We start from the raw sequence: 229,585 nt of genomic DNA, 5'->3' as shown, positions 1-229,585 counted from the left end.
ATCTAAGCAAGAACATTAAAACCATTGTTATTCATAATTTGTTCTCTTCAGTATTCACAGAAGAAGTCCTGTGACTAATGTTAAAGCTGCAATATACAATTCCACATGTATACATACCTTTATTAAAAGATTTCAAAAAGAATTATCATAAGGAGAGCTTTGGTATCCTAGAGTAGAGAGGAATTTAGAGCATGTTGGGAAAATGTTTATACACTGCTTTAAAAATTGGCACATTGTGAAGTTTTTCAACAACAAACTGCTACTATACATTTCTTAAATAACTAAAGTACATAGAACAGAAAATTAATATTGTATCATCACCTGTTTTCATTAAAATTCACCTTTTGGATGGGTTTTAGATGTTTGCAACTAGAATAATTAGGTAAGTAATAAACAAATGAAAGCATGAATGATCCAACAAAGAACACTATATAGAAAATTTTATCTTTTCATTCAGTTTATGCAATTGACAATTTTGTTGTAGAAAACTGTTTCTGCTTTATTTAGTCTTGACTTAAATGACTTACAGTTGAACTAAGTAAGTCATTTCCAGCTTGCTGATATCAAGAAACTAACTTTCTTGCCATGCTTCATGGTGAATGTTAAATATTAGTCTCAGAATTTTGAATTCAAAATTTCCTAGGAAGCCACTATTTTTCTAATTATTGTTTTTTCCTGTCCATAAATTTTACTTATTATATTGAACATATAATTTTTGAGAACACTACTTACTGTTTTCTATATTTATAATCATATTAAAACAGGAAGGGATCTTAAGTATCACCTAATTCAACATTAAGCAGGAAAGGATGCTCCCAAAGACTGTATTTTGTTTGAAGTAGCAGAGAATGATTATTAAAGTATTTTTTAAGTTCAGATTTGTTTGCATATAGCCTTTATGTTTGCCATTGAGAAAGGGAAGCAAAAAGCACAATCACTTCATATTAGTACATTCGTAACACAGAAGTGTAGCTAGATTTCCTAAATTCTTATCATCTGTTATCTTTCATGTTAACGGGAGTGAACTTCTATGGGAGATAATATATACACATATGTAGTAAAAAGGAAAGAAGCTTTGGAACTAGAAAGCAAGAAGCTAAGCGGTTTTGGTCCCAACATTTAATAGTAAATAATTTGACATAAATAATTCATGTCCTTAGATTGTTTCCTCCTCCTCTTGTGAAAGGGTTGGACTAGAAGATTCTTGATTTTGATTTTGATTCCAAATTGACTTTGTTCTTGCCTTGTTCTTCAGAAACTTGGCTATTGCTATCTAACAGTACATAGTCAAGTCAAAAGGTCTTTTAATAATTCCAAAACATGGAGAGCATCTCCTAGCACAGTGGCTAACAGAGACAGCATTTGTCTTTGGAAAAATGGGCCTACATCTACTGAGTACCTAATATAAACAAATGCCCTAATTTAATCTTCCCATGAGATGAACAGGGAACGAGGGATCCAGTAAAGCTACACATATACTGACAGTGCCAGATTACAAGGCCCATTTTCTGCTATACTCTGAAACATCTAAGAAATTTCTGTATTTAGTAAAAAATGTAGGTAATACCAATGGATTTAAAATGTGCATACTTACATTTGAGTAGAGTTAGGCTTGATCAAATCCCTCCTGTGAAACCTATGAAGGGAGACGTGGGTAGCGGATGGAGGATCTAGTGATTTAACCAGCTCCTCCAATTTAATCTCGCTCTGAATCACTTGCGTTGAAAATAGCTCTTTTTTAGATGCCTAGCAAATATAAGTAGTACGGCTTTATGTGGAAGAGGAAGATTAAGTGTAATATTTAGGTTTCAGATAAGCTTGTTAGTAATTGAAGCTAGATTCAAAGTAGAAGTAAAACACAAGGAACAACTGGATGTCAATAAAACACTAGTTCTAGGGTAGAAGAGCCTGCCCTCCTCTTACTGCAGGAAATCATCTAATATTTCCAATAGGTTTCTTGCCTTTGCTTGGACATTTCCAGTGATGAAACATTCATGAACTCCTAATGCTGCCCATTTGATCTTTGGACCTTTAAAAATATATATGAAGTAGCACTTTCTTGCAAATTGAAATCTGCCTTGCCATAATATCCACGTAAAGGTTTTTTGTTTGCCCTCGGGTATTATGTAAGTAAGATAAAGATAATCTGCTTCATGAAAATTTCATTCAGAGGCACCTGGCTGGCTCAGTTGGTAGAGCATGCTACTTCCGATCTCAGGATCAGGATCCTACTATTGGGCATAGAGTTTACTTTAAAACCAACACAAAAAAACCCAAATGATCTCACTTCAGATGTGGGAAGACAACTATCCTCTTTCCTTCTAGGCCTTTTCTTCTTTGCTAATCTTCAGTTTCTTCAGTATTTCCTTTGGTTAATGGTTTAGAAGACTAGGACTGTGTCCTTACCCTCAAATGCTAAAGAAAGGAAAAAAAAAATTCAAAGTTGGAAAGGATACCTAGTTTTAACATTCTCTAAAACAAAAGTCTACATCTTTCTTTTCCATGCTATCCAACCTACAAACACTTCTAGGATGATAGATTTTGTTGTTCGTTAATTAACAACATCATTGCAAATGCAGAGAGAAGCTGGGAAAATGATTTTGGTTCATCTTAATTAGACAGAATCTGGATTCCCAATAGTGATGTGCAAGTCAACTAATATTCAAATATTAAATCATTTAGAGTAAAATGAAAAATATTATATAAATTATACAAAATATATATAAAATTATATACAATTATGTAAATTTTATATAATTTTTCCATTCCTTTTTCCATTTAAAAAGGAAATCTGGAAATAACTTTTTTTAAGAGAGAGAGTGCATGAAAGCTGGGGAGGGGCAAAGGGAGAGAGGGAATGTTAAGCAGTCTCCACACTAAACACAGAGCCCAGTGGGGGTGCTTGATCTCACCACCTAGAGATCATGACCTGACCTGAAATCAAGAGTGGGATGCTCAACAGTCTAAGCCACCCAGGCACCCCAGGAAATAACACTTTTTTGAGCAGAAGAGTGACATGTGATCTGCATTTTAAAAACAGGTATATTTTGGGGCACCTGGGTGGCTCAGTTGGTTAAGCAATGGACTCAATTTAGGCTCAGATCATGATCTCATGGTTCATGGGATCCAGCCCCATCATCGGGCTCTGCACGGACAGCTCCCGCTCTGCTCGGGATTCTCTCTCTCTCCCTCTCTGCCCCTCCCCTGCTTTCTCAAAATAAATAAATTAGTAAATAAAAACAGGCATATTCTCATTCGACTGGTTTTATATTTAAAGAATATTAACCATTTGAAGACAGTAAGTTACTTAAAACATTTAAAATAAAACATCAAAACATGTCTGACACTCTTAAGAGGGAAATATTTAATAGCTCACATTTTCTTCTAAAATAGCCCAGTTTTGGGGTACCTGGCTGGCTCAGTCTGTATAGCATGTGACTCTTGACCTTGGGGTTGTGAGTTCGAGCCCCACACTCGGTGTAGAGATTACTTAAAAATAGAATCTTAAAAAAAAAAAGACAGCCCAGTTTTCATGCAACTGCTACATATGATAATTAAAACTACATCTTAAAATAGATGTTCAGTATGTAACAGATTTAAAGGTAGCTTCCAAACATTCTGGCTGCCCCAAATCTTTATTTTTATACAAAAGATGAAATTATTCATGGCATTCCCACATGTAACTTCTCATTGAGCTGTATATTTTTGAAGAATAATCAGTTTACTCTTTAAAATGTATTTTCATTATAAATGAGTATCCATAGAGATGATCCTAAGAAGAATCAAGCAAAATCAGCCATTTGTTGACATCATACCACCCTTGAAACTTGGTAGCTTTCTTCCAAAATGTTTAGAGGAACCTCATGTGTTACAACAACAATTACCTTTGGTATATACTAGAGAATTGATTGGCTTGGTGGAAAAAAAAAAAAAAAAACACCTGTTCAAAGTTTTATAAATTATGTGGTTAAAATGTTACTTAGGCAAATACAAATTACTAGACTATTACTTTTCAGGATATGCTTATGAAAATTAGAGACTAGCTGATTCAGTGAAAAATTGTTTTTCTTACCTACTTTTCTCTATTGTGTGAAGGAACTACCTACCACTTTTTGGCGTAAGTAGGGCCAGTTTTATTTCACCTTCTCTTAACAAAATGTCAAAACACATTTGTAAGTGTGGTAGAGGCCTATCAGGCCTTGGAAATAAAAACTAAGATAAATCACACCATGAATGGAAAATGAGTTTTGCTATATAGAAGTAGTCTTAGAGGTGCTTGGCTGGCTCAGTTGGTACAGCATGTGACTCTTGATCTTGGGGTCATGAGTTTAAACCCCACACTGGGTGAAAGATTACCAAAAATAAAATGCTTTTTAAAAAGATAAATAGTAGCTAAACTATTTTGGCATGTGTCAAATGGTGAGCATAAACTATGAGACTATGCAGTGTGAGTTTTCAACAGAGACAGGAAATTTATTACAATGAATAAGACTTACCATTGTGAATTTTATGAGTTTCATGAAGTCATTTAAGTGACTGGAGGAAAGCTGTATGGCAAACATCTGGAAATGATTAGCTTTTTAAACTGAATTCTTACGATAAAGAAATACATCATTAAATTCTTGTTAGGTCATAGTATATATACAACAGGATGACTGGACTAAAGAAAAAACTTTCAGTTGATGGACACAGAACTGATAATGCATAGTTGCCCTTAGCAGTTTTTATGCATACAAACTGAAGCTGAAACCCAACATCTAGCAAAAATGTCCCCAGGAAATAGTAACGGTTTTTAAAACAAAACAAAACAAAACAAAACAAAACAAAACAAAACAATCCTTGCTGTTTTATACTCAGGAACAGACTTAGTTTTCCTTGTATTCTGCTCTATTACTACTGTAATAATGTGGTTTCTGCACTAGAACTTGAATGATACAGAAAAAAATGAATGGCCCCACAACAGAGGAATACATTATCCCAGTTATTAACTTAGTTGGATTTCACCTAAACTTTAAGATTTTAGATTTTATTCTAGTTAGTACCTGCACAATAGGCAAAGTATAGCTGAAGTGTAAATTCTAGTTCATTAGCTTCGGAAATGACTTGTATTTACTACAGTATGTATTTCTGGCCTCTCCCTAGATATCTGAGTCAGAGTATCTAAACAGGAGACCTAGGAGCACCGGGGTGGTTTCCTCAGTCAGTTAAATGTCCAACTCTTGATTTCAGCTCAGGTCATGTGTAGGCTCCATGAGTGTGGAGCCTGCTTGATATCCTCTCCCTCTGCCCCTCCCCTGCTCTGAATGAATGAATGAATGAATGAATGAAGTAGGAGGCCTATAACTAATATTTTGAACAATATGCACCTCAGGTGCATATAAAGTTTGAAAATTACCTAGAGGATAACTTTGCCTCTGCTGAGCTCCTGGAGCTAACTCCATCCAAACTGAGATTTTTTTTACACATCAAATTTAATGATCGGTTTTCTCTTTACATAAGAAACAGGATTACTACTTTTGTGATCACTACTGTAGCAGAAAATATGAGATTGAACACTAATGCAATGTACAATTTCAGACTAAATATTTACCTCAAAACTTATCAAAAAAATGGTCTCTTCCCTCCTTTAATGTAGCACTAGAATATGTAAGTAAATCTGGTGAACATACACATGCATGATTTACTATTTGTGTGCTTTTACGACTGTTTCATACATAGCCTTATTCCTAAAGTAAAAACAAAAAAAGTTGAATAAAGTTGCACTCTGTAATTCTTTTTATTATCATTTAAATCTTTCCAAAGATATAGCAGTAATGTAAGTAAACCTTCTCTAGGACTCACAAAAGAGCACATTTGGACTAGGTCAATGCTTTAAGTATTTAGCACTTAAATACTAAGTATTTAACTTTCCAGCCCTTGAATACATCATATTCCTCAAATTCAGGTCAAAACATGGTATCAGCATCTTCTAAAGAGCTGAAAGAGGCCTAGAAATTGTCAAATCCAAATTTTTACTCAAAAAGGCAGTCCTCTCAATAGCAATTGACAGTCATCCAGTTTGTTTGGACATTTTTGTTGATGGAGTCCTTCATGTAACAGTATTGTGGGCCAGCACCTTGTTATACAGAACCCAAATGTGACTCATCCAACTTCCACCTGCTGGGTTGAGACTTGCCCTCTTAGGTCCCTCCTACATTTGAAGCAGCTGTCATGTCTCCCCTTAAGTTGTCCAGTAATTATCTCTTCTTCGAGGTCCACATCTCATCAATTCTAAGATGCACATTCTTCCCATGTATGACATCCTTGAAATTGGTATGCCATTTATGTAATGCATGGTTTATCATAGTTTAATTGAGCTCCTTCTTTCTTCCTTAGTAGTACGCAGAATGGTGTACTTTACAATGGTTGGCAATTAGTTTTGCTAAAATACAGTAATTATCCCACTTCAACACTTTTTCAGTAAACGGAACATTCATGGTTATCCGGTCCAACTCCTTACCTTATGCACACAACACTGTCCAGAGTCTCTTCTTGGTTATGTTCTGAGGTTGAATCTAATGCCTTACAAAGCACCTCATTCCCAAATCTTAATTACCTCACTTCTAATACTATACCAAAATCTTTTTCTCTCATCAGTCTGAGTTCTGTTCTTCAGTCACACAGGATCTTTAAACTCTTGAATTTGAAACCTGAAGACAGATACCATGTTTCTAGAGTTTATTCTCTAATGTAAACATTCTTACTTCATGGTTTTGGTTTTTGGGTTTTTTTTTTTTTTTGGTACATTTTAAATTTAATGTAAAATGAAGTACTTCATGACGCTATGCTAAAGACCAGATACAATGATGCATGTCAAACATGTAGTATATTGCTTGGCGGCTAGACGGCATGCCACATTCTATTCTCCTGCCTTCCTCACTGATAGCAGCTCTTAAAATACAGCAGACTTCCTACCTTGTTCTGAGCACTACACTTTAAAAAAAATTTTTAATGTTTTATTTTTGAGAGAGAGAGAGAGAGAGAGAGATGGAGGGAGGGAGGGAGGGAGGGAGAGAGAAGCAGAGAGAGAGGGTGACACAGAATCCAAAGCAGGCTCCACGCTCTGAGCTATCAGCCCAGAGCCCAACATGGGGCTCAAACTCGAACTCCGAGATCATGACCTGAGTTGAAGCTGGATGCTTAAGGGATGGAGCCACCCAGGCGCCCTATGAGCACTATTCTTAAAGTAGCTGAAAATTACATCAGTATTTTTGGAACCAGTTACAATTTACATTGATCTACATACATATGAACCACTTTTAAGATATGTTGCATTCCACCATCCTTTACTTTTTTTTAGCAACCAAAGTGCAAAAGCAATTATCTTGACTCAATGTATCCTATTTTACGCAATTTAACACACAAAATTACTGGGTTAGATTTAGATCCCAATTTTGACTTGCATTGTGTTTATTTGCTTCATCTCCTAGATCTGTCATGTATTCATAATGTGATCCAATTCACTGGCAATGCTAGTGGCAAGGAAACAGCCTTTTCACATGCTATTAGGACCTAGCTTTTAAAAAGGCATTGAGAGAAGTCTGGCTTTTTATCCACAGACTGTCTTAATGGAACCAATTAGGCAGTATTTCTAGGTCTTCTTTTTTAACTACACAAACTTAGTTAAGAGAACATTAAATATGAACATACCTTTTATGTATGTATGTGCACATTTAGGTTTTTAGCAACTTTCTGCAAAATTGATGCTAGTAAGCCAATCTAACTTAAATAAATGTGCCTGTCTTTGCAGGCATGCTCAGATGCCACATATTTTACAAGCACGAGGTGTAACAGGATGCAAGATCTGTTTCTGAATGAAGGATTGAGAGGAAGGGTCAATTAGAAAGAGTGGAGAGGGAAAAATTTGAAAGTTTTGGAAGTTAATTGAAAATGCTTTAAAAAGAATTCTTTTGAAAATGAAATTACAGCAAAAAGATAGTAAATTATTTCAAAGCCCAATGCTTTAATTTGTACATTTTATTTTCAAACTGAAATATCAATTTATACCATTCAACCAACATGTATTTATCAAGCACCTGTGGTGTCCCAAGTTCAGTGGCAAAACGGAAAAGACAAGTAAGTGGTTGGCTTAATCTTATACTGTAAGAATTCAAATATACTTTCAGTTCTTAAAATTTTTTATATCTAAGGAAAACTTTCTGCAGTGAAAAAAATCCCTGAAAATGGAGTTTTATCATATAAATTATAGTAGGACCACAAGAAGCATAGAATAAGATATATGAAACTAAATAGGTGAAAGAATTTTCTTTTGCAACTAAATAGCTTTTTTCTCCCAGAGCCAATTATAGTATAATTACAAAAATGATTTAACAACGTACACATCTATGTCACTAGTTATATAGGGAAAATTTAACAGAATTAAACCTATGAAAGAAAATGTGAAATATTAGTTCAGGCCAACTTCTGTACATGTATAACCACAAGTTATAAAACCAAAGAAATGTAACAGTGTGTTATGTTAAAGAGTTTAATATAGTACTTTAAAGATTTCAAATAGATTTTTAAAACTTGGATTTGAAGTCAAGAGCACGGTAATTTCAGATATTAACAAGTTATAAAAAGTTGGTTTACATGCAAGAGTTTTCTTATTTTGATGATTTAGGGTAAAAAGAGCTTAGAAAACTGGCAAAGTGCGCATGTAAAACTTTCTATACGGCCAAGACAACAAACCACTTGATAGGAGCTGTCTTGCTTTTCTGAGGCATTCACAAAAGTCCCAATCATGATCACAGGGACACGCTACACTGTTATGTTTATACTCACAGAAATAAAGATCCCCTACCCTCCACTCCCCCCCACCCTTTGTTTTTAACCTGTTTCTCATGGTTATGTAGGAAAAGTTACATTTTACAAAGTCAATTATTATGAAAAAATGTAATGCCTTTTTGAAATAAGAAATCAATTTCTAGGATTTGACTCCGGTTTATGTCAAACATGATTTGAGAAGGTTTTGTGCACAACAGTTAAAACTACAGTGATGTAAGTGCCGTCTTTCCTACAGAGGAGATGCTTTGGTTTAAATCTGAAAGATTAAAAAATCCTGGTATTTTTACGTCAGTTTCTCCATATCTCAAAATACATAGAAAAAGGTAAATCTTAAGTCATTTTATATTCCTGATACACAAACACAGCAATGTCATAAATGTTTCATTTTCAAACATGATTTGGTAAATGACAATAAACTTTCACTCTTCATAGAAAAATAGGTTAAAAATGAAAATTTAGAGAATCAAAATTCACTGCCTTTTTTACTATCTCTAGTGTCTGTAGCTGCAGTCTTCAGACATTTTTAAAAACAGTATTTGTCTTTAGATGGAAAAGAATCCATCAATTTGTAAATGTGAAATATCCAAACTGAAGGTAAAGTCTACCTCACTCCCTTTTGGCTTACCTTAATTTGCATATTACTTCTTAAAGGTAAATCTCAAAGGTCTATCAAGACATTTCTCCTAAATTTCTCCCAAAAGTATTTTGCCTGGTCCCACAAGTGTTAAGGAAACTTTATCTCTAATGCAGCCGTTAACTCTTTTAAAAAATAGTTTCTGTTTTGAACTTGGTTAATAACTACAAATACATCTGCATTTTTAAGCTACAAGTAAAATGGTATATGGTGCCATCAAATTACTTGTCAAAAGCTGAAAAAAAAGACTACATTTTAAATTGTTTAGTCACGCCATTCAGTTAGATATTTGTAAAACTTGAGGGTTTTGGGGGCAGGGGGTCTATTTTTCATGTTGAAGAAATAATTTCACAATTTCAAATCAAAGTCAACACTGCAGTGAGGAGAGCTTTTCTACTTTATTACAAAGAGAAGAAGCCTTTATGTGGTCAGAAAATACAAGATTGATCTTTTTTTCTCTTCCTATGAAACGCTGCTGTTCAAACAGCCAGAGTGAATTGTCTCAGTTCACTTCGTTAAGTCCCATCACATTCACTTGGGTATGGATGTCCTTGGCTGCTGAAAATCTGGCCCTTTAGTGCACAGGGCGACAAAGTCCCCTGACCAGCAGTTCCAGAATGTCCCATTTTCATATATTGCATCCATGCACACCTCCTAAAAATGAGGTACAGCAGGGCAAACATTTTCCAAAATAGATGTCATATATATAATATATACACATTCGTACATACATACCTTTATTCATGTGATGTCCAAAAATTTAAAAAAAATGTACACATTTATTACAAAATCGTAACAAAGACTGGACAGTGTTTTGCTCATTCTGGAAAGATGAAGCTCAGTAATAACACAACCCTGGAAACCATCCAGAGATTGTGGCAATATCTTTCTTCTAAACAGTCAGATATTCTTGCGTTAAGCTTGGCGAAACTGCCTTTCAAAAACAGAAGGGGAAGTAAAATGAAGGAAGCAGACCTTGCTCATCTTTCCAAATGAAATACGAGAAGGATCTTCACATAAAAATGCACAAACATTTGTTATTTTATTACCAATAGTGCTACAATGAACAATGCAAATTTTGTGGTCTAATTTTGTGGAGTCTTTTGTGGGTTTTTTTTTTACATTTTAGAAACTAAATGGTAAACTTCTGTCAGTGTACTTGCTTGTCTTTACAGACCCAAGTCTGTCTGCTGGCAAAAAAGAAAATAAATGAAAAAAATTCAGACCCTGCTCGAACTAGAGAAAAACAAAGTATAAATTTAGTTGTTGGGCAGCACATAATTAGTAAGGCAGGACCTCAAATGGTGACCCTTTGCATAAGCCAATTGCCAGATCCTCAAGGAATTAAAACCAGGGTGCCTGAGCCACATCAGTTCTGCAGTTATGTCGAGTATTGTGCTGAGACAGCCATACCCCAAGAAAAGGGAAGTCTTTGTTTAGAAGGCTTGCTGAGCAGGGTTGTAGTTGAAGGTGGATGGCAGGTGAGGCCGCTCTTCTAATTTGTCGTATTCCAGATGAAACTCCTATAAAACCAAATTCAAGAATTTAGATGATTTCCTCTCCCTCTGATCTCAGATTTTTGTCAAAATATATTTTACTAGATAAAATACCTACATGTATGAGAATGAACACAGACACAGATGTGCCAACTCTTTTTTCCTACTGAGTAAAATAGAGCTTGAAGAAAAAGTAATGTGCTGTAGTTTCTATCTGATAAGTACAAAAATACAGCCTTTCTGTGTGAAAGACTACTCATGAACATCTATTTTATAACCACTGAAACTCCAAGCATTTTTTTTGTTGAAAAATAAAAGCTTGAGCAGCAATTACTGTGTGGCCAATAAAAAGCACTGAAAATTACTAGATATTTAAAATAAAGCCAACCTTCAATGAAGTATAAAACTGAAAAATTTGTTTTTCCTTGAGAAAAGAAATGATTTTCCAATTTGTAATTATTATACTTTAGGAAAAAACAAACAAACATAAAGTTATTCTAACCTCATTAAAATCTGGGGAAAACAATGAACTTGTAACTTGCACATCTCCAGACTTCCCATTTCAAACCCAAAGCACTGATAAGATGTAGGCGCCATTGAAAACTATACCACGATTTTGATGTAGGCATATATCAAGACAAACTATATAGCTCATTTTAATTAAACTTTCAAAATACATTAACTTCATGAATTTTAAAATTTAAGAATGATGAAGTAATTCCATGACACTTCCTAAGATTAAGAGAGATGCAGAAAATAATTGTGTATATTAAAAAAAACAAAACATACCTTTGCAAATCCAAAAAGCAAGAGGTTCTAAAAGTACTAACTCTATAATTTGAGTTCAATTTTAGCACAAACTAAATCAATCCCATTTTAAAAATTATGAACCTTAATATACCTTATGTATTAAAGAAAGCCAGCGAGTAAAGTTAGCACTATGGGTTAACATATTTTACCATACCTATCTTGTTTCAAATGGATTCTAAAATGGATGTTTCCATTATTAAATTAAAATGAAAACCTAGACCATAATGATTAAACTCTAAGATACCAAACCATGTATTTACAATTTAAGAATATTAAATTAACAATTGAAAGCTCAGTATGTGCCCAAACCAGAGACACAGCTAAGTTTACTGTAATCTTTCTGATAACTCTATAAATATCATTATCTTCACTTTGCACCCTGAAGAAATGAGGCTCACAAGCAACCTGACCAAATCACATAGGAAGTGGCAGATCTAGGATTCGAATCCAGACCATGACTTTCTGGTGTTAACACATTATTTTTAATAGTTTTAGCCTAAGATCCAAATAAATTTACTTCATTACACCCCCCCGTGCAGAAATGTTGAAAACATTCAGCCTACTGACAGAAGTTTATAAAGAAGGGACCCTGCAATGACTTTAAACTAAAATGGTTCACCTATAAATAATAGGTGACCTGTAATAAATACGTAGGTTTATATTAAACCTATAAATAGGGACTGACAGAGTAACTAAGACACACAGGCTGCCTGCTTATCATTAAAACTAGCAAACTTCAGAGCCACCATTGCAATCACCACAACCCCCTGATGTGTAAGCACCTCTCCCTCCCGCCCTCTCTACCTCTCCCGATGTTTTAAAAACAAATTTACTGCCTGGCTTAAGAAGAATACCAAATTAGTGAAGAAAATGTCTTCTTCTTGTATCATTCTTTAGAAATTAAAATCGGCAATTTAGTTCCAAAATACACGTAGTTGCAGGGTAAAAAGTCTATTTGTAACTGTAACAAATCATAAAGTTATAGAAGTTAAACCTCGTTCAGTCATCCTGTCCTTGTCATTGTACACTGGTGAACTACAAAGTATTATTAGAATTTAAACTATAACTTCCACCAATGCACCTATTTTCCACCCTATGTATTAAAAGGTCAGTTTAAACTCAGGGAGCATAAACACTTTAATGGAATTTAAAAACTCATATAGCAGAGATTCAGAAATTAAACAGGTCAAATTTTGCCTTTTTTTTTTTTTAATCTTTGTTTTGGTCTTCTATGTATTTTTATTCTTCCGAAAATACAGAAGTCTTACAATATATACTGGTGTCTCTTTGTTCCCCAACTTTAATTGTTGGTAACATCTCTTTCATACTGTTGCTCCATGTACACACACAACACATACCCACGTGGGTGTCTAACCAGCAGGGACAGGGCTGTTGTGCACACCACCACCTACTGCCTAGGATGCCCCTGGCAGGTGTGTAATGAATGGCTGATACGAAAACACAAGTTTTTTTTCATTTGTTTTAGGAATAAAACACTTAATTTTTGACATATTCAAAGATTATGGGGGCGCCTGGGTGGCGCAGTCGGTTAAGCGTCCGACTTCAGCCAGGTCACGATCTCACGGTCCGTGAGTTCGAGCCCCGCGTCGGGCTCTGGGCTGATGGCTCAGAGCCTGGAGCCTGTTTCCGATTCTGTGTCTCCCTCTCTCTCTGCCCCTCCCCCGTTCATGCTCTGTCTCTCTCTGTCCCAGAAATAAATAAACGTGGAAAAAAAAAAAAATTAAAAAAAAAAAAAAAAAGATTATGTATTATTAGAACTATGTATTTGCCTTAAACGAAAAGAAGATGTTTAAATTAGTTTAATGATTTAAAAAGCTAGACAGACTTATCTAGATACTTTAAAACAACTTAGTTAAATCTGAGTTTTTCTATTAATAAAATCAGGCTACATATTCTCAAAAGGTTATTGTAAAGTAGAATGGAAATATATGCACTGGATTCAGACCATCAAATGAAATTATTACAAACGCATTAATGTCATCACTGATCGAATTACATAGAGAAACATACACTGCAGGAATGTTTTCTCAAATTCTCAAAAATGTTAGCTTGTCTTAACTAAGATAAATCCTCTACTTAAATTTAGGAAGTTGCCAACTATCTTAAGTACACATATTAGAAATAATCTTTACTACTTTGAAGGAAAAGTATGTATTTCCTATTAAAATATAAAGATGATATACTAATACTAATGTGTACCAGTGAAGTTAATGAAAAAAAAATCACATGTTATATCAGGCTATGGTATGATAAATTCTAAGCATTAGAATCCTATTCAGTGTTGGACCCACAAGGTGAAGTCAGGCTGAAAGAATCCTTCAATTAAAAAAAATTTTTTTTAATGTTTATTCATTTTTGAGAGAGACAGAGCACAAGTGGGTGAGGGGCAGAGAGAGGGAGACACAGAATCCGAGGCAGGATCCAGGCTCTGAGCTGTCAGCACAGAGCCCAATGTGGGGCTCGAACTCATGAAACAAGAGATCATGACCTGAGCCAAAGTTGGATGCCCAACTGACTGAGCCACCGAGGCACCCCTTCAATTTTTAAATCTTTAGTTTGAGAAAGGTGTTAATAATGGAGCAGCCTCTATCACCTAAAGATTCAGTGGATGAAATTATTTAAAAAATTCTACTCATTAAGATTATATATACTATCTGAATGACCACTGTTTTTAAATTAGTGAGATACTAAATAATTCTAGTTAAATTACATAGGACAGACCACATAGCCTGCTGTCAAGATTACTTAAAAGGGGAGAATATACACAGTATCAAAAATTTGTATGTAACATTATTGACATACAACAAATACTTTAAATAAATAATGGGTTGGATCCTAGAACTCAGAGTCACAGAATTTTTAGGGGTAAGAAATACTTCTGATTTAAATCATCAATTCTTTCAATTCTTACAATTCTTCAATTCCCTGGAAATATGATTTGCAAAAAGAGAAAGAACTGCATACAAGACCTATCAATACTTTTCAAAATATGTAACATCAAGCTATCACTTATAATACTAATTCATACTGCAGGTTTCTTAACAATGAGTTGAAGTTGTTTAATAATGCATGTTCTTTACCTGTGAGTAGTAAACCATACCCACGTTTATAGGTGGGGACTTTGAGGTTAACTTGGGATATGGCATTTTAAGAGATTTTCTGTGGTTAATAAACTCTCATAAATGGAACTAAATGTCTTAATTCCTAAACATTTTCTGAGAAAACATTGAAAGCTTCTTTAAAACAAAAAACCAAAAGCCATTGTGAAAAGTTTATTCTGTGAATACAACTTAAAACTGTTTTAAGTTCATGATTCTGTATTTTAATATGACAGAAGAAGTGAGCTATGTATTAATACTTAGTGGAAACCAGTATTTCTGCTTGCTTTCATCACTATGGAAATAGTTTTGTTGAAAAGTGTCCATGCCAGTGGCCAGCAATCACCTCAAGAGAGATTTTTTAAAGGAAGTTTAATGATACTTCTCAAATTTTATTTTCCAACTTCAGAGCTAAAATTTTTAAAGGTAAAGGTTAAGACTAAAGCTCAACTGTAGAAGTCAGATAAAGCTGGGTAAAATTGTTATTTTATATAGGTACACTACACACGTCTCTCTCTCTCTCTCTCTCTCTCTCTCTCTCTCTCTCTCACACACACACACACACACACACACACACACACACACACACACACACACACTTTCTTTAAAATGGCATTTACCTGACTGGGGAATTAATTGTTTTATGGGAAAATAAAAGGGGCCTGTTAATGTTTAAGTTGCTTCTGACTAATTTTGTGGAAAGTGCTTAGTTCTGCAAGCTGAACTTTTACACATAAGTTGATCTGTCATATATACTGAACTAAAATTTAAGTAAAATGACATATCCATCTACTGCAAACATCCATTCCTTTTTGTATATTTGTCTGGAATAACTTACAATGGTACTGAACAAAAAGCTTCAAATGGAATAGAGAAAACTTCAGGTATTTACTAATGGAATCTTTCCCCCCTCTAAAGATACATTTCTCTCTCCTGTAGAATCAACTGACAGAGAAGTTCTCAAAGTACAGCTTCAGACAAAGACCAGCAAAATCATGGGCATCACCTGGGAACTCGTTAGAAATGCAAATCCTCAGGTCCCATCTACAGACTTATTAAATCAGAAACAATGGAGGTATTGGCTCAGCAACTTGCTAATAAGGCTGCCAAGTAATTGTGATGCAAGCTAAAGTTTGAGAATCACTTACCTGACCTAACAACAGTTACTATTTTTCCATCTTTGGAAGAATAGTAATAAGCTGTAAGAACAATGATGATAAAAACTGTAACAAACTACCACAGGTAGTCCCATATATCTCATGTCCAATACACGCCAAGCATTGTCCTTAGTGTGTGTGTGTGTGTGTGCGCGTAATCTCATTTAATCTTCATGACGCTCTAGAAGCAAATATGATTTCAATTTAAAAGATAAGGAATCAGGCATGGAAAAGAAACTTGTATATGGTCAAAACATAACTAGCAGAAATAGGAGTCAAATTCAAATCTATGATACAAAGGATCTAGCTTTCTACTATACTGTACTTCTTAACAAGTAACATATACAATGTCTCTTATATTTTGTAATGAAGGTCATTATTGCTACTTAAAAGGTTAGGTCACGGATCTTCCTTTTGAATCAAGATATGCATATCAATTAGAACTGTTAAAATAACTTGAATACATTGTATGGTGATATATGGACTTGGTCTGAGAAGTAATAACACTCACCACTGACAAACACCCAAAATTAATAATAATAAAAAAAGATTTAACCTCTCATATGTGTGTCTTGTTTGGTGTTTTAAGTTGGGCTCATCTTGTTTCTTTTGTCAAGATTTGTATGAAATCTTGCGAAGTAAAACTCTTGTGATAAATATCTGGTAAGCATTTTACACTGTCTTCTTAAAATGTCTTACCTTCTTATCAATTTAGTGAGGCTGACTCAAAAGAAAAAAAAGCCCAAACCAACAACTAAAGAATCCTCCAATGAACTGTCAAGAAATACTTTTCTTCTGTTTAAATTTATTGAGAAAAAACAAAACTAAAGAGTTTTTAATCCTATGAATCATCAGTGGAAAAGGCATTCAAGAAATCCTGGAGTTATGAAATCAGATAATGTCAGTTATATTCTCTACTAGGTAGACTAAGTACATACATGAGACACTCCATACATGTGAAATATGCTATGACACTGATGAAAATTTTGCACATGGAACAGTCAGAAAGGTGTTTTTGTGAGGAAAAGTTGCAAACCAAAACAACCAACTTTTTCCACAGCCCTCTTCCAACACTCAGCACACTAGTCATAGGAACAATCATGGTTAATGCTTACAATTTTCTTTCTTTATATCATTTGTAAATAAAAATTCAAGCATCTTTCCTGCAATGAGTGTAAGTGTTTTAAAAAGCCTATTATCTGTTTATATACCAGTTTTAGGAAAATCTCCTACCTGCTCAAAGTAATAATAATATAAGAATACATGACTGGGAATGCAAGAGGGTTATCTTTATTTTACAACTGAGTAGACACAAAAATATCTCAAATGTTATCACGGCTTGTGAAAAATTACAAAATTGTAAAGCAATCCTTTTCCTAACTATGGGTGAAAGGAGTTGTTTCCAGACACTTGCCTAGTTTAAATCAAGCCAAGAAGGTGAAGATGACAAAGACTTATTTAGCAAGCATGTGGCACATTATTGGAATGGATGTCTTGGTACATATAAACAGATAAAAGAGGATACTTCTTTTTAAAATCTAGATTTATACATTTACACATGGAAAAAAATATACCTTAGCTACTTTCCTCCAGTTAAGACAGTCAAAGAAGTAATATGTTCCCCTCTCATATGTATTGGTTTTCATTGTTGGCTCCATGCCTGGTGCCCTGGTAATCCATACTCGTTCTTCTTTGTGGTATCTCCAATCACGGTTAAAACTTCAATTTTTAAGAGAAAAAGACAATTAATTCTTTCCTGTGGCTCACATCAAACATTTTCTACATTTTGTAAAATTTTACTCAGAAAATAGTTTCACCTAAAATACATAAATATAGATGCTTCTTTATCCTGACTTTGTTATTAAATACAACCCTAGTGAAATATAGGAAAATAATTTTAATTTGTCCAGAAAACACACTCTTTAATTAACATACACATCTTTATTTAACTAAAGAAATTTTTTCATGCAAACAAAATGAGATCTTAAAAGCTCTATGAGCAATGTGATAAAAACTTAGACCAAATAAAGATACATTGTGTTCCAGGAACTTCACTCCTTTCTTGTTCTTCTTAACATTCAACAGAACTTGAGACATCCATTAAAACAAACAAAAATCCCAACTACTGTATTATTTTGTAAGGAACTAAATACAGTCTATTTAACTATCCAAATTCACATAATTTTGTAACTATGTTGGAAACAGAATATCCATTCAAAAAACTCTTCATGAATGTATTACTTTTATTTTTTATTTAAATTTCATTGATCCTAAATTCTCAAAAGCCAAAAGGATACCCACTAGAATTCATGCAAGAATCAATGAGGATTTATATCACTTGTAAACTGGGGAAGTAACATCCAAAGGAGGTAAATGAGCCACAAAAAACATCTCTGGTAGAACAAACCTCCATATAAACAAATACCTTCCTACTAATACAGTGAGGTAATTTTTCAACATAAAAGAGATATGAGACAGAACTGCCAGTAATGGATATATGAATGACTAAATGAATTTATTTACTTATGAATAAATTAAAAGGTAACAGGTAACAATTTCTATGTTACAAAAAATGAGGGGAAAACATGGGAGAAAACAAATTCTCAATAGAAAAATAAAAAAACAATTTATTATCAACACAGTGAATTTTACATTTTAAGTATCTGATCCAAGGTCATTTATAGAAATGTTATTAGGAGTATTATAAAATATTTAAATCTGTAAAAAATTAGGTCTCTCAATCACAACATCCTGATTTTCTTTTTGTAATCTCTATCCCCAACGTGGGGCTTGAACTCAGGACCCTGAGATCAAGAGTCACTTGCTCCATCGACTGAGCCAGCCAGGTGCCCCATAACATCATGAATTTTAACTAACAATTCACTCAAGTAAACATGATTATTATAATAGTCCATTGGTAACAAAATGTTACCAATTGGACATATGAGAAATGACACAAAATTTTTATTCTTAGAGCATCGGGCAAAAACAGAAATGCTCAGGAAAAAAGATGTATCCAATGGGCCAACTACTTAACATTAATTTATTTAAGTTGGCCAACAAGCTTCTGATAATGAATGTGGACTTTATCAATACTTCAGAACACACAAGAAATATGCACAGTGCCTTGCCCATATAATACTCAACAGATAAATGATGAAATTCATTGTCAAATGAAATTCAATTGTCATTCAATTCATTGTCTTATGTGGTTCCATAAGAAGATGAGCCACAGTTAGGAAGCGACCAGATCTTATACTTCACATATTTATAAAAATCAGATTCACCAAATTCATGAATGAAGTCAATCCTGTCTTCTTACAAATTTAGGATTATTTAAATCTGAAATAATTCCTTTTATGTATACAATGACTATGAAACTAGAGCAATATAAACTTTCAACCTAAATTAACTTTATTTTACTAAGTGTAAAAACAAATTATTTCTTGATGGAAATATTTCTGCTTTAAAAACAAAAGACAGACTATAGCCATCATTAAAAAAAAAAAAGTTTTCAGAATAAACAAGATCCACTATAATACAAAAGTGTTTGAAAATACTTTGAACATACAGCTCTACTGCAGCTAAAAGTTGTAATACGTCTCCTCCATTCATGTAATAGAGATAGAAGAGAAGGTCTTCTCCGTATCGGCCAAGTTTTATTGCAGCCAGCTGGAAAAGAGAAATCAATTATTCTGAAGTGTAAAATAAGTTTGAAAACCCTAACATTGCTATCACGATAGTAAAAATAACAAGATAAACAAACCCTCTTCTCTGTAGTAGATAACTGTTATTACGTGATTTCATAGGTAGTTATAACCCTAAGGGGGAGTTTTATCATTTAAATAACTAGAGTCATTTAACAACTATTTCTGGTACATCTGTTTATATAAAAATAAAATAAAAACCTATATAAAAACTTCTCAGCAAGACCAAATGCTGTTTTACATGAGGGTTTATTAATACCCAACACAGTAACAATAGTGGAACATGACGCTCAGAGATGCAGGAGTTATATTCAAGTCCTGGTTCCACTATTTACTAATATGACCCATGTCCAAGTTATTTAAGGTCTCTGAACTTCCACATAAAATGGAGAAATGAGACCTACAAGGTTACTAAGAATGTAAGTAAAAATTGATAAAGTGCCTGTATACGAATGCACCTTAAAGAGGACCTGATACATAGGAAACCTGTAAGAAATGTTAGCTCAGTCTGTATCTGACAGTGATTCACAAATTGGTTATGTATTTTTACCAAATCACATATGGTAAATACAAAAATCATAAAGTGATAGCTCTTTATTTTGTTTAAATGGATGACTAAAAGATGATTGCTTCACATGTCCCTCCATAAAGCAGAAACATTAACCGCCAACCAAACTCTAATAAAACACTGAGTTTAATAGACTCCAACTCTTGTGTTAGGAAAAGCCTTTATTCTCACCAAAATGAAAAAACTTTTCTCTCTTCACCTAATCCTGCATCTAAATGTTTATTTAACTGTTATACATTCTTAGAATATAATTTTTCTCTCCATATTATCCCCATTCAAGCAGCAGTTTTTAATGTGACAAATTCTCTCAAATCAGTATTTCTTAAATTGCCGTAAGAAAAGGCTTTGGAACCCTTAGGTAATTGGAGCAAAAAAGCCCTATGACAGATGTAGCAGAAAAATCACACGATCCACAAACAGAAAAAATAAGCTCTATCCCATACTTCTTGTCTTCCATCTATTCAAGTATTGAGACATATTGAGAAACATCTCTTTACTTGCCTGTCCACAAAATCAACATCCATTTGACCATGCAATTGCATGGTACAGACACAGAACACCTGTGTGTGTGTGTGTGTGTGTGTGTGTGTGTGTACACACACATATATATAATATTTTATATTTATGTATAAATATATAATGCAATACATATTTATATACATATGTGTAACACGTAAGTTTTAATAAATCGTATCTTTCCTCAACGCCAAAATCTAGGGATACAATTTCTAACAGAAATGAACATTTTAGTTCTTTCCCCTCAACAAGAGTATCTACCATTTTCTTTTTTTGATTAAAAAAAAAAGTTAAAACTTCAATCTGTTAATAGTTATTTTATAGCTAGAATTTTAGGTAATTAAAAAAAATTTTAAAGCCAATGCCATAGCTTTTAAATGTACACACTGTTCCACTGAAAACACTGTAATATTTGTAAAAATATATTTCTTATTGATACAAGGGCATAAAATGAGAATATCAGAAAGAAATTCATCAAATTTTCCAAAATAGTTGATTCTCATCAACCATGGCTATAACCTGTTATTAAGAACTCTGAGAAATATTTGACCAGACCTACCACTGTTTTGTTTTTAAAACATATTCTTTAAATATAACCCAGGATTCTCATCAGAACATTAAAATAGAAATAAAACTGTTATAATTGAATTGGCAACATGAAAGCATACCCCTGAGACCACTGCTAATTATTTCAAAAGACTTTATGCTGTCTAAACTGAAAAACAGTGCCTGGAAAATAGATACATTCATGCTGACTGAGGAGAATAATAAACTACACTCACCTTATCCCTAATGTGAATGTTCGTTAAGTACTCAGATGGAACATGGAAGTCTGGATAATAAAATGAAAAAAGCCTTATTAACTGATTCTCAGTTTAAAAAATATTTTTAAAAGGTCTGAACACAAATAGATTCTCCTACCTATGTCTTGAGGTCGACAAGGTGAAGATGCCCAGGGTGATGCAAATTTGGGGTAAAGATTTCTGAATAAGAGGGAAAAAAAAAAACCACTCTGAAATCCAAAGTAGAATCAAAGATTTCTAATTTTATTCAGGAAATCAAGAAAAATGACTTCAAAAGTAAAATGAGTATCTTTACTTCCAATTTCGTTTCATGTGTTTACTACAACTTACACAGCAGAAAAATGAAACACGGTTAAACAGCTGTATATATACTCAGTGTCTATATTAAGTTACAAGTTATATATTCACATATATACATAACTTCGACTCAGAATGCTTTAAATTCATTAATACCATGCCCCCAGTAAAATTACTTTCCCATTTACATGGCCAGAAAAAATCAGTAATTATTAAAAGCAAAAGTTCAAATTCACCAAATATTTACTAAGTGCCTATTACAATATGCCTGACACTGTTGCAGGTGCTTGAGATACATCAGCGAACAAAACAAAGATAACTGACAACATAAAATTTACTTTCTGGTTAGGATGGTGGATTAGGAGGAGGCGCATAATAAATAATATTCCGTGTTGGTGGAGGGGTAAGGAGGGGTATCAGTTGCATTAAATTAGGTAGCCAGCTTAGGTTCCATTTAGAAGACAGGATAGGATTTGAACAAAACTTCGAAAGATGTGAGGGGGGTCAGCCATATTCATGACCTGGCAGAAGACTATTCTAGTCTGAGGAAACTGCTAGAGCAAATTAAGCAACTTAGCAAAACTAAGGTGGGCATATGACTGACATGTCTGAGGTACAGCCAAGCCAGCAAAGGTCAATGAAACTGGAACAGAGTGAACAAAGGGAGAAGCTGTTGAGGTGGTGGCAGGAGAGAGACAGATCATGCCTGTGGAGATGAGTAGGCCTGTAAAGATTTTAGGTTTTTAATCATAAGGAAACCACAGACCTTTACCGGGCACTGAGCAAAGGATTAACTTATTCAGAAAGGATTGTCCTGGCTGCTACATAAAGAAGAGATTGTGGGGGGCACAACAGAGCATCAGGGACACCTGGGGACTGTCTGATGGTATAATCTAGGAAAGAAAGGATGGTGATTCAAACCAGGGTGCTGGCAGTTAAAAGCAATGAGAAGCATGAAGCAATGAATCCATTATGTCAAACGTTGCTGACAGGTCAAGTTTCTACAAGAGACCACTGAATTTGATGACCTCAATGAGAGCAGGTTCAGTGAAGGGGTGAGGGAGCAAAATCCTAACTGAAATGGGTTTAACAGAGAATGGGAGAAGACAAATGGAAGATAAAAAATGGCTTTTTAAAAGAGTTTTGCTCTTCAAAAAGTAAGAATAAAGAAATAAAGGCAGTAATTCATGGAAGAGATTAGACAAAAAGAATGTACTTTATTAGCATAGAGGAAGTAATAGCATTACTTGTACGCTGACGGAAATGATCCAACAATGTGCAAAAATTGTTAGAGCTATGTCCTTGAGTTTTCAAGAGAGACTTTAAGTAGAAAGCATGGATCAGCAGGGTGAAAGACAAGAATGAGGTGGGTGCAGATGGTAGCAGATAGTTAGATCTGGTGGTAGGACTATGCTGACATTCTCTTCTGATTACTTCCAGCTTTCTTAGGAAAGTAGAAATTAAAAAAGCAGTCTTACTACTACACCTGAAACTAGTATTACACTGTAAGTTAACTAACTGGAATTTAAACAAAAACTCAGGAAAGAAAAAAAAAAGCAAGGTCTCCATCTGAGAGTAAGGACTGGGAAAAAGGTAATTAGATGTTAGGAGAAACGAGTGTGGAATAGTTGCATAGGAGAGCAAAAGAATGAAGGGACCAGGCACGCCACTTACAATTATGGGTGGCAGAATTATGAGCCCGCTTTTGAGGTTCCTAGAAGTGAGGACTAGGCAGTGAAGTTGTGTGCTTTTCTTTAACCAGTTCAATAGCACAGATCAAGAATGGAATAACTGAAGTATAACCAGGGTTGTAGTTTTTGCCATGAAATCATGACAAAGTAAGAGAGGGGCAAAGTAGTCAAGCGTGTATGTAAAAAGCCATTATGAAAGACTAAAGAATTTAACTGGGTAAGAAGAAAGTGAAATCTTCTCAGGCGAAGAGAAGGATGTTGAAGAACAGTAAAAGGTAGAAGAATCAATAGACTGAAGATTCCAAGGAGTCAAATGATTATTGGAGTCAGTGCTAGAGGGAGAAAGACGGAAAACCGGAAGTGGCATGGGAGCAGAGACTTAAAATTACAGGGAAACTGAAGTTACTGATAATGCCAAGGTCAAAGGGATAACTTTGTAAGTAGCTGAGATATGGTGGAGGGTTAAGACTTTTGGAGGTGAGAAACTCAAGGAGCCAAGATCTCAGGATTCTGGAAGGATCAAATATGTGTATTTTGAAACTGCCAAATTATAAGGGAATGATACTGTCAAATGACAGTGATCCAGGAGCTAACATGAGAGGGAATGACCCAAACAGTCAAGAGAGAACAGCAACGAGTGGCTGCAGGTAATACACTGTGATCACATGAAATTAAAAACTGGAAATCCACAAGGAAGTATTATACACAAATGTGGAAGAAAAGAAAAAAACTTACTCAGGAGAGTTCAGATTGAGGCCTAATGTTGTTAAGTCACTTCCTAATGCAAGATGTACCATTCCTGGGTCTGTCTCTGCTGCCCTGATAAATGTTAACAGGCCAATCATTCCAAATTGGTCCGTCACCATCCCTTGAGGAATGTTAGTAACCCGACCTGGATAAGAAGAACATAGTAATTTTATCTTTAAGGAAAAAGTAAAGAAACGAATTCTGTAATATCTTTGACATATTTTATAGAGTCCCACCATCAGGTAACACCTGGATCCCTTTTTTCTGCTGGTTATTATTTTGCGTTGTTGAACTTTTATCTCCAGGGAATTTGGGTCCATCTGTACTTGAAGTTGTCTTGCCAGATGTATTCAAATTCTAACATGGAAAAAATTAAATGTGACATTAAAATTTGTTAAGTGCAAAAATTGAGTACACGTATTAGTTACCTTTCTATTCATTCTTTATTATATTTAAATTGGTAGTATATTATTACCTGTTTTTCAAGTTCTACATGAAACTTTTTGTTTCCACAACTGTCCCATGGTTTACAAATAAATCCTGTATTTTACACATTTGGGTATTTAAAGGACAAAAACATATGAAAGGTATTCTTATATATCTCAGATCTTCAGTCACAGAAAAATAATCTTTATCTCAGAACTATATGCTTTGGGATATACTTCAAGTTTCACTCTTCAACACTTTAATTTAGAAGAGAAATATTACAGTACATTGCCTATGATATCACCATAAAAACCTCCAGGATAAGTTAGAATATATAAACTTTTAAAATTCGTATTTAATTCTTACCCAGTAATCTTCTTTATCAACTATTTTAACAATACATACAAACTCCCATCACACACAAAAAAAAAAAGCTATTTTCAGTGAAATGTGGAAGAAATAAAACACATTCGTTAAGTCAGAAAGAGGAAGCTGAGTTGGCTGAATCAACACAGGAATAAAAATGTGTATAAAGATTCTTCAAGGAGAAAACTTACTCAAGAAAAACACAGCTCCTTAGAAGGCTATAATATCAAACTTCATGGGATCCAGCTGACAGGGACTACAATAAAAGTCTAAATTAACTCTGAGAAGTTCAACAGAAATTTGCAAACCTATACGAAATAGGAAAAAAATAGGCTATCTTCTAAGTTATAAAGGTTTTCCACATTCTTCAGAAGTTAGATTATTACAGATATTCAAGATAAACAATTTTGTAACAGTACTTAGTAAGTCCTTAATATAGTCTATAAAACTGTTAATACAAGAGAAGTCTGAAGGGAAAAAACTACATTACTCACACACATAATTCTCAGTTACTTACAGATTTACTGTCATCATTACTTGACGTTGGATCTTTATAGCTGGAACCAGGTAATGCTGGAAAATCTTCATTGTGTATTGAGAAGTCCTGGGATTGCTCATTTGCTGGTTTTGTTACCATTCCCACTATGTAATGAAAATAATCCAGAAAATTCTAATTCATATTTATGCTATTTTACTACAAATTATAAAAAAACTAAAGTTTCCTCATACTAACATACCAAAAGGATTTTTTATTACACTATGAAAGCACACTTCAAAAAATTAGTATTTAGGATAATAATGAAGAACTATATTTTTATATACTGATTAATAACTCAATATACAAAATAATACAAGGGAAGTAAGTGGTAATCCTATAATTCTAAATCTAATGTCATATATAGATGCTTAAAAACAATTTGATATTGGTAATAGTTATCAAAATTTTTGGTTTAAAGCTTGACTTAAATATTTGACTAGCTATTATAAACACCAGTTAATTGTCAAATACAAATGAACAAAATAAATTTTAAAAGAACATGTCAGTATTCTACTTGAAAGTGACTTACAGAGTGAGCAAATTGCAATCAATTATAAAACAACTCCATATTATTTCAGATTTTCTTGGACTCCATGTAATAGATGTAAAACATGCAAGAACTGGGAAGTAATCCTCCCACTATACTTGGCATTAGTCAGGCCCTTATTGGAGAACAATATCCAGTTTGGGGCTCCACAATTCAAGAACGATATGGAGAAACTAGAGTTGGTCCAAGGAGAGCAACGGGAATGATTAAAGGGATGAAAAAATGGACCTATGAGGAAAGGTTAAAAACATTAGAGTCTGAACTGAGAATCAAGTAGCTAGGTACTCAACTTCCAGGGCAGATCATTTTTTTTGTTATTTTTGGAAGACTAATTTGGAAACTTTAGAATACTAACAATATATACTCTCCCTTCTCCACACACTGTTATTTATATTCATATTCTGAAAGGCACAGAAATCCTTCTTGGATGAAAATGGGAGAAACCATTATCTTAAAAAAGTTATGAACTGATGCTTCTAAGTTCATTGTTTCTGCTACTGATCTCTATCAGATTCTCCCAAAAGGAAACAACTATGTGCAATGGGTAAAGAGAATATGGCTACATTGTTGTTACATAATTTTCACGTCTAAGTTGTTATTGCACACATTTCATGCCCTTCCTTTTCATTTAGCCAAATCTCTTAATTATTAGAGACAGTGAGAAAGGGCTTTAATTGTGACCAAGAGTCTACATGAACTATTCATGACCCTATGAGCAGTTTTCAACAGAAGGCAACTGTTTCTCCCATGGGACATGTGTCAATGTCTAGAGACACCTATGGTTGTCAAAACGATGGTGGGGAGAGGTACTATTGGCATCAAGTTGGCAGAGGCCAGGGATGTTGCTATAACATTCTCTAATGCACAGAACAGCCCCCCACCACCCCCCATTTACAAAGAATTATCTGACCCAAATGTCAGTAGTGTGGAGGTTGAGAAACTGGCTTAGGAAAAATATTCTATGTAAGGTCAGTCATTACTAATCACCAGGAATGTAGGAATGTATTCTTCAAAAATGTGTGATGAATTAAGAAGAGAAAAGGCACCTTAATCATTATGGTACACTTAAGGCAGAAATGCCAGAAGAAAACCTCTGAATACCAATGAACATTTCCTTTTGGGTTTCTGTACAAACTGTTTCCCATCTAACTTTGCTATCATGGTATTCTGGAAGGAAAATGCACTTTGCATATATCAGCTTTGACGAAATTATGCTACTCTGATTAGAAAACATATTGTGTGTGTGTGTGTGTGTGTGTGTGTGTACAGACATGAACATGCATATGTGCACAAATGTGTTATGTCTGTGTGTGTGTGCACAATGGAAAAGTTTCCATTAGCCATTATTAGAAAGCTTAATTACCATAAGGAGCTCTTCCAGCCAAGGGGTTTATTAATGGAGTTGGGTTACCACTTCCTTCTCTTCTGTTTCGGTCTGCTAACGCTGGAAAATCTGAAAGGTCCAATCCTGTCACATTTTCGCTTCCATCTAAATAATGAGAAAGAACATTATTGGTTCTACAAACATTTTATTTTATTTTAAATAAGCTCTCGGCCCAATATGGGGCTTGCACTCACAACCCAGAGATCAAGAGCCACATACTCTACTGACTGAGCCAGCCAGGCATTCTGTACAAACATTTTAAAGGGATTATTAAACACCAACCATCGTATAATTTGAAATGACAGTACCTTCTTCCTAAAGACACAGCACTGTACTAAGTATGTATAAGTGTACATTAAACACTTGTGGACTTATTTCATGCAAAAGAATTTCATGAATAATTCAGCAAACAATATGTAGCTAGCATAATAAAAACCCCAAATCCTAGAGACTTAAGATAGACAATAAGGAGTTAATGTGGTACATTATTTCCCCTGTGAAGGAGGGTACTCTAAAGTTATAGCTCTCTTGTTAGCTAACAAGAGAGAGACCGTTGTGATGTAACTGTTCTTTTCATTATATCCAAAAGCAGAGGTAGTATCTGGATGCTTGGAGCTTTAGTTACACACAGGTGTGATAATGACAGTGCCTCTTGCAAATGACCAGAATCATATCTGAAACACAGGCAGTGGGAGCAGAAACTCTAAGGACTTCTGTCCTGTGATCTACTTGTCCCATACACACGTATGTGTGTGCAAGTGTGTGTGTGTCTGTTTCTGCAGTTGGGGAGTATAGCCAGGTGGGGTAGACACAATATAAATAGGGTTCCCATGTCTGGCAAGAGTTTGGGAAGCATGGGAATATGATGCAAAGCCCAGAAGATTATATTACCTATTGCACAGTAGGCGCTCAATAAATATACTAAATGAATAAAATTAATTTATGTTCATTTTAAATGGAAAAGATCAGCCTGAAATTTAACCTAATATTTCTACTTTGCCTATTTTTTAAAGATTTTATTTTTAAGTAATCTCTACACCCAACATGGGGCTCAAACTCATAACCCCAAGATCAAGACTTGCATGCTCTACTAACTGAGCCAGGTAGGGGCCCCTCTATGTTGCCAATTTTAATCATCCCCTTAATTTCTTCTGAACTTTTATTATTCTATTATTCTTACAATCTTATATGCTTAATTTTTGAAGAATTTAATTTTCTACCTTAGTTTTAGCCTGAACTATAGGGTTTTTTAAAAAACTTTGTTTCATCTGATGTTTTCATGTTTTATAGCATTTTTAATTTATGTGGCCTTTCAGTTAATTTTGAATTTTTCTCCAAGTTTCATAATTAGAAAAATCTCAGAAACTAATTACCTCAAGATTACTTTGTTGACAGAAAAACAACACACTCTCATAACAATCCAACTCAGGTTATAATTTAAAATTATGAAGAGTAAATGATAAAATCATATCTACTGTTTCTAAACAAACAGCAATTTATTAATTTTTAATTTAAAAAAGATACTACTACATAAAAAGACCAACAGGACAAATTTATAGTGTTTCAATCTACAAAAGTTATCTTTCTTGAATTATTCTATTATAGTTAGTTATATAGTTATAAATTAACCAAAAACTTTGAATATGTATTAACTTTCAATACACATCTTCAGGTCCTCTAAGATGGAATTTAAAATTGCCATGCTATCTGAGAATTTTAACCTAAAAAATACTTAATAAACCCCCAAATTTGAATTTTTAGGTAAAGACTTGGAGACAATTTTCCTAAAAATAGTTAAAGTTTAGTTAAAACTGAATTTTAAAAATAATTTTAAAATTTATGGAAGTGTGGAAAAGCGTAATTCAGAATATAAGATGGCATTGTCAGACACACTGTTACTTTATGGTCCATTTAGGAAAAAAAAAAAACTTGCCAATTAAACTATGATACATAGTCTGATTTCAGAGATAATAAAATATGAAAAAATTGGAACATTTCAGAAACAGTGGGAATATGGTACTTCATATCATTTTTAACACCTTGAACATAAAACTATAAGTTTTAAATGCTACAATTTGGAATTTTAAAGTCTAATTTGATCAATCTACGCTGCTACACATATAATACCACATAAAATTAAAAGCTCATAGTCACAAATGACATTTCATTACTAAATCTTGTCTGATGCTTCCACATATGCTTCATTTCACTGATCATTCTTTCCCTTCCACTTCCTTCACATATATTTCTCTCTGAGTGATCAATTCATTTTTGCTCCTATGACCGTAACAACGTCCTTTATTTCTTTTCTCTGGAAAGGGTCTGGAGGCAAGGATGGAAGAGGGTGAAATCTGAAGCAGAAGAGCAATTAAGCCTCCTGTTCTCTTCTCTCTGAAGCAGTTGATAAAAGAAAGAAACCAATGGACTGCAGGAATTCAAAATCAGATTTCTCTGTAATTAAATTCTGAACTTTACATATAAAACTGGATAAAAAATCCAAGGGTTAAATGCCAAAATTAGTATTATTAAAATTATTAAGAAAAAGTTGTTAAGTGCTCCAATAAAATTTTAAAGGTTTCTTCAATCTGGGTCCCTATAACCAGAATGCTGTAACACTCAACCTAAATTAGACTGTAGTGACAGGACTGAGGATAGGAAACGCTCTTGAAGCAAAAAAAATTCTGAAGCATAAATACAGACTAGGGTAATGTTCAGGGGCTTTCTCTAGGTATTAAGGAAATAATTCTGAAGTTATAACACTATGCTATTACCACACCAAGTGAAAAAATATATTTAAATATCTCTCAACTATTCACTTGAATTAAACCCTATTCCTGTCAAATTCTCACTAAATTCTACCAGTTTAACACAAAAATCTAGTAATATTTTAAGACCAGTATGTTGAATTGCTTCATATTTCAAAGATCTACCATATTTTTTATAGGGTACTACCTCCAGAATAAGCTTACCTGTTCCATTAAAAATGTTACTTGATAAGGAGTTATTCATTCCAAATGCCTGATTCCTGTTCATTCCAAATCCAGACATACTGGGTACATAGAAAATAATTTTAGATATACAGTAAGAGAACACTAACTTCCAGATGAAGAAAAACAGAAGTGTATACTTTTGACCTCCTCATATAAAACAATATGTTTAAAAACAAACACTACTTTCATTTTTCTGAGTTTAACCTTTATTTGAAAATGTTCCTGAAGTCCCTCCATGAATAACTGAGAACCATAATGTCTTAAACAGATGAATTAAAAAACAAAAAGCAAAGAATGTACACATAAGTCTGGAGGAAAACAGAGATTAAGGGCACTATTTGATGTGTTTGGAGAACCAACTTACTGGATACACTGGTAGAAGTAACTGATCTCAAAAACATGTAGTTTAGTGTAAAACTACTGCTCCTGAATACTTGTTCTCCTTCCACTACTGGTAAAGTGTGCCATTATTGCTTTCCATAAAAGATCTTCTTTCATACAACACAGTCTTTCCCAACTAGAATATAAACTCCTCAGAGACAGGGTCTGTGTCATAGTCATCTTTGCATCCTCTGCCTTTAGTCTTCAGGAGGATACACAACAGGCACTCAATAAAGGTTTAGTTTACCTGAATTAAGCGATGTTTTTCTTTAACTGAATTTAGTGCTCTAAAACACATCATTCTTATCTAAATATAGTTTATCTTTCAGCTACTTAAAAGAAAAACCAAATCTCTCCATAGTGCCCTCCATTCTAAAGCAGTGCACAATTGGTACGTGGTAAATAGTTACAAACGCCTCCCTTTTTTGCACAAGCCTAAACATGAGAAAACAAAAACAAGTCTGAACTTAAGGCAAGGCCAGAAGTAATTAAGAATGTCAAAAAGAGCTGTTAATGCAAATTCTACAATGAAAGTAGGCATCTTTACCATCAAATAATCTGATAAAAGAGTGTATCAGTGTTATGAGTAGGGTTAAAGTGTTTGAAGATCACAGGGTTTTTTGTTTTTGTTTTTTCACCTAAATCTGTAAAACTAACTATGGCCAAACAGTGTTTTCACAAAATCTGGAGCTGATCAAACAATACTCTAGAGAAGAGAAGGAAAGCCATTAAAAATACTTGTTTCATAGCAAGTGAGCAATGTTGGTGACCTAGGTACCTTCACACATTGAATAAGTACTAAGGGATGAAAACATTCTGTAACAAATACAATTTACCAAAACTAGTAAGCAGGGTTTTAGAAACCCATGTTTCATTGACAATTTATAAGCAATGTATTTTTAAAAAACAATTAAAATGTGAAAAAATATGGAAAGGCAAAAATATAAACATACATTCAACAAACAATACTGTAAGAAAAGATGTGATAAAGCCCAAGAAGTGTATGATTAGGAAGCTATCAAGGAGATAAGAATTTTGATAACCCTTTACGATAATAATTTTTTTAAAAAAGTAAAAGCAGTAAAATTATTAAGAGAAATACTCATAAATCTAAATAAAAGAACTGGAGTTTATGGGATGAAGATCAAACAGGAAATGTGTTACTAACCTATTTGAATCCAGATTTTACAAGTAACAGATAAAGTGAATTAAATGGGTAAGATGATAGCAAATAGGTCAAGATCCTTTTTCCTCCCACAGTTCCCCATTTTTTAAAAAAAATGGCAGACTTAAATGCTATTTTTGCAAGATACAAAGCCTTGTACTGTAGTCATCACTCTCATATAAATTATCTGAACAGCTTAAAAATCTTAAGATGGACAACTGGTCTTCATAATGTCATTATTATCTGCATAGTAAACATACAAATGGACAGTACAAAAAGGTGTATAAAGCACACAGCTCATCTTGTTTTAAACCCCAGGACATGACACTATTTTCAAATATTGTAGATGTAGTCTTAAAAAGTCTCTGGTTACTAAGTCTCCAAACCACCAAACTGAGTTTTAGTTGAAAAGGTACTGAACCAAAGCATAAGTGAAGCAAGGCAGTAATGGTCAAACATATCCCTGGTACTATTCATAAGTCTCGAACTCTTACCACATTAAGTGGCCAGCCTCATTTAACAGAGGAAGGACCTATCAATAAAAATTTGCCTGGTGGCAACTTAAGAACAATTCTTTTCTAACAACAACAAAAAGCTTTAATGTGCTTTCTACAATCAAACTGATTTTCAAAAGAACATGCCTTTAGTTTGGGGAGGTTAAAGTTGTAATGTGTAACAGAAAGAGAATCTTTGGTCATAAAAATACGATGAAACATACTTATGAGACAGAAGCCAAGACTCAAGAAACAGAATGTTGAATACGAAAAGGCAAATCTGAAAACACCCAGAAAGACAATTATACACATTATCAATAAACATCTTACCTGTTCACAGTAAAAGGCTGTCGAGAAGGCTGCTGCTTTGGCATACATATTATGCTTGGCGAGCTTCTGTTGGGGCTACCTAACCCTGAACTGCTCATGCTATTTGTCCTGCTAGGAATTCCAATGCCCTGACCAACCTGGGAGTGGTTCATCATATTCCTAGGATTCATAGGCAAAATACCCCTGAAAAAGAAGTCCATTATACTAAATAAGCTCTCTACAATCACTCATTAAAATTCTCTGTAAATAATCAATCAGCCTGACCCCAGAACCTCAAATACACTTTCCAATTACACTGCTAATTTTCATTACTTATTTTGTCTGGTCATTCTAGCTCTTTGAAAAGAAAAGTAAAACCAACAAGAAATTGGGTAAATTACGGCAGAACTAATGTAAGGTGATATTTAAGAGGAGAAAATTATTGCTGTGACTATGATATAAAATAATACAAATGTATTTCACACATATATTTAAAATAAGTTCATTCGAAATGTATGCCATTCTATCTTCTTCATGCTAATATGCATCATCTATGTAATCTTGTTTTGTTTTACTCACGAGAACAATGAATGTGTGTTGAGGGAGCAATAATCAGAATTATCTGAGGAATGATTTTAAATTACACATCCTCTTTTGAGGAAGAGAGCTGGCTTCTGATAAAGGTCCCCAGGTGGTGATTAACCCTTGATACCCACCCAGCTGACAACCAGTATGCTAGATGCAGGATAAGAACATCTTACACTATACTTATCAATTTGCAATGAAATAAAAGGAGCATAGGGTATTAACTTTCTTTTCCTCAGTGAAAGGCACTGAACCAGAAAAATCAAATAATTAGTTATCTTATTAAAAACTAGAAAGTTGCTTACTCTACAAAGATACATTTTGAGAAATATTCTGGTCCATCAATAAATACCTGCTTGGAGATGGAGGCGTGTGAAGTGACATTGTTGGTACCCCTGTTGTTGGCGTGACGTGGCTCGGTAACTGAGTGCCTTGTGATAAGCTGCGATTTAACTGAGGGGTATTGTTGCTCATCCCCCTCATTGGAAGGCCTAGTGCACCTATTAAAAAAATTCAGAAGAAGGAAATTCATTGCCATCAGGAATGAAATTGTTATCCATCTTCTGGAGTTGGCAATTTAAAACATTTTTAAATGACCTAACATGTAATATAATATGCAAGTTTTAAATGGATATATTCAATTCACTCCAAATGGAATCTGATTTTAACAAAAAGGTTCTAGTCTGAAATTTAATATTATGAATGGATATCACCTTCATATTTGTATCTTTCATATTTCTATTTTACAATAGACTACGTCTGCCAAAAGTTTTAACAAATTAGATGACTTACGTCTCAATAAAAACATTTTGTACAAATATGGCTTTAAGAAATTTGCAGTTTTATGTTTTTATGTTTTAAATCAAAACTGAGGAACACAGACATTTAACCCCACCTTGCTGATGTAGCTTTAATTTTTATATGAGCCTTTTAAAACACATTTAAGAAATCTCTACTATTTATACATACATCTCAACATTACAATTTTTACAAATCTAACATAAAATGTCAGCAACTGTTAAAAAAAAAAAAAACTCAAGCTGATATAAGAGACAATTTAAAACATTTAAAAGTTTCCAAAGTACAATGACCCTGTATATAATTATCTCGTACTTCTGGGGCCAGATGCAAGGATGCATGTATTCCAACAGGTACATTTTACAGACTACTGAAGTTTTAGCATTCAGCTACAAAACAGAAAAAAATTAACTGGGATAAACTTATTTCAGAAACGTCTGACAGATTTCCTAACTTCTGTTAATGTGAAATATGAATTATTAATTTCTTAATGATTCAGAAGTTATCAGGGATATCTGATATTCTAGGTGTTTAGATTCTCTGCCCTTTCCCCATTCAGATTAAGGATGTCCTGCTGTCACCAGTTATCACATCTGCCTATGAATGCTTCCATCTTCCTGACCCACACTTTTTGGTGCTTTCTATTTCTAGTCAGCTGTGAAATTGCCTGTCAGTCAACTAAACTTACTCTGAACTGGAAGTTAAATAAAAGTAGTAAGATGGAGAGAGCTAATGAATACACAGATTGCTTTAGTGCTAGGGATTTAAAGTGACTCTTTTCTTCCCTTTTTGGTCTAACTTCAGGAGCCAGAATTTCAAGGACCTGAATATTTTGAAACTATAACCTCCAAAAAATTAGAGTAAATATATTTTCTGAATGTTTTACCTCAAGAACTTTTGCAAAATTTATCTTTGGCATAACAACATACTATCTTCTATCCCAAGGATACCAGTGGATCACAAAGATTTCACTGGAATCTGGGGGCCTCAGTACTTGGCTTGTACCTAACTTGGCTTCCCAAGTGAATGAAGCCAATAAACCAACTCAGTATATTCTATGTGTACTCTTTTCAGACAGGTTCCATGAGGAACAGAGGCTGGTTCTGTTTTTCTTTAGGTGACATGAAGGGAACTAACTGGCTTAGATTATATGTTGGTGTAGTTCACCATATGTATGTACGGTCACTAAAAGTTTTGTGACCATTAATATACCGCTAGCTGCAGACACTTTCTCTGAATCAGGACAAAATAAGGAAAAACAAGAGATTAAAAATCAGCCATATAAGATTTCTTCAGAAGAAATCAGTCTTTTCCTTCTCTTCATCCACTCTAGTTTCCCTCTAGGCCCTCTAGATGCTCCCATAAGGAACCACCAAAGTGATACTTTTCATATCACTCATTCAACAAACATTTATTGAGTGCCTCCTATGTGCCAACTACTGTGCTAGCTGCTGGGGATACAGCAGTGAACAAGACAGAAAAGGCTCCTACCCTTAGGGAGTTTACATCCTTCTCCCCAAATATGCTGTCCTAAAATCAGCAATACCTGTGAATTAACAACAGGAATGTGTTTCACACAATTACTGACCACCAAGAAATATTACACAATTTTAGAGCCAGAAGGGACCTTAAAGATCACCTAGTCCAATGTTCGCATTTTACAGATGAGGAATTTGAGCTCAGATGAGTTAACTGACTTTTCCAAGGTGACACAAAGAACCAAGACTAGAATTTAGATTTCTTAACTCCTAGTGTTCTTCATGGAAACCCCATGCGAGCCCAATATAACACTAAGTGAACACTCTTTGTGAGTGTCTACCAATTTGAGACACCTCTATTTTTTTTTCTTTTGCCTTACCCCCCCCAAAATATTCACCTCTCTTCAAAATTTTTCTAAACCTCCATCCCTTCATCTTTTCCCTCCATCTTCTTTCTTCCTGTCATTATACCTGTCAAGTTTTAGTTCTAATTTTACTTTCCCTTTCTTTTTCACTTATACTTTCAGCACTATAAATAAACATACACTTTCTAAAAAAATCAAGTATCCTTTGGCTCTTTTCTAATAATCAGTATACCTTACTAAAGACTCATTAAGATTTGTTTACTTCAATCCTTCATATACATATTCTATGCTGTATTATGAAAATTTAGAACTTCAGAAATATCTTAGAGACTACAGATTATCTGAACATTAGCAAAAAACTTTTGGAGACAGAAACAAGAATGGCTATGGTTATTTATTTAGTCGACTGGCTACTGGCACATGAGTTAATTTATAGTGCTGAGAATGGAGGAAGACAGTATGACATAAACTCAAAGATCAGTGTTTACTTTTATTTTTCCTTTAACACTCTTGAATTTCATAAAACAGGTAAGTTCAATCAGTCTGAGTTGCATTTTTTTGAACGAGGTAGTTATGAAAAATAAGAGGAGTGCATCATTTTCAAACTGGATCATCAAGCTTTGAATAACTTACTAATCAAGCTATTTCAAATTCAATTAAAAACTGAATTCTTTTAAAACAGAGAGAGTATCACTGAATAAGAACATACAAAGACTTATTTTTAGGAAACAAAATATACTAAATCATTAAATTTGAGTAACATGAGTCAATTACAACTGGGTAAGGTCAAAGAGGGAAAACTACTCTTTTAATGATATAATTAGAAACAATCACAAAAAAAAAAACCTTCTCCAAAATACTATACCAAGAAGAAGATGTGTAATCTAAAAGAAAAAGTGGGGGAAAAAAGATCTCATAAAAAATTTGGCATAAAATAACTACAACAGGTAAAAAATATTATGAGGTATAAAAGAATGAACAAAAAGTTAAAAAGTAGTTAAAAACTTTATAGTTCTGAATAAAATTTTTCTTTCAATTTGACAAATTGCTAATAAAGAATAATATAGTATTAGGAGAAATATATGAACATACTCCAAGTAGATTCCTACCTCTAATTTGGCAGGGTGCTAAACAGAGAACGAATTCAATTTTTTATTGATCATTTTTCAGAAATCCAAGAGAATATGATCTAAGAAATGTTTCTATGAATTATTTCCACTGCACAACTGGTTAAGAGCACATCCGTTAAGTACTTTATGGCAACATATGCCATCCTTTATTCAATATTTTGCTAAAAACAAATATTAATAATACAAGTTACAAGAAAAAAAACTAGTCATAGCAACCAAACCCTTGAACACTCACACTTAAATGAAGTCTCCTGAAATCTTTATTAAGGAAAGGGTAGAAAATCTATGAATTGGTGCAAGAGGGCTTAATGTGCCCCCTTTTCCATTTCCAAAGCAACTAGCTTCTCCTAGGAACTCACTGTCCTGCCCACACTAACAATGAATAACCACCTTCTAACCTCCAATTTGTCCTCATATCTACTTACCTCCAATCTGCCCTGCACTTAGCTGATTAATCTTCCCTGCAACATAATTTTGTTATACATTTTCCTTCATTAAAATCAAAGGATTTTAGAAATAGGAAAGTCTCCACAGAGATCATCCAACAAAGTTACAGATAAAGAACATTAGGAATTAAGTTACCTACCCAAGATCACAAATAATGAAGAATATAATAATTCAATTTCTTGACTCTTACTTTCAACCAATTATTTTCCACTTCTTATAGTAGTTGCTAACACTTACATCACCTGGGGAACTTTAAAATCTGGGTCCCCTACCCAGAAACTGTCACTTAGTCTGAATCCAGGCAATTCATGGCCAGTGGGATTTTAAAAATTCTCGAGGTGTTTTTAGGGGTACAGCCAGAGTTGAGAATCACTGTCCTATAGTATTAAATCCAATCACAGTTTAGTCTTTTAAAATTCTCTGTCATGACCCAAAAGATTCTTCTAATCTTTGCTTCCCCCCCACAGCTTCATTGAACAATCTTCCTTTTTTCCCTGGTCCTCTCTCCAAATCTGTCCCTGAACTTTTATTCATATCCATCTCCCAACCTAGAATACTTTCCCTTCTCTTACTCTGTTGAAGTATAGATTTTTTTTTTTAATGCCACAAAACAGGTGTTTACACTATACACAGTGTGCCCTGATGTATATGGGAGGGACCACTAACTCAGATATGAAAGTAAAATGGATTTGGAATCAGAAAATATTTCTGGAGGAGACAGAACATGAATTAAAATAATGAAAGAGGGGCGCCTGGGTGGCGCAGTCGGTTAAGCGTCCGACTTCAGCCAGGTCACGATCTCGCGGTCCGGGAGTTCGAGCCCCGCGTCAGGCTCTGGGCTGACGGCTCAGAGCCTGGAGCCTGTTTCCGATTCTGTGTCTCCCTCTCTCTCTGCCCCTCCCCCGTTCATGCTCTGTCTCTCTCTGTCCCAAAAATAAATAAACGTTGAAAAAAAAAAATTAAAAAAAAAATAATGAAAGAGATCTAGTCAGGTATTTGATGGTGGTGATGATGAGTCAGGTGGGTAAAAACATTGTAACAATTCAGTATGAGAAAACAATAAGATGTATGAAAATGAGGACAAGTGATATATAGCGTGGAGGAGGAATGGGCTTGCTTCTGGGTACTAAGGATGTATGGAACAAGAAAGAAACATGGATGGAGTTAACTGCCTTCGCCATTCTCAACTATGAAAAGCTGCTGCTATATTGGAACCAGCTGAGAGTACCTGACAACATTTGGCTTACTCCTCCTCAACCTAAGTTCCCACTCTAGATTCATGACACCCATTCACAAAGTAATGCGGGTCTCAAACTTTAGAAATCTTTGGTCTGTCTCTTTCACATCCTACATCACCAAATCATATTAGCTCTATCTCCAAAATATCCCAAATCTGACCGCTTCCTAACACCTCCATCCCTGGCCCAAGCCTATTTTCCTGCCTGGAATGCTGCAGTAGTAGCACTGTCTTTCTCTTCTTATCATTTGGCCCTCACCACTCAGTCCCTTTGCTACAGAGCAAAGTGATCTTTTAAAAATGAAACTGTATCTTAAAATCCTTCCATTAAACTTAGAATAAATCCAAAGTCTTTATAAAATCTCTACAAGACTCCATGATCTGACACCTGCTACCCCATTAATCTTCTACTTTCTTTGTTCATTACGCTGGCCCTCTCACTCTTCCTTTAACTCATTAAGTTCATTCTTACATTCTGATGAGGATCCATTTGCTGTCGTCTGTACCTGATCTTTCCAAAGGTCCCCCAGATCTTTCCAAAGATGTCCCTTTTTCAACATTCAAGTTTCCATTCAAATATCACCTCCTCAGAGATAACTTCTTTGACTGCTCCATGTAAAATACTAATTCCATCCACTCATCCCTTAACCTGACTTAATTATTATAGTGCTTACTACCAGAATCATGTTATTTCCTAGTTGTCTGCACAATTATTTTTTCCCGATTAAAATATAAGCTCCATGAAAACAAGATCTTTATTATTTGCCATACTCTTACATCCTGGAATAATATTTCACCCATGGTAGAAGTAGCCAACTAAATACTACCACCATGCCCTGGTCAGAAAACTCTTTAAATCTGTGGATTTAACATTTGTTGTTTCTATTATGTGCTAACAGCCCACTATCTAGGGTCATGACATTCAGTAAGTAATATGTAACATCCAGGATTCAAAGAAACTTCTGTTCTCAACTGATGTTCACACAGTTACACTTACTAAGTAATAGAATCGTGGCTCTAGTACTTACTGCCTGTAAAACCTTGGGCAAATCCCTTAACCTCTCTTGGGACAGTTGTGAAGATGAAATGAGTTAATTCCTATAAAGTACTTAAAATAGCACCATACACATAGTAAATATGCAGTAAGTATTAACTTTCTGGGGGTGGGTGAGGTGGGATGTGAAACACACCTATGCAAAAAAAGAAAAAGAAAAAAAAGTCAACAGGTGGTCCTAAAGGTGAAAATAAACTTACAGTCTAATGAAGTAATGGTTTTCACAAAATCGTTGTTTTCTGCAGGAAAACTGTATGCTTGTGTTCTTGACCTTGAAAAATGGTAAAGATCTTGAGATATATCCCACAGAACTATAAAGATCATACTTCTTGAATGAAACCAATGTAACAGCCTAAGAGGTTTCCCTTGCCTTGATAAACTAGACTGCCCCCAAATTACCCCATGCTGTAGGTGTTGCTCCCACCACTAGAACAACCTTACCCCACAGTCTGTTTAAGGCCAATGTTAAACATGACTTCATTTGTAAATGCTTTCCTGATCATTCTCCAAGACAAGTGATTACTCCCACCTCTGAAATAGCCAGAAAACTCAGTCCTTCCTCCTCTGCTTTGTAATAAAATACCTTGTGTACTTATCTACCAGATTAACTATAGCTTGCTCAACATGCATTCTATAAACATTTACTGAGTGCCTGAGATGTACAGAATACAGAGGATACAAAGGCAGTAAAGACATGTAATAAATAAAGGCAGTAACATCACAGCAGTAGGTACACTGTACATACAGTGTATATACAGCAGAATGACCTCTTCTACCACACATCTGCACTAGGCAACATTATGCCATTCATTTTATGGTAGACACTCAGTAAGTTCCAATTAAACTCAATTCCTATCTTCTTTTTGAAGCTTACTGTGCTTTTTTCTCTCTAAACCCTAAATCTGTCCATACCATTCAACACAATACTTTTTAACCTATGTATTAGCATTGTAGGCTGTTATGTAACATTTTACATATAAATGTCTTGACCTCCCCAACTATAACATGTGCTTGAGAACAAGAACTCCCAGAGCATTCAGTATTAATTCAAGTATCTGTTAAATGGTCCTATAATTTTCTGAAATGTGTCATCTGCCTAAATACACTGTCAACAGCACCACTTCTCAATCACCCACCTGTGCTCTGGTTCTCCACAAAACAAAACAGCCTTCATCTAGGTGTTCTTAAAACAGGAGGACATTGTTCAAAGCATGAGAATGTGCCAACTGCTCTCAAGTCAGGAGTCCAGATCCCAGAAAGACAAATTTATTTCTTTCCCCAGCAAATGACCCAGGTCCTCAGAGAATTCAGATACAAATATTTATCATGGATTCATCCTGAGAGCTAGTTAACCTATGTGCCTATAAGATAATAGGCATACAGGAAGCACTCAGTAAATAGTAGTTTCCCTTCTGTCCAATTCTCCAAAGCTCTAAATCTTTTTGGTAAGAAAGAAGAAGTCACTCCAATTTTACTACCATTTAATTTCAATGCACTGAATATTGCGGAGAGATTAATTCCTGGTTCCTTGTTAATTCCAAACTAGTTGGTAGCTTTGGGAAGCCCAAGGGGGTCTTTAAACCTATAAGGCATACCCAAAATCTTACACATGCAAAGATGACAAGTAGAGAACATTATGCAACTTGAACACAAGATTCCATTCAATAGCTTCTATAGCTATCATTTAATGCACAGTATTCACATGAACTCATAGATGAAAAGTAAGTTACATATTTGGATACAGTCAGACTATACCGGAACCTGTGATCATACAAGCCCCTAGTCCAGCATCTTCTAGGTACCCTTATGTACTACACAATTACTTCCACACAAATCAGGCAAAATGTAGGCTTCACCAGGCCCGTATCCATTCCAAGAGGAATGTCCTCCCTTGTTTAATCTCTGTGAGTGTCAGTTTTGGAGGCTACTCTTCCTTCTCCACCTCTAACCTCTGTAATCATCAAGAACACAAAACACGGGGTGCCTGGGTAGCTCAGTCAGTTAAATGTCCGACTTCAGCTCAGGTCATGATCTCATGGCTCATGAGTTCAAGCCCCACATCGGGCTTTCTGCTGACAGCCCAGAGTCTGGAGCCTGCTTCAGATTCTGCATCTCCCTCCCTCTCTGCTCTTCCCCTACTCACGCTCTGTCTCTGTCAGAAATGAATAAATGTTAAAGAAATAAAAATTAAAAAAAGAACACAAAACAGATGGTAGACCTCCATTTTAATGGTACAAATTCCTGCTGAACTTTGCCAATCTGAATACAGAGTGAATGGTAGTATTTAATACACTTTGGAGGCAAGTTATATCAAGCCTAATGCACAATTAGAATTAGTTACCATAAGAAGAATGTCACTAATCTATCCCACCTACTATTCCTTCTATCTCACTATCCTTTATTGAGGTTAGCTTCTCAAGTATTAACATTCTGACTAATTTATACTACTGAAACCCAGAGCCTCAAGTCCCACAGGGTAGCTGGTGTTCTCTCTGACAAGGTGTGTGTTCAGACTACTTAGCAGCTAAATGACATATTTGGCCCTTTCGGGTCTATCCTAATGAACAGAGACTGGGAATCTAGCCCCTGTCTTTTTTTCACTAGTTGTACCTTCTAGATCTGTACCCTGGAAAGGAATAACTGTACCCTGACTTGAGACATTTCAGTTCCAGTTGACCTAAGGGTCAATTTTTCTGTAGACTAATACCTACAATGTCTTAGTTAAAAGACTGAGCCATGCATTGAAAATGCTGGTTCGCCAATGCTACAGGAGGAATACAGCCATTTACTATACTAAATTCCAACAGGAAATATCTGTCATATGTGATTTCTTTTTAAATGACCAAGTACAAAATACTTTATCTAATGAAAACAACTTTGTTCATTCATTAACCTTTGTATACTCTTAATAATTAACACAACCATTTTACACACATAAAGAAGTTAATTAAGTGTCTGATACCAATAAAAAACTATATTTCAAACATTAACCCATTCCATATCCTAACCCAATTACAATTTCACATTTGCAGGGTAAAAAATTACAGCAGATTTTAGAAGTCCATATAGCTGATTATACTGTAAAATAATTGCCATTCTCCTTCATAAATAACCTTAGCTTCTCAAGTATCATTTTTCTCCATTCCATATCTACTTTCTGCTGTGATAAATTGTGGGCTTTAAAAAGAAAACAAAGTAAGTTCTTTCCAGTTACTCTATAGAGATAAGGGTAGCTTTAAAATAACTAGATATTTTCATGGTAAAGACTGCCAGAACAGTGAAAGTAGTAGGTTTCATACTAAAACACAGGCTAAATGAAACAAATTACTAGCTAGTAACATCCCCTCAACAATTAGAATGAACATTTGTGGATCAATAAGCAACACCTCTTTTATGCAATGTAAAGCTTTTTAAAAAATATTTTCTACATGACTACAGGAAAAGTGCTAATATCTATATGCAATTAATAATTTTATTTACTAATTCTGCATTAACAAAATTGCACCCCACAGCAAAAGAGGAAGGAAGAATAAAGTAGATGGAAACTATATTTGTCTAACAAAATAAGTTCCTCCCTCTGCTAACCTTCAAAATAAATTTGAACAATAAAGTGGTCTGACGAACTATTCTGATACCTATCAAAATTTTGCTTTTTATTATACTGGGAAAGGGTCCCAACTCAAATAACTGATTTTTATTTGAAGCTGCTTAAGATCCTCAGTGAGCATACTGTCTCCTCCAGTTACTTTATTTCTGTAATCTTTGGTGGGAATTTATATCCCTTTTAACACTCCCCTTCTATTAACAGAGATGAGACATCAGTCTCTGACATTAATCAGATAATAAAATCTTAGAAAATTAGAGATAATACAATCTTATTAATATTTAACAGTGTGGACAATTAATTTGAAAAAAATTGGAAGATTTTATTACTTAGTTTTATAAAAATTTTATGTGATAATCATAGCTAACATTTATTGAGCGCTTACTATGCGCCAGGCACTGTGCTAAGCGCTATAAAAGCATTACTGTACTTAAAAAGAAATTCAATCTTATATTTGGAAAAAGCATTGAACTGTGAGTCAAAAACATATGTTCTATATCCAGACTGAGCTAAAGTGAAAGAAGAAATACGTGCCAAACAAAGAGAACATTTCACAAATTGTTATGGTCTTTCATTAATAAAAAAGCCAAAAAACACAAACAAAACAATCCACTCAACTGACCAAACAAAAAATGTTTTAACTTCCTCTAACTGAAAACACAGAGAATGTCTATTATTTATTTGCTCAGCAAATTTTTCTTCAAAAAACACTGTACTAACAAAGGAATGTACAGATACAAAAGATGTAAAAATAAATTTCAATCTATCCTATATCCAGATAACAACAAATTTTGAATTAGGTCTGAAATAATAAGTTTTGCTATGTGAGTGAAATAAGGAAAACTGAAAATTAAAAATCTTTTCTTTTAAATCCTAGAACTGACCCACAAGGGCAGCACTGATTGTTCTTTACTTGGTAGTTATTTTTGTGTTAAATCAAGTATCCCAGAATAAATACAAAATTCTTACTTTGTTGCCCGTATAAACTTGCCCCAAACTGAGACAGCTGACCTGACGTAGATGGTGATGCCAGCATCTAGAAACAAATTAATTATATTAGAGCGTAAAGAAAGTACACAGAGCAATGCATTTATACTTTACAAATCTGTACAATATATCATAATGGGAGAGTCAACAGACATTTCTCATTCTTCAAAACATCACAAAACAAGTATTACATAATGAATTCCATGTTTCTAGAGAAAATATCACAATTGGATGAAATCAAAATGTACCTATAAAACTAATTTCTGATTACTACAAGTTTTGTTTCAAGTTACTCCAAATAAAACTACAGCAGCATCATTATTTCACTTAAAACAAAAACAAAAAACTAGGCTAACAAAACCATGAAGGCAGCATCTCAAAAAGCCTCTATACACGTGTCAGTGAAATTACTTGATTCTTAGATAATATACTAAGCTAAATTCTAAATTCAGTTTATTAAAAGTTGAAAGTAAAATTACCTAAGTAGGAAAAGTTTTATATTTTGTAAGAATATTTCCTAACATTTATATTTGCAAATAGTTGATGTGTATCAAATGGGTAGAAAAATGTAACAAACATGCATACAATCATATAGTAAGTGGATAGAGGGCCCAATACCAAAGGACAAGTCAAAATTACTTACATATACTTGTAAGTATATGTAACTTGTAAGTTACATATACAAAATACTTACATATACATATACATATACTACATATACTATATATAGACATAATATATAATGTATACGGTGAGTGAGTGATGTGACTTTGGCACTTATCAACGTCTTTCAATTTATTGCATCAGTGTCTTTTTTTCCTAGTAGAATATAAATTCTTTGAAGGCATGTTATATTCATGGAACATGTTATATATATTCATTTTTTATTTCCTCACAGAGACTGGGCACTGCATGTGGCAGTGTTATACACAAAGTAGATAAAATAAGGAAATAAAAATGTGTACACTTAAGTGTATGTTTGTGTATTCTCTTATATTAAGCAACCACCAAAATAATTTAACTATATAAGCCTTGGGCCATATCATCTTAAGAGTTACACTCTAGTAGAAGAGAATGAATTATACACCTAATTATACTCTAAGGTACAATGCAGTAAATGCTCTGAAGTATCACCAGAGGAAGATAACTCTAAATGAGGGTGAGGTAACAGGAATATTTTATAGAGCAGTAACATCTGATGTGGGTACAGATGAAGGATCTTCCAGGCTGAGAATACGCAGTGAGCAAAAGTATGATGAAAGTTAGTGACAGGATTAGAATACAAACAAAATAAAAAACACCAGTGATTTCATAACATGTAATTAGTGAAGGGAGGTGGGGCTTATTCGCCTATGCGCATTTGGGCATACACAGAAGAATGGAAAATAAAAGAATATGCTGGGGCCAGATGACTACCACCTATGGCAACAAAGAGAAAAAATAATATTAAACAAGGAAGTGACTTGATCAAACTGTGCCCTAGGATAATAATTCCAACAGCAAAAATGTATGGAGACATAAGTTACTAAGCCAGAACAGCAGAAGTGGGACTATAAAAGAGAGGCACTCTGGGGCAGAAGCAACTTTCTTTGATGTCCTGCTGAAATGGTTGAGGTTTAGAGAAAAGGAAGAGGGTAAAAGAGTCACCAGACAGGGAACTATCAGGCCACTCTGGTATCCAGTGAAGAACTGTGCTGATATCGACTACATTAGGGAAATCAGAAGTAGCAATACTTACATAGAGAATTTACAATGCACATTTCATGCTATTTTCATGTCAAAATTCTGAGGTGTTCAAATTATTCAAAAATTCACAAAAACTTTCATACAATAGTTTTAAACTAATGATATACATCACTCTCCTGAGGTAGGGCTGAGTAACACACTACTCAGAAAATAGTATTTAAATACAGAAAAAAATTTTTTTAAAAAGCCTCAAACCTTATAAATATTCCTTCTCAAATCCAGAGGGTACACCATCTAACCAATCAAGCTAAAAGAATACGCATTTTATGCCTGATCAAGTTCTTTTGTTAGATACAATCATCATTACTATTGCCAACTAACTGGAAATATTTTAAGCACCTTAAAAGGCTCATTTCCAAATTACAAAAAAAAAAAAAAAAAATCAAAGAAAATGTGTAACATATAAGCTTTAGTTGGTGACAGAAGATAAAAGGCTTATATAAAATACTTAAAATCATGATTTTCTGTTATCAATGTACAAATAAAAGTAAAAGAGTAGTTTCCAAAAGCTTCAACTATAAGAGATTGGAAAATATGAATACATGTCTCAGAATGATCCACAATGTGAACATTTTAGAAGGACATCTTCAAAATTTTACTTTTCCCAGAAATTTATGTTTACTAAATATAAAATTATGTTTACTAAATACATAACTCCAAAGAGACATTTTTGTCCACTTTCTCACAAAGTTTACATACCCACAGAAATTACAGATGTGCCAAGATATCAGCCCTCACAACAGCAGGAGGCTGAGGGAGGGAGGCACAGCATGAAGGTAGAGAGGGGCATGGCTCCCTGAGTCAAGTACTGGAGACCAAGAGCAGTAGGGTGACCCATTTACCAGTGTGACATAATAAATATTACCATTTTCTTTATGTGTGAGAGAACATGAAGAAAGTTAGTACTAACGATACTCTACAGGAATAGGAAAGTAGTTTTATTAAACTTAAGAGTTTATAACCTTCAAAACATCCATGTAAAATAAGCATTAATTAGCTATGCAAACATATTAAAATGACTGCCTCAAAACGTCAAAAATACAAATGTATGATTTCTTATAAAACTAGTCCCTAATGGTATGTATTTTTAAACTCTAAGACCATGCTTCATGAAATATGTCAGTGCTAAAAATGTATTAACACACAATAAAGGAACGTGAATGGATAGAAATGCTATTTATAAGGGCAAAGAAAATGTGTAAGAAATGTACCATGGCACAGCAAGAACTACAATTAACAGACAACAGAAAACTTACATATATTTTAAATGCTGAAAGTTAATAATATAAATTTCTTAGAAAAATGTGAAACTTTAGACCAATAGGCACATTACAGTAGGGAATGCAACATAAGCCCAGCTTTGGAGTCAGAAAAAAAAATCTAGGTTTGAATCCTGGTTCTGCCACTTACCTATGGGAGAGCCGGGCCTTTGTTTCTTTCCTGTAAGATGGAAGTAACACTACCTACCTCATAGAGTTGAAGTGAAGATTAAATGAGATAAGATATGGCACATAGTAAGTGCTCAGTAAATGGTAGCAACTGCTGCTAATAATCTAATTTTCCTCCCAATGCAGGACTCCCTTTAACAGCAGGCAGAGGGTCATTCAGCCTTTGGGGAACTTATTGAAAAGTACCCTACATTTATATTAATTTTTGTCTAAGAAGCTAAAGAAAGAAGTTCATCATCACAAATTCCAGGCAAAATAAGAACTTATGTTCACAGATGGGGGAAATGGTAGAAAAAAATTAAATGTCACACAATCAGTAGAATGCTGAAACCAACAAGGTTACCATGTTCCCAGTCCAAAACCATTTCAATCAGTCTTTCTCATTTTTTAAACAGTCTATAAAACACACTGCAGTCAACCAACAACAAAAACCAGGAAGCAGCTAGAAGAAATAGTAATGTGATTTAATTATTTCCGTGACCCAACAAAAAGCCCGTTTAAACCTTTATTATATACAATGTTAAGAAAATCGATAAATTAGACACCGTATTTAAAAGATACAGTTGTATTTACTAGATACAACTCTGAAATCCATGACCAAAAAAAGTCTAAAAATTTTTTGTTTTAAAAATATATATGAAAATAGATAGACAGTTAAAAATTTAATAATAAACAAATGTGGCTCCTGCCAGCAATCCATAACAACACAAAGGTGTTAATTATTCTCTGCTTCTCAACAGTGACCACCTCTCCATTATTCCCTTCAATAAATGTACCTTCACTCACAAAACATATTAAACACTAAAATCAGTTTTGTCAAGAATTTATTTTCTAATAACAAATGTCTTCAAAATGCAAGAAATTTTGGTTAAATAAAAATTCCCTGATCACAAAAGCAATTAAAAATTGAAACAAGTTTTTAAATATCCTTAAAAAAAATTCACTGTATAATATACGTAAAGGTATGGACAGAACAGTTCCTAACATGCTGCTATTAATCCAGCACAAAAGTAACAAAGAAGTATAACTTTGACTATATATCTACAAACAGGAAAAAAACATAACAGAAAAGAAGTTCTCAACCTATGACAGAATCTGAAGAACATTTTAAAATTAAAAACAGTACAGTTTAAAAAATGAAACCACTGAAGTCAGAACGAAATCTAGCAAACAGACACAAAAAGAAAAACTGTAAGAAGATAACACAAAAGACCAAAATAAGAAGGAAGAAGAGAGGGAATAATCAGAAAAACTTAAAATAGCCAATAAGTCACAGGACCTTGTACCTTATGAATCAGATAAAAACAAGTTATGGGTTTACTGGTTATTTCAAATAATTTTGACTAAAACATTAAGTTTTACAAAGCACTGTTGGGGGCGCCCGGGTGGCTCAGTTGGTTGAGTGTCCGACTCTTGATTGCAGCTCAGTTCATGATCCCAGGGTCATGGGATCGAGCCCTACATTGGGCTCTGTGCTGAGTGTGGAGCCTACTTTGGATTCTCTCTCTCACTCCCTTTGCCTGTCCCCTGCTTGCATGCTCTTTCTCAAATAAAAAAAAATATTAAAAAGAGCATTTACAAAAAGTATAATGCATGCTACAAGAGTCAATGTAAATTCCTACAGAACATTTAATATTCAAATTCAAAGTATGGCAATGAACATCTTATTATTATCTGAATTTTAGCCAAATATATAGGAAGGCATATGACTAATTCAAAAAATGTTCACATTTCTAAAAGGTTTTTTTAATATCCATTTCTAAATAGTTTTCTATGAGGTTTGAATTAATTATGTAGTTCTACAGCAATTACTTCAATACTCCCTCAGAGACTGGCTATTCTTCCATGAAAAACAAAGCTTCCTTACTAGTATGTAGAAATAAAATATCATTTTCTAACTATGAATTTTTTTAACATTAAAAAAATATTTTTTAATGTTTATTTATTTTTGAGAGAGAGAAAGAGAGCACAAGCAGGGGAGGGGCAGAGAGAGAGGGAGACATAGGGTCTGAAGCAGGCCTGAAGCAGGCTGATAGCACAGAGCCTGATGCAGGGCTCAAATCCATGAACTGTGAGATCATGACCTGAGCTGAAGTCAGATGCCTAACAAACTGAGCCATCCAGACACCCCCCATGAATTTTTATTATTATTGAGATGAAACATTTTGTGATTCTTTTTGTACATATATCACAATTTGATATATCTTATATCATTTTAACCCCCCCTTAATAATAAGCTTTTATCTTTAAAATATGGAGTTTGAAGATTATGTGACTGCCCATGAATGTAAAGGGTTTTGGAGCATTCCCTTCAAATGGTTTCATATTTAATTCCAGTTTCTTTAGAGTACAGTCTGATTTATTTATTATTTACATTTAACTCTATCAGGTTATCACTGTCATAAAAATTTCACACATTTATACACATTCACATTTTCAATTAAAGTTTTAAAGGCGATTTTTGAGTTTTTTTAGGTAATAATATCTGCAAATAATCTTAACTGTTATTTTTCAATATCAACTCCTTTCCCTCCCTTTCTTTAACAAAAACTCACTGACAGCCTACTAACTCATATGCATTATTATATATGTGTTCTAAGAACACAGCAGTAAACTAGACCTAAATTCTAATGGAGTAGAGAGGATAATAAACAATTAATGAAGATGTATTTCAGATACAGAGATGCTATGATTATGAAAGTGCAAGAAAGAATCTTGAAGGATACAGTGGGAGTAGTACTGATAGTATACACAAAGCTACTTAGTCAAAGAGAGACGGCTTCTTCTCAGGGAAGGCATTTTAGTAGATATAGTGAGAGATAAGAGTGAGACAGAACCATGTGAAGATCCGAAAAACAAACAAAACAAAACAAAACAAAACAAAAAAAAGGACACCAAGGTCTTCAGGTAGAAAGGAATGTGAGTGTAATTAATGAACTGGACAGTCAGCCAAGCAGGACTCCAACATGTAGTTAATACTAATAATGATGATGACAACAATAATTTATTTTATAATAATACAAGTTTATAAATAGGTTTTAATGAAATACTGGTTATTAATTGGTCTGAAAGAAATCCTAGCAGCCATAATTACTGTAGGCTAACACAAGTACAAAAGCTAGGTATGAGTTCAAAATGGTTGCTGTTTGTCAAAATAAGAAAGTGGCCTACTCTTATCAGTTTTAAGAGCTTTTTAAAAAGGAACAGGTGTCACATTTCGTGTCTTTACAGCATATATTAAAGCAAGGGAAAAGGAGTTCCCGTGAGTTTGTGTTTCTAAAATGATTATGCTTAAGAATTATCAATTGAGTGCACAGACTCACATGACTAGAAAATAGACTAGCAATTCAAATACAAATATATTTAAACAACAATAACTCTAAGCTGTTTAGATTATATTATCCCCAAAGAGCTGTCTATTGACATCTTATATGAATGTTTTTCATCTTCCATAATGTTCCCAAATAGAAAATAATTTTTAAAAAAAGAAAATAATTATAATAAAAAAGAAATCAAGCCTATATCTACCTCTAATTTATTTAATCTTGTGAAAACGCTTAAATAACATTATCTGTAATATTTATAAAATGGTGTTTATACATCAAAATAGCAAATTCAGCATTCTATACAAAGACATATCCATACACAAGCATCTCTTGAAATAAAAGGCCTTGGAAAATAAGTAGTCCTGAAGAACTACTTAGCAATTTAATTAGTACACAACCACATAAAGAACAGCTTCTCAAATACTTCTACAACCATGCATATGATACTTACATTTTATACTATATGGATAGGGTACATTAGGACTTTTTTTAAAAAAAATTTTAACATTTATTTATTCCTGAGAGACAGAGCATGAGCAGGGGAGGGGCAGAGAGAAAGGGAGACACAGAATCTGAAGCAGGCCCCAGGCTCCAAGCCATCAGCACAGAGCCCTACACGAGGCTCGAACACACAAACCGTGAGATTGTGACCTGAGCTGAAGTCGGCACTGGATCGACTTAGCCACCCAGCCGCCCCAGGACTTTTTTAAATAAATGGCATACAGATTCACTCAATCACTGGTCGGTTTTTCTTTATCATAAATAAGAATTTGAAATTATTTTCTCACTGTTCCCAGACAGAAAAAAATTACAAAATTATCTCATCTATTTGTTACGTTTAAAAGCTTTCTCTTCAATAGTTTTACAGTAAAATAATTGTTATTTGCAGATGATATACATAACTATGTAAAAAACCCAAGACAATCAAATGGAATAATAATATTATTATTGTTCATATTAGTAGCAAAATTTATTTAATATTTACTATCTGGTCTTCTGAAAGTTTTGCATATGTTTATTTATTCAATCCTTATAACCACCTATGAATCATATACTGTTATTTGTATCTTATAGATGAAAAAACTGAGACACAAAGAGACTAACTTGCCCAAGGACACCTGGTTAGTAAATCATGTGAGTGAGATATAAAATCATACAGTAGGACTTGCAGAGCCCCTGTTCCCAATCAACAAAAACTAGTAAGAGTTTTGTAAGGTAGTTGGTTATAAGATAAATACAAACTATTCTATCAGTAAAAACCAATGAGAAAAATGTAACAAAAATGGCAACCATAAAACCCTACTTATTAAAAAATGGCATCAGAACAACAGAAGACAGACACCAGACTTCTAAAAGAAGGTAACCATAGGTATAAATGTGCAATAGTCAAAAATATTTTATAAAGAAGGATGTGAAAGACCTTACCTGACTAAGATGTGAAAATTGTCTATAAAGCTACAGCAATTCAACTATGTTGCAGTTCTGCCACAGAATCAGCATGAGAAACAGAACAAGAGTTTAGAAACAGGCCCAATCAGACATTAATACATATGCAGGGAGGATTTCAATTAGCCTTAAATGAATGGTCTAACTCAGGGCTGGGCAGATTCCTGCCTGCAGGCCAAATCCAGCACAAAGCTTATATCTGTAGGGTGTGTGAACTAAAAAAAATTTTTTTTTACTTTTTAAATGGTTATATAAATACCTACATAATATTCTTTATTTAGCCTCTTGGCCTATAAACCCTAAAATATTTACTATCTGGTCCTTTATGGGAAAGTTTTCTAACCTGTGATCTAAATTATAAATGGTGTTGGGACAACTGGATATTGGATAACCTGAAAGGGTGGGAGGAGTGCCGGGTGGAGATCCAGGCACCAATATTCACACTTCAAACTAAAATATATTTCTAAGGGAGCTAAGTTACATGTGAATAATGAAGCACAAAAATGCCAGAAGAAAATAGCTGGAAAAAGTCTAAGTATGATCTCAAAAACATAAAAGCATAAAAAATAAAACACTGAGGAGTCAAATTCAGTAAGAATGATAGATATTTTTACATTTAAAAACCATTCCCTTAACTGTAAGCAAAAAAAACTGGTAAAGTATTTGTAATAGAGCACAAGGGTCTATTAATTTATGGAGAACACTAACAAATAAACAAGACTTACCATCTCAATAGAGAAATAGAAAATGGGACAAAAATAGGTAATCCACAAAGGAAGAAATACAAATGGCCAGTAACTACATGGAAAAGACACGTTACCATGTGTGTTTGAGTGTGTGCATGCCTATGTGTGTAAATTTAACAATGTCTTAATATATTTTAAGACAGTAAGTTTCTTCTGTATACTGCAAAGACTTAGAGGTAACTAACAGCTGGTATTTTTGAGGGCATGGAAAGTGTTGCTCAGAGTAAAAACTGGTACAAACTTTCTAGTGGAAAATAATGTTAATATGTTCGAGATTTACATGATAACATTTTTAAAGTAAAAATATTTAATGTATTAAATCAAAATTTTAGCAGAAAATTATTCCTGATCAGCAAAATTATGGGTAATTTTTCTTCTCCCTTCTCATGCATGTTTTTAAAAATCTGTATAATACCTCTGGTACTATTTTGTTATTAAAAAAAGTACCAGCAACAGTAGAAATTTGTCCCAGCTTAAAGGAGAAAAAAACAGAGGCTTGGAGAAGTCCTTGGTAACAGGCAAAGCCAAGATCCAAACACATATGAGTGTTAGGCTTTAGAGCCTAATTTCTTATGTCTTATTACCTTCTTAATTAAAAAAAAAAAGTTTTCTAAAGCAAATCATTGTGTTGTTTTTGTGACAAACGACTGAACAGGAATGGTAACCAACATATGTGAGTGTATTTAATAATGGTGACTAAAAACCTCGGATATATAGCATTTCTGTTCTCTAGAAGACATACATCTCTGTCATCCTCTGTACGTATTTTATTCCAGATTTGTTTGAAAGCTTCATATCTTCCTAATCAGAATGAGTGCTGTTCTTCAATAAGTAATATTCTATTACCATTTTTTTTTCATCAGACTTAACTTTCCCTATACAATCATAGTAATATACACGTGGATTAGTGTTATAGTTTTTGCAACCAACATTAGCCAGATGATATTCCAAATTCTTCAACTACAAGACCAAGACGTAAACATAGAAACTTAAGTAAAACGTAACTCAATTATAATTTATATCCAAGAGCAAACAGTTAGAAGAGCAGTAAGGTAACAGAAAATTAATGAGATGACACTATTCTATCAGCTGTTAAACTGCACACTAATTATGAAGTCACCACATATTTTGAAAAGAGTCCTAATAACACAACTGACACACTGTTGCCAAAATGACACAATTTTCAAACAAAAATAAAGGGGAGTCGCATCAAAATAGGAGGGGGTAAAAACTGATTGTAAGACACAGGAATTAATTTACTAATGGTCGACTTTAATGAAAAATGAGAGCATTTCTTACAGATCTTAGAATTTTATCAGTGCTTTAAATATCAGTAACAATCCCATTAGGTTATTAACTAGAATAGATTGTTATATAGATAGGGAAATTAGGAATAGCCAAGTTTATAAAGGGTTGAAAAGAGAAAAAAGGTGGGTGGGTACAAATACAAAAATGCAACTGGTTTGACTACTGTAGTATATAGTGTATAATTTAAAGAGGCTTACTAGATTTGAAAACAACAATTAATTGATTTAAAAATATTTTATCAATTTGCTAATTATGACTTGGCTTTGTGAAATCCTTTCATTCCAAACGGGATTACTGAACTACTAGCCTTCCAAAGCACTTAATTCACACCTCTATAACATAACATCTATGTTTGAATACAGTTCTTCCAAAATTTTTCTGTAGTAGCATCTCTACGGATGAACAGAGGAGATACTCTTACTAACTGAAGCTTAGGGTTACACCCTAAAGATTAAAGAGCAAAGGTAAGGTTTCACTAAATCTTGCCATTACATCTTTAAATCTGTGCAAATCTGCTTTCTACTCTATGTGTATATTTTAATATTAAAACAAGTTACTTCACAAGTTAAAAAAACTGATAATCTAGAATACCATGTTTACCAGAGGATTTTGAGTACTTCCTACCACAGTATTACCATATCCCAACTTAAGAATTATAGGACATTATATCTCCCATTAGAATGTAAGCTCCCATAGGCCATTGTATCCCCAGGGTGTAGCACTGGATCTAAAATACAGTCACTCGATTAAAGACGGTATTTTGCAATTCATATACTATTTTTCAGGAACCAGAAGGACACAGACATACACTGCTAAGTAAACACAATATAACTGATTAACTTACATCTTTTTCTGACCGATGTGGAAACATAGAAGACTGGCTGTAGTACATGTTTTCATCATGGTAGTCACTGTCGACCCCCTCTACAAACTTCTTTCTTGAAGCACCAAACATGCTGTTTGTCACCTAAACAAAAATACTGCTTTTATCAAGAGTAATATTTTAGAAAATGTCATGCTTTACCAAACTCCTATAAGGAAAAAAGAAAATGAAGGAAGCAATGCTAAGATAAAGAAACAGATTGACTACGGAAGGGCTAACAGGGCATGTGAAAAAGTCGGAAATCTGACTATAAAATTACAGTATTAAATTTTTGCTTCCAGGCACATAAAATAAGAGGAGAAATTTAATAAAGCCATTCTTATGCAATAATTCCACTTACTTTAAAAGAAATAAACATCACTTATTCTTGAAAAATTACAACCCAATATATACTTTCCCATACAAAGATTGTTTTTAAATTCAACTTTGGGCTTAGTTATTAAAAATCTTCACATCCATCTTCAATATTATTGTCTCTGTCATCACTGTATCCACTGTGTAAATGATCTGTTTTCCAGAGCATATCATCTTCACTCACAATCTAAATTTACTGAGATACAGCACTATTTAAGTCAGTATGTAATGGCAAACTGGAAACTTTATCTCAAGCCACAAGTACCCACTCTTGTAACAGTAAGATAATTGTTTCAGTCATCATCCTGGTGTAAATTTATGATTTTTGTTATATAATCTGATTATTATTATATTATTACTCTTTTGCTTTTTAAATCTTGATCACCTCCAACGCTAGTAATTTTGAGCCCATGCCAATACAAATAATTACTAAATCTGTGCTAATTCTTTTTTTTTTTAAGTTTTGTAATCTCTATACCCAACATAGGGCTCAAACTCACGAACCTGATATCAAGACTCACATGCTCTACTGACTGAGCAAGGCAGGCACCCTTGTGTTAATTCTTTTTTTGAAGGCAGCACTAGACAATAGTCTTCACAATTCATTCTTTTTATTACTATTATTATTTAAAAAAAATTTTTGATGTTCATTCATTTTTGAGAGACAGAGAGCCAGAACGTGTGCAGGGGAGGGGCAGAGAGAGAGGGAGACACAGAATCTGAAGCAGGTTCCAGGCTCTGAGCTGTCAGCACAGAGCCCGACGTGGGGTTTGAACTCATAAGCCAGGAGATCATGACCTAAGCTGAAGGTGGACACTCAACCAACTGAGTACCCCGGCGCCCCCATTCTTTATTTTTTAAGTTATCTCTCCACCCAACATAGGGCTCAAAATCACAATTCTGAGATCAAGCATCAATTCCCATGCTCTACTGACTGAGCCAGGCAGACGCCCCCATGCTAATTTTGTTTCCTTAGGATGACCTCTATGGAGTTTCCACAGCTATCAACTAACTAGGTTATTTAAGGTCAATGTGTCTTTCCCCAGTGGTACTTTGTAGTCCAAAGTAAACTGAAATGTCATGATGGAAGACATTTGTGAAGACTTGAATACATGGTGACTACATCTTTTTGCAAAAATTTTGGGGAAAGACATCAAATTTGACATCTGTCTTGTATACTCATTACAAATAAGGGTATTTTCTTCAATTATAAATAAGAAATAAACAATTTCTTTTACTTCTCATTTCAAACTGAAATACTGTAGTTACTACTGTTTATCAGCAGACAAAGGGTAAACTGATATGCTGCAATCTTTAATAACCAAATTTATTTAATAATTGCTTTATATCTGAGGTTCCCTGTTAAATTTTTAAGAAACTCAACTATTTAACCATTCTTCCTTTTGAGGTCTGAGAAAAAGCTATTTAGTTAAAAATGAACAACACTCTGATGACAGCTTTACTGTTTTGCTATATGTTTTGGGACTATTCATCTCTGTAGGTGTGAAATACAGAAAGATATTTTTAAAGGTTTATTATTTTGTTAGAACATACTTAATCTTCTTTAGTAATGTACTCCCTGGTGGATCTCATAAAAGCTATTCTGTAATTCTGAATGTAATTTCAGGGACTAGAACCTCACATGCCTATCCACCAAACCCCTAAGTAGTCTTTAACAGGAAGAAGTGGTTTTTTGGGGGGAGTTTTATAATAGAAAAGTAATTGTGGAAGAAAGCACTTTAGTCTGCAAATTATGACTCCACAGATGAAATTTTTAAAGTTTGTTTTGCAAAAGTTAAGAAGAATACATTTAATTCTCTTTAAAGGACCATTACTACTGAATTCCAACTCTAAGAAAGGATACACATGGGCAAATGGCATGAAACCTAGACAATACAATAAAATTTCAGGAGAAAATAACCAGATAACCAGACACAACCAGGGTTACCTCTCATCGAATTACACACACATAAATCAACTCAATGGATACAAAGCAAAGTCTAATTTTGACATGTTTTGTATAACATTTATCATCAAAACCAATTACAAACTCCTAAAATTCCAAAACTGAAATTAGCTGTACAGAATAAAAAATATGCTAATATTGTTTAAGAGGCTTTACTGTTTGAAAGCAAAACTAAATATATGAAATGCCTCAAAGGAAAACAGAAATGCACTCATTAATACAAGATTTTCCCACACTCAATGTGTGTGTGTGTGTGTGTGTGTGTGTGTGTGTGTCAGTTAGAGAAAGAGAGGAGAAAACATGAATATGTAGAATTTCATTTTTGTTTTGTGTGCTTCAACACAGAAATTACACATCAGTGAAAATACTAATTATTCTTACATGACTTAAGCAAAAGAAGAAAGGTAAGAGTGTTAATAGTCTGCTCTCCAAATGCAGCACCAGTCTGGGAATGGGTACTACGATGAAACAAAAAATTATCTGATCCAGGGCAGGAGAAAAGCAAAAGCAAACGTAAACGCAAACGCAAAAGCAAAAGGGACAGGGTCAGGGTCAGGGAAAGGGAAAGAAAAGGAAGGGAAGGGAAGGGACAGGAAGGAAAAGGAAAAGGAAAAGGAAAAGGAAAAGGAAAAGGAAAAGGAAAAGGAAAAGGAAAAGGAAAAGGAAAAGGAAAAGGAAAAGGAAAAGGAAAAGGAAAAGGAAAAGGAAAGGAAAAGGAAAAGGAAAAGGAAAAGGAAAAGGAAAAGGAAAAGGAAAAGGAAAAGGAAAAGGAAAAGAAAGGAAAGGAAAAGGAAAAGGAAAAGGAAAAGGAAAAGGAAAAGGAAAGGAAAGGAAAGGAAAGGAAAGGAAAGGAAAGGAAAGGAAAGGAAAAGGAGGGAGGAGGAAAGAATAACATAGTAACTTTCTCATAAAAGCTAGTTTTATTTCATTTTTAAGGGCCTGTCCTTTATACCACATAGAATGATGCAATAGGGTAGGAAAACTATTTTAGAATAGCCAGGAAAGATGAAACTAGGAAGATTACAATCAGGCATAGAAATAAGAGAACCATCTAGGCAAAGACCTGTAGGAAGAGCATTCAACAGAGGGAACAGCAATATCCTTAGTAGTGTGACTCAAGCAGTAGGAACACAGAAGAGAACACAGAAACCAAAGTCCAAGATACCAGTGGACTCAAATCATGCTGTGCCTTGCAGGCTCTGAGGGACTTTGGATTTTATTCCATGTGAGACAGAAGTCAAAAGGGCTTGGGAGTAATTTAAGAGTAACATAATTTGGCATATATATTTTTTAATTACAGTTATTCTGTAAGGCATAAACAAAAGAGGAAACAGAAGTGAAGAAGGGAAGCAGGTGGGGAGAGAGGATGGTGGCTCCCACTACAGGCGTAGTGGCAGAAGTGGAGAGGCATGGTCAGATAAAGGATATATTTTGAGAGAAACCTGACACTAATGGATGAATGAATGGATGATATCAAAGGGTAAGGTATTCACATTATCTCCTGGAAGAGAGTAAGTATCAATCAAAGTAATCCAGAAACCAATTTTTATCAATTTCAAAGAGGATATGTTAACACTCCATTGCAGTTATTAGTAATGCCATATATATTAGAGTTGATTTCGCAAATGGAAATAAAAACATAATGTAAAATAAAATCATACTACAATTTACATTATATGACATTTGTTAGAATCTTTGGTATATACAATTTGTCAGTTTTGAAGTAAACATATCGCAGACTTACATCTACTTTCTTTTCTCCTGACTTTCATACCAGATGTTACAGCAAAGGAGAAGTAAAAAGTGAGATTTTACCAACAAAGAATATGATATGACATATGTATTCAGCAAAAGCAGTTTATTAAGCCTTTTTTGAACACACATCTAAAACATTTAATTATTTTATCTTTTCCTTTGATTCCACAAGAACTAATCAGAAAGTATATACAGAATAGCTTCCACTAATCCTTTCTATCAGCCTAACACCCCCCCACCCACCCGCCCCCACCCCTCAAAAGAGTTGGTCTCAAAATGTAGGAGTAGAGAGAGGGGGATTAAAGTGACAGGCAAAATGGAAGCACCAGGTTGGCTAGATTTTCCCAGTATACTTCATAATTTACTTTGGACTAGCTCTGAAGTCCTAAGGTATGACACTCTCAACATTTAAATACGGTACTTCAAAGTCAAATGCAGTAAAAATCAGAATAATCACAAAAAAGGAATTCACAAAACCCCAAACTTGAGATAATCTAAAACAGTAACTTTAAAGGCTAGCAAAGTGGACCCAGGTGGGATGAATGACAATTAAAGATAGAAGGAATAAGAAGAAAGGCCTGTAGCTTTTTTAAAAGTCAGGGAAACAAAACTAGGACACTTTATAAATGAAAACTTGAAAATAAATGTGTGTATGTATGTGTATATGCATATACAAGAAAAAAACATTGGAAAGGGTGAAAAATAGACTCTGATCATATCCCAGGCAGGATGATATTTAATCTTACACAAATTTCCTTCAGCAAGGCCTCTGGAGAGGAACTTACTCTGAAATCATTTATTGTTTCTATAATGGTGGCAAATGTTGGCCCAGGCATGAAATCCTATTCCCAGGGACAGAAACCCATTCATGGCAGAGCGGTCCTTTTCTTGACAGCAAACAAATGTAGGTTGATTTCAAAATCTATCTTCAGGATTAACTCAAGGTTCTAGCAGCCAATTTTAAAATAACCCTAGACATTTCTCCCTGAGTACAATTAATCAACTAAATCAGTAATACTTAAAACTGATTTTCCAAGTCAGTTTCTCTTGCTTTGTTCTGTACATCCAAATTCTAGCCTTCCTTCAGAGTGGATTTCACATTCTTCCTATCAGCATCTTGGTTTAAGCTCTGGACTAGTTCATTTTAACCTCCTGACTGGTCTGCTTTCACATTTCAACAAACACGCTGAGGGAATACTATACGAATTATACCAAAAATTGTGCAAATGAACACAAAAGCTGAATAAGTAATAGTTCCAAATCTTAAACAAGCTCATAGTCTAGATGGGAGACATACCTGTAAATAAACAATTACAATATGAAAATCTGCACAGGTACTTTGGGAACACAAGGGGATATCTAACTGTCTGAGGGAAACAAAGATTTCATTATAGAAGAACTAATGTTGGAACAAAGACTTGATTAAAAAATTTTTAAAGTTGAACTGTGTGGGGTGGGAGGTAGAAGCAAACTTTGGCATAGGAGACAGCATGTGCAAGTGCTCAGAAGTGAGACAAAGCCCAGGAAACAAAATTTTCAATATAGCCAACACAGAAGATGTCTGGAAGGATAGTGATAGGTAGCAACGAAAAGTAGGCTGGACTTCAATGCCAGGTTAAGAGGGCAAGAGCGTGGGGCACCTGGGTGGCTCAGTCGGTGAAGGGGCCGACTTCGGCTCAGGTCATGATCTCGTGGTCCGTGAGTTCGAGCCCCGCATCGGGCCCTGTGCTGACAGCTCAGAGCCTGGAGCCTGTTTTGGATTCTGTGTCTCCCTTTCTCTGACCCTCCCCCGTTCATGCTCTGTCTCTCTCGGTCTCAAAAATAAACATTAAAAAAAATTAAAAAAAAAAAAAAGAGGGCAAGAGCGTACACAGGAAAACCAGGTATAAAAATCTAAGTGATGAACTAAGCTAGACTTCTCTAGACTAACACTTTATTATGGTATCATACTAATAACCAGTATGTTGACTGCCACTCTCCTGTTCTCATCTCTCATTAATTTCCCCTACCTAGAGGACAGAGACCAAGATTCCTGAGATCATGATCTTAATGTAACTTTGCAGCAGTAATGATCTCAAAAGCCCAAACTAAACTTACACCTCAGGCTAATTTGAGTTATTCAGTTGTTCCCACTCATGTTCACCTCTGAAAACTACCATCTGTAACTTCTACGATCCTCAACAATTAAAACTCAAGCTGATTAGACTAACTTTATTTTTTTCTAATTTTTTTTAATGTTTATTTTTGAGAGACAGAGAGAGAGAGACAGACAGAGCGTGAGTAGGGAATGGGGGTGCAGAGAGAGGGGGAGATACAGAATCTGAAGCAGGCTCCAGGCTCTGAGCTGTCAGCACAGATCCTGACGCGGGGCTTGAACCCATGAGCTGTGAGATCACGACCTGAGCCAAAGTCAGACACTTAACCGACTGAGCCACCCAGGCGCCCCATGATTAGACTAACTTTTAAATATTTATTAAAATTATCCATATCTTTCCTAGCACAAGCATCTCTAATGTCCTCCAAACAGATCTTTATTAATCCACTTATTTCCTCTAATCTAGTCTCCCACGTCAGCCAAAGTGAATTTTTATTTATTTTTCCAAGTGGGTTTTTAAAATAAAAACTTAATTGTTGTAGCCCTACTAACTGAAATGTCTCAACAGCTTCCTAAAATAATAACAGTAAGGTCTTATGTAACCTCCCTGACATTAACTCTCTCTACAGGTCCCGGTCACCACTAAACTGCTACCACACCTTCACTTACTCAAACACAAGATGTTTTCCTACTCAGCATCTTTGTATATGCTGATACCTCTATTTAGAACGTTTTTCTCCCGTCTGAAACTTTCACACTAAGTTAGATCTAACTCCTGATATGCGGTCATTGAAAACACTTTACCATAACTGTAATCATACAATAATAAAAAGAACTTTTATTGACTGCTTACTATGTGCCAGGCAATATATTCTAAATGCTATAAAATGTATCTACTTATGTAATCAAGTATTTACTTGAGTAGTCCTCATTTTTAGATGAGAAAAGTGACAAGTGGAGAAGTTGGATAATATGCCCAAGGTCACATATCTGATGTTCCTGAGGTTCCATTTCTGATAAGTGACAGAGATGGGATATGAATCCAGGCATTCTCCTAGAGTTTCTTCTTTTAACCACTATAGTACAATGACATTCACATATACAACTAATAGTTTAATGTGAGTATTCTCCTCAAACTGTAAGCTTCATCATGGGAAAAGGAGTAAGGGGCAAAAAGGGGAGGGTGCTTATTTTGCAGAGAACAATATAAGTGGAGGATGCCACAATTAAATATTTGTGCATGTCAAAAAGATCTCTTTAGGGGCGCCTGGGTGGCGCAGTCGGTTAAGCGTCCGACTTCAGCCAGGTCACGATCTCGCGGTCCGTGAGTTCGAGCCCCGCGTCAGGCTCTGGGCTGATGGCTCAGAGCCTGGAGCCTGTTTCCGATTCTGTGTCTCCCTCTCTCTCTGCCCCTCCCCCGTTCATGCTCTGTCTCTCTCTGTCCCAAAAATAAATAAACGTTGAAAAAAAAATTAAAAAAAAAAAAAAAAAAAGATCTCTTTAGCAGAAAAATGAGGATGAACTGACTGGGGGTACATGAAACAAAAGCCAGTCACTACCAAACTGACTGCACCTATTTTAGAGAAAAGTTCAATTAATTTTAAAATAAAATTATGCTTAAAAGAACACTATTACACCAATTAAAAAGTAATCAGTTTCCATATTCCAAATGAACCAATATTTTTAAGTACTTTCTAAATCAGTGAACCCTTCAAGGAAATACGATTATATCTCTCAATTTCACTATAAACTACTGAAATAGATACTGTAGCATTAAATGTGTAGAAAACATGTATAAAATGGGTTAAAATAAAAATAAATCCTTAAGGGCAACTTTTTCTTGTGGATTCTCTCTCTAATGTAGCCAGGAGTTTTGCTTAACATGCTGATCCATGTATCTCATCACAAATCAACTATTTCACAACATTAAAGTATGGTGACTTTTCCATAGCCATGAATTTTTTTTTTTTTTATTTCTAGCAACAGAATTTGCTCCTACCTTGTATTATAAAGGATAATGAGCGCCAAATGTAAGTCATACAGTGCCGTGGTGGGGAGGGTTGGGGAGAGAGTGGGACAGACTGTTCCTTTCTTATAGTTTCCCTAATGGAGATTTTACTAATTCACTGATTGCTGAATACAGAATTTGACTTCTTTACATTTTTTACATTACTTCTTTACTTCTTTACATTACTCCCAATTCTGTATTCACTAGCATCAAACACTTCACATACATATACACACAAATTCTCTGTTGTCTACAAAGTGAGCAGAAATTAATAAAAATCACAATTTCCATTAATATTTACCTACTTTATCAAGATGTAGTCAATCAATATTTGAAACCAATCATGAGAAGCCATAATATCTGAAAATAATTTGGTATTTTTACTATCACCCATTTGAGAGAAAAGCTTATTAGTCAAATCTCACTGAGAGACTGCTTAAATTTTATGAAATTAGAATATTCCTATATCAAATATTACAGGTGAAAACCTACAAATATTTATAACCCAAGGAATTTTCGTTTTAGGAATATTTTTTGGTAACAGGATTGTGAGCTCCCAATCCTGCTTCACAACTACTATAAATAATCTTTATTTCATTCCTGAAAGACACTAAAAAAAGAAATGGGCTTAAATAAAGGAGAAAAGGATATACACTGGAAAAAAAATCTATCTTCTCAAAAAACAAAGACATTAGTATCTGAATATCTTTAGGAAAAGAACAAATATCTTTTTCTTCTCATATAAGAAACATATTATTCGGGACACCTGGATGGCTCAGTTGAGCATCAGACTTCAGCTCAGGTCATGATCTCACAGTTCGTGAATTCGAGCCTCATGTTGGCTCTGTGCTGACAGCTCAGAACCTGGAGCCTGCTTCAGATTCTGTGTCTCATTTTCTCTCTCTCAAAAGTGAACATTAAAAAAAAAATTAAAGGGGCGCCTGGGTGGCGCAGTCGGTTAAGCGTCCGACTTCAGCCAGGTCACGATCTCGCGGTCTGTGAGTTCGAGCCCCGCGTCAGGCCCTGGGCTGATGGCTCAGAGCCTGGAGCCTGTTTCCGATTCTGTGTCTCCTTCTCTCTCTGCCCCTCCCCCGTTCATGCTCTGTCTCTCTCTGTCCCAAAAATAAATAAACGTTGAAAAAAAAAAATTTAAAAAAAAAAAAAATAAAAAAAATAAAAAAATAAAAAAAAATTAAAAATAAAGAAACATATTACTCATGAATTCCTACTAGTTTTAGAAAACTGTGGCTTGGGGTGCCTGGGTGGCTCAGTCGGTTAAGCAACGACATCAGCTTAGGTCATGATCTCGCGGTTCACAAGTTCGAGCCCTGCATTGGGCTCTGAGCTGTCAGCACAGAGCCTAGAGCCTGGAGCCTGCTTCGGATACTGTGTCTTCGTCTCTCTCTGCCCACTGCCCCCTCACCCCCCACTCACACTCTGTCTCTCTCAAAAATAAATAAACATTAAAAAATTAAAAAAAAACTTTTTTAGAATGCTGTGGCTTGATATTTACAATATGACAAATATATAATGAATAGTTTATGAATCTGCTTAGGATGGATCTAAGTAAAGGCTAAGATACATTTCAAAGGTAGAATTTCTAAATTCATCAACTTGAACCAAGAACATGGAAATAAATAAAAGCAATTCATTTGTTTCAGCAAATGCAGAATGCCCAATAAATGAACAGTAAGAGCCTTAACGAATACTGAAAAGGCAGTTCACAGGTAGATGCACAGGGTACATACGACCCTGGCTGGAAATGTGATACAGCAAAAAACCAGGGGCCTATATGAATGTATCCACAATCATTATTTTGGAGACTAAGTAAATATTCTGGCACAGAGTCCTTCCAGGGTTTACAGGAATATTTTGTAAGAGGTCTCATCCAAAAAAGGAAAGAAAAAAACACGATTAAAAAAAACCAAAAAACAGGGTAAGCTCATCTCCAAAAAACAATGGAGAGGGCATGCAAAGAGAGAGAAAAGAACACATCACTCTTCTTAAACCAAAACCTATCTAATGAAATCTGGAGTCTGAAGCTGCTTTACTCAGATATTACCAAAACCCATGTAACACCATCTCCTACAATGTACCCCCCAAATCCTACAAATTCTCTAAAGAGTGTTACCAAAAGTCTATAAATGCTTCTATCAGTTTGACTTTGATCTAGGGAGAATATGTTGTGCATGCATCAAACTGAAAAAACAGATTTTGTGGTTTTCCAAAATCTTAAAATCACCTATTATCAATATGCCTTATACAGACTGAAAACTGAACCACTAACATAAAGTGCATCATCGTAAAACAAAACTTTAATAACTCAAAAAGTGCTAATCCACAGAAGAAACAATAGGTCCTAAAATTAAAATAAGCAGTATTTTATCCTCAAATATTAGGATGTAAATTTATCACGTACAAGTGAAAGGGCATACAACAGTAAAAATCTTTACATTTAGGATACAAAACAAATCCTCTAAATATAAAGGAAACTTTTGAATGAGAATGATTATCTTAAACCAATCTTAAACCTTAAGAGGGAGGATCAGTCAAATAAAGAAGGTAGGAAGGGAAATCAGGAAGCAACTGGATGTATGGTCAGCTCTGCTAAGGGACTCTGTATTTCTACAAGGTTCCCAATAAATTTAAGAAAAAACCAAAACAAACAACTCTAGAATTTAAGGGAAGAAAAGGGGAGATAAATTGCTGGGGGTTCTGTATTTTGAGGACCTGAAGTACCAAATAGTTGGGTGTCTCAATCTCTGTAAGCCTGACACACTTTCTCTGAAGAACTGTTAGTAACCATAGGCCATAGTAAGTCTATTTTTCCTGGATATAATTTTGAATATCTTGTTTATGTGCAAAAGAATGTACAAATCACTTGAATAAGACTTATACAGGACTGATCTGGGGGAATAAAAGAAACAATTTTTGTAAGCTTTCTGAGAAGCAAGAGCCTAAAAGGATATAAGTATTAATAAGCAGAGTAGTATAGACCTAGGGTTACATTGCTATAACATTATTTCTAATAATCATACATTAAGAGGAAAAAATCTGTAATGTTAGATCATGATTTTCAGTACAATGCAGGCAGAAAAAGTGTTAGAATTTCACACACACAAACACACAAAATATGGTGAACTTATTCATTCAACAAATCTTTGCTGAACTTTTGTAGCATACTATGCCTTCAATGCTCCTATACTCATTTGTGTTAATCTCAAACTTATAGATAGTAGAAATGTTCCAGTCTTCCTGTCTAAATTTCAGAGAATAAGATATTTGAAGTTTCTATTCCTACAGATATTAAAAATACAGCTACTTGCCTAAAATCTTGACAATCAGAAGAACAGCATGTCTAAAGCTAGGGAAAGGAAACTAAAACTTGCCTTATTCTGAGACCAAATTACATGTAGCAAAAATTTAAGTCTATGAATTTATGCCTCCCCCACTTAGCTTCTTTTCTGAAAATAAATTTTCTGGTTCTACTATACACTATGGAAATTATGAAGTTTCTAAAAAAAAAAATCTAATAACTTCCTCTATATTATCATATTAACAGTTTATTCAATCTAAGGTTTTCTCTATTTCACATCTAACTAGCAAAAAGCAAACTCATTTCTTAGGATATTAGACTATTTTAATAATTTATGAGAAAAATAATTTATAAAAACATCAAATTTTTAAACTAACAAAAATGATTCACTGGTGAAATGGCCCAATCTCCACCCTCAAAATACTGATGACAGTACCATTTTCCCTCCAGACTTGCTCACCACATACTTACCTGTGCAACTTCTTTCAACATTTGCTACTCTGGGCATTGGAAAGCTCAGAGCTGAAGTGAAGAAGGAAAGGTTGGAGGGTGAACCATGACACCAGCCCCACACTAGGAGCTCCCCTGAGATACTACAGCAGGGTTGACACCATAGCCCTGAAGTTCAAACTCCAGCAAACAATAAGAAAGGAGTCCAACCAGAACATGATAAACAATGGGATTCTTCTGCTCTTTGAAAAATTAGGAAATCCTGCTATAAATATCTGAATGTCCAGTTTCAACATTATGACTCCCTGGTTCACATCTTCATTATTCCCAACCCCAGAATCATCTCTGAGACTGATTCAAAGTATGAATCAACAAAAGGACAGTAGAAGTATATTCCTTGGGAAGAAATGATTCAGAACATTCCATCCTAAAACACCAGAATACACATTTTTTTCAAATGTACATGGAACATTCTCCAGAAGAGAGCACATATATTAGGCCACAAAATAAGTCTCAACAAATTCAAATTTCTTAAAAATGCCCCCCTCTGATAAAAACAAGTAAGGAACCTTCAATTAAAATAACCTGAAACAAACTAGACAAAGAGAAAAACTTAAAGACTTAAATCAATCTAAATAGAGGACTTAAAAGAAATATGATTTATTCACAATAAATAAACTCATTTATTCACATTAAAAATGTGAATCTTTGTTTTATAATAAGTGAATTATTGATTCAAAAAAGGCTAGATTCTATTATGAATACGAAGGCTAATAAAAATAGATGCTTAAGTTATTTAAAGATAACACCTATTCAATAATATTACTGAAGATGACAAATATTTGAAATTGTAAGCTAAATATAAAGAAGTATCAGAAAAATGATGTTATATGAAGCAGTTAAAAATGAAAAAGTATTCCTTCAGCAAGGGAACATAAGACCTTTAAAATACTTCTAAAATACCTTGCCCTATAAATTAATTCAATAAACATGCAGTAAGCATCTACTATGTGCTAGATATCACATTTCTACTCTTATATACTTTATCCATTTGATGCTCAGAATAAAGGAACATCAGAAATCAAAGGGAATGGAGGTGGAAAGACATTTAAAATGACTTTCTGCACCATTACTATGGTTTCCAAAGCCTTAGTTAACTCACCCTTACTTCTAAATCTATTATCATTTCCCCTTCTCTTGTGGTGTTCCTGTCACACTACTCCCCACTCCTGTCTCCAGCCCTTTGCATTTCTATCCTCTAGCAATGCTTTTCCCCTAGATATGTATCTATATGGTTTCCTACCCACCCCAACTTCAGGTATTGAGTCATCTAGTGAGGACTTCCCTGTCTATTTAAAATTGTACTACCAGGGCACCTGGGTGGTTCAGTCGGTTGGGCGTCTGACTTCAGCTCAGGTCATGATCTCATAGCTTGTGAGTTCGAACCTGCGGCGGGCTCTGTGCTGACAGCTAGGACTGGAGCCTGCTTCGGATTCTGTGTCTCCCTCCCTCTCTCTCTCTGCCCCTCCCCTACTCGCTTGCTCTCTCGCTCTCTCTCTCTCTCTCAAAAATAAATAAAAACATTAAAAAAAAAATGGGGTGCCTGGGTGGCTCAGTCGGTTGGGCGTCCGACTTCGACTCAGGTCACAATCTCACGGTCCGTGAGTTCGAGCCCCGCGTCGGGCTCTGGGCTGATGGCTCGGAGCCTGGAGCCTGCTTCCGATTCTGTGTCTCCCTCTCTCTCCACCCCTCCCCCGTTCATGCTCGATCTCTCTCAGTCTCAAAAATAAATAAACGTTAAAAAAAAATTTTGAAAAAAGAAAAAAAAAACCTCTAAGTAAAAAAAAAAAAAAAAATTGCACTACCCTTTTCCCCAACTTAAGCACTATCTCCCTTCTTATTCTTTCTCCATAACATTATCAACAAATAATATATAACGTATTTTATTTATTTTGTTTAATGTCTTCCTATGTTCTAAAATGTCAGCTCCATTAGAACAGAAATTTTTGTTCATTTGCCTCAAGATCTGGAATTGTGCCTTACACATGAATACAAAGAACATGAAGATGTCCTCATCTTATTCCATGCATGCCATTACCTGAGTGTTATTTGACACTAACAGACCAATGCAGTGCTTACAGCACAGGGCAAAAATTTTATGAACACAACAATTACTTTTAAAAGTAACAGGATTATGTTGAAAAACTGTTAAAACTTACATTTATGAAACATGAATGAAATTGTTTTTATGGCTTTTCACAATGAAATTGACAACTACCTCCAAAATATCTAACAGACTACCAGAAACCTTCAGTGGTTAGAGTGCCATACAATGAGAAGTACTAGATAAGGACTGGGAGATTAAAAACACTTTTTTTCCATTTCCTCATTTTTTTTCTCAAGTTAGATTACCTTTTTTTAAAAGCTGTTTTGAGAGTATTTGAGACTTACAGTTTAATATCAAGAGATAAGGCATGTCTCTTTTGTATCACAGAATCGCACTGGAAGAATTATACTACTTAGAGCCACTGGGTTGCACTGTAGTCCGTGGGAATATAACTCCTTGGAGTCAGCCAAACAGTGCATTGCCTGAACAGTCTACTACAGTGGGCGTGTTACAAAGTAAGCACTAATAAGTACTGAATGCTTACCGAATGATAAATACTGTTCAAAGCACTGTGTGTGTGTGTGTGTGTGTGTGTGTGTGTGTGTGTGTGGGTCTCCCTCCTCACTTAATCAGAACAATACCTCCATAAGATGATTACTTTTACCTCAAATTGATGCACGGAGGGTGGAGTCTATAGAATCTAGACAGGTCAAAGATATTTCCGTATCGCAGTTATCATGAAGAGTACCCAGGCCTTGCAACTCCAATAAGCTACCAAAGGTTTGTTCTCCCGAAAAAACCCAAGTGGATAGGCTCTAAATTTTGATACTTAGCCAAAGTGCAGGTAAAAGGTGAGACATGGACCTGAAAATTGAAGGATGAAGTAAAGACTTACGTTTTGTAACTGTAAGTTTAATCCTCAGCTTTCTTTCCTTAACCTGTTTACAAAACACTACCAATCAAATGTAAGAACAGCCCTCTACCCCACCTTCAAACTTGTATTTTCTGTGGAAAAACGAAACTGCTCAACAGAAAAGAATGTCACACACTATCAAAATGAGGTCCCCACCTATCAACAAAAAGACTAACAACTACATGTTAACAAGCTCTGTTCACAAACACTGTCACCATTTTTTAAAAACCTGTTATTTGGAAATAATTTTAGACTTACACATCAGTTGCAAAAATAGTACCAAGTTCCCATATGCCCCACTCTCCCCAGTGGCAACATCTTATTTGACCACAGTATCAAAACTAAGAAATTAACTATTAACTAAACAACTTTATACAGATTTCACCAGTTTTTCCACTGATGTCTTTTCTTCTATCCCAGGATCCACATTACATTTAGGTTTCCTCAGTCTTCAACCTTGGACTTTACCTCAGTTTTTCCTTGCCTTTCACTACACTGATGTCATTAGTTACATTAATGTTAATTAAGTACATCATAGAGTGTTCTACATTGTGGGTATGTCTTGTTTTCTCATGACTAGATAGAGGTTATACATATTTAAAGCCACCTCACTGCAGAGATAATGTGTCCTTCTCAAGTGCATCCTATATGATGGATATATACATGAGTGCATATGATGGTAATATGTTTTATTATAGGTGATTAACCCTGATCTTGATTAAGCTGGTGCATCCACCAGTCTTCTCATCTGTAAATTACTATTTTCCCATTTTAAACACTGAATGTTTTGAAAGAAATTCTTTGAGAGCATGCAAGTATCTGTTCATCCTTAAATTTCTGCCTACTAATTATACCATTCATCCATGGATATTGCTCGCATCTACTATTGTGATGCTCTAATGGTGATTTGTTATTTTCATTCTTCTATACTGTTTGTTAACTGAAATGTTTCTATAAGGAAACCATTCAACTTTTAAAGATTTCACTCTTAAATATCAAGAGTGTCAAAGACTTTACCTAACTGGTTGAAAGTAATACAGGTAGAAAGTGAAGAACAATGTCTCAAAATTGTTCCTCTAACAATCACATTCTTTCAGCTTTATTACATTGCCTTTATTCCACTAGAAAAGGTATAAAATTTCATATGTCCCAGTCTCTCTTGGCATCTCTGGCCCTAAATGAGAAAGATCTTTTTTTTCTTTTATCTTTGAAAAAATATCTTCCTAGTTTTCACTAGCATATGTATGTACTATTTTGTCTTTAATTTACTGAGCCAGGTTAAACAATAAAGAGATAATACCACAGAACACATATTTTACTAGAAATACCAGTGAAATTATTACCTCACCTGAGAAGAGAAATGGCTGCTGTATTTACGGGTCTATCAGATTCTAGGAAATCTTCAGTAAGGGAATTCAAGAGAAATCATGCAATTGTTTGCTTTAGGTTAAAGAGAATCACAGCTATGATGACTCCATATGTGAGCTGTAATATATTTACTGACATGTCATGTTTTATGTGTCTTTCCAAGTGGCCTTAAGTGCTGAGAAAAGGTCTAGTATTTCTGTGTATATACTACACAGTACTTACACAAAAGAAAATATTCAATCCTTAACTAAATACTGACACAGAAGCTTGTTCTCTTTGTCAGAAAAGACTTCTCATCTGTCTTTTCAACCAAAATATAATTTTTAAAAATGAAATCTTGGGGGCGCCTGGGTGGCTCAGCCGGTTAAGCGGCCGACTTCAGCTCAGGTCATGATTTCGCGCTCCATGACTTTGAGCCCCGCGTTGGGCTCTGTGCTGACAGCTCAGAGCCTGGAGCCTGTTTTCAGATTCTGTGTCTCCCTCTCTCTCTGACCCTCCCCCGTTCATGCTCTGTCTCTCTCTGTCTCAAAAATACATAAATGTTAAAAAAATACAAGGATAAATAGAAAATTCTGAAAGCAGCAAGGGATAAACATGCCCTCACATATAAAGGGAGACCTATAAGACTCGTGACTGATCTCTCCTTTGAAACTTGGCAGGCCAGAAAGGATTGGCACGAGATCTTCAATGTGTTGAACAGGAAAAATATGCAACCAAGAATCCTTTATCCAGCAAGTCTGTCATTTAGAATAGAAGGAGAGATAAAGGTCTTCCCAAACAAACAAAAACTGAAGGAATTTGTCACCACTAAACGAGCCCTACAAGAGATCCTAAGGGGGGATCCTGTGAGACAAAGTACCAGAGACATCGCTACAAGCATGAAACCTACAGACATCACAATGACTCTAAACCCGTATCTTTCTATAATAACACTGAATGTAAATGGATTAAGTGCGCCAACCAAAAGACATAGGGTATCAGAATGGATAAAAAAACAAGACCCATCTATTTGCTGTCTACAAGAGACTCATTTTAGATCTGAGGACACCTTTAGATTGAGAGTGAGGGGATGGAGAACTATTTATCATGCTACTGGAAGCCAAAAGAAAGCTGGAGTAGCCATACTTATATCAGACAAACTAGACTTTAAATTAAAGGCTGTAACAAGAGATGAAGAAGGGCATTATATAATAATTACAGGGTCTATCCATCAGGAAGAGCTAACAATTATAAATGTCTATGCGCCGAATACCGGAGCCCCCAAATATATAAAACAATTACTCATAAACAGAAGCAACCTTATTGATAAGAATGTGGTAATTGCAGGGGACTTTAACACTCCACTTACAGAAATGGATAGATCATCTAGACACACGGTCAATAAAGAAACAAGGGCCCTGAATGATACATTGGATCAGATGGACTTGGCAGATATATTTAGAACTCTGCATCCCAAAGCAACAGAATATACTTTCTTCTCGAGTGCACTGGAACATTCTCCAAGATAGGTCATATACTGGGTCACAAAACAGCCCTTCATAAGTATACAAGAATTGAAATTATATCATGCATACTTTCATACCACAATGCTATGAAGCTTGAAATCAACCACAGGAAAAAGTCTGGAAAACCTCCAAAAGCATGGAGGTTAAAGAACACCCTACTAACGAATGAGTGGGTCAACCAGGCAATTAGAGAAGAAATCAAAAAATATATGGAAACAAACGAAAATGAAAATACAACAATCCAAACGCTTTGGGACGCAGCGAAGGCAGTCCTGAGAGGAAAATACATTGCAATCCAGGCCTATCTCAAGAAACAAGAAAAATCCCAAATACAAAATCTAACAGCACACCTAAAGGAACTAGAAGCAGAACAGCAAAGGCAGCCTAAACCCAGCAGAAGAAGAGAAATAATAAAGATCAGAGCAGAAATAAACAATATAGAATCTAAAAAAACTGTAGAGCAGATCAACGAAACCAAGAGTTGGTTTTTTGAAAAAATAAACAAAATTGACAAACCTCTAGCCAGGCTTCTCAAAAAGAAAAGGGAGATGACCCAAATAGATAAAATCATGAATGAAAATGGAATTATTACAACCAATCCCTCAGAGATACAAACAATTATCAGGGAATACTATGAAAAATTATATACCAACAAATTGGACAACCTGGAAGAAATGGACAAATTCCTAAACACCCACACGCTTCCAAAACTCAATCAGGAGGAAAGAGAAAGCTTGAACAGACCCATAACCAGCGAAGAAATTGAATCGGTTATCAAAAATCTCCCAACAAATAAGAGTCCAGGACCAGATGGCTTCCCAGGGGAGTTCTACCAGATGTTTAAAGCAGAGATAATACCTATCCTTCTCAAGCTGTTCCAAGAAATAGAAAGGGAAGGAAAACTTCCAGACTCATTCTATGAAGCCAGGATTACTTTGATTCCTAAACCAGACAGAGACCCAGTAAAAAAAGAGAACTACAGGCCAATATCCCTGATGAATATGGATGCAAAAATTCTCAGTAAGATACTAGCAAATCGAATTCAACAGCATATACAAAGAATTATTCACCATGATCAAGTGGGATTCATTCCTGGGATGCAGGGCTGGTTCAACATTTGCAAATCAATCAACGTGATACATCACATTAATAAAAGAAAAGATAAGAACCATATGATCCTGTCAATCGATGCAGAAAAGGCCTTTGACAAAATCCAGCACCCTTTCTTAATAAAAACCCTTGAGAAAGTCGGGATAGAAGGAACATACTTAAACATCATAAAAGCCATTTATGAAAAGCCCACAGCTAACATCATCCTCAATGGGGAAAAACTGAGAGCTTCTTCCCTGAGATCAGGAACACGACAGGGATGCCCACTCTCACCGCTGTTGTTTAACACAGTGTTGGAAGTTCTAGCATCAGCAATCAGACAACAAAAGGAAATCAAAGGCATCAAAATTGGCAAAGACGAAGTTAAGCTTTCGCTTTTTGCAGATGACATGATATTATACATGGAAAATCCGATAGACTCCACCAAAGTCTGCTAGAACTGATACATGAATTCAGCAAAGTTGCAGGATACAAAATCAATGTACAGAAATCAGTTGCATTCTTAAACACTAACAATGAAGCAACAGAAAGACAAATAAAGAAACTGATCCCATTCACAATTGCATCAAGAAGCATAAAATACCTAGGAATAAATCTAACCAAAGATGTAAAAGATCTGTATGCTGAAAACTATAGAAAACTTATGAAGGTAATTGAAGAAGATATAAAGAAATGGAAAGACATTCCCTGCTCATGGATTGGAAGAATAGATATTGTCAAAATGACAATACTACCCAAAGCTATCTACACATTCAATGCAATCCCAATCAAAATTGCACCAGCATTCTTCTCAAAACTAGAACAAGCAATTCTAAAATTCATATGGAACCACAAAAGGCCCCGAATAGCCAAAGTAATTTTGAAGAAGAAGACCAAAGTAGGAGGCATCACAATCCCAGACTTCAGCCTCTACTACAAAGCTGTAGTCATCAAGACAGCATGGTATTGGCACAAAAACAGACACATAGACCAATGGAATAGAATAGAAACCCCAGAACTAGACCCACAAACGTATGGCCAACTAATCTTTGACAAAGCAGGAAAGAATATCCAATGGAAAAAAGACCGTCTCTTTAACAAATGGTGCTGGGAGAACTGGACAGCAACATGCAGAAGATTGAAACTAGACCACTTTCTCACACCATTCACAAACATAAACTCAAAATGGATAAAGGACCTGAATGTGAGATAGGAAACCATCAAAACCCTAGAGGAGAAAGCAGGAAAAGACCTCTCTGACCTCAGCCGTAGCAATCTCTTACTCGACACATCTTCAAAGGCAAGGGAATTAAAAGCAAAAATGAATTACTGGGACCTTATGAAGATAAAAAGCTTCTGCACAGCAAAGGAAACAATCAACAAAACTAAAAGGGAACCAACGGAATGGGAAAAGATATTTGCAAATGACATATTGGACAAAGGGCTAGTATCCAAAATCTATAAAGAGCTCACCAAATTCCACACCCGAAAAACAAATAACCCAGTGAAGAAATGGGCAGAAAACATGAATAGACACTTCTCTAAAGAAGACATCCGGATGGCCAATAGGCACATGAAAAAGATGCTCAACGTCGTTCCTTATCAGGGAAATAGAAATCAAAACCACACTCAGATATCACCTCATGCCAGTCAGAGTGGCCAAAATGAACAAATCAGGAGACTATAGATGCTGGAGAGGATGTGGAGAAACAGGAACCCTCTTGCACTGTTGGTGGGAATGCAAATTGGTGCAGCCACTCTGGAAAACAGTGTGGAGGTTCCTCAGAAAATTAAAAATAGACCTACCCTATGACCCAGCAATAGCAGTGCTAGGAATTTAACCAAGGGATACAGGAGTACTGATGCATAGGGGCACTTGTACCCCAATGTTTATAGCAGCACTCTCAACAATAGCCAAATTATGGAAAGAGCCTAAATGTCCATCAACTGATGAACGGATAAAGAAATTGTGGTTTATATACATAATGGAGTACTACATGGCAATGAGAAAGAACGAAATATGGCCCTTTGTAGCAACATGGATGGAACTGGAGAGTGTGATGCTAAGTGAAATAAGCCATACAGAGAAAGACAGATACCATATGTTTTCACTTTTATGTGGATCCTGAGAAACTTAACAGAAACCCATGGGGGAGGGGAAGAAAAAAAAAAAAGAGGTTAGAGTGGGAGAGAGCCAAAGCATAAGAGACTGTTAAAAACTGAGAACAAACTGAGGGTTGATGGGGGGTGGGAGGGAGGGGAGGGTGGGTGATGGGTATTGAGGAGGGCACCTTTTGGGATGAGCACTGGGTGTTGTATGGAAACAAATTTGACAATAAATTTCATATATTGAAAAAAAAAATTTTTTTAAGTAAAAAAAAAAAAATGAAATCTTGTAATCTGTACTTCTAACCAAAATGTAGTAGTAGGAACATGGTCTTCTCCTGCCTCACCTGAAACAAATTTTAAAAAAGGATAAAATATATTAACCAATGGTTTTTAGACATAGAACATAAGGCAGCTCAAGACAACCCCTGAAAGAAGAGAAAAGAGTAAATGTGAGGCTTACAAACAGCCTTGCTTATAGACTGGAGGAGTTTCTGGGCTCCAGTGCAGTGAGAGGGAGCCCTGGTGGAACTCAGAAATGTCCACCGCGAATTGAGTAAGTGTAGCTGAGTCTAGGTGGGCCAAGGCAGCTGGTGTGAAAAGGCTAGAGAGTACCAGACAGAAGACAGCTGCAAAGAAAATGAGTTCTAAAGACCCAAACAAGGTGTCTCTGGAAGCTTCAGCTAAGCACTGATCAACATATGCATGGAGCAAAGTACCAGAGGCTAGAAAAAGAGTGGTAACAACCTCCAGGGCTCACACAGGGCTGTTCCCACAAGTCAGAGTATTAAAATATAATTCACAAGGCATTGTACAGTATACTCAGAAGAGTACAATTGGGAAAAATTAGACCTAGACTAAAGGCTACTGGGTTTCTGTGTAAAACACCTTAAAATTAAAAGACAAAAAAAAGGAAGTATCAAAGAGCCCAAACAGCTTCTAAGTAACTACATTCTGTCATCAAGAAAGCTCAAGAATATTAGCAAAAATACAAATATATAGCACCAAAAAGGTAAAATTTCCAAGGGCTGGCATCCAAACAAAAACTACCAGGCAACAGGGCACCTGGGTAGCTCAGTCAGTAGAATGTCCAACTTCAGCTCAGGTCATGATCTCGCGGTTCACGAATTCAAGCCCCTCATCAGGCCCTCTGCTGTCACAGTGAAGCCTGCTTCGGATCTCTGTCCACCTCTCTCTGCCCCTCCCCCACTCGTGCTCTCTCAAAATTAGATAAAACACTAAAAAAAAACACACAGAGGAAAGAAAAAAATTTAAAACATCAGTAAGCTGTGGGACAACTTCAAGTGATCTACTATACGTATAATTGGAGTCGCCAAAGTAAAACAGCGAGAGAACATTTAAAGAAATGATGGATAAAAAATTCCAAATTTCATAAAATCTCTAAACACAAGTTCAAGGGGCTCAATAAATTTCAAACACATGAGTCATGAAGAAAATTATACCAAGACACAGCATAATCAAAATCTGTAAAACCGGTGATAAAAAAAAAAATTAATACTGGGGCACCTGGGTGGCTCAGTTAGTTAAGCATCCAACTCTTGATGGCTGACAGCATTGAGCCTGCTTGGGATTTTCTCTCCCTCTCTTGCTGTCCTCCCCAGCAACCTCTCTCTCTCTCTCCCATTCTCTCTCTCTCAAAATAAATAAACATTAAAAAAAAAAATTTAATACTAACCAGAAAGAAAAAGTTATATTATGTAAAGAGGATTATGTAAAGGCCCCCCCACAAGGGGGTGAGTGGCTCAGTTGGTTAAAAGCATCTGACTCTTGATTTCGGTGCAGGTCCTGATCTCACAGTTCGTGGGTTCAAGCCCTGCATCAGGCTCTGTGCTGACAGTGTGGAGCCTGCTTGGGATTCTCTCTCTCCCTCCTCTCTGCCCTTCTGCTACTTGCACATGCACTCTCTCTCTCTCAAAATAAATAAATAAGTAAAACAAAATGACAGATTTTTTTTGTCAGAAATTATCTAAGCCAGAAGACATTAGAGCAAAATCTTTAAAATACTAAAAACAAAACAAAAAACCTGTCAATCTTTAATTCCATACCCAGCAAAAAATCCTTCAAAAATGAAGATCAAATGAAGACTATTACAGACATAAAAAATGTGAAAGAATCCATCACTATCAGAAAGGCATCACAAAAATGTTTAAAAAAAAAATTTTTTTTTAATGTTTATTTATTTTTGAGGCAGAGACAGACAGAGCATGAACGGGGGAGGGTGAGAGAGAGAGAGGGAGACACAGAATCTGAAACGGGCTCCAGGCTCTGAGCGGTCAGCACAGAGCCCAACGGGGGGCTCGAACTCATGGACCGTGAGATCATGACCTGAGCCGAAGTCGGACGCTTAACTGACTGAGCCACCCTGGCGCCCCACAAAAATGTTTTTTAGTTAAGGTCTTTCCTGATAGCTCTTTATCCTGTAGACTCACATTGTCAGAAATAATTCAAAGAGTAAAAATGGGGTTTGCTATAAGCACAGAACTAACTACTTGTTAGATATGTAGAAAAGAGGTACTTGACAGAGATACTATAAAAGACCTAACAGTCAATTTTAAAAAAGTGTTTTCTTTAATGTTTATTCATTTTTGAGAGACAGAGACAAAACATGAGAGGGAAAGGGGCAGAGAGAGAGAGAGACAGACAGACAGACAGACAGACACAGAATCCGAAGCAGGCTCCAGGCTCTGAGCTGTAAGCACAGACCCCAATGCAGGGCTTGAACCCACAAACTGTGAAATCAGGACCTAAGCCAAAGTCGTACGCTTAACCGACTTAGCCACCCAGGTCCCCCAATTTTTTTTTAAATCTTAGTAATTGGTATATCTAGAAACATGTAAGATCTTTATATCTATATCTAGAAAGATATAAAGATCTGTACTATTCTAGGGTGTGATAGTTTAGGAGTAAATACAATTTGAACTTATGCATGTGTACAGGATGTCTGAAATTGAGAACCAAAAATATCCATTTACTCTGACTCTAAATGTGGCCCTAAAATAAACTGCTTGATGAAATTGGGTCCCAAAGATTATAGGTTGGAAGTTTTTGTAGTATGTCACGAGTATATTCATATTCAAGTAGCGATCAAAGCCCAACTAAAAGAACTGTGGACTAACGGACATGACAATTGTGGGTTAAGCAAAAGTTCTTTTTAAAAGAGCTATCTTCAAGATTATAAACTTTGGAAGAATCAAGATGATAGGCTGTGTAGGGAACCACAACATGTGTCATTCCTTAAATAAAAATTTAATTACTTTAAATAATTTTGCCTAGGTTACACATAATAAAAAAAAAACTTTAAAAGTTCTCCAAGTGAAAGGAAAATGACAATATAAAGAAAGGTAAGGAGGGGGGCGCCTGGGTGGCTCAGTCGGCTAAGCGTCCGACTTCAGCTCAGGTCACGAGCTCACGGTCCGTGAGTTCGAGCCCCGCATCAGGCTCTGGGCTGATGGCTCAGAGCCTGGAGCCTGCTTCCGATTCTGTGCCTCCCTCTCTCTCTGCCCCTCCCCCGTTCATGCTCTGTCTCTCTCTGTCTCAAAAATAAATAAACATTAAAAAAAAAAGAAAAAAAAAAAGAAAGGTAAGGAGGGAAAAGGAAAGGGAACTGAAGGAGGCAGGCAAGAAAGGGAAGAAAAAAAAGTTGTAAGAAGAGAAAAAAGGGAAAAGATAGGATGGAAAGAGAAAAGAGAATGGGAAGGGATGTTTTCAATTATGGATGACGATAAAAAGCAGAAATAATAAGCCCCCTCAAATTACAATGAACAATGAGAATATATAACAGAAGCAAGAAATGCTTCCCGTAAGAAGTGAAATTTCACTTGAGACCTAGAAAATGATTAAGATCATGTTTCTGGTACTAGGATATACTATACACAAAAACCAAAATGCTCCACTCAAAACCAACTTAAAAATGTTCCATGAAGTATTGGTTCAGCCAATCAACAAATATTCACTAAGCATATGCCAGACCTTATTCACAAACGCAGATACAGTGTGAACAAATTATCAGTGAAAACTAACACAGAGATTACATCTTTATTTTTAAATGAATTGTTAAGGGAGAAAGGGAAATTCAGCACCTCAAAACAAAGTAAAAGCTAGAGTTCAGAGAAGACACAAGCTTATATCCCCAAAGGAATTTGCCCAAGGTAGGAAAGCTGTTAAAAGACCTTCTCAAAAAGCAAGTATCTTAAAAGGGTATACCATAATTGTAATAACCTCTTAGTGAAGAAAGCACTTGAATGTCATGATTTTGATGCTAGGCAGAAAGAGGTAAAGGAAAGCTCTTCTGAGAATCAACAGCCATAAACCAGCCTGAATTCACACTACCTATATGGATTGCAACCTAAGGTAACATTTTATTTTTAACCGGTCCTGGACTGGTAGACTCTTAGGCACCGGCAAAAGCAAATGCAAATCAAATCCCCTTGGGGGATGTCCTTCCACCTAGTCCTCAACAAATTCCCACAGCTAAGAAACATGAAATGGTGACAACACACACACAAGGAAACAAGGTACCACAAGTGAAAACCAGCAGAAACAAAAGACATTAAGAATGATCTGCCAGATGGGCGCCTGGGTGGTTCAATTGGCTGGACGACCGACTTCGGCTCAGGTCATGACCTCACAAGTTCATGAGTTCATGAGTTCAGGCCCCACATCAGGCTCTGTGTTGACAATTCAGAGCCTAGAGCCTGGAGCCTGCTTCAGATTCTGTGTCTCCTGCTTGCTCTCTGCCCCTCCCCCACTCATGCGCACACACTCTTTTTCTCTCAGAAATAAACATTAAAAATAAATTAAAAAAAAAAAGAATGATCTGTAGCAATTTCCAATTGCTGGATTTATCACACATTAAACACAAGAATGTATATAATAATTAAAGAAAAAATATGATAGAATCCAGATCTAAACAAAGGAATGAATAATGATAATATGTGAATAATAATGGGCAAATATGTGGGTAAAGAAGACACAGACACCAAGATTAACAGATATGATCTAATGGGAAAAACAGCAATACACCCACCAATCGATCAATACACATTTTGTTCCAAGTTCATAAACAGGTAAGTGGTATCATACTAACTACACTCTCTAGCTACAGTGAAACTGCATGAGAAATTAGCAACAGCTAGAAAACTAGAAAAATCTCATAGGTTTGAAAAATTTTAAATGACAAATCTGTAGCAAGGCTGACAAAGAGAAAAGGGACATAGTCAACAATCTTAAATATGAAAAAGGGGCTACAGAAAAAAATCTCTTTATCCTGATACAGTATATCCACGCACAAAAAAATACTGCAGAAAATATCATACTGGTGACAACTTAAAGCTTTTAAGACAAGAAATAAGACAAAAGATTTCTATTAACACTTCAACAATGTATCAGAAATATTAGTGAGTTCAGAAATCAAGTTATAAATAATAAAAGTATCAAAACTGCAATTTCCAGATGATATGCTTATCCACATGAAAACTCCTTAGGAACTGCGGATAAATTATAAGAATAAAAAGTTTAGCAACATTAATGGATACAATAATCAATCTACAAAAAATTGAGTGTAGGGGCACCAGGGTCGCTCAGCCCATCTGGTGAGTGTCAACTTCGGCTCAGGTTATGATCTCACCATTAGTGAGTTCAGGCCCCGCTGACAGTTCAGAGCCTAGAGTCTGGAGCCTGCTTCGGATTATGTGTCTCCCTCTCTCTCTGTCCCTCCCCTGCTCAGGGTCTGTCTGTCTGTCTCTCTCTCTCTCTCAAAAATTAAAAAAAAAAAAAAACATTAAAAAATTTTTTAAAGATATGGGAAAATATCTTCACTTACTTGATTTCAATATGGAAATGTCTTACACAGCCTCCATAAATTCTTTAAAAAAACTTTGACGTCAAATGTCGTATCAGTATGAACACTGTCGAGGTACTCAAAATTATTAAAAACACTCCTAAAAATATTCTTGAAAGGGCTTTTGTGAATTTAAGTTTCCTGAATTTTGAGAACATGGCTTGGTTCAAAATACTCTTCTAACTTCATCAAGCTCCCTCTTCGGTTGTTTTCTTTCTTTTTTTTTTTTTTAATTTTTTTAACGTTTTATTTATTTTTGAGACAGAGACAAAGCATGAACGGGGGAGGGTCAGAGAGAGGGAGACACAGAATCCGAAACAGGCTTCAGGCTCAAGCTGTCAGCACAGAGCCCGACGCGGAGCTTGAACCCACGGACCGCAAGATCATGACCTGAGCCGAAGTCGGCCGCTCAACTGACCGAGCCACCCAGGCGCCCCTCTCTTCGGTTGTTTTCACGTAACGTTTAAAAATACTGGGTTGAGCATCAGACTCCTGATTTTGACTCAGGTCATGATCTCAGGGTCATGGGATGGGGCCCCACGCTGGGGTCCGTGCTCAGCGTGGAGCCTGCTTAGGATGCTCTCTGTCTCTCTCTCCCTTCCCCCACTGCCCCTCTCCCCTGTTCAAGCTCTCTTAAATATATACATATATATACACGTATATACATATATATATACATATACACACGTGTGTGTGTGTGTGTGTGTGTGTGTGTGTGTGTGTGTGTGCGTGCGTGCTTATCTGGCTGTTTTCTGAGATTTTCTGGCTCTGTCCTCCTCTCTCATTTTTATCTAGAGGTTCTCTTTCCTCTGTCTCTGTTGTCTCTATCCTGCTCAAGCATGATTCTATTCCCAGAAACTTCTCAGCAGAATCCTGGAAGGGAGCACTGGTAGGCCAATCTTGAGAGATGACAGAGCAAGGCTGCTCACGTTAGGCCTCACTACAGGTCCTTTACACAGATCTAACATACAGGTGGGCAACATCTCTCCCAGTTTCAAACTGGATAATCACTTTCAAACTGGTTGTTCACCACTCCGAGGTGCTCCTATTCTCAGGCAAGATACTCCAATACTTTTCTCTACCTTCTTAGTACTAAAACAGATACACGTAGGTTTTTTGGTTATTTCTCATCTGCTTACATTTGGGAGGGTTCATGGGGATACCTCATCACCAAGTTTTGTTATAAATGTTTTCATGGTTTGGGTTTTGCTAGCCAGTTGATCTATTTTTATGTGGGAATTCAGAAAGATTTTAAAAACTAAGCTGCTCTCATCCCAGAATCTAAGCAAGGCCTTAGAGTATATTTTGAAAATTAATTTTGCTTACTTCTGTATTTTTTCTGATTCATAGAATTATCTGCACTCATGTTTTAACTTTCCTAATGATGAATGACTTAATGATGAACACATACTAGTATTTATGAATGAAGCAAATTACTTAAATGAAGATTTTTTTTTTTCCAAAAGAGAATATATTTCCCAACAGGAGCACTACAGTGAATACAGATACTGCCAGATATTTTAAATGTTGGGGAAACACAGCAGTTATCTGTCAAGATACTATGCTAACTACTGTTAAGTGGCTTAGACCTAATTACTCAACAGAGCTGTTCAGTTACTTCTTTTGGCCTAGGGGCACTGTGAAAACATTATCAAGACACTAAGGGTACCCTATACCATGTATCTTGATGAACCTGCTTTCTGGGAAAAATCACCTCATTTGATGATTTCAGAAGATGGAAAAGAAGTATCAGAAGATATAATGCAATGAAAGTAGGCTAACATTGTTAGCGTCCTGTAATTATGAGCCAACGATGAGTGCCTTGGGAATTCATTTAACTTTATGTTCTTGGCCGGGGGAAGAAAAATAAGGAGGAAATAAAAATAAAAAATAAATGTCAAAATTTATTAAAAAAATATTCAAGTCATGGAGTCAACAGGATTTCTGTTGTTGATAATGTGATCATGACATAAGCAGAAGCATCACATTCAAAAGTGTAATTATAGGCACTAACCTCATTGTGTAACTGCAAGTGAATTTAATAGTCATCCATTTTGAATGTCTTCTATACTATACCCTTGCTTCATCTCTGGCCACAAACAATAGGGTACAGCCATTTGTTTACAAGAGTTTCAAAAGAAAGGAAGAATAAACTGAACCAGCTCATTGGTTTCAGACATCGATTTCTGAACCAATTCCTTCCTCAGCTAACTCCTGTTTACCTTAACGCAGTGCCAAACAGCAACATTGATGAAAGCCTCCATCTTTCTGCTCTAGGTACCAGATCTACTCTGACGACTCTTGAATTGCTACGTACCCATTTGAAAGAAAATTCTTGTTCACTTTATTAAGTGTTCTTTATATTCATTATGCATTTTTAACATACTTTAACATATTACAGATTCTAAGATGCTTTGATGTTGGTGCTGTTTTCAATCATACTAGAAGGTATCAATGAATGGTTACAAGCTACTATGTTACAACTATGATTCTAAGATACCATGTTGTAAGATGTATCCTGACAGCAGAAAAATACAAATTTTCAATAAAATGTAACTCAGAATAAAAGAAACAGGGTACATCATTCCTTATTTACATTACATTTTTATTGCAGTATAAAAAATAAAAATGTAATTTGTATATTGTGCTGTATAACTGTCTTGCACACCAAAAGGAAACATATCTACTGATGTATTTGTGTTAAAATAATTAAGCAACTTGTATTTTAAATGCTTTCTATTATGCAGAAATACTTGAGTGAATAGTCAGATAAGTATTTAGTGTTTTGGCCATATCTGGGAAATTGTTCTGGTTGGGCTAGAAATACGTTCTTTTTTCCTATTTGAAGTAATGAAATATATGGGCAAAGTCACCTCACAATACATAAAGATGCACCTGTATACACTGAAACACACGTTACAAAACTATAAAAATAAAAAGAATGAAACAGAAAATTCAAACTAGTGATTACTTCTGAGAAGGAGGCAAGGGAAGGGTGGCACACGGAAACTTCTCCATTAAGTGTAATATGCAAGCTGCAGAAAAATGCTAATTTGTTAGAAACAAAGACAACAAATTACATTTGCACTTACATCGTTATTTGAAAAGATCTGAAAAGATATACACTAAACAGTTAAGGTAAACTTTCAGTCTATTTTATATTTCCATTATTCTTCAAAGTTTTTGCAACGCATACCTGTAACTTCTGTGATTTAAAATATAAAAAGGAAATAAAATACTTAATGATGGGGGAGGGAGAAGGAAATGACAATACAATCACTGCCATAATTCTGTGGCATGTTATATCCCACAAAGTTAATGCAGCAGTTTCAACTGTGAGGTATTCTTCAGGAACATACGGATTAGGATGCATTGATTCAGTTTATAGGTAACAATGAACTAACCAACATGACATTATCAATGACCTCATATTATAAAAAGTTCCATTCAGAGTAACATCTAAAAATCTTGGAAATATCAGTAGTTATGTTACCCAGCACACTCTACAATTTCTTTCTTTCACTTAATTAGTTTTATTTAACGTTACTGAAACATTCATTAAACAACTATTATTTACCCAAAACCATGGTAGGTACTGGCAGTTCCAAGATGAACAAATATAGCTCTAGCTCATACAGTAGTACCGTCCAAGACAATATTCTGAAATGACCTAAAATTTCTACATCTGCACCGTCTGATATGGTAGCCATTAAAGGAAAGTAGCTGTTAGGCATTTGAAATGTGGCTAATACAACTGGAAAACTAAAATTTTTAAATTTTAATTCAAATACATTTAAATCTAAATAGCCACTTGTGGTTAGTGCCTACAGTATTAGCACAGGTCTACAGGAAGACAAGGACAAATAGATAGCTTACAATGTATTTGGTCAACACTAAACTATAAGTATCTACAAAGGTTATGAGAGCAAAGAAAAGGAACACTGAGCTCATGTAAGTGTACTTCTGGAAGTACTAATAATACCTAATTCTTGAACCATGTGAAACAAAGGTGAGGCATTACATGAAGAGGAAACAAGTAAAGGCTTAAGTGTAAAAGCGTATGGTAGGGAGATTAAAATCAGTTTTGTATTCCTAACTGAAAAAACTGCATACTAGGAAGTCAGAGGAGAGACAGTGGAAGGGTAAATAAATGCAGATTGGGGTCAGAATATGGAAATACTGTATAAAGTTTAAGAGTTTGGTTTTATTACATACGAGATGGAAAGCCAGTGATGAGTTAAATTAGTAATTAGCATGGTTGGATTTGTACATACTTATCATTGAAATAAATTAGTAGAAATTAAAGGAAGATAAGTAAATACTGGCAAAACTGGGGGATTATATTTTCCTGAAAAAAGCTTGGCAATCCTTTCAAAACTGAATGAACTATGAACCATTTAAATAATTAAATTCTCACATGAACTAATAATATAGCAGTCTAAGCAAATAAAATTCAACTACTTGATTCAAACTCCAAAAACTTAACTGGGTTTAAATTTATAGAAAGAAATGAAACAAAGTAAATACCAGTATAAAAATCAGTACTTCAACCAACACCCATTTGAAAGTCATTAGTTTTTAGCACAAAGGTGAAGGAATACATTTTCTTAAGCTAAATTCCTAAGGCTTTTTATCAGGTCTACAAGGAAATGAGAATTAGAGATCTTTCTTATTAAACTCTGGAATATTAGCCTACTATTATCAGGATGCCTAAATATCACTATAAATCATCAAGTGCCCTTCAAAAACAAAACCCGACGAAAGATGAACTGAGTGCAAACACTGGTACAAAGAAATCCTATTTTATCCATGAAAAAAACAAAATTCCTCAAAACGGAATTTTTAAAAAAATCCAAATCATTTCGTGTCAGCATATATAAACTTTTAGTGCTACCCATACAAGTGATTTATTTGATATTATTTTGAATTTCCCATGTGCTTTTAATATATTCATCATCACATCAGAAAGGGAAATTATATTTCTATATATGTCCTTTCCAAGAGAGGCTTCAAAAATAAAATAATTATGCAATGGAGATTTAAACAATTGTTTCCAACAATATTTCAACATGTATTAAGTGTTACTAAGTAACAATGAAAAAGGAGAAATATTTTCAGACAGAAAAACTCTAACCAAGAATTTTTTCAAAGAAGCTAAAGAACCTGGATTATTGGTAAATAATGTAACTGGAACAATATAGTATTTTTAGAGTAGAGTGAGCAGGAATTAGAAAATCTCTTCAATACAACGTCATTTTGTTCCTTTCTTAATGAAAATTTTGGAATTCTATATTAAAATGATTCCATGAAGTAAATTACCATACTGTATAACCATACAAAAGTTCTATACTTACACTTTACCAACCTGATTATGAGCACCAAAAAGCCACATAGCCTAGAATCACAATGCTCTTAAAATAATTTAGCAGAACCTATCAAAAGATGCAACAGCCCAAGCAGTGTGACCACTTAAACTCTTATGAGTCAAGGTACTTGGAAGTGGTTGTGAGGCCGGAGGAGCTAGAGCAAGTAGGAAAATGAGCAAAAGCCATGTTGGTCAAGTCTGTAAGAACCCTGAATAGATAGAAAAGGTTACAGGGAGAACTGTGTCTGCAAAGCCACAACTACGGCTTATTAAAATCATAAAGATCTGGCAAGAAACTTCAGACAGCAAGTGAAAGGAAGAACAACTGGACACTATTTTTATTAGGCACAGTGCCCAAATGAGAACCTAAAACAAGTAAATCTAAATCTTGTAATCAAAGGATCTTTGCTATAAACACCATGAAGACCCATTCACAATTTTTTCCACTATTTACCTTTCCAATTTGAGGGAAGAAAAGATTAACTGAGCTAAAATAAATGATTAGCAGAGAAATGGTTAGTGAGTCAAAGCTGCTGCTATAACACTAAGTTGCCTTCAACAGCCTAGAGGGAACAAAACTGGTAGGTGGCAGGGTGTGAGGGAAGCTGAACATGTATGTACCCATGCAGAAAGCCTACAGCTTATCCTTACCTGAGCTTTGAACTATTCTGTACTCTGAATTACTGCATAATTTGGTAATGTTATTATTAAAAAAGGAGAGTTTCTTTGAAAAATGAAATTCAAAAAAAATTTTTTAATCACTATTTCATACCACTATCTTTAAAATTCACCTTCCTTTAAAACCTCAGAAAGAGGAATATTATACTTCGACCACCTTTTAGCATCTTTACATGCTACATGTAGGGAATGGATACTATTAACCAGCTTAATAAATGACAAAACAAGGGGTGCCTGAGTGGCTCAGTTGGTTAAGCGACCGACTTCGGCTCAGATCATGATCTCGCGGTTTCTGAGTTCGAGCCCCGCATCGGGCTCTGTGCTGACAGCTCAGAGCCTGGAGCCTGCTTCGGATTCTATGTCTCCCCACCCCCTCTCCTGCTCCCTCAAGCTTCGGATTCTATGTCTCCCTCCTCTGCTCAAGCTCTGTGTCTCTCTGTATCTCAATAATAAATAAACGTTAAAAAAAAAATTAAAAAAAAATAAATGACAAAACAAGAATCTAGCATTATAAGGATAGCAAGCTAATGAGAAATTCAATAGAATTTGGGTCTCTGAACACCCTGGGATGTTGCATTTCTATTTCTTTTATATTCTAACCAATTTTGTCTACACATCTGTGATGCTCTATTAACCCTGAATATAGCCTAAGAATTCAGGTTTATTCCTCCAGGAATAATAATATGTAAATGTGTGTGTGTGTACATACACACACACACACACACACACACACACACACACACACACACACTCAGCACTTTGTTTTACGGAATACTAGCTCTGAACCCAGCCATGGAGTCATAAATTGTGTACCAGATAATCTAAGATTTGACATATACATAAAGAATTACATTGACACTAACAAAATATACATTTATCATAAGCATGATTTAAATGTTCCCAACTATTTCAGCTGTCAAAGCCAACACATGCATTTTAAATTATAAGCCAAAGTTTTCATATTGGAGTATATCCAATTTGCTGGTTTCAATTAAATATAACATATTAAACAGTTCAATGTAGCAATATGATCAAAAAGGGGGAAAAAAAACTGATCTTACCTGGTAGTTTCTTTTCTCAGATAATGTATGTCCATCAGTCCTCACCATAGAGTCGTGTCCTTTCCTCACAGTACTGGAGGCAATCAAATAGAACTGTCACTCAAGGGTCGTGTCACAGGAAGGACCGCCCACCAGTTCTCCCTCTAGAGTGGAATTATCCAAAAGCCGTCAAAATTACTAACATGTAAACATATGAACAGCAGCAAAAATATCCAATATGATACATATAAAACAGAAACAAAAAGTACTATTTTAATATCATAATGCATCTTTCTCTTAACCATCTAGGGAGGGCTAGACTGGTAGATACTTTAAAAAATTATTAAATATAAAAAACTCTTATACTCTCTCCAAATAAAACTGTACACCAGACCTCACACACAAAGAGGACACTTATGGTCAATAAAACAGTGGACAAAAAAAGTTCAGCCCTCAACTGATATATCTTTTTCTTTTAAATACTCTATTAGTCTCAGAAATACCCAATTAATTCAGATTCAGTTGTGTAATTTCAAATCATTCTCCTCCTAAGGCTTGTTTATCAGAACTGTTATTCATTCAGTTTATGAGGTTTATTTCTATGCCGTAAGACTGGAATAGATCATATATTCTCAGGATGATTAATAGATGCAAACTTAACTCAATATTCTATTTAAAATTTACTCCAAGGAAGAGTAGCAACATATGCCAACTTTCTGGATGCCTTTGTCCTTCAATACTCTAATTTCATAATGCTCTATTTATTTATTTTTTACATTAAAGCAGAGAAATAATAGAGCTTATTTCTTAACTTGGACAGAGATAAATAAATCCAAAATGATGAGGCACTATGCACCTCAGGTACCCAAAAAAAAAAAAAAAAAAAGTCACTGAAGCAGAGGTGAGAGTCCCTAGAGATGTAAACTCAAAAATGTAAACTGTATACTGAAAATTGAAAGACCAAAAACTCAAAAGTGGTATCTACAAAGAAGTTGTAAACATTATCTTTTCAAGACAAATGTCTCTCACCTGTTTCAGTAAAATGTTTACCCTAGGGAAATGGTACATATCCTACTGAATTAATATATAATAGTTGCTAACCACTAAAAGTTCAAATTTAGAACAATTATTTAACATCACACGAAATATGCTTTGGGAGAGGCTAATAAAAACCTTTAATTTAAATTCATAGTAAGCATGAATCAATTTTATTAAAACCAATCAACACACACAAACACACCCCTATGGATTACCTCCAAAAAGCAATCTAATAAGGACAGAAAACATTTTCAAGGAAAATAAATCACTAAAAATTAGTATTATTACATAAAAGAATTCACATAATTAAAACCTACATTCCATCTTTGGTTTTATGTCTAATCACAAATACAAAGCTAGTGGGTGCTATACTTTTACTTAATGTGGACCACCTTACATTGTATGTTTGGCTGAAATACTTTAAGACGCCTGACTCTAGGCCAAAAATGTTAATTGCTCATTACCAATTTATATGTACCAGTGATATTAAGTATGTCTCTCAAACATAACAAATGAGAAAGATTTTTTAAACTGTAGGTATATTTACTGCCATAAATGTAATCTTTATCATCTAGCAAGGAATTAGGTTAATCATAAAATAAAATTATCAAGTGAACTGATGCACAAGAATAGTTAAGTGACACACATTCAGCTCCAATTTAAATGTTCATGATTGTTACAAAATGGGAGCAAAACTATTTATTATGTATTTTTACCCCCCCACCAAAAAAAACCTAATCCTGTTTTAATGTGTTCTTTAATATTTATTTATTTTTGAGAGAGGGAGAGCAGGCATGAGTGAGAAGGGGCAGAGAGAGGGGGAGACAGAGGATCTGAAGCGGGCTCTGTGCTGACAGCAGAGAGCCAGCTGAAGGGCTCAAACCCACTAACTGTGAGATCATGACCTGAGATGAAGCTGAATGCTCAACCAACTGAGCCACCTAGGAGCACCTAATGTGTTTTATAAAAATAATAATTTAAAACAGCACTTGCCAAAACTATTAATCTACTCATGGCAACTCTGAATTCAATGGATAATAATGTAAAATTTCAGTTTTTTCTTACAGGGCAAATTTTATTTTTCCTTATTAAATTAGCTATGTTTACATTAAAGCCCATACATTACCATCACATTATACTAGTTTCATCAAAAGATGTTAGCAATCTAAAATCAGGCAAGGCAATTTTCAAAGTAATGTAATGTACGTTAACATAACCTAACTATGTAAAAAACTATTATGAGAACTTTATATGCTACATAAATAAACCTTAATTAAAGGTAAAAGTTATTATTTAATCTGTAAACTTACCAGTTAAAAGACAAATATTAACTTTGGAATACTATGGATTTTAGCACAAAGGGAAAACTTGTTTCTGTTCATTTCTTTTGTTTCTCCCTCTTGGGATAACTTCAAATATTTCATGTCTTAGGGTTTCAGTCAACAGCCACTATCTGCTCTAAGCAATGTATGAATCAATATTCTATATTGATCAATAACTAAGAATCATCATCTCCTTTTGACAAACAAAGGGAAAAAGGAACGAAGGCACTCTATTTTCTTCTGGGTAACCACGAAAAAGCAAACATTTGTCACCATTATCTTATATTAAGCAAAAATGTTCACTAATAGATTGTGTTGATACTCACTGGGAATGAAAAGATGCATAATAGATGAAAAAGGATGTAAGTATATATGTAAGACAGAGTATGTGAAAAGGAGAAAGTATGAGAAAACATGCACTCTAGCTGCCTATATATATAAAAAGTTTATACACTGGTTTTCCTACGAAGTCCTAAACATTCAAAAAGTCAGAAAAGACAAATATTTATAAAACTACCATGAAATTTTCTATAAGGCAGAATGCCTTCCAAGATGGGAACACAGAGACTATACTTACTCTCCTACCTTAAATAACTAGAAAGTTAGATAAAATATATAAAACAATGATTTTATCTCAGGACAGAGATCATCAAGAAAAAAGAACAAATGAAGTAAGCCCTACTGCAGCCTGTAGAGGTATGAGGCTAAAACATGGGAGGGGGAGGCGGAACCCAATCAAAACCTAATTGTCTCAGTGAGCTAAGGGAAACGAAAAGAATCCGAAGTTAGGGGAGACACCAAGCCAGCTACAATTTGTAGGGCAAATGAAAAGAAGGAAGCTGCAGAGAAAAAGAGCTTCAAAGATCTGAAGACAGATCACCCTCAGGGTTTAGCTGAGTAATTATCTGTGCACACATGTGAAAAACTACTTATTCTAGAGAAAAAGCCTCTGAAAAGTAATCAACCCAATCCCCAGAACTTATGTTCCCATCAACTACAGTAGGATGGCTTTAACACAGCGCGGTATTGAATAGAGTTCAAAAGGTAATGAATGCCTAAACAATGAAACCAAAGAAGCCTTAGACTAAGGATGTTATGGACTAGCACTAACAAAGTTAAAAGCAAGCCTCAAAAGGATGAAGCTATTTCTGCCATAACTGAAACCCAAAACAAAACCCAACAATATTTAAAATAATACAACACACTCCAGTATTAAATAATATAAAATTAAATATCTGGCTTCCAATTGAAAATTACCAGTCATGCAAAGATGCAGGAAATACACCCCAAACAAAGTACAATAGAACATAGAAGGATCCAGCAATGATCCAGGTGATACAATCATTAGACAAGGAGGTTAAAACAGGTATTGTAAACATATCCCCCAAATTCAAGAAGATAAAGAAAACTATGAATATGGTAACAGAAATGCAAGGGCATGGAAAAGACGTAAGTTGGCAACACAGAGGAATTTATGGTGACAGAAAAGTTCTGTATCTTGCTTGTGGTGGTGGTTATATGATTCTACCTGTTTGATAAAACATCACAGAATGATAAAGACATACCAAAAAAAAGTGAGAGCTTGTGCCAATTTCTGGTTTCGATAATGTGCTGTAGTTATGTTCAGATGACGTCATTGGAGGAAGATAGGTGATGTGTATATGGGACTTCTCTGTACTATTTTTGCATCTTCTTACAAGTTTATAATTAGTTGAAAGTTAAAAAGCTTTTTTAAAAGGCTCAAACTGGGGGCACCTGGGTGGCTCAGTCTGTTAAGCTCATGTGGGATCCAGCCACTCACTGGGCTCCATGCTGGGCATGGAGCATACCTGAGATTCATTCATTTCCTTCCTTCCTTCCTTCCTTCCTTCCTTCCTTCCTTCCTTCCTTCCTCCCTCCCTCCCTCCCTCCCTCCCTCTCCTTCCTTTCCTTTCCTTTCCTTTCCTTCCTTCCTTCCCTCCCTCCTTTCTTTCTTTCTTTCTTTCTTTCTTTCTTTCTTTCTTTCTTTCTTTCTTTTTCTTTCTTTTTTCCTCCTTTCCTTCCCTTTCCTTTCCTTTCCTTTCCTTTCTCTCCCTCCACCCCCCCCCAGGCTCATGCACACATGCACTCTCTCAAAATAAAAGACTCAAACTGATCTTCCAGAAATAAAAATTCAACATCTGTAATTAAACATGCATTGGATAAGATTAACAGCAGTCTTTTCTAAACTTCAAAGAAAAGTTTAGTGAATTGAAGACACAGCTGGCAATTAAAAAAATAAAAAATTAAACGGTGAGAAAACAGACGAGAAAAAAAAGAACTGTGAGACCGTACCAAGCGAGACAGTGAACTACTGGGCAATATCAAACAGCTAACTTTAATGTAGTTAGTGTCCCAGAAAGAGTGAAAGAGCGAGAAGGAAAGAAAATGGTCAAATTTTTCCTAAATTTTATGAAAACTATACTCACAGAGTCAATAACTCAACCACCAAAGATAACAACAACAAAAACCTCATGATGATTTTAAAATCAAGTTGATGAAAAACAGCAAAACAGAATCTTAAAGGAGATGGAAGAGGGAAAGTATATATAAATTGAAACAGAGGGGGAAAAAAACCAGGAATGACAGTCGACTTCTTATTGAGAAACAGTGCAAAACAGGTTCAACATTTTTAAACTACAGAAGGAAAAAAACCCATCAACTGAGAGTTCCAAATCCAGCAAAAATACCTTTCAAAAATGAAGATAAATACAGCCACTTTGGAAGAGTTCAGTTTCTCATAAAGTTAAACATACACTTAACCATACAACCCAGCAACTGTGCCCCTGGGTATTTACCAAAGCAAACTAAAAACATGTTCATTTGAAAACCTGTTCACGAATGTTTATACCAATGAAGATGTCCTTTCAAACAGATGAAGGGATGAACAAAATGGTACATCTATATAGTAGGATTCCACTCAACAATAAAAAAAGATCAAGCTATTATTCCATGCAACACAAAGAAAAGAATATAGATCAAAAAGGCTATATATTACATGTTTCTAGTCATATGGCATTCTGGAAAGACAAAACTACAGGGAAAGAAAATAAATGAGTGGTTTCCAGGGGCCTGGAAAGGGGTGGAATAAGTGACTGACTACAAAGGGGGACACATGGAAACTTTTAGAGAGATGGAACTATTCCATATAGCACTGGAGTGGTGGATACATGATGCTATTATGCATGTGTTAAAATCCACAGAACTTCACAACACAGAGAGTGAACAGGAATGTATGCAAATTTTAAAAATCAACCAAGCGGTTAGAAATACAGACCTGGAAAAAGACTAATAGTATTTTAAATGTATGATCCAGCCACACTGAAAGGAGTATGGGAAATGTGCTGACCTAAGTAACTTTGGAAAGTGATGTTTTAAATGCTAACTGTAAGAAGGGAGAAAAACTCTACATAAATAATGTATTCTAGTTGGCAAAATGATTCATCACAGAGCTATGGGTTAATAATTCTGAAAGTGCTATGTATGTATAGTGGAGATAAACAATAAGTAAAATAGATGATGGTTGGCAGGAGCCAGGTTTCTCCCTATGAGAAACTATGTAGTACTGGATTAGAGTCAGAGCCATCTTCTATTGATATCAATTTGTTCTTTATTATAAAACACTTTAAATATTAATCATTCAGATTTTTACAGAATAGATCATTTCACTGGCATATGTCAATTGAAAATAAATTAAAAGTTGATAAAATGTCAAGTGATTAACAGGTATGTCAAAATTATACTTTGAAAGATAAGCTTGATATAAGGGTATTTAAAAGATTTTTTCAACAAGGTAAACAAAGCTAATTTCTAAAAGGCTCAAAATTTTATTTAATATTTATAATTAAGTTAAATAAGTTTATCTCTAATATCTCTTAATTTGCAATTAAGCTAAATAAGTTTATCTCTTTTTAACAGACTGGTAACACTCAAATGTCAGGAATCTAGAGAAAAATCTCTAGAAAATACTTTATTGGAGAGTGAAAATAGTTATTAGCTTTATTCTGAGTGCTATTAAATTTTGGATGTGACATCATCATATAAAAATATATATCCTGAATGGACCAAGAACCAGAAAATCTGAATTCTAGTACTAGCTTAATCAATTTCTCTCTGGCTTCAGCTTCCTAAGGAGTTTGGGAATTGTATCTAAAACATCTGTAATTTGGCAGTCATTACCAACTCAACTTCTGAGCTACAATGTGAATTTGGCCAAGTTAAGACAGTTGAACCAGTTGGATAAGCTTTACTCTTTTTTTTTTTTTTAAAGAGGACATTACAAGGAGGGCACCTGTTGGGAGGAGCACTGGGTGTTGTATGGAAACCAATTTGATAATAAATAAATAAAATAAATAGAAAGAAAGAAAGAAAGAAAGAAAGAAAGAAAGAAAGAAAGAGAAAGAAAGAAAGAAAGAAAGAAAGAAAGAAAGAAAGAAAAGGAAGTAAGGAAAGAAAGAGAAAGAAAGAAAGAAAGAAAGAAAGAAAGAAAGAAAGAAAGAAAGAAAGAAAGAAAGAAAGAAAAAGGAGGACATTACATTCCAGGTTGAGTATTAGAACAGACTACCAGATAGGACCAATTTCACTGGAGCTTAATAAAAGCTGAAGTAAGTGCACTTAGCCATTATCTTTAAAATCTCAAGGTTACTCAAATTCCAGAACTATGTCAAGCAACTTCTTGTAAATAGGTAGATTGTAGTTACAAAACGTTATGAACTTATTTTCTTTATTATTTATTTATTTATCTATTTATTTATTTATTTATTTAAGAGAAAGAAAGAGAGAGACAGAGCATGAGAGGGGAAGGGGAAGAGAGAGGGAGACAGACTGAAGCAGACTCCAGGCTCTGAGCTGTCAGCACAGAGCCCAACGCAGGGCTCAAACCCACAAACTGAGATCGTGACCTGAACCAAAGTCAGATGCTTAGCCAACTGAGTCACCCAGGCGCCCCCGAACCTATTTTCTGAACAATTTTTGGTTCAATCACATGGATAAATGTTTCAAAATGTCTGAGTTGATGACTTGTACATACAAGAAACGTGAGCAGATGAAACAGATGTAAGTAAAACTCAGAGGAGTTTCAGTTTCATAACAAATGGAATGTGGGAAAATTGCCACATTAATTAAAATAGTGTTTCTGAATGTTTTAATATTCCATGCTTCATGGGTCTAGAATTACCATGTAAAGTGAAAAGCTGCCCATATTTACAAAGGAAAACAAATAAAAATAAATTGACATATTCTCTTTAAATCAATATATTCTATGTTTGTCATCATTTCATATTTTGTAACTTAATTTGGTGTATCTTCTATTTTCTGTAGTGGTAGCCTTCCTGATGCACTACTTCTAATATACCTGTGTAGTTCTCTCACATATATGCCAAAGAGGATTCTGGGTACCAGATACATAGAACTTACTAAGAGTAGAAAACCAGTACAACTGTCTAAAACATCCAGCATCTCAACACAGAAATATCCTACTACCAAGTCTTAAAAGTCCCAAATAAAATGAAATACAATAAAGACAGCCCCAATGAATTTATTAAATGACAGAAGTTCAATAATTTCTGAACCACAGGCTTGGGAATTAAAATCTGTTATTTTAGGCTTAAATGAAATTAAAATTCCAACTCAGGACAATCAAGGGCGTTCTAAGCTTCCTGCTACCTGAAAACTTACATATGTCTATACAAATTGTTAGCCTCCACATGATTCAATTTCTTCATACAAGATCAATGCAATCTAGCTCATGACTAGGATCAAGTAAATTTATAAACCAGATTTATGATACATAAACTTCATTTAAGTAACTGTGTTGTTTGAATTAATTGATCAACAAAATGTGTCAAAGGCCAAATTTTTAGTACTTACTAATTTTATGTTAATTAAGAGCTAAAGAAAGTATTAAAATTAATAAATGTTTTAGAACCTTTAGCTAAAAATCCACAAAGGCTTCCAAGGACTGAAGTAGCTATTGCCAAAGCAGTCCCTCTAAAACAAGACCATATCAGGGAGCCTCGGTGGCTCAGTCAGTTAAGCGCCCAACTCCGGCTAGGTCAAGATCTTGGATTCACAAGTTCAAGCCCTGTGTCAGGCTCTGTGCTGACAGCTCATTTGGATTCTGTGTCTTCCTCCTCTGTGCCCCTCCCCAGCTTGCTTGCTCTCTCTCGAAAATAAACAAACATTTTAAAAGAATGTTTTTTAAATAAGACCAAGTCATATTAGCCTCATAATCTACTGTGGAATGGACAGTTGTATTAATTTAACAAAAGAACTTGCTAAAATTATAATCTCTAATTAAAACTCCTTAAAATATGTAACAACTCCCTTGTTACTCTCCTTGCAGAATGGCTGTAAGGTCATTAAATATTGTTATTTCATATCAGCAATTAAAAAATACCACACGTGAACCAGAAATCTGAAAAAATATAAAAATTTTTATAGGCAATATGTTTTTTTCTCATAATAATTTATACAAGCTGTTGATACTAGTGATAAGGTGATAACAAAAACTGACTAGTTCATACCCACTGTCATAACTGATTAGGCTTACCAAAATTATCTCTGAAAAAATGATAATCAAGTGATAAAGGGAAATTATGTGGCTTCTTACAAAAAGTAATTAAAAAGTTGCTTTTGACATAAATCTAACAAGTCAATTATATATATTTTTTTAACTCAAAATTAATTATTTTTCCAATTTTCATAACAGTATTAAGTACAGCTTAAGTAAAAAAAAAAAAAAGGCAGAAAATAATTACAGCTGCCCTTTATTTTTTTTTTTATTTTTTTTTTTCAACGTTTATTTATTTTTGGGACAGAGAGAGACAGAGCATGAACGGGGGAGGGGCAGAGAGAGAGGGAGACACAGAATCGGAAACAGGCTCCAGGCTCTGAGCCATCAGCCCAGAGCCCGACGCGGGGCTCGAACTCACGGACCGCGAGATCGTGACCTGGCTGAAGTCGGACGCTTAACCGACTGCGCCACCCAGGCGCCCCTACAGCTGCCCTTTAAAGAAGATAACATAAGAGTGGGTTATCGTGGGTGAACACTAACTAAATGAACATTTTCCAAACCCCTCAAAGTTTTGTCTTCATATGAAAGAGTTAAATGTTACACTATTTTTTGTATGATGGACAAGGGAATGGCCAGAGGTACTAGGCAGAGCCCTGATACAAGACTGTCTAGGACACCATCAGAAAAAGAAGCGGGCATATTTAGAGAGGACAGAGATAGGCTAAAGGATTTATAGTTTTTTATCACAGGATGCAAACAGAATCATCTAGGGATTTTTTTAAAAAACACTGATGTCAAATAACAACGGTGAGAGTGGGCATCCCTGTCGTGTTCCTGATCTCAGGGAAAAAGCTCTCAGTTTTTCCCCGTTGAGGATGATGTTAGCTGTGGGCTTTTCATAAATGGCTTTTATGATCTTTAAGTATGTTCCTTCTATCCCGACTTTCTCAAGGGTTTTTATTAAGAAAGGGTGCTGGATTTTATCAAAGGCCTTTTCTGCATCGATTGACAGGATCATATGGTTCTTCTCTTTTTTTTTGTTAATGTGATGTATCACGTTGATTGATTTGCGAATGTTGAACCAGCCCTGCATCCCAGGAATGAATCCCACTTGATCATGGTGAATAATTCTTTTTATATGCTGTTGAATTCGATTTGCTAGTATCTTATTGAGAATTTTGGCATCCATATTCATCAGGGATATTGGCCTGTAGTTCTCTTTTTTTACTGGGTCTCTGTCTGGTTTAGGAATCAAAGTAATACTGGCTTCATAGAATGAGTCTGGAAGTTTTCCTTCCCTTTCTATTTCTTGGAATAGCTTGAGAAGGATAGGTATTATCTCTGCTTTAAACGTCTGGTAGAACTCCCCTGGGAAGCCATCTGGTCCTGGACTCTTATTTGTTGGGAGATTTTTGATAACCGATTCAATTTCTTCGCTGGTTATGGGTCTGTTCAAGCTTTCTATTTCCTCCTGATTGAGTTTTGGAAGAGTGTGGGTGTTCAGGAATTTGTCCATTTCTTCCAGGTTGTCCAATTTGTTGGCATATAATTTTTCATAGTATTCCCTGATAATTGTTTGTATCTCTGAGGGATTGGTTGTAATAATTCCATTTTCATTCATGATTTTATCTATTTGGGTCATCTCCCTTTTCTTTTTGAGAAGCCTGGCTAGAGGTTTGTCAATTTTGTTTATTTTTTCAAAAAACCAACTCTTGGTTTCGTTGATCTGCTCTACAGTTTTTTTAGATTCTATATTGTTTATTTCTGCTCTGATCTTTATTATTTCTCTTCTTCTGCTGGGTTTAGGCTGCCTTTGCTGTTCTGCTTCTATTTCCTTTAGGTGTGCTGTTAGATTTTGTATTTGGGATTTTTCTTGTTTCTTGAGATAGGCCTGGATTGCGATGTATTTTCCTCTCAGGACTGCCTTCGCTGCGTCCCAAAGCGTTTGGATTGTTGTATTTTCATTTTCGTTTGTTTCCATATATTTTTTGATTTCTTCTCTAATTGCCTGGTTGACCCACTCATTCATAGTGCTGGAAGTTCTAGCATCAGCAATCAGACAACAAAAGGAAATCAAAGGCATCAAAATTGGCAAAGATGAAGTCAAGCTTTCGCTTTTTGCAGATGACATGATATTATACATGGAAAATCCGATAGACTCCACCAAAAGTCTGCTAGAACTGATACATGAATTCAGCAAAGTTGCAGGATACAAAATCAATGTACAGAAATCAGTTGCATTCTTATACACTAACAATGAAGCAACAGAAAGACAAATAAAGAAACTGATCCCATTCACAATTGCACCAAAAAGCATAAAATACCTAGGAATAAATCTAACCAAAGATGTAAAGGATCTGTATGCTGAAAATTATAGAAAGCTTATGAAGGTAATTGAAGAAGATTTAAAGAAATGGAAAGACATTCCCTGCTCATGGATTGGAAAAATAAATATTGTCAAAATGTCAATACTACCCAAAGCTATCTACACATTCAATGCAATCCCAATCAAAATTGCACCAGCATTCTTCTCGAAACTAGAACAAGCAATCCTAAAATTCATATGGAACCACAAAAGGCCCCGAATAGCCAAAGGAATTTTGAAGAAGAAGACCAAAGCAGGAGGCATCACAATCCCAGACTTCAGCCTCTACTACAAAGCTGTCATCATCAAGACAGCATGGTATTGGCACAAAAACAGACACACAGACCAATGGAATAGAATAGAAACCCCAGAACTAGACCCACAAACATATGGCCAACTCATCTTTGACAAAGCAGGAAAGAACATCCAATGGAAAAAAGACAGCCTCTTTAACAAATGGTGCTGGGAGATCTGGACAGCAACATGCAGAAGGTTGAAACTAGACCACTTTCTCACACCATTTACAAAAATAAACTCAAAATGGATAAAGGACCTAAATGTGAGACAGGAAACCATCAGAACCTTAGAGGAGAAAGCAGGAAAAGACCTCTCTGACCTCAGCCGTAGCAATCTCTTACTCGACACATCCCCAAAGGCAAGGGAATTAAAAGCAAAAGTGAATTACTGGGACCTTATGAAGATAAAAAGCTTCTGCACAGCAAAGGAAACAACCAACAAAACTAAAAGACAACCAACGGAATGGGAAAAGATATTTGCAAATGACATATCGGACAAAGGGCTAGTATCTAAAATCTATAAAGAGCTCACCAAACTCCACACCCGAAAAACAAATAACCCAGTGAAGAAATGGGCAGAAAACATGAATAGACACTTCTCTAAAGAAGACATCCAGATGGCCAACAGGCACATGAAAAGATGTTCAGCGTCGCTCCTTATCAGGGAAATACAAATCAAAACCACACTCAGGTATCACCTCACGCCAGTCAGAGTGGCCAAAATGAACAAATCAGGAGACTATAGATGCTGGAGAGGATGTGGAGAAACGGGAACCCTCTTGCACTGTTGGTGGGAATGCAAATTGGTGCAGCCGCTCTGGAAAACAGTGTGGAGGTTCCTCAGAAAATTAAAAATAGACCTACCCTATGACCCAGCAATAGCACTGCTAGGAATCTACCCAAGGGATACAGGAGTACTGATGCATAGGGGCACTTGTACCCCAATGTTCATAGCAGCACTCTCAACAATAGCCAAATTATGGAAAGAGCCTAAATGTCCATCAACTGATGAATGGATAAAGAAATTGTGGTTTATATACACAATGGAATACTACGTGGCAATGAGAAAAAATGAAATATGGCCTTTTGTAGCAACGTGGATGGAACTGGAGAGTGTGATGCTAAGTGAAATAAGCCATACAGAGAAAGACAGATACCATATGGTTTCACTCTTATGTGGATCCTGAGAAACTCAACAGGAACCCATGGGGGAGGGGAAGGGAGAAAAAAAAAAAGAAGACGTTAGAGTGGGAGAGAGCCAAAGCATAAGAGACTGTTAAAAACTGAGAACAAACTGAGGGTTGATGGGGGGTGGGAGGGAGGGGCGGGTGGGTGATGGGTAGTGAGGAGGGCACCTTTTGGGATGAGCACTGGGTGTTGTATGGAAACCAATTTGTCAATAAACTTCATAAAAAAAATAAATAAATAAATAAATAAACATTAAAAAAAAAAAAAAAAAAAAAAAAAAACACTGATGTCCCCTCCCTTGCCCCTACTTTCATTAACTGGGTAGGCATGGAACCCCCTCATCAGGTGCTTTTTAAAGTGCTCCAGATGATTCTAATGTGCAGCCAAGGTTAATACTTTTGGGGCTAAGACTGTACAGGAAAGTGAAAATCAAAAGTTTTCATTTCAGCCTAAGTATTGAGCAAAAACAAACACTATAAACTGAAGGTAATGTAAGAGCATTATTCGTTTCTTTTGCATGCCCACGTGCCCTTTCCTTGCCAGGTCTTATTCCTACCTCTGAAAACTAATGCTAGGTCTTAAACATTCTTAAAATGTTTTACAAGCACAAGATTTCTTTGGCTGAAATACATGGATTATTAAGTTCAGAAGTGGGTAATACAAAAAAGTAGATGCAAACATTACAATAAACCTTGTTAGAAGAAATTTTTAATAAAGTTCCTCTTATACAGTCAGTACAGGTTTCCCCCATATCTGAAAGTTTGCATTACACCACTTCACTTTTACAAAACACCTACATTAGTATCTGTTTTCCTAACTGAAAGAAATCCAAAGAGGATTTTTATTTTTAGGAAAAGGTAATTGTTTCTTCACTTTATGTCATTGTGGCTTAGGTAAGGTTCCATAGGAATGCTCTACTTCAGACAGCAGGGAAAACCTGCGCTTTTGTTGTTTGTTTTGTTTTGGGGAAAGTGTAAGCAGGGGAGGGGCAAAGAGGGACAAAGGATCTGAAAGTGGGCTCTGCCCTAACAGCAAGCCCTATGTGGGGCTTGAACCACACAGGTGCCTCTGTACTTAGGTTTTAAAAATATGTCCACAATCTTAACATTCCTCCCTAGAAATGTAATATTATCTAAAATTTGCCAAGTATTAGGTACTGTGCACTAAATACCTTACTTGTGCAATTTCCTTCAATCCCCCAAATAATTCAATAAGGTAAATATTACTATCGCTTTCATCCAGATGAGAAAACAACTGAGAATAAGGAAATTACACAAGGTCAAGAGCTAGGAGTAAGTTAACTTGAAGTAGCAAGGCCAAAATTTGAGCTCATGTCCACTTGACTTGAATCCAAGTCTTAGCTACTATGCTTTACTACTTCTCATATATATTTTCATGAAAAATTATTTTTTTCCATGAAACCATTCCAAGAAGTCTAGCTGTTAAATAATACTTCCATTCAAAAGTCTCAGTCTTCTGCTACAATAAAGAAATTAGCAATGGGGGGGGGGGCGGAAGTAACAGACATTACTCAACTGGAGATTCAAAGTTCAGGAAGACTCTGATCAGGAAGTACCCGCAATACCATTTCAGATACAACTTCAGAACCTAAGCAGAGAAAAAACAGGCCCTGTACCAAAAGACAAACAGCTAAATTGTTTTAAGACTGGCAGATTATTTTTGTCAACTAAGGTCTTTGTGTCTGTCTCAGTCACAGAAATGAATACATCCAATGTAGCTTACCTTTACACAATTCTTTATGAAGGGGACTTCAAAATTCCTCCAGAAATCCTTCTTTTTTTTTTTAATTTTTAAAAATATTTGTTTATTTTTGAGAGACAGAAGAGGAGAGGAGAGGAGAGGAGAGGAGAGGAGAGGAGAGGAGAGGAGAGGAGAGGAGAGGAGAGAAGAGAAAAGGGGGGAGGGACAGAGAGCGGGAGACACAGAATCCGAAGCAGGCTCCAAGCTCTGAGCTGTCAGCACAGAGCCTGACGCGGGGCTCAAACTCACAGACAGTGAGATCATGACCTGAGCCAAAGTGGGACACTTAATCAACTGAGCTACCCAGGTGCCCTCAGAAATCCACTGTCTACATCTCTATTACCACCACTATAGTTCAAGCCACAATTGTATCTTGCCTAATTGGTCTCCCTCGATTATTTCCTCTAAGAACCATCTAACAGCCAATTTGGTCTAGGTATCACTGCATTTTGACATCCAGCAGTCAGATGAGATGCAACAAGCAAAGGAAATGGAGAAGCAGCAGTGAGGGAGATGAAAACCAAGGAGTATGTATAAATATGCTGGAAGTTTACAGGGGAAAAGTGGTTCAAGGAAGAGCATAGAGAATTGTTTCAAACTCTGCTTGATAAAAATAAAATAAGATGGAAATTAATCTTTGGATTTAACTGCATGAAAGTCACTGGGTAATCACGACAAGAATAATTCTGGTGGAATGGTGGAAATAAAAGCACTGACTGGATCAGGTTCAGAAAGAATAGGAAAACTGGAAACAAAATACAGATATCTTTTTCAAGGAGTTATGCCATAAAAGTGATGAGGGAAGAGGGAACTAGCTGAAGGAAAACGTGGAGGCAAGAGAAGCCTTTTGTAACATAGGAAAACTTACAACACAAGATAGAGGGAGTAGTCCTACTAGACTAATGACTAGAATGACAGGTATAGTACGGATGGAATCTGTAAGAGATACTGACCTTAGATAGGCAAAAGAACATATCATCAATATCATCAGAGTGAAGACAGTAAATGGGTACAGATTCAGGTCTGTGGTAAACCTCTCACTAAGCATGGAATTTCTCATCTGGTGGCTTTTGTTTTCCATTTTCTTAGTAAAATAAGGAAGGTCATCAACTCAACGTGAGGATATAGAAAGAAGTATCACATACTTGAGGAAGGAGAAAAAGGTATGAAATAGTCTTCTAAGAAAGTGGGAGAATGAAGAGATCAGAGGTAATACTGCCGAGCAGAACCACCAAGTAGCACTAAGGGCCCACTTGACATGGGTGTCCCTCGCTGTGCTCTTCTCCAGCCACATGCAGCTGCAGAGAGTGCACGAAGAGTGGTTGGTAGAGGTTAATTTAACCAAAGCTAGAGAGTACAATGAAGCATAAGAAAAGAAAGGAGATTAAGGGTACAGGGAAAACAGTGATCATAATGATAGGTAAAAAAAAAAGAGGTGAGGGTATATCTTACCATTTGCCTAAATTCTAGCCATACAGACTTTCTTTGTGATTCTCAACACACCAAGTCAGTTCTCATCTTAGGGCCTTAACTTTTGTTGCTCCTTTTCAGTGATCTTCCCCCTAAATCTTCACACGCCAGTTTCTTGACACTCATATCTCTGCTTAATTTTCTTCAGAGAGACCTTCTCTGAGCATTCACTATCTGAATTTTGTTCTCATTTTTTTGTCTCCACACTTTAGAATGTAAGTAAGCGCCTTAAACAGAAGAACCCTGTCTATTCTGCTTACTATTTAGTACCTAAAATAGTGTCACTTTTTTATAGATACTTTACCAAATAAATACTTTATATTTATAAGTAAATATAGATATATCTATATTTATAAGTAAATATATCTATAAAATATAGTAAATATATCTATAAGTAAATATATCTATAAAATAGATACTTTACCGAATGAATCAACCACAAAAATATACTAAATCCTTTAGTAAGTTTAATTTTATGAAGACATTTTTCCTTAAAAGAACTACAGTAAAAGCATCACAAGACCAGTAACCACAGATGAATTTTTAGTTGCTACAAATATCATCCAAAAAATTACATACTTTTCAAATATAATGTATATTTATTCCCCTTAATATTCTGATGCAGGACTAGGCCTTTTAAGTTTAGGATTACTAATTAGATTGTCATATGATCTTTTTGTATAAACTACGTCTATACCGCATGTCTTAAGATTTCCAGTTTTAATCTGGTGTAAAGTTGAACAAGATCTTAGAGGTTCTTAAGTAACAGAATCTTTCTGAACTTTTATAATATTTTCTAGTTTCTTAGTAATTGTCTCACTATAGCACTCCTGCTTGACTCCCTAACAGTCCTTCTCCCTTGTGGCAGCCATACTTGTTTAAATATCCAACCTTTCCCATTTGTATTAGGGGAAAATGCTGATTAGTCTAAGCCAATATAACAAGGCTACCCATGTCTCAGTAAATGATTTATGGAAGATATTATGAACCAATTCTGGCCACAGAGACAAGAAGGGTAGGATGTTAAGAAGGGGGGGGGAGTGTCCTTCTTTTCCTCCTGGATGTTGTCATGTCAGAATACCACCTCTAAAACTACTTATTGTAGTTTGTAAACATGATTAGAGTTAACTCAAGGAGAAGGCATTCTAATAGCGAACAGTAAGATGGAAAGAAATTGGCCCAGGTGTTAATCACATAGCTGCTGCATTAACCAATACAAAAACTGCCATTCCTCCAAAGAGGAGAAAAAGTTAATTTTCTTTCCTGTTTAGGTAGTTGAACCAAAAGCTTCCTAAACCTTTAGGCTTACCTAAACCTAATCCTTTAGTAATTTTTAAAGCACTAAAAAGTAAAAAGTCTTTCCGAAGCATCCACCTTACTTTTCATTAAAACAATTCTTTCTACACTTACGTTTCAGCAGTTTAGATCATATTTAAACTAAAAATTACATTAACATGGGCATAAAATCAACAGATTCTTAGGCATATAACTAACCCGACAAGAGATAAGGTACAAGAATAAACTAGAGTAGATCAATTGCTGTAAGTGCTCAGAATACTCTGGACTAGAGGAATTAGAAGCAATGGTTTAAAAGAATATGCCAGGGGTGCCTGGGTGGCTCAGGCAGTTAAGCGTCCAACTCCTAATTTTGGCTTAGGTCATGATCCTACAGTTGTGGGATCGAGCCCCATGTCAGGCTCCACGTGGAGCATGAAGCCTGCTTAGGATATTCTCTCCCTCTCTCCCTAACCCTCTCCCCAACTTGTGCTCTCTCGCAAATTAAATAAACATTTTTAAAAAATAGTAATAAAATAAAAGAGCATACCAGTTAAGTGGAGTTTTGTTAAAGACATTGGACACAAACACATTTCTGTATATAAAGGAACGGTATGTAACAAGCAGATATTCTCTCTGGGGAGGGGGACAGCTAAGAAACCCTATAAAATCTTGGGACATATGTTTCCAGGAGAGAAATTAAAAGTAGAGTAAATCTAGAGTCAAAGAAGAATATGAGTCTATTTAGTGTCAACTCCATCAACCAGCACAGTAGTAAGAGAACACAGAAACTATACAGAACCTTTACCCCAATACACAGTTTTACTGCTAATGTAATCGAGCATACTGACAAAATACTGCAACTCAAATTTTTCGGGCAATACAGACAAAATGTTCTATTTGCTTTATGTGCTTAAGAGCCAAGTTCATTTTATCATGTATTATGTTAAGAATAACTATAGCAGTTTGCCATTTATAAGGGATATTTGTATTCCCTTTTAAGACATACTAACCAAACTATTTCAAATAGAAATTTACTACTTTGAAACAATTATTCAGCATTATAACAGTCAAGATCCTTGATACTGATAATAATCATACTCAGAATTCTAACTTCCTTCCAAAAATAATTACTGAGTTCTATAATATGCCAGGTAGTAAACAAACAGTAACACTAAAAAAGAACTGAATGAGAAATACCCATAAGAAATACGCATAATACTAGAGAATTTATTTCTGTAATAAAACTCCACTTGTAAATATCCTGGGGTCAGAAACCATGTTTCCAAATTATTCTCCATGGAGTAATAAAGCAATGAGTAACACAAAGTTACAAATGGCAATAATATTCACGTCTTAGTAGTAATATTCCTTGACTAAGTAATATACTTAATATGTATTAAACATAATTTGTGTTTACCTAACACAGTAAAAAATAACTTAAATGTCCTGGTAGCTAATAGCAGGAATTCTTAACCTGGGTTCTACAAATCCTCAGAGTTCCCTGATGAAATATAGAGGGTGCATAAACTTGAATGAGAAAAAAAATTACATCTTTATTTTACTAACCTCTAACTGCAAGGCAGTATTTCCTTTATTAAAAATATAAGCAACAAGCTGTAACAGTATTAGTTACACCTTTGTTACCATCAGAAACGACAGATATTTTCCTATTACTTTGTTTCAAATCTCAGGTTATCATTTATACTCATTAGTAAAATTTATTGTATACCGCTAGAATTTGTTGATAAGCACATTACTGAATTTCTTTGATATTAAAAAGACATACTCTAATACATAATTGGTATCCTCATAAGCATACACATTTAATTTTGCATGATTAAGCTATTACTCTGGGAAAGGGTCCACATGTATCACAGAGAGCAAAGGGGTTCATGGCCCAAAATGGGAAAATAACACCTAGATTAGAATATCAGAATATGGATTAGATTGCAGAGAATAACGCCAAAGAACTTTAAGAAATGAAAAAAGCCTCATGAGCATATTTAATTGAACTCATTTCAGAGATCAAGAAATTATGACCTGGCAAAACTTAAGTGCCTTCTCCTGGTCACACATACAGCTATTTTGTGACAGAGCCAGAGAAAACAGAATCTATGTTTTCTGGTCCACAAACTAAGGTTAAAACAACTTTGATGTGACTGGGCTATAAGCAAGCAAGACAAGGTAAAGACAACTCTGTAAATACATGACAAAAAGTTTTAGGAAAGAAACGAATTATATAGGAATAAAAGCTAGTGTGAAAAAGAAAATGATGGTATGAGGTACTAAAGCATTTTACTTATTTAATTTTTTTTTAATGTTTATTTTTGAGGGAGAGGGAGAGGGAGAGGGAGAGGGAGAGGGAGAGGGAGAGGGAGAGGGAGAGGGAGAGGGAGAGGGAGAGGGAGAGGGAGAGGGAGAGCAAGCTGGGGAGGAGCAGAGAGGGAGATACAGAATCTGAAGCAGCCTCCAGGCTCTGAGCTGTCAGCAGGCTCGAACTCAGGAACCAAACCGTGAGATCATGACCTGAACTGAAGTCGGACGCTTAACTGACTGAGCCACCCCGGTGTCCCAGTACTAAAGCATTTTAAAAATAATTCTACAGCATGACATGCCTTGACTCGAATGTTGAAAAAAAGTAGTCAGAAAATGAATAGGTAAGACCCCCTTTGCATACTGAATGCATAGAAATATTCTGAACACCTGACTATTCTAAACATTAAAATACACTGTCTCTCCCACTTTTCCTGAGACAGGAACTTCTCATTCTGTTTTGCCACTTTTATAGAGAGAGCTGGGTAGAGTGAAAATTTTACTTCCTTTCTGATCTATGGTAAAAATTACAACAGCAAAAGCACAACAGTAAATATCAACTAACAGTTGGAATCAGTGTCAGAGAAACAGAAAGCAGGAACTATAGCAAACAGGGGTCTATAAACCTGCCTAAAGAAGGTAGTCACTACTGCTCAACTCTAGCTAAATGCTACAAAAACTGCCAACCCAGAATTCTAAATGGAACAAAGTTTCCTTCAAATATGAAAGTGAAATACATTTTCAGATGAAAGAAAACAAAGATAATTCATCATAATCAGACCTGCGAGAAATAACGCCAGAATTTCATGAACAACAAAAATGGCAAATATGTGAGTATATAAAATAGACCAAGAGTTGCTGGCAAACTTTTTCTGTAAAAGGGTCAGCCAGAGAGTAACTATTTTAGGATTTGCAGGCCAAATGTCTCTCTTGTAACTAATCAATTCTGCACTGTAGAGCAAGAAAAACCAAAGACAATACATTAACAGGTATGGCAGTATTCCAATACAATTTACAGAAGCAGGTGGCAGGCTGGATTTGGCCTGCAGTAACAGTCTGCTAATCCCAGTGATATACTATGCTCTTCTTCTCCTCAAATTCTTTAAAATATAAGAGATAATTGAAAACAAAATTTACATCACTGTCTGAAGGGGTATTTGAACCACACAGATGTAATACAACACAGAAGGGCAAGGAAAGGAAACTACACGGTGACAAAATTTCCACATTCTAATTAAAGTACTAAAATACTACTTTTAAATGTAGTGAGTTAACTGTGTACCTAGTTAAGATATATTCAACACCTAACCCCTGGTACCCCTAAAATATAACCATATTTGACATAAGGTCTTTCTGGATGCAATCATGTTAAAAAGAGGTCATACTAGGGGTGCCTGGGTGGCTCAGTAGGTTAAGCATCTGACTCTTGATTTCAGCTCAGGTCATGATCTCACAGTTGTGAGACTAAGCCCCGCATAACCTGCTTGGTCTCTCTTCCTCTCTCTCTCTCAAAATAAACATTAAGAAAAAAAAAAAAAAAAAAAAGAGGTCCTACTAGATTTGGATGGGCCCAAATCTGATGACTGGTATCTTCAGAAGAAAAGGGAGGTAGACACAAAGACAAACACAGAGGAAAATGCGTAAGTGAAGACAAGGCAGAAATTGACAGAGTTATAAGCCAAAAAATACCAACGACTGGTGACAGCCACCAGAAGCTAGAAGAGGCAACAAAGGATTCTTCTCTAGAGCCAGCAAAAGGAACATGATCCTCTTAATTTCAGACTTCTAACCTCCAAAATCAACACACAATAGAATTATATTCACTGAAAAAACCTGAATTCACAGTTAAAATCCTCCAGGCCCAGATAGTTTAACCAGTGAATTCTATCGAACATTTAAAGAATACCAATTCAAGACAACATCTTCCAAAACAGAATATGAGGGATTACTTCCAAAGTCATTTTTACGAGGCTAACATTACAACTGATACCAAAATCAAAGATAATACAAGCAAAGAAAAACCTTAAACACCAATATTCTTCACGATCATAGATGCAAAAATCCCAAAATATTATCCAATTAAATTTTAAAAATATTCAAATATGAATAAGTAAAGCTTATTCTAGGAATATACTTGCTCTCCTTTATTCTGTTTCTTTAAATAACAGGAAATCATATGAAACAATAACAATATATTGTTGGGCTTGTAAAATATAGATCTGTAATATGTATAACAACAGCACGAAAAAAGAGAAGAAAAAAAGTAAGCTACACAGGAACAAGATGTCTACATTTCACCAGACTTAAATTAGTGTCAGTCTAAGGTAGATTCTGATAAGGTAAGATGTATATGGTAAGCCCTAGTGCAACAACTAAGAAAACAAAAGAATATAGTGACAATACTATAAAAGGAATTAAAGGTTACACTAAGTGGAAAACACAACCAACACATGACATAAAAGAAAGCAGGAAAGGAGAGATACAAAAGACATGAAAACAAAACAAAATAGCAGATACACGTTACACTACATCAATAACAATATTAAATATAAAGAATCTAACGAAAGGCAGTGTCAGACTGCAACAAATCAGAAAAAACCTACATACTATCTACAAGAGACATGCTTTACATTTAAAAGTGCAAATAAACTGAAAGTATAGGGGTAGAAAAGATATACCATGAAATGTTTCCACAGCCGACGTCAAAGAAATCGCTGCCTGTTTTCTTCTAGGAGTTTTGGGGTTTCAGACCTCACATTTAAATAGGTCTTTAAGGGGCACCTGGGTGGCTCAGTCGGTTAAGCGTCTGACTTCGGCTCAGGTCATGATCTCGCAGTCCGTGAGTTTGAGCCCCACGTTGGGCTCTGTGCTGACAGCCCAGAGCCTGGAGCTTGTTTCAGATTGTCTCCCTCTCTCTGACCCTCCCCCGTTCGTGCTCTGTCTCTCCCTGTCTCAAAAATAAATAAACGTTAAAAAAAATTTTTTTTAAATAAATAAATAGGTCTTTAATACATTTTGAGTTTATTTTTGTGTATGGTGTAAGAAAGTGGTCTATTTTCTTTCTTTTGCACATAGCTGTCCAATTTCCCCAACATATTTGCTGAAGAAACAGTCTTTTTCTACACTACATATTTTTGCCTTTGTCATAGATTAATTGACCATGGAAGTGTGGGTCTATTTCTGGACTTTCTATTCTGTTCGGCTGATCTATGTGTTTACTTTCATGCTACTACCATACTGTTTTGATCACTACACATTTGTAATATCTCTTGAAACCTGGGATTGTGATACCTCCAGCTTTATCCTTCTTTCTCGAGATATATTGTATACATAGTGTATATTACACTATACACTTTATTAGTGTTTAGAATTGCAACAGCTTTCTGTATATTAATTTTGGGTCCTGCAACTGTACTGAAATCATTTATCAGTTCTAAGTGTTTTTTGGTGCAATGTTTAGGGTTTCCATTTACAGTATCAAGTCACCTGCTGGTAATTAAAGTTTTATTTCTTTCTTACTGATTTAGATGCTTTTTATTCCTTTTTTTTAAATTTTTTTGTCTGATTGTTGTAGCTAGGATTTCCAGTATTGTGTTGCACAAAAGTGGTGTGAATAGACATCCTCATGTCTATTTCATTTACTTATGCTCCAATCTTTATGACTTCCTTCCTTCTACTGACTTTGGGCTTTGTTTTTTGTGTTCTGTTTTATTTTGGTTTTTAGCTCCTTTATGTGTAAGATTAGGTTATTTTTTCTTGTTTCTTGAGGTAGGCCTATGACTATAATCTTCCCTCCTAGCACAGCTTCTGCTGTGTCTCAAAGATTCTGGACCATTTTGTTTTCATCTTCATTTGTCTCCATGATTTTTTGATTTTCTCAATGATTTTTTGGTTGACCCATTCATTCTTTAGTAACATGTTATTTGGCCTCCATGCATTGTGTTCTTTCCAGATTTTTGGTGGTGTTATTTCTAGTTCCACTGTGGTTGGAAAAGATGTTACGATTTCAACCTTTTTGAACTCACTGAGACTTGTTTTGTGGCCTATCATGTGATCTATTGTAGAGAATGTTCCCTGTGTATTTAAAAATAACGTATATTCTGCTGTTTTGGATGGAATATACTGAATGAATATATCTGTTAAGTACACCTGGTCTAAGAGATCATTCAAAGCCACTATTTTCTGGTTGACTTTGTTTGGATGATCCATTGATGTAACTAAAACATTAAAGTTCCCTACGATTACTATATTACTGTCAATTTCTTCCTTTATGTCTGTTAATGGCTGCTTTATGAATTTAGGTGTTCCCACATTGGGTGCAAAGATATTTACAACTGTTACATCCAAGAGGATTGCTGGATTGTTCCTTTTATCATTAGGTAGTGCCTTTATCTCATTATAGTTTTTACTTCAAAGTCTATTTTGTCCAATATGAGTATTGCTACCCCAGCTCTCTTTTCACTTACATTTGCATGATAAATGATTTTCCATCCCTTAACTTCATTTTTTTAAACTTTTTTTTAAAGTTTATTTATTTCGAGAGAGAGAGCATGTGGCAAGTGGGTAGCGTGTGGAGAGGGAAAGAGAATGCCAAGCAGGCTCTGCACCCATAAGTGCAGAGTCCAATGCAGGGCTTGAACCCAGGAACCATGAGATCATGACCTGAGCCAAAGTCGTGTTTAACCGACTGAGTCACCCAGGCACCCCACCATCCCTTTACTTTCAATCTGCATGTGTCTTTTGGTCTAAACAGAGTCTCCTGTAGGCAGCATATGGATGGGTCCTACTTTTTTATCCATTCAGTCATCCAGTGTCTTTTGATTGGAACATTTAGTCCTTTGATATTCAAAGTAATTACTGTTACATATGTACTTATTGCCATTCTGTTACTTGTACAATTGTTTTTGTGGCTCTTCTCTGTTCTTACTCTCTTTCCTTGTGGTTAGAAACATTTCTTCTTCTAGGTATCTCTCATGCAAAGAATATAAAATAGAAATAAAAGCAGAATTAAACTACTGGGACTAAGCCAAATTAAAGTTTTCACACAGCAAAGGAAATCATCAAGAAAACCAAAAAGCAACCCACTGAATGGGAGAAGATACTTGCAAACGATATATCTGATAAGAAATTAATATCCAAAATACATTAAAAAATTTATACAACTCAACACCAAAATAACACAAATAACCTGATTAAAAAATGGGCAGAGAACCTGAATAATCATACAGGTTTCAACTAGTCAAAGAAATGCAAATCAAAATAACAATGAAATATTACCTCACACCTGTTAGAGTGGTTAAAATAAAAAACACAGTAACAAGTGTTGGAGAGGATGTGAAAAAGGAACTCTCCTGCACCGCCAGTGGGAATGTAAATTGGTACAGCTACTGTGGGATACAGTATGGAGTTTCCTCAAAAACAGAATTACCGTATGATCCAATAATTCCAGTATGTACCCAAAGAAAACAAAAACATTACTTCAAAAAGATATATACACCCCTATGTTTATTGCAGCATTATTTACAACAGCCAAAATATGGAAGCAACCCAAGTGTCCAGTGACAGATAAATGTATAAAGACGTGGTGTATATATACACAATGGAATACCACTCAGCTATAAAAAAAGAACACCATACCATTTGCAACAACATGGATGGATCTAGACAGTACAATGCTAAGTGAAATAAGTCACAGAAAGACAAACACCATAGGATTTCACTCGTGTAATTTAAGAAACAAATGAACAGAGAAAAAAGAGACCAAAAAAAATCAGACTCTTAAATACAGAAAACAAACTGGTGGTTGCCAGTGGGGAGACTGGTGGAGGAATAGGTGAAATAGAGGAAATTAAGAGTACACTTAACCTGATGAGCAGTGAGTAACATACGAAAAATAAAAGTATTTTTGTCTTCAAAAACTTTTAACCCCTTTTCTATGGTTACAGGCCAACAAAATCTGCAGGATTTTAAGGGATTTAAGAAGATTTCTCTAGTTAATTCTCTTACCACATCTGAGTCTGCAAGAAATGACTCTAGAAAATGATGACTCTTCATTAAGCAATTATAGAAAAAAATTTTCTAGAGTTCCCCAATTAACCAATCTGGGAAAACATAGTTACTGTCAATAAACTCTTACTCCTGTGTATCTAAAAGACAGAGGCTCTTTTTTAGTATTCACTGAAAGAAAATATTACTATATTTTATGTCTCTGAAATTACTTTAACCGTATTCATCAGCTATTGCACAAAATATGCTGCCTGATAAACAATTCTAAATCCCAGTGAGTGATATAACAAAAGTATTAGTTTCTTGCTTTGGCACTTGTGAGTTGTTAGACTGACCTCAGCTAGAATGGCATCAAGTTGCCGACTGGATTAGAGCTATTCCATTTGTGTCTCATTCTCTTCAAATCAGCGGTTTCCTAATGGTCTTCTGGTGGGAAAAAGTGAGAGCACAAAGAACATGCCCACCTCTATCCCAATGGATTTAAGTAAAGTCTATGCTCACTCTGTGGGTGAACTGTTTTTGTTTTCTGTTTTTAGTTTAAAGACTTATTTTAAATGAAAAAATAAAAGCCATGCTCACTTGCCATCCATTAGCATTCCTTTCGTCAAAGCAAATCACATGGCCAAACTCAACACCAAGGGAGCCAAAAAATAAACTCTATCTTTCATGGTAGGTACTGTACACTCACACGTCAAAAGGTGTGGAATGGAGGGCAGGTGGAAAAATAATGTGATCTATCAACCTACTCTTCTCTCTTTTGAACTAAAGCAATAGTCCATAGCTCTCTTAGAAACCTTAGAAGACCCCAAAGAATCTGACAAACCTTCTAGGTTTGAATGCTGGCTTTTCCACTAGCTGGGGAAATTGGGGGAGATTATTCATCTTCTCCAGACCCGAGTTCCTGAATCTATAGACTAGGAGAGTAAATAAATAACTTCCTATGACTGTTCAGACAACTAAATGAGATAGTATTCATATAATGCTTAGTATAATGTATTGCTCACAGTAAACTAAGCTCAGTAAATAGCAGCTGTCACTATGGGGTCATTCAATAGACATTAAAAAAAAAATCTATCATGAAATAGCATATGGTTGCTATTTCATATACGAATTCTGGAGTAACTACTCCAGAATTCACAAAATATGTCACATATAACAGACTTAATAAACTGTATCACATAAAATAGACCTGAAAATATTTTAGAGATAAAGAGAAATATTTTCCTATCATAAATGGGTCAATCACCAAGAAAATATAAACATATGAGCCTAACAGGACCCCCAAATAAATGAAGCAAAAACTGAAAGAACAAAAGACAAGTAGTCAATTCAACAACAGTAGCTGGGAGACTTTAATACCCTACTTTCAGTAATGAAGAAATGAAGCAAGGTCAACAACCCAGTAACAGACTTGAAAACTAGATATAACAAATACACATAGAATACCGAGCAACAGCAAAATAGATGTTCTTCTCAAGTACTGATGGACCATTCTCCAGGATAACCATATACCAGATATAAAACAAATCTTAATAGTTACTCAAAGATTGAAATTATGCATCTAAAATATGTTCCCCACCCAAAATGTAATGCATTAGAAATAATGACAAAATGAGGGGCGCCTAGGTGGCTCAGTCGGTTAAGTGTCCAACTTCGGCTCAGGTCATGATCTCATGGTTCTTGAATTCAAGCCCCACATCAGGCTCTGTGCTGACAGCTCAGGGCCTGGAGCCTGCTTCTGATTCTATGTCTCCCTCTCTCTCAGCTCCTCCCCTGCTCACACTCTGTCTCTCTCTCAAAATAAATAAAGACTAAAAAAAATTTTAAAAAAAATTGCGACAAATGAAATTTGGGAAATTTACATGTGGAAATTAATTTTTTTTAATTAGGTTTCACACCCAGTACAGAGCCCAACAAGGGGCTTAAACTCACAACCCTGAGATCAAGACCTGAGCTGAGATCAAGAGTCAGACACTTAACCAATAGAGCCACCCAGCAACCCTAAACAACACTTTAAATAAACAGTGAGCATAGAGGGAAAAAAAAAAAAAAAAAAAAAAATCACAAGGAAAACTAGAAAATATTTTGGGAAGAATGAGAACAAAAGTAAGAGATACCGAAATTTATAGAGTGGCCTGAAAGCAATAAAGGGAAATTTATAGCTCTGATATAAAAACACCTACATTTAAAAAGAGGTTAAATCAGGGGCGCCTGGGTGGCGCAGTCGGTTGGGCGTCCGACTTCAGCCAGGTCACGATCTCACGGTCCGTGGGTTCGCTGATGGCTCAGAGCCTGGAGCCTGTTTCCGATTCTGTGTCTCCCTCTCTCTCTGCCCCTCCCCTGTTCATGCTCTGTCTCTCTCTGTCCCAAAAATAAAAAAAAAAAAATAAAAAAAAAGTTGAAAAAAAGAGGTTAAATCAATAACTTAACCTTCTACTTTAACAAATTTTTAGCAAGTGAATAAACTAAACCAAAAGCAAACAGAAGAAAGAAAATAATACAGATGGGTTGAGAAATATGTGAAATAGAGAAAAGAAAGACAAAAGAGAAAAACTGGAAGAACCAAAGTTGATTTTCTAAAAAGATAAACAAAACTGACAAACAGCTAAATCGAGCAAGAAAAAGAGAAGTACTAAACTCAAGAATGGAAAAGGGCACAATACTAAACTCCCAGATATAGAAAAGATTATAAAGGTAAACATGAACTATGTGCTAACAAATTAAATAACTAGAGGAAATGGACATAGTTCTAGAAAGTCACAAACTACCAAAATGGTCTCAAGAAATCTGAATAGACCTATAAGAAGTGAAGAGACTGAATTAGTAATTTTAAAACTTCCCACAGAGAAAACCCCAGGCCCAAATGGCTTTGTAAATTCTACCAAACATTTAAAGAAAAATTAACAACAATTCTTCACAAAATCCTCTAAAGCATAAAATAAAAGCACATCAGAAGACTTCCCAATTCATCCTATAGGACTATTATTTATTCTGTTAATACCAAAAACATCACAAGAAATGAAAACTACGTACTAATATCTCTTATGGAAAAAATACACTGACAGAATACTAGGAAATCAAATCCAGCAATATATAAAAGGAATTACACACAATGACCAAGGAGGATTTATCCCAGGAATTTAAGACTTGTTCAACATCATACATCAAATGATGCGATGATGTGATACACTATATTATTAGAAGATAAAAAACACATGATCACCTCAATAGATGTAGAAAAATCATTGGAAAAAAACCCCAATAACCTTTCATGATAAAAATACTCAACTAACTGAAACTAGAAAGAAACTTCCTCAAACTAGTATGTAAGAAAAACTACAGTAAGGCTGTCGACTCTTGATACTTCTCTTCAACACTGTATTTACTAAAGGTTGTAGCCAGAGTAATTAGGTAAGAAAATGAAATAAAAAGCATCCAGTCAGAAAGGAAGAAAACTATTTCTACTTGCAGATGTCATGATCTTGTACATAGAAAATCCTAAAAAGGCTACTAAAAAAACTATTTTACACTAAATAATAACTTAGATTTTAATAACATTTTATATTAGCTTAATAACAGTTTAGCAAGGTTGCAGGGCACAAAATAAATATGCAAAAAAAAACTGCACTTCTATATACTAACAATGAACAATCAAAAATGAAATTAAGACCTCTGGGACACAGCAAGGGCAGTCATAAGAGTAAGTATACAGCAATCCAGGCCTTCCTAAAGGAAGAAAGGTCTCAGATACACAACCTAACCTTACACCTTAAAGAGCTAGAAAAGAACAGCAAATAAAACCCAAAACCAGCAGAAGACAAGAAATAATAAAGATGAGAGCAGAAATCAAAGCTATCGAAACCAAAAAAACAGTACAACAGATCAATGAAACCGGTAGCTGGTTCTTTGAAAGAATTTAAAGAATTGATAAACCACTAGCCAGTATGACCAAAAAGAAAAAGGAAAGGACCCAAATAAATAAAATCAAGAATGAACAAGGACGCATCACAACCAACACAGCAGAAATAAAAATAATAAGAGAATATTATGAGCAATTATACGCCAAGAAAATGGGCAATCTGGAAGGAATGGACAAATTCCTAGAAACGTATAAACTACCAAAACTGAAACAGGAGGAAATAGAAAATTTGAACAGACCCATAAACAGTAAAGAAATCGAATTAGTAATCAAAAATCTCCCAACAAACAAGAGTCCAAGGCCAGATGACTTTCCAGGGTAATTCTACCAAACATTTAAGGAAGAGTTAACACCTATTCTCTTGAAGCTGTTCCCAAAAAACAGAAATGGAAGGAAAACTTTCAAATTCTTTCTATCAAGCCAGCATTACCTTGATTCCAAAACCAAAGACCCCACTAAAAAAGAGAACTACAGACCAATTTCCCTGATGAACACGGACACAAAAATCCTCAACAAGACATTAGCCAACCGGATCCAACAATACATTAAAATATTCACCACGACCATGTGGGATTTATACCTGGAATGCAGGGCTGGTTCAATATCCGCAAAACAATGTGATTCATCACATCAATAAAAAGACAAGAAACACATGATCCTCTCAAGTAGATGCAGAGAAAGGATTTGACAAAATATAGCATCCTTTCTTGATAAAAACCCTCAAGAAAGCAGGGACAGGAGGATCATACCTCGAGATCATAAAAGCCATATATGAAAGACCCAACACTAATACCATCCTCAGTGGGGAAAAACTGAGACCTTTCCCCCTTAGGTCAGGAACAAGACAGGGATGTCCACTCTCTCCACTGCTATTCAACATAGTATTGGAAGTCTTAGCCTCAGCAATCGGACAACACATAGAAATAAAAGGCATCCAAATCGGTGAGGCAGAAGTCAAACTTTACTCTTCGCAGATGACATGATACTCTGTCTGGAAACCCCAAAAGATTCCACCAAAAAACTGCCAGAAGTGATCCATGAATTCAGCAAAGTTGCAGGATATAAAATCAATGCACAGAAATTGGTTGCATCCTACACATCAATAATGAAGGAACAGAAAGAGAAATCAAGGAATTGATCCCATTTACAATTGCACCAAAACCATAAAATACCTAAGAATAAATCTAACCAAAGAGGTGAAAAATCTAATCACTGAAAACTACAGCAAATTTATGAAAGAAATTGAAGACACCAAAAAAATGGAAAAATATTCCATGCTCCTGGATACGAAGAACAAATATTGTTAAAATGCCGATACTCCCCAAAGCAATCTACACATTCAATGTAATACCTATCAAAATAGCACAAGCATTCTTCATAGAACTAGAACAAACAATCCTAAAATCTGTATGGAACCAAAAAAGACCCCGAATAGCCACAGCAATCATGAAAGAGAAAACCAAAGCATCACAATCCTGGACTTCAAGCTGCATTACAAAGCTATCAAGACAGTAATGATACTGGCACAAAAACAGACACTCAGATCAATGGAACAGAATAGAGAACCCAGAAATGGACCCTCAAACGTATGGCCAACTAATCTTTGACAAAGCAGGAAAGAATACCCAATGGAATAGACAGTCTCTTCAGCAAGTGGTGCTGGGAAAACTGGACAGCGACACGCAGAAGAATGAACCTGGACCACTTTCTTACTTACAACATACACAAAAATGAACTCAAAATGGATGAAAGACCTAAATATGAGGCAGAAAGCCATCAAAATCCTCGAGGAGAAAGCAAGCAAAATCCTTTTTGACCTCAGCCGCAGCAACTTCTTACTCAACACATCTCCAGGGGCAAGGGAAATAAAAGCAAAAATGAACTATTGCGACCTCATCAAAATAAAAAGCTTGTGCATGGCAAAGGAAACAATCAGCAAAACTAAAAGGCACCCAATGAATGGGAGGAGATATCTGTAAATGACATATCAGATAAAGGGTTAGTATCCAAAGTCTATAAAGACCTTATCAAACTCAACAGCCAAAAAACAAATAATCCACTGAAGAAATGGGCAAAAGATATGAATAGAAACTTTTCCAAAGAAGACATCCAGGTGGCTAACAGATACATGAAAAAAATGCTCAACATCACTCATCATCAGGGAAATACAAATCAAAACCACAATGAGATACCACCTCACACCTGTCAGAATGGCTAACATTAACAACTCAGGCAACAACAGATGTTGGCGAGGATGCAGAGAAAGAGGAACCCTTTTACACTGCTGGTGAGAAAGCAAACTGGTGCAGTCACTCTGTAAAACAGTATGAAGTTCCTCAAAAAATTAAAAATAGAACTACACTACAACCCAGCAATTGCACTACTAGGTATTTATCCAAGGGATACAGGTGTGCTGTTTCAAAGGGACTCTTAAATACAGAGAACAAACTGAGGGTTGCCAGAGGGGTTGTGGGTGAGGGGATGGGCTAAATGGGTAAGGGGCATTAAGGAAGACACTTGTTGGGATAAGCACTGGGTGTAATACTTAGGGGATGGATCACTGGAATCTACTCCTGAGATCATTACTGCATTATATGCTAACTTGGATGTAAATTTAAAAATAAATGATAAATAAGAATTGGCATCTAAAATATATTAAAAAATCTTAGAACTCATTAATAAAAAGGCAAACTAAAAACAGACACAGGATAAGGATCTGATCAGGTTACTTCTCCAAAGAAGTGACCAAATATGTACACTCAAAAAAATGTTAAGGGGGGAGCCTGAGTGGCTCAGTCGGTTAGGCGTCCGACTTCGGCTCAGGTCATGATCTCACAGTTCGTGAGTTCGAGTCCCGCATCAGGCTCTGGGCTGACAGTGAGGAACCTGGAGCCCGCTTCAGATTCTGTGTCTCCCTCTATCTGCCCCTCTGCTGCTTTCACTCTCTCACCTGGTCTCAAATAAACATTACAAATATTTTTTAAATGTTAAGGTAATTAACCACCAGGATAATGTAAATGAAAACCACAATGAGATACCACATCATACACAACATGATGGCTATAATAAAAACAACAAAACAAGAACAACAGTTGGCCAGGATCTGGAGAAACTGAAATTCTCATATTCTGCTGGTGAAGATGTAAAATGGTAGGGCTGCTCTCCACAACAGTCAACAATTCAAGAGGTTAAATAAACCTAGTGTTATCATATGACCACACAATTACACAATGTATGTAACCAAGGGAAATGAAAATATACAGCCACACAAAAAGTTGTACAGAAATGTTCATAGCATCATATTCAAAACAGCCAAAAAGTAGAAACAACCCAGATGTCCATCAACTGATAAATGCATATAAATAAAATGTATATCCACACGATGGAATATTCTTCAGCAGTAATAGGAATAAAATACAGATAAATGCTTCAACTTGTACAATTTTTAAAAACATTATGCCAAGTGAAAGAAGCCACTCATGAAAAAGCACATATTCCACTTACATGAAATGTTCAGGACAAACAAAAGTAAAGAAAGAGTAGATCCATGGTTGCTTAAGGCTGGGTGAGGGTGGGGATTGGAAGGAAATAAGACAGCCTGCTAAAGGGTGTAATATTTTTTTCTGGGGTGATAAAAAATTTTCTCAAATTGACTGTGGTAATGGTTGTGAAGCTCTGTGAATATACCAAGAACCACTGAATTTCACATCTTAAATGGGTGAGTTTATACAGTATGGTATGTGAATTTTAACAATAAAGCTATTACAATATTAAAGAGTTTCAACCAATAAAATCTACCATATTAATAGACTAAAAGAACCAAGTGATCATATCAACTGACAGAAAAATTATTTTGCAAAATTGAACATCCATTCGTCCTGAAAACTTTCTGTGAACCAGGAACAGAACAGAATTTCCTTAATTTGACAAACTTACATCATTATACTTAATGGTGAAAAACTGAATTCTTGCTAATAAGGCAACTGAATTCTTGCTAATAATATCCTTGCTAATAAGGCAAGGATAACCCAGGCAATGCAATGATGCAAGAAAACAAACAAAAGGCATAGATTGGAAAGACAAGAAATCTTCCCTATTTGAGGAATGGATTACCTGAGTAAAATATGCAAAACAATCTACAAAAAAGCACTACTATACTTTACAAGGTCACAAACAAGATCAATGTATGAAAAAAAAAAATCCCACTACTATATGCTTGTAAGAGCCATTATAGCTCCAAGTAATTCCTCCAAATGTGATATTAAGTATAAATATGAGATATGTTATTTATAAATCTAACAAAATATGTGCAGGATCTGTACACTAAAACAAAAACACTGATGAGTCAAATCAAAGATAAATGGGGAGACATACTGTGTCTAAGGATTGGAAAACCCAATATAATTAAGATGTTAACTCTCCTCAAATTTATTGTATTGATCAATTAATACAATGCCAATCAAAATCCCAATGGGATTTTTTTAACAATGAGAAACATTTCCATTAGTCATTAGGGAAACCCAAATTAAAACCACAATGAGATCAAACTCACTAGAACTGGCAACATTCACAAAAAACATAGTAGTAAGTACTGGAGAGGAAGCAGAAAAACTAGATCATACCTGGCTGGTGCAAATGTTAACACTTCTAGGTAGGCAGAAACACAGACAAGATACTACAAAAAAAAAATAAGGCAGGCAAAGTACCTGCTCTCATGGAATTTTCACCTACCTAACAAATAATTAACACAAATGATCTGTGATACTGAAAAATGCTAAGCCAGATGGTAATATGATACTGCAGTGAAGAATGGCAAAACGTATAGAACCAGATAAAAGTAATCGGGAATGACGTTTCTGAGATTAAAATTGATATGCCAGTGGAAGGATGAGATGTTATTTCAGTTATATATTCATATATATAAAGGTTTACATGTTCAACAAGAGCTCAAAAATATTTTTCTATTTATGCTTTTATTAAATAAAATGGGTTTTCTACCTTTATAGACACATGTAACTACCAACAAGGGATTCTACAGATGATTGCTATTACCAAAAATTGATGTTTTTTATGAAAATCCAAAAACAGTAATTACAATTAGACTATTCAGTCTCAAAGTAAATTAAAGTGTTTCATTGGATTTGCTTTCTTTGAAATACTGAAATAACAAATGCACCCCTATCTTCAATGACCCCTTGGGGTGTAAAGCGCTCAGGATTAAGAACCACAAGCCTAAATGAAATGTTTCTCGGGGCACCTGGGTGGCTCACATGATTCTTGGTTTTGACTTGGGTCATGGTCCCAGGGTCGTGGGATCAAACCCCATGTCAGGGGTGAGTGTGGAACTTGCATAAGATTCTCTCTCCCTCTGACCCTCTCACCTGTTCACACAGGCATGAGTGCTCCCTCTCTCTCTTTAAAATATCAATCAATCAATCAATCTTAGAAAAACGTTTCTAGTCTGCCTAAAAACTGAGTATCAGTTTTTAAGTGTATTTATTGTGAGACAGAGACAGCGTGAGTGGGGGGTGGGGCAGAGAGAGAGAGAGAGAGAGAGACTGAGAAAGGGGGAGGGAGGGAGGGAGGGGGGGAGGGGGAGAGAGAGAGAGAGAGAGAGAGAGAGAGAGAGAGAGAGAGAGAGAGAGAGAAAGAGAGAAAATATCCCCAGGAGGCTCAATACAGTCAGCACAGAGCCCGATATAGGGCTCAAACCCGCAAAACTGCAAAATCATGACCTGAGCAGAAACCAAGAGTCAGATGCTCAACCAACTGAGTCACCCAGGTGCCCCTAAATACTAGTTTTTAAGGATCTTATTCAACTCATTTTTTTTAACTTCAAAAGCACAATTTACTACCTGTCTCACTTTATCATCACTTACAATGTCATTTAATCACCCCTTTCTACTTGTCCTACTAAGTTCTATCTTCCTTTTCTTCCATATTATATATTTTCAGAATAAGCCATTCTTTCTTCTGTTTTCATCTAGTAACTTTTCTTACTGAATGTGTGGTTACAACAGCATGTTTGGTTTAACCAGCTATCAATAAGACAATAAATCAATTAGACTTAACCTGTAAAATTTGAGAAAAAAAGTAACACACTGGCATACAGTAAGTTTCTCTAGTGAAAAATAAACTGCCAAAAGATACCCTTAAAAATTTATTATCCTTATTCTAAATTTTCTGTATATACCATACACAAGCATAAAGCCTACTATTGTTCCCCCAGCATTTAATTTTTTCTTTCAAGTCTAATTTGAAAGTCAAGTCTAATTTGATACAAGCATAATCAGAAGTCACTTAAGCCGTATCAGTGTTTATGGTCAAAATATAAACTTTAATAACCTTTTAGTTATTTAGGTAAGTTAAAAATCTCCTGGTCACAAGCACACATTACGGATTTAATCTCCTCAAAACCACATTAATTCTCTTCTACTCCAAGGCCAAATAAAAGTATTAATGCATTCAACAAATATACAAACATTTATGTAGTACTTAAATACCAGGCACAGCCTGAATAGGGGATTAAAAAAAAAAAGCATTAATTTTAAAAGCCCACAATGAGGCTTGTCCTAATACCTAGTAGGCATTAAATTAAAGTTTGCTGAATGAATAAATGGTATGTGGAAAACAACTACTACAGAACCTGACTCAAAAAGATGTTAGTTTCCTGGTTGCTTTCTCCCCATCATTCTACTCTTTGAAATAATTAGCCACCAATAATGAAGAATTAGAATTACTGCTGTCTTTTCACCTTTATATTTCACTTAAACCTTTCAATCTGTAAAAAAAAGTTTATGAATTATCTTTAATTATAATTTTAATTAGCTGAAACCTACAATTTTGTGACCTAAAAGTAAACTAATCAAGACCTAAAAGTGATCAATTTTACTAGATGAGATTTTTAATAGGCATAAACATGTGTTTCTTCAAACCACTAATGAATATTAATAAATAAATAACTGCAACCCTACAGGTAGGCATGATTTTGTCAGTAGATAAAAAGCAGACACTAGCACTCAAAAAAAATCACTATTAAATTACATTACCATTTTTATAGGCCTAATATATTTGCTTTACACACAATATTTACATACTTCTTTAATACTTCAACAACTACATGTGAATATAATTGCTTTCATTTTAGAAAAGAGAAAACTAAGCTTCATAAAAATTAAGTAACTTGCCCATAACATATAGGGTGACAAAACAAGGACTCATGCCAGCGTCATTTAGCTCTAAATCTTGAATATTTTTCACTATTAAATCATCCCTTTACATATGTACACACAAAGTTAAGTCTAGCAACATATGCACACAGTCTAGAAGAGATTTTAATATCCTCATTATAAAGAAACGCAGCAAAATTCTGGAGGGAGGGATATTACTGTGCCAAACATGCATTTATTCAACAAACATGTTTTAGGCACCTGTTACAATAGCACAACAAAATACTACCCAAAAGAAATGAATAATTGACACATGAAACAATATTGATTAATTTAAAATGTTATGCTGAGCGAAAGATGTCAGACACAAAAAAATGCACACTGTATAATTCCATTTGTTTGAACCTCTAAAAAAATAATTCTAAGCTCTAGTGATAGCAGACTGGTGGTTGCCTATGGCCATGAATGAGGACTGCCTGGAACAGTGAACTTTGGATGTGATGCGAATGTTTTTATTTGAATTGTGGTGATTGATTTTTACTCAGGTATATAAATTTGTCAAAACTCATTGCAAAGGACACGTAAATGGATGTCTTGTTTAATATGTAAGTTTCCTTAACAAAGTTGACTTAAAAATTAAAATAGTAATAAGGCACTTAAAAAATGGTACTTATTCCTGTAGATATCAAATGATCATGGGCCTTGCTCAGAGAAAATCTTAATAGAAGATATACGTATTTTTAAAAACTTCCTAAAAAATTTGAGTAACATATGAAATTGCTTTAAAAAAAAAAAGTATTGGGGCACCTGGCTGGTTCAGTCAGTAGAGCATGAGACTCCTGATCTTGGGGTTGTGAGTTTCAAGCCCCACGTTGGGTATAGAAATTACTTTAAAAATAAATAAATAAAAATCTCAAGCATAAATAAGTAAACAAGTAAAGATACTTAGTATAATAAACATTCAACAGAAATCAGTAATAATAGTAATAGCAGCATTAGCTTGTTAGTCTTAATTGCCCTGTCTTCATAATACAAGATTTATTAATTCAGTCATAAGTTTCCTAAGTTGTAGTTTTTCAGCAAGAAAATTTAAATCATACATGAATTTTCCAATGTTACACATGTTTTTACAATATACTAATTGCAGTACATCTTGCTTCCTAACCCAAGAGCTACTTCTATGGATATAAGGATTTTTCTTAAGGGATCAAAGCAGCCACTCAGCATAATTCAGAGCCTTGGATAAATCTGGAACTTCTGGCATTTTAAGAAAACAGTGTGGTGATTTTCAAACTATGGACTCCCAACAGTGGGCCATGAAATCAATACAGAGCATTTTATTTTATTTTTTTTTTTTTTCAACGTTTATCTATTTTTGGGACAGAGAGAGACAGAGCATGAACGGGGGAGGGGCAGAGAGAGAGGGAGACACAGAATCGGAAACAGGCTCCAGGCTCTGAGCCATCAGCCCAGAGCCTGACGCGGGGCTCGAACCCACGGACCGCGAGATCGTGACCTGGCTGAAGTCGGACGCTTAACCGACTGCGCCACCCAGGCGCCCCAATACAGAGCATTTTAAAACTAGCATGTTTAAAGTCATCGTTTACAACATAATACAAAGAATCTGAATATATTTTGCAGTAAGGGAACTGTTTTCTGAGTCACACACACATGCATGGACACTCACCCTGGCTTCACTATAAATCCTGGCTTAAGGGGGGAAAAAAAAAGTGAAAGCCTCTAGAAGTATGCTAGGGCAAGAATGATAGTGTAAGGAAATAGCCATAAACTTTGAAGTCAAAGACCTAAGTTCGTATCTTAGTTCTGCCACTCATTAGCTATATAACCTTGAAGAAGTTAACTACAGGCTACCCTACAGAACCTTTATTTATTCAACGGTACAATGGGTAGAATTCAATCAACTATGTAATAATTATGAAGATTATACAGAGGATCATTTTACTCAGAGTAAAAGCCAAAGTCCTTTTGATGGCTTACAAAATCTTTCCTGACTTGCCTCTCTCCCCCTATCTATTCTGGACCCACCTGCCTACCATTCTCCCCCTTTCCCACTGTATTCCAGCCACACAGACTTCCTTGCAACTTTTCAGTCATAAGACATCCCTTCTAGGGACGCCTGGGTGGCTCAGGTCATGATCTCACATTTCGTGGGTTTGAGCCCTGCATCAGACTCTGCGCTAACAGCTCAGAGCCTGGAGTTTGCTTAGGATTCTGTGTCTCCTTCTCTCTCTGCCCCTTCCCAACTCATGCTCTGTCTCTCTCGCTTTCAAATACAAATACACATTAAAAAAAATTTTTTTTTAAATAAGACATCCTTTCTCAGGGCATTTGCTCTTGGTTGTTGTCCCTTCTGGAACTTCTTTCTCTTGGATATGCAGAGAACTGCTCCCTCACCACAGGGTTGTCACCTTCTAGGGGAGGATTTCTGTGACCTGACAATTTAAATCTGCATCCCATACAAACTTCATACTCCCTTGGTCTCTTTTTCTCCACACCCCTACCACCATCTGGCACATCATGCTTTATCTCTTATTTTGTACCCTGTATCTTTTTTGTTTTCAGTTTATTTATTTTGAGAGAGAAAGAGTGTGTGAGCGGGGGAGGGGCAAAGAGAGAGGGAGAGAGAATCCCAAGCAGTCTCCGTACTGTCAACACAGAGCATGGAGCTCAATCCCATGAACCATGAGACCATGACCGGAGCCAAAATCAAGAGGCAGACGCTAACAGACTGAGCCACCCAGGCACCCTTCTCTCATTCTTTTTTTAAGTAGGCTTCATTGCCAGCACAGAGCCCAACATGGAACTTGAACTCAGACCCTGAGATCTTAACTGAATAAGCCATCCAGGAGCTTCCACTCTATATTCTCTTAGAACAGCACCTGGTACATAATAGATGCCAGATGAATAAATAGAATGAGTAACATACAGAATATCTAATACAGTACTTAAATGTTACTTTGCCTAACCCCCACTACCAAACCACTTGTTCTTTTCAAATTCACCCATGGATATCAAATTGAAGCCCTCCGGACAAAATAAGCTTAATGGTAAAAACACAATCTTATTTTTTGCATTTAACATAACATCTTAGCCACATTTTTACTGTTGATACAGCATATTAAATTAGGCAAAACTCCTCTTAAACTTTTACATTATTAGTATATCCAGTTTAAACCACTTTGTGGTCAATTTTGGTACAGAACTTCAATACGTTAACTTCTCTTCATATTTGTGTGGTATTAAATATGATTTGCTTTTCTCCCAGGATATATAAAATGATGCTTGGGAGAGGACCAAAAACAGGATTATAACCCTTTATTATTTTACTCTTATTTTTATTCTTAGTATTGAGAATGAAAGTTATGAACAGAAAACATGTAAAGCACTTTGGAAAAAAAATACAAATTTCTAAAACTCTAAGTTTATACCTTCCAATTTTAGGACAATATTTTTTTACACAACCACACTCAGTGTCATTAACAAAAAAATTAAGAAGACAATTCACACATAGCTGGTAAGAATGAAAACTGACACAAGGTTGTTCTAAGAAAAAAAGTAAATATTAAAAGCTTTGGAAAATAGCTTTTCAAACATTCAACAATTTATCTGTCAGGCCCTACGCAAGGTTTCAAATACACATCAGAGAGCAAAGCTGACTCAATCCTTACTCAAGATCTAGTGGTAGAATGAAAGACAAAATTGTTAAAATAATGACTATATGGTAAATGCTACAGGAAGGGGAGTCTACTTATGAAAGTCCTACTGTCATTCACTCCTAACAATTCTATAAGGTTAAGTATCAATATTACACCTACTTCACAGGAGAGGATAATAAAGCTTAAAAAGTAAATTTCAAGTATTGGAGCTACCTCTAATACTTTAAAAATAATAATTGTACTTCTATAAACATTTTCTAAAGAAATATTAAAATGTGCAAACAGGGGTGTCTGGCTGGCTCAACTGGTTAAGCGTCCAAATCTTGATTTTGGCTCAGGTCATGACCTCACAGTTCCTGGGTTTGAGCTGCTCCTCAGGCTCTGCACTAACAGGGAACCTGTTTGGGATTCTCTCTCTCTCAAAATAAGTAAACATTTTAAAAACTGAAATAAAATGTACAAAAATTCAGGTAAAAAAATGTTCACCACAGTGCTATTTATAAAAGTGAAAAATCAAAATAAAATTAAATGTTCAATAATAAGGAATTAAGTCAGTTACGCTCTGGCCATAAGGAATCATGTTGTTGTTTTTTTTTTTTATTTTTTTTAATTGTTTATTCATTTTTGAGAGAGAGAGAGAGAGAGACACAGAGAGCATGATGGGGGAGGGGCAGAGAGAGAGGGAGACACAGAATCCGAAGCAGACTCCAGGCTCTGAGCTGTCAGCAAAGAGCCCGATGTGGGGCTTGAAACCACAAACCATGAGATCATGACCTGAGCCAAAGTTGGACACTTAACCGACTGAGCCACTCAGGCACCCCAGGAATCATGTTTTGGATAAATACTGAATGATGCTGAAAAATGCTTTTTCAGCTTTTGTTTTTAAAGACACAAGTTATAAATCAGTAAGTATAGCCCAATTTCTCTATTACAAAAAAAGAACAGTGGTTGTCCCTAGACATTCTTCTTCTTTCATACTTTCCAGCATTTTCTACATTTTCCACATCACCCTGTATCACTTTGGTAATCAATCAAAGTGATTACATACACATACTCTGCCCAGGTTAACAGTTCTCTGGCGTGCAAGATTACCAACTAACTTTTGTTTTCTTCTTTTTCTCAGCTTTATTTTCCACTTTCCTGTAAGTATTGCTATTTTAGTTTTTACCACAGGCCTTACTTAGCACATGACCTCTCATATTCTATTTGCTTCACATAAAAATTTAAAATAATAGTATTACTTCCTGGGTATGCTGCAATAATGAACATCTATATTCAAGAATCCAAACTTATAAAACAAGTAAGTTATAAGGAAATCATTTTGGGCACCTGGATGGCTCAGTCGGTTGAGCATCTGACTTCGGCTCAGACAGGATCTCACTGTTTGTGAGTTCGAGCCCTGCAGGGGCTCGCTGCTGTCAGCCTGCCAGAGCAGAGCCCACTTCAGATCCTCTGCCCCCCATCTCTTTCTGCCTCTCCCTGCTCACACTCTCTCAAAACTAAACATTAAAAAATTTAAGGAAAGTCATTTCTATTACAAAAGTCTTCTCTTTAAAAACCGTTCAACTTCTCAAAGATGCCTGGGTGGCTCAGTCGTCAAGCATCTGACTTCAGCGCAGGTCATGATCTCAGTTTGTGAGTTCCACTCCCACACAGGGTGAGCTTGAGCCCCGCTTTGGGTGATCTCTCTCTCCCCTCCCCTCCCCTTTGTCCCTCCTGGGATTCCCTCTCTCTCTCTGCCCCTTGCTCACCTGCACCTTCTCTCTCTCAAAATAAAATTAAATAAAGTTCAATTTCTTAATATGTTAATTGGAATAATGTTAGAAATCAAGAGAATTTAACTGCTCTTTTTCTTTTTTTTTTAAATTTTTTTTCAACGTTTATTTATTTTTTGGGGGGGACAGAGAGAGACAGAGCATGAACGGGGGAGGGGCAGAGAGAGAAGGAGACACAGAATCGGAAACAGGCTCCAGGCTCTGAGCCATGAGCCCAGAGCCCGACGCGGGGCTCGAACTCACGGACCGCGAGATCGTGACCTGGCTGAAGTCGGACGCTTAACCGACTGCGCCACCCAGGTGCCCCTTAACTGCTCTTTTTCTGAGCAAATTGATAAATCAGAAGTAAAGATAACTATTTCTGAAATAGTGTTAAAACTGAAAGTTTAATTTTGTAGAATCAAAAACACGTATCTTTGCCATATCTTGAAATTTCAGCATGTACTGTTTGCCAAGGCTGGCATATATGATTAAAAATAAAAGCCATTTAACTATACACTTTAGGATATAGACTATTGTGAAAAATGAATTTTCTAGCTACTCTTAGTTAACTCCAATTTTACAAGGGTGACAGTAAAAGCAATGCCTTTCCCTTCAATGAACAACAATCATTTTCCAAATTTCATTACTCTGTGATTCACTTTCCTTACTCTGCTACTGCAACTACTTAGTGCTGCTTTCCTTATATGGTATTTAATGCTTCAAAGGGCTCAGTACCCAAGAGATCTTACAGATTTAAGGATTAAAAAAAAAACAGTAAAAGTTATTCATATACATTACATAAAGAATACACAATAGTTTCAAACTATTGCACTGACATTCTCAATTCTCTAACTGTAAATTACAAATGAATTTCATTTGCAAGGAAAATAGGCACGATGATCATAAAAATGTTTGACTAACAGTAATAAAGGACACAAATACAGTTACAAACAATGGGAATAACCCAAAGAACATTCACCATCTTTCATCCTTAATGAAGAGGAAATGAACATGAGGTAGACTCCCTGCCATATATTAGAGAAAGAAAGAATCAGGACTTCCACATGCAAAAATATCCAAGTATTAACTTGCCTACTATGATGAACACTCTCCATGCTCCCTCCTCCCCAAAATCCAATAAGCCAGATATTCAATCACATAAAAATAAAGGGAAAACCATATGAATGCAGTAGCACCACATGGTAAAATAAAATGAATGAATGAATCACACAACTTAAAACTACTAGTTGCATCACAACCATTAATAATCAGGAATCATCACCATAACACTTTAACATTACTTTACAATTAACCAAACGTTCTCTTTATCTCAATTCTCATTAGGAACATTAGAAAGTATAAATGACTAAAAAACTAAGGCTCTTCAGTATTAATTGATTTATCCAAGCACATGGCTAATAAATTCATGGAACCCAGACTGGAACCATTTTCTGAATCCAAGTATGGTAGTCTTTCCAATACAATGTATTATCTCTCTGTTAAAGGTGAGCACATACTCAAAAGTAAATAAATGACCTGACTTTCTCAACTTTCAAAAAATAAATTGTAACTTCTATGTTAAGTATTCCCTCTGAATTTCCTCCAAGATTCTGGAATATGTACTCTGCAAAAAAGGAAAGAGATATAAACCAATACCTTTATAAATCTGTCAGATGTTCTACGTGATTCTAATACACTTGATTCATTTTAAAGATATAGAAACTGAGGCAAAGAGAAGTAACTTGCTATAGGTAACTTGACATAATTCAGGTTGTAAGTGGTAGACACAAGTCTGAGCCCTAAACTAACGTTCTATTAGATCTACCCGTTTATCAAAGGAATTACCAAATGCCTACCTATTATATGCCATATACCACGCCAAGAGCTTCAGATAGAGCAATGTTAAGATGTATTTATGTTACTCAAAATACTACACAAAATACTTAACACATCTAAGCAAAATTCCTGGCAGGAAAAACATACATAGACTCTTAGGAACAAAACTGCATCTTCCTTGTTTACATTTACAAATTTGATACAGAAAAGAGCATAATGCACTCTGAAAAAACTGTGGCTAATTCTCATTTGCCACAGAATCTCATCTTTACATAGCAACCCCCTACGAAAAACAAAAGCAAAAACAAAAAAACCCACAAGAGCCTTTATCCCTTACATCTAATCTACCTATCCACATTTTTTCAAATGAGAAAACTGAAGTTTAGGGAGGATAAGTTACAGAACTAATTAAAAGAGATAGAATAGTGATCATGTAAAATTCCAGCACAATTTAATAGGAGTTATAATCAGTTCCATCTTATTCAGCCAAAAATGAACTCAACAGACAATTAGGCAACTTGGGCAGCTACAAGTCACAATGGAAATCCATTAACTTCCCCTACGAAAAAATGACATATGATGCATACTATCAAAGTATTAATTTGCTCAAACTGCATTCTTAAGGAATTCTATTTGAAAACACACATTTGGGCTTTTGTCCCCCCTGCATTTCAGAATTAGTAAATAATGCCAACAATCTAAAATAAGTGCATAACTGTCACATGTAATATTTTGAATTACACAAACACACATCTAAGCATTGTAAAATAAGCACTTGTAGTAACATAACACAGGTTTCTCCACTGTTCAAAAGTAAAGCACTTCTATGAAACCTTTTAGTAAAACGAAACAATTACCATTGGCTTATATGGAAAAATTTCTTTTAATGTTTATTTCTTTTTGAGAGAGTGAGCGAGAGCACATGCATGCACTCAAAAGGGGGAGAGGCAGAGAGAGAAGGGGACAGAGGATGCAAAGTGAGCTCTGCATTGACAGCCTGATGTGGGGCCTGAACTCACAAACCGTGAGATCATGACGTGAGCAGAAGTCGGATGCTTAACCAACTCGAGCCACCCAGGTGCCCCAATATGGAAAATGTTTTGAACATTCCCACAGACTCCCAAAAAACTTTTCTCAGGCTTTGCTGAAACCTTAGGATACCTCTTGCTAACCAATGCAGAAAATAAATTTAAGATGAAGCACAGATGCCCACAGACACAGTTCAAAACTACGGCGGCTTGATGCTGAGATGCTAAGTGTAGTTCCCAAGAAGGAACTATACTTCTTGCGGTTCCTCTTGCTGCTCCAGTACACACTGAGAGACTCATTATAAAACAAACACTAAATGCGACTTTCATTTTCTACCTTTTTTCATAGAGCAAAAACCCTCATCTTTCTGTTAGGGAAAACAGGTACTAACATAAGTATCTCATAAAAGCAAAGAGGCATAACGTGAACTTTTGAAAAGCAGGCGATACCTGTATAGGTATCCGCTCCTATGAATAATTATATCGCTAATTCAGAAGTTTTGGTTTATTCTAATTTATCTAAGTAATGTTAAATCTCATGCCTGCAAATAATGTCAAATAACACTTAAACTTTGTCTGCCCTAAAACACATATAACAAATTTCATCCACTAAAACTTTTAACTTTTGGCTTATATGTATTGGCTTATATATATATAAAGTTCTCTGGTAGAAACTTAAAAGAGTTTCATACAGTTTTGTTTTGTTTTTCTGGTGTGTTGTTTTTTTTGTTTTTTGTTTGTTTTTTTTTTTTTTTAGTTTAGGTTAGAGAGGGTGTGTGCAAGCTGGGGAGAGGAGCAGAGGGAAAGACGGAGAGAATCTTAGGTAGGCTCCATGCCCAGTGTGGAGCCCCAGGCAGGGCTCAATCTCACAGCTGTGAGATCATGACCTGAGCCGAAGAAATGAAGAATCAGATGCCCAACAGACTGAGCCACCCAGGCACTCCATTCAGTCATATGGTTCCTAATAAAAAATCCTGCCAGTATGAATTCAAAATACTCAATTTTTCTACTGAAGAAAATATATTCCTTCAAAAATTTCACACCATCAAATCGTAATTTTAATTATAATTTGACTGTGAAACCTACAATGCCCCCCTGAAGCACAAATCTGATTATCAAGAGCATTGTTTTAAAAAAATGGTAAATTATTCCCCATCATGTAAAAAGTTCATTCCTTCATCCAACTTCTCCTGAGGTTACTGTGCCATTCTCCAAATCCTCATATTCTCCCAGGCTTTCTGTATTCGCAATGCTGTGTACCCTATCCCACCTAGAGAACCCCAAATCACCCTTCAGAACCCAAATCAAATTATCTCCTCTTTGATTAATTCCCTCAAATAATGTTACTCTATTCTAACTTGTATCCACAACATGCACCATAAAAAATGAACTTGAATTACTCAGTAGCACTTATAACAGTGCATGGCAGTGTACTGAACCATACAAGAAAATCTGATTAAACATGAAAACCATTACTAATGAATTTCTAAGAAAAATATACTAGGTACAACCTTGCAAAACTGAAAACTCTTAAAGCATTTTTCTATGCTAATACAGTTTAAAATTTCTTCCCCTTTATAATTGTCCACTAATATAGACAGACTCCCAATTCCACCTAATCCAGAAAACATTACCATGGCCTCTTAATAAAAAATAATCCCTCTTTCCCTATAGCTTGCTATAAAATTTAATACAAGTTTTGGGTCCACCACAACATTTTCATGGTTGAAAAACAAAGACCATCTTAATCATCTTTTTCCTTTTAGGCTTTATCCCTATTTATGCTGAAGGCACTAAGTAACTGTTTATGAAATTTCTGGTTATCAGGAAACAAGCAAAACTTGACCCCATCTTGGGCCCTCTGTTCTTTCTGCCTGGGAAACCAATCACTTAAATTTTTTAATGGCTTTCCCTTATTTTTAGCTACTGTTCAAATGTTACCTCCAGACAAAAAGACCTTCCTTCATCACCCTACTTAAATTGGTCCCCTTCTTTCATCCCTAATCAATTGCTATACCCTTATCTAACCTCTTTATTCTCTTTATCACAATTACTACTATCTGAAATTATTTACCTTTTTATTTTCTGTCTCCCCCTCTAAGATGTTAGCTCCATTAAGGCAGAAACTTGTCTTGTTCACTACCATACATACCCAGAGCTACAGCAATGTCTAGAAGAGAATAAACACTCAAATTATTAAAGAATTTATCTACAAAATATCTATGATGCTAACATTCAATCACCTAGAACCTGAAATTTAAACTTAAATAATTTTTATCCAAATGTTACTCAAAAACAAGTAAATTCTATGAATTCCGTATCTGCAAAGAGATAAAAATTCTTGACTTTCTAAGAATGCTGAATTTTAGGTTGGAAGTGACTTTAGAGATCAAGTCCAGTGGTTTTCAAACTATGCTCTGAAATACTTAAAGAGTAGGCAAAGGTCAGATTCCCTGAAGCACTGGACTACAATTGTTTTATATATATATATATGTATATATATATATATGTCTATTTAGGATACGTGATATATACACACAAAGAATACAAAAGTACATTTGAAGGGGCTCCTGGGTGGCTCAGTTGGTTAAGCATCTGACTCTAGCTCAGGTCATGATCTCATGGTTCATGGGCTTGAGCTCAATGTCAGGCTCTGTGCTAACAGCTTGGAGCCAGGAGCCTGCTTCAGATTCTGTTGTCTCCCTCTCTCTACCCCTCTCCTGCTTGCCCCTCCCAACCCCCCCCCCCCGCCCCCGGCACAAATAAATAAAATTTAAAAAAAAATGGGGCCCTTGGGTGGCTCAGCCCATTAAGCGTCTGACTCTTGATTTCAGCTCAGGTCATGATCTCACGGTTCTTGAGTCCGAGTCCCTCATCGAGTTCTGACAGTGTGGAGCCTGCTTGGGATTCTCTCTTTCCCTCTCTCTCTGCCCCTCACCGGCTCGTATTCTCTCTCCCAAAATAAACAAACTTAAAAAGAAAAAGTACATCTTACATCGAATTTAAACACTTTGGAGGCTGTTTCTGCTGCCAGATTTAATGGTTTTGCTATAGACATCAAAGCTTGGGTTGAAAGGTCTACGAATATATCCACATTTCTCATAAGTGGACACAAATTAGAAAAAAGGTTATAGGTCTAATTTTTTTCTACTCTTAAGGACAGACATGCTCACTCAAATAAAATTATAAAAACTCCCCCTGGGGTGCCTGGGTGGCTCAGTAGGTTGAGAGTCTGACTCTTGATTTCAGCTCACGTCGTAACCTCCTGGTTTGTGGGTTTGAGCCCTGCATCCAGCTCCGCGCCTACAGCACAGAGCCTGGCTGGGATTCTCTCTCTGTCTCTCCCTCTCCTGCCCCTCCCTTGCTTGTGTTCTCTCTCTCAAAATAAACAGACATTAAAAGAAAAAAAAAAAAAAAAACTACACCCCAAAGCACTATTTTTTGCCCTAGTAAATCAAGGCAAAGCTCAAGACATATCTGCTCAGCACATTATGTCCTTGCAAAATAAATGTGCAATAAATAAATTTATAAAATGTGGCATCAGTGTGATACAAAATTACCTACTCTTATTATAACACAGTATTATTTAAAGCTTTGGCATTTCTTGATAAATATGATGATAATGCTTAAAAATGTGAGCTGTTTTATTTTGCCAAAGTCAAGCTTAAAACAAAAAATTTCCTACTTCTCTTTCAAATTCCTATATTACCCTAAATCTGCAAGATGACCAATTAAAAACAAAAATAAACCTTCCACTTATACATACTTAATTTGATAAATTAAGCTAGAGTAACATTGAGAAATATATTAGATGCTGTGTCCAGTCTAAGAATAAAATGGTCTTTATAATTCCCAATTACTAATTTTAATACTAATCAAAACAGCTTGATTGTTCTATCTTTATATTAATATTAAAATATAAGTTTATTTAAGGGGCGCCTGGGTGGCTCAGTCAGTTGGGCTTCTAGACCCTATTTTGGCTCAGGTAATGCTCTCCAGGTCATGGGATCAGTTGTGGGATTGAGGAGCCCTGCTTCCAGCTTCAGGCTCCAATCTGGGTGTGGAGCCTGCTTAAGATTCTCTCTCCCCAGGGGGCGCGCCTGGGTGGCTCAGACCCAGTCGGTTGGGCTTGGGCAGTCAACTTCGGCTCAGGTTATGATCTCATGATTCATGGGTGCAACCCCTGCATCAGGCTCTGTGCTGACCGCTCGGGGCCTGGAGCCTGCTTCAGATTCTGTGTCTCCCCCTCTCTCTCTGCCCTGCCCCCCACTATTTGCACTTTGTGTCTCTCTCAAAAATGAATAAACATTAAAAAAATATGAAAAAAAATTCTCTCTCCCTCATCCTCTGTACATCACCCACTCACTCTCTCAAAAAAAAAAAAAAAAAAAAGGTTAACCAATATATATAACTTATTTAAAAAGTAAACATCAAAATGACAACCATGTAAAATTGAGATAACGGGGTAGCCTGGCTGGTTCAGTTGGAAGTGCACACAACTCTTGATCTTGGGGTTGTGAATCTGAGCCCCACAATGGGTACAGAGATTATAAATACATACATATGTATGTATACACATATATATATATAATATATATGTACGTATGCATATACAAACTTGAAATAATGTATATGAAAGTGCTTTGCAAGCTGTAAACCACTTTTTAAAATATTAAGCAATAAAATTAACTCAAAAGGAATCAGGTCCTTTGAATGGCATTAATTATTGAATACTGTTATGATACCAATCTCACAAAAACTTTTACAAAGAGAAAATTAAATACAAAATTTGAAGGATAAACATAATTTACAATGTAAAAAGTAACACAAAAACACATTCCTGCCAAATATGACACAAAACCAAATGTTCCTCTCCCAAACACATTGTATTACATAATCAATCATTACATTCTGTCAGGATGTGGATACAAAATGGAGTTATGTTTCAACATCCAAATACATAAATGGAAAAATGGCATATTGATATGTTTGGAAAAAAGCAAGTCTACTCATTGTTACCTAAACTGCCAGGACATATAATTTTCTCTTGCTTATTTTATCATTCCTTGGCAGAGTAAAAAATTACTAAGTGGGACTCTCATCTACTTTCAATATAAGGAAAGACATTTCAATTCAGTAAAAGCAGAGAAAGGACTGCTGTCCTGAGTACTGGATCAAATTATCTTTTAAAAAATATATACCCTCTCTCTGTATCTTCAGTTTTCAATCATTAAAAACTCTGTGGCAAATATACAGCAAATGAAACATAAAAAAAGATTTCTAAAATTTTAAGTCAAATGTTAGCACCTCCACTAAATGTAATTCAAGAGTACCATTTACTCTGCTTTGATTTTTACATCTCAAAAAATGGACACAAAACAAGTGTATAATCTCTTATTCAAACCCTCTAAGGCTGTTTCTCAGAATTGGAATTTTTCAGGTTTTAAAAAGATAAAACAGTACATGTATCATTTATGACCAAATACCTCCCAGAGTGGCATAGACAGCATAAATAATCAAATACATTAACATTTCTGCTGCAAAATGTTGGAAAACAAGATAGATCAATAAAGACCACAGTTAGTTCCCAATTTCAATTGGAATTAGTCACCATGAAAAATTAGTTTCAGAAACTAAAGGTTTTAGACTACATTAAGTCATCTTAACTAATTTTCATAAGGAGAATGGTATTTGAACTGAAGAACTCCTAAGCTTTGGGACAAGCATTAGGAGTAAAAAAAGGTTGGGGGAAGGGGGGGGGGGGGTGGAGCAGGGTGACAGAATCTAACTGCAAAAAGCCCAAATCCAATAGGAGTTCCTGGTTAAGCAATGGTTAAGTATATATTACTGTGTAAATAAAAATACAGATCCTCTTCAACTAATGATGGTGTTACATCCTGATAAACCCATCCTAAGCTGAAAATATCGTTACGCTGAAAATGTATTTAATATATATAACCTACTGAATGCTGTAGCTTAGTCTAGCCTAAGTTAAATGTGCTCAGAACACGATATTAGCCTACACTTGGACAAAATACCACAAAGCCTCTTTTAAATGTACTGAAAATCTCATGCAATCTATTGAATATTGTACTAAAAGTGAAAAAAAATGGTTATATGGAGACAGAATGGTTTCAGGTGTACTGTTTATTCACCCTTATGATAGCATGGCTAACTGGGAGCTGTGAGTGGCTGCCTCTGCCCAGTATCACGACAGAGTATTGTACAGAAAATTGCTGGCCTAGAGAAAAAAATATCAAAATTTGAAGTACAGTTTCTGTTGAATGAGTATCACTTTTGTATCATCATAACATCAAAAAATTGTAAAATTAACCATCATAGGTCTGGGACTGTCTACTCAAAATATCTTTCAACCAGTGACCTTAGCCATACAAAATACAGCAAAAAATACGGAAACACGTCACCAGAGGCACTTTATTACTATCCTTCCCTTTCCTACACTTACTCTACATACATTTCTCTAAGAAGCTAGTTATCTAGCCTCCCATAGGTAATTAGGATGCAAAACTATAGGAAAAAAAATTCAAGGAAGCAAAATAATACAGGATGTTCTTCTTCCCATCCCCTTTTCCAATACAGTATTTCTGGTCTATGGACCGGGAAACAGTACCCTGAAAGCATGGAGTCAAATGACAATCTGGCACCAGTTCAGTTTAATGATAACCTTTACTGACAACCTACTAAGTACTATGCACTACAGAAGGTACTAGAAATGCAAACATAAAGACATAACCCTACCTCTTAGGTAGGAAGGTGCTTAAGGTCCACTGGAGGTTATGGTAGATGGTAGGGATGGACAGTAGGTTACAATGCAGCATGACACTTTTAATTATATAAGCTTAAAGACTAAAAGCAGCACAACAAAAGGATTTGGGGGCTCAGGAAAAGTTTCATTTAAAAAATGACACTACAGTAGAGTTTTGACGAATAAGAAGTTTGTCAAACAGAGACGTGGTAGTAAAAGTACCCCTACCCACTCACATAAACATATATGAAAGCAAAAAAACAAAAACAAAAGCTTTCAGGGTAAGTAGCAAATACAGTTGTCCAAAATATCTACCTACATCTAAATAGATCCCAAGTGTAAGCATATACATCAAATATGTCCAGAAAAGGGAAATTTTTTCCTACATAACTTATTTTATATTTCCATATTATAATAAGCTATATTATCAAAAAAAAAACCACTTAAGCCATTTTATTACTTCATAATTGAGTGTACCTCCAAGTGATATGCCAAGAGATGTGCATCTACATCTCAGAGAACAAGCTGTTAGAAAAACATAATAGGAACTATTTTTCCAGGTTATCCCTAACAGTATAGACAAAGTAAATAAATGAACAAGCCATATGAGCATGACCTGTCATAGACAGGAATTTTAAGAGTTCAAAAGAGGATGCCAAACAGAAAAACTAAAGCAAGAAGAAAAAATATATACAGTATTTAGAATGTGGAAAGGTTAAAATCAGGTAAAAATTGAAATTCCTCTTTGTAAAATCAAGGTAAAAAATCAAGGTAAAAATTGTAATTTTAAAAAGTGAAAACCCTAATGTCCATTCTATTTCTTTTCAAAGGCAGACTCTCTATAACAGACATCAATGTTAAAGCTTATTCAAAATATCTAGTGAAAGTCACAATGAAATTCCTGTTTAAGCATCACAGGTAGAAATTAACCTTAGTAAGGAGGAACCATCACCTGTATCATCAACCAAAATGATTCCTATCATAGCACTAGATCCCTTCCTTGATATCAATATTGTATGTAATTATATTCAAAAATTATAGTGCAGCTCACATTAACTCTGTAAAACTGCCCTACCTAGTACCTTGGTTTCTTTTGCTTCTTTGTGTTACAAAATCTACCAGAGGTCTAAGCAACAAACAAAATCTTATTTAGTAGTATCTTTTCCTAAGACTGTATCACTATTTGCATAAGCTGTCCTCAATGCCTATTCAAGCAAGCACAGGGAAAGTTTTGTTTTTAAATATGTAATAATAGAACAAACCTTGTACCGGTAAAAATTTCAGGTTAATTTAAAAATACTATTTATCACTGCTCTTAAGGAGTAAAAAACAAACGAACTTATTTTTACTAGTCTATTGAAGTCTATTCATATTTCATATATAGAAGTAAAGTATGCCTCTACTTTTCTACAGTATAAGGAAATTTTATGAAGCAAATTTGTCACTATACAGAGCAAAACTATAATTTCCCATAGGTTGTGAAAACTTCTCTAAGAGTCTTTCAAGATACAAGTACCTTTAATACCATTATCTATTGAATAAAAACCAAAACTAGGTTAGAAGCACTTGTAATGAAATCTACTCATAAATCTGAAGTACTTATTTACTTTTGAACAAAGAAAAATTTCAGGTTAAAACTAAGTGTAAAGCATCTCCAGAAAATAAAAAAGTAATTTAAACACCCAAAATTATTAAGTAAAAACATAGGTAACTAGCTCTCTTGGGGAAGAGTATCATTCTGAGTTTTATTTTATCTTCAAGATCAAGTACTTCTCAAACGAAGGAGATATAAATACACTCTTGCATTCTGTCCTATTTTTTTCCACCACACAAATTTACTTTAAAACGGAAGTATTACAGAAACTGAAAAATTTTTAAAGGCTGTATTTGAAGGCTGTTGCTTGCTTAGGCATACAGGCAATTCTCATTCCCCAAGAGCATCAGATTAGGTTACAGATATCTCTATGCAGTATACTTAGAATAAAAGGGTTCTGTTTACAATAATTTATTTTTATTGATACAACATTAATCAGGATGTAGAAAGTGTGAGTTTCTCGATTCCTGTCTAAATTACAAAGTATGCATAGAAGTAACTGCAATTCAAGCCCCTAGAGAAAAAATGAAAAAAATACCTTTTTAAAATTAAATGAGAATTTTACAAAGTCAAAGTGAACAGTTTTGTCTTTTTTACGTATGTATTGTTATTTTTCCTTTAAAATTAATATAAGAATTACAAACTAAAGAGGAGTTCAACATACAAAGCTTATTAATGATCTTGGTCCATTAAGTAGTGTTTCAACTAAAATATCTGAATGTAGACATCTTTAGATGTTTTAGCCATTTCAGTCCTCTGTGATTCTGAATCAACCCGTTAACTCTGAGATAAAGTTATCTTGCAAAACTGCAAAAGATGTGTTCACTGACGTTTGAGAAATAACTTATCAAATATACTAATTATTTCTAAACAATTCAACTTATACCCATGTAAACAGATAGTTTGAAATTTCTATTCAACGCCCCCATACTTTATATTCCCACTTATGTTATTCCTAAAGGCAAATCAAAAGTAACACTTAACGATTCTAGAGGTTTAGAAATTCCCAATGCCAAGACTAACAGGAAGAAATGTGTTCAATTGTTAACTCTAAATTCAAGTATGGCCTCCCTCGTGAACAGATTTTAACTCAGTACTTTCTATTATTTCGCCAAGAATGTAAGGGTTGATATCAATGTACTTAATTATTATAAACGGTCCAGAAGATTAAGAAAGGAGTTAAGATTCTCTGACCAAGAGTTCTATGAAAATGAAACAGAATGAATTGCATTCGGTCTTATGGATGTTGAAAAGTGAAGGCCTCCTCTTAGGATTCAAGGGAAGTTGATGTTTAGGTTCCTTCCGAGAGGGTGGTACCCGTATGTAAGACTTTTGTGGTGGTAATGCCATATCCACAGGCTATGGTATAAATGCAAATTCTAAAACCTTGGAAGTGTTTTTATAAACGAAAACTAGAATTCGCATTCGCTGAAGACACGAGTTTGAGGCTTTCTCTTCCAGATGGACAGCAGAGCCTCAACGAAAAACTAGGTGGGCCTCTTTCAACCCCACTCATTTCTTCCGTGAAACTTTTAAGTTAGACCCAAGACAGCACAAGGTGGAGAGGCCCCGGCGGAAGTAGAAATCTAGAACTGGCAACTTCACAAACAGAAGCGTCTCAGGTTCCTCCGCCGCCCCAGGACTATCCCGTCTCACTCTCTATCACACCACTGAAGGTTCACCCTCCCGGTGCGGTGGCAGAGGAAGCATCACAGTTGCACTCTTCCTTCCACCAACCATACCCTTTGGTATCCCAAGGCCTGGGGGCTCCTGAGGCCCATTAGCCAGTCCAATGTCCCGCACCCCCCCATCTATTACATACACACACACACACACACACACAAGTTGCAGGTGATGTGGGTGTACTCAGAAAATGTGAACAGCCAGAGACCGCGACAGCTGCTGGGAACGCGGCAGCCCCATCTAAAGCGGACCCGGGCTCCTTGGCCACCACCACAGCCGCCTTCTCTTCTTCCCCAGGAAGCAGCGCGGCGGCGGTGGCTCCTCCGCGCTGGCGGGAGCTCGGCGGAGCGGAGTCTAAGGGAAGCCTCAGCGCCCGCCGAAGGAACCGGGCCTAGCTAGGATCCAGGGCTGCCGCTGCAGCCACCCAAGTACAGCGACGCTTTACGTCCCGTCCACCACCCTCCCCATACACACCCCCTCCCTCCTCCACCGCCGCCACCCCCCCTCCCCGCCCGCTCCGCTCTCCCTCTCTCGATTGGAGCCGAGACAAAAGCAACGGGAAGCGGCGGGCCAGGACGCTGCCCGCGGACCCCGGACGCGGCCGGACCGGCCCCGAGGCATTCCCCGGCCTTGAGGGGGCCCCGAATCCGCCGCCCCCGCCGCGCACCCCGCTGCCAGACTTCCGAAAATTTGCCAAAAACTCACCGCATGAATTTTCTTGTCCCGCGGATCCAAGATGGCGACGTATCCACCGCGGAGGCTGCTGGGAGCAAGACCTTTACCCTCTGACCCCCGCCGTGACCCCCGTCGTTCCGGCTTCACTCAAAGCGGCGGCGGAAGGTGGGAGCGGCGATTGCCGACCGGACAGGGTTGGGGGTGGGTAGGCGGCTTCCCGCGCGTTCGAGAAAGGGTGGGGAGAGGCGCTTCACTCCCTCACCTTCTTCCCCGCGGCTTTCAGCATGTCTTCCACCGACTCACGGGGAGGCTCGTCGCTTCTTCGCGGCCGTTATAGCGAGCAGGGCCTCTGCGGCCGCTGCAGGTCCCCTGAGACCGGGTCGCGCTGCACTGGGCACGGGCCCTGGGTCCGAGGCGGGCCCCGGGGTCCAGGGGCGGGGAATGGTGAGGTGGCGTCAGCCCGCCCTGCCTGGGGACGCGGAGCGTGTTTGTGTTTGTGTTCGTGTCGGACACCACGCCCCTCCCACGTCCGTCCGCCTGGAACGGCCCCCACACCCACCCCACCCCCGACTCCCACCACCTGAAGCAAAACTGATCGTTGTCTTGTTTTCCTCCCTCAGCCCCCGCAAACTGCGGTGTTCGTGCACGCACTTCCAGGGACCAGCAGCACGTCACCATCACCTCCTGAGAAGTGAGTTCCCCTCCGCCGAAACCGTTGGTATTTTCTACTCATCACCCTTCCTTTTTCTGTCTTTTTTTTTTTTTTAACTTGATGGGAGGGAGCATATTGGGGAGCAAGTTTTTAAAGCTGTATTGAATGAGCTTGCACTAGCCGAGTTAGATTTATAGCACTTTCTGTTGCTCCTGCTCCCCCCAGTCCCCATGTAAGCTTGAGTGACCGGCTGGGCTGTGAGCAATACCGTTTGAAATTACGGTGGCTTTGATGGGAACTTCAGGAGAGTGAGGTCTTTGTTTTTCAGAAAAGTAACTGTCACTCAAAGTTAAATTGGTGTTCTTCGAAATAACCTCTATTCCTTTGTGTGTCGATAAATGCTTTCTTTCCCTTTTGTTACTGTTCGACTTTTTTGGACTTTAAAAAGAGCTTCTGCATGTGTATTTTGGAATCGTGTAGTTTCATAAAGTGAATTGTTATTCTTTTGTGTTTGAGTGATAGACTTTATTAATGTAAAGTACAAGTCATTTGCAGTAAATAAAATTTCTACTTCCCTTGTTTGTTTCTTCTATAAAAATCACCTTTTCTTTACAAAAAAAAAACACCTGTAATCCAACTTAAAACTTAACAGTGAAGGGCAGAGGGTGTCTGTCTTAAATAGCAAGAAAGATAAGGATGTTATAAATAAAAGGTGACTTTGTTATGTTTACAGAATGCAAGGTGTTTTGAGATACTAGTAAACGTCCTGTGGTTTAAGTTAAACTCCGAATGGTGCTGACGTTCCCAGTAGAAAATGTGTTGCCTGATTATTCATTTCGTTAAACATTCTACTTCCCTGTTGTTTACTTCAGGTAAATTCAAGGAGGAGCAACCCCTCTTTCAGTCCTTTCCTCCCCAGCCCCCAGCAGTTCCTTCCTGCCTCTTCAGCATTCTTTTCCGTGTAAGATGATGTGTTCTAGGACTGGATATGCCTCTGAGTGCATGTAATCCAACTTCGTCCCGTCCTCACCCTTCTCGTTGCTTCCTCTCTGTTTGTGTCACGTACCAAGCTCTTTCCAGTCTGTAGCAGAGACTGTTAGTTGTCCCCTAAAATTTCTCCCTTTTTTTCATACTAACAGACATGGACACATGGCTGTCCAGAATGAAGACTGTTTTCCGGCCTCTCTGTAGCCATGTGGTAGTTCTGGCCAATGGCGTATAAGCAAAAAGGTCATGTGGCGTCCCTTCAGAACCATCCTTAAAATACAGTTGGTGTACACATCCGGTCCTCTGTCTCTTTTCCTCTTGATATCCTGCACCCTGGAATATGGATGTGACGGCCTGGAAGTCTAGCCGCCAATGTGGGCTGCAGGCGAAATCTTAAACTGGTGGGAGCTTGGGTTCTTGAGACCTTTGTGGAGCACCATACCAGCCCTGCACTCTTTACGTTCAGTTTTGTTTTGGTTTGGTTTTTTGTTTTGGGGGGTTTTTTGTTTTGGGGGGTTTTTTTAGAGCGAGAGAGAGCACCTTTTTTTTTTTTTCTTAGTTCGAGCAAGTGAGCACCAGTGGAAGAGAGGGGCAGAGGAAGAGAGAATCCCACGCAGGCTCCAAAGACGCAGGGCTCGATCCCACAACCCTGGGATCATGACCTGAATGGAAATCAAAGATTCAGATACTCAACCGACTGAGCCAGCCAGGCGCCCCTACATTTAGATTTGGATAGGAGAAAATAAATTTCTATTTTATTTAAAACTCTATTTAGGGTCTCTTCTCAACTGAATTTAATTTTAACTGATACTCCATCTCAGGACCTTTGTACTTTTTGCACTATCATTTTTTTCTGTCTGGGATGTACTTTCTCGGTGTCTATGTAGCTAACTCATTCTCATCCTTCAGGTCGTAACTCAGAAATCAAGGCACACGGGTGGCTCAGTATGTTAAGCATCCGACTCTTGATTTTGGGCTCAGGTAATGATGTCATGGTTCCTGAGTTCGAGCCCTGTATCAGGCTCTGCACTATCAGTGCTTAGGACTCTTTCTGCCCCTCCCCTGTACGCTCTCATTCTCTCTCCCTCTCAAATAAATAAGAACTTTAAAAAAAAGAAAGAATATCTGACAGGCCTTCCTTCACCACCATGTTTAAAGTATCTCCTTTTCCCATTTATTTTTAAATAGCATTTATAATTTATCATTATCTTTATTGTTTGTTATCTGTTTCCCTTTACCCCACTAAAAATTTAAGTTCCATGGGGGCAGGGGCTACATCTATTTTGATCACTGCTTTATCCCCCACACATAGTATACATTAGGTAAGTACTGTTGAATGAATGAAACACTGAATAAATAAACCATTGAATGAATGAAATAGATTCTTATCCAAGATTAGGTTAGCTTTTTTTTTTTTTTTTTTTTTTTTTTTTTTAATGTCTTGAAAGGTTTCCTTCACATAATATGTAAACTCCTGGGCACCTGGGTGGCTCAGTCGGTTGAGCATCCCACTTCAGCTCAGGTCAGGAACTCAACGGTTCATGAATTGGAGCCCTGTGTTGGGCTCTGTGCTGGCAACTCCGAGCCTGGAGCCTGCTTCTTATTCTGTGTCTCCCTCTCCCTCTGCCCCTCCCCAGCTCTGCATTCACTCTCTCAAAAGTGAATAAATGTTAAAAAAAAATTTTTTTTTTTTAGTAAGTAAATAAAATCCAAGCTGGGAAGCAGCTAGGAAAAATTGTGCTAAACTAATGGAATGTACTAGCTTCCATCCCTGGATAATGAAGATGTATACCTTTTGGGGGGAAATTGACAAGGCTATTATAGGAAAAACAACTTAATTGATAAGGCTGACTGGCAAATCAGAAAGAATACTCAATATCGTATATGGGGTAGAAATTTCCATTATGTAGTGGTCTGATTTATTATGTAACTTACTGCATCTCAGATTCTTCATCTAAAATGTAGGTAAGAATCTTAAGCTTTGAATGGTAATATAAAAGTTTAATAGTCCATCTTGGGAGTGAGTGACAGAACACATGTTACACATTAATTTGGTTTTCAGGTGTTATTTTAACAAGTGATTATGTCTTGTTAGTACTGGCAAGGGTTCAGAGAAATAGGGCTTCTTAAACTTCCGAGTATATAAGTGGCACACACTTCTAGAGTGCAGTTTGACAGTATGTATCAGAAGCCTTGAGCATGTGCATTTGACCCTGAAGTTCCTCTTCTAGAAATGTATCATAAGGAAATAAGAATATGTGTAACAATTTGATTGCAAGAGTATTCATTCCTGCATTGTTTGTTAAGATATTCCTTAAATAGGGGTGCCTGGCTGGCTCAACAGTTGAGCGTCTGACTGCGGCTCAGGTCATGATCTCACGATTCACAATTCGAGCCCCAAGTGGGGCTCTGTGCTGACAGCTCGGAGCCTGGAGCCTGCCTCAGGTTCTGCGTCTCCCTCTGTCTCTGCCACTCCCCACCTCACACTGTCTCTCTCTCAAAAATAAACATTAAAAAAAATTTTTTTAAAGATACTCCTTAAATAAATTAAGCTACACGCATAGAACAGTATTCGGCCATTAAAAATGATGTGGAAGAGGGGCGCCTGGGTGGCGCAGTCGGTTAAGCGTCCGACTTCAGCCAGGTCACGATCTCGCGGTCCGTGAGTTCGAGCCCCGCGTCAGGCTCTGGGCTGATGGCTCGGAGCCTGGAGCCTGTTTCTGATTCTGTGTCTCCCTCTCTCTCTGCACCTCCCCCGTTCATGCTCTGTCTCTCTCTGTCCCAAAAATAAATAAAAAAAAAAAAAAAAATTTTTAAAAATGATGTGGAAGAAATGTTATTGACCTGATATATTAAGTGTAAAGAGGAAGTTTTAAAATGTACAGTTGATCCTTGAATAATGCAGGGGTTGGGATGCCTAACTTCCTCCCTCACATAGTCAAAAACTGCTAATAGTGTACCATTGACCAGAAGCCTTACCAATAATATAAACAGTCAACATATTTTGAATGTTATATGCATTGTATGCTGTATTTTTACAACAAAGGAAGCTAGAGGAAAAAAAATATTAAGAAAATTACAAGGAAAATACATTTACAGTATTGTACTATATTTATCGAAAAAAAAATCTGTGTGTAAGTGGACCCATGCAGTCCAAACCTGAGTTGTCAACTGTAATTCCAATTTTGTAGAGATTTGTAGTCTCACAGAGATCTAACAGGATATGTGCAAAGGGTTAATTCAACCTTGCAAAAGTATTTTTATTTACAGCTATTTTTATATCATTTCTATTTCATTTTTTAATTTTCATAGAATAAAAATTTTGTATAATAGTAATAAAAAACGCTATTTCTCTCTTTATAAAACCGAGTGAATGATTTGGAACAATAGTATCACATACTCAGTTGCCAAGCCTGATATCTTTTATCCTTCTTCCCTATGCCTCACAAATAGTTATCAATTATTGTGTATTTTATCTTCCAATGAAGACATAGTAATAGCAGCAACAGATGTAGCAAACACTTAAGATTCACTACATGCCGGGCATTGTTGTAAGCATTTTACCTATATTAACTCCTGAAATCCTTACAGCTACCATATTTTGTGCTAGGATCTGCTAAAATCTGTAGTTCGGACTAAATTCTCTGTTAGGGCAGAAAAAAAGAGGACTGTTGTGTCGGATAATTTCACCAAGTAGCTGTTTAATTTCCATGTTGAATGACTGGATAGCTGGGGATGAAAGGAAGGGACATTTTCACAGTGAGGGGAATAACATGAGCAAAGGCAGATTGTACATGCTGGGGCTGCCACAGGCAAAGCACCACAGATTGGGCGACTTAAACAACAAATGCATTTTTGCTCACAGCTGTGGAGGCTAGAAGTCTGAGACGGTTGGTTTCTTCCCAGAGCCTTGTTCTTGGCTTCTAGATGGCCCTTTTCATGTTTATGTGGTTTTCTCCCTGTATGTGAATTTGTTTCCAAATTTCCCCTTTTTATAAGAACACCAGTCATATTGGATTAGGACATACCCATATGACCTCATTTACCATTAATTACCTTTTTAAAGTTCCTATATCCAAATGTAATAACATTTTGAGGTAAGGGGATTAGCACCTCATAAATTTTGGGGGGACACAACACAATCTGGGTCAGCTCAGAAGCAGAAATGAGCATGGGCCAGCAACTAGAACCAGACTCAGATAAGCAGAAGGGGGCTAGTGGAAATTATGTAGAATAAGGAGGCAGGATTTTGGAGTGTTTTAAAATGCAGGGCAAAAGAGACAATAGATGGTTTTTAAGAAGTCACTGCTAATCAACCCATTTCCGAAGTTTAGTCAGCACCAAAAAGGAAAACAAAATAAGTAGAATCGTTTGTAGTATATCTTTCATCATGTCCACTTTTATCACCTAACATCACTGCTCTCATCTTGCAAAGATAATGACTTTAAATTATGGATCAAAAAAATTATGAATCCTCTCAAAATTAATGTTTTTACCTATTCAGATCACTTTCATACAATACAAGTTTTTTCCCATATCAGTTAAAAGAATCAACAAAATACTTTTTTACTTTGCTTTCTCGACTACGTTAACTGTTGAATGTTTTAATGCATGGTTAAGATATTTTCTTAATGCCAATTCTATCCCACATATGAATTATAAATTATCTTCCACTTAAGTAAAAATCCCTCCCCCAACAGTTTCCAGAATCAATGAATATAGAAGTAAATCAATCTAAAACACAAGAAATGGGATGCTTGGGTGGCTTAGTCGGTTAGGTGTCTGATCTCAGCTCTGGTCATGAACTCACAGTTTGTGAGTTCGAGCCCCGTGTCAGGCTCTGTACTTGACAGCTCAGAGCCTGGAGCCTGCTTCAGATTCTGTGTCTCCATCTCTTTCTGTTCCTCCCTGGCTCGCACTCTGTCTCTCTCTCAAAAATAAAGATTTAAAAAAAAATTTTTAGGGGTGCCTGGGTGACTCAGTTGGTTAAGCGTCTGACTGGTTCGGTTTGTGGTCTCGCAGTTCCTGAGCTTGAGCCCTAATTGGGGTCTATACTGACAGCTCAGAGCCTGGAGCCTGTTTCAGATTCTATTTCTCCCTCCCACCCCCCAACTCTGTCTCTCTCAAAAATAAAAATAAACATTAGGGGCGCCTGGGTGGCGCAGTCGGTTAAGCGTCCGACTTCAGCCAGGTCACGATCTCGCGGTCCGTGAGTTCGAGCCCTGCGTCAGGCTCTGGGCTGATGGCTCGGAGCCTGGAGCCTGTTTCCGATTCTGTGTCTCCCTCTCTCTCTGCCCCTCCCCCGTTCATGCTCTGTCTCTCTCTGTCCCAAAAATAAATAAACGTTGAAAAAAAAATTATAAAAAAAAAATAAATAAAAATAAACATTAAAAAAATGTTTTTTAATTTTTTTAAATAAAACCTGAGAAATCAGCCAATACATTTCTGTTTAAAGAAAAACGGATTAAACACTGACATGATAGCAGGAATAAAAGCAATTTATGTACACAACAGATTGAAAAAAGAATTATCTGTGTTTTTTTTAAATACTAATGGCCTTAGTCATAGCCATTCAAATGCTGAATATTAACCTGTTTTGTAACTGAGGAACTTAAAGTGAAAATACATTCAGTATAAAAGAAAATGAAGATTACAAAGACAATGAAACAGTAAAGGTTATGAAATCTGTAGATCTTAAGAAAGCCTTGGTCCTGGAAGATAAACACCCCTACTTGAACTGATCCCATCCTATTCAATAATTCTTACTCTCAGGAGCTGTTTATGTTTTATGGTTTTTTTTGGTTTGTTTTTTTAAGTTTACTTATTTTGAGAAAGAGACCACATGAGTAGGAGAGGGGCAGACAGAGAGGGAGAGGGAGAGAATCTCAACCAGGCTCTGCACTGTTAGCACACAGTCCAATGCGGGGCTCGAACCCAGGAAACCGTGAGTTCATGACCTGAGCCGAAACTGAGAGTTGGACGCTTAACCACCCAAGCAACTCAGGTGCCCCAGAGCTGTTTTATGTTTAACCTAAAAGTTTTACATTGCTTTTTTGTTTTTGGATTTTATTTTTATTCCTTGAAAGTGCTCACACTGCAAATTGTTCATGGATGAAATATAGAGCTTAGCACATTTTTTCCCTACAAAATTATGGCATAAATTTGCTCAGTTTTCTATCTGATTGCTAATAAATGTTATGCCTCAGAGTTTGTAAAAGAAACCCCTTAAGGACTAAATGTGTAGAGCATGCTGCAAAGTACAAGAAGTAAACTAAAAATGAATCTATAAACCTACATCTGGACCACCACAGTACTGAATGCTGACAAACATAATTCAGGGGTAAAATTTTTTAAAGAGATATAATTCAGGACACCTGGCTGACTCAGTCCATGAGCATGCGACTCTTGATTTCCAGGTGACGAGTTCATGCCCCGAGTTGGATGTAGAGATTACTTAAAACACACCAAAATTTTTTTTAAATAAGTAGATATAGTTCAGTCCTAAAAGGGTAAGTAGAAACTAATATATTATTGTTTCTAACCATCCATCACACATTACAGTGCTTGAAAACAGTCAAAAATCTGCCACAAAAAAATTACACACGTTCTATATACATCAGAAACAGTCATCTTTGAAATCAAAAGTAACTTAATAGTTTAAAAACTTTGTTTCAAAAAAAACTGTCAATTACCTGGTTAAACATGAATAGTTAATTCACTTCTCAAAACCTGCATTGGATATTTTCTGTGAGTACACATGATACCAGTTTCATTTAAACAAACAAAATTGTTATCATAGGTAAGTCTGTTCAGTAAGAGGGACAAATATTTAATTAATACATATACCAGGATGCCTTAAGTTGCAAAGTTTAAGAAAAGTCAGCAACAGGTTAAATATAGCAGTGTTCAACTTTGACATCTTTCAAAATAGGAAGAGAATAAAGCCTTTAGCTCACCTTTCCAGTCTGTAACAAGTTCAGTAGAACTAATAAAATCTGTTACTGGATCACTAGCTTAGCTTCTATGCATGTTTGTAAAAATTGCATAAAATTGTAAGAGTATAAGATCTAAAAATAAAAAAAAAAAAACCAGGACATACTGTACTTCAAGCATTCACCATTCTAAAATGAGTCATTGTCATTTATGATAAATGACCAGCATCTCTAATAAGGCCATAATTTGAGGAGGGGGAATATGTTTTTTTTTGTACATATTCTTTTTCTTTAAAAAAAAAAAAATGTTTATTTTTGAGAGAGACAGAGCAGAGAGTGAGGGGGAGACAGAGAATCCCAAGCAGATTCCATGCTGTGAGCGTGGAGCCCAATGCAGGGCTCAAACTCACAAGTCATGAGATCATGACTTGAGCTGAAATCAAGAGTCTGACACTTAACTGATTGAGCCACCCAGGCACCATTTGTACATATTCTTCTTAAGATTGCTTCTTAATATATTCTACTCATATTGAAGTTACTATTTATTTATAAAAGCATTTTATAGTACTTGTGAATCTTAAACATCAGCATTTTGTGGAATCTCATTACAATGTCTATAGTGACACTATATCAAGCACATAGAAAAATTTTTATCTTCAACTCCTCACCTATACATTTCGTGCTATATTGATGCTTAAAAATACCAAGATGAAAAAAATGCCAAAACAATAATGAAAATAAGTAAAAGAATTTGAACAGTTCCTTAGAAATCCTTATGTAATGATTTCTCTTATAATTATGTTTCCAAAGTTTTGCATTATTTTTATGGCATTCTTTCTGAACTCTTCATAAATTTTCTACAGCCTCATAGAATTGGTTTCCAGATATAAACATAAAAGGATGCTTTTAATATAACCAGTTTTGGCAATAAAAGAATAAATGCTTTCTCATCTGAATACAATGTTCTGTTCTGATGTGGTATCCATTTATCATTCATTATTCAAATGTGATTGACTCAGTTTTGTGCCACACGTCTTTCATTGTCATGTAATTCTCAGACTATCTGATATAATAGTATAATTTCCTCCATGTTCTTGTTTGTAGCAGATCTCCAGTTTAAACTTGTGACCCATATTTTGCACTTCAAATATCCTTATCTTTGTATTGAATTACTATTTATTGCTCATCAGCTTTCATATTGATCACAGCAATGTTAAATCTGCTTAGTATTCTGACCTGAACATTATAGATGTTATTACTCGCCGGTGCTTTTGTGGATCACTATCATCTGTAAAAATAGGTAACCTAAAAAGAAAAAACAAATAAGGTAACCGGTGAGAAAAATATAAGATCCATGGAACTAGAAAGTAGTTGTAACAAACCAATCAGCACAAGAAAACCTCAAACAGTAATTAGAGATAAAATATGAGATCAATATTGGCCTGATAATAATTATAGCTACCAGAGATAAAATATGAGATCAATATTGGCCTGATAATAATTATAGCTACCACTTAATTTGGCATCTACTAAATTGCAAGCACCATAATTACATGATTTCATTCAGCTGCATAACATGAGATAAGTAGTATTCACACTGTACAGATGAGGAAATGGAGGCTCTAAGAAAGGTTGCCTTCAATTATATAAATTATTTCCAACTTCACAGCCAGTTCTCTCTTTTTTAATAATGTATGTAGTTTATAATATTGTGATATATATCTGTGTGTGTGTGTGTGTGTGTGTGTGTGTGCGTGTGGGGGGGGGCTTTTGGGGGAAAGAGTCCATAGATTCCATGAGATTCTCTTAAGTGTTCCCTAGTGAAAAAGTCTAAGATAAACACTAAAACCTACTGTAGGTTCAGTGCATTTATTATGAGAAAGAAACTCCAAGGTAGTTTGGCTGAATCAATCAAATGAATAAATATGGAGAACCTAGATAGATCATTAAAATTCTGGCTCAACTAACAATTATTGAGTTCCTATTATGCACCAGCCATACAAATTATGTAGTACTGTTCCTCAATCTTGAATAATATAGGAATACCCTATAAGAATTATTGTGTGTACCCAATATGATATTTTAAAGTTACCCTAATATGTGCTATGTGCACATAGAAAATTTGGTGTAAACCTGTACTGATAGCTCCTTTTTAACTATTAAACCAGAAATAATAGAAATTAAACTAAAATATTTGAAATTAATAACATCAATTTTAAAGCAACAAAGACTATTGTTTTGCTGAGCTGGAAGTCATTGGAAATTAATACAGCACATGTTTGTTGTAATTTGGAATGCCTACATTACTATATGATAATTCAATTTTCCCATTAGTTTTCTCTGTTACAATTTTTTTTAAAAAAATCTTTGTTCCAGAACAAAGCAGGAACAATATTTGACCTTTGCCTGTCATGTATGCATCATTCATTTGTTTGTTTTTATTCTCTACTGTAGCCCAGGGCAATTTAAGTTTTATAGCTTGGCACTAACTCAGTTATAAACACAAAAACCTGGTATTCAAATCAGGTGAAAAGTGTGTATTTATATAATGGTCTTCCCTGTGATCCAAAGTATAGTTACATTTTTAAGTTATTTTTGAAATGAAACCTCAAAACTAAAGGTTTTTGAGGAGAAATCACAAACGTTCAAGAATATATTACTGAATCACCAGGGATTGGAGAAGCAAAGGTTAAGAACTTGGGGTTTTAGAATAGCTCAGACCTGAAATTTTATCCAACTAAAATACACACAAGCTGAGGTCCCTTAGGCAAGATGCTTAACCTCTCCAAGCCTCAGTTTTGTTACCTTAAAATTGTACATAGAAAGATTACCATGTCTTTCAGGGTTGTTAACATTTTATGAGATGATCTTTGTAAACCTTAGCATAATGTAGAATAAAGCAAACAATCACAAAATACTAGTTGCTATAATGATAGTATTTTTATGTGAAATACTACATGTAATCTAAGAATTTTGAATAGAGAAGCTAATTATTAAGGGAGCATCTGAGAGGGAAAAATACAAGAAAATAATAGATAATATAAAAGCCATTTAAAAATGACAGCAAACACAAGTGTGCTCACTGGCTGTTACATGTTTCCTGTTGAGAAATAAAAAGTCAGGTAAGGCAGGAAAGTGAAACATATTCTTAAATTATTACATTTTTATAGCATCAAGTAGTGATTATGTTGTACTTTGTACTGTAAGAATACTTTTTTTAAATAAAATAAACATTAGCTAATCTTTTTCAGTTGCTGGGATGACATCCCTTCTACAATTACTCACAGGATTTTTAAGGCCTATGACTTTTTAAAGACATTGTTTACAAGAAGATAGTTACTAAACATTTATAATAATTCTCAAGTAACTTTCTGTTTTTAATAAGGTGTCCAACTCTATATGAAGTAGCTAGAACTTATCATTTCAGGTGTTTTTAAAAGACTGCCTGGGGCACCTGTCTGGCTCAATAGGTAGAGCATGCAACCCTTGATCTTGGGGTTGTGAGTTCGAGCCCTGCGTTGGGTGGAGATATGACTTAAAAAATGAAATGGTATTTAAGAAAAGAAAATAAAAGACCACCTAGACTAGAGGTATACACCGTATATTCTAAAACACTTGTATGTCATCAATATAAATAATATTAGTTGCTATTAGTTTCTGGATTTTAAAAGTTGCTCCATCTGCTATACCTTTGACTGGTGATGGTGATGGTCTTGGAGAAATATCTCCAGATCTTCTCTTTTCCTTTTAATGAAGCAGCCTACAATTAGGAAATCACTGTTCATAAGCATAACCCACGTAAGCGGGCATAGAAACAGTTAAGTGGCAAAACTCAGAAAAGCAGCCATTGACTTACAAGCTCAGCAGCTGCCACTGAGGAGAGACATTTGATAATGTAGAATAAAAAGAAATCATAACACATAAGACTTTTAATTAGGAGGGAAGACCTTTTCTGGTAGCCTCATCTCAAAAGGCAATTGTTCCAGGGAATTTTTAAAAGCCAAGGAATTTTTTTCTCTCTTCCTATTTTCTTTCTTTCTTTCTTTCTTTCTTTCTTTCTTTCTTTCTTTCTTTCTTTCTTTCTTTCTTAAAAACCTCTTACTATAGTAGCAGAGGGAGGAGAAAGCCTCTATTTTGAATGAACCAACAACAGACATACTTACTATACTGCTTTAATTTAAAGAACTTGCATAGATCTGTGTAGTTCCTTGTGGACTCAAAAATTACAAAAAGAAGAGAGGGAGGGAGGATACCAACTGGGTTCCTCAGACTAATTTCACGAGATACTGGTAAGTATTCTGTGGGGAAAAAAAAAAAAAAAGGATTCCATTGTAAATTAAGCACAGGGAATGCTGAGTTAAACAAAGTAAAAGAAGTTTCATTATTGCAACAGTTACTGGAATTTTTAATATGTATATTTTTAATATATATACACATGTCTCTAAGTGCCTTCATTGTTTTTATTTAAGATTTAATACCTCACAAAACCATGAACTATCTAACTACATTTAAGAAAATACTGTATTTGGTGGGGGGGGTGCGCCTGGGTGGCTCAGTCAGTTAAGCGTCTGACTTCGGCTCAGGTCATGATCTTACAGTCCATGAGTTCGAGCCCCACGTCGGGCTCTGTGCTGACAGCTCAGAGCCTGGAGCCTGTTTCCGATTCTGTGTCTCCCTCTCTCTCTGACCCTCCCCCGTTCATGCTCTGTTTCTCTCTGTCTCAAAAATAAATAAATGTTTAAAAAAATTAAAAAAAAAAAAGAAAATACTGTATTTGGGGCACCTGCGTGGCTCAGCCAGTTAAGCATCCAACCCTTGGTTTCAGCTTAGGTCGTGATCCCAGGGTCATGGGATTGAGCTCTAGTGTCAGGCTCCACATTGAGTGTGGAGCCTGCTTGAGATTCTCTCTTTCTCTCTCTCTCTCCCATGCTCGCGCTCTCTCTCTAAAAAAGAAAAAAGAAAAAAAAACCTGTACTTGAATGGCATAAATTTTAGATTCCTGTAGACTAAGACTGAGGCTTTGTCATCACTATAAGGAATTGGCATGGGGTTGAATTGAATATCACAGATATTTTGAACAGGAGGATCAAATAAGAGCTATTTCTCTTATCCACGCAAGACTAAGGTGTACCGATATATTAAACAAGTATTGGCTGATATTTAATACCACATATTAATGTGGTAATCACGGCAATATTATAGTGATAGCTAAATATTTTTTACACACACATTTACAACAGCATTCTACAACGTAGGTTAAAATAACTTTAGGGGTGCCTGGGTGGCTTAGTCTGTTAAGCATCCGACTCCTGATTTCAGCTGAGATCATGGTCTCACCACTTCTGAGATTGAGCCCTGAGATTGGGCTCTGTGCCGAGATCATGAAGCCTGCTTGGGATTCTTTCTCCCTCCCTCCCCTTTCTCTCTGCCCCTCCCCACCCTGCGTGCGTTCCCTCTCTGTCTTATAAAATAAATAAATAAACTTAAAAAATTAAAATTAAAAACCCAGAGCATTAACTGAGTAGTGTCACAGCCAGCCCTATCACCACCACCACTCCTATGCACTCTTAATCAAAAAGAGAGAGAGAGAGAGAGAGAGGGAGAAAGGAGGCCTTTTGGAGAAAGCAGTGTTTGTGGACAAGCTGTTCCCCAATATGTGGTTGGGGTGAAGAGTGCTTGAAGAGAATTGCTTCTAAAGATTGGGTTTATAAAACATAGGGAAACACATCTTTTCTCTGTTGGCCATTTGCTTAGCCCCCCAGATCTGTTCATCTCCTAGGGTGGAGGAAGAGAAAGAGGATTTGAACAATAATAGACAGCTGTGCCCATCATTTAGTGTGGCAAGAATAATGAAGTTTCCTGTAGGTGGTGTGAATGTCAGGAAAGGTTAAGTGGCTTGAGCCATTTTGTCAGAATAAGGACTGACTGCAGCAAGAGCGAACGATTGCAGCAAGAAAAATGGAAGAGATCCCAGTAATTGGAACCCAGTTTTTGGACACTGGCACATAGAGGTTATCAGTATCTAGTCAGTGAAGATTGCATTCTTACCCAGTCAAGTAGAGAAACATTTGCCCTTTTGTCTTTCATGTAAGGAAGCCTTTGCCCTTTTCTTTGTCCCTTCTTTCTGCCATGAACGAAGGCACTAAGTCTGGGAAGGGAGGAAAAACAGGTATCTGTGAGCCAGGATGTTCCCCTACTGCCTCCAAGTCACTAGAGCTTTACCTGTACTAAGGTGGGTGGTAGGCAGGAGAAGGAGGGCAGAAGAGTTTTGAATTGAGCTAGAGATTGAAGCTTTCAAGTTAACAAGACCGATTATTTAATCTTAGGTTGTTATGTTCTAATAAAGTGTCTGAAAATCACAGAATATATATGTAATGTATCATTAAAGGAGCCACCCCTCTGGAAATGAGGAAATTCTACCTGATGTTGTTGGGGATAGTTACTGAAAATAATAAAGACATTTCTTGTTTATTCTCTCAAGGGTTTGAAACATTTTGCTAAGGAAAACAAACACTTTAAAACATTTATCCTTAAGTTTTATAAAAATTGTGATTTGTATAATTCTTCATCAACCTCTTTTGTGAACTTTCTGAATTTCTGAAGTTTAAAGCATCCTTACAAGTACATTAGAGGTGTATCCACAACTGACAGTTTTGGTGAAGATTCTAGGGGTCCAGGTAACAAAGTAAACAACACCATTTACACAATGTATTTTTTTTTAAGCCCTGCTTTTTATTTTACATTTGCCCTCATTACAAAGACAAGCAGCTATGTCATTCAATCCTGATATTGTCACCCACACGCCGCAGTGTCATTCAATCCTGCTATTGTCACCCAGGCCAGATTTTAAACCAAAAGTAGAATTAAAGAGCCAAGGGGTCTCAGGGCGCCTGGGTGGCTTAGTGGGTTGAACGGCTGACTCTTGATCTCATGGTTAGTGAGATCGAGCCCTGTGTCAAAATCAAGCCCTGCATCAGGCTTTGCACGGACAGTGCTGAGCCTACTTGGGATCCTCCTCCCTTCTTGGTCCCTCCCCTGCTTATGCTCTTTTTCTCTTTCTCTCTCTCTCTCAAAATAAATAAAACTTTAAAAAAGAAAAGAGCAAGAGGTCTAAAGTACCTCTTTACTTTTTACATTGGCCTTAAGTTTTTTAATCAAATGAAATTTCACAAAATTTTAGATCAGTGTCTTTACTTCCAATTCAATAAAATTAATACAGTTTCACCCAGAAAAGAGCAAAGAGTAGATCTAAAACTTTTATTTAATATGATTTAAGATGTAGGGGTGCCTGGGTGGCTCAGTCAGTTAAGCGGCCGACTTTGGCTCAGGTCATGATCTCACAGTCCATGAGTTCTAGCCCCGCGTCGGGCTCTGTGCTGACAGCTCAGAGCCTGGAGCCTGCTTCAGGTTCTGTGTCTCCCTCTCTCTGACCCTCCCCTGTTCATGCTCTGTCTCTCCCTGTCTCAAAAATAAATAAACGTTAAAAAAAAATTTTTTTTAAATATGATTTAAGATGTAATCTTCCAGGTCAGTAGTGAATTTCATTGATGTTTCAGGAATAATATCTAGCATGACCTGTTCAAACCTTTTAACCATCTAATTCAATATGATATGAAGCATGAAGAATTATTCTTTGTTTGTTTGTTTATTAGTGAGGGAATAATACAATACAACTGATTGCTTAGCAACTTCAGATCTGGGGACAAACAATTGAATCATTCTCATGTGAAGAACAACATGAGGGCATGCAAATCCTCAGTGCATTCATGCTGACAAATATTTACTATGTGCCAGGCACTGATCCAAACACAGGGAAATAGTGCAGTAAGGAAGGCAGATAAGTTCCCTGTTTTCCTGGAAGAGATAGACAATAAACAAATATTTATCATAATATTATGCAGTGATAAGAATTATGAAGGAAATGAAGCAAGATAAGGGCTAGAGAGTGACTACGGGATTGGGTGCTCTTTTAGATAAGGTAGTCAGTGAAGACTTCCCTAAGGAGGTAACATTTGAGCAAGTGATCTGCAGGAAATGAGGTTTCATCAAGTTCAGTTGAAAGACACATGATTTTGGTGTCAGCTATGTTAGCTATGAATTTAATATCCCTTATAGACTCTCTCTCTCTCTAGACTGATAGGGAGGGACGGCAGTGAGGGAGAGATAGAGATATCTATGTATGTAAAATCGACAGCCCCATCCAAGAAACACAGTTAACTTGTCTTTACAAAAAGTAGCATATTGCTATGGATAGTTATATCTTCATAGAAACTGATTTTTTGTTGCTTCTGGTTTCATTCATTTCATTCTGTTTTAATTGAGCAGATCTTTATTAAGTGATTGCTATGTCCCAGGCCTTATTCTAGGCTCTTGCCACATGTCAGTAAATAAAACAGATGAAGATCTGACTATGTGGAGATTACAGTCTAGCAGGAAAAGCTAGACAATGAGTAATAAACATGATAAATTATATACTATGTTAGAGAGTGATTTATGCGGGGCGCCTGGGTGGCTCAATCAGTTGAGTGTCAAACTTCAGCCCAGGTCATGATCTCGTGGTCCGTGAGTTTGAGTCCCATGTCAGGCTCTGTGCTGACAGCTCAGAGCCTGGAACATGCTTTGGATTCTCTCTCTCTCTCTCTCTCTCTCTCTCTCTCTCTCCCTCTCCCTCTCCCTCTCTCTCTGTCTCTGTCTCTATCAAAAATAAACATTAAAAACATTTTTTAAAGTTATTTATGCTATATAAGAAAAATTAGGCCAGAGAAATGGAGATTATAAATACGAAGAAAATGGTCGGTCTCATTAGTAAATAGGCTATTCGGGGTGAATCTCACTGTGGTTAGACCAGAGCAGACAACTGAAGAGATGAGGGAGTTAGCCAAGTGCCTCTCTGAGGAAACAGCTCTCATTGACACATACCTGCAAACACACATACATGCTTTTGCCATCAAAGAAGTTACTATCTTTTTTTCAAGACTCATTATTATTGTAGCTTATAAAAGAATAGAATGGATATACCATTACTATAACTGCTTGATGGTGTGAATCTGTTATCTTTTATTTACTTAAATGATAGCCTAGATAGATAGATAGATAGATAGATAGATAGAATTTTTAACATGAGATTATGAAGCACTGTCTTAGTTTTTTTTGAAGCACTGCCATTTTAAAAGGTGCTAAAAATAACATGATTAGAAACACATTTTTATATACTGGCGTGTGTAGGTCACACAGTAAATATATTCTTTCTTTCTTGTTCATAGGTAATGGTATTCAAAGTTATGTTAGAAATCCAAAATAATTTAAGATAAATTGAAGAGGTGCCTGGGTGGCTCAATCAGTTAAGTATCCGACTCTTGACCTCTGCTCAGGTCATAATCTCACAGTGGAATCAAGCCTCGGATTCTGCTCTGACACCACAGAGCCAGCTTGGGATTCTCTTTCTCCCTCTCTCTCTCTGTCCCTCCCCTGCTCTCTATCAAAATAAATAAATAAAGTTCAAAAAAAGATAAATTGAAAAACATGGTAGCTTTCTTACTTCATTCTATAAATTGAATGCAGGTTTAACAAACATAAGGATTTGTTAGTATGAGCAGTTAGAAAAATAGACTGTTCTGAGTTCCTTTAATAAAATAATTTAGATTCTTTCATGTTACTTTTGCTTCATTTTATCTGCTTTCCAGATATCATTAACTTTATTATAAGTTTAATAAAATCAGCCTTCATCAATTTACATGTAATGTCTGTTATTTTGTAAAGTAAAATCTAATCTTTATGTTCCGAAGACATGACTTTTTTTTCTTTTTTAATTTTTTTTTTCAACGTTTATTTATTTTTGGGACAGAGAGAGACAGAGCATGAACGGGGGAGGGGCAGAGAGAGAGGGAGACAGAGGATCTGAAGCAGGCTCTGTTCTGACAACAAACAGCCCAATGCAGGGCTCGAACTCAGGAACTGTGAGATTATGACCTAAACTGAAGTTGGATGCTTAACCCACCAAGCCACCCAGGAAGGCACCCTGTGATATTGTCATTTATAATAATATATATTTGGTTTCTATCCCCATTCCTAACAGAGTTCCTAAAACCCTTGGCATTTCCCAAGTGATAAGAAAGATAAAGATGTCTTGTTGTTCATAACAATCCCCTGTAAACCACACCAGAGTTTATGTTAATGAGGTGACTTTTGGAAAGCTGCCAGGGGAACCAACAACATCATTAGAGGAATAGGACTTTCAGGCCCACCCTCCACCCCCAACCTCCAGGAAGAGGAGAGGGGCTGGAGGGTGACTCAATTATCAATGGCCAATGATTTAATCAATCATGTCTATGGTAATGGAGCCTCCACAAAATGGGTTCAAAGGACTTTCAGGTTGGTAAACATATGGTGGTGCTGGGAGGGTGGTACACACCCCTTTCCCCATACCTTGCTCTATGTATCTCTTCTATCTGGCTGTTCCTGAGTTGTATATCCTTTTATAATAAACTGGTGATCCATTAAATAAACTGTTTTCCTGAGTTCTGTCCCCAAGGAAGGGACTGTGGGAACCTCCAATTTGTGGCGAGTTGTTCAAAGCATAGATAACAACCTGGACTTGGGATTGACATATGAAGTGGGGGCACTTTTGTAGGACTGAGACCTTAAACAATGGAATTTGATGCTGTTTTCATATCGATATTGTCAGAATTAAATTGACTTGTAGGACACCCAGCCAGTATCCACAGAGAATTGGAGAATTGCTTGGTGTGGGGGGAAAAAAACCCCACACATTTGGTAACTAGAAGTGTCAGAGGTGAAATGTGAGTGTTGTGTGTGTGTGTATGTGTATATGTATATATATGTTACATACTATAGTATACAAAGTTATACTGTACTCTTGAGTTTGAAAACTGTTTATATAGCATGCCTCCTTTAGCTAGGGAAGGAGAAGAGTCAAGCTTTCCATCGTTCCTCCTTTCTCTGTGGCAGTTGGAGTTCTGCCTGAAAAATTGTGTTGCCAGACTGGCAGTTACCAGCTTTTAGATATAAAAAGTTGGTCATGAAGACTGTTAAGTTTAACCCCAAAATGTTTTTATATTGACACCAAAATATTTTTGCTTATTTTTTTTTGCTTTTTTTTTTTTTTTTTTTTTTTTTTTTTAAGTAATCTCTAAGCCCAATATGGGACTCAAACTCATGACCCTGAGATCAAGAGTCACATGCTCTATCAACTGAGCCAGGCAGGTGCCCTGTTTTTGCTTTTATATCAACAGTCTGAAGATTCAAAAGATAAGTAAATGGAAGGACAGCATTCTCATTTTTCCCTTTAATCTGCACAAATGTTGAATAGAGCAGTAGAAATATTCTATTAAAATATGAATAGCATTGTATTTTAAAAGCAGCCATGAGAACTCTGCTGTCTGATAGACTTAATCTTTGAATGATGAAGGTAACATAGTCCTTGGTTCTACCCAACTACACATGCCCTCAACTACTGATACTAAACTAGATCATATGTCAAAATTCGTTGTATCTAAGAAGTCCTTAGGATAACAAGTTAATCTTTGACACCTACCCCTTAATCGTTGTAGGTCCTCATCCCTGATAAGTACTTCTTTCTTTTAAAGTTTATTTATTTTTGAGAGAGAGAGAGACTGAGGAAGGAGCAGAGAGAGGGAGAGAGAGAGAATCCCAACTAGGCTCCGCATCACCAGCGTGGAGCCCAATGCGGGGCTCAAACTCAGGAACTGTGAGATCATGACCTGAGCCAAAGTCGGATGTTTAACCGACTGAGCCACCCAGGTGGCCCCACTTTCTTTCCTGCAGGAGCGCTCTAATTCCACAGGAGATTGGGGATGGGAGAAGACAAACCAATCTTACAGAAAGTGGGTACTGCACAAGTTATTAAGGCCTAGGGATCCAACTACTTTAACTAGAAATATTATAGGAAGTTGATGAAGGATTAGCCGTTTAACCTTATGAAGAGTAATGTGAGCTATAGACACTGTGCTCCTTAAATTTTTCCTGACCAAGGACAAAATTGACTCATTAAGCCTTGCACAGAGCTGAAAGTTCATATGAACTTTTAAGTTTAGAACTGTAGGTAGTGGAGAGATTGAGCAGTCCATGCTGATTTCCAGTTTCCCAGAATTTTTTGCTGCCATATTTCTCTTTGCTCTGCCTTTCCTTTACTTACACACATTTCCAATGAAAGTTATTTGCTCTATATATGATCTTCTCAAAGTTAGACAATCGTTACTTTTAATAGAATATCAGGTAGTTACTCTGATAGTACAGCCAAACAAACAGGCCTACATTCCTGCATAGGTTGCCTGCTCACGAAATTAGCCCTCTGCATAAATGCAAGAAACATAATGAAAATCGTAGAAGTCTAGTGCAACAAACACAACTTCTAATCTTGTCTTCTGCAAGAATTCTTTTTTTTTTTTTTTTTTTTTTTTAATATTTATTTTGAGGGTCGTCTGGGTGACTCAGTCTGTTAAGCTTCCAACTTCGGCTCAGGTGATGATCTCACGGTTCTGAGTTCAAGCCCCACAGTCAGACTCTGTGTTTATTAATAAATAAACATTTAAAACAAATTTTTAATATTTATTTTGAGAGAGAGTATTTATTTATTTTTTGAGAGACAGCATGCGTGTGAGTGGAGGAGGGGAAGAGAGGGAGAGAGAGAATCTCAAGCAGGCTCAATGCTCAGCATGGAGCCCAACAAGGGTCCCAATCCCACAAACCGTGAGGTCATGACCTGAGCCAAAATCAAAAGTTGGACCCTCAACCATCAAGGGTTCATCGAAGGTCCTCAACCATCAAGCCATCAAGGCACCCCTCTTCTGCAAGAATTTTTAAGGATACTTATGCTTATTAAGGTTTTATTTAGAAAGTTAGTTGATGATATGACTGCAAAAGTTGTCATTAGCATATTTTCTCACAGTCCAAATTAAAGTGGATAGCTATGTTAAAAAATCAGAAATTGGTATCAGTTAAATCATAATTTGTGTTAGAACAACATATATAAATTCATAGTTTCTAAGAAGAGAAAAGTTATTTTTCAGTTTCAACAGAGGATGAAATTTTAATAAGCAGTCCTAGGACTTATTTTCTATAAGTTAATGGCATCAGCTATGAATTTTCCTAGTTTGAGTAGAACATTCTTTTGGCCTCATTAATAAAAAGCTATGCGTTAGCAAAGTAGCCCTAGTGTTATGCCAAATAACTGCTTCATTGGCCTGATTATTAATAATCACTAGACAAATCACCAGGGGAAAAAGCCACTCATATTTCACATTTGTCAGACAAGCTTATGACTGTAGAACCTAGAAAGTACAGCAGGTAAATCGCAATGCACCTAATCAGGCTTATTTAGTTTACATATTTTCATAATGTGCAAAGTGGAATTTGACCAAGAACCTTTCTACTTAATTACAACAGATTTAATAGCCTTTCTCTCCTTAAAAACTTCACAACAGTTAAGAAAGCCAAACTAACTTTTTTTTTTTTTTTAACTTCTGGTTTGGATTTTCAGGTTGGCTACCTGATTCGTGGGTGAAATTGATAAACAGATAAATTCTTATTGTGACAGTTCTTTGTGAAAAAAAAAATGAATGGCTATATAAATACAGAACTTACGTTTCAACCCTCTTAAATTGCTCTCTTGAATTTTACAACTTACTCTTGGCCTTGAGAAACTGGATCACTGAATGAAATGTCTTCTCATGTTACCCTCTCTCTATCAATCTACTATGCGCCAAATGGAGATACCTCAGTTATCTGAGGCAGGCAGAGTGTGGCAGACAATAGACATTAATACATAAGCAAAATTTTGGTATGTTAGATATGGTTAAGTACTAGGGAGAAAGAGAAAGCAGAGAAGGAATATAGGGAGTTCAGGGTGGATTCTGAATATAGAGTAAGGTAGAATAAAGAGCTCTCAAATCCATTTAGTTTATCATTGATTGAAATATTACTTTGTATAATCATTTGTTTTATACCTTTTCATGGTAAAGTATTATAATCCTTTTCCAGTTAAATACATCCTACCACATGATATTAGTGGCTGCATAGTGTAGTGTGGATATAGCATAATATAGCCATTGTATAGATAGAACAGCTTATTTAATCAGTCCTCTTTTTTCTTGAGAAAGAGAGAGAGAGACAGTGTGAGCAGGGGAGGGGCAGAGCTAGAGAGAGAATCTCAGGCGGGCTCAATGCCCAGCACAGAGCCCAATGCTGGGCTCAATCTCATGACTATGAGATCAGGACCTGAGCCGAAATCAAGAGTTGGACGCTTAACCAACTGAACCACCCAGGTACCCCAATCAGTCTTCTGTTGATCATTTAAGCATTTTCCAATTTTTCTCTATTATAAATACCATTAAAATAAACATCCTTGGGGCGCCTGGGTGGCTCAGTTGGTTAAGTGTCTGACCTTAGCTCAGGTCATGATCTCGTGGTCCGTGAGTTCAAGTCCCGCGTCAGGCTCTGTGCCAACAGCTCAGAGCCTGGAGCCTGCTTCAGATTTTGTATCTCCCTCTCTCTCTGCCCTTCTGCCACTCATGCTCTGTCTTTCTGTCTCTCCCTCAAAAAATAAATAAACATTTAAAAAAAATTTTTTTTTTAAATGAGCATCCTTAGGAAGCCTGAGTGGCCCAGTCAGTTAAGCATCCAACTTCGGCTCAGGTCATGATCTCATGGTTCATGGGTTGGAGCCCCACTTCAAGTTCTCTGCTGACAGCACAGAGCCTACTTTGGATCCTCTGTCTCCCTCTCTCTCTGTCCCTTCCCTACTCTCTCTCTCTCTAAAATAAATAAAAATTTGGGTGCCTGGGTGGCTCAATTGGTTAAGCATCCAATGTCAGCTAGATCATGATCCCATGATTCACGGTTCAAGCCTCAAATGGGGCTCTGTGCTGACAGCTCAGAGCCTGGAGCCTGCTTTGGATTCTGTGTCTCCCTCTCTGCCTCTCCCCTGCTCACGCACTGTCTCTCTCTCTCTCTCTCGTTCTCTCTCTCTCTCTCAAAAATAAATAGGGGCGCCTGGGTGGCGCAGTCGGTTAAGCGTCCGACTTCAGCCAGGTCACGATCTCGCGGTCCGTGAGTTCGAGCCCCGCGTCAGGCTCTGGGCTGATGGCTCAGAGCCTGGAGCCTGTTTCCGATTCTGTGTCTCCCTCTCTCTCTGCCCCTCCCCCGTTCATGCTCTGTCTCTCTCTGTCCCAAAAATAAATAAACGTTGAAAAATAAATAGACATTAAAATAATAATAAAATAAATAAACATTAAAAAAATGAACATCCTCATTATTACATTTTTGCAAATATAATTACTGTATAATTTAGGGATCTCTGCCTATTGATTTTAGGAATTACTCTGCTAAATTTGAACAGTAAAAGAGAAACTAGAAAAGCAGAACTATTTATAAACCAACAACTTAGGTTGTTTTTTTTTTTTCCTTTTTTTTTAAAGTAACCTCCATGCCCAACATGGGGCTCAAATTCATAACTTCAAGATCAGTAGTCACATGCTTTCCAAACTGAGCCAGCCAGGTGGTTGGTATTTTTCCAGCTATAACCATGGAAAGAAGATTATCTACATCAGATGTGCATTGATAGAGCTTAAAATATTAAAAAATATTTTGAATATGAAATATTTATAAATTCTGTGCTCAAGGTTGAATGAACAGTCTGTATTTCAGAATTTGTTTTCTATTTCTGATAGACTTAGTTATTACTAGGAACAGATGACCATTACAAGAACTGTCACCATTTTACCATTCTACATGAACTGTGGCCAGGCTGGATTTCTGGCACTGGAGCATTCACGTCCATCTGTTTAGAAGGCATTATGCCCACTCATGAGATTTATGCCAGTTTCCAAAAGTCATGTGTAAATCAAGAGAGGCAATGTATGTTCTTTGAGATATAAATCATCTATTATTTAATCTCTTTGAATTATGTTCTTAGAAAAGACCTTTAGCCACTTACTGATTTAAGATAACTTTCAATTAGGCATATATGGAAAGAAAAATATAAGCAAAGTTTTAACTTTATTAAGTAATATAAATAGAATACAAAGTTTTCCATCATAAGAAAGTTGAAATTTGAAAACGTGCTATGAGAAGTCCTTAAAGTTTTAATATACCATTTGAAGGAAAGAAACTAACATTTATTTGGCACCTGCTGTGCGCAAGATGCTTTTACAGATTTGTTTATATAATTTTCATCATAATCTTGTGAAATAGGTATCATTGTCCCCATTTTGCAGATAAGAAACTAAAAGAAATGTCTTACCTAGGATCACACATAGGAAATAACTAAGATAATTCCAAGCCCAGTTTAGTCTGACTCCTAAACTCATGTTCTTTTAGCTACAGAACACTACATAAGTGGTTGGGATTCAAACATCGGGCTGAATTTACAAATCTGTGATGTGGATTGAAAGTGGTTTTTAGAAGTTAAAATTAAAAAAAAAATCAACCAACCAAATGATTGCTTTATTCTCAAAACTCAACTGAACGTTCCAAGGTAAGTGTGAAGGTGTACATCAGCTCTCATTATCAAGAAGGCAACACCAAATAGCAATAAACTATTTTGATGTAAAAGAATATCTACTTAGACAAGATGAAAGGGGAAAAAAACCATCTGATGAGCTGTTTGCTTCCCTATATAGATCAGTGATTTTCAAACTAAATAAAAAAAAAAAAAAAAGCTATTTCTTTTCCCCAAGCAAAGCTACATAAATGAGAATGGTTGAAACAAGGGTGCTTACTAGAGGGAGGCAGAGGCAGGTTGCTCCCTGTCCAGTTTTCTCTCCCAATGTCGCTGTGACCTCTGAAGGAATGCCCATAAATCCCAGGACTCAGAATGTCATTTAAACCCCCCATGTTGCAGCTGGAACACTTGGTTGATCAGCTTACTTTTTCAGTATTCAACTGATTTATTTTGGTTATCTACTGATCACAGTAAAAATGTGACTTGAAAGTGGTAAGAAAGTTCTTAGGGCAATAGCTAAGTACTTTTTATTTTATACTGAATTACCTTTCCTTATTTCTCCCAGTCAAAATCAGCTAATTAATTTATCTTTCAAATGTTTTGACCCTCAACTGACTGCCAGGCTCTATCTTGATAACTATCTTCGGGAAGCTTAGATTCTAGTTGGTAGAGCCCTATAATAAAGAAGTGAAAAAAATCCATCTGTGCTATAGAGAAAATAAGTATTTTTAGTAAAGAATGGTTATGGCATATTGGACTACTTTACTTTTGTCTTATTAGTAAATGTTACTTGTATTAGATTAAATGTGTTCCTCAAAAGTTCACATCCACCCAGAACCTCAGAGTGTGATTTTATTGGAAATAGGGTCTTTGCAGATATAATTAGTTAAGATGAAATTATATTGGATCAGGGTGAACCATAATAAAATGACTCCTGTCTTTATGAAAAGAGAAAATGGAGACATAGATAAACAGGGGAGAAAACTATATAAAGGAAACAGATCTGAGTGATGATCTATAAGTCAAAGTACATCAAAAATTATCAGCAACCACTAAAAGCTAGGAGAAGCAAGGAAGGATTCTTCCCTAGAGGCTTGGAAGAGAGCAAGGCCCTTGATTTCAGATTTCTAGACTCCAGAACTGTGAGAGTAAGTCTCTATTGTTTTAAGGCACCCAATTTGTGTTAATTTGTTATGGCAACTGTAAGAAACTGAAAAACTACTTTAGATAGAATAGGAAGACTTCTCTTACTATACGATTTTTTTTTTGAGAGAGAGAGAGCATGGGTGGGAGAGGGGCAGAGAGAGGGGGAGAGAGAGAGAGAGAGACAGAATCCCGAATAGGCTCAGAACTGTCCGTGCAGAGCCTGATGCAGAGCTCAAATTCACAAAGCATGAGATTGTGACCTGAGGCAAAATAAAGGCAAAATGACCTCAGACGCTTAACCAACTGAGCCACGCAAGTGCCCCAGTATATGATTTTTAAACAGAGACATAAATGATGAGAAGGACCCAGCCAAGAGGAAATACTTACTGGTGTTATTTTATATTTTATCTACAGGTATATAAATTACTAGTTCTAAAACAAAGTTATTATTTTCTCCCTCTCTCCAAATATGTTTCCTCTGCAAAAACTTTATAAAGTAGATATTAATATCCCTATTTTTCATATAGAGGCTAAGGAACTTGGACAGGGTCACACACCTAGTTAGTGGCAGAGTCTAGATTCAAACTCGGGTAATCTGGCTTCAAGAACCTAAATTTACCGGATTATTCTAACACTATTTCTTAAAAAAAAAAATTTTTTTTAATGGTTTTGTTAATTTTTGAGAGAGAGACTGAGCACGAGGAGGGGAGGGGCAGAGACAGAGGGAGACACAGAATCCAAAGCAGGCTCCAGACTCCGAGCTGTCAGCACAGAGCCCGACGTGGGGCTCAAACTTGTGAACCACAAGATCATGACCTGAGCCGAAGCCAGACACCTAACCGATGCTTAACCGCTTAACTGTCACCCAGGCGCCCCACTAGCACTATTTCTTAGGTTTCAGGCAACATGCTTTAATACTGTCTACAGGCTTCTAAGTTCCCCTTTTGTGATATTCCACTTAATCTAGTCTTACATGTAGAATGCAGCTTCTCTCTTTTGTCTCCTACTTATCCTCCCCTTTTTAATAATAGTAGTAATAACAGTGATAATCATAATTGCTAAACTTACTGAACACTATGCCAGCTCTCTTAATCCAAGGAACAATCCCATAAGGTAGCTACTATTATTATCCTAATATTCCAGATGAGGATTCTGTGGCTTGAAGAAGTTAAGTAACATGTAGAATCTTAAAACCAATAAATGGCAGACCTGGGGTGGTCGGATCTGTCTGACTTCAGAGCTCCCGCTTTTTAAAAAAATCTACTTCTTTTTTAAATGTAAGTTTTTTTTTTTTTTCCAACGTTTATTTATTTTTGGGACAGAGAGAGACAGAGCATGAACGGGGGAGGGCCAGAGAGAGAGGGAGACACAGAATCGGAAACAGGCTCCAGGCTCTGAGCCATCAGCCCAGAGCCTGACGTGGGGCTCGAACTCACGGACCGCGAGATCGTGACCTGGCTGAAGTCGGACGCTTAACCGACTGCGCCACCCAGGCGCCCCTAAAAAAATCTACTTTTTAAAGCAAGATATGACTTACATATAGAGAAATACCCACATTAAATATATAGTTCTATGAATTCTGATAAGCTATACACTTGTGTAAAAATCACCAAACGTTCTGAGCTCAGAAGGTTCTCTTATGCTTCCTCCCAGAGATAATCTTCCAAAGGTAAATACTGCTCTGATATTTCTCACCATGGACTAATTTTGCCCATTCTTGAAGTTTCCAAAAGTGGAATCATTCAATATATATACTCTTTGGTGTCTTCTTTCTTTCTAGACTCTTCTCTTTTAATGACCATATTCTATTTTTTCCATCAAAATTGCCAGGTCTTCTGCCTTATTTTCCTAGGCGTTTGCTAAGTAATTAATGTTGATGATGTAATAAACTAATTCTTGCTAAAATATTGGGTGAAAATGGTTAAAGTTACTTTTTTTCCAGATAATTATTCATATTATAACTGACCTTAAGCCTAGAAGAATGGCTATTATGGAAATTCTAAACAGAGCTAAGAGACATTTTGGAGGGGTAATAGATTTGGTTTTTCCTTCAGTCGGAACACACAGGTTTTTATTTATTTTGTATTTATTTTTTATTTTTTTTAATATATGAAATTTATTGTCAAATTGGTTTCCATACAACACCCAGTGCTCATCCCAAAAGGTGCCCTCCTCAATACCCATCACCCACCCTCCCCTCCCTCCCACCCCCCCATCAACCCTCAGTTTGGAACACACAGGTTTTTAACTAGTATACTAATTATGTACCTGTAAAAATTTCTTCCTAAAATGTAAAAGCCGAATCTGTGACTGCAATTAAAATACTATAGAAGTGGGGTGCCTGCGTAGCTCAGTCGGTTAAGTGTCCGACTTCAGCTCAGGTCATGATCTTGCGGTTCATGAGTTGGAGCCCCGCATCAGGCTCTGTGCTGACAGCTCAGAGCCTGGAGCCTGCTTCAGATTCTGTGTGTCTCTCTCTCTCTGCCCCTCCCTACTCATGCTCTTTCTCAAAAAATAAATAAACATTAAAAAAAATTTTTTAATAAAAAAAACTACTATAGAAGAAATCTCAGATGCATAAAAAAGTTAATATGATATAGAAAAATGAGCATTGAAATTGTTGAAAATTTTGTGTTGTATTCCCTGCTCTGCAACTTACTAGCTACTTACCTCACTAATATCACCTAATCTCTCTGAGTCAGCTTTAATGTGAGCGTAAAAAAATTTTCCATGCCTGACAGGATTAGTGTGAAGATCAAATATGAAAGAAGCTAATGTATATTAGGGGCACCTGGGTGGCTCAGTTGGTTGAGCGTCCAACTTCAGCTCAGGTCATGATCTCCCGTTCGTGGGTTCGAGCCCCATATCGGGCTCTGTACTGACAGCTCCAAGCCTGAAGCCTGCTTTGGAGTCTGTGTCTCCTTCTCTCTGCCCCTCTCTCTCTCACACTCTATCTTTCTCTCTCTGTCTCTCTCTCAAAAAAAAATTAATAAATATTAAAAAAAAATTTTTAATAAAAAATCAAAAAGAAATAAGCTAATGTATATATTAGAGTGCTTCATAAAGTCATGTATGACTTTGCCACACACACACACACACACACACACACAAAACTTCACAATCACACTTCCATAAAACAGCTAATAATGAATATGCAATATTGAATATTCTGACCATCCAATATAATAGGAAGACTTAGTGACATTGTTTTTGGAGAACTTTTTAATTTAATAACCTAGACTGCCCATCGCTTAATTCATTTGTAAGATCTCTAAATGACACCAGTTTTCTTTCCCATTGCCTTTTATCTTGCTTTTACATTTCACCTCTCCTCCGTTCTAAATTTTGTTGGAAGGCAACACATAAGTTTTTACTTTTAACTCTTTCCTTAGAATTTTTTGCATGTCACATCTGAGTTTGTGTCGGGTTTCTCCTGCAACAAGAATTATCTAAATGCCACGTAAGAGTGTGAAGAACTTGTCAGAAAGAAAAATGTGAAAGACTTTTCTCATTGATAACCACTTACCAAGTAATCTGGACGCATTAAGAAAAGTTTTGAGTGGAGGGTTTGAGTAGGAGAGGGTGGTCGAAGTAGTTTGTTCCGCTTTACTCTGGAGCGCCACCTGCTGGTAAATTGAGTCTAACAGTGGCAAATAAGAATTAGGCTGGGAGATTAGAACAATCAAAACTTGTTTTATATAAAGCACATATTAGTTATTAGAATCATTGTGGGAAATGATTTGATTTACCAACTGAATGATTCAATTATTAGAGAGATTTTCCTCAAAGCTTTTTTTTTTTGTAGGAATTTATTTATTTTAAATTCTGGGCTTTAATCAGAAAACCACAAATATGAATCGACGGCCCATTATGTTAATTAATCAAATATTTAAGTGTTTACGTATCACACTGTACTAGACACTGGGAATGCAATGGTGAGAATAGATAGAATCTTCCAGCCCTCATTGTGGAGTTCAGACTAAAAAGAAAAAGTGATAAATAGATTGCTAAAAGACGATATGAATAAAGCAAATAAAAAGCCAGAGAGAGAATACAGTGTGGTAGAGGGAAACTACTTTGGATGGGACTTTCAGGAAAGGCATTTCCGATAAGACCTTTAAGAACTTGTTTTTTGCTATACTCGCAGCACTAAGCACAGTGCCTACTACATAGTCAACGCTCAGTGAATATTTGTTGAGTAAAAACGATGGATGACACAGGGTGATAACCCTTAAATAGGGGCATTGAACGGAGCTGAAGCACCATCAGCTTTTCTTTTTGGTCTGATCTATGTACATGGGTCATGCTGGCCTAATGATACAGAAATGTGGTAAGAGTACATGAAAACTGCTGGAAATCTGTGTAGCATAATCGTTTTCTGTTGGCACTGGACCAGCTTATAAAAGCCAATTCAAGTTCAAAGACTGATGACATGATGACTCAGTTCAAGGCTACTTTTGTTTTAAACTATGAAACAAGGAGTGCTGGGGATCTATACACCAAATAAGGATACAAATGAGTGGATTCAGCTCCCTGTTGCCTTTATTGTAGTTCACAAATGCCCAAGTTGAGTAACTGAGGCATCCCAGGAGGAATCAGATCAAAGAGTTTGAGAGCTATAGACCTTTATAACATTAGGCTGGGTGAGGGGTCATACTTAAGGGTCTAATCCACTACCATATAAAAAAATGTATCGTTGCAGTACAGTAATATCTTTTTGCAGTTTGTTTCTGATGCATCACCTGCCCTACACTAGACCTGTAGGCCTACCAAAACTTCAGCAAAGCCAAATCTAATTGGAGAGCTAAGAGTAAGATGCAAACTTACATGGAATCAATATTTAAGTGCTAGCTAATAACTGTAATAAAAATTGAATAAGAGGGGCACCTGGGTGGCTCAGTCAGTTAAGCATCCGACTTCGGCTCAGGTCATGATCTCATGGTTTGTGAGTTCGAGCCCCGTGTCAGGCTCTGCGCTGACAGCTCACAGCCTGGAGCCAGCTTCAGATTCTGTGTCTCCCTCTCTCTCTCTGCCCCTCCCCTGCTCATGCTCTGTCTCTGTCTCCAAAATAAATCAAACATTAAAAAAAAATTTTTTTTAATTGAATAAGAAAAAAGGGAAACAACTTTTTAAAAAAAATTTTAATGCTTATTATTTATTTTTGAGAGAGAGAGACAGAGTGTGAGCAGGGGAGGGGCAGAGAGAGAGAGGGAGACACAGAATCCCAAGCAGCTCCTGGCTCCGAGCTGTCAGCACAGATTCCGACGCGGGGCTCAAACTCACAAACCACAAGATCATGACCCAAGCAGAAGTCGGAAGCTCAACTGACTGAGCCACCCAGGCGCCCTGGGAAACAACTTTTTTAATGACCTAACTCTTGTGAAACTGGCTCCTGTTGATAGCCTTGTACTTTGCATTCAGTAGACCCACATAGTATGCACATCTTTTTTCCACACATAAACAGATACGAATAACATACCTACAAATACAATCTATAAGCATTGATTAAATCCCCTTCTTCAGGATGAGTACTCTGAACTTTAGGTGGGCATATTGTTGGTTCCACAAAAAGACTACACTTCCTACCCTACAGCTCTACTAGGAGTGGCTTTGGGATGAGTTCTTGGCCATTGAAATTTAAGAGGAAGTATTGTGTGGTATTTCTGGAAAATCTTGAAAGACGAGTGTGTACCTATCCTTTGACAGTGCTGCTTGGAATATAGTTATGGTGACTGGTGCTCCAAAATTCATGTTAGACCAAGAAGATAAGGGCGATACCTATGGCAAAACAACAGAAAACTGGAGGGATCTTGATATACTGTACAACCCTACACTATTTCTTGTCTTCTTATATGCAAGAGAGAAACATCTGTCTTACTTATGACATTGCTCTTTGGAGTTTCTATTACTCTGCTGAATTTTATCCTAACCAATTTGGCAAGTAATGTAGATTTTACTGATGTTTTCATGACAAATGGAGGAGAAGGCATCATTTCACACCACGAGGCAAACAGTCGTTTCATTATACAAGTTCCCTCTCTAGTCTCTTTCCAGATCCAAATTCTCTTTAGCCCAGCCAGCCCTCTACCCCAACCATCTGTACCTTTTTTTCCTCTGTTGGATCCCACTCTTATGTCTCTGATCCTGTAATGTCACTTGGACAGGAATTCTACTTGCTTCAGCCCTTCTTCAGGGATTCCTTTCCCTATAAAGAGGGACTGTTCTACCTGAGCCTTTCCTTGGTGAATGTTTTGAATACTGTACGGTCTGCCACAAGATGATAGCGACAGTAGCATCGACATCAACCCACATGATTAAATGCTTACTATGGGCAGTCATTTCATTCTCACCACCACCCTATAAAGTGTTACCCTACTTTACAGACAGGGTAAGTAATCGGCCAGTGGCAGAGAAGTCTAGCTGTCTACCCAAAATTCATGCTCCTCCTTCCCTAGAATGGAGTTTTCATTGAAAATTTACCATCCATCACACTACATATACATTCATAATTGTCATATTTTCCTAATATATTGATCCTTTATCATTATGAAGTATCCCTTTTTGTCCCTAGTAATAGTCCTTTTCTTGAAGTCTTTTTTGTCTGATATTAATAGAAAAACTCTTGCTTTCTTGTGTTTACTGTTTCTATGGGGTATCTTTTTTTCTTTAAATCCATTTGTTTCTGTATTTAAAGTGCATCTTGTGTAGACAGCATATAGTTAGTACTTGCTTTTCACTGTTCTTATTATTTTTTAAAATTTTATTTTTATATAATTTCTACACCCAACATGGGGCCTAAACTCATAACCCCAAGATCAAGAGTCACATGTCCTACCAACTGAGGCAGACAGGCACCCCTATTACATATTAAATATGTTTTAAAATAAAATTTGTGTTTAATGTATATAATAAACATATTTAATATGTTTTAATATATATTTATACTTATGCACAGGTCTACCATTTTGCTATTTTTTATTTATCTCATTGATGTTTTTGTTTTTCTCTTTCTTCCTCATTTCCTTCTTTTGTGTTAATTGAATATTTTTTAGTATACCATTTTAATTTGCTGACTTTCTAACTACCTTTCTTTTCATTATTTTTTTTAGTTTCTGTAGAGTTTTTAAAAATGCATTTTTAACTTATCCCAATCTACTTGGAGCTGTATTGAATTACTCCAGATAAAATGTAGAATACTTGCAATAGTATAATTCCATTTACCCCTTGTTCTTAGTGCTATTTTTGTTGTGTATATATAACATGTATATCTGTTATAAACTCATCAATACAGTGTTACACTTTTTTGCTTTAAACAGTCATATATATGTCTTTTAGCTAAAGAAAGAAATATGTACTGATTATTTTTTACACTTACCCACATATTTACTATTTCTAACTCTTTGGTATAATTTCATTATACTATCAAGAATCTTGAAATATATATATATATATGTGTGTGTGTGTGTATATGTATACACATATATATATGTATACACATATATATACACATATATATGTATATATATGTGTATATACACACACACACACACATACATATATATATATATATACACACATATATATATGACCAGTAATTGTACTTATAGGAATTTTTATGGCAATAATTAGAGAGCGAATAATTTTTTTTAATGTTTATTTATTTATTTTGAGAGAAAGAAAGAGTTCAAGTAGGAGAGGAGCAGAGAGAGAGGGAGAGACAGAATCCCAAGCAGGCTGGCTCTGTCCTGTAAGTACAAAACCTAACATGGGGCTCCATCCCACAAACCATGAGATCATAACCTAAGTCAAAATCAAGAGTCAGATGCTTAACCAACTGAACTACCCGGGCACCCTGGGACCAAATTTTTTTTATAATCATGTTTTTCTCACTATTTCTTATAGCTAAAAATTGAAATAAAATAAATGTCTAAAATTAAGAAAGGCATTACATAAGCTATTTTACATACATAGGATGAATAAGCACATTTGTTTTAAAAAAAAATTTTTTTTTAACATTTATTTATTTTTGAGACAGAGAGAGACACAGCATGAACGGGGGAGGGGCAGAGAGAGTGGGAGACACAGAATCGGAAGCAGACTCCAGGCTCTGAGCCATCAGCCGAGAGCCCGACGCGGGGCTCGAACTCGCGGACCGCGAGATCGTGACCTGAGCTGAAGTCGGACGCTTAACCGACTGAGCCACCCAGGCGCCCCGCGCATTTGTTTTTATATTGGATGTTGGTTAGCTAGGACATATATAACATTGTTTAGTTTTTAGGAAAAAAAGACTGAAAAGAAATATATCTAGATACTAATAGTGGTTCTTTCTGGCTAGTGGATTTTTTGTGTGGATTACTGCCTTTTGCTTATTTATACTTTTCTGCATTTTTTACAACAATATATGACCTTTTATAATCAGAAGACAAGTGCAATGAGAAAAAATTCCAAATGGGTGATGTTATGTAAACATTGGACAGGATCTTTGAAACCAGTTAGTCATAATATTGAGAATAAATAATTTTCTTAAATACATCAACTTGAATTCAGGATAACCTGTGTCTTTAGTTTGACAAGTTTGAAATATAGAGTGTAAGAAGAGAAATTGTGGCAAGAAGTATATGGATTTATATATTATTCAATATATTAAAGCCTATTCTGTTAGTAGGCTTAGCTTTTCTGGTGTGATTTAAAGATTGTTACAGGTCCATAAGTGTCTTAAAGTATCTCCCTCACTGGCTGCATGAGCCCTAGAAATTCCTATAAAGCAACTCCTCTTGTTTAAAGTTCTTTTATCTTTCTTCCAATGAAACTTACCTTATTTTACCTAGCAGAGTAGCATCCATTGACATAACTATGGGTTAATTTATCAGACTCGGGACATTCTGATGAGGAATATTTTGGCAGTTTGGGGAAAAACTGAGAGATACATAGCTGTCAGAGCAGGGCAATTCTAGACAGAATTCTGTAGGGGGGTGTTCTAGAAAGTTCAGTGGCAGGGTGAAGGTAGTTGGCACTTTGTAGGATTGGTAGGTGGTAGAAGGGAGAGTAAAAGAAAAAAAAAAAAGAGAATACCAAATAGGAATGCAAGAATCATCCAAAATTTATTTGTTGAATAGGCTTGTATGCACTCAGGGGCTATTAAGCTCATATTCTCCTGTAAGTGGCACATGTCAGTGACCATTTACTCCCATGGCTCCTTGCTGCTGGCTCTTTCATTGAGATAGACATCACAGTCCTTTGTAGAATCTACAATTCTTTATCTAAGCAAAATATGTTTATTATTTTGCCCTTTGCACCTTCAAACTCCAAATTGGAGTTGCCTCAGTAGTTGAAGAAATTAATATCCAATAAAGGGACACAGCGAGTGAACCATACTCAGGGAAAATATATATACTAGTTAGGGCCTTCCAAAGATTGTACCTCTTATTGCTTTGCTGTCACACATTTTGACAACTCTTTAAGATGAAATTTAAAACTAGATGAAAGAGAAGACAGAGCTCTGCAGATGCTTTTGCTAAATGGATCTTTCAGAAGCTTATAAGGCAAGTTGCATTGGCAGCTGATGTTCAGTCTTCTTATAGGACCAGTTCAAAGAAAGGAATTCTTAAATATGCATAACACACAAAGTCAGAGATTCAGGATATGTAGAGATGTAATAAATTGAAATCTAACCTCTTCATTGTACAGATGAAAAAAAATCAAGTCTTGACATTGGATGGACATAACCGAGATTATAAGTAGTTACTAGCAGAGTCAGGATTAGAACTCAGGTCTTTTAGCTGCTAATGTAATGGCTTTCCCCAATATCATGTTGCCCCAAGTCCTGGTAGTAGATCCACACCTTCAAAGCCCATAAAAACACCAAGCAAAGCAAGGCAGAAAGCCAAAAGCACAATCCTACAGGTCAGACATCAAACACTGGGAGAAAGTGTGTAAACAATAAGTGAATTAGAATCTTAAGCCACGTTTCCTTTTCTAAAAAATGGATTATGTCAACTGTACTAAATAATTTTTTTCCTCCTAAATCACTAAACAAAAAAAGGGAATATAGGTTGCTATTTAGTTGGGCCCTGAGACATTTTTTAATATCAAATATCATTTGAAATCTTGCTTCACCTGATTTGGGCAATACTTTTTTAGCCATGGACAGAGTAATAATGAGTCTGTTTTGTCAAAATGTCTGGCTGAGTGCCACAGGAGTTAGAATAAGGTCATGTTTATTCCACTGGACATTTTATTCTTTATCTAGACTCTAAGAAGGCAAAGAACATGATAATGAAGTCCATTGGTGGCCTAAATTGGAAGGCACTGTCAATGTGAATGAGGACTGAGAAATAAAATACAGGAAATACAAGTTTAGACATATGTGCCAGGGAAGATACAGCAAGACTTCACTTCAGAAGAAATCTAACAGTTTGGAACAGAAATGGGTTGCAGAAATTCTAAGGATATGAAAGTCAGTGAAAATGATAATGACTAAAAAAGAAAGGGGAATTATACCAGTTTACAAAATGATGTAAGAATACAATATGATGTACAGAAGAAAAATACCCCAAACAAAAAGGTGCAGCTATGCACTAATATACATTTTACATTATATTACATATATCTTCCATCTTGAGACCTATAAATAAAAAGATTTCTGTTATTGTATTGTAAATATAAATATTTTTGGTGTAGAATTGGAGATGGTACCAGAATAACCAACTAAAGGGATAATTTGCGTATAAAAGGGACTGTGGGTACAATGTGAAGGTGTTGGGAGTATCCTCAGAATTCCATTTAAAGACAAAAGAGGAAGAGTTGAAAAAGAGAGAAGGAAATTGCCATTTCTGCCTTCTGTTGTCTACTATACTTTTCTCTCTGCTGCTTCATCTAGAAAAAACAAACAGATTTTTTTTTTCTAAATAAATCCTTGCTAATTTCTAAGCCTAGAAAAGAGCAGCCAGGCCACAGCTACAACCCATGGCCACGTCATCAAGGTGAGGCTCCCTTCGTAAACCTATGAGCATTCTTATGTCTAAGGGACCAGAGCCAATGCTGGTCAATTTTTATCATCTTCCCATATTTTTGAAATTTGTAGGGTTAGAATTCTCTCTAAGTATCTTAATCAGAGCATATAGCATTCTGTTCCATACTATATAAGTAATGACATGATGAAATTCGGCACATGCGATTGCTATGTAGTAAGATTCTTCCAGAAATCATATGCCATTGGACCAGAGATGGACTCTCCCTGTATAATTGGATAGAATAACTGAGGTCCCCTTTTCAGCAGATACTTTGACAGTGGTTCCCCCTTATGCACAGGAAATGTGTTCTGGGACCCCCAGTGGATGCCAGAAGCTGCAGATAGTACCAAACTCTATATATACTATGATTTTCCTATACATACATACCTATAATGATTTAATTTATAAATTAGGCACAGTAAGATATGAACAACAATGACTAATAATAAAATAGAACGGTTACAAAAATATACTATAATAAATGTTATGTGAATATGGCCTGTAATTAAAATATCTTATGATGTACTTACTCTTCTTCTGGTGATGATATGAGATGATAAAATGCCTATGTGATGAGATGAAGACAGGTGAATGACATAGCCATTGTGATATAACATTAGACTACTATTGACCTTCTGACATATCGATGAGGAGATGTTCAGATATGTGAGGTTCATCTGCTTTTGGACTGTGGTTAACCGCAGGTAACTGAAACCTTGGAAAGCAAAACGGCAGATAAGGAGGGAACTATCTTATCTCATGGTAGTAGGAATCCATTAAAGATTGCAAGAGTTATTTAAATTAAAGGCTGACTTACCCAGAAATGTTAAAGGACCTCAAAACACAAATTCTCTCTGAGCCATAGGTAAGTAGCATTTTAATTATTCTGCAGAAGTATAATAGAAATGATAAGCAATGTATGATAAGGGAACAGAATTATAAGGGAAAAAAGCATGGTTTTTAGCAAACATCCATCTAGCTTCCAGTTTTAAGAGGATGATAACACCTTATAATGAAGTAGTAGTCATTATTAACCAGCCAGGACTCCTGGGAGCTTAAAAGCAACAACTTTAGGGGCACCTGGGTGGCTCAGGCGGTTAAATGTCCGACTTTGGCTCAGGTCATGATCTTGCGGTTGGTGGGTTTGAGCCCCACATCAGGCTCTGCGCTGACAGCCTGGAGCCTGTTTCGGATTTTGTGTCTCCCTCTCTCTCTGCCCCTCCCCTGCTTGTGTGCATTGTCTCTCTCTCTCTCTCTCTCTCTCTCTCTCTCTCTCTCTCTCTCTTTTTCTCTCTCAAAAATAAACCTTAAAAAAATTTTTTTTTAAAGCAATGACTTTAGATTATCTTCCAAGGGATGATTTTCCCTTTCTGTATTGTGAAACTCTGGCTGTTTAAAAATTTCAGATGTAACATAGCCATCGAGAGTACTTTGCTCTTCTTCAACTGGCACATACGCTGTTTGTGATCATTTTCTTAGACTAGCACACTATTTTGATAGAGGGCACTGTATCAGCATTAAGTTACCTCATTATATCCTGTCATGAACAAATCCAGGGAATCCTAAACCTCATCTTCTTTCCTTTGCCTACTCAGTTCTGTGTAAGAGAGACTTAACTTATAAAGAAACTCAATGAAAGGCCATAGCTCTTCAGATTTATAAACAACAATATTATATGTGCTGTAAGAGCAGTAAAAGGGGCATCAATGTCTGTAAAGGTATAGTGGTGATTATAAGGAATTTATTAGATGCATCAGATAAAAGCCATTATTGAAAGAATTGTTTTTATGTTCAAGGACCTTCAAATAAGTGCTTTATGGTTGAGGGAAACCTGTTTCTGATTCAACTAATATTCATGGGATTTATTAATGGGTACCTGCTACATGGGCCAGGCATTATTTATTTCATTTCAGTCTTACTAAATGCTAAGAATTGTGCTTATGCCAGGGATACAAAGACAAATAAAACATAATCACCACATTCAAGAGGCTCGCAGTCTAATAGGGGAGATTCATAAGTAGATAGTTAAATTCGGTGTAACAATGTGGTAAGTGTAATCAAAGAGGGAAGCATGGAGGACTATGGAAGCACACAGGAAGGGTTAGACAAGGTTTTCTGCAGGCAGTGACTTTTGAAACAAGTCTTAAAGAAGGGTGAAAGGAAGAAGAAACAGCTTGAGCTAGGTCCAAGGGCTTAGAAACAATGCTTCAGTAGTACCAGAGAACAGAGTAGGATGTGGGAGGTTGGGGAAAATGATGGCTGAAGAGTCAAGCAGACTCCAGATCATGCAAGGCCGTGTTAAGGAGTTTTCCTAGAAGATAGTTGATGGGATATTTTGTTCCTAGTAGGAGAATTTTGTGGGGAAAAAAGTTTGGAAAACATTGGATCAAAAGGCTTCTTTAACATAGAGTCTGTGGGAAACTTAAGTGTACTAATATGCGTTGTGACTCTCCAGGGACATACTATACAGTTTTCTGACTATGAAATACTTATGAAAGATCATCTTTTGGGACTAGAGTTCTGAGAAGCACACTTGGAAAGTAATGCATAAATCTTTGCATTACTAAGGTATTTAATAAAACCACTAAGGTATTTAAATAAATCAGTGCTATGGACAGGTTTGCATTTTAGAACACACCAGTAGCATTTCAGAACTCTCCAGCAGGCGTGTAGGAGATAGTTGTGGAGGGGCAAAATTCATGGCAGAGAGGCCCGTTAGGAGACCACTTTTGCACAGAGCAAAAATGAGGACCTGCACTTAGGAGTAGAAGGAAGAAAAGAATTTAAAAAAATGTTTAAGAGATTGACACAGTTTAATCATTGATTGAATGCAGGGAGAGTGAGGGATAGGAAATTCAAAGTTTCTAACACGGGTGGTCAGGTGGATTGGGTACCAACAATTGAGTAAGAGGAGGCATAAGTTCAGGAAAGAGACAATGAGTTTAGTTTAGGAAATCTATGTCACATGTAGGGGGACATTTTATGAGATAGTTGGATGCGAGTATGTGATAATTAGATATTTCTGTTAAGTACTCAGATTTGGTAGTTCACAGTATATAGATGTAGTTAAAATGATGACAATATTAAATATCACTCAGAAAGAGCATGTTGAATTAGAAGAAATGTGGACCAAGTACAGAAACCAGGGAAATTGCAAGAAAAGTGTCTACACACATAACAATTTCAAAACCTGAGACAGCTCAAACCGTAGACACAGGCTGCTATTTAAAAACACCAACAACACAGTATTAGATCTATTTTAGTGATCATTTTGGATCTATATTAAGTTCATGTCTTTCTTTACTCAGACTTTATATTTGTCTATGTCAAGTATTTTAATAAGCATTCTCCACTCCCAATTAAATTACCAGAATTTTTTTTTTTTAACTTTGAAGTGCTTTAAACAGATTTGGCAGCAAATAGAGATGTGAACTGAGGCCATCGTATTTAAACCTGTGGTTTTGCAGATTGCTAGTGGTGGCTCCAAAATTTCTACATAGGAAGGGCTTGGGCTGATTGAAAGAAGGCACTAACGTTTATATAAGAAATGTTTTTACTAAAATTGAATGTTTCTTTGCAGAGAATGGGGCTGATGAAAATTATGCATGGGGTGGAGGGAGCTAAATTTTCTGTAGAGTCTCCACTTGGTTCCATGATGCTGTTTCACATAATTAAATATGTAGTAATTAATATTTCCAGCTGATATCGAAACTAACCCTTTAAGTCGCTAATAATATTTGTCATTCCAGCTGATAGTGAAACTAGCCCTCTAAGTAGTTAATAATATGTCAATCTGAAAAACATCTCCTGCAACTAAATTGTGCTAAGTCACATTTTCATCAGATACCCTAATATATATTGTTTACCTAACATATTATCTAATATAGATTGTTGATTAAATTACCTATTAACAGTCTATTCTTCAGTACACTGAGGTTGTTTGTTTGTTTGTTTTAAGCAATGTGGTAGAACTTCAAAATACAATCACCCATGACAAAACACAGCTTTTTTTTTTTAAGTTAATTTATTTATTTTGAGAAAGAGAACGCGAGGCAGCGGCAGAGAGAGAGGGAGAGAGAGAATCCCAAGCAGACAGTGCAGAGCCTGATGCAGGGTCAAACTCACCAACCCATGAGGTCATGACCTGAGCTGAAACCAAAAGTCAAATACTTAACCAACTGAACCACCCAGGTGCCCCAAAACACAGCTTTTCTTAGTGTCTACCACTGTTAGCTCTCAGTCTTTATCTTGTACATACTAAAATTTTTACATAATCATCTATAATCCTTTGCAGAAATAGAATATAAATAAAAATGAGTAAATAAGTATATGCAGCATTATACCTATTGTGATAAATTATATATAAGATAAATTATATATCCCATTCACTCTTATGTTGTAAATGACATACTTTGGTGTTTGTGTTGCAAATTTAATGTTATATGAATGTGAAGGAGTATTAAGGAACAGAAAACAAACTTTAAAAAAAATTGTGAAATATTCTGTGTGTATATTAATTAACAGTAATTTCATGGATTGTACTTCGTTGATTTGAAGAATTACAGCAGTTAGCTTCCCTGGCACAGAGTTTCCTTCCCAGGAGTCATTTAAGCATTACAAAATCTGTCATGTAGTTATAACATTGGAAAAAGCATAGACAATATCGCTCTTATACATGCCTGGTCCAAATATAGCTTTGCAGTACGCAGTTTTGCCTGGAATCCTTGCAATGGGTTCTATTAAGTTGAAGCTTAATAAAATCAAGGTGGTTTTCAGTGCCCATTTTCATGATCAAAACAATGTTTATTGTGATGTTCTGAAAATGGTCAATGCATGGCTGCTTTTTTAGCACAAGAGATAATGTTTGGTTAAAGAATAAAACTATGGCAATAATTACTTTTTCCAAAGGCTAGTTTCATTCAAAGAATGCCAAAGAAAGGGCATTGTATAGCAATAGAGTCTCCAAATTTAGAGCAGAAATAGTAAATTTCATCTCGTGGGACCTCAAAGCTGGTGCTTAAGTTTTGTTTTATTTATGAAGAAGAAAGCATATAATAAAAACAGGAAATATCAGATTGGAAGAAAAGATATTCCTTAGCTTATTCTTTGTTGTAAGAAATTGGAAGTTAGGCAGTGAAGGTGAGATTTTAATCTGGGGAAGGACACAGACATCAAAATCCAAGAAGCACAAAGAATTCCCATTAGATTCAACAAAAACCAACCATCAACAAGCCATATCATAGTCAAATTCACCAAATACACAGACAAGAATTATGAAAGCAGCAAGGGGGGGCGGGGTGGGGAAAGTCCTTAACTTATAAGGGAAGACAGATCAGGTTCTCAGCAGACCTATCCACAGAATCTTGGCAGGACAGAAAGGAGTGACAGGATATATTCAACCTGCTAAATCAGAAAAATATGCAGCCGAGAATTCTTTATCCAGCAAGTCTGTCATTCAAAAATAGGAGAGATAGGGGCGCCTGGGTGGCTCAGTCGGTTGGGCGTCCGACTTCGGCTCAGGTCATGATCTCACAGTCCGTGAGTTCGAGCCCCACATCGGGCTCTGTGCTGACAGCTCAGAGCCTGAAGCCTGCTTCACATTCTGTGTCTCCCTCTCTCTCTGTCCCTTCCCTACTCATGCTCTGTCTCTGTCTCAAAAATAAATAAACATTAAAAAAAAATTTTTTTTAAAAAAAGGAGAGATAAAGAGTTTCCCAGACAAACAAAAACTAAAGGCGTTCATCACCACTAAACTAGTCCTGCAAGAAGAATTTTAAGGCAGACCCTTTAAGTGGAGAAAAGACAAAACAAAAAAGACCAAAAGCAACAAAGGCTAGAAAGGACCAGAGAACATCACCAGAAACACCAACTCAACAGGCAACACAATGGCACTAAATTCATATCTTTCAGTACTCACTCTAAATGTCAATGGACTAAATGGTCCAATCAAAAGACATAGGGTATCAGAATGGATAAGGAAACAAAACCTATCTATATGCTACTTACAAGAGACTCATTTTAGACCTAAAGACACCTGCAGACTGAAAGTAAGGGGATGGAGAACCATCTATCATGCTGATGGTTGTCAAAAGAAAGCTGGAGTAGCCATACTTATAACAGACAAACTAGATTTTAAAATAAAGAGTGTAACAAGAGATGAAGAAGGGCATTATATCGTAATTAAGGGGTCTATCCACCAAAAAGATATAACAATTGTAAATATTTATGCCCCCAACATGACAGGACCCAAATATATAAGTCAATTAATCACAAACATAAAGAAACTCATTCATATTAATAACATAATAGTAGGGGATTTCAACAAGGAAACAATGGCTTTGAATAACACACTGGACCATATGGACTTAACAAATATATTCAGAACATTTCATTCTAACACAGCAGAACACACATTCTTCTCGAGTGCACATGCAGCATTCTCTAGACTAGATCACATACTGGGTCACAAATCAGCCTTCAACAAGTACAAAAAGATTGAGATCATACCTTACATATTTTCAGATCACAACACTATGAAACTCAAAATCAACCACAAGAAAAAAATGTGGAAAGACCATGAATACTTGGAGATTAAAGAAAGTCCTACTAAAGAATAAATGGGTTAACCAAGAAATTAAAGAGGAAATTAAAAAGTACACAGAAGCCAATGAAAATGAAAACACAACAGCCCAAAACCTCTGAGATGTAGCAAAGGCAGTCATAACAGGGAACCTAACCTCATCTCAAAGATCTGGAAAAAGAACAGTAAATAAAACCCACAAACAGCAGAAATGGGAAATAATAAAGATTAGAGCAGAAATCAATGATACTAAAATAAAAAATAACAGTGGAACAGGTCAATGAAACCAGGAGCTGGTTCTTTGAAAGAATTAACAGAATTGATAAAGCCCTAGCCAGACTGATCAAAAAGAAAAAGGAAAGGACCCAAATAAAATCGTGAGTGAAAGAGGAGAGATCACAACCACCATTGCAGAAATACAGGGGCACCTGGGTGGCTTAGTCAGTTAAGTGTCCAGCTTCAGCTCAGATCATGATTTCACAGTTTGTGAGTTTGAGCCCTGCATCAGGCTCTGTGCTGACAGCTTGGAACCTGAAGCCTGCTTCAGATTCTGAGTTTCCCTCTCTCTGTCTGCTTGTCCCCTGCTCATGCCCTGTCTCTCTCTGTCTTTCAAAGATAAATAAACGTTAAAAAATTTTTTTAAAAAAGAAATACAAACAATAATAAGAGAATATTATGAGCAATGATATGCCAACAAATTGGGCAATCTGGAAGGAATGGACAAATTCCCAGAAACATATAAACTACCGAAACTGAAACAGGAAGAAATAGAAAAATTGAACAGACCCATTACCAGTAAAGAAATTGAATTAGTAATCAAAAATCTCCCAACAAGCAAAAGTCCAGGGCCAGATGGCTTTCCAGGGGAATTCTACCAAACATTTAAAGAACAGTTAACACCTAGTCTTTTGAAGCTGTTCCAAAAAATAGAAATGGAAGGAAAACTTCCAAATTCACTCTACGAGTCCAGCATTACCTTGATTCCAAAACCAAAGACCCCACTAAAAAGGAGAACTATAGACCAATTTCCCTGATGAACATGGATGCGAAAATGTTCAACAAAATACTAGCAAACCAGATCCAACAATACATTGAAAGAATTATTCACCATGATCAAGTGGGATTTATTCCTGGGCTGCAGGGCTAGTTCAATATCTGCAAATCAATCAATGTGATGCATCACATTAATAAAAGAAAGGATAAGAACCACATTATCCTTTCAAATGTGAAAAAGCATTTGACAAAATACAACATCCTTTCTTGATAAAAACCCTCAAGAAGGTAGAGACAGACGGACCATACCTCAAAATCATAAAGGCCAAATATGAAAGACCTACCACTAATATCTTCCTCAATAGGGAAAAACTGAGAGATAAGGTCAGGAACACGACAAGGATGTGCACTCTCACTACTGTTATTCAACATAGTGTTGGAGGTCCTAGCCTCAGCAATCAGACAACACAAAGAAATAAAATGCATACAAATCAGCAGGAGGAAAGTTAAACTTTCAGATGACATGATACTCTATGTGGAAAACATTAAAGACTCCACTAAAAAACTGCCAGAACTGATACACAAATTCAGCAAAGTTGCAGTTGCAATGTACAGAAATCAGTTGCATTTATATATACCAATAATGAAACATCAGAAAGATAAATCAAGGAATTGATCCCATTTACAATTGCATCAAAAACCATAAAATACTTAGGAATAAACCTAACCAAAAGGTGAAAAATCTATACAGTGAAAATCATAGAAATCTTATGAAAGAAATTGAAGAAGACACCAAAAAATGGAAAAACATTCCATGATTATGGATTGGAAGAACAAATACTGTTAAAATGTCGATACTACCCAAGGCGATCTACATATTCAATGCAGTCTGTATCAAAATGACACCAGCATTCTTTACAGAGCTAGAACAAACAATCCTAAAATTTGTATGGAACCAGAAAAGACCCCAAATAGCCAAAGCAATCATGAAAGAGAAAACCAAAGCTGGAGGCCTCACAATTCCAGACTTCAAACTGTATTACAAAGCTGTAATCATCAAGACAGTGTGGTATTGGCACAAGAACAGACACTTGATCAATGGAACAGAATAGAGAACCCAGAAATGGACCCACAAACATATGTCCAACTAATCTTTGACAAAGCAAGAAAGAATATCCAATGGATTAAAGACAGTCTCTTCAGCAAGTGGTGCTGGGAAAACTGGACAGTGAAATGCAGAAGAATGAACCTGGACCACTTTCTTACACCATACACAAAAATAAACTCAAAACAGACGAAAGACCTAAACATAAGACAGGAAGCCATCAAAATCCTAGAGGAGAAAACAGGCAAAAACCTCTTTGACCTCAGCTGCAGCAACTTCTTATTTGACATGTCTCCAGAGGCAAGGGAAACAAAAACAAAAATGAACTATTGGGACCTCGTCAAATAAAAAGCTTCTGCACAGCTAAGAAAACAATCAGCAAAACTAAAAGCCAACTGACAGAATGGGAGAAGACATTTGCAAATGACATATCAGATAAAGGGTTAGTTTCCAAAATCTATGAAGAACTTCCCAAACACAACACCAAAAACAAATAATCCAGTGAAGAAATGGGCAGAAGACATGAATAGACACTTTTTCAAAGAAGACATCCAGATGGCCAACAGACATGAAAAGGTGCTCAATATCGTTCAACATCAGGGAAATACAAATCAAAACCACAATGAGATATCACCTCGCACCTGCCAGAATGGCTAAAATTAACATTCACTCAGGCAACAACAAATATTCATGAGGATGTGGAGAAAGAGGAACTCTTTTACACTGCTGGTGGGAATGCAAACTGGTGCAGCCACTCTGGAAAACAGTATGGAGGTTCCTCAAAAAATTAAAAATAGAACCTACCCTACAACCCAGCAATGACATTACTAGGTATTTATCCAAAGGATACAGGAGTGCTGATTTCAAAGGGGCACATGCACCCCAATGTTTATAACAGCACTGTTGGCAATAGCCTAAGTATGGAAAGAGCCCAAATATTTATTGACTGATGAACGGATAAAGAAGAAGTTGTATATATATATATATACAATGGAATATTACTCTGCAATCGAAAAGAATGAAATCTTGCCATTTGTAACAACGTGGATGGAACTAGAGGATATTATGCTAAGCGAAATAAGTTAGAGAAAGACAAATATCATATGGTTTCACTCATGTGTGGAATTTAAGATACAAAACAGATGAACATAAGGGATGGGAGGTAAAAATAAGATAAAAACAGAGGGAGACAAACCACAACAGACACTTAAATACAGAGAACAAACTGAGGTTGCTGGTGGGGTGTTGGGGGGGGGGGGAGAACCAAAGGGGTGAGAGAAAATAAGGAAGACACTTGTTGGGATGAGCATTGGGTGTTATATGTAAGTGATGAATCACTAAATTCTATTCCTGAAATTATTCTTACAGTGTATGTTAACTAACTTGGATTTAAATTTAAAAAAATAAATTAATTAAAAGACTAAGGAAACTATACTTGAAAGTCAAAGAATAGCAAAATAATGTTAATAGGGAAAGGAATTTAAAAAATTCATTCAGATATATGTAATAATTTTCTTATGGGTCCTCATTCATCACAGACATAGGTTTTATTTATGTCATCTTATGAAAACCAGATCACATGAATGACCAAGAAATCCAGGCAGATGTTTGTGAAACAATTCTGTTAGATTTTCTGTCTTTAAATATGTGCTTTTACTTAATCCATTCTCTGTAGTATATGGTTAATCCACAGTAAATTATAGATTCAATGTTGGCTGGTTCAATGTTAAGGGTAACATTTATATACCTGTGTTATTTCTAGTCATATTTTCAATTTTAAGTAATGGCTGTTTTGGTTAATGTGGTTACATTCCTATTTTTAAATAATTATATGTACATATACAATATGTGTTATTTATATTTTATATAAATAATGTTTATATTCATAATTATTATTTGCTCTTATTATAAAAGGGATTATATACTGTTACCTTTCAAATTGTTAGTTAGACTGATTTTACATATAAACACAGACTACTATGTTAATATCTGAAAGCCTAGGAATGTTCTTCCATCTCTTTTATCTTCTCCTGTTCTCTCTGTAGCCATCACTTCCAGCCACTATTCTCAGTCCATACTACGTCTCCCTGTTCCTGCTAAATCAGGTTGAAATGGCCTTGCCTAGGGAATTGTGAATTCAAACATAGTAAATCTCAATTTGGCAACAGCTGTGAACAATATTTTCATTAAAAAACAAACATTTTCTTAAGAATCTAATTTAGAACAACAGTCTTGAGAATGAACATTCAACGCACAGGGCATGTACAAGATGATCCATGGGGTATATGATAAACTACTGGTGCTTCTGTTTCTATTTATGTTTCCTTATTCTCTTAAAAATTTAACCTTTTGGGGCGCCTGGGTGGCGCAGTCGGTTAAGCGTCCGACTTCAGCCAGGTCACGATCTCACCGTCCGTGGGTTCGAGCCCCACGTCGGGCTCTGGGCTGATGGCCCAGAGCCTGGAGCCTGTTTCCGATTCTGTGTCTCCCTCTCTCTCTGCCCCTCCCCCGTTCATGCTCTGTCTCGCTCTGTCCCAAAAATAAATAAAAAACGTTTAAAAAAAAAAAATTTAACCTTTTCATGCTTTACAATGTAAACAAGGTTCATAATATGTTAATCTAGTAGAATTGAATGAATAGAATGAACCAGTGATTTTTTTTTTTTTTTAACTGCTGGGGTATAAGAACAAAGAAATTTAAAAATCAGAAACATAGGGGCACCTGGGTGGCTCAGTCGGTTAAGCGGCCGACTTGGGCTCGGGTCATGATCTCGCGGTCCGTGAGTTCGAGCCCCGCATTGGGCTCTGTGCTGACAGCTCAGAGCCTGGAGCCTGCTTCAGATTCTGTGTCTCATTCTCTCTCTGCCCCTCCCCCGTATGCGCGTGTGTGCTCTCTCTCTCTCAAAAAACAAAACAAAACAAAACAAAACAGGGGCGCCTGGGTGGCTTGGTCGGTTAAGCGGCCGACTTCGGCTCAGGTCATGATCTCGTGGTCCGTGAGTTCGAGCCCTGCTGGGGCTCTGTGCTGACAGCTCAGAGCCTGGAGCCTGTTTCAGATTCTGTTTCTCCCTCTCTCTGACCCTCCCCCGTTCATGCTCTGTCTCTCTCTGTCTCAAAAATAAATATATGTTAAATAAATAAATAAATATCAGAAATGTAAAGAATAAGAACATTTACAAAAAAAAAAAAAAGAACATTTGCTTAGTAGTCTGATAGACTTAGATTTGATTGTCACCTCTTACATTTACTAGCTATTTGATCTTACGCAGGTTACAAAATCTCTCTATGCCTCAGTGTCCTCATCTATGGAATAGTAATAATCATATAATACTTACCTTATAAGGTCTCTTGAAGAGTAAATTAAATGATGAATGTAAAGCACTTAGTGCATAGTATATAAGCAACAATGTTAGATGCTTGCATGACTGGAAAAGGTCATAGGGAAGGTCATGTGGAAAGCTATGGAATAATAGACCTAAACTCAAGGTTTTCTTTCACTGAGACATGAATTCGAATTTTATTATGGTCTGAGAAGTTTCAATTATCACGCATTAGCATTCAGACAAATCTGTTCATATTTTATTTAAAATCTTTAAGTTCATTTATTTATTTTGAGAGAGAGAGCACAAGCAGGGAGTGGCAGAGAGGGAGAGAGAGAGAGAGAGAGAGAGAAAGAATCCCAAGCAGGCTCTGCACCTCCACGCTGAGATTGATGCAGGGCTCAATCTCATGACCATGAGTGAGATCACAACCTGAACCAAAATCAAGAGTCAGGTGCTTAACCAACCGAGCCACCCAGGTACCCTAAATCTGTTCATATTTCAAAGAACATAGACTACAAAATCACTTTTCTGAAACAAGTGAACCAGCACAGGATGACCTGAGTTATACACAATGTTAGTTTTAGTCCCATCAAGAATATATATTTATTCACACAATACAGATAGAAATTGAATGCCTAAAGTACATAAGTCTTGGATTCCTGAGGGCAACAGTGTTCTCTTCATATTTTTCACATATGAAGTTTGTTAATTTTCAATATTATTGCAAAACTCATCCCATTAAAGAGAAATTTTTTAAAGTAATCTCTAGGCTTGATGTGGGGTTTGAACTCAAGACCCCAAGATCAAGAGTCACATGTTTTACTGACTGAGCCAGCCAGGCACCCTGAGAGAATTTTTGTTGTTTGTTAAGAGGTAAAATAATGTAAGTGACAACCATTACCCATTCAAAAATTATTGTGCATCAAATTTGTGTGTGTGTGTGTGTGTGTGTGTGTGTGTATAAAATGAGCAAAAGCTCATTAATAGTAAATATTGGAATTTTGCAAAACATCCGAAAAATCTGATCTATTGATAACTTGCTCCAGAATTATAGAATAAACAACGAGAATTTAAAAAATCAGTGAGAAAATAAGTTTTTATTCTCAGAAGTGTAGTATTCTTACCTCATTGAGATTTGGAAGTTGTCTTCAGTCTTTTAAATGTAATTTTAAAAACAATTTTTTTAATGTTTATTTGTTTTTGAGACAGAGGAAGACAGAGCATGAGTGGGGGAGGGGCAGAGAGAGAGGGAGACACAGAATCTGAAACAGGCTCCAGTCTGAGCTGTCAGCACAGAGCCCGATGCGGAGCTCGAACCCACGAACCGTGATATCATGACCTGAGCCAAAGTCGGACGCTCAACCAACTGAGCAACCCAGGAGCCCCTGTCTTCAGTCTTTTATAATAGTACAGAGTCATTTCCCCCCAAAGCTTTGATGAATATTAAAACACATTTTAAAAGGTTTGTTTTGTTTTGTTTTTCATTTTAGGTTGTGTTGACCCAATCAGAGAAACCTTTGATTCAGAGACACCTCATGAACCTGAGTGGCAAGATGCCTGGATAGTAGTTTTGTTCTGTGCTCATTATGGAATTCCAAGAGGAAAGGATGAAATGAAAAGGCAGAACACGGAGTCTGAATACTTACAATTGACCTGACATAAGACTTTCATCTAAGTCAATATGTGGCTTTAGCAGAAATTTTTCTTAAAGAAATAGATAATGAAGAATCAGATTCAACAAAATATTCATAAAGGGCTCAATATGGTCAACAAAAGTGTTTTAAGCACCTATTATGTACAAAACTTTGCAAAATTCTGGGAGTGAGGTTGGGAGAGATGAAAAATAATAAGATATGCAGATGAGTAAGACATTGTCTTTCACCCCAAGGAACTTCCACACTGGTGAAGGAGATACACTTGTACAAGGTAGGCATAGAAAATATTTTTAAAAACTGGGATAGTAGAAAGAAGACTTCTGGGGTTGGATCTTCGGCTTGGACTGAAAATAAGTTTCTCTTATTTACTGGTCTAGACTAAGTTGCCACAAGACAGAACACCACGTTACATTTGAATTTTAAGTAAACAATGAAGTTTTTAATTGTCAGTATACTGTATTACATGGGACATACACTAAAAAATTACTTTGTAAAAAAATCTGAAATTCAAATTGAATAGGGTATCCTGTATTTTTATTTGCTATATCTGGCAACCCAATCTTAGGCAACGTGCTCATTATTTATAGTTTGCCAAATCCATCCATCCTTTTCTGCTATGTCCCTCCTGGAAGCTGACTCCTATGATCTCAATTTCCTGTGCTCCCTTACCAGTTGGCTTCTTGTTGAATTCAGTCATTGGGAGGGACTGGAAGGAGAGGAGACAGTAAGAGGAGAGAGATTAAGTTTTCTTCCTTGCCTCTTCCATACCTTAGCAAAGCATCATTGGTGGTGGCAGTAGTCTTCTATAACTACAAGTCATGCCTGACAGTTCCTCCTCCATGACGTCAGCTTTCCTGAGACTCTGGTCACATTTTCCCCTCCCATTGCTCCCTCAGTGTTAGGAATAGCAAAAACTTCCCTTTGCTGCTAACCTCTGGGTGCTTCAGCATCCCTTTTGGTTTTTCTAACTTTGCCCATTTCTTTGTAGGTAGTCTATTATTTAAAACCACTGAATTAAATTCTGTTTCCTTCCTGGACCCTGGTTGATAAAGCAAGTCTCTTTAGCTTCTTTGAGCTTTATCTTTTTAGCTTGCAAAATGAAGAAAATAATACCTCCCTCAAACATTTTTTGTACATTTTTGATTATATATATGGATATCTTGGTGGGGGCTCTAAAATTTGAGTTTATATTTAGCACACTATATTAATAACTCTTTCCAGTTGTGGTATGGCAGAGTAGTACCTATTGAATCAAATCTCTTGTGGATAACAACTATAAACTGATCAAATATTAACATCAGCTCTCTGAAGGAATTGGGTAATGACCCAAAGCAGGCAAGTACTGTTGCAGAGTTGATAACTGATTGAAGGGAACAACACTGGGTGAGTTTCTCATTTTTCTAGCTTTTGGACTGAGGATATAAACCAGTGTGCACCAGAAGGGAAGCTAAAATTGCAATAGTCTTACTGACTGAAGAACCATAGGACAGAGTTTAGGGCAACTGTATAGCCACTAGAAAATGAGGGGAGAAATCCAAGAAAGGAGAGTTCTAGAAAGAAGGAGTTCCAAATTATATTCATTACAAATTTCTGGCTTACCCTTGAATCATACCTATGTTGGGCAGACTCACACAGACCAACTAAAACTAAAAGAACAGTACTGAGATTTAAACTGCCACCTATTTCAGGAAAGTTGGCAGCTTGAGTCCCACTATTTTAAGTGTCTATTAAAACAGTGAACACTTTTCAGAGAAATATAACAGAATCTAAAGTCTACAACACATCATTCACAATGTCTAAAATATAACCCATAATTACTTGATGAAGAAACGGAGAAAACATGAACAATTTTAAAGGGAAAAGACAATTATCAGAGCTTGACCTCTAAGAAAACACAGATGTTAAAAGTATCAGACACAGATTTCAAAACCGCTATTATAACTATGCTTAAGGATATAAAGAAAATGTGCTCACAACATATGAAAAGATAAGAAATCTCAGCAAGAAAACAGAAACTATAAAAAATAAAAATTCTAGAACTGAAAAACACAATATATACTTAAAAATATCCACTGAATGGGATTAGAACAGGATGAATATGATGGAAGAAAGAATTAATGAACAAATCAATAGAAATTATAAAACTTAAAGAACAGAAAGAAAAGATTGAAAAAAAGTTAACAGTTTCAAAGGGCCTGAGGAACAATATCAAAAGGTCTAAACGAACATTGTGTAACTGGAATTCCAGAAGAGAAGAGATAAAATGAATAAAACAAGATATTTGAAAAAATAATGGCTGAAATGTTCTTAATTTGATATAAGAAATTTATAGCATCAAAAATCTCAGAAAGCCCCAAGCAAGATAAGTCCACAGAAAAGTCACACCGAGTCATATCATAGTGAAACCCAAGATGAATAGAAAATTTTGAGAAAAATGACACATTGTGTACAGAGGAACAATTCAAATGTTCAAATGAATTCAAACAATTTAAACCTCATCAGTAATAACAAAGTTAGAAAACGGAACAATGTCTTCAAACTGCTAAAAGAAAAAACAAAATCCAGAATTCTATACTCAGCAAAATATATCTTTCAAAAATGAAGACAAAATAAGCACATTTTCGCATAAGAGAAAACCGAAAAAATTCATTGCCAACAAACCTGAACTGCAAGAAGTGTAAAAGCAAGTTCTTCAGGTAGATGGAAAAGGATAACAAATGGAAATTTGGGTCTTTAGGAAAGAATGACGAGCATTTCAAGTGGTAAATATGTGGGTAAATAAGTATTTCCTAGCAATTTCCTAGCAGTGACATGAAAATAATTTTTTCTTGATATAGTGTCACTTTATAATAATGTATATAAATACACATGAAATAGTAATAGATCAGAAGTTTCATTGGAGATACCAAGACACAATAGAGGCCACCTCCAAAGAGGTATGGTAATCCAGATGCAGATTTTTCAAAGGAAATAGTCAAGAATATGTTAGATGATTCACCCATGTTAAAAGTATAAGAAGTTTGAATTTTTGAAAGTTTGAAAAGTTTTTGAGGATGATTAACTGAGAGATAGCTATGTTGTGATGTTATTGTCAACTTTTACCATCCAAAGGGGTTGGAGTAGGGGACCTGACACTTAAGTCTAATGAAAGGGACCTCAATGGTACCAACCATTTGGGTAGCTTGATATGTCTACCCCATGATTGAAGGGCACAAGTAGGTTTATTTTATTTATTTTTTGTTTGCTAGTTCAGGTTTATTGAGATATACATAGAGTAAAATGCACCTTTTTTAGGAATACAGTCCTATGAGCTCTGACAAATGTATACAGTCATGTAAATAACACCACATCATTATCTCCAAAAGTTCTCTTTTGTAACCAAGTTCCTCATACTCTCAAGCCACTAACAAACATTGATTTGATTTTTGTCCCTTTAATATTGTCTTTTTGAGAGTGTCATATAAATACAATCATATAGTATATAGCTTTTTGTGTCTGCCTTCTTTCAATTACTATATTGCTTTTGAGATTCGTTTGTGTTGTTGCAATTATCAGTAGTTGTATGGATGAATTTATCCCAATCACCAGTTGATGATTTGGGGGTGGTTCCCCAATTTTTGGCAATTATAAATAAAGCAGTTTTAAGAATTTGCATACAGGCCTTTGTGTGAACATGTCTTCATTTCTCTTGGTCTAGGAGTGGGTTTTCTGGGGCAATATGTTAAGTATATGTTTAACTTCATTAGATTGCAAGATGGGTTAGTCAACAGCTTTAGCAGCAGAATGAAGGAGTGCTGTCTGCTCTCCCAGAGCACGCTGGGTTAAGGAATAGATAAGTGCTTACTAAAAGTCAGATAAACTTTGTGTCATTTATTACTGCCAAAACAAAACCAAATGCAAAAAACAGCCCAAAATATAGGAGCTTAGAAACAAAAAGCAGTAATTTATTTGCTTACAATTCTGCAATTTGGGCATGGCTTATGGCGGGCTTGTCTCTGTCGTGTTGGCTGGAGTATCTGTGCTCTGGTTTACTGGAGAATCTGAAAATGTCTTCACTCCCATATCTGGTGCCTCCGCTGACATGACTGGATTACCTGGGGTCTGGCAGAGCCTCTCTCTCTCTCTAGCAGAGTAACTGGGCTAATTTACATGATGATTCAGATTTCAAAAGTGTAAAAATGGAAGCTGTAAGATCTCTTAAAATCTAGGCCTGGAAGTCACACAGCATCACTTTTGCCTCATTTTATTCAGACCATTCCAGTTTCAAACGGAAGGAAAATAGACCCCATTTCTTCATGGGAGGAGTGGAAAAGCCACACTGCAAAAGGGGAATGAGATGAGGGGTGAATGTTAAAGCCAGCCTTAAGGGCAATCGCCTCAGGCAACATTGCATCTGTCCTAGATTCTATTCAACAGTACTACTTGGAAGGACCATAAGGGCGTCAGAAGGGAAGTGGAGATGTGCTTTAGGATTCTAGGAGCTAAAAGAGATTAATTAACTGCCAGAATAAAATCCATTCACGCAGATCAAGGGAACTAAAGTTGAGAGGACTTTCACAGGGTCAGAGATTTCCAAAAAGCCAATAAAAGTACTGCGTGAAAAAGGTCAAAGTTACACATCTTCCATTCCCCAGTCCCAAAGCCACCTTACAACAGTAATCGTCATATATGACCTTTCTTATTCTTTTCATATCTTCTCCTTCCCCACCCCAACTTCAACTCTGTTGGAAGCAAAATCAGAAAATCCGAAACCATAATACACTAGAGAAAGAGGAGCAGGGGGAAAAAGGAGGACTTCTCTCACTCTACTGCATATGTTCAAGCAACAGCACGCCCTCTTTGGGAGAGGTAGAAAGATTTTAATGTTAAAACGATTTTGGCATTTTGATTACTATCTATTATTGGTCATTTATAATAATGTGCTCAGACTGTATTTGTCACCTAACATGATTATAGGACTTTACTTAAGTGGCCAGAAAGTATATATGGGGACTGCCTGAGCTTTAATCCAAGGATAGGAGAAAAACAACTCACAATAAAAGGCTTAAAAAGAGTAGTGGGAAACAAACAAAAAAAAAGTTTTAATACCAGTTACCTTGTTAGGTCTACGATAGGTGAGTTTTCATTATAGTTAAAGAATCATTTAAAGGGTGAAAAATTCAGGGTAACCAGATCTCTGGTATGCCATGGCATATGCTGGAATATCCCATCACTAAGCCAACAGTGTGATCATAGGCAAGTCAATCTCTCTGTGCCTTATATTTTTCGTGTGTAAATGAGATCAATAATATCTGCCTTGTTGGGTAGATTAAGTACTTAGAATAGTGTCTGGCAAATATTAGCTGTTCAGCAAATGATAACTGTTTAGCAGTTATCATCATCATCATCATCATTTGCCCTAAATTGTTTTGCTGAATTAAGTTTTTTAGCAAGTCTATTTTTTATTTTCCTTTTGTTAGTAGATACTCATCTTTGTGCTTTAAGAAGTAATAATATTTTTATAATTCCTTAAAACAATTAACATAATGCCTGGAATATAGTAACTGTTCAATAAATGGCTGTTGTTATTATAGTCACTTCAAAGGAAACCCTTGCACCTTTCTCTCCTTCATGCACAAGCTATATTCCATGCTGGCGCTCCATTTAATCTCTCTGTATCTCAGTTTCTTCATGTGTAAAATAGGGCTTTTATTGACTTTACCTACTTCACAGGGTCATTATGAGGAATAAGATCATTTTTGTGAAAACACTTGTAAAACAATATACAAATATGAATTAGCATTATTGTTTATTGTTCGGGTTGCTTTTTTATATTATTTATAAATCTCTTTCCAATGATTTTGAATAATACTCAAAGTTTTTCTGCAAGAAATCAGAGCTGAAATCTCCATTCGTATATAAACTGCTTTCCAGAAGTAGGTATGTATTTTCTAGCCCTTACACATCAATGCTGTGATTGCAGGGCAGGTACAAGGTCCCATTAGCCCACCAGTTTTTCTTCTTGTTGGTGCTGAACTACTCTCCTGTCTCACCTGAAATTTCTCGATTAGTGTTTCTAGAAGGAGAGACAAGAAACATCTAACATCTGATAACACCTTTATATTTTACCTGGGGAGGTAAGGTTAACGTAGGGGACTATCTCCTACAATTTCTCAGAACAAATTGATTAACTAGCCCAGAGTTAGCTAAGAGCATCCATCCTACAAGCATGAGATTGTAAGATGGGCACATTTCAGTGGAGGAGCAAAACATGATCACAACCATCTAAGAATAAATAGCTCAACAAGCTTTTATTCTATTTATGTCCAACAGAAGGTGGCTGCTTCCCTAAGATGCCTCCCACCAGATGGTGACTTCTCAGTTCATTTTTAACTACCTGCAAAATCATGGCACATGGCTCTGACCTCATTTCATTTTAGAATTCACCTTTTATTTCAGCACTACATTACTATAGCTTCTGACTTCTGTCAGGGCAAAAAAGTTTCTCAAAAGGCAGGAGGTCAATGTCAGGCAAACATATGCACATAAATGTACTTACTTTTATAAACAACTTACACTTCATAATACATCTGTAATATGGGCAACTGACTTCTTGTTTCAGACTAGGTTCCCTTCTCTATATACATAGTAACAGTTATCTCTATTGACTCAAGAAATGAAAACTTATTTTAAATTATTCTAAAGAAAACCTAATTATGAAGACATTGGAAGTTCTCTCTATATAATGCATTGTAAAGTCAATCCAATAAATTGGATTATCTATATCAATCCTCATTCCCTAAATTTCCCTTTGTTAGTATTCATTACTGAGAATTGACAGCACAATTCTATACTAAACCTCTAGAATAATCAGGGTAAGGAGTCACTTGGGAGCTTAACCACCATTTTAATCAATTACTGTGTTTTGCCTGAATTTATGACGACACATTGCCCCCTTAAAATTAGCCAGGAGCAGTTAGCAATTATCTTTTCTCTTCCTTCCTTCCTTCCTTCCTTCCTTCCTTCCTTCCTTTTCTCTCTCTCTCTCTCTCTCTCTCTCTCTCTCTCTCTCTCTCTCTCTCTCCCCTCTTTCTTTCAGGTAAGCTCTACTCCCAACATTGGGTTTAAACTCATGATTCCAAGATTAAGAGTTGAGTGCTCCACCCACTAAGCCAGCCAGTCACCCCAGGAGCAGATTTCTTAGAAGTAGGTGCTTCTGGTAGGAAAAGGTATACAGCCAGGGCAGTAGAAGAATCAGGACTTGCTCATCCCTACTATTTGGAAAATAACTCACAATAGGCCAAAGCTGGGCTATTTTGTTATTTTCGTGAATCCAATTTAGCAAATGATGTTTTGGAGAAATGACAGTAATATACTGCTCTGCCATCAAATATAAATTCATCTCAAGTGTTTTCATCTTTGTTTCCCAGGATGAATTGATTATTGTACTGAGTACAATAAATAGGTAACTGGGAAAAAGTGATATGTATATATGAAAAATAATATTAGTTAAAAAGAAATAATGAAAATAGTTATGATACAGTTCCATAACTAACAATAATCACCCTAAACATCATATGGAGAACTTTTTGTTGCTGTATACTTTTTAAAGTTTCAGATTTTATATCATAGGACATTACAGCTATTACTCCCAAAAATGTGAAGTTGGAGAGAACATTTGAGAATAACTAGTCCAGCATCTTAATTTTACATACGGGAGACTAAAGCCCCTAGAGATTAGGTGACTTTCCCAAGAACACAGAGCTGATTTATGGCAGCAGATTATACCAGACATAATCCCACATCTAAGTTTTACATTCTTCCCTCTTCCATACTCACCATACAGATAATTGCTCTTATATTAAAAATGAATTCATGCACATAATTAAAATTAGACTAAAAAAGTAGTCATCCATCTTAGACACATATTAAAATTATTTGGAGGGTTGTTAAAACTACCAACACCGGACTGCACCCAGATCAGTTGTATCACAACCTGTGGGGATGGGATCCAGGCATCACTAGTTTTCAAGCCTCCACAGGTGATTGCAAAGAGCAGCCAAGTTTGAGAATCATTGTACAAAAATAATTATAATAATTATAATGAAAAACAGTTGTCCTTTACCCAATTCTTTCTAATTCCTTCATCTACTTCCTATTGTAGTTCTCAAAGTTTTGGACTGGGACCAGCAGCCTTGTTAGAAGCTTGCTGGAAATGCATATTCATGCAGTCCACCCCAACCTACTGAATCAGAATCTGTGAGGATGTGACCCAGTAAACTGGTTCTTATTCATGTTAAAATTTGAGAATCTCTACCCCATAGGCTACCATTTTCAACTATTTTTAGCGATTTCCCTATTTTCCTCCATGTCTGAATATGCTTATAATGCTATTTCTTGCTTTGACAGTTTTCTACTTTATCTATTGACTTTCTGTTATGGACGATCAGGATTTATTTAGTTCTTTGTATTTTTTGTCCTGCCCTCATCCTTCCAGTAGAGGTATATCTATTTTTTTTTTCTAAATCAGTCTGTGTTTACACTATTAATACCATAAAAATGTTTCCTGCAAAGCCTAGATAAACCTATGCTTATATGCCTTTTCTTACATTCTTAATTGTTTTTCCTGAGATTAATAATTGCCTGGTTTGTTTATTGGTTTGTATCTATTCTTATTTTTTGTACATGCTCCACTATATCTGTTAAGCCTACTGATACAATTTTCAAAATATCCAACTATGTGATATTGTGTCCATTCCATTTAGAATCCTATGCCCCTCAGCCTTCCATCACCCTGCTCTGATCTGGACTGGGTATTCTCAGAACTCTGCTTTTTATCACACTAGATCCAGTCTGCAGGCAAATCTACTGCTTCTACCTTCAACATGTATCCAGAATCTGATCCCCTCTCTTGACCTCCCCTGCTACCATCCTGTTCTAATCACCATTATCTCTCATCTGAATGGCTGAAATTATTTCCTGAATTCTTCCATCCATCCCCCCTCCAACCTATATTCCACATTGTAACCTTTAAACACATAGTTCATGGGTACCTGGATGGCTCAGTCGGTTAAGCGACCAACTTCAGCTCGGGTCATGATCTCACAGTTCGTGGGTTCAAACCCCACATCAGGCTCTGTGCCGATAGCTCAGAGCCTGGAAACTGCTTCAGATTCTGTGTCTCCCTCTCTCTCTGCCCCTCCCTGCCTCATGCTCTATGTCTCTCTCTGTCTCTCAGAGATACATGTTAAAAAAATAAAAATTAAAAATAAAAATATAGTTCAGCTAAGTGTAAATAAAGAAAGGAGCTATGTGCTGTTTGGAAAATGTTTGTTACTTTGTATATGTGGGAGGAGAAGGAATGGGTTGGGAGTAGAGGATGGGTAGACAGATTATAGGTGTGAGGATTCCATATATCTTCTCACTGATTGCCCTGTAGGAGATGGATGTTAAGGGGGGAAGAAACAAACAACCAAATGAAACATGTATACGGTGAATACTTACTATGCATTATGAAAATACAGAAATAGAACATGTGATGCTAGCCTCTGAAAATTTACAAATTTCTGTGGGAGATAAACATGCACACATCTCATACTGGACAAAACAAGGTTTGATTACATGCAGAAACTAGTATTATAAGGCATCCTTAGAAATTCAGAGAGAATGCATCATTTTGGCTGACTAATCAGGAACTCTATACAGACGGCAGGATTTGTGTTGGGATTTAAAATATGGGTAATATTTTCATGTGCAAAGACTAGATGAAGAAATTTTAGACTGAGGTAACAGTGACAATAATATATGGAGCAAAGAAGTATAAAACCAATTTAAAAATAATATAGACTAGGACAATTTGATATATTAAAACTATGCCAGGGAGTAGCTGAAAATAAAATGCAAAGGGTAGATAGGTTTTTTTATTGATACTGAGCATTTAGTGAATTGGTTGCCCTTTTAAAATCAATTTAACTAATCCTTCACATATTGTGGGCAATAATAACAGCTCTCATCTAACCCAAGAAAGTAGACTTTATTATCTCCATTTTATAGATGAAGAAATTTGAGGCCCCAAGGGGTTAAGTAACTTGCTTAAGGTCAGAAAACTAGAATGTAGCAAAGCTAGTATTTGAACCTACACAATCTCATTCCTGAGCCTGTGTTCTTAAACACTACTTGCACTGGCTTTATTTGCCTATTATATATGTTGCAAAGACTTTTTTCCGTTCTTCATTTACCATCTTAACTTTGTGTATGCTATTTTTCACTGTATAGACATTTAAATTTTTTTATATAGTCAAATTTTTAATTTTTTAAAAAAATTTACTCAGTGTTGTTTCATACTAAGAAAGGCTTTGTACGGAGAGTAATAAAAATTCTCCTACTGAGCACAATTATCGTGATGAGCACTGGGCGATGTATGGAATTGGAATTGTTGAATTGTACCCGAAACTCATATAACACTGTTTGTTAACTACACAGCAATTAAAATTTAAAAAATAAAAAATATTCCTCTACTGTATTTTATTCTGAAGTTTTAGCTTTCATTTTTAACTTTATGATAATTAATCTTGAATCTTTTATTGTGTGTGTCTATGGTCTGAGGTAGGGATCTAATTTTATTTTACCCCCAAATGGGTAGCCAATTATTCCAAAAATATGTCCTTTCCTTAATGAGTTGACATGCCACCTTGATATAGATGTTGAGAAATTAGCCATGCTGCTAGACAGTACCAATTAGTGTCTTATTCTAATTAAGAATTCTTTTAAAAATGCAACTGTGGAACAAATACCAATTAGAAACTCTACAGTATAAATTAGTCAGATAATGTTGGGGTCTTAATACCTAGCTATGATAAAGGTATCCTACAACAGAAATTTTGGCTCTGGAGGTCAAATCTTCCTAGGGAAGATGGTGAAACAAGAAATTTTTTAAAGCTCATTTCTTTATTTAGAGAGAGAGAGAGAGCAGGCACAGGGGAGGGATAGTGAGAGAGGGAGAGAAAGAATCCCAAGCAGGCTCCATGCCATCAGCCCAGAGCCTGATGAAGGGCTCCTTCCCATGAACTGTGAGATTGTGACCTGAGCCAAAACCATGAGTTGGACACTCAACTGACTGAGCCACCCAGGCACCCTGAAAAGGTTATTTTTTTTTTTTTCAACGTTTATTTATTTTTGGGACAGAGAGAGACAGAGCATGAACGGGGGAGGGGCAGAGAGAGAGGGAGACACAGAATCGGAAACAGGCTCCAGGCTCTGAGCCATCAGCCCAGAGCCTGACGCGGGGCTCGAACTCACGGACCGCGAGATCGTGACCTGGCTGAAGTCGGACGCTTAACCGACTGCGCCACCCAGGCGCCCCTGAAAAGGTTATTTTTAACTTAGGGTATGAGTGGGAGAAACTATTGCCTTCTTCACAATCCGGTCTTTTGTAGGCAAAATTCTCACATTTTTGATGACAATAATTGAAGAACATCTGGGACCAACTGAAGTAATGAGGACTTATACCCTGACTGTTTAGTAAGCAAATCTTTTCAAATTTTTCTAATATGCCCCAGCTTTGGACCAATGGGAAAAGCCATCAAGTAAAACAACCATAAGGATAAATAATCCGATGAAGACAATTTCTCTGGAAATATGAACTTAAGATGGGTTCTGGGGGAAAAATTCCAAATCTTTTCATTTCCTCCAGAACAACATCATACATGTATATCAGTGGTCCTTCTGTATAGAGTATTAGGAAATCTGTATACACATATTGAGTAATTTCCCCCCATTTCACTATGCATGCTCTGAACAATTAGTGTCCTTACTTGCCTTCACAATGGTTCTGTGTGATCTAACACAGATTCAACCATCTGTCTGTGTTTTCTTCCATTTGCAACATTTGTTCTTCCTGCTGATCTGACTGCTTCTTTTCTCTGCTTTCTGATTCAGACAGAGCAAGCTTTTCCAGAAATGTGCTTGTTAGCCAAAAGTGAGTCTCTTGAACTGCAGAAATATAAAATTTGCCCCAACTAGTAACATTTAAGAAACGTGTTGTTTTGTTTTGTTTCTTATGTATATTGCCTGGAAAGCATCCCAAGTTTTTGATGACAGATGCTTTTTAACCTGTTGGCAAAATCAAATATATAGAAATCTAAAACCATACTTGGAAGAAATAAAGTTTTCCTTGGATATGGCCCTGAGGATCACTAGTGTCCTGTTTCAGCAAAGTTTCAGCCTTACTTCTTGAGAAGTGCATCTCCAAACATTCTACTGAAATCACTTACTTTCATCTTGAAGGACATTTTTTCGTTGTTCTCTCAATGTGTGTCTTTTAGAGGTAAAACCTCTCAGGGTTTTTTTGTTTTTTGTTTTTTGGTGTGTTTTTGATAGTGTATTTCATTTTCATTATCAGAAGATCATTTCAATTATATATTATTTCAGTATCCTCTGGCTCCTGTTGTCATTATTAAGAAATCAGCTGCCAGTTTAACTTCCTTGTGTGGAATCTATACTTTCTTTCTAGTTGTTTTTAAGATCTTCTTCCTGTCTTTGTTGTTCTGCAACTTTACAATATGTGTCTATGTGTGGGTTTCTTTTTATTTTACACTGTTTGGGATTTATGTGGCTTCCTGAAAGTGGCAACTGATATTGTTCATCAATTTTAGAAAATTCTTAGCTATTATTTTTCCTTATTTGAATTTGAATGCTTTTCCTTATTTGAATGTCCTCTTTCAGGAATTTTAATTAACCCTTCTCTATACTTCATGTGGACAAAATTCTCATTAGGGTTTTACACCTATTTGTCTCTCTGGGCTGCAATCTGAATATTTTTTTCAGTTCTATAGTCCCATTATTTATTCTAATCAGCTGTATCCAATCTGCTTTTTAATTCTTCGGTTGAGTTTTTTTTTTTTTTTTTAACTTCTACCCAAAGCCAATTCTGAGATCAATCATATATTTTACTATCAGTGGGGGTCAGGGTTTTTTTTGTTTTTGTTTTTTAAATTTCATTCTTGCCCTGAGATTATAAGCCTTGCAGGGTTCCATCTTTATACAGTATGATCTCTGATCTACTAAAGACTATTCCTGCATATTCTTCTGCATAGTAGTTCTAAGCTACCATGACTCATGTAGCTGGCTAAGAATTTGATGGCTTCAAAGTTCACATATCTTCCTGATCTTAAGTTCCTTGCTCAATCCTGTCTTCAGTGGATTTCCATTACTTTCTTGCAGACACATTCAATAATTTTAAATGAATTTTCTTTAATTTTAGAGAACATTTTTAACTGTTCTGTGTCAGGAGGGTTTTAAGATTTCTAATCTACCTTATTTCATACTACTGACATTTTTATTTCTCTTCCACTTTTGAAGGATAATTTCACTAGGTACAGAATTCTAGGTTGATTTTTTTTAAGTTTATTTATTTTTGAGAGAGACAGAGAGAGACAGAGAGAACAAGTCGGGAGAGGGGGTGGATGCAGAGAGCGAGGGAGAGATAGAGAATCCCAAGCAGGCTCCACACTGTCAGTGCAGAGCCCATTGCATGACCGGGGCCAAAGTTGGATGCTTAACTGACTGAACCACTTAGGCATCCCTAGGTTGATTTTTCTTTTCTTTCATTGCTTTCAATACACCACTCCACCCTCTTCCTGCTTGCATAGTTTCTAATAAGAAGCTTGCTAAAATTCCTCCATAGGTAAAGTTTTTTTCCCCCCCTCTGGCTTCTTTCAAGAGTTTCTCTTTGCCTTTGGTATTCTGAAATTTAAATATGAAATGCCTAGGTGTGGGGGGTTTTGATTTTATTTTTGTATCACTACTGCTTACTGTTCTCTGAGCTTACTAGATTTGTTGTTTAGTCTCCGTCATTAATTTAGGAAGATTACTGGTTATTATGGCTTTAAATATTTCTCTTGCTCTGTTTCCTCTTTCTTTTTCTGGTGTTATAATTATACATATGTTAGACCTTTTGCTATTGTCTTCAGTTCTTAGATGTTCTATTCTGTTTCTTTTATTCTTTTTATTCTTTGTGTTTCAGTTTGGAAAGTTTCTATGGCCTTTCTTCAAGTTCACTGATTATTTCCCCAGCCATCTGGAGTCCACTGAAGGCATTTTTTTATTTCTATTACTGTATTTTTAAAAATTTCTTGTCATTTCTTTTGATTCTTTCTGAAAGTTCCCGTTTTTCTGCTCATATTACCCATCTGTTCTTGCATGTTGTCTACTTTTTCCATTATAGGTCTTAATATATACTTTAAATTCCCTACCTTATAATTCAAACATCTGTGACATATCTGAGTCTAGTTCTATTTTTAAAAAAAATGTTTTAATGTTTATTTATTTGTTTTTGAGAGAGAGACAGCATGAGCAGGTGAGGGACAGACAGGAAAGGAGACACAGAATCTAAAGCAGGCTCCAGTCTGTCCACGCAAAGCCTGAAAAAGGGGCTCGAACTCACAAACCGTGAAATCATGACCTGAGTCAAAGTTGGACACTTAACTGACTGAGCCACACAGGCACCCCATATGTGAGTCTAGTTTTTGATAGTTGCTTTATCTTTTCGGACTGCATTTTTTCTTGCCTTTTAGCATGCCTTGTAATTTTATGTTAAAAGCCAGGTATGTTGTATTGGGTAATTACAACTGAGGCAGATCTGTCTTTAGAGAGAGATTGTATTTTATTCTGGCTAGGGGATGTGCTGTTTAATGTTTGTTGTAGCTGTAGGTGCCAGAAGCTTCAAATTTCTCTAGTGCTCTTGTTTTTTGGTCTCTCCTCTGAGGAGTTATCAGTCTGTTTTGCAACCTTTCAGCTGTAATCCATTATTATTATTATTATTATTATTATTATTATTATTTTACTAGAGCATTACTGGTATGGTGGCAGAGTGTGTGGGAGGAAGAGCATTTTATAATCATCTAATTGAGTCTTAGTCTTTTAGTGGGCCTTTGCCTTGGCGGTTGTATGACCCTCACAAATGTTTCTATACCTTCTTCAGTTGAATAGCTTTTACTCCATATTCCCTACTCTCTGGCTACAGTGTTCTCAGTCTATTTCCTTAAAGGCTTGTCCCCTGGTTTTTGTTTGTTTTTTCCCTTGTGTAAGCCAGGAAGGCAAAAGGGGTCTGGAATAAGGAAGAATCCCCTTTCTTTTCCTGGGATAAGTTTGCAAAATTGTGCTTTAGTGACAACTTTTCCCCTAAAGAGTAGGCCATTTTTATAAAGAAGACTCTGGATGTGGTTTGCAATTGTTACTTTCCCCATTCCCCACTCACCCCTTTCCAAAACCAAGAAGGAATTTTTGTGGCGTCCTCACCATGAGCACTTGGTGGGGTTCCCAGACAGAGAGCCCATGAAAATGTGGGAGCCCCTCAAGACTGCAGTCCCTAAGGGTTTTTCACTCTCCCACTAGTCAAAATTGCCATTCAAGTGTTCATACAAGTTTATGTCTCCAGTGGTTTCTGCTCCAGGTAGGCAGATCTTGATTGCCCTTTCTCATACCTGCCTTTCTAGATTTTAGGGTACTGATTTGCAATAAGGCACCATTTCTCAGATGGATACAAGAAAAGTCACTGATTTTTTTAGTTTGTCCAGATTTTTCTTGTTGTAAAGATGACAGTCACAACTTCCAAGTTCTTTAAATATCAGAGCTGAAATTAAAAGTTTCACTATAGCCAGTGCCTGTTGGGCTCAGTGGGTAGAGTAGAGAATGGACTCATGAGCTTGGGATAGTGACTTCAAGCCCCACACTGGGTGTAGAACTCACTGAAAAAAAAAAATTTTTCACTATTGACTTTTACATTTTCATTGCCGTTTGGGTACTTTGTTTTCAAACAAAAGAAACTAACATTGGCTAACTTAAGTAAAAATGTATTTGTCTGAAGGATATTGAGAGCCAAGACAACTCTGGAGTATTAATTAATAAGAACTCTAGGGAAAATTGTTATCAGGAACATTTTAGTTAAGACATCTCCACGGAGATGAATGAATTTCAACTACTCTCAGTACCTCATTTAGTGTATTCAAGATTCAAATTTCAGGGAAGAAGGTGGCAGAATTTTTTCAAATCCTTACACAAAAGTAGTGCAAACAACTAGATAGCAAAACCATTTGGAAAGCATTTATAGCAGAACTAGCTGATAAGACAACCCCCAAACCTCCAAACACCAATATCTACAGGCCTGTGTGTTACCACAGCCTTAGTGGAAGAAACCTGGGGGAAGCAATAAGGCATGTGACAGAACCAAGAACAGCATAATACCCAAATAGCCAACAGGTAATCCTGGAAATTGCAGTGGATCAGTTTGAAAATAGCAGCTGCAACTGGAAAGAGTTTTGCCTAATCCAATAAATGATGGGGCATAATGTAAGGACTGCTGGAACCGTCTCTCTCCAGTTCTCAAAATTGATTCATCAGAGTTTTCTTGCAAGACAGCGCCACACACTTCTGGTTTCCATAGTTTTATTTTATTTTGTTTTATTTTACCTATTTATTTATTTATTTAATCATAAGTGTACTCTTTAATCCCCATCACCTATTTTACCCATCCTCCACCCACCTCCCCTCTGGTAACCATCAATTTATTCTCTATAATTGAGAGTCTGTTTCTTGATTTGTCTCTCTTTTTGTTTCTCTTGTTTCTTAAATTCCACATATGAGTGAAATCATATGGTATTTGTTCTTCTCTGACGGACTTACTTCACTTAGCATTATACTCTCTAGCTCTCTATCCATGTTGTTGCAAAATAGCAAGATTTCATTCTTTTTCTACAGTTTGGCTATTGTAAATAATGCTGCAATAAACATAGGGGTGCATGTATCCCTTTGAATTAGTGTTTTTGTATTTGGGGGATAAATATCCAGTAGTGCAATTACTGGATTGTAGAGTAGTTCTATTTTTAGTGTTTGAGGAATCTCTACACTGTCTTCCACAGTAGCTATACCACTTTGCGTTCCCAACAGTGCAAGAGGGTTCCTTTTTCTCCACATCCTCAACACTTGTTTCTTGTGTTTTTGATTTTAGCAATTCTGACAGGTGTGAGGTTATATATTATTGTAGTTTTGATTTGCATTTCCCTGATGATAGTGATGTTGAATATCGTTTCATGTATCAGTGGGTCATCTGGATATCTTCTTTAGAGAAATGTCTGTTCATGTTTTCTGCCCATTATTGATGGAGTTCTTTGTGGTTTTTTGGGTGTTAAGTTGCATAAGTTCTTTTTTTTAATGTTTATTTATTTTTGAGAAAGAGAGTGAGTGCATGTGCGCATGAGTGGGGGAAGGGCAGAGAGAGAAGGAGATGGAGAATCCCAAGCAGGCTCTGTGCTAACAGTAGCGAGCTCTATGTGGGGCTCAAACCCACAAACCACAAGATCACAACCTGAACCGAAGTTGGACTGAGCCACCCAGGCAATCCATAAGTTCTTTAAGTATTTTGGATACTAACCCTTTATTGTGTACGTCATTTGCAAATATCTTTTCCTATTGAGTAGGTTGTTTATTTCTCTTGCCTCAGGAGACATATCTAGAAAAATGTTGCTAATGGCCCATGTTAAAGACGTTACTGCCTATGTTCTCTTCAAGGATTTTTATGGTTTTAGGTCTCACATTTAGGTCCTTAATCCATTTTGAGTTTGTTTTTGTGTATGGTGAAAGAAAGTGGTCCAGTTTTATTCTTTTGCATGTCACTTTCCAGTATTCCCAACACCATTTGTTGAAGACACTGTCTTTTTCCTGTTGTATATACATCCTCTTTTGTCAAAGATTAACTGGCCACATAACTGTGGGTTTATTTCGGAGTTTTATATTCTACTATATTAATCTATGTGTGTGTTTTTATGCCAGTACTTTACTATTTTAATTACTACTGCTCTGCATAACTGGAAATCTAGAATTGTGATGCCTCCAGTTTTGTTTTTCTTTTTGAAGACTCCTTTGGCTATTCAAAGTCTTTTGTGGTTCTTTACAAATGTTAGGATTGTTTGTTATAGCTCTGTGAAATATGCTGTTGGTATTTTGATAGGGATTGCATTAAATCTGTAGATTGCTTTGGGTAGTATAGACATTTTAACAATATTGTTCTTCCAACTCATGAGCATGGATTGTTTTTCCATTTCTTTGCATCATCTTGAATTTCTTTCATTAATGTTTTATAGTTTTCAGAGTACAGTTCTTTAACCTCTTTGGTTAAGTTTATTCCTGGATATTTTATTGTTTTTGGTATAATTGTAAATGGAATCATTTTCTTAATTTCACCTTATGCTGCTTCATTATTACTGTATAGGAATGCAACAAATTTCTGTACATTGATTTTTTTTTTATCCTGCCATAGTTTGTTATGAAAAATTATCTATCACTTATTTCATTTTTCTGCTATATTTTACACATCTTTTTATTACTGGCTTCTTTAAGATTTTCTCTTTAAATCTGTTTTTCAGCAATTTGGCTATGATGTGCCTAGTTGGGGTTTTCTTTGTATTTTTCTTATGATGGCATGAAGTACTTCATACTTTCTTGGGACATTTTCACCTGTTATATCTTCATTTTTTTTTCCCTCTATTTACTCTCTTCCTTCCCCTTCTACGACTCCAATTATATGTATGTTAGATCACTTAATATTTTCTCATAGTTCTACTAAGGGTCTACTTATTTTCTTCATTTTTTTCCCCTTCTGTTATTTAGATTGGGTACTTTCTATTGAAATTTCAGTTAATTGACTCCTTCACTTTCACTTACCCTTTCCTCTGTCAGTTTTATCTGAAATTGTCTTTTTTGGGGCGCCTGGGTGGTGCAGTCGGTTAAGCGTCCGACTTCAGCCAGGTCACGATCTCGCGGTCCGTGAGTTCGAGCCCCGCGTCGGGCTCTGGGCTGATGGCTCAGAGCCTGGAGCCTGTTTCCGATTCTGTGTCTCCCTCTCTCTCTGCCCCTCCCCCGCTCATGCTCTGTCTCTCTCTGTCCCAAAAATAAATAAACGTTGAAAAAAAAAAATTAAAAAAAAAAAAAAAAAGAAATTGTCTTTTTTTTTGGGGGGGTCTTCATTTTTGGAAGGTACTGTAATTAGATATAGAAATAATAGTTAAAATTTTATTTCATCACTTTAAAATGTCATTTAATTATCTTATGCGATTTCCAATTTGTTGTAAATCTTAGTGAATTTTTCATCTTACCTATATTATATTTTCTAGATCAGAAATTTCCATTTGGATCTTTTTCTAAAAATAATTTTCATCCCTCTAGTTACTCTGTCCTTTAGTTAATTCATTAAGACTAAATTTTAATAGCTGTTTCAAAATCCTTGTATACTAATTCCAACATATAGTCCAGTCAGGCTTGGTTTCTATTCATCATTTTTTAATATGTCTATAGGCCATATTTTTCTGTTTCTCTACATGTTAATAATTTTTTTTATATACTGGACATTATAGGGACACTTAATATTGTAGGAATACTGGATTTTGTTATCTTCCTCTGAAAAATGTTAGTGTTTTTAGCAGTAGTTAACTTGACTAGATACAAACTCAGAACTCTGTCTCCCTTAGGTGGACAGTGACTGAAATATGCTAAATTCTCTTAGCCTTTCATCTGTTGTTTTCTACTGTATCCAGTAGTTTCCCATTACATGAGTCTAGTTCTGGGATCATCCAGAGTTGGATGGAATTTTTATGCAGATTTGCAGACTCTTTTATTCTCAGTGTTCTCCTTTTGCTTCTAGCCATTGTGTCAGCTCTACATTTGTCTTAGGATTCCCTGTACTACTCAGACTACAGCTTTCTACTTCACTTCTAGCTACCCCATGTTCCACAAATTGGGAATTTCCCTCAGGCAAAAGGCCACACAGTACATTTCCCTAATTTCAAGGGTCAACAATCCTTTAGTTCTTGTCTCCTTTTCATTGTTCCCCAGAGGCTTCTATTTTTTAAGAAAAATATTTTAAAAACACATTTTTAAAATATTTTGTCCAATTTTAAATTTATATTCTGAAAAATGGTTAGTCTAATATATGCTACTCTGTTATTACTGGAAGCAGAACTTATTCTAGTAATCTTTTCCACTGTGTGTCTTTGAAAGCAATGAGTGCTGGTAGCAATGAGCACATCTACATTAGGTTTTGATTTTAAATACCACTCTCCACATCTATACCAGTTCTTTAGAATTTCTGTAAAAGATTTACAACCTGAATCTAATTATAAGAAAAGATCAGGGGCAGCTGGGTGGTTCAGTCAGTTAAGCGTCTGACTTCCACTCAGGTCATGATCTCATTCATGGTGCATGAGTACGAGTCCTGCAGCGGGCTCTGTGCTGTCAGTCCAGCGTCTGGAGCTTGCTTCAGATTCTGTGTCTCCCTCTCTCTGCCCCTCCCCCACTCATGCTCTGTCTCTCTGTCTCTCAAAAAAATGAAAAAAACGTTAAAAAAATTTTTAAGGAAAGAAAAGATCAAACACACAAATTGATGATAACCCTGGAAGTGGCCTGAACTTAGGGTTGACTGGGATAGTATGTACTGAGTTCATGCTACAGATTTTTCCAGCTGGACCTTTTTACTATGCTATAGTTCTGACTAGATTGTGATCATTAATATATAATCACAGAAAATATTATGGTTCTTTTTCTCCAAAGAGTAACTTAATTGAGGCAACTGGCTGGCTTAGTTAATAAAGCATGTGACTCTTGATCTCAGGGTTGTGAGTTTTTGAGCCCCACATTGGGTATAGAGATTACAAGGAGTAACTCAAAATAAAAACAAAACAAAACTCAAATAAAAGCAAAAAAAAACAAGGAAAGGACCTTTTATTTGCATAAAAGTATGCAAATATATACAGTCCTGAGGGACCACAAGTGTAAGCCCCATCTGGCTCTCTAGTGAGAACCAGATGATCTGGAAGTCTCCTTTGGGTGGCAGTCACAAAACTCGGGGCTTCAGACAAGTATATAAACTTGTTTCTGAGAGATACTGGCAAGATAAAGGAAGGCAGAGGAAAAATGCCAAGATGGCATCCACAGCCTATGTTCCTTGAGAGCAGCTCTGTCAGCCACTAAATGTGTGCCAAACTTGAAGCCTGCTCCTCAGTCCAAAGCTTCAGGACAAGCAAAGTGGCCTCCTTCACAGAAAGACTGGGGAGTATGCCTCAGTCTGCTATCTGTGTGGTGCCCTAGGAGTGGTAGCCTGCCAAGGACTATCCTTATTTTGCTACAATCCTATGTGACCCAAGGGTGTAAAGCCCTCCGACCACCAAAGGCAGGCAATCAAAGGGGCATCTCCTGGGCACCAGTTGCAAAGTCCAGGCACCAGATGCATGTAAAACTCCACCCAAAAGACTGGCACTCTGAATCATGACAGAGGGTAAGCATGAAAATTGTGCTTGCCCTCTGAAGTCTTTGGAAGAATTGTAGTAACTTACCCGATAAAGAGTTCAAAGTAATGGTCATAAAGGTACTTATTAAACTGGGGAGAAGAATGGATGAACCTAATGAGAACTTCAGCAAAGAGATGGAAAATATAAGGTACCAAATAGAAGTCACAGAGCTGAAGAATATAATAATTGAACTAAAAAGTACACTACAAGGGTTCAATAACAGACTAGATGAAGCAGAAGAAATGATTCGTCAACTTGAAGACAAGGCAGTGGAACTCACCCAATCAGAGCAGCAAAAAGAAAAAGAATGCAAAAATGAAGATAGTTTAAGGGACTTGTGGAACAACACTAAACAGACTAACAGTTGCATTATAGGACTTCCACAAGGAGAAGAGAGGGAGAGAAGGGGAAGGAGTATCATTCAAAGACATAATGGCTGAAAATTTCCCTGACTTGGGGAAGGAAATAGATATCCAGGTCCAGGAAGCCCAGAGCGTTCTAAATAAAGGTGAACTCCAAGAGACCCACATTAAGACACATTACAGATCTTCCTCAATTTACAGTAGGGTTACATCCCATTGTAAATTGAAAATATTGTAAGTCAAAAATGCATTTATACATACATTATATATACACTATACATACATAGTATGTACTATGTAGTAAATATATAGTAAAGGTAGTGGATTATTTATAAAGCTAGTATAGATGTTATGAGACAAAAGTAATAAAAATAGCTATGATTAAAATAATTAATAAGTTAAAGGATACAGAAGATTAAAAGATGTAGAATGTGACATCAAAAACCTAAAATGTGTGTGTGGAGAGTAAGAATGTTGAGCTTTATCAACTCAAAATAGACTGTTATAAGTTGTTATATGTAACCTCATGGTAAGCACAAAGCAAAAACCTGTAGTAAATACACAAAAGAGAAAGAGAAAGGAATATGAGCATACCCCTAAAGAAAACCATCAATTTACAAAGGAAGAGAGCAAGAGGAAAAAGGAACAGAGAGGAACTACAAAAACAGCGAAAAATCAACTGACAGAATAGCAACAAGCATACCTATTGGTAATAACTTAAAATGTAAATGGACTAAATTCTCCAATCAAAAGACATAGAGTGTTTGCATGTATTGAAAATATAATATGGGGTGCCTGGGTGGTTCAGTTGGAGACTCTTCTAAGTGCTGGGAATAATGTCGTGAAGACAATTTGGCAGAATAATTTTCTCCTATAGTGATTTTCACTTTACCCTTTCTGTAGATTTTTCCACTAAGAGTGTACAAGAAAAGAAACTGTCAAAGAAGTAAAAGAGGAGAATGAGTTGTCACAGTTTATAAGAATTTTGAGAAGGTTAAGAATGAACAATTATCAGATTATCAGATATTTTAGAGAGGTCAAGAAACATACCCCTTGGATTTGGCAATAAGGAGGTCTTGGTAATCTGCTAGTACAGCTTCAGTGGAATGGGAGGGTAGAGAAATTCTGAAATTGTTGCACACAGCACCGTGCCTGACACATAGTAGTTGCTAAGATAATTTGTTGGATTGAGAGTAAGTGCTGTGAGAAAATAAAGACTGTACTCACCAGAAGTTTTCATGAGAAGGGAAAATAGATAGTGGATGGGTTTGAGGGAATAGGAGTCAAAGGACTTTGTTTTTTAGTATGAAAAAATTGATTATAGTCGGAGAACATGTTGTTAGTAGAGAAAGGAAGTTTGTGTGTAGTAGAAAGAGAAAAGTCAGCAAGGTCTGGAATAGGAGAGTGGGCTCCTCTAAGATTAAATTAGATCTTTGTAGACACAGGTATACGTGTAGGGCTGGGAAAAAAGTTTAGGGAGATATCTGATAGCTTCAAGTTTATTAATCAGGAAGCAAAATCACCTGCAGAAAGTAAGTGTAAATAGTAGGGAACCAAGACAGGGGCTTGAAGGGAGCAGTGAAGATTTGGAAACAGCTGTAAGGAGTGGAAATATAAACTTGCCAAGAACAAGTAAAAGGATTGCCAGGGCATGGTGAAGTTTCTGATATAACTGATAAAATTATCCACTAATATGCCTAAATCCTTAGTATTTTGAAGTTTTCTTGGACATGCTTTCTTTAAATATCTTCCAAGAGCTATTTAGCTTCAAGGATAAAAAGATAAAAGAAGGTGGTTAATGCTTTATTGACATTCTCTTATGTGTATGGACCTTATTATTTTTGGAACTCATTTAAGAATAATTCAGATTATAAGCAATACTTAATATTTTTTCTTTAATGAAATTGTCAAACAAACCTTGTGTTAACCCAGATATTGTCTTTGTTCTCTAAGGCCAGCTAAGACATTGATGAGAGTGACTTTCTGCCATCATCCTGTGGATTGTAGATGTTCAAAATTTTCCTCAAGATGTATCTGTATTCCCTGACGTCTTGTGATGTCTAATCGTTTCTGGCTTGGAGCTCTTACTCCCATTTACTTAGTCTAGTTTATAGATCATGCACCTTTCTGCTCATGTTACCTGTTTCATATCATGTTAACCCAGTTGTAGATTTTGGTCTTCATCCCAGTAGCCACTAAAAACATCCACAGAGGCATGTATATGTAGAGATGACTTTGCTGAAGGTGGTAATATGCAGAGATTCATACATCGCAGCAACAGAAAACAACTCAAGTTGATGTCAGCCTCCTGTACTTTTCTTACTCTTCTTACCTTTCTGTCCTCTCCTCTGAGGAATAAAACTTCAGTTCCTCCCACTCTTTAGTGGAGAGTCATTTAGCTCTCTGTGTCTCCTACCGTCAAAGTCAGATTGAGATAAATCTTGGTCTGTGCAAAGCCAGCAAAATGCTCAACTGAACAAATGGGACTTTTATAGAAATATTTTTGCATCCCTCAGATAAGTCTGTAGCCAATTTCATTTTTTTATTCTTCTTTAGAATTTATCATTAAATTCTAAATGGCCAGTAGGCAAAATAATCCTATATCTGAACTAAAAAGAGACCTAGATGCTGCCCCTCACACCTGTATTATACCAAAAAGAATTCCAATGAGAGGCATGTCACATAGTCACATAGTTCCATACTCCTGAGTTTTAAAAACTCTTTTGTATAGGGCAAAGTATAGGCTAACAGCACACACACCCCCACCCCAAGGTGAAATATGTGTGATATTCCTCAGACACTCCTGGCTACCCAAGAACCAAGGAAAGGGGTTTAAGTGCTTGCCATGGTGATATGGGAAACTAAGGGAAATGAAAAATTAAATTCCCTTACTGCCCACAGCCCATTGATAAGTCCTTGAAACTGGCAGAGTGACCTCTCTCTAGGAGGTCAGCTGTCCCGAGGATGACACTTTGCTAGGGGCAAAAAAAAAAAAAAAAAAAAAAGTCCCAAGTTTCAGAGCAGATCTCGTTTTGCATTAACGCACCAAAGTTACATAATTTCTGCAATGTTAAAAACTGTGGTATCATTGGTAGGGGTCTCTCATTGACCATTGTGGTACATCATCATTACATATACCCAAAAATCCCTACGTCAGACTTTTTATGAAGGGAAGAAAAGATAAAAATTTATTTTGTTAACAGCTAGACCTCATTTTTCTTAGTTTAGTGGAGCTTTCCTCTGAAATAGCCAACAAGGTCACATCTCTCTTCTTTAGGGTGGTTTGTTGTGCCCTATAGGGAGAATCAAGAAGACTGGGTTTAAGTCATTAAACCTACCACTAGCTGTTTATGTCAGCTAAGTGCCATAACGGAACCTAACTGTTCATTAATTGCTCCTTTGTAGGGATGAATAAAGAGGAAAAAGAGACTTTGAGAATAGTTGAGAAATGTAAAGAAAAATCATTATTAGACATGAAAGTAGTGAAATGGCCCAATGAATTCAAGATAATGCTTTAGGAGTTTTGAAGGGACCAATCAATGGTGAGAAAGGTGACAAGAATATAATCACATGGTATCCTCACCAGTGGAATGGTACCTAACATTTCAAGAAAAATAAACAGGAAGTATTTTAACACAAGGATGAGAAGGAGCCTGTGATTTGAGCAAACCAATATTCTTATTTCTAAGGAAAACACCCTCCTAGGATAAACACAGCAGGCTTTTCAGATTCAGAATGGTTCAGCTGTTACATTAATGCAAGTATAGCTTAATGAAAAGGATTTCATGCTGTGACTACAAAATGTGACTGGAAATCATTACAATAACATTAATAACAGTAAGATAATAAAATGTCCAGGGCATGGGTAGTCTTCAAAAAGTCATTATTAATGGCAGTAATTCACTGCTGTAATATGACATTGTAAGGAATAGAGAAAGTGGAGTGATCACCTCCTTGGATGAGCAACATAAGCCTCGGTGAAGGAGCCCGTAGGTTTTGTGGAGAAGGGGGAGAGAGATGGTTAGACTAGCAGAAGATGAAGGAAACTGGAAAGACTAGGCAGGCAACAACATCAGTGACCGTATGTAAAAGAACGTCTTAGCTGATACTCTTAGTTATTCTGACTCTGTGGATGCTAGTAGTGTTGTATTTCTTTTTGGACATTGTAAAATTGTAAACTCAATGATCAGACTGTTTCTAGGACTTTCTGAGGAGTTAGAGAATCATCCAGAAATAGAAGACTGGAATGGTACTTTAAAACCAAAGTACAGGAACGCCTGGGTGGCTAAACTGGTTAAGCGTCCGGCTTCAGCTCAGGTCATGATCTCACAGCTTGTGAGTTCAAGCCCTGCGCTGGGCTCTGGGTTGACAGCTCAGAGTCGGAGCTTGCTTCAGATTTTGTGTCCCCCTCCCCTTCTGCCCCTCCCCCACTCATTCTCTCTCGCTCTCTCTCTCTCTCCCTCTCCCTCTCTCTCTCTCTCAAAAATAAGTAAATATTTTTTAAAAACTAAAAAAATAAATAAAACCAAAAAATGACTAGAATATTGATTGGGCTGGAGATGTGTTCCAGCCGCTATTCACAACTGAACTGTGGATAATAATAACATTAACTACCATTTATGAAGCATTTATTCTATACCAGGTACCGTATTATACACTTTACAAGTGGAACCTCATTTAATTTATATAATAAGCGAGGTGAGTATTTTCTCATGTTTACAAATGAAAGAAATTGAAGTTAATTAGATGCATTCCAAAGACTAGAATCTGTAACACAAATGGGAAGTCCAAGCAGGCTACTAAGTAAGGAAAAACTTAGTACACGACAAGACCAAGGATGGTGAGATGGTATTATCTACTTTGTGCTTTATAGCAGAGGTTAAGACTTGGGCCAAACTTGGGATATAAGTGGAGAAATCATTACCAAAATCTTCTCTTCCTCTTACTGCCTTTTCAAGCACTCATCAGTTGCTGACATTACTATGCTAAACAAATTAAAAGAATCTCAAATCTCATGGAGCCTATATTCTTGTGGGAAACAGATCACATATATAAGTAAACAAATATTAAAGTAATTTCAGTTAGTGATATTGCCATGGAGAAGATGTGAAGGTGAAATGTGGAAGGTTAACTTTAGTTAGGGTGGGTGCCTGAAGAAGCTAATTTGAGCTGATTCTCAAATAATGTGAATAGGTCAGCCATCTGAAGATCTGGCAGAAAAACGTTTCAGATGAAGTAAATATTTGGGAAGTGATCTGATTGTTAACTATGGATGTCCTAGATTATTTAAAGATTGCCAATATTTTGTTGACTAAAAAGAGCTTCAATTTGTCTTACTGTTTCCCCTAATGCTTTTACTATTTAGACACTCAGTGGTCCAGTCTGCTTCTAAGATCCCACTGTAAATATACTGGGTGGCCTCTTGTGTGGAAGCCTTTCATGGCCTTTTCAGCTTCTGTCCCAGCTCCTAAAGGAGAAAGGCATTTTTCTAGTTGCAGTAATTGTTTATAAAGACATCTGCAATGATTCCTCCCATCTGTATACAAGGGTTTCTTCACAGCAGTGACTTAGCTACTTCTCTCATCAAGACATAAAATCCTTTCTCCACACCCTTGAATCTGAGCTGGGCTTGTGACTTGCTTTACCCATAGAATGAAGTTGAAGTAACATGGTAGGGCTTGTAAGTGTAAGTATAGGCTTCAAGAGATTCTGCTCTTGTCCTCTTGGGATACTGCCATCTGTGTAACAAAGCCAGTCTCCGGAAGGATAAGAAACCACATGGAGACCGTGGTCCAAAGCATTACCAACCACCAGACTTTTGAGGAAGGCCAGCTTTGATCATGCATTCCTAATAGCCTCAGAATGCAATGAGTGACCATCAGCAGAATGGGTGAGATCATCAGAAGAACCACTGAACCCACCTCAAATTTCTGACCCACAGAATTATGAGCAAATAAAATGGTTGTCATTTTGAGCTATTAAGTTTGTTATACAGCAATAGATCATTAAGAAACTAGCGAGGCTCCAAAGATCTTTCTTTTGGGCTTCATGTCATCTGGCTTTTGACCTGAAGTTGCTGACTCAATGCTCCTTCCAGAGGTCTCTTGAAAGGTGCCAGAATGCATTATACTAGGCTTTCCCACATGTTTCAAATTACATCATTTTAAGTAGGCATATCAGCAGAAGGATTATTTCTACTTTTTTTTGATAGAGAAAGTATTCTTTCCTTATTATTCTGAACTAACAGACACATGACACAGCTAAGCCTGATTCAGAGTCCTTCCTCACTATTCCAAACCTTTGTTTTCTTTTAGCACATGCTCTGACTTCCCAGTTTAGGGGCCTTTTATATACTATGCTAACTACCACATATAGGTATCTAGTATCCTGAGCACTAGAATATTGGCTACTAATTGTCTGTTGATTCCTGGTGTGTCAGATGCCTACCACTACTAATCAAAGGGGCAATTTTGATTTGGGATGTTCTAAAGATATAATTGAGAATAATGGAGCTCATACCGATGAAGGAATCACACATAGTTCTAGCATACTATGAAGTTCTGGCCTTAATTACTGCTTCCACTCCACTAAGATTTAGAAGGATATGAAGACATTGGTTATGACATGTCTTTATGGTTTTCCATTGTTATGGCTACATTTATTGCTTTTTGCTACTGGACAGGTCCAGGCTAAACAATTCTTCAATTATAGAACGATGCCTGCTGCAGCCCCTTTTAGGCACCTTCTATTTTTTTTTTCTATTGTGGTAGTTTTATAAGGATCTATGAAGTTTGATGAGTAGTCAGTTTCTGACATGAGTGTTTACTGAAGACCATTCTTCCATTACTCATAATTCCACCATTCTGTGGTTATGTTGTGTATCATTTAATCAATCTCCCTTTTCTACTTTCCCATCGGCATCAACTGGGTTAAAAGCTATCCATTTGCTGACCCACTGGGGTTTGTGTGTTTTATCCAAGCACACGAAGTATACTAGTGTCTCAAGTAATTGACCGTGTAATACCTCGAGTTTCACTTTTAACTCCAGCCTTTCTGCATGGTGCCATATCCCTTTTAGACCACCCTCTTTCTGTTCCTAAGCTTGTGTTCCTTTTTAGAGTAGGCACTCAACTTCCTGCTTCTTACTTGAAAAACATTTCTCAGTTTAGAATAGAAACAAATGGTATTTCTTGAGCTCAGCCAGTTGTTGAGATTATGCTCTGGTCATTTGCTGGATTACACATCCAGCTCTTCACACTTACCCATATTCTTTTTAGTGGTTAACCCTCAAGTGTTCTTAAAAGATAATGTTTGTAGATGTCCTCTAGTTATGGTATTATAGTACATGAGATTTTAAACATTTTAAGATAGAAGGCAAATAAATACCATTAATGCTTTATTGTGAGGGATAGCAGATTCTTTTAATTGTTTTAAATATTTATTTTTGAGAGATAGAGAGAGACAGAACATGAGTAGGGAGGGGCAGAGAGAGAGGGAGACACAGAATCCAAAGCAGGCTCCAGGCTCCGAGCTGTCAGCACAGAGCCTGACATGGAGCTCTAACTCACAGACCACGAGATTATGACCTGAGCTGAAATCAGATGCTTAACCGCCTGAACCACCCTGGTACCCCAGGCATGGCAGATTTTTACTTGGCAGATTTTTATAGACTTATAAATCTATAAAATTCCACTTCAGAACTCTTTTTCTGTGGTTCTACATCATTAGGCTCTAAATGTGGAAGGTGAAGAGCCAAATGAGTTGGAAATATTTGTAGGACTCTAGTTCTAAATTTTGAGAGGTTTGGATGGGTATAAAGACATTGGTTACCATTCACAAGGTCTTCCCTTAGTAAAACAATATGTAAAACCCTAAAACAACATTCCAAATTCATAGGTGTGATTTGGCCAAGCTAATATATTTTTCTTATACTTTTTGAATGACACGAGTCCTGCATGAATATGTTGTCACTGTGAAAAATTAACATTATATAATAGCATGTGGAATAAACACTTAGGCATCTCTTATCTTTGTTTGAGTTCCTCCAAAAGCCAACTCAGAAAATAACTTGAGTATAGGTATAATGAGAAAACTCCTTGTTTTCCTTACTCACTGCTCACTGAATACTTTTGTACTCCAAGTGTGTGTGTGTGTTGGGGGGGGGGTTCCCATGCTAAGCAATTCTTCAGTTCTCTGCACCAGATGGGTGTCCTATAGTTCAATTCAGTTCTGACACTACCTGGAGATAGCATCAGATCCCACAAGTTACGGGTTCCATCTCACAAGATTGCTGCCCCACTTCAGATGCCAATCACAAGTCTAGGTTGTCACCTGGGTTTCTTACTGGATGGATGACTGGGTATAAATCAGAGGTTCCCATAACCCCCTCATCAGGTTTGATAATCTGCTAGAACGGCTCACAGAACTCAAGAAAGCAATATGCTTATTAGATTACCAGTTCATTACAAAGGATACAACTCAGGAGCAGGTAGATGGAAGAGACGCATAGGGCACAGTATGGGGGAAAGGGTGTGTGGCTTCCATGCCGTTTCAAGGCACACCACTCTCCTGGCATTTCCCGTTGTTTACCAACCAAGATGCTTTGTGAACCAGGTCCTTTAGGGATTTCCTGGAGGCTTCATTACATATGTGTGATTGATTCAGTCACATGCCATTGGTGATTAATTCGATTTCCAGCCCCTAGCGCCTCCCCAGAGGTTGAGAGATGAGGGTAAATCTTCCAATCCTCTGATCATATGGTTGGTTCCTCTGGCAACTAGCCCCCATCCTGTGGTCACCTAGGTACTTTCCAAAAATCACCTAATTAACATAAACTCAAGTGTGGTTAAAAAGGGCTTGTTATGAATAACAGATGATACCTTTATCTCTTTTATCACTTAGGAAAGTCCAAGGATTTAGGACTTTGTGCCAGGAATAGGAATGAATACCAAATATATAGTTCCTATCATAAATCACCATATCACAACAGGTATTTTAATAGGGAGGTAAAGGAGTGAAGAAAAATGACCTGGGAAAGAGAAGAAAGCCAATAAAAATGAGTTACTACTGCAGACAATTGAAGCTTAATCCTGTTGGGGAATCTCTGAGGAACCCTGTAAAATTGTAGAAATTTGCTTCAGAATTTTCCTGCTCAACTCTTCTTTTCCTCAGTCTATTTGTTTAGTCTAAGACTAATCAATATCTTCCTGTTTTATTCTAGTGGTATAGTATGTTTTGAGCCACCCAGTCACCTCCTATTGCTATTAGTTTTAAAAGCTAATAATGTTGTTTGTTTGTTGTTTAAGTAAACTCTAAACCCAACATGGGGCTTGAACTCACCACCCTGAGATTAACAGTTCCATGTTCTACCAACTGAGCCAGCCAGGCATTTCAAAAGCTAATCATGTTTATAAATGTTTTCTTCTGTGTAATTTTTATGATAAGGTAATCAAGATTTTTTTTTTTAATTCTGAAGGGATTTGGATTAGAATTGCTTTGCTTTTTTGAGTCTTCCTATTTAGAAAAATGGTAGGTCTCCAATTTAGTTGGGTGTTAATATATTTGTAAAAGTTTTATTTTTTATATGGTTTTTATACATCTCTTATTGCATTTTCACCTCAATATTTTACACTTCTTGTTGCTACTATGAAGAGGATCTTTAATTTGTAATATTTTATTTATTTATTTTTTAAGCAATCACTGTGCCCAAGGTGGGACTCGAACTCACAATCCCGATATCAAGAGTACCTGGCTCTGCCAACCAAGTAAACGAGGTGCCCCTAATTTATAATAGTTAAAGAACATGTTTTTGGTAGTGTGTAAGAAAGATAGTCCATTTCTGCAGGTGCCTTTGTATGTATCTTACTAACTAGTCATTGACAGGCGGACTTTTATCCCTTAACATTCTCCTCCTTTCCAACTTTCTTATTAGCAGTAGGAGACACAATTTGGCTGCCTTTTTTTTTTTTTTTTTTTCCCACCTCTTACTCCTGGAGATTAAAGATAAGGCTTTATGTTCCTGACTATTTTAACTATATTTACTTACCTCTTGGGATCTATCTAATTTCCACTACTAATGCCACACACCAGTCCCCTGGAGTACACTTTTTTTTTTTTTCAACTTTAGGGCTAGAATTAAAAAAAAAAAAAAGAACTTCAGTAAATATGAATGACTATTAAAGGAAATACTAGAAACAACAACGACGAAAATGTAGATTATTCTAAGTGCAGAATTTCTACCATAGCACTATTTAGTTACTTTAAAAAATGAGAAACTTAAAAAAAAGAACATTTCTTCCCAAGTGAGCAACATTTTCTTTACACTGGAACTGGGCTTGAGTTTCATCATTAATTCTATGGACATCAAAAATAAGTAGAGGGGCGCCTGGGTGGCGCAGTCGGTTAAGCGTCCGACTTCAGCCAGGTCACGATCTTGCGGTCCGTGAGTTCGAGCCCCGCATCGGGCTCTGGGCTGATGGCTCAGAGCCTGGAGCCCGTTTCCGATTCTGTGTCTCCCTCTCTCTCTGCCCCTCCCCCGTTCATGCTCTGTCTCTCTCTGTCCCAAAAATAAATAAACGTTGAAAAAAAAAATTAAAAAAAAATAAGTAGAATAGCTGGTATAAAATCTCTTTGCTCTTGAGTTGTATTAATAACCTATATACTCTATAATGTACTATATTATGCTCTTGAAAAATCCAAATATGAATTTTTCCTAATAATGTGATGTTTGTTTATTCCTTGCCCTAGTCCAAACCAATTTCTTGTTACTCCACTCCTTTCAAATAGATGTTACACATGACGACCAGAGTTTCTGAATCTAAGTAGTAATACAGCATTGTCATCAAGACCTGGATTTAGGTCCTGACTCTAGCAATTATTAGATGTGTGAGTGTGTGGAAATTATTCAACCTCTTTGAGGTTTAGTTTTCTCCTTGTTAAAAGCTACTAATAGTATCTACCTCATACACTTTAAGGAGCATATTGGCAATTAGTGCATACTATTGTTTCTATTGCCACAGTTCTTATTTTCCTAGGTATTATTTGATATTCTACTGTTTATGCTCAATATTTTAATTTGAGTTGATCCACTAAAGTATAAAATCTTGGGAAAATAATGAACTCTGAGATTGATTCTCTAATACCATTATTTCCTTCTAGTATTTGAATTAGAGTCTTAATGGTTTCAAGTATTTTAGTAAGGCTTTTTACCCTTAACTATGGAAAAGATATGACTGTTGACATCAGTTAGAGTTCACGTTAAGAAGTCAGGTTATTTTGGGGCGCCTGAGTGGCTCAATCGGTTGAGCGTCTGACTTCAGCTCAGGTCACGATCTCACGGTTTGTGAGTTGGAGCCTCGTGTAGGGCTCTGTGCTGATGGCTCGGAGCCTGGAGCCTGCTTCAGATTCTGTGTCTCCGTCTCTCTCTGCCCCTCCCCCACTTGCACTCTGTCTCAAAAATAAAATAAACATTAAAAAAAATTTTTTTAAAGAAGTCAGATTATTTTATTTTTTTTCAATGGTATGGGTCATCAGAGAATATTCCTTTGAAAATACAGAGTTGAGGAATAAAAGATAAATAATAACTCAGGCTATATGAGGCATGAATTGAAAATACATTGTATTATGCCATAAGAGGTGAATTTATACCATCAAAATAAATGACTCAGTGTGTTATTTTTTCGTGTTTATTTATTTATTTTTAGAAAGAGTGAGAGCACGTGCACACGTGTGCAAAAGAGAGATGGGGAGGGGCAGAGAGACAGGGAGAGAGAGAATCCGAGTGCAGAATCTGCACAGTGCACAGAATCCGAGAATCTGACAGCGCAGAGCCTGAGGTGG

General features: G+C 36.2%; 1 protein-coding gene across 1 annotated transcript; it reads right to left on the bottom strand.

The window, feature by feature from the left end:
* Positions 1–9,839: 9,839 nt before the first annotated feature.
* Positions 9,840–145,320, bottom strand: CNOT2 (CCR4-NOT transcription complex subunit 2). Its single transcript, XM_047066820.1, has 16 exons — positions 145,238–145,320; positions 89,556–89,698; positions 55,521–55,643; positions 44,639–44,705; positions 33,909–34,056; positions 32,993–33,175; positions 30,602–30,681; positions 27,612–27,737; positions 25,681–25,805; positions 24,608–24,728; positions 24,360–24,516; positions 21,755–21,816; positions 21,616–21,665; positions 19,614–19,714; positions 17,617–17,761; positions 9,840–10,983 (listed from the first exon to the last, which is right to left on the bottom strand). Exons 2-16 carry the CDS (start codon positions 89,601–89,603, stop codon positions 10,897–10,899), a joined length of 1,623 nt encoding a protein of 540 aa, XP_046922776.1. The 5' UTR covers positions 89,604–89,698; positions 145,238–145,320; the 3' UTR covers positions 9,840–10,896.
* Between the last annotated feature and the right edge of the window lie 84,265 nt (positions 145,321–229,585).

This window comes from Lynx rufus, unplaced genomic scaffold (genome assembly GCF_022079265.1).
Source record: "Lynx rufus isolate CCGP_SWC_20201006 ecotype Redwood Valley unplaced genomic scaffold, mLynRuf1.p SCAF_7, whole genome shotgun sequence".
NCBI classification, from domain to species: Eukaryota; Metazoa; Chordata; class Mammalia; order Carnivora; family Felidae; genus Lynx; species Lynx rufus.
This window is presented reverse-complemented; position numbering and strand designations above follow the sequence as displayed.

Bases quoted from the DNA above. Each gene is read 5' to 3' on its own strand.
- CNOT2 (XM_047066820.1), bottom strand. From the start codon at position 89,603: ATGGTGAGGACTGATGGACATACATTATCTGAGAAAAGAAACTACCAG. The intron at 25,806-27,611 runs GTAATTAAGCTT...TTCATTACATAG, and splicing joins GGCTGGAAGAGCTCCTTATG to TGGGAATGGTAACAAAACCA. The intron at 17,762-19,613 runs GTATGTTCAAAG...TAAAAATTGAAG, and splicing joins CTTTTAGCTGCAGTAGAGCT to TTTTAACCGTGATTGGAGAT.